This window comes from Moschus berezovskii, chromosome 11 (assembly GCF_049115385.1).
Source record: "Moschus berezovskii isolate FMDL1 chromosome 11, NW_MosBer_1.0, whole genome shotgun sequence".
Taxonomy (NCBI): domain Eukaryota; kingdom Metazoa; phylum Chordata; class Mammalia; order Artiodactyla; family Moschidae; genus Moschus; species Moschus berezovskii.
Genome location: NC_142470.1, coordinates 101,424,160 through 101,684,595, shown reverse-complemented (window position 1 = coordinate 101,684,595; position 260,436 = coordinate 101,424,160). Strand labels below are relative to the sequence as shown.

General features: G+C 43.8%; 4 protein-coding genes, 1 long non-coding RNA gene and 1 other non-coding gene across 11 annotated transcripts; 4 read left to right on the top strand and 2 right to left on the bottom strand.

Moving 5' to 3' along the window:
* The first annotated feature begins 20,562 nt into the window (after positions 1 to 20,562).
* IL33R (interleukin 33 receptor) lies at positions 20,563 to 97,772 on the top strand. 5 transcript variants are annotated; one of them, XM_088841599.1, is made up of 12 exons: positions 20,563 to 20,666; positions 68,654 to 68,825; positions 73,902 to 74,112; positions 75,697 to 75,871; positions 75,965 to 76,127; positions 77,881 to 77,949; positions 81,609 to 81,750; positions 81,849 to 81,988; positions 86,115 to 86,261; positions 87,482 to 87,649; positions 92,537 to 92,846; positions 97,652 to 97,772. In XM_088841599.1, exons 2-12 carry the CDS (start codon positions 68,765 to 68,767, stop codon positions 97,755 to 97,757), a joined length of 1,692 nt encoding a protein of 563 aa, XP_088697725.1. In that variant the 5' UTR covers positions 20,563 to 20,666; positions 68,654 to 68,764; the 3' UTR covers positions 97,758 to 97,772. The 5 variants fall into 5 exon arrangements, with proteins under 5 accessions (XP_088697725.1, XP_088697724.1, XP_055255755.2 ...); XM_088841598.1 differs by lacking the exon at positions 20,563 to 20,666 and adding an exon at positions 62,157 to 62,294; XM_055399780.2 differs by lacking the exon at positions 20,563 to 20,666 and adding an exon at positions 67,440 to 67,524.
* A 12,501-nt stretch (positions 97,773 to 110,273) lies between these two features.
* On the top strand, positions 110,274 to 142,261 carry IL18R1 (interleukin 18 receptor 1). Of its 2 annotated transcripts, XM_055399783.2 has the most exons (10): positions 110,274 to 110,944; positions 113,180 to 113,423; positions 115,915 to 116,080; positions 117,424 to 117,571; positions 122,339 to 122,401; positions 123,583 to 123,703; positions 127,747 to 127,886; positions 131,474 to 131,635; positions 135,522 to 135,680; positions 138,816 to 142,261. In XM_055399783.2, the coding sequence occupies exons 1-10, from the start codon at positions 110,887 to 110,889 to the stop codon at positions 139,169 to 139,171; spliced, it is 1,617 nt and encodes a 538-aa protein (XP_055255758.2). In that variant the 5' UTR covers positions 110,274 to 110,886; the 3' UTR covers positions 139,172 to 142,261. The 2 variants fall into 2 exon arrangements, with proteins under 2 accessions (XP_055255758.2, XP_088697723.1); XM_088841597.1 differs by lacking the exon at positions 135,522 to 135,680.
* A 5,781-nt stretch (positions 142,262 to 148,042) lies between these two features.
* IL18RAP (interleukin 18 receptor accessory protein) lies at positions 148,043 to 178,803 on the top strand. The gene is given in 12 exon segments (XM_055400462.2): positions 148,043 to 148,327; positions 153,832 to 154,002; positions 154,793 to 155,114; positions 155,547 to 155,730; positions 163,725 to 163,875; positions 169,284 to 169,349; positions 171,633 to 171,756; positions 173,735 to 173,886; positions 174,960 to 175,097; positions 177,130 to 177,303; positions 178,014 to 178,363; positions 178,366 to 178,803. Coding segments are annotated over 11 exon segments (1,800 nt in total). The 5' UTR covers positions 148,043 to 148,327; positions 153,832 to 153,929; the 3' UTR covers positions 178,432 to 178,803.
* Positions 164,796 to 171,636, bottom strand: LOC148776245 (uncharacterized). The gene is made up of 3 exons (XR_016038628.1): positions 168,864 to 171,636; positions 168,399 to 168,566; positions 164,796 to 167,198 (listed from the first exon to the last, which is right to left on the bottom strand). It is a non-coding gene; the product is annotated as an uncharacterized LOC148776245 (long non-coding RNA).
* A 9,838-nt stretch (positions 178,804 to 188,641) lies between the features above and the next one.
* Positions 188,642 to 241,796, top strand: SLC9A4 (solute carrier family 9 member A4). Its single transcript, XM_055400464.2, has 12 exons — positions 188,642 to 189,607; positions 195,279 to 195,742; positions 211,593 to 211,852; positions 214,245 to 214,462; positions 218,512 to 218,714; positions 219,287 to 219,373; positions 222,360 to 222,430; positions 225,173 to 225,334; positions 232,598 to 232,694; positions 236,036 to 236,167; positions 237,423 to 237,510; positions 241,441 to 241,796. Exons 1-12 carry the CDS (start codon positions 189,325 to 189,327, stop codon positions 241,794 to 241,796), a joined length of 2,421 nt encoding a protein of 806 aa, XP_055256439.2. The 5' UTR covers positions 188,642 to 189,324.
* LOC129540173 (U6 spliceosomal RNA) lies at positions 211,426 to 211,532 on the bottom strand. Its single transcript, XR_008682624.1, has one exon. It is a non-coding gene; the product is annotated as a U6 spliceosomal RNA (small nuclear RNA).
* Positions 241,797 to 260,436: the final 18,640 nt, after the last annotated feature.

Genomic DNA, 260,436 nt, shown 5'->3' with positions numbered 1-260,436 from the left:
CCAGTGGTCCCGGTGGACTCAAAGCCTGTGCCTGAAGACTGTGTGTACCCCTGACCCCTCTCTGTCCACAATGAAATACTGTGGACAACAAATATTGCTGTTCAGTCACTCAGTTGTGTCCGACTCTTTGCGACCCTGTGGACTGCAGCACACCAGGCTTCCCTGTCCTTCACTATGTCCCAGAGCTTGCTCAAACTCATGTCTATTGAGTCAGTGATACCACCCAACCATCTCATTCTCTGTCATCCCCTTCTCTACCTGCCCTCAATCTTTCCCAGCATCAGGGTTTTTCCAGTGAGTTAGCTCTTTGCATCAGGTGGCCAAAGTACTGAAGCTTCAGCTTCAGCATCAGTCCTTCCAATGGATATTCAGGGTTGGTTTCCTTTAGGATTGGCTGGTTTGATCTTGTTGTCCAAGGTACTCTCAAGAGTCTTCTCCAGCATCACAGTTCTAAAGCATCAGTTATTCGGTGCTCAGCCTTCTTTATGATATAACTCTCACATTCATACATGACTACTGGAAACACCATAGTTTTGACTATATGGACCTTTGTTGGCAAAGTCACATCTCTGCTTTCTAATACACTGTCAAGGTTTATCATGCTTCTCTTCCAAGGAGCAAGTGACTTTTAATTTCATGGCTGCAGTCACCATCTGCAAGGCTTTTCAGGTGGCTCAGACAGTAAAGAATTTGCCTGTCAATGCAGGAGGTGCAAGTTTGATCCCTGGGTCAGGGCATGGCAACCCACCCCAGTATTCTTGCTTGGGGAAGCCTATGGATAGAGGAGCCTGGCAAGGCTACAGTTCATGGGGCCACCAAGAGTCAGACACGACTGAGCAAGTAACACTTTCACTTTTCAGTCGCTCTCCACAGTGATTCTGGGGACTTAAAAAGCAAAATCTGTCCCTGTTTCCACCTCCCCCCCCCCCCCATTTGCCATGAAGTTATGGGACTGGATGCCATGATCTTCAGTTTTTGAATGTTGAGTTTTAAGCCAGCTTTTTCACTCTCCCCTTTCACCCCCATCAACAAGCTGTATCAAGTGGTGATTCTGGCTCCTCTTGGGTTGCATAACTTCTGGGTCAAACGGCTTTGTTTGTTGTTCTGTGACCGCAGGGCAGCAGAAGTCCTCCCTACAGCCAAGTCTTGAGCCAACAGAACTTCCTGCCTGTGTAACAGGATGACATCAAGAAGGAAAGAAAGTAGCCCCGTGGGTGAAGGATCTTGTGAAAGAGAAAAGCATTTCCTCTCTTGAGATAGAGGGAACTGAGGTTAACGCCCCAACTTGGAGACATCAAAGCTCTCCCCGCGGCGCCACTTCGCCCTCTGCTGGCGAATCCGAGTGAATGCGCCCCTTGTGTGGGAGCCTGTAGCATCCCGAAGTGAGGCAGCATCCTTCCCCTCGCAAGTGCCCGCAGACTGTCGTGGTCTCCACCTTAAAGCCATAAGTCTTCCCCTTCTTAGGCTATGGGAAAGGTTGAGAGAGGGCCATTTTCTAAACCTGTCACTGAGTTTCTAACCCTTGGGCTTCTAAGCCTGCGGTCATCTGTCCACGAGTTGTGATGGGGACCAGGAGGCTGTGCTTTTATACCCTCAAGGCAGGGATCTGAGATGGTGGTTCCGAAAAGATTGCCCCGCCATCATACTGCCTGGATTCCAACCACACTCCACCACCAACTAATTGAGTGCATTTGCTAAATCTGTGACTTCTTAGCCCCTCCAGGCAAGTCACATAATCTCTGTTTTAGTTTCTTCCTCTGTTGAAGAAAAAAGAAAAGATACAAGTACCAATATTGCAGGCCAGTAAAATACTTCTTGGTGCCTAGTGAGACCTCAGTGAACACTGGCTTTTATTATTCTTATATCGTTATAATAATTCAAGGGCTTCCCTGGTAGCTCAGCTGGTAAAGAATCCACCTGCCAATGCATAAGGCAGAGGTTCCATTTCTGGATCAGAAAGATCCCCTGAAAAGGGAATGGCAACCCACTCCAGTATTCTTGCCTGGGAAATCCCATGGACAGAGGAGCCTATTGGACTACAGTCCATGGGGTCACAAGAGAGTCGACATGACTCAATGACTGAACACCAATAATAATTCATATTATTTTTACTGTACTGTCACTTTCACTATAGCTATTATTTTGCACTTATTAATTTTGTTGCCACACTAAGGATAACATTGATAAGTAGCATTTATGGAGCACTTGCAACATTTCAGACATTTTTCTATATGCTTTGTACATAATGGTTCATCATCAGCTCTGCGAGGTGGCACCCTAAGGATTTCCACTTTGCAAGTGAGGAAGGAGCCTTGGTCTGGTGTTAGAGGGGCTTGGGAAGCAGAGAACCTGGGTTCCAGGTGGCTAGTCTGTCTGTTCCATTAGCCCAGTGAGCCATCTCTAGAATCCAGGTGATGGTAGTACTTTCTTGATCAGTTCAGTTCAGTTCAGTTCAGTCGCTCAGTCGTGTCCGACTCTCCGCGACCCCATGAATCACAGCACGCCAGGCCTCCCTGTCCATCACCAACTCCCGGAGTACACTCAAACTCATGTCCACAGAGTCAGTGATGCCATCCAGCCATCTCATTCTCCGTCGTCCCCTTCTCCTCCCGCCCCCAACCTTTCCCAGCATCAGAGTCTTTTCCAGTGAGTCAACTCGTCGCATGAGGTGGCCAAAGTATTGGAGTTTCAGCTTTAGCATCAGTCCCTCCAATGAACATCCAGGATTGATCTCCTTTAGAATGGACTGGTTGGATCTCCTTGCAGTATAAGGGACTCTCAAGAGTCTTCTCCAACACCACAGTTTAAAAGCATCGATTCTTCGGCGATCAGCCTTCTTCACAGTCCAACTCTCACAACCATACATGACCACAGGAAAAACCATTGCCTTGACTAGACGGACCTTGGTTGGCAAAGTAATGTCTCTGCTTTTTAATATACTATCAAGGTTGGTCAGGGAGTGGTAAATATTAAGTGCAATATGTGGAAAGGACTGGAAGTCATACACACAACTGCTAATCGGTATTGCTGTGAATATAGTTTACCCAAGATGACTGTAGATAACTGAGTTCACAGAGTAGTTCCACCTTATGAAAAACCTGATTTTACATATATAAAAAATAAGCTCATGAATTCAGTGAGTGATTATATTGGGTTTGCCAAGACGTTTGTTTGATGTTTTCCATAACATCTTAGAGAAAAAACATGAGTGAACTTTTGACCAACCCAATATTTTTGCTTTTTCAGTGAAAATAGATTATGGGGCGCATTTAGTAAGTGATTCTAAAAGTTTATATGAACCAAATAAAAAATACAAAACATTGAAAAAATATAGATATATATTATATTGGATCCAAATAAAGGAAATGAAGAATATATTTCCCCACATAATTGTAAGTAAAGTAGAAAAGCATAGAATAAACTGAAAAAAAAATGTGAGCAAGCATAAGAAAGATAAGGGTTGCTATTCTTAATGCCCACTAGAAAAAGGGCCAGAAGATACGAATAGGAAATTCATAAAGTAAGGGCAAATTCCTACAAATGCCTAGTAGAAGAGAAAGTGGAAAACACGGCAAGTCACCTGTGGCTACTAGTTTAGGACACTTACAATGCGCCAGACTCCTATACTAACCTCTTTAATATATTCTCTCGTTTATACTGTCAGTGACCTTACATTTTCTCCGCATTAAAAATGAAGAAGTTGAGGATATAAGAGATCACCCAGGAGTAAGCAGTTGCAAGAAATGGCCCTAGGGAAGAGCGTCACTAAGTGTTTAATGATACTGTAGCTTTGCCCTTAGTAATAGCATTGCTATGTTTCCAAGAATCCTTGCGTTTTGGATGGGATATAATGAAGTACTTATGGATGAAATACCAGGATGTCAGAGATTCAAAATGATTCAGCATAGAGAGAGGAGGAACCCTCTAGGGAATGGGCGAAAAAAGATGACCATGAACGATGCTCATGGGGGCCCATGGTATTATTTTCTCTATTTTTGTATATATGTGAACTTTTCTCCAAAATAAGTTTGAACATTCCAGTAGGTTAAAAGGAGATTAAGAAAACCCAACTAACTCTCAGACACTTGAGCAAATTTGCCTATGAAAAAAGAAAAAGATTTGTTTTTCTAGCTAAGAGAAAAGGCGTGTGGTTTTCTTTTATTTTCAAAAGTATAAAGAGCTTTTCCTTTTCCTGATTTGTCCATTGGAACAATTTGTAAAAACATGAAATTATTAAAATATTTATTAATCTTTTGGTGTATATATGAATATTTACATAGATCTGATCTCACGATCTGTACCTAATTTTTCCCGAATAACATACTAATATATCAGCATGCCGGCATATCATGGACATAATTACAATCCAATAAGATAGAACTACATGGTTTTTGCTGAGATTCAATTGACACATAACTATACTAGTTTCAGGTGTACAACATAATGATTTGATACTTGTATGTCCTGTGAGATGGTCCCCACAATGAGTCTGGTTAACATCCCTCATCGTACAGAGTTACCATTTTTCTTCCTGTAGTGAGAACTTTCAAGATCTCCTTTCTTGGCACCTTTCAAACATACAACACAGGATAATTAACTATATTTCCCACCCACCATTTTTAATGGTTACCTAACATCCTATATCCTATGGGAATTCCCTCATTGTTCAGAGAGTAAAGAATCTACCTGCAATTCAGGAGACCGGGGTTTGATCCCTGGGTCAGGAAGAGTCCCTGCAGAAGGAAATGGCTACCCACTCCAGTGTTCTTGCCTGAGAATACCATGGACAGAGGAGCCTGGAGGGCTACAGTCCACAGGGTCACAAACAGTCGGACACAACTGAGAGACTAACACTAGCATCCCATTGGATAGAAGTATTATAATTTTTAAACTAATCCTTGATTTAAGGATCTTTCGGGACTTCCCTGGTAGTCCTGTGGTTAAGACTTCACCTCCTAGAGGATGCAGAGGTTGGGGGTTCTATCCCTGGTCAGGGAGCTAAGATCCTACATGCCTCATGGCTAAAGATCCAAAACATAAAACCAAAGCAATATTGTAACACATTCAATAAAGACTTTAAAAAATGGTCCATAAAACAATCTTTAAAAAAATATTAGAAAAAAAAAGGGTCTTTAGGTTTTTTCCAATTTGTTGCTTTTGCAAATGTGGTGCATTCATCTGATGATTTGCCTTGGATAGGCGACTGGAAATAGAATTTCCAAGTTAAGACATCTGAAACAGCCTTCCAAATTCCCCTTCAGAAAGCTGTGGTTGTGACTCATACCATACTGGTTGAAGATACCAGAGAGTGAAATGTTTATTCATAGATGAAGAATTTCAGGCTCATGTTTCAATTGTTATTTCGGTCATAACAATGGAAAATTTCTTGTTTCATACATTTTTGTATGCTTCAAAAGAGATGATCAAGATGGGGTGGGATATTTGGGGTCTTGAAGGACCAGGTTACACACTTCTCGGGGCAGGGGTGTAGCTGTGTAATTCCCAGGCCTGTCTCCCTGGTGCGTGCGCCTGTGAGACGGTGTGCGCTATGATGCTGGTGGGGGTGGTCTCCAGCAATACCTTGACTTGGTAGCGGGGCCACTCCTGCAGGTCTGGGCTCTCTTGCTGCCCCATCAAGTTGCATCCTAAAACCTTGACAACCCATAGTATAGAGATGAGGAGAAGTACAGGGCTCCAAACAAACGAAGGGGAGACGCGTCCAGGCATCTAGTCTGCCTGCTACCCACTCCGGTAGAGTAAGTTACTTGCACAACAGTGATGTCACGACTCTGTTGTGTTCTCTCCTTTCCCGCCCCACCCTGGTGAAAGAGGCTGATATCTTTGGTTTTAAGAGAAGAGGACCGAGGTGAATCAGATAGGCTGCCATGGAGAGATGCTCCCCTGTGAGGAGTGTGATCCCCTAAAACTAAGAGGAGGCTTGTGATTGGAGGATGTCCCTACCCTGCTCCGATGTCCTACCCTGCTCCGATGTCACTTGCTCTGAGTTAATTTCACATAGCACAGGTGACAGGCACAGATATTCCTGAGGAGAGACGCTTGGGGAGGCTTTAGGTCTTGAGAGTAGGTATTAACATCAGCTTGTTGGGAAACTGGGTCATTTGTAGAAATGTGGCTAGAACTAGAGACTGTCATACAGAATGAAGGAACTCAGAAAGAGAAAAAAATATCATATATTAACACAGAGATGTGGAATCTAGAAAATGATACAGATGATCCTATTTGTAAAGCAGATATAGACACACAGATGTAGAGAACAAATGTATGAACACCAAGTGGGAAAGAGAGGGACAGAAGGAACTGGGAGATCGGGATTGACACATATTCACTTTTGATACTGTGTATGCAATAGATAGGGCTTTCTAGGTGGCTCAGCGGTAAAACAAAAAACAAAAAGTCTGCCTGCCAAAGCAGAAGCCTCAGGAGATGTGAGTTCCATCCCTGGGTCTGGAAGATCCCCTGGAAGACGGCGTGGCCACCTGCTCCAGTATTCTTGCCTGGAGAATCCCATGGACAGAGGAGCCTGGCGGGCTACAGTCCATAGGGTCGTACAGAGTCGGACATGACTGAAGTGATTTGGCACATACAATAGGTGACTAATACGAACATACTGTACAGCACAGGGAACTCTGTTTAATGCTCTGAGGCGGCCTGAATGAGAAAGTCCGGACAGGAGGGCATATATGTATATATATGACTGATTCATTTTGCTGAATAGTAGAAGCTTATACCGGAGAAGGCAATGGCAAACCACTCCAGTACTCTTGCCTAGAAAATCCCATGGATGGAGGAGCCTGGTAGGCTGCAATCCGTGGGGTCGCTAAGGGTTGGACACGACTGAGCGACTTCACTTTCACACATTGGAGAAGGAAATGGCAACCCACTCCAGTGTTCTTGCCTGGAGAATCCCAGGGACAGGGGAGCCTGGTGGGCTTCCGTCTCTGGGGTCACAGAGAGTCGGACACGTCTGAAGTGACTTAGCAGCAGCAGCAGCAGAAGCTTATACAATGTTGTGAAGCAAGTACACTCCAATAAAAATTAATTTTAAAAAATCTGCTTGTTGGAATAAATCAACAGTGCAAAATCCTTTCCTGGGGTGGGTGGAAAATAGCAGGACATGTACCCCTGGCCTCCATGTTTGAAAACCATTCTCTTCTGAGGTTTCCATCTTTTCCGTTTCGAATAACATCAGTCAGCTGGGAAAATCCCCACAAACGGCTGAATGAACGAGAGGCAGGCTCTCTGTCCATCTCATTCCAGGTGAAAAGAGAGCATCCACACCCTGACTCAGACGGAGGGTGGTGGTGGCCTGGATCGGGGGAAGGTTCCGCTTTGCTGATGACAGAGAATCTGGAAGAGAATGACTTGGCTGCTGTCCCAACCCAGGGCAACCCCCAGCCCCCTGCCCCGCCCCCAATCACAGTTGGCAGGCCACTGTGGCACAGCCTCTCTGTGTACCTCCCTTGGGAGATAGCTACCTGTCCTCCCCCAAGGACCAGAACTGACTTTAAACCCCCCTGCAGACAGACAACGGCTTTCCTGGTAGCTTAGCTGGAAAAGAATCTACCTGCCATGCAGGAGACCCCAGTTCGATTCCTGGCTGGGGAAGATCCCCAGGAGGAGGGCATGGCAACCCATTCCAGTATTCTTGCCTGGAGAATCCCCAAGGACAGAGAAGCCTGGAGGGCTACAGTCCATGGAGTCACACCACTTAAGAGTCAGACACGACTGAAGTGATTAAGCACAGGACAACAGACAGACAAGCGGCAGGAATATCCCCACGCCTCAAACCTGGGGCTGGTGCAGGCCGCCTTCGAGGCATCTGTGGTTGCTCCGAGTGTCCTGCAGGGGGAGCCCTGGCATTTTTAAAAATGCAATTTCAAAGCGTTTCTGTAAAGAATTGTAACGTTGATTTGACTCAAAGCAATCAAAATCTCATGCTCCTGTTGCTCAGTCATGTCCCACAGTTCACTCAGGGACAATTCTCTTGGGCTTCCCCCCACCAGGAGAGTGGAGAAGGAATAGGCTCTTTCCATGAACCACTCTTAACAGAGCTGGCCCATGGAGTCTCTTCAGACTTGGGGTGGTTGTTCCTTGGAGTGGGGAATGGGGAGGGAAGTGGTTAGTGAAAAAGAAAAGAAAATTGTTTTAGAAAGAATGAGTTTTGGTTTTTTTTCTTTCCTTTTCCCAAGAACAAAGAAGATAAAGAGAACGTTGAACAGGCCTGACTATTCCTGCTGCTGCTGCTAAGTCACTTCAGTCATGTCCAACTCTGTGTGACCCCACAGACAGAAGCCCACCAGGCTCCCCCGTCCCTGGGATTCTCCAGGCAAGAACACTGGAGTGGGTTGCCATTTCCTTCTCCAATGTGTGAAAGTGAAAAGTGAAGTCGCTCAGTCGTGTCCGACCCTTAGCGACCCCATGGACTGCAGCCTACCAGGCTCCTCCACCCATGGGATTTTCTAGGCAAGAGTACTGGAGTGGCTTGCCATTGACTATTCCTAGGTTTTTTTTTTTTTCTTTTTTGACTTTAACTGCTCCTAACTCTCCAAGTCTGTAAATGAGTTTGCTTTTCTGCCCTCCAACTCTGCGGGAGCTGCACTTCACACCTATTATCCTTGGACTCTATGCCTGATACATCCTGTATCTGGTGTTTACCTTTACAACACGCTTCCCCTTGTAGTTACATTACAGAAAGCAGGCCCCAGAGCCACCAAACTGGGAGACTCAATTGCTGGGTTACTGACTCCAGCCTATGACTGTCTTTGAAACCATGCAAGAGGAAGAAATCAAGATCCTATCACCTTTGCTCCTCATCACCAACACCTGACGGCAAGCCCTCATACACCCCTAGACTCCTCACGGGAGGGACCCAGTTCTTCTAGCATGAGCCAACCGTGTTCCCCTCTCCGCTGGCTGAGAAAGCCACCTTTCTATTTCCTCCAAACTCCGTCTCCATATTTTTATCTGGCTTCAGTGGGCAGAGGAGGCCAAGATTTTGGCCTGCAACAAGGCCACTTCCTCTGCAGCACCCCTGCCTCTCCGTGGTCCCGAGGCTGTAAATGTCTGCACTTAGGTTAGGGTGAACTAAGCACATTCACCCCTCCGTCTCAGGCTCAGCTGAAAATCGGAGAAGAGAAAAGATTCTGCTTGGGTTCCCTTTGGCACATATTTTCAGACAAGGAAGATAAAAGGTTTCAGGTGCTGAGGCCGCACCTAGGTTGCTTGCTCCAGCGCTCTTTCCAGAATCACCACCCTCCCACCCCCGAGGCACGGAGCTGGAGGTAGCCCATTCCCTCTGTTCACTCAGCTCTGTGAATCAGTGTTGGGGGAAGAAAGGAGATGGAAAGGGTGGAGGGAAGGAGCGTGAGAGGCAAAGTCAGATCTGGGGTCATCATGACACAGATTGGAACAGGCTCAAATGGGAGAGAGCTCTTAAAAAGACAAAGTGAGAGCTTGTGAATGACAAGCATCTAACTTCCAAGCTACAGAAACACAGTCTCAGATCTGTCTTCTGGGGGGTCACTTAGCTTTGTGACCTTGGACAAATTATTTATCAGAACTGAGCACTGGTTTCCCCATCTGTAACCGTGGGACAAATGATTCACCCTGCAGTGCCCTGGGAAGATTAGCTTGAGCATCCATAATTAAAAGCACAGAGGACCCCTGATGGAAAATGTTACTGATCTTTGCGTCATCCAAAGGAAAAGATGACTTGCATAGAAAATTCCCCCAAAGTCCTTAAAATTAAAATATATTACAATACAAAGTTGTATTACAAAATATATTAAAAATTACTGATCAGGAGGAAGACTTCTAAATGAAACATTTTAGAAATTTAACTATCAAAGAAGACCCGTGCTTGTGTGCTCGATCGTGTTCGATTCTTTGCGACCCCGTGGACTGTAGCCCACCAGACTCCTCTGTCCATGGGATTTCCCAGGCAAGAAGACTGGAGTGGGTTGCCATTTCCTCCCGCAGGGGATCTTCCCAACCCAGGGATTGAACCCACATTTCTTGTGCCTCTTGCATTGGCAGATGGGTTCTACCTGCACACAATAAAAGAGAGAGAGGAAAAAAACAAATAGAAAGGTTATATAAACAGGAAAACCAAAACAGGACAGGAAACCAAATGGCCAGACACACAGGGAAGCCCAGTCTCAACAGCAGTGAGAGAAATGCATGAAATGGCAAGATGTTGCTTTATAGCCAACAGATTAGCAAAGTGCCAGCAGTCTGACAACATTGGCAAGACGCTGGGGCAAACGGAGTGCTCCTCCACTTGTGATGACACCGCAAATTGATTTAGATCACTGTGGAGAGAGTTTGGTAAAAGCCAGCATAGCTGTCTAAGGTATGTATGACCCAAAGAAATTCTCACATATGTGAACGAAGACCCACGTGTAAGAATGTTACCGAGTCCAAGGGTGCTCTGCTCAACGCAGGACAGGCCAATGAATCTGAGCGGCAAGGGGTTGAGGCGAGGAAGAGCCTTTAATTGGGGAGCCAGCTGACTGAGAAGATGGCACCTCAAAAGAACCATCTTGTCGGGGGCTGGTTGCCAGTCTCTTTCATGGATCAGAAATGGGGGGGGTAGGTGAGGAAACAGTGAAAAGACCATTCAGTCCTTGCAAATACCCCCTAGAAAGGCAAGCCTCGGACTGGGCGATGTTGGTTTCACTTCCTCAGGGTCCTTCAGAGGTGGGCAGCTCAGGTTATCTCCCCAAGGCAGGCCATTATGTATGTTCATAAAAACAAAAAAGGGTTAAAGTCACAGAAGTAGAGCCAGTGTAAATTTAAAATTAACCCTTCCCCCATTAAAAGAGTACTTGTTGTTGCATTGTTTGTAAGAATGGAAATTTGGGAGTAAACAAAATATATACACATATAGGAGAATACCAGAGTTGTAGTATGTCCCTTAGATCAACTCTTCAGTTCAGTTCAGTTCAGTTCAGTCGCTCAGTCGTGTCCGACTCTTTGCGACCCCATGAATCACAGCACGCCAGGCCTCCCTGTCCATCACCAACTCCCGGAGTTCACTCAAACTCATGTCCATCGAGTCGGTGATGCCATCCAGCCATCTCATTCTCTGTCGTCGCCTTCTCCTCCTGCCCTCAAAAGCAGAGACATTACTTTGCCAACAAAGGTCCGTCTATATTTTCACCTTGCTTATTTAACTTATATGCAGAGTACATCATGAGGAACGCTGGGTTGGAAGAAGCACAAGCTGGAATCAAGATTGCCGGGAGAAATATCAATAACCTCAGATATGCAGATGACACTACCCTTACGGCAGAAAGTGAAGAGGAACTCAAAAGCCTCTTGATGAAAGTGAAAGAGGAGAGTGAAAAGGTTGGCTTGAAGCTCAACATTCAGAAAACAAAGATCATGGCATCTGGTCCCATCACTTCATGGGAAATAGATGGAAAAACAGTGGAAACAGTGTCAGACTTTATTTTTTTGGGCTCCAAAATCACTGCAGATGCTGATTGCAGCCATGAAATTAAAAGACGCTTGCTCCTTGGAAGGAAAGTTATGACCAACCTTGATAGTATATTAAAAAGCAGAGACATTACTTTGCCAACCAAGGTCCGTCTAGTCAAGGCAATGGTTTTTCCCATGGTCATGTATGGATGTGAGAGTTGGACTGTGAAGAAAGCTGATCGCTGAAGAATCGATGCTTTTGAACTGTGGTGTTGGAGAAGACTCTTGAGAGTCCCTTATACTGCAAGGAGATCCAACCAGTCCATTCTAAAGGAGATCAATCCTGGATGTTCATTGGAGGGACTGATGCTAAAGCTGAAACTGCAATACTTTGGCCATCTCATGCGACGAGTTGACTCACTGGAAAAGACTCTGATGCTGGGAAAGGTTGGGGGCGGGAGGAGAAGGGGACGACGGAGAATGAGATGGCTGGATGGCATCACCGACTCTGTGGACATGAGTTTGAGTGAGCTCCGGGAGTTGGTGATGGACAGGGAGGCCTGGCGTGCTGTGGTTCATGGGGTCGCGGAGAGTCGGACACGACTGAGCGACTGAACTGAACTGAGTCAAGGCTATGGTTTTTCTAGTGGTCATGTATGGATATGAGAGTTGGACTGTGAAGAAAGCCGATTGCTGAAGAATTTATGCTTTTGAACTGTGGTGCTGGAGAAGACTGTTGAGAGTCCCTTGGACTGCAAAGAGATCCAACCAGTCCATTCTAAAGGAGATCAATCCTGGGTGTTCATTGGAAGGACTGATGCTAAAGCTGAAACTCCAATACTTTGGCCACCTCATGCGAACAGTTGACTCACTGGAAAAGACTCTGATGCTGGGAAGGATAATCCCAGTTTAAAAAGAATGAATTTGGGCTTCTCCGGTGGCACAGTGATTTAAGAATCTGCTTGACAATGCAGGAGACATAAGAGGCACAGGTTTGATCCCTGGGTCAGGAAGATCCCCTGAAGGAGAGCATGGCAACCCACTCCAGTATTCTTGCCTGGAGAATCCCATGGATAGAGGAACCTGGTGGGCTATGGTCCATAGGGTCACAAAGAGTCGGACACAACTGCAGTGACTTAGCAAGCACCCACGCATGCAGTATAAAGAAGAATGGTTCCTTAAAATGAGATGTCCCCAGGGGCTTTATTCACACACTTGCAGGGGGAAAGTTAGCTGATTGTGTCACATGTGACGGTAGCCGAGAAGGAGCAGAGCTGTAAAAGGGGAGATTTGCTACTGGGAAGGAATGAGGGATGGACATTCAGTGTGGGCTGCTGTGGGGAGAGGGTGTCGTGGCACCACTCTGGGGTGCAGGATATGTTCCTTGCAAATAAAAGGAAGGGAAAAGTTAAATGAACGTGGGTGTTTGTAAAAACATGCAAACATGTCGCAGGGCACAACACCTGGTAACTTCAGTGACTGTGAGGGTTAAGCTTCATTGAGCATCTACTGTGTCCCAGTCACTTAGCTCACACCATCCTTGTGAGGTACATTTTGCAGATGCTGAAACTGAGCTTCAGAATTTAAACATTTTTCCTAAATACACAACGGTATTTGAATGCAGTGTCAGCCGACTGAAGAATTCAATATGCCATGACGTCACTGAACGTTGGCTTTCGTCCTGTTTTACTTCTTGTTCCTGCACAGGACCTGGGCTTGTGGTAGACCACACTTTGGGTCTGGCCTCTACATTTTATCACCCTTCTTCTGATCCCACTGAGAAACTCCCACTCGTATGTATGTGGACCCTGTGGTCTATGACCCAGTGTCAGGCAATCCTAATAAACCGTTGTCTGCACAGTTTGAAGGCAGTCTTGAGACCCAGGATGGGTGAACCTGAATCCTGCATGGTTTTCTCAACTGGAATAAGTGGGAGAAAGTGTCTGCTTCCCTCTCTGTCTTTCTCCATCTTTCTTTCTCTCTTGGAAGTGGGTTGCCAGTAGCAATTTTAAATCCCATAAACATAGAAATTGTCAGAATTAAGAAAGAATCATGCCCAAAGTGAAGAGCTACAAAGATAGGCAGAATCAGAGAAGGAGAAAGAGTGCTGGAAAGAGAAAGCCTGACTCATGACCTTGTTGGAGATGCTGGATCCTGCTGCACCTGAATTCCCTAGAATGCTCAAGTTCAGGAATTAGATCTTCCTCCTTTCTGCTTAAGGTGGATGTCTGTTTCTTGCAATTGAAAAAACTCTGACAAATATAAGCCTCCTCAATATTTTCACCTTTTTCTTCAGATGCTTTTATTGATATCAACCATAAGCAATGCAAGTTTTCCTACAGAATAATATCTATTTCTCCTTTTAAAAAAAGGATAAAAGAACTGTATTAGGTTTGAATCTCCTTTGATGAAAGGGATTTGAGCCATTATATATGTAAGGTCAAAACGGCCCAATGATGTTAGATAAAAGAACTCAGACGCCAAATAGGTAATTTAACAAGCTTTAATGGCAGGTGCTCCCGGGCAGGGTTCCCAGACCCAAGCAAGTGAGGTGAAGGAAGTCCGCGCGCAAACAAAGGCAAGAAGCAGCTTATATAGCTTTACAGTAAGAAACAGTGAAATTTTTCCCGAATAAGGCAAGATTTGGAGAGGTGGTCCCTCATAGGTCAGTTAGCCGGGGGGCAAGCCTGGGTTGGTTGCCCGGTCTGCTCAAGGTTATGCTGACGCAATGGAATAGTTCTTGCTGTTTCTGGGCAGAATGCTGTTTCTGGACAAGAGGGGGAGATTAGGAGAGGGTTGATTTCTACCAGGAGCCGCTATATCAAGGACACTCTAGCAGTAGGGGAGGGAATGAGGGAACAGAGCACAATAGTCAGCCTTTTGTCCGCCAGCGGGGAAAAAAAGGAAGGGTAATGGAAGAGGCCAAAATGGCCACGGAGGTTCGACCTTACAATAACATGACTCAATGGCTCAGAAGCAATTGTTAATGTATCTATTTGGTATAACTTGGCCAAATAAATAGGCTTTTCACGTGGCTCAGTGACAAAGAATCCACCGACAAATGCAGGAGACGTAGGTTTGATCCCGGAGTTGGAAAATCCCCTGGAGAAGGAAATGACAACCCACTCCAGTATTTTCACCTGGGAAATCCCATGGACAGAGGAGCCAGGTGGGCTACAGTCCATAGGGTTACAAAAGAGTCGGACATGATTGAGCGGCTAAACAACAACAATAACACAAAACCTTATAAATGCTTTTGATAGTAAAATGAAATGAAAGCTGAGCCTCCAATGGCATGCTTCCCTAGCCCTCCTCCAGTATGCCTCCCCACCACAAGTCAGGAGTAAATGAGTAAGAGCTGGTCCTTGCTACTAACACGGCAGCTTGGAGCAGATGGGGCTTTTATTGGTGGGTCTCTTCTGGGCAGCTGGCAGCAAGTAAGAGACAGCCCACCCGGCAGAGAAATAGGACTGTCGCTGCTATATTTGGGTGATCCGAGTGATGCTGCAAGACATGAGGACAAGCATGCACCAAATGAAGCAGCGTCCGCATGGCAACAGGCCAAGCAGCCGTGGAAATGAGGGCTGAGCACAGGGAGGCTTGGCTGTCATCACAGGCCAGCCCAGCTCGCAGGTCCCCAAGAGGAATGTCCCAACTGTGAGCCCTTTCCATTTTGGTGCCGACTGGGCCAACTGGGATGCTGAAGGATTTTCCTTTTTATACCTGACCCAACCAAATAGAGAGGAGAAGTCTCTTTCCCTCCCTCTCTCTTTATTTTCCCCAATGCCTGATGTAAAGACTACTTAAATCACGGGCTTTAGATAGGGCATCGTGCAACAGTGACCCACCAGAATGAACCAGGTGCTGATCATGGTAATGGCTTGGTGTGCTGGGTTTTGTTTGGGTTGTTTGAAGGAGGGGAACTTAAGGGGTGCTATCTGGGATGGCTCTAATACCGTACCTTTTATTTCAGCTGAAACCGTGAGCTAGAATAAGCAGGGAACGATGCAGTTTCCTTCCTTTCTTTCCTTCTCCTCCTACTCATCATTTGTCTTCTTCATCTTCTTTGCTCCCTGTCTCTCTTTGTCTGATGTTGCTACCTACCATGTACAGGACAAATTGCAGAAATACAAAACAGGAAAGCATGCAGTTGTTTCCTCTGGCCAGGAAGCTCTGATTCCCTTACCACCTCATTACCACTACTAATATGATGCCTTCCTTTTTTTTTTTTTTTTAAGAGGAAAACAAAAAACCAACAAGCAAATATTGTAGAGAAGAAAGAATTGTAAGATCCCCACTGATGGGAGGACGTTCAAAAGGAAACCACCGAAGATCAGAAAGAGATTTGGATCATTGATGTGAAAGGGTGAAACCTAAAGAGAATGGGCAGAGGCCAGAGAGTTTTTGAACAATAAAACATGAAAATTTAGTGAAGGCTGTGATGGGAACCGTTTCTGCCTCAGAGATCTCAACAAAGGGTTATGTATAAAGACTTCAGACACCTCTCTGGTTTAAACTTCTCTCTGCCTATTTCCAGACAACAAATCTGCCTAAAAAACAGAGCTGTAAATATCCCTTGTCACATTACCACTTCGTGTTTAAAAAAGATACTTCGATTGAGAACGATAAGCTAGTTTTAAGTCCCAGGGTTGGAGAGGAACAAAATATACCACCCCCTAAACCAGCCTGTTTGGCTTAAGGAGAATATATTTTGAGCTGATTATTTTTAAGCCATGGCAGATACAGGAGAGGCTCTGAACAGAGCAGAAATTAGCCTTTTCTAAGAGAAATTTACATTCATAAAGGAAGTCTCCATTTGTAAATCTACCGTCAGTACCAGAAAGAAGATGACTGAAAATCACAGGAAACTGCTCCAGGGCGAAGGCATCTGGTCATATCTCACTGAAAACTTCCCATAACTGTCCCCCACCCCCAGCACCTTTCTTGTGTATTGACCTGGAGGTGGTATTTACTGTGGCAACTTGGGTCATTTCAGGGAGTTTACTAAGATTTCCTGGGTACCACCCATACAGACAGAAGTTGTGCGTGTTATTCAACTTTAGTTTGTTTTTCTGTTGTGAATCTGTTTTTTTTTTTTGGTCAGGGTGGTGGGGGGCGCTCAGTTACAGAACCCAGAGGGGTAGAAGGAACATTATTTTTCTTCCGTTTCAAGATTAAAACACGAATGAGACAACCAATCTTGAAAACAATCTGATTAAGAAATAAGTGGAAGAGTTTTCCGCATAAGATAAAGTATACCTCCTTCATCCAGGGAAATACCAGCTTCAATCTAAGTGTTTCTTTTATCCGTTCTCTTATTTACACATGATTTTAATGTGACGTGAGAAGAGCAGTGAGGCTGGGGGACAGGAGGTTGGGGAGAACTTTCCAGGAAATGTGACCCCTTATCAAACTGGAGCCAGAGCATAAAGCCGGAATGAGGGGGAGGCTGAGAGGTGCGTAAGCAGAGGGCGAATGGGAGGGAGCAAGTGGGCGCCTCAAGCAGGACACAGAGTGAGAGGGTTAGGATTTTGTACAGAGCTTGCATTTTCAGAGATTTCTCTTGTTTATAAATACTTGAGTAAAATTATGAAAATGCAAAATAAAAGCATAGGAAAAAGCATTCACAAATCTGGGCATAAACACTGTTTATATTTTTATACTCTGTGTCTTAATGGGGCTCCCTAGGTAGCTCAGTGATAAAAGATTCCGCCCACCAATGCAAGAGTCACAGAGACTCCAGTTCCATCCCTGGGTCGGGAAGAGTCCCTGAAGGAGGAGATGGCAACCCACTCCAGTATTCTTGCCTGGAGACTCCCAGGGACAGAGGAATCTGGTGGACCACAGTCCACAGGGTCACAAAGAGTCAGACACGACTGAGCATGCATTTACACGTCTGAACGTCTGGAAATGTGACCTACTCCTTACTACTATTATTATACCTTTTCCCCAACACTTTCCTAACTCTCCTTGTTTATTCATTAGTTTCTCAAGTTTCAACAAATTTCTAAAGGTATTTTGATTAGAACTGCCTTGGATTTATGCATTAGTTTACATTATGCCTCTTTAAAAACATGGAATCTCTCTCAACTCAATATTTGTTTAATGTTTAACATTGTACTTTACCCAAGTTTCTTAAAGAGTTCCTCCCCAGAAATTATTTTGTTTTTGTTGTTATTGGAATTGTTACTAGGATCTTTTTTTAACCCCATATTTTCTAGCAGTTAATTCTTGACTAATGGGGTACTGTTGTTTTTGTATTTTTGTTTTGTAACTGGCTGATTCCTATTAGTTTTAATATTTGGGAGCAGATTTGACTATGTTTTTCCTACATAGATGTTTATGTAATAAAAAAATAATAATCTGAGAATAATAATAGATTTGTTTTTTCTTTCCATTATTTATGGTACTTGTTTCTTTTCTTTAATTGTTAGAATGTCTAGAATTTTATTCATAAAAGTGAGAGTAGATATGTTTCTATGTTTTAACTTTAGCTATGCTGTTGGCTGTTGTTAAGATTTTTAATTATGTTAGATTCAAATGGCTTTAAATTTAATCATCTTTTAGTCCTAATTTACTAAAGGTATCAGAATGTGCTTGAATTTTATCACGTCTTTGGCATATATTAAGATGATTGTATGCTTTTTCTCCTTTGACTTTTTGATTAAACATATTAATATGTAACCTTGTATTACACCATATTTGTATTCCTGAATGCCGACTGTAATCTTATTTGTTGATACATTTCATTTATCAAATTTTATTTGGAATTTTCATTTATATTTACAAATGAAATTGATCTTTACTTTTTAAAACTCTGCTGTAGATCTTTTGCTGGCTTTATAAAAGGAATTATGAAGCTTTCAATCTTTATTGGCTCTGAAAGTATTAGCATAGACTGGGAGCCCTTTTCTATAGGTCTGAAGATTTTGCCCATGAAGCTGTCTGAGTACAGTATCACTTTGATGGTGACTTTATGCTGTATTTGTTATTTCTATCACATTTATTGATTAATTTGGTTACAAAGGCTTTTAAACTCAATTTTGCTAATTTATAATTATCTAGAAATTGTGGACCGGAGAAGGCAATGGCAAGCCACTCCAGTTCTATTGCCTAGAAAATCCCATGGATGGAGGAGCCTGGGAGGCTGCAGTCCGTGGGGTCACTAAGGGTCGGACACAACTGAGCGACTTCACTTTCACTTTCACACATTGGAGAAGGAAATGGCAACTCACTCCAGTGTTCTTGCCTGGAGAATCCCAGGGACAGGGGAGCCTGGTGGGCTTCCGTCTATGGGGTCACACAGAGTCGGACATGACTGAAGTGACTTAGCAGTAGCAGCAGCAGAAATTGTGGACATAAGTTTACTGCCGTTCAGTTCAGTTCAGTTCAGTTCAGTCGCTCAGTCGTGTCCGACTCTCCGCGACCCCGTGAATCACAGCACGCCAGGCCTCCCTAAAGCACTTATGTTTTAAATATATGCTCTATGGTTCTTTTCTCATCTAATTTTGTTTCCTTTTGCTTTCACTTTCCCCTGTGCCTTTTGACCAAGCAGAAATGTCCATTTCATCTTCTCCCTTCCATTGCGTTGCTGTTGCTGTTTGGTTGCTGACCCTAACTCGTGTCTGACTCTTTTGCAGCCCCATAGGCTACAGCACACCAGGCTTCCCTGTCCTTCACCATCTCCTGGAGTTTGCACAAACTCATGTCCATTGAATCAGTGATGCCATCCACCCATCTTATCCTCTGTTGCTCCCTTCTCCTGACCTCCATCTTTCCCAGCATTAGAGTCATTTCCAGTGAGTGGGCTCTTAGCCTCAAGTAGCCAAAGTATTGGAGATTCAATTTCAGCATCAGCCCTTTCAATGCTTGGATTTATCAATGCAAACATTTTCTCCTAATCAATTAATTTCTTTTTCTTTTTATCCTTAAGTATCTCTACCTTTCTTTTCAACTTTATTTGTGATTACTGACTTTTCTAACTTCTCAAGATAAATGCTTAATTAAGAAACAAAGAATTGCCCACTCAGTACAGCTTTCACCATATCCCAAAAGTTTGATATGTGACATTCTTGTGGCTAATATTTGAGCTTTGATTTTTAAATTTTTCTTTCCACTTTTACTGAGATATAATTGACATAAGTTTAAGATGTTCAGAGTGATGATTTGACTTACTTCAATCATCAGTTTAAGGTGTATAAATTTATATACATAAATATGTGTATGTTTTAAAGTATAAGTTTGCTTATATAAATCATGAAACGAGTACCACGTGTTTGGATTTTTTAAGTCTCGATTCCAATTTTGAGTTAAATTTTGATGACTTTCTTTTCTTCCTAGTGGTTCAGTTGTTCACATGTAACATAGTTAATTATTTGTAGTTTTATTTAATCATAGCTAGAAAACTTATTCTTCACCATTTATAACATAATACAGTGGTAAATAATATCTTGGTACCCTTTGCTGTAATCCCATTGGCATTAGAAGCAAGATGATAGATTTCTTATTTGCTACTTTAATGCTCAATTTGCTCACTTTCAAATCATTTCGCTCACAAATGGCTAAGCCTACAGGACTGAGTCCAGCCAAGCATAACTTTGACACAGTTCAAAGTGTGGTCAGCATACCTGTTGTGAATTGTGTACGTGTATGTTTAGTCATTAAGTTGTGTCTGACTTTTTGTGACACTATGGACTATAGCCTGCTAGGCTTCTCTGTCCATGGGATTTCCCAGGCAAGAATACTGGAGAGGGTTGCCTTTTTCTTCTCCGGGGGACCTTCTGGACCCAGGGATCAAACCCAGGTGTCCTAATTAGCAGGTGGATTCTTTACCCACTGAAGCACTAGGGATATTCCCTCGAGCTCAGTTGGTAAAGAATCTGTCTTCAATGCAGGAGACCTGGGTTCGATTCCTGGGCTGGGAAGATCCCCTGGAGAAGGGAATGGCAACCCACTCCAGTATTCTTGCCTGGGAAATCCTATGCACAGAGAAGTCTAGCAGGCTACAGTCGGTGGGGTTGCAAGAGTTAGACTTGATTTAGCGACAAAACCACCACCAGCCCTTGAAAGCCGGCACACCTGTTCCCAGAGGGCAAATGTGAAAGGCCCTCTCACCTCTAACCTGTCACTTCCTTCACCACTCGGGTTCTGATGAGGGCGCTCTGATAAGGATGCTTGTGGTGGTGGAGGTCTGGGCTACAGAAAACCTGCACTCTGGCTCTGTTGTAAGTACAGGGTGCTGAGGATGACTGTGGGACTCTTGTCTAGTAGAGTGCTGCTCTGGGGGTCTCACGGGGAGGCAGCATTCACTGGCCTGGCAGCTACAATGGGCTGAGGCAGGTGTCCTTCTAGGGCAGCCTACACTGTGGACCAGAGCCCCCATCTGCTCTAGTCTCTCTGGCCATCACACATTCTCTTGTGTGGGGTCCCTCTTTCCCCCACAAGAAAGCCACTGCTCTTTTCTCCATATCTCTGCGTCTACCCCGGTAAGGGAGGACTTTGCCAGTGGTTTTAAGGTAATGTGATGTTTACGTGAGGATGGCCTCACAAGGAATCTCACGAGATTTCTTTTTTTTAAATGTATTTATTTATTTTTGGCTGTGCTGAGTTCATTGCTGTGCATAGGCTTTCTCTGGTTGCAGGGGGGTTGGGGTGGGGGTTGGGGCTATTCTCTCGCTGGGCTGTTTCCTTCTCATTGTGGTGGCTCCTCTTGTTGCAGGGCATGGACTCTAGGGGATGTGGGCTCAGCGTTCTGGTGCAGGGGCTTCATTGCTTCAAGGCATGTGGAAACTTTCTGGATCAGGGATCACACCCACACCCCCTGCATTGGCAGGCAGATTCCTGACCACGGAGCCACCAGGGAAGCTCCCAGGAGATGTCTTATTCTCCCTTACATTAGGACATAGTGGAAACTTCTCTCACTTAAGAGGACCATTCCCTGCACACATATTCAAGTATACAAGAAAAAAAAAAAATAATCCCTGAGTTTCTATTTTCTTTCTTTATGTGGAGACTACTAATAACATGTCACATGTATACCTTTAAGCATCTAACTGGACCAGAACTAGTTGCTTTGCCATTATTCTTGTCTCCTTTAATATTGTCTGTGTCTTTTTAATTATCCCTGAACATTATTTTCCAAAAAAGTATGTTCTTGGTTAAAGTTAATAGCCACTGCCTGGGAGAAAGTATCAAAGTAAGTGAGAAGAGAGTCACTTTCATTTAAAAAGCCAGCTCCTTATCCTGGTAATCTAGGTCTTTTTTAAAAACCTTTTTATTTTATATTAAATCAATGCTGTGATAGTTTCAGGTGGACAGCAAAGGGACTCAGCCATACACACACATGTATCCATTCTCCCCCAGACTCCCCTTCCATCCAGGCTGCCACATGACATTGAGCAGAGCTCCCTGTGCTGCGCAGTGGGCACTTGTTGGCTATTCATTTTAAATTTAGCAGTGTGTTCATGTCCATCCCAAACTCCCTTACTCTCCCTTGCCCCCATCCTTCCCTCCTGGCAACCATAAATTTGTTCTCTAAGTCTGTGGGTCTATTTCTGCTTTGTAACTAAGTTCATCTATATTGTCTCTTTCTAGATTCTACATATCAGGGATGTCATACAATATTTCTCTTTGTCTGACTTACTGCACTCAGTAAGACAATCTCTAGGCTCTTTCTAATGTGACCCCATTGCACCTTATTTTGTTCAAAATATCACAGTCTATCATTAGTTCTAGTCCTTGTTAGAGCAATAGAAAGAGCATGGATGACCTGGGTTCAGACCCCAACCCAGGATTATAGTATCTGGGTACCTTAGGATACTGTTTAGTCTTTGCCTTCTGATCTGCAAGATGTGGTGGCATATGGACATGCTTGGGGATGAAAGCGAGAACCCGGTATACTGTAGACTCTCAAACTGTAGCTACTATTGCTGTTATCGTTACCAGCCATCCTTCTCATTATGCTGCCCACAAGATGCCCTTTTCTCCAGTTTGTTGTGTGTTTGGTCCCCATCTCTGATGCCAGCCTGTGCGCACTCTCCCCCAGAGCTGAGCTCTCCACTGGAACATGGTTCTCAACTCAGTGGAGGGGGAACAGTGCCCCAGGGGACAGCTGGCAATGTCTGGAGACATTCTCTTTGTCATCACTGGGTGATGGCTACTGGCATTGGGAGGTCACTGAACATCCTATGATACACAGGGCACGTGCCCCCGATAGAGATTGCCAGGAGTGACCAGCCCAAATGTCCTTTGTGCTGAGGGCGGGAAACCCTCAGAAGCACCTGGGGAGTTCCCTCCAGGTGTGGTCACCTAAGGATTCTGATACATGCTATGGAAAAAGGGCAGAATTAAGCTAGAAGCTTTAGCATAACTTTCCCACAACAAGATGATGAAATCATCTAAACGAAGCTGCTCTGGTTTCTCTAACCTCTACTGGTGGCTCTTTCATTGGCTTAATTGTATCAAAAAGTCCAGAGAGTGGCTTCTAAGAATGCCCTGGCTTTGGTTGCCTCCTGTAAGGAGGTTTAGTGAAGTGAGGTGCAGAGTGAGGTGCTCCATAAAAGGGAATCTACCCCCTTCTTCTGTATTCCAAGCTCTCTGGAACCTGAGGCCATGTCTGCAGCCGCTGTCTGCAATGCAGGGGTGTTCGTTTAAAGAGTCACTCATTGGTTGCATGCAAAGTTGCTTCAGTCCCTGTCCAAATCTTTGTGACCCCATGGACTGCAGCCCGCCAGGCTCCTCTGTCCATGGGATTCTCCAGGCAAGAACACTGGAGCAGGTTGCCATTTCTTCCTCCAGGAGATCTTCCTGACCCTGGGATCAAACTCCTATCTCTTAAGGTCTACCTGCATTGGCAGGCAGGTTCTTTACCACTACTGTGACTAATACTAAAGAAATAACTCTTCATTTCACCAGTGGGAGTGGTAAGATAGATTTAGAGACAGGCAATTCAGACTTTCAAAACCACAAGCAGTGTATCTCCTGAAAGCAGTAAATAACAAAGCTAAAAGAGAAAAAGAAAAAACTTTTCTTTCCTGAGAACATTTCCTTTCTCAGAAAAAAAAGGTGCTACAATCACTTTTTCTTGTAAAGTGGTAACTGGAAGCCACCCTTGGTCACAATAGCTGATTCAGCTGGTCTCTAGAAGATGTTTCATCTTAGGCGCTCGCATACACACACACACACGCGTGCGATTATTCTTACCTATGTGCTGAACGAACAATATTTTGCTGCTACTTGGAAGTATTTTAATTTGCAAGTGAACTTTTTAAAGTTTTTATTTTATATTGGAGTATAGTTAGCAATGCTGTGTTAGACTCAGTACAGCAAAGAAGTTATACATATATCTATTCTTTTTTCAAATTCTTTTCCCATTTAGGTGTTACATAATGTTGAGCAGCATTTTCTGTGCTGTATAGCACACAATAGGTCCATATTGGCTATTCATTTTACATATAGCAGTGTGTACACGTCCATCCCAAACTCCCTAACTATCGCTTTCCCCATTCTTCCCCCCAGTAAGCATAAGTTTCTTCTCTAAGTCTGGGAGTCTGTTTCTGTTTTGTAAATAAGCTCATTCATATCATTTCTTTTTAGATTCTACACTTAGGTCACTCAGTATAACAATCCCTAGGTTCATCTATGTTGTTGCGAATGACACGGCTCCATTCTTTTTAACAGCTGAGTACTATTCCATTGTGTATGTATGTACCACATCTTCTTTGTCCATTCCTCTGTGGAGGGACATTTAGGTTGCCTCCATGTCTTGGCTAATGTGAACATTTCTGCAATGAACATTGGGTCTGAAGACACGGTCAGAAAAGATGCATGCACTCCATTGCAAGTGCACTTTTTTTTCCGACAAGGAAAGAGTTACTTCACTTGTATCTCAGGAGTGATTTTTTGTTTACAAATGTTGTTTTGTGTCTTTTATGTAAACTTCATCTATAAAATTCATGTAAAGTTCATCTATAAGATTCCATGCTCCTTTCCTGGTTTCTTATACGTATACACTTTAAAAAAATGCAAGCTTTTTTCCCCCCCTCAAACACTTGAGAATTTACTTGGGTTGAATTATTCATTGTCCCTTCAGTTACTATATCTTTTTGGTGTCACCATTGATAAAGGATGTTTCTTATACTGCTTATAAAAATTAAACTATAAAATTTGCAAGTTAGGTAAATCTAAAATCTTCTGTAAAATCATGTCAGGTTATGTATAAATCCTGGTTTAAAATGAGAAGCATTCAGATCAACATTTTAATTTGCAAAAAATGCATGTTTTAAGATGAACAAATAGTTATGAATTGATTTTGTAAGCATGGTTTTTCAATGGAATGGAAGAAAGCTTAGCATTTCTTCTACTGTGTGTTTTTAAATAGCCTGTAGCCTTAGAATGAGATTTCAAATACAAATGTAGATTTCAAATATAAGCCAGTTCTCTCACCAATAATTAATTTAAATGACTACTTCTTAATTTTCCACCTAAATGTGTCATTTTCTCCTCCTTTATCTTTTGGAAACATTTTCATTTGTCTTCCTTTTCTGGGTCAATTTGTTGTGTACCTTTCGTATTTGTTAGGCTCTCCAAACCTAGAAAGTGGTATTTGGACAGTATGCTGCTGCTGCTGCTAAGTCACTTCAGTCGTGTCCGACTCTGTGTGACCCCATAGACGGAAGCCCACCAGGCTCCCCCGTCCCTGGGATTCTCCAGGCAAGAACACTGGAGTGGGTTGCCATTTCCTTCTCCAATGTGTGAAAGTGGAAAGTGAAAAGTGAAAGTGAAGTCGCTCAGTCGTGTCCGACCCTTAGCGACCCCACGGACTGCAGCCCACCAGGCTCCTCCATCCATGAGATTTCTAGGCAATAGTACTGGAGTGGCTTACCATTGCCTTCTCCTTGGACAGTATGAGTGGTCCTCAAACCTGGCTGCATGGAAGAATCACCTGTAGAGCTTAGAGAAATAAATACATAATGCCTGGCTCCAGCCCCAGGTGATTCCAGTGGTAGTCAGATGTGAGACGTTAGGGCAGACCTCTTAGACTATTTCCAGCTTGAAAATTCTGTGATCTGACAGAATCAGATCTGTTTTGGAAAGTGCGATAAAAATTGACAAGTCACCGATCTCAGATAGGATGGTTAAGTTGGATGGTGGTTCTCAGGGCATGTTTAACTACAGACAGCAAAAGGTTTTAAAATGTACCTAACCTTTGATCCGGAGAAGGCGATGGCACCCCACTCCAGCACTCTTGCTTGGAAAATCCCATGGGCGGAGGAGCCTGGTAGGCTGCAGTCCATGGGGTCGTGAAGAGTCGGACACGACTGAGCGACTTCACTTTTTTCACTTTTCACTTTCACGCATTGGAGAAGGAAATGGCAACCCACTCCAGTGTTCCTGCCTGGAGAATCCCAGGGATGGGGAGCCTGGTGGGCTGCCGTCTATGGGGTCACACAGAGTCGGACACGACTGAAGTGACTTAGCAGCAGCAGCAGCAGCAACTTTTGATCCAGCAGTTCTGTTACTAGGCATCTATTCTTAAGAGAAAATTCATGTGGTACCAAATATTTAGTTACAAAGATATTGACTTAAGCAGTATATAAAATAGAGAAAAGTAAAAATCAACCTAACTGGGAAGTTTTTGAATAAATTATGGTACAACCATTGAGTGGAATACTATTTAAATTAGACATTAGAAAAATAATTCTATAGAAAAGTATTTTATGTCATCAGAAAATGCTCATGAAACAAAGTTACAATTAGATAATATAGTAATTTCATTTGACAGGTGAATCATATGTATATTTTAAATATAAGTATAATAATATTTGTACGGTTATAGAGAAAAATGATGACAATGGTAATCTCTAGGTGTAGAGATTAGAAGTAATTTTCATTTCTCTTCTTTTAATTGATCTGTGCTTTTCTAATTTACCTACTGTCATTGTATACTATTTCTTTGATTAAAAATGTCAGTTTCAGGGACTTCCCTGATGGTCCAGTGGTTAGTACTTCACCTTCCAGTGCAGAGAGTGTGGGCTTGACCCCTGGCTGGGGAGCTAAGACCCCATATGCCTCTGGGTCAAAAAACCTGAACATAAAACAGAAGCAATATTGTAAAGAGTTCAATAAAGACTTTTAAAATGTCCACATTAAAAAAATCATAAATAAATTTTAAAAAGAGACTACCCCGGTGGTCCAGTGGTTAAGAATCTGCCTTGCGATGAAGAGGATGCAGGTTCAATCCCCAGTCAGGGAACTGAGACCCCACATGCTGCGGGGAACGGAGCCTGTGTGCTCTAGAGTCCATGAGCTGCAGCTAAGACCCAAGGCAGCCGAGTAAGTAAATGCATATTTTTTAAAATGTTCGTTTAAAGCAACTCTTTAATCTGGCTCCTTCAAGATTCACCTGCATCTTTCTCAAGGTCTGTTCGATGCCTGTTTTCCAAACTGCAACCCGACGGTGCTTAGCTACAAATCTGGGGTTACCAGGAATGCTGAGCTCAAAGCAGCATTATGTGTGGGCGCCAGTCTGTGCCTTGCTGTCAGATTACCCAACAATGGAGCATATAGATTTCTATTCAAAATCACAAGTCAAACCAGAGTGACATAAATGGTCAAGAAATGTGTAACCATTTGCACAGGGAACTAAAGAGGAGGTTCTGAGCTGGGAGAAATACTCAGAACCTTCCCAAGTGAAAGGGCATTGGAGAAAGAAGTTCTCACCAGGTGGACACTGCTGCAGGGGTGATGGAAAGAGACACACTAGGTCGTTCCAGCACATTGCATACTTGGGGGAAATTAGAAGATGCAGGTCTGAGTATCAAGTAGAGAGAGGAATATGTAAGTGTTAAAGAAGAACTCTGAGAAAATCCCAATCCTTACTGTACCTTTGGGAAAATTGGGGAAAGGAGCTTCCTCCTCTGACCAAACTCAGACTCAGCTCAGACCAGGCAACCCATTGGCGACGAGGGCATGGGTTGGCTTTCAGCTTCTACACGCTTCGTCAGCTGGGCACACTTGTGCGGCCCATGTAGTGATAAAAGTGATAGAAGAGGTGGCTGAAGACAGTGCATTTTGGGCAGGGTGTGGTTGGTGTTGTTTAGTCGCTGTCATGTCCAATTCTCTGTGACCCCATGGACTCCTCCTGCCAGGCTGGTCTGTTTATGGGATTTCCTAGGCAAGAATGCTGGAGTGGGTTGCCATTTCCCTCTCCAGGAGTTTTTCCAGAGGGATCGAACCTGTATCAGCAGGCAGATTCTTTACCATTGAGCCACCAGGGAAGCCCTTATTGTGCAGGTAGCATGAAGGAATTTGCAGGTAGGGTGGTGTGAGGAAGCAGCTGATACAGGTCTTGACCATCAGCATTTGCTGACAGGTGAAGTTGTGGGAATCCCTGAGATTTGCAAGAGAAAGCAGTAAGCACAGATCTTTAGACCAGGGGTTCCCAACCTCTGGGAGCTAACACCTGACGCTCTGAGGTGGAGCTGATGTAATAATGAGAGAAATCAAGTGCACAGTAAGTGTAACATGCTTGAATCATCTTGAAACCAGCTCCCCCTCCCTGGCCCATGGAAAAACTGTCTTCCACAAAACTGCTGCGGACAAGTTTGGGGACCGCTGCTTTAGACAACGCCTGCATTCGGCTGCAGGGGTTGGTGAGAGGGATCGGTGAAGCGCCCAAGAAGAGACATCAGGGTGACGGGAGGGAGACCCAAAGGGGAACAAGTGTCACGGAGCCTGCGGGTGGAGTTTCGGAGAGGAAGTGGCCAGGGTGTAAAGTGGTCCCAGTGGAGAAGAAAATGCAAATCAGAAGTTTTCCGTTACTTTTTAACTAGCAGTTCAAGCAGCACTGCAGAATCAGACCCTAAGGGTCTGAGGAGTAGGTGGGCAGTGGGGGCGATAAAGGCTGGGGCAGAGGTTTCTCTAAGAACATGGGCAAGGAGAGATGGGGCAGGACTTTCACAGGAAAATGATTAACAGAAGGGAAGGCTTCAGTTATGGTGGGGAGCCCAGAGTCTTCCAGACACTGGGAGGAGGGAGCCGTAGACACAGATGTAAGGATGAGTCCAAGCAGAGCTCTTGAGGTGAGACTGTATGCAGGCTGGGGGTGGAGAGCTTAACCCAAGAGAGGCACTGTTCCTGGGAGGAGGGAGAATATGAGTGAAGAGACTGCGGGATTTTTTTTTAAACTTTTTATTCTATGTGGAGTTTAGCTGAGTCACAATGTTGTGATGGTTTCAGGTGGACAGCGAAGGGACCCAGACATGCATACACATGCATCCATTTCCCCCCAAACTCCCCTCCCATCCAGGCTGCCACATAACTTTGAGCAGAGCTCCCTGTGCTGTATAGTAAGCCTGGGATATTTTGAGTCTCTGTGAGCATTTTCCCTCTCCCAGAGCAGAGAGGCTCCAGAAGGATGATTCAGGGGGCCGGTGAATCTGTGACATCTCTGTGGGGCCACCGGCCCTGGGAACTTGTGTGAGAATAAGTCAGGTCTGGCTGATGAAACCGTGCTTTGGGGACCAACGGCAGCGCTGCCTTGATGGAAACTCCGAGTTTTGAAGGTCACCCATGGCTGGTCCTTGGGCAGCCTTGGAAACCACATCCATCCCTGAAGGAGACATAGCTGTAAAATCAAGGAACCACTTTGCTCCACGCCCTCAGATCGATCTGGGCATGGGCTGAGGCCACTTTGCAACCTGGGCCTTCCACGCTGGGTAGCACATGGCCACATCGGTGTTAGTCAGCTCGAGCTCCGTAACAAAATTCGGCAGATCAGGGAGTTCAGAACACAGGAGCTGATTTTCTCACAGTTCTGGGAACTGCAAGTCCAAGGTCAAGGTGCTGAAGGCCTCTCTCCCTGGCATGCAGACAGCTGCCTTCTCCCTGCGTCCCCTGGGTCCTCCATAGCCTTTCCTCTGTGTGGATTCGTCCCTGGCGTATCTCTTCCAGCAGGGACCCCAATCATATTGGGTTAGGGTCTGGCCATGTGGTCTCATTTAACCTTATCACCCCATGAAGGCTTTCTCAAGACAGTCACATTCTGAGGTATACTGGGGGAGGAGGTGAGGACACCAACCTATGAATTTTGGTGGGGTGGGGGTGGGGGAACACAATTCAGCCAGAACACCATCCACAGTGAAATCCAGGGTGGGCTTACATTTGGTCCATGTGTGTGCCCAGTCACTCAGTTGTGTCTGACCCTTTACAACCCTACGGACTGGAGCCCACCAGGTTCTTCTGTCCATGGGATCTCCCAGGCAAGAATACTGGGTTGCCATGTCCTTCTCCAGGGGATCTTCCTGACCCAGGGATAGAACATGTGTCTCCTGCATTGGCAGGCAGATTCTTTACCACTGAACCACCCGGTAAGCCCAAATATCCTTGTTACACATATCTTTATTAACATATGATTTTTTTTTTTTAAAAAGCACATTCTTGAAAGATTAACTTTTAAAAAGAATATATATCATAAGGTGCCCTGCAGAAAAGTGTTTATTGACTTACAATTCCTAGAGCAGTAAATATACAACATCATCATGAAAAAGAAATCTTGTTACTCAGTTGGCTAAAGAGATATCTCCTTTGAACTTACATGTCTTTGTTTACTAATGAGACAGCCTTGCCTAAGTTTGTTGATTTCTGTATTTCCTCTTTTGCTGATGGCCTGTTTGTAATCTCTGCTCGTGTTTGTATTGTGGTAGTGTTAATCTTTTGGTAGTGGTGGTGGTTTGTTTCGTCTCTAAGTCATTTCTGATTCTTTTGTGACCCCCATGGACTGCAGCATACCAGGCTCCTCTGTCCACGCGATTTCCTAGGAAAGAATACTGGAGTGGGTTGCCATTTCCTCCATATTAATCTTCTACTTATCAATTTATAATAATTCTTCCAAGTGAATCATATGTTGCTTATTTTATTTGTAAATTTTGTTTGGGTTATTCTTTTTATGTGTGCAAATTTAATTTTTTAAATTTTCTTTAAGGGGATAGAATCAAATATAGTAGTCTTTTATTTATAGTGTCTGCCTTTGTTTTTATGCCTATAAATACTTGGTCTAATTCCAAAAGGAACCCAAACCCAGTGCTCACTGACAACCTCGAGGGCTGGGATGGGGAAGGAGGTGGGAGGGAGGTTTAAGAGGGAGATGACACATGCATACCTAAGGCCGATTCATACTGATAAATGGTGGAAACCATCACAATATTGTAAAGTAACTATCCTCCAATCAAAAATAAAAGACTGTAAGAAAAAGAAGAGAACTGGGGAAAGAGAAAGAAAAGAGTGTGGGCTTAAGTAGCCAAGTGGCACAGTGGAAAGTCCTGGCTCCCTAACCTTGAGGCTATGGGCTGCAAAGCACCTTCTCCTATGGTTCTGTCCCCGCTTGAGGACATTATGCTCAGTGAAACAAGCACTGATAGAAAGGGACAAATCAGTATACGAGGCACTCAGAGAAATCATATTCATGGAGACAGAAAGTAAAAGGGTAGGTGCCAAAGTACCTACTCAAAGTAAAAGGGAGGGACTGGGGAGCTTTTATTTAATGGTGCAGAGTTTCAGTTTTTAAAAATTATTTATTTGTTTCTACTTTTTGCTGTGCTTGGTCTTGACTGCTGTGTGAGGACTTTTCTCTAGTTGCAGCCAGTGGGGACTGCTCTCTAGCTGTGCTGCTCAGGTTTCTCACTGTAGCACTTCTCTTGTTGCAGAGGACAGGCTCTAGAGTATGCAGGCCTCAGTGGTTGCAGCGCACAGGCTCAGCAGCTGCAGCTCCCAGGCTGTAGAGCACAGGCTCAGTAGCCGTGGTGCATGGGGTTAGTTGCCCTGCTGCGTGTGGGATCTTCCTGGACCAGGAATCGAACCTGTGTCCCCCACAATGGCAGGTGGATTCTCAACCACTGGACCACCAGGGAAGTCTCCAGAGTTCCAGTTTTGCCAGATGAAACAGTTCTGGAGACAAATGCTGGGGCTGATGGTACCACACGTGAAAGCACTTAATGCCATAGAACTTACACTAAAAGATGAATAATGTGGTCAATTTTCTGTTCCGTTCAGTCTCTCAGTCGTGTCCGACTCTTTGCAACCCCGTGGACAGTACCCTACCAGGCTTCTCCGTCCATGGGATTCTCCAGGCAAGAATACTGGAGTGGGTTACCATTTCCTTCTCCAGGGGATCTTCCCGACCCAGGGATCGAACCCGGGTCTCCCGCATTGGAGGCAGATGCTTTAACCTCTGAGCCACCAGGGTGGTCAATTTTACATTGTGTATATTTGATCACAATAATAAGAAAGAGTGGGCTAAGGCAGGAGACCTGAATCTCAGCCCCTGCTCCCCTAACCCCACCCCACACCATTATTTTATTTCATTAGGATGCAGGTGTTTGACCTGCAAAATGGGAGTGATGTTTTTTATTACGTGATCGAAGGGGACAGTGAAGCTAAAGTTCTTGGCAAAGCCTTTGACCTGCAATGAGTGCCTAGCTCAGGAGACGTAACAATGATGGAAGGACAGAAAGTGTCACTTTCTGGTGGCCAATGGTGTTTCCCTTTGGAGGGACTTGTTTGTGGATGGGGTCGCAGGAGCCGATCACTCTGCCTAGGATCAGAGAACTAAGGGGGCTCCTTATCACATTGGAGCCTCTAGACCTGGAAAACGCCCCGCCAAGTTGTCAAAGGAGTCCTATTTCCAGCACTCTTGAAAGAATTCATTGCTTTGTCATACAGGCAGTTATCAAGCAAATGCACGAAGAACCTGCCAGAGCCTCGGGGATCAGCCAGCTGTCGCCTTCTTTCTGAGCTCTGGCCTCCACCTCTGCCCAGCTGGGTCCTCGCTCAGACCACACTGGCTGCCTGGCCAGTCCTGAGGCTACAGCTGTACATTAAACCTTAGCCTTGTGCCAGGATACACATGACCCTTCCCAGGCACCTTGCTGCCCCCAGACAGGGCCCAGTGAGGCTCCCCGACCCTGGCTGCCCCCCTGCCACACCGTGAGGAAGTGAGGGTCCACTTCCTGAGCCCTGAGCTGCTGTCCGTCACTATCACCCCACCCACGGTTTCCTAACAGCTAGCCCGGCCCTAGCTGCTGCAGCTGCTAAGTCGCTTCAGTTGTGTCCAACTCTTCATGACCCCATGGACTGACTACAGCCCACCAGGCTCCTCCATCCATGGGAGTTTCCAGGCAAGAGTACTGGAATGGGGTGCCATTGCCTTCTCCGCCACTGGGTACTAGAGGAGTGATGTCTATATGTCTATAGGTGTTGAGCAGAATTTCGCATCTGTGGTGAGCTTCCTCAATCCTTCCCATCTCCAGGCTCTCCTGTAGGGGTCTGGTGGACCTGATCTGCACCAAAGCTTAAGGATTATTGCCCTCAAGGGAGCCCTTCCTGGGGAAGGGAAGGAGGCTGAATTGCAAAGCTAGGCAGTTCTGAAAGCCAAAGTGCCCAGGAGCATCTTCTGGGTCCAGGTGCCACGGTGAGAAGTCCAGGTGAACCCTGGCCCCTTTCAGACCAGCTCCACCTGGCAGAGGCTGCATTCCCCACCCCCCACAAGTGCTGCTGCCCACCAAACGTCCTGTCTCCGTCCAGGGCTGCACTGAGCCCTGCTCGCTAGTTACACACTGGGTGGTTCAGGGGAATCTCCAGTTTGCGCCTTCTGTGCCCTCCTGCCATCTCTCACCTATCTCTTTATGCTTTCTGATATTGCTGGTTTGACCACTTAACTCACATTTTTCCCTAGCATCCTTTTGGCCTGGGTATCTTGGCTTGGACTGACAATGGGACATTGTCAGTGACTGCTCTGGGGACATTGTAAGGGGTACTTTGTGGCTCTTGTCGTTCAGTCGCTCAGTCGTGTCCGACTCCTTGCGACCCCATGACTGCAACATACCAGGATTCCCTGTCCTTCACTATCTCCCAGAGTTTGTTCAAACTCAGGTCCATTGATTCTGTGATGCCATCCAACCACCTCATCCTCTGTCACCCCTTTCTTCTCCTGCCCTCAATCTTTCCCAGCATCAGGGTCTTTTCCAATGAGTTGGCTCTTCACATCAGGTGACCAAAGTATTGGAGCTTCAGCTCCAGCATCAGTCCTTCCAATGAATATTCAGGGTTGATCTCCTTTAGGAGGGACTGTTTTGATCCCCTTGCAGTCCAAGGGACTCCCAAGAGTCTTCTCCAGCACCACAGCTCAAGAGCATCTGTTCCTTGGGACTGATTCCCAGAAGCACGCACCTGTGGCCCTGACAGCCCTCTGCATTTCTTTCTTCTTTGCAGCAAAATTCCCTGGAGAAATTCTATATACTTACTGTCTTCATTTCCCTTTCCCTCATTCTTTCTCTCTTCTTTTTTTTAAAGAGTGTATCTCTATTTTTTAATTTAATTAAAAACATTTTTTTTGCGACAACACCTCATGGCATGCAGAGTCTTAGTTCTCCCACCAGAGGTGGAACCTGGGCTCCCTGCATTGGAAGCATGGAGTCTTAACCACTGGATCACCAGGGAAGTCCCTCCCACTCTTTCTTGAAATAGTCTAAATATGAATAGATTTTCGTACCTACTCTTTTACAAACACCAGCTTCTCAATATGGCCGTGGTGTCTGTGTCATTAAGTCAGTGATTTCTTCTCCCCCTGGGCCTCATCCTATTGGAACTGCCAGGAGCAATGGCACAATGAATCATTCCTTCCTCTTTGAAATATTTCTCATTTGGGTTTTAGACTCCAGACGCCCCTGGTTTTCTTCCCATCTAACTTTTCTTTCTCTGTTTCCATTGATACCTCTTTTTCTACCCTGTCTCTCGGTATGGGAGGGACCCAGGGCTCATTTGGTCTTTTCCTCTATCTCGGGATCTGAACTCGTTTCATGATTTCCCTCTCTGTCTGTCTCTCTGGAGATAGGAACAGTTAACATGAGATCTACCCTCTTACTGTGCTTTTCAGGACACAGGACAGCACTGTGAACTGTAGATACAACGTTTCATAGCAGGTCTCTAGAACTTATCCATCTTACATAACTGAAGCCTCAGACCCATCAACCAACCCGTCATTTCCCCTCTCCCCAGCCCCTGGCAACCACCTTCCTGCCTTCTGTCTCTATGCGTGTGACTATGTTAACGGTGGCCTCTCTGCAGGTTTGCTCTCCTCTGCTTGGCTTGTTTCACTGACCGTAATGTCCTCCAGGTTCATCCATGCTGTCACATATGCTGGGATCTCCCTGTATTTTTGAAATGGAATCATATTCCATCATCAGATATATAAACCACATTTTCTCCCTCAGTTAATTTGTTGGTGGGTATTTGGCTTGTTTCCATTTCTTGGCTATGATGAATAATGCTGCGGTGAACAGGGAGTGCAGATATCTTTTAAAGATCCTGATTCTGATGCTTTTGAATATATACCCCAAAGTGTGGTTGATGGATTATATGGTAGACAAGTGGGACTACATCAAGTTAAAACCTTCTGCAGTGCAAAAGAGACAATCAACAGAATGGAAAGGCAATCCATGGAACAGGAGAAACAAGTTGAAAACCTTATATGTGATAAGGAGTCAATATCCAAAATATACAAGGAACGCCAATGGTTAACATTCCATCGTTAGATGATCTTCACTCTTAAATTCTTTTTTTCTTCTTGGCTATATTGGGTCTTCATTGCAGCACTTTGTTGCAACATGTGAGCTTCTCTAGTTGCCCGTCAACATGTCTGATCTTAGTTCCCTAGCCAGGAATCAAACCTGTATCCCCTTCAGTAGAAGGCAGATTTTTAACCACTGGACCACCAAGGAATTCCCAAATTCTTCAGAGAACATTCTTTGTAGCTCCTGAACTTAACTGAGACCTGATGCTCCTCTGAGGACACCAAGTCTCCAGTAAGGTTTGCTTTGTCTCCCTTTTTTGTGTCTCTGAGAGGAGGAGACAGTGGTCTTAGCATTCACTGACATTTCCAAACATACACACATCAAACTTACTCAGTGTTCTCACTTCTCCTAGCATTTCAACTCACTGTTCTGCCCATGCCACCCTCAACGATTCTGATGTCTAAGACATCATTAGTGCCTGCCCTGGTTTCTTGACGGGAGCTTCTCCTTCCTTCTCCATCTTCTACACCTTTTACTTCCCTGTGTGGGTACCAAGCCCCCAAGGAGTCATGCTTCCCAGGGCTCCTTCCTTGTCCCTGTGGTTCTTGCTCTGGTTTCTCATCCCAAATGATCTCAATCACTCCCATGGCTTGACTACAAATTGGAAACTGACAAGTCCCCAATTAATAGATGGAGTCCAAAATTTTACCAAAATATTTCTAACAGCTTAATGTGAAGACAGCCCTTCAAAATTAGCTTATCCAAAGTTGAACCCAGGACTTCCCAGTTGGCTCAGTGGTAAAAAAATCCACCTGCCAATGCAGAAGGTGTGGGTTTGATTTCTGGGTCGGGAAGATCCCCTGAGAAGGAAATGGCAACCCACTCCAGTACTCTTGCCTGGGAAATCCCATGGACAGAGGAGCCTGGCGGGCTACAGTCCACGGGGTCACAGAGTCAGACAGGACTTAATGACTAAACAACAACCGCAGAGACTGACCTGCCATTGGTCTCCTGAGAACTGTGCCTCTTCCAGGGTTTGGAATGTCTGTGAATGCTTGTCAAACACCCACCTCACCTGTGAGGTGTCCCCCAAACTCCTTCCCCTTTTCCCCTCCCAAACACAAAGTGCCTTGATAAATCTAATCCACTCTACTCTTAAACACAGGCATGCACTTTGTTCTTCCTTGCTACTCAATCCTAACTTCTGTTTTATAAACTCAAGCCCTTTCCATCTCTTGGTGGGATTCTTGCAGGAGGCTTCCAACTGCTATCTTCTCACCTTCTGGTTGGTCACCTCTCATCTTCAAGGCTGTTAGCATAAGAATTTAGAAACTAAACTGACACTTGTTTTTAGTGATAATGAATGTTGGGTTTCATAGAGCACTAGGGTATAATGATGAAGGCCCTTCCCTATTTCTCCTTTGAGAAGAGATATAGATCTCTTCTCTCTATACAACTCCCTCCCATCGCCCTTAATGACTTGGATCACTGTTTTTTCCCTCAGATAGTCTTCCAAGTTTTTCCACAAACAATGCCATGGATATGCATTTTCTGAAAGATGGTTTAAATGAAATTAAAAGAAAAGAGCTTAAATTTCATGTTTTAGTTCTCTTAGTTTTGTGTTCTCCCTTTAAAGAAGGGCGTGCCATACCCGAACATGCTAGGATCTGATATGGGGACCCTGACATGCATGAATGCTCAGATTTCTATCTTCTTACTTTCCAACACCCTATTTTCCTAAGGTCCATGGTCTGTGAATTATGTTGCATTTCTAATCATTTATTTTCAACACATGTGTGCATGATCAGTGGCTAAGTTGTGTCTAGCTCTTTGTGACCCCGTGGACTGTGGCCCACCAGCCTCCTCTCTTCATGGAATTCTCCAGGTTCCTTCTCCAATTTTCAACATATAGTTGAGGTGTTTTGTCCTTTTTTTAAAAAAAATATGATAATTCATCTAGTATTAAAAGATTAAACTACAAATTAATTGTTTACCATTTTGTAAGTAATTATCTGTAACTTCACCTTTGCTTTGTCCTTTATTCTAAATATATAAACTATCTCATAGTCTCTTACAGTATTGGATCAATGCATTCTTTATTTTTCAGTGTTCTTGTTCAAGAAAAGTCAGAAAATGCTGACCTTGAGAACTTCTGTCATTTCCAGAAATGTGTTGGCTTTTTGCTTTCAAAAGCATTTCTTTAATAGTCTGTTCAGGTGGTCATGTGATATTTTTACTTCTCTAAACATATGCATTTATCTTCAGACACCTTTTTTGTCTCTTTGAATGATGTCAATACATCTCTCTTGGCATAGAAAGTTCTAGAATGCATGAAGTTTATGTGTTTTTTAATGTCATATTATGTCTAGATCAATGATCTGTTCAGGGCTGCTGGGCATCATTTACAAACACAAGACAAAGAAGATGCTGCAATAGCATTTGTTTCTGCTAACGTTACTGATTAGACCACACGCCACATCCTTACCCTTAGCCAAAGCCTCCCACCTAAAACACAGAAGTGGATGAGCAACATGAAGTTGTGGTAGAGAGAATCATGGTAAGAGCAGGGAAAGGGGTCCACTTGATCGAACCCTGGATTTTGGCTTTCCCACTTACTATGTGACTGGCACTCCTCTCTGCCTTGGTTTCCTATACCACAAGGGTGCCAACAATACCTTAATCTCAGACTTACTTTGAGCAAGCAAATGGGAATATATATGTACTTATGTAACATATGTAAAGCACTTGGAGCTTGGCACATAGAAATTTCTCAATAAATGGCAGCCACTCTTGACAGTGGGAAAAATCACACAATCAAAACGTTGACAGTTATCTTTCATTTGGAGACTTTTTCTGAGTACTACAGCCTGAGAGACAGCCTCTCCCATAGCTCTGAGGAACTTTTCCAAACAGGTAAGGGAGGAGCCAGGATATATACAAGTTTTTGCTGGAAAATGAGAAACCCAACTAGTTGAACGTTAGACATCTCAGTGGCTGACGGTGGGCAACATTCATTGTTTACTGGAATGAGGTGTGTTTGTGTGCTCAGTCATGCCCAGCTCTTTGCGACCCCATGGACTTAGCCTGCCAGGCTTCTCTGTCCATGGGATTTCCTGGCAAGAATACTGGAGTGGGGTGCCATTCCCTTCTCCAGGGGATCTTACCAATCCAGCGATCGAGCCCATGTCTCTTGTGTCTTCTGCATTTTCAGGTGAATTCTTTGCCAGTAACACCACCTGGGAAGCAGGCAATGGTTTTTTTTTTTTTTGGTCCACATGCTATGATTTGAACCCCAACACCCCCTGCCAGGTATACCAACCTCCTTCCCCACTACCTTATTTTTTTGGGTAAGAAGTTGTGGCACTATCTTTGTATTCAACTTTGTGGGATCTTTGAGTGCACTGATTTTAGCAGCTGCTCTGATCACAGAGGGAACGTTAGCTTTTCCCTGAGGAATGTTGGACTTTCATGTACAACTGCAGAGATGGCATCTTTGGTTCTGTGTGAGAGGCTCCCAGTGATTTTGGATCTTCTCAGCTTTCCCTGGAAGGTACATATCCTGGTTGCCAATGCACTGATGTCACACTGTATCAGCCCAATACCTGTCCTTAGAGAATAGACTTTCTGACCCTGGAAAAGGTTTCCCAGTTTCTAGAAAGACTACTTGCCAGGGTGCAGCGATTGAAAAAGGGACATGAGATAAATCTACACTCTTACCTTTCATCTTTATAAGTTGTCAGCAGAGATTGAATTGGTTGAGAGATTGACTTATTAATAAACTTCTGGATATGACACCTCTTGTTGAATATGAGGTAATATGTTAAAAAATGAGAAGTGGGACAGCCTCTCTGTCTATTTCCTAACACTTTCTGTCCAGGGCTCTGCAGTGGTTGGCCTGATGCTTTCAACCCGAGGGGTCTCTCCAAGGCAGGTGAGGGTGAGTGTCATGACTTAGGTCATGTGGCTGTCTGCCTGCTCTAGGTACAGATGGAGGACTGTTCTTGACTGTTCTTACTCCAGTGAAATCTGCAAGACTGTGACGGTTGCATAGATTTGAGAGCACAGTGAGCCTTTCTGAGAGTCTTCTCCTCAATGGACATCCCCTCGAATGGCCTTGAAAATCAATATAGATTTTTGCTTTTTGGTCAAAATTAGAGCCTTAAATGTTCTTGCCTGGAGAATCCCAGGGACAGGGGAGCCTGGTGGGCTGCTGCCTATGGGGTCACACAGAGTCGGACACGACTGAAGCGACTTAGCAGCAGCAGCAGTAGCAGCAACAGAGCCTTAAATAGTAGCGTACTTTTCTCCATTAAAAAAAAAAAATCCTTTCCTATTATTACAGTCACCACTGGCTTCATCAGTTCAGGGGGACCTGCATCCCACTGTGCTCCTCCACCCCACAGTCATTGTTGGGAATGGCTTTGGAAGTACGCTTTTCTGGTTTGCTCTTCCAGGCTCAGTGTTCATTGCTTTCCAAGGTCAATCACTCATAACTCAAAGGCCTTGTGGCAGGGTCACCCTCCTCTCCTCTTCTATGTCTCCCTACCTTGGAATCCTGGGAGCAGCTTTCCTCCACCCCAGAGAACTTTAGTTTTCTTTGCAGCAAAGTGTATCACCCAATAGATATAGCTTCAGTTCAGTTCAGTTCAGTCACTCAGTCATGTCTGACTCTTTGCGACCACATGAATTGCAGCATGCCAGGCCTCCCTGTTCATCACCAACTCCCAGAGTTCACCCAAACTCATGTGCATCGAGTCGGTGGTGATGCCATCCAGCCATCTCACCCTCTGTCATCCCCTTCTCTTCCTGCCTCCAATCCCTCCCAGCATCAGGGTCTTTTCCAATGAGTCAACTCTTCGCATGAGGTGGCCAAAGTATTGGAGTTTCAGCTTCAGCATTATTTCTTCCAATGAACACCCAGGACTGATTTCCTTTAGGATGGACTGTTTGGATCTCCTTGTAGTCCAAGGGATTCTCAAGAGTCTTCTCCAGCACCACAGTTCAAAAGCATCAATTCTTCGGCACTCAGCTTTCTTCACAGTTCAACTCTCACATCCGTACATGACCACTGGAAAAATCAGCCTTGACTAGACGGACCTTTGTTGGCAAAGTAATGTCTCTGCTTTTTAATATGCTGTCTAGGTTGGTCATAACTTTCCTTCTAAGGATTAAGCATCTTTTAATTTCATGGCTGCAATCACCATCTGCAGTGATTTTGGAGCCCCCAAAAGCTTAGCTACTATCAAAACCTTTTGCACATTTTTAAAGAAATTTATTTATTTGTTTATTTTTGGCTCTGCTGGGTCGTCATTGCTGCGAATGCTTTTCTGTGGTTGCAGCGAGCAGGGGCTACTCTCCGGAAGTGGTGCTTGGGCTTCTTATTGTAGTGGCTTCCCTGGTTTTGGAGTATGGGCTCTAGGATATGCAGGCTCGGTAGCTGTGGTGCCCCTTAGTTGCTTAGTTGCTCTGAGGCATGTGGGATCTTCCAAGACCAGAGATCGAACCTATGTCTACTGCATTGGCAGGCAGATTCTTTACCACTGAGCCATCAGTGAGGCCCTTGAATCTTTACTGAACATTAGATTCTTCTCTGAAGACAGTGATTGCTGACTCACCTGTATCATATTCCTAAGCAGGCATCAACTGACCTTACTCAAGGAAAAATCAATTTCTGTTCAAAGGTAACCGTTTTTCCTCCCAGAGAGATGAGGCTAGAAATGTCTCTGGATTAAAAATAATAAAAACCAAGCCATACTGTGTTACATAAAAGAGTAACTACTGTTTGTGATATGTTTTATTATGGTCTAAGCACTCAACACACATTTTCTGACCTATCATTGCAATAATCTTGGAAAGTTGTAATAGCTACCCCCATTTTATAGATAAGGAAACCGAAGTTTAGAGATGCTAAGTAACTTGCCCTGAGATCACATTGCTGGTAAGCAGCGGCAGAAGTTCGTGCACAGGTGGTCTGGCCTCAAAGCCACTGCTCTTAACCACCAAGCATGTCTGCCTCTCAGACTCTTACGTGGCTGGTCGGGCGTTGAGTCCCTAGAGATGTTTCCCGTCAGATTCTGCAGGAGATTCTGTCTCTTGAGACTGATGAGATAGCTCATATCACTGAATGACCAGGGGATGTGGTGTAATATTTGCATAGGTGGTGAATAGATTTTCTTTTAATCTGAAAAATAATAAGAAAGAAAAAGCAAAAGAGTTTTAAAGAAGCATTGATGTGTCTAAGTAAAACAGCTTTCCTGGAATTTCTTGGTCCCTGAAATAATACAGAAGAATTGTTATCAGCCCGTGTAGCTGACACTGCATCAACGTCTTGGCACTTTGAGGTAAAGAGCAACTCCAGCTCTGCAAGGGCATGTTGGTGGTAAGGGGTCCTCTGTCCATGCTTATGTTCAGTGTATGGTTTTGATTTAGTCAATAAGTCATGTCTGACTCTTTTCAAACCCATGGAGTCTAGCCTGCTAGGCTCCTCTGTGCATGGGATTCTCCAAGCAAGAATACTTGAGTGGGTTGCCGTTCCCTTCTCCAGGGAATCTTCCGAGACCCAGAGATCGAACCTGCAACTCCTGCCTTGGCGGGTGGACTCTTTACCACTGAGTCATCTGGGAAGATCCCAGAGGAATATACTTCATCTTAATAAAGGTCATACATGACAAGCCTAGTGCTAACATCATACTCAATGACTAAAGGCTGGATTCTTTTCTCCTAAGATCAAGAAAAGGACAGGGGTGCCCACTTTCACCACTTCTATTCAATGTAGTATTGGAAGTCCTAGCCAGAACAATTAAGCAAGATAAATAAATAGAAGTCATCCAAATTGGAAAGGAAGAAGTAAAATGGTATGTGTGCAGATAATTTGACCTTATCTACATAAAATTCTAGCGACTCTACCAAAAATCAGTTAGAATTAATAAACAAATTCAGTAAAGTAGCGGTATACATAATCAACATACAAAAATCAGTTGCATTTCTATACACTAATAATGACCCCTCTGAAAAAGATATAAAGAGAACAATCTCATTTATGATAGCATCAAAAACAATAAAATACTCAGCAATAAATTTAACCTGGGATATGAAAGATCTGGACAGTGAAAACTATAAGATATTGATAGAAATCAAAGAAGATGCAAACAAATGCAAAGATGTCCTTAGTTCATGGACTAAAAGAAACAGTATTGTTAAGCTGTCCATACTACATGCAACTATCTATAGACTCAGTAAAAATCCCTATCAAAATTCCAATGGCATTTTCACAGAAATAGAATGGAATAAAATTTGTATGGAACCACAAAAGAACCTGAATGGAGGAAATAATTCTAAGAAAGAAGAACAAAGCTGGAGGCATCTCAAGATGATCTTTCTTTTGACAAATTCTACATTTTCACTTGGTTGAATGCATAGGCAGAATATTAGGGTAACTTCTCACAACCTGAGGAGGTATTGGTGCATCTTATTTGGTCCATAATAAAAATTTTCTGGTCAGGTATTCTTTTTAAGAGCTCTTTGGAACAAAGAACTCTCTAGTCAATAATTAGCTGTATAAAAGGACACAAATTAATAACTTAAAAGGAACAAAAGAGCAGAAATTGAATCGTATTACATTCTAATATATATTAGAAAATCATTTTTCACTTGGAATTTGTATGAAATAGTCCAGTACTTTTGGGTGGGAGTAGTCACTGCACTTTGTGGCATGAGGGTTCTCAGTTCCCCAACCAGGGATTGCAGCCATGCCCCCTGCAGTAGAAGCACGGAGTCTTAACCACTGGACTGTCATGGAACTCTTGTACTGAATTTGGATTGAGTTTCATAATTCTTTTCAACATAGTACTCCAGGGAACAACTGGCATAGTATTAGGACTGACAAGTTAGAATCTCCTAGTCATTCTTAATATTCTTTAGTCTTCCCTTCTCTATTTTAACCAGCTGACCACGTTACAGGATGACAGCATGTTAGGAAGATGATTCTGATAAACTGCTATCAGGGAATCTGATGTGTGTCATTTAGAGTCACACATGGGTACCACTGGGTCTGGGTTACTGTCGTGAAGATGGAAGTACATGGGGATCCGGGAAGCAGTCCTGCATGTCTGCACACGGTAGGGATGGTGCAGGAAGCGGGGAGGCAGCAAGCAGCAGCTGTCATGGAAATGTGTGATATAGGGAACCAGAAACAGAGAACAGTGCCAAGGAGGGTTTGTGCAGAGTGATTTAACTTTGGGTATTTACATTGCTTGCTTCAGCCACACACTCATCTGCAGTTGACCTTCAAAACAGGCAGAGATAAAAACTGGGGCAGAAGAAGAACCTTGTGGGATGAAGTAGTGCCTCTGGGAAGCCATCCACCAGACAGACGTGAAGTCACCAGGTAAGCCAGGCTGTGAGTGGGGACAGCAAGCCTGGGAGGGGGAGAGTTTGAATGAAGAGAGGAGACACGGATATTGAGTCAGGAGATGGGGAGAAGAAGACAGGCAGCTAAGTGAAGCACAGAGGGGAGTTTCTGGGAAGTATATGGTGGCTGAGAAATATAAAATTCAGACATAGAGTTACCTTCTTTACTGAAGAGATTATCGAAGCAGAGTGATTAAAAGTGCCAAGAGCGGTAACATCAGTAGAAGAGAATGATCTGACAAATCACTCATTGCATCTGACCACACTGGGGTTATTAGCGACCACAAGGTAAAAACCTTGGACTTCTCTCCACCTCCCTTCCAGAAAAGCTTCTTCCAATTTTCCATTAGGTACCTGTAACTCTATGGAAACCAACCTTGTAATGAACAATAATCACCTCCGTCTGCTAGATGTTCAGAGCTTTTCTCACATAGCCCCTCGACAGCATTTGACGTGGTTGACACTCTCCTTAACCATTCTCTTTTTGGGGATTTTGGTGAGCAAGCCACTCTTAGTTTCTTATTAGCTCCTTGACTGTTCTTCCAGGGACCTCTAGCCTCTTCTCCATGGCTATCGTATGTTCAAGTTACTCAAAGATTTATGTCCATCTCTCTTTTCTTCAAGTTTCCCAGGTGGCTCAGTGGTAAAGAATCTCCCTACCAATGCAGGAGACAAAAGTTCAATCCCTGGGTCAGGAAGGTCCACTGGAGAAGGAAATGGCAACCCACTCCAGTATTCTTGCCTGGGGAATCCCATAGACAGAGGAGCCTGGTGGGGCTACAGTTCATGGGGTCGCAAAGCGTTGGACATAACTTATCTACTAAACAACAGCTCTTTTCGTCACACTTTATTAAAATTTTTATTTATTTATTATTTTTGGCTGCACTGGGCCTTCATTGTTTTTGCTCAGGCTTTCTTTAGTTGTGGAGACTGGGGGCTACTCTTCCTTGTAGAAGCGGGGGCTTCTCATTGCAGTGACTTCTCTTGTTTTGGAATACAGGCTCTAGGTGCGTGGGCTCAGGAGTTGTGGCCCATGGACTTAGCTGCTTGGTGGTATGTAGAATCTTCCTAGACCAGTGCGCGAACCCGTGTCCCCTTCATTGGCAGGTGGGGTCTTATCCACTGCACCACAAGGGAAATCCTTTTTCACACTTTATGTTCTCTCTGACTCCATCTACATCTTTACTTAACCTACCACTGAAATAACTCCCATGTTTACATGCTGCTGCTGCTAAGTCACTTCAGTCGTGTCCAACTCTGTGTGACCCCATAGATGGAAGCCCACCAGGCTCCCCCATCCCTGGGATTCTCCAGGCAAGAACACTGGAGTGGGTTGCCATTTCCTTCTCCAATGTGTGAAAGTGAAAAGTGAAAGTGAAGTCGCTCAGTCGTGTCCGACTAGTAGCGACCCCATGGACTGCAGCCTACCAGGCTCCTCCATCCATGGGATTTTCTAGGCAAGAGTACTGGAGTGGCTTGCCATTGCCTTCTCCGCATGTTTACATATCCAGCCTCAATTTCCCTCAGCTCTTCACTTGACTTTCATTCGAAAGTCTCAAAGTCTCTTCCAAATCAAAACCAAATTCAAGTTACCCTCCTCACAAAGCAAAACAAGCAAGCCCTGATCCTCTTCCTCTGTTCCATAGCTTAACGCCAGCCATGCTGGTGTACTACCTGGAAAGCTCACTGTTTCCCTCACGTCAATTCTATCACCCAGTCCTGCTCATTTTTACCCCTTCATTACTTTGCTCCACCTCTGCTACTGTCGCCTTAGTTCAAGGTATCCTTATCTATCACCATCTCTACTGAAATAAACTTATTGCTTATTTTACCCTTTGAAACATTACTCTCAAGCCCTTTTGTAATTCTCCCATTGAGAAGTGCTGTCCACGTTCTGGGTCCTGGAATCGGGGTGTGCTGTGGGACAGCATTGCCCAGTGTTACCTGACCCAGGGATTGAACCTTGATCTCCTCATTGCAGGTGGAGTCTATACCATTGCGCCACTGGGGAGGCTTTAAGCTGATGAGAGTAACTATCAGCTAACTATCAGCCATCAAAACAGCACTGTTTTGCAGCAACAGTAACTGAAACACAGGTGGATCCCATTCATCTCCACTATTTCTAATTTGTTCTTCTTTTTCTTTTCTTTCTTTTTTTAGCTTGTTTGTTTTGGCCACACCCTGCAGCATGTGGGCTCTCAGTTCCCTGATCAGGGAAGGATACTTTGCCCGCTGCATGGGGAGCAGAGTCTTAACCACTGGACCACCAGGGAAGCCCCTCAAATTTGTTCTTGACCCTGCTGAACCCAAGTAATCTCTGCACTGGAAACCCCTCACCACTCTAGGTGAGATATCAGAGTTCTTCATCTGTGCTGGAGCACGGCCAGGCCGCCCCACCCTCACCCTGTAGCACAGCCTCTCTGTTTTCCAGCCGCCCTTCTTTCAGTTCTTGTATTTGCTGTGCCTCTTCCTGCCGTAGGACTCTGCACTATTTCCTTCGTTTGCAAACTCTTCCCCTCTACTCTTCAGCCTATTAATGGCCACTCATCCCGAAGGTCACAAATCCATTGGCTTCCTCAGAAAGACCTCCCTTGACTGTTCAATTCTAGATCAAATTTCCCTATTGGATGCTTTCAAAGATAAGATCCCTGTACCTCTGAGCACGCCAGTGCCACCAGGAATTTTGGACTTTATCCAAAGGCAGTAGTAAGTCACTGAACAGTCTTAAGAGTAACTGAAATATTAATCTGGCAGCAGGATGTTTTAAAATATATCGACAATGAGAAGCGTACTTTTTTAAAAGCTTTTTTTGAGGGGATAAATATTTGATTGATATCTGTTTCCTGTAACAGGCTGTCGGCTCTACTGGGGCAGAGACCACGTTTACTTTGCTTTCAGTAGCACTCTTGATGTTTTGCCTGGATCTTTGGTCTTTACTGCACATGACACCCAGAGTACACTTATGGTGACAGAACAAAGCTTGAGGGTATATTTACGAAGCCAGTGTGTTTCCATTGTAGTCCATTGCATAGTTTTAGGATGGCTAGGCTAAGAGTCAGGCACGACTGAGCGATTTCACTATCACTTTTCACTTTCATGCATTGGAGAAGGAAATGGCAACCCAGTCCAGTGTTCTTGCCTGGAGAATCCCAGGGACAGGGGAGCCTGGTGGGCTGCCGTCTGTGGGGTTGCGCAGAGTCAGACACGACTGGGGCGACTTAGCAGCAGCAGCAGCAGACTAAAGAAATAGTTATAAATCTGTTCTTGAGGAAATTACAGTCCAGTTGGGGAAATAGGACAGGCACAGTAATACCTCTGATGCTTGAACTTCTGTTGTAATTCCGATGTCATGCTCAGTGCTCTATTTAAACTATGCTATTTATCTTCACAACCCCTATGAGGTGAGTATTGTTATTATTCTTATTTTGCAGACCAGAGAACAAACACTCAGGTGGGATTTGAACAAAAGACTCTTGTTCTAATAACCTGGCTAAAAATATGAGATTTTTCTTGGGAGAGAATATTTTGATACAAATAGAAATGGGGGATAAAGTAGGTTAGACCAGATTTTCAGGCTAAGAAATTGTGAGTCACAACACATTTTTTTAAAAAAATTAAAACATACAGAGTAAGTTATCTGACCAAGAAAGAATTAAATTAGGATTGAACAACAAAAAGGTATCTGGAATATTCCTGAATTATTTGGATATTAAGTAACACACTTTTATATAGTCAATGCATCAAAGAAAAAGTTACAGGAGGAATTAGACAATAACATTGGGAATGTTATAAACAAAATGTTTAAAAAAGCATAATCAGAGGAAAATATTAATAAAGAAACTAATATGAATTGAAGGTCTTCTATCATTTAACTCTCACAAGTCCCTGGAAAGGAGGTATTATTCCAGTTCTAAAATTCAGGAAACTGAGGCTTCAGTTCAGTTCAGCTTAGGCAGCCTAAAAAGCCTGAGTAAGATTCCAGCCTCTGCTTTAAACCATAATCACCCTGGGAATTTTAAGCCTATATACCCCTGGGCTTCCTGGTGACCCGGAGCATGAACTTCCCTGAAGGAGGGACCTGCTCTCCTGTCCTGTAGGCAAACCCACACCAGTCATTCCAGTTACGGTGGCTCAGATTCGATTCCACTATCCTTCAGTTACTGATGTTCGAATGGAGAAGATGGGAGAGTTAGGGACACTACCGTTCTTACCTCTATTTGTCTTTTGCAATTGTGTGAATCTGGCATTTCACAAACTCAGACACAAGAGGAACTTGACTTACTCGGATTCATTGCTGTATCAGCGTCTAGAACAGTGCCTGGCATGTAATGGATGCTTAGTACATATTTGGAAAGAATGGGTGAACGACTAAGGACACCAGTGTAGGAGAAAGGTGACTGTAATGTATTTATAGGTGATTATAAGTGTATTTCTAAAATAAAAACATTTAATTTATTATTTTATTTATTTATTGGGAATGGAGTGTGTATATGCACTTATGTGCATATATTTGTATGACAAAATAGAAGCAGTGCTTACAGGGAAATACCTAGCTCTGGTTTATAGAACTGGTGGATTATACTAGAGAGGAAAAAAGGATTGAAAACAGTGGTCTAAACATCTAAATTAAGAAGATAGGACAAGAACTAATTAAATTTAAACTTTATACTTAAAAGTAAAAAGCTGAATATATATATTTTTAAGATCAAGAAAATTAAAATGTCTGCCCTTTCTATTTCTATGCAATATTAACCTAGGAGCCCTAGCGAGTGTATGAAGACAATAAATGATAAATATTGGAAAGAGAAATTAACAATGCCTCTATTTTCCAAAGAAATTGAGTGTGCATACAAAAACACACTCAAAGGAGTCTGAAACATAAACGTTTCTGGGGCTGATAAGTGAATTTACAAAATCATAAGATAAAAGATCAATGTATAGAAATCATTGTTTTCCTATACACTTTTAGTGAACAATTAGAAAATAAAATTTAAAAATATCATTTACAATGTGCATAAAAACTCTACACTTCTAACTACAAAATGTTGCTGAGAAAAATTAGAGTAGGTTTAAATAGATGAAGATATGCAGTATGTTAATGGATTAGAAATTTAAATAATTCTGAGATTTAAATTCCCTTCAAATTGACCTACAAATTCAGTGTAATTTCAGTCAAAATTCCTAAGACTAATTTTGCGGAAACTAGCAAGCTGATTTTATAATTTATGTGAACATGTGAAGAATGTAGAAGAGTCAGAATAGTTTCAGAGAAGTAAAAGTTAGAAGACTTATACTACCTGCTTTTATACTTACTATACAGCTATGGTAATCAAGACTACATGGTGTCAGAATAAAGACAGACAAATGAATGGTAAAATAAAGAACCCAGAAATAGACTCACACTAATAGGGTTTTGACTTAGTACCATAGTACTTTACTGAGAAAAAGTCTCCTTAAAGACATGGGAATAAAAGAGCTGAGTATCTATATAAAGAAAAAAAAAAGTCAACCTAGAGTCAGGTTTTACATTTTAGTTTAAACTTTTTCATTTAAGATGGATTCTATGTAAAAACTAAAAATACAATACTTCTATAAGAAAATATAGGAAAAAGTACTAACTTAAAAAGAATGTATTAGATTTCACCAAAATTTAAAACTTCTGCACATGAATTTTATATCAGCATTATTTATAATAGCCCAGAGCAGAAACAACCAGTCCATTCTAGAGGAGATCAATCCTGGGTGTTCACTGGAAGGACTGATGCTAAAACTGAAACTCCAATACTTTGGCCACCTCATGCGACGGGTTGACTCATTGGAAAAGAGTCTGATGCCAGGAGGGATTGGGGGCAGGAGGAGACGGGGACGACAGAGAATGAGATGGATGGATGGCATCACCAACTCGATGGACATGAGTTTGAGTGAACTCCGGGAGTTGGTGATGGACAGGGAGTCCTGGCGTGCTGTGATTCATGGGGTCACAAAGAGTCGGACACGACTGAGCGACTGAACTGACTGAACTGAACTGAGAGCAGAAACAACTCAAATGTCCATCAGCTTGTGAGCGGATGAACAAAATTTGGTCTACCCACGCAATGGAATACTATTTGGCAATAAAAAGAAATGAAATATAGATACATAGAAATACAGGCAGAACCTCAGAAACATGCCAAGTGAAAGAAGGCAGACACACAGACCATATGCTGTATGCTTCCATTGGTATGACATATCCACAGTGGATGAATCCACAGTGGCAGATTTCCACCCCTACTCCCGATGAAGTTGCCTAGGGTAGGCTTGGAAATAGGGGAAATGAATTCTAGATGGGCCTGAACAATTTTGTTGGGATGATGGAAATGTTCTAAATCTGAATTAGGGTGATAGCTGTACAACTTGTTAACTTTATTAAAAATCATTTAATTATACACTCTAAGTGAGTGAATTTTGTTGAATTAAATTACACCTCAGTACAGTTTAAATAATTCAAAACTTTTGCTCATCAGAGGACAGCGTTAAGAAAATGAATAGGTAAACCACCCTCCCCACCTCCTCCTTTTGAGAGACCCTGAGCCAAAGACACCCAGCTGGGCCACTTTGGATTCCTGACACTCAGGAATCAAGTGAAAAAGCAAGACAGAATCTTATTGCTTTAAGTTGCTACGTCTTGGTGGTAATTTGTTATTCAGTGAGCTATAACATTCAGGTGAGTACAGAGGAGCTCTTGGGGGTAGTGGAAATGTTCTATATCTCGGTCAAGGCATCTGCCATACAAGTTTATGTGTTTATCAAAAATCATAGTACTGTGCAGTTAAGATGTGTGAATTTGCTCAAGACAATATATTCTGTGTATAAAAATATGTAGGTTTAGGACACTTCTTCCAGTGAACTAGTGCATGAAGAGCTGAACACTGGAACCAGCAGAGGTCTGGTTTCATGCTGAGAAGGAACATTACTATTGGGAAAACATACTTTGATTGTAAGCTACCATATCAGTTTTCGTCCTCTAGGCAGAGAGAGTGAGACTTGAAGTTGTACGCACTCTCTGGCAGGCTACACTTGATCCTGTTAGCCATCCTCAACACTGCTTAGTCACTCTGTATACAGGGGGTCTTCTGGATTAGTCAGAGTGGAGGAAAGAGGCCAAGCATAGACTGGCTTAGACAAGACATCCATGTATTCCTCTCTCACGCAGCAGTGCATGGGTGGCAAGGGGCGCTGGGCATGGCGGGTGGAAGGGCTTCCGGAAGCCACTCAGAATCCTCAGATCCTTCCGATGCACTGCTCCATCATTCTCTGGGGGTGGTCTGCACCCTCAGGACTGGACCTGCCTCCCTGCTGATTCCACATTCAGCCCACCTAGAGGAGAATATACACTGTTTCCACTGATCTTGTGGTACAGACGCTTGTCACATGGAGGTTAGCCTAGAACCTCGGGATCCCTTTCTTTCTTTTCCTTTTGCTACTAAATGTCCTTTTTAATTTTTTCTTTGAAGGCACTTAAAAAACATTATTTATTTTTTATTTTGGCTGAGCTAGGTCTTCCTTGTAGCACTTGGGCATCTCTCTAAATTCAGAGATTAGGCTTAGTTGCCCTGCAGCATGTGGGATTTTAGTTCCCCAACCAGGGCCTGAACCCACATCTGCTTCATTGGAAGGCAGATCCTTAACCACTGGACTACCAGGGAATTCCTTGAAGACACTTTCCATAACTTTTTTTTTTTTTTTTTGCTAAATATATATATATATATATACAGTATACAGCAACAAGCTCTCCCTCTGTTCATCCGTCTATTCTGATCTTCCCCAGCCAGGGATCAAACTTGAATCTTCCACATTGAGGCTGATTCTGTACTGCTGAGCCACCTGGGAAGCCAACAACTTGGTACCATCCCTTTTTTATAGATGGGGCACTTGTGACAGAATTTGGATGACTTCCTCTAGATTAGACAGTAAGAAAGTTCCTGTTGGAGCAGAGATCCTCAGGAGAAAAGGAAGGTTGAGACAGTCATCACCTTCTTTGAGTGAAGAGCTATGGCTCAGCAGTGCCATTGAGTCTGTCCTTGAATTTGTCACACATCAACTGGTGTTGGACACATCTCATCACATGATCAGGCTTCATTGTAAAATGAGGGACTTGGGTGTATACATCTTCTACATTATCTTTTGTCTGAGATCTGTGTTCAGTTTCCTTGACGTTGACTTCTACTGAGAACTTTGAGCAAGTGCTAATTGACTGTTACTAAGAAGGTTATCTGATGGCACTTCAGCCGAGTTTCTAAAAGTGCTATATTGGGTTTTTGGCAGGTTGAGTGAAACAGTGTTCAAAAACCTCCTGCTTCATTTTCACAGTTGGCCATTCAGCCTCAACTGTGAGAGGAGTGACACTGAGAAATTCAGACATTCTCTTAGCTCAAGTTGCCAGGTTAATGGGGACTTGGTGAAGGAAATGAGGACTTCTTTTCTGATCAGATTCACCTGGAAAGTGAACTCTTTGACTCAGAAGCTGAACATTACAAGTTTTTCTGATCTTTACCAGTGTGATAGTACAGTGTCCTGGAACCAATCAGGATTTGGCAACCAATTCCAATAAGTGTGTATGTGTTGAGGGGTAGTGGGGGTGAAGCGTTTCCCATGCCAGCAAGCAAGTCTTAGTGGCTGGGGGTCCTACTCGATTCTGACACTGTATAACCTGGAGATGGGACTTTCAGGTGACTCAGACAGTAAAGAATCCACCTGCAATGCAGGAGATGCAATTTTTAATGTATCTATTTGGTATAACCTGACTGAGCGACTTCACTTTCACTTTTCACTTTCACACATTGGAGAAGGAAATGGCAACCCACTCCAGTGTTCTTGCCTGGAGAATCCCAGGGACGGGGGAGCCTGGTGGGCTTCTGTCTATGGGGTCACACAGAGTCGGACACGACTGAAGTGACTTAGCAGCAGCAGCAGTCAAATAAATAAGCTTCCCAGGTGGCTCAGTGATAAAGAATCCACCTGACAATGCAAGAGATGTAGGTTCGATCACTGGGTCAGGAAGATCCCCTGGGAGGAGGGCATGTCAATCCACTCCAGTATTCTTGCCAAGATAATCCCAGGGACAGAGGAGCCTGGTGGGCTACAGTCCATGGGGCTGCAAAAAGTCAGACACCACTGAAGCAACTGAGCATGCACACGCGCGCATAACCTGGAGATGCCATCAAATTCCACAGTTTGAGGTCTCAGTTCTGAGACGCCACCCCTCCACACACACACATACTTCTAATAACAGGTTACCACCACCTGTGCTTCTGACCAACAGACTAGAGACGAGAGGTCCTAATCACTCCTTCCTTGGGATCGATTAATTTGCTAGAGCCGCTCACAGAACTCAGAAAAATACTTTGCTTACCAAGTTACGTTTTTCTTACTCTTTGTGACCCCATGGATTGTACCACACCAGGCTCCTCTGTCCATGGGGTTCTCCAGGCAAGAATACTGGAATGGGTTGCCATTCCTTTCTCCAGGGGATCTTCCTGACCCAGGGATCAAACCCAAATCTCCCACATTGCAGGCATATTCTTTACTGTCTGAGCTACTACTGATTCATACATTATGTCATAATTTATTTTTATCGAGGCTTCAAAATAAGGAGATTCTTTGTCTGAATTAGGTTAGTTGCTGTTGTCATTGTTCAGTCTCTAAGTTCTTTCTGACTTTTTGCAGCTCCATAAACTGCAACACGCTAGGCGTCCCTGTCTTGCACTATCTCCTGGAGTTTGCTCAAACTCATGTCCATTGAGTTAGTGATGCCATCCAACCATCTCATCCTCTGTCACCGCCTTCTCCTCCTGGCCTCAATCTCTCCCAGCAACAGGGTCTTTTCCAGTGAGTTGGCTCTTTGCATCAGGCAACCAAAGTATTGGAGTTTCAGCTTCAGCATTAGTCCTTCCAGTGAATATTCAGAATTGATTTCCATCTTATTCTTTAATATCTAGTATATGACTTGGAATACAGAACATACATAATAAAAGTTTCTCTAGTAAATGGCTAGAAGCTGTATGAGAAATAACTGTCCTATTTACACATTGTCTCAAGGGTCACCTTAGCTCTGATTGAGTAACTAGGATTTACGTCCATCGCTGGTCTCGGCTAAAGTGGTCTTGGACAACCAGGAATGGAAGTGTCGTAAACATTTGCAATAAAGTTAAAGTACATGACAAAACTGGAGAACAGAATGTAAAAATGGTTACGCTTGATTACAGAAGTTACTGGAGGGAGAATTTGCCATGAGAAATGACAGACCACATGTGTCATAACTGACTCATCCATTATGTCACAACTTTTGTCGCGTCCTCAAAATAAGGAGATTCTTTGTCTGAATTAGGTTAGTTGTAATTTTGCCTCAGATTACTAGAAGGGTTGAGTAATCTCTGGCATTTATTTGGAGACATGTTCTTCTTGGCGTCTTATATATCTCAAGGTCAAAATGCAGAACCTTGCCAACACACTCCTTGTTGAGAATGTCTTAAACACGTGTGTGTCTGTGTGTATGTGTATGTGAAATCAGGAAATAGGAGTGCTCTTGGTGTAAATAGAGACAGAAGGCTAGCTTTTGCTTTACAGGATTTGTTCCTGCATCACCTTTTACTTTTTTTGATATCCTTGACCTAAGGCTATATCCTTGACTTTTATTTTTGGCTGTTTTTTTTTTTTAATTGGAGGATAATTGCTTTACAATGTTGTTTTGGATTCTGCCGTACAACAACGCAAATCAGCATAAATATACATATACCCCTCCCTCTTGAGCCTCCCTTCCACACCCCCACCCCACCCCACCCCTTTAGGTCATCACAGAGCGCCAGGCTGAGCTCCCTGCGCTGTACAGCAGCTTCCCACTAGCTGTCTGTTTTAGACATGATAGTGTGTGTAAGTCAACCCTACTCTCTCAAGTCATCCCACCCTCTCCTTCCCCTCATTGTGTTCATAAGTTCGTTCTCTGCATCTGCATCTCTATTCCTTCCCTGCAAATAGGTTCAGCTGTACCATTTTTCTAGATTCCATCAGTTCAGTTGCTCAGTCCCGTCCGACTCTTTGCGACCCCATGAATCAGCACGCCAGGCCTCCCTGTCCATCACCAACTCCCAGAGTTCACTCAAACTCATGTCCATTGAGGCGGTGATGCCATCCAGCCATCTCAGATTCCAGATATATGTGTTAATACACAATAATTGTTTTTCTCTTTTTGATTTGTATATTCAGGGTTTTTTTATTTCTTGCTATTGTCCACAACGTTGCCAGTGAGAAGCTAAATATTTTTAAACTTCCATGATTTTAAAAATATATTAACAGAACACAAGCTACCAAGTTAAAGAGTATTTTGATATGTTTCCAAATTATCCTCTAAAAAGTTTGTAGCAGTTTATACATCCATCATCTCCACCTTCTTTTGTCAGCATTCAATCTTATAATGTTGTAAAGCTTTTGCAAATCTGATAAGTGGAAATGGTATTTGAGTTAAATTTCTTAATTACTTCTGATGCATTTTATTTATTGAAAACTTCTAGTGAAGCTTCCTGAAACTTCTATTCATCCTTCTTTGAACATTTTAAGAGTTAAATTGTCTCTCCTGTTAGTGGTTTGTAACATATGCTTCTATGGAACGTATATATCTGGGTGTGTATCTGTGTACATATGCTGCATATATAAGCTATACATAAAGGTTCAAACATTTTTCCAGGCTTTTGCTTGCTGTCTGTTTATAATATGTACAGAGGTAATGAAATTGATTTGGTCTATGTTGTTACGGCTTCTATATTTGCTGTTATGCTCAGAAAGCCCATATTACTCCCACCTCATAATCAATTAAATATTTTATTCTATGTTTATAGCTTTAATTTTTCTTTTCTTTTTTTTTTACTGTTTTAATCTCTACTACATCCTGGAATTTAATTCTTTTCATCAATTAAACTGAATTTTTCTACTGCTTGTAATATATTTTACAGTGTTGATATTAAAACATTCATAATGCTTAAGCAAATCTAAAATGGTCTTAACACCATTTATTTAAAACCTGGAGGAGTCTGGTGGGCTTCAGTCCATAGGGTCACAAAGATTTGGACATGACTGAAGTGGCTTAGCACATAGCACATATATACCTTGCATAATTATATTCACATACACATTCTTAGATATAGGGCTGACAGGAAATATATGAGCATGATTAAAATGATTATTAGGGATAATACCCAGAAGTATTCAAAATTTCTTCACTGAGGATTGCTCATTATAGTCTGAAACACATGATTTTAAAGTTAGTCTGGTGTCTCAATACTCCATTGTTTGTGCTTCAGACAAAAATGCAGTGCCTGTTACATAACTTTTGCTATGTATTACACAAGTATATTTACAAATTCTTTTTAAAAATATGTCCTCAATTGAAGAAGTTGGTTTCAGGAGAATTGGACAGGACATTGAAGAGAAACACTTTAAAGTGGGTGGTTAAAGTGACTTCCTGCAAATGTATGTCTGTGGTTTCTGTGAAATTAGCTTTTTTTCCCCCTCCACATTCCTCTTTCCTTCCGGAGTCTAAATTTTCTCGGAATATTTCTTCAAAATATCTGGACTTGATCTCAGAAGATAATCTGAGAATGAATGTTTACAGGTTTGGAGAATACCAGCAAATGATGGCTACGTTTAAATTTTCACCAACCCCAGATGGAAGCTTCTAGATTTTTACGTTTTAGAAGATGTAGGGCCATGAGGAAAATGTTGACACTTATTTAAACAGAAGGAGTGGATGAGAACAGGACCTGCAGCTGGGCTTTTCCTCTCACGTTCTTGCGGAGTTAGAAGGCGGGGCTGTGACTGAGACCGCAGAGGAGAAAGGGCAGCACAAAGGGAGGTATTAAGAGCTGCACGTAGGGCTCCCAGGTGGCTCAGTGGGAAAGGTCTGCCTCCCAACGCAGGAGACGCAGGTTCAGTTCCTGGGTTGGGAAGATCCCCCGGAGAAGGACATGGCAGCCCACTGCAGTATTCTTGCCTGGGAGAGGAGCCGGGTGGGCTATAGCCCATGAGGTTGCGGAGAGTCGGACATGACTGACTGACTAAACAGCATCAAACCTACACATCAGATTTTCTCTCACACTCTCACTGTGTGAGACTAAAGCATTTGCTTGAGATTCTGAGGAGCAGAGGCTGCTACAGGAGACACCTCAGCAGGATGAGAACATTTCAGATCAGGGCGAAGACTGCTTGCTCAAAGTCATGCAACCCCTGCCATATGCCCAGACCCAGCTCCTGCCCTCTGCCCTCCCAAACCCTTGGCTGTCCTGCTGTCTGCTGTCTGTATGCTGTGCTCCTGGTACCCACCTGTGGGTCAGCTCTCTGTCCACAGAGACCCATCCCCATGAGTCCTCTGAGATGCCACTGCCGACCAGTATTTCAGGGACAGGATGTCTGTGATGAAACAGATTTGTTTACTTCTGATACCCGGTCAATGATCTGGTGACTATACAGAATGAGCACGTAGAACAGAAGAAATTTATCTGATTAGGTGAGGGGAAGGAGTGCTTTTAAGAAGAGTGGAACAATCTCTAAGTTAGGGAGCTGCCTCTGATAAGGAAACTCCAAAGAGATACAACAGAGCGACTTCCCGACAACACAGATCACAGAAGGCCTCTTAAATAGGACTAGAAGTTGAAATTTTTGTTTTAAACTTTTTATTTTATATTGGGGGTATAACCGATTAAAAATGTTGTGGTAGTTTCAGGTGGACAGCAAAGGAACTCAGCCATATGTACACATGTATCCCTTCTCCCCCAAACTCCCCTCCCATCCAGGCAGCCAGATAATACTGAGCAGAGTTCCCTGTGCTATACAGTAGGTCCTTATCCATCTTAGATACAGCAGGTGTGTATGTCCATCCAAAATTAACAATTCCTTCACCTACCCTCCCCCACTAGCAACTGTAAGAATGTTCTCTAAGTCTGTGAGTCTTTTTCTGTTTCATAAAGAAGTTCATTTGTATCATTTCTTTTCCAATTCCACATATTAGGGATGCCATATGATATTTCACCTTCTCTGTGTGACTTCAGTCAGGAGAAATTGAATTTTTAAATGAAAGTCATTTCATACTAGCAAGGGCCCCTGACTTCTACCTCCTTGTTGATAGAGTCACAAGGAAAATAGTGATTGACACATTATTGTCCACTGTAAGTTACCTATTTCTCTATAACAAATGACTCTAAAGTTGGGTAGCCTAAACAATACATGTTTCTTGTCTCATGTACCTTTTGCGGGCCAGGGATCTGAGAGTGACTTAGCTGGATGGTTCTACTTCACAGTCTTTCATAAAGTAGAGGTCAACCTGTTGGCCAGAAGATTTACTGCAACTGGAAGACCCCCCTCCAGGCTCACTCATGTGGGCCACTGGCATGAAGCTCTGGTTCCTCTCCATGTGGAATACTCATGGGGAGGCTCCACATGTGGCTTCTCTGAGACACAGTGACTGCAGAGAGAGAACCAAGATGGTAGCCACATGCTCTTCATAACCTAATCTTGGAGGTGCATGTGATGGCTTACCCCATGTTCGACTGGGCACAGTGACAGTGTGAGAGAGGACCCTGCAAGGGTGTGCACAACAGGGGGAAGGGGGCCCTCCCGGAGCTGGCTGTCATGCTGACCAAAGGGACCTTTTCACTGGGACCTCACAATTTATAACTACTCAGCTGCTCATCCTTTAGTCTAAATGTCTCAAGTCTGGCAGGGGACACATGAACACTGAACCCTGTTAAAATGCGGAGGGAGATAAACATCTTTTATAAAAGCCATTGGGTAAACATTTTCAGTTCTTTTGTTGCTGTTGTTTGGTTTTTTGGAGAAGAAGAATATGAGTGTATGAGTATATGTGTGTCTGTCTGTGTTTCAGGGGGGGACAAGGGGAGAGACGGAGGGAAGGAGAGGGAGAGAGAGAATGTAAAAAAATGTAATTTTTCAGATCAAATTTTTCCTCCAGTTGGCATATGCGCATGTGTGCCGAGTCATTCGTTGTGTGGACGTCAGTAGTTGCAGCACGTGGGCTCAGCAGTTTGGCTTCCCGGCTCTGGAGCACAGGCTCAGTAGTTGTGGCACACAGGCTTCATCGCTCTGTGGCATGTGGGGTCTTCCCAGACCAGGGATTGAACCCATGTCTCCTGCAATGTCAGCCAGATCCTTTACCACTGAGCCACCAGGGAAGCTTTGATTTTTGACATTTAAAAGCTCCTTTTTGTTTGGGTAAAGAGCTAAGATGTCACGTCCATGTGGACAAAATCCACATGCAGACATAAATAAGCTCTTGCACATGTGTGTGTGCATGCACACACACACACACAGACAGCAAACAGTTTTCAGCTCTTCCAGCCGCAGCAGTCTGTCCTCATTTCAAATGAAAAAGCTTGGCCAATTTCCTTTCATGCCATTGAATGGTGAGTCATTACAGAAGTCTTGTGCCCTCTTAGAGAAGCGTGGCCTTCCATCAGTTCTAGGGCACTTTTGTTTAGGAGACTCACCTCCAGGGGATGCAGTCATTTTTAGAGGCTGTGGTCTTCAGGTCTGGGGGGGTGAGATTCTCAAGGGAGCAGTCTGTGTCCCCTCCCAGGCTCACCCAGTCTCTCCCTGCCAGTTGGGTACATCAGCAAGTATCTCTGGATTCTATATTCTGCAGAGATCTTGCAGATAGAGAACAAGAATCCTCCTGAAGCTACTCACAGCTGCTGAAGCCCCTCTGTCTTCCATCAAACGTTTCCTTCTTTCTTACAAAACCTGATGGACCCTGATAGATGGTGGCCTCTCTGAACTTCACAAAATGTCTTGAGCTGGTAATGGAAACATTGAAGATGCCGTTAATCATCCTGATAGCAGTTAAGTACGTCAGCGCCAGTGCTGAGGAGTTCTTTGAAAGACATTCCACAGCAGAGTTGGCCACTGTTTCTAGACCCTGTTCAGCTATCTTAACATTCATATGTGATAAGGGATATCGAGAGATCTAGATTTGGGTAAACCGTAACTTCACTATGCCAGAAAGGTTTCTTTAAACTCCACTCTTGAACAAAGACCGTGCCATAGTTTCTCAGTGTACTGCACTGTGATTAGTTACTCAGTTGTGTCTGACTCTCTGCGACCCCATGGACTGTAGTCTCCCAGGCTCCTCTGTCTATAACCTGCTCTAATTTTTAAAACCACCCAGACTGTTGCAAATTTCTAATTTACACTCAAATTTTTTCAGGTTTGTAAAATGCTGCCTTCCCCTCAGATGGTGCTAGAGGTAAAGAAACTGCCTGCCAATGCAGGAAACTTAAGAGACTCGGGTTCGATCCCTGGGTCAGAAAGATCCCCTGGAGGAGGGCATGGCAACCCACTCCAGTCTTCTTGCCTGGAGAATCCCATGGACAGAGGAGCCTGGAGGGTTATAGTCCATGGGGTTGCAAAGAGTCAGACACGACTGAGCGACTTAGCATGCATGCATGCACCTTCCCCTCATCCTCCTTTTTGGGGTAAAGATTAAGTTCCTTGAGGTCAGGAATGAGTTCCATCCTGACCTCAAATCTCTCACAATGCCCCACACAATGCTGGGCACATCAATAAATACTGCTTGGTTTCTTGTTTAAGTGCATTTTCTCTAAATCTCTAGCTGTGAAGAAGAAGTGATAAATGACTCTGTAAAAGTAGATTTCTCTGTGCCATTTTTCTAAACTCCATATACATACATACATACATACATTAATATGCGGTATTTGTTTTTCCCTTTCTGACTTCCTTCACTCTGTATGACGCACTCATAGAGAACAAATGCATGGATGCCTGGAGGGAATGAGGGTGGGATGAACTGGGAGATTGGGATTGACATAAATACACTACTGATGCCATGTGTAAAATAGGTAACTCATGAGAATTTACTGCATAGCACAGGGAACTCCACTCAGTGCTCTGAAGTGACCTAAACGGGAAATAAATCCAAACAAGAATGGATGTATGTATAGGTACGACTGATACACTTTGGTATACAGTAGAAACTAATGCAAGATTATAAAGCAACTATACTCCCATAACAATTCTTTAAAAAGTGGGCTCCATATAAAGATTGTGCAGTAAATAACTGGATTCTGCAGGAGGTTTTCATCTTTTATGTATGGTGATCGTAGGGAAGAAGAAAAGAAGATTTGATTCCTTTGGTGAGACTCCGGTCTTGAAGGAAACTTGAAAAAAATTGAAGTTTTTTAAGCAAAATTTTGGTGGGTTAATTATATGGGAGGGCAGAAAGCCACCAGTGTTCGTTAATATGGCTGATACTCGATTATTCATTTACTATTGACAGCAGTCAATCCTAAAGGAAATCAGTCCTGAGTATTCATTGCAAGGACTGATGCTGAAGCTGAAGCTCCAATACTTTGGTCACCTCATGTGAAGAGCCAACTCATTGGAAAAGACCCTGATGCTGGGAGAGATTGAGAGCAGGAAGAGAAGGGGGCTGCAGAGGATAAGATAGTTAGATAGCCTCACCAACTGAATAGACATGAATTTGAGCATGTCTTCACTATCTCCAGGAGATAGTGAAGGCCAGGAAGGCCTGGAAGGCTGCAGTCCATGGAGTTACAAAGAGTCAGACACAAATTACTGACGAAACAACAATTGATAACAATACCCACTTGCACTGAGACTTAGGATGGGAAGTTTGCCCAAAGTGACACAGTCAGTGCGAAAAAACCCTCTGGATCTAAAGCTCCTGCTCTTTCTACTGTATTAGAGCGTCCTTGGCAGATGATACATCCTGATCATTTGCAACCAACAGTTTGAATGGAGAAGGGAAAGGTTGCCCTACTCCAGTATTCTGGCCTGGAGAATTCCATGGGCTGTAAGAAAAAGAATCACATTGGAGCTTTCCTGGAATCTAGTGGTTAGGAGTCCACCTTGCAGTGAGGGGGACACTAGTATGATCCCTGGCCCAGGAAGATGCCACATTCTCCAGAGCAACTAAGCTCCTGTGCCACAAATATTGAACCTGTGCTCTAGAGCACGGGAGCTGAAACTGCTGAAGCCCGTGTGTCCCAGAGCCCATGCTCCACAACTAGAGAAGCCACCGTGATGAGAAGCCTGAGCACTGCAACCAGAGACTAGCCCCTGCTCACCACAACTAGAGAAATGCCCAACTAGCAATAAAGACCCAGCACAGCCAAAAAATAATAATAAAATCACATAGATGATTAAAGTCAGTTGATTTGGAATTGTCATGGAAAGAGTCCAGTTACAGAGGCTTTTGATTTTGGCTGTTGCCCTGAGTAAGGTAATTGATCAGCCCTGAGCATCCACTAAGCCTCTGAGGAGTGTAGGGGTCAGCGTGTGCAGAGATCCCTGCACACAGAGCCTGGTTCACGTTTAGGCATCCAATTGTATCAGTTTTCAAAACATAGACAATGTGGCATCAACAGCAAAACCTCCTGCAAAAATGTACACTGTTGTTCTTAGAGCCATAGTTTCAGCTGCCAACTCACTGTAAGGGCACTGAGTGCCTGCCACCTAGATGAAGTCAGGAGGTTTTGCTGAAAATGTCACCCACAAGGAAGGTAAAATAGAGCTAAGAGGAAATGTGACCATCTGCAGAGCTACTGTTGCAGTGGAAAGTGCAGCTTCATCAGAGATCTTTCAAATAGAGAACATGGTGCAAACTGAAGTCAGTATTTGTTAACAGAGCAGCTCATCAGCAACCTGGTTCCTGTCTCTTAACTGATAAGGACAATGGAAGGCTTCAAAAGAAGTGTGACTATGGCATGTAGCACAGAGCTGTTAGAGAACTGGTCTTACGAGTTAGCAAACTCTGTTGGTAGGAAGCTGAGGAAGAAAGAGCTCACCAGCCAGATGGTAAGTGTCTTTCCCTGGGGCGATTTTCCAAAACTGCTTTGATCTCAGAGGGAATGGAATTTGAACACAAAAATTTAGGTTGAAAATAATCATTGCCCCTGGTTTTCTGTTTATGAAAAAGGTAGTCTTACCAGTGGCAAAACCAAGGTACAGAGCGATGAAGTCCCTTAAAGTCTTGTTTGTATTACATGGAATTTTGGCCTCATGTGCATGCTAAGTCGCTTCAGTCATATCCTGCTCTTTGTGAGGTTTTATGGACTGTAGCCTGCCAGGCTCCTCTGTTCATGGGATTCTCCTGGAAAGAATACAGGATTGGGTTGCTATGCCCTCCTCCAGGGGATCTTCCTGACTCAGGGATCAAACTCGCGTCTCTCACATTGCCTGCATTGGCAGGCGGGCTCTTTACTGCTAGCACCAAATGGGAAGCCCATTGGCCTGCTGTATTGGAAAAGAAATGGAGGAGGGTGGGTTTGGGAGGGGGTCTTGTGGTATATAGTACATGCAGAGTGCTCATATTCCAGAATTGTTCTTGCTGGAATCCACTGAAATTCAGAAATGGAATCTGCTCTGATGGTGGAGAAGGGAAAAAAGCTTGGGAAGAAAGGAGCTCCTGGGTAGGGGTGGGATAGGGGGAGAAGAATGTGGTGTGTGGAAGGGGAGAAGGAAATGAGATGGAAAAAGAGAGGGATGTTTTTCAGGAGGAGGGCTTCTGGGGTCCGTCTTTTGAGGGGAGTGGTGGGTAGGGAGGATTAACTGACTCAAATCCATGTCTGGCATGGGGGCCTCTGGTTGATGGCTCCGTTCTTGTCCTCTCTGAAGGCTCTCAACAAAGCGTGGAGGGTCAAATGTGGCAGAGTTGGTCCCTAAAGCTGTACCCTCTGTGTGTCAGGTGTGGAGAAGAGGGAGGTATGCATATTCATGTGCCATACTCAATGACATATTCATGTGTCATTGCCCCCAAAGTCTCAGTATGGACCTTGTCATGCCATTCCTGCTAGTCTGCGTATAGTATGAGAGAAAGCTCTGACACCCACAGAACCACATTTAATCCCTGCTCTTACTCTTTCACTTTTCACTTTCCACTTTCACACATTGGAGAAGGAAATGGCAACCCACTCCAGTGTTCTTGCCTGGAGAATCCCAGGGACGGGGGAGCCTGGTGGGCTTCCGTCTATGGGGTCACACAGAGTCGGACACGACTGAAGTGACTTAGCAGCAGCAGCAGCAGCTTACTCTTACTGATGACTCTAGACCATTGATCTAACCTCTTTAATTCTTGTACTGTTGACTTAAAAAGCCAGCATATTAGTACTAACGTCAGGCTCAAAGGGTGGTGTCTAAAGATGAAATGGATGTAAAGTCATAGGTGGCTCAGTCAGTAAAGAATCTGCCTGCAGTGCAGGAGAGCCGGGTTTGATCCCTGGGTCAGGAAGATCCCCTGGAGAAGGAAATGACAACCCACTCCAGTATTCTTGCCCAGGAAATCCCATGGACAGAGGAGCCTAGCAGTCTACAGTCCCTGGGGTAGCAAGAGTTAGACAAGACTTAGGGACTAAACCACCGCCTAGCTAACATCAAATGCTTGATAATGTCAGCCCTCATCGTCATCATTAGTTTTCTACTTTTCCTACTTTGGGAATCTTCACCTCTGTGCCCTACTGGTGGCCCGCTGTGGTTGCTGACTTAAACTACAGAATCCCCCACAGGAAGGAGCGTTCTCTCTTCTCTTGAATGGGATGTGTAGGTGAGGAGCTTGATCCTTCTATATTTGGATATGTGGACCAGCAGCTCAAAAAGATCGGGGATGTCTTTGGTTTTCAGATTCCTGCTTTTCCAGTAGGAGAACTCTTCATCTACGTCCTTCAAAATGTTTGTCCTATGATTATGAGGGTCTATATTTCTCTGCTTGCCCTTCCACACTTTCCAGTTTTTTGCGAGTATGGAGAAAGATGGGGCTTCCCCAGTGGCTCAGTGGTAAAGAATCCACCTGCCAATTCAGGGAACCGGGTTCAATCCCAGGGTCAGGAAGATCCCCAGGAGAAGGAAATGGCAAACCACTCCAGTATTCTTGCCTGGAGAAACTCACGGACAGAGGAGCCTGGTGGGCTACAGTCCATGGGGTCTCAAAGAGATAGACACGAGTAAGCGACTAACAGCAAAAGCAAAATTCTCAAAACTTCTGCAGTGATTTACACACAGGGGTTCCAACTGATCTGTGAAGGAAAGAGGAATACTTCTCTCCAGGGAAGCTTTCCAGGGAAGGCGAGCAGTTTTTCTCTTGTGTAGCTTCAAGGTCTATCTGCTTGCACTCTGGAAGATCTCCTCCAGTCTGGTGGGTTTAATTTCATCGATACACTCATGTATCCCAAATTTATATATATCTGGATGGAGGTCTCTAACCTACACGTGTCTCCTGAACGTCAGCAGCAAATAGCTCACTGATGCCTTGACATCTCCAGCTATATGTCTAAGAGGTATGTTTGATTGTATATGTCCCATACTGAGGGATTCTCACTCCAAACCCTGTTCCGTGTCCAGGCTCCATCTTAGTAATTAGCAGAAAAAATATATGGCCAAATTTTGTGCTAAGTCGCTTCAGTCATGTCCGACTCTTTGTGACACTGTGGACCATAGCCCGCCAGGCTCCTCTGTCCACTAGCATCACCTGGGAAGACCCCATGGCCAAATTAGTTTAGATTAATTCTGAAAATGAAGAGTAATTCTGAGAATTCTTAAAAAGAAGATAATCTGCCCTTGCAGTCAGCAGGCATTGGAAGATTTCTGCTTAACTTGGCAGAATTCATGGCTGCTCAATATCTTGGATTTAGTTATTTATTGGAAGCTCTTGCCTTTCATGTTTTGTCTTGCTAAGTTATTATAAACTACTATACTTTACACTGGATGGTATCATAGTGGTTAGAGGCCAAAATGGCTTAGTTCTCTATAGAAAATGGGCTTAAAGGAAATTAGGGCTATTTATTTTATTTCATCTTCCTGTCTCAGTCATAAGAAGGAAAGATTTACCACTGTAATCTCTCTTTTTAGTTGAGATTAGGGGGAAAAAAAGACGTGTCTTTGAGGTTCAGCAAGTCTGGTTTCAACTCCAGCCGCAACTGTGTGAGCTTGGTCAAATTATTTAACCAGTCTCATCCTTGGGTTTTTATTTTAATCTGTAAAATTTGAATGCTGCTGATGATAAGTACTATGCAATATTGTACTTTCAATGCAAAGACTTAATTGTTGAATAATTGAATTCTTTTATAGTGATAGCTTTTATTTATCACAATAGCTAGACTCTATTAAATGCTTCTGCAAGATATCATGGGTATGCTATTAAAACTCTAACTGAAGCCTTATTGAAAACTAGGAAACCAAGATAACCATGGCCTAGTCTGAATGAATAAATGCCTAAACTTAATTAAGAATTTTAAGATGTTTTAGGATACACAATGTAAGTTTGTATTCAAATGTAAGCATGTTTAAGGTAGTATTATTTTGTTTGTCCAAATGTTACCTAGAGGTTACAGTGTCCTGGGTGCCGTTCCAAGCGTTCCTGCTCCTGATTCTGCGGAGCAGATTCTCAGTGCTAAAACCCATATGATCTTAATAACTAAGTCAAGAATAGCAGCAAGCAGATCTAATTCCTTGAAGTGATGCCAGCATCTTGTGGTGAATCTCCCAGCAGTGACAAGACTTTTCATCTCTCCCACTGAGACCACATGACTGATATTGGTGCAGAAGGAGATGCCTGCCTCAAAAACATTGCCGGCCGCAGGGCGAGGAGAGGTGGTGTTGTCAACTGCCTCCAAAAATCCACTAGGACTTTTCTTGGTCAGCACTTCCTCTTTTAACATTCATCATATCATAGCAAAATAATATAGTGGTTAGGAGTCTAGCCTTTGGAGCCAACCTGCTTGGGTTCAAATTCTGGCTCCATCTCTTAGCGTAACATAACTTGCATTTGCTTACCCTCTTGGTGTCTCAAGGCTTCCCTGGTGGATCAGACAGTAAAGAATCTGCCTGCAATGCCGGAGACCCAGGTTTGATCCCTGTGTTGGGAAGATCCCCTGGATAAGGGAATAGCAACCCACTCCAGCATTCTTGCCTGGGTAATACCATGGACAGAGAAGCCTGGTGGGCTACAATCTATGAGGTTAAAAAGAGTAGGACACGACTGAGCAACTAACACTTGGTGTCTCGGTGTCCTTGTCTGTAAAACAGCTGTAATGATAATAGTGCTTGCTTCACTGGGTGGTTGTGAGAATGAAGGTGCTAGTACATATAAGTCATTGAGAACTGTACGTGACGTACAGTGAATTCTAGAGAAGCCTTAGCTTTGGTTATTATTTTACTGTGCTGGTCTGAAATCAGTTCCAGAATCCTTCTGGGATGTGGTTATTTTTGAAAGTACGTTAAATTTACTCATGACTGAGTCACACCAGCTATGTGGAAGTAAAGGCAAATTTGCAGCTTACATCTGTTTGACATGGAACCCAAGAGTTGAGGATTACGGTTTTCCATGTCATTCCTTGTAAGGCAGTCTAATGACTTCCCTCTGTTTCCATGAACTTCTTAGAAAAACTTGCCTTTCCCATCTAAGAGCCCTGTAGGGACTTGAATCTGAGAATCTGGAATCCATGTTTGGATGAGACTATGTTAGTTCTGGACCTTAAACAGTCCATTTGCAAAATCCCTTGGAGTCTTACTTCTCATCTCTTGCCCCCGTTTGCTTTTGAAACTCTCTCAGCACCAAAGCTGCTATACCTGGCTGAGCCTTCCTTACTAGAGTCTGCCAAATAAAGTATCAAGTAATATCAGGATGGGCAGTAGTAGCGTTCCTGGATTTCCAGATCATTTGGAACTCAAAGTGTAATAATATTGGAGCCACAAACACCAAGCACTAGCTTGAGTAACTGATGTTAAATGGGATAAGATCTGATGACTTCTTCCAAAGGATTGTTCTGTTGTCCTTAAATATTTACATACCAGTGTCAAGAGTTCTTGGCATACAGTGAGCCAGCACTTTTGCACGAGTCATGGATTTTGGCTCAAGATGAAATTTTAGGGTGGGTGGAGTGGGTGTGTGGAAGGATGTCTCATATCTCCCCTTTAAAATAAAAGAGGGAATTTGTGCATGTGGGGAGTCGGTAAGGAAGAAGCCACAAGAACTGGAAAGGCTTCACGGCTCAGTCACTGACTTGAAGTTCTTTCCTTCTGCCCATCACTTTGGGTAAGCATCCTTTACTTAACTAAGAAAGTGAAAGTGAAGTCACTTAATCATGTCCGACTCTTTGTGACCCCATGGACTGTAGCCCACCAGGCTCCTCTGTCCATAGGATTCTCCAGGCAAGAATACTGGAGTGGGTTGCCATTTCCTTCTCCAGGGGGTCTTCCGGACCCAGGGATCAAACCCAGGTCTCCCACATTGTGGGCAGACGCTTTAGCCTCTGAGCCACCAGGGCAGACTTACTTAACTAAAGTTCGTAGTAAAAACGTTTCCATACATGTAACGAGAAAAGTACCAACAATTCATGTTTAGAGGAAATGAGCTATCCTGAAATATATTAAGGGTTATTGTAGTCATCCTGTATTTGTCAGTTTCTTCATTGGTTCCATTCTTCCTCTGAATTTTTAAGAAAAAAATATATAGCTGTTATCCTTTTGTTGAAAGAAAAAAAATGTAATTGTTTTCCATAGACCTTCAACTCGTCTTAGAAAGCCTTTAGTGGATCTTGGGGACAAACAGGGTGAGAGACATGTTTTTGGGGGTTTGGTATAGTGTCTAGGGCAATAATTTGACGACCGTTTTACCCATCTCTTTCTTATAATCCTTAAGAAATATGGGATGACAGCTTGCCTGTGTTCTTGGGGGAAGAAGGGGATCATGTGAAAGCACAGCCAGTTGCCAGCCTGTATGGATGTTTGTGGTTTTATGTCAGCATTTATAATACTGTGTTGTCTAGGGCACTTGGATTTTATGATTTTCTTTTTTTTCAAAAATAGAAACTTATTTTCTTTCCTCTTAATTTAGCTTCAATCATGAGACAGTGAAACAGACGGCCATCATAAGGTCTGCATGGCCCCAAGGTCCAGTATTCAGTGATGTGTGTCTGAAGTCAGCTCGTATATTAAAGATCTGCTAAGGATGGATCCTCCTTGCAGAGGGCAGGGGTATTAAGCAAATCAAAATCATGGCTCTAAATATTTTGCTTGTGAATTTTAAAAATTATTTTTAATTGGAGAATAATTGGTTTTTAATGAATTTATTTTTAATTAGAGGATAATTGCTTGCTTGTGATTTTGCATGATTTAGTTTTTTGGTAGAGATACTGACAGTTCTTTGCAACTATCTGTCTTAGGGAATATCATCAATCTCCTAGGTGGGAGCCTTGCCATTGGATGTCACAGACTCAACCTGAATCATCTTGAGAATCGGTTCTCAACACCTGCTCTCACTTGAGAAACTGAGAATGAGACTTTGGGTCTTGGTAATTCTAACAGCTCTCATACCTTCCACATCAGCTAGGTTCAGTAAGTATTGCTTTTGAACTGAGATTTAAAACAATTTTAATTAAGTAATTCCAAGAACATGTGCCTTGCTATCCAATTGCTCTAGCTGAATGGCAATGTGGATAGTTCATTTATGTTCTACAGTTGTTCTTTTTTAAAAATTCATTTATTATTTATTTTTGCTTGCTCTGGTCCTTGCTGCTGCACACAGGCTTTCTGTAGTTGCAGTGACCAGGGGCTACTCTTCACTGTGGAGCACGGGCTCAGCTGCCTTGCGACATGTGGGATATTACCAGACCAGGGATTGAACGTGTGTCCTCTGTATTAGCAGGGAGATTCTTATCTTCAGTCTTATCTGATGAAGTCCCTAGAGTTATTCTTCATCAGCAGTTCTTCATTTGTCCCCTTTATGGGGACAAATTTTTTATAACAAATACAGCATCATTTTGATTTAATGCATTCAAATATATTAAAATGTAACATGGTGCCTGCACATAGAAGGTATGGTCAGGTTAAGGTTGACTCGACAACATGCTTTGTGTAGGTGAACTTGGCTGCTTTTCTTTGGAGCAATGTGGAGGATCAAGGTCCAGGTTAAACCACTAATTTATGTACCCACTGTTAGTCGCTTCAGTTCAGTTCAGTTCAGTCGCTCAGTCGTGTCCGACTATGCGCGACCCCATGAATCACAGCACGCCAGGCCTCCCTGTCCATCACCAACTCCCGGAGTACACTCAAACTCATGTCCACAGAGTCGGTGATGCCATCCAGCCATCTCATTCTCCGTTGTCCCCTTCTCCTCCCGCCCCCAACCTTTCCCAGCATCAGAGTCTTTTCCAGTGAGTCAACTCCTCGCATGAGGTGGCCAAAGTATTGCAGTTTCAGCTTTAGCATCAGTCCCTCCAATGAACATCCAGGATTGATCTCCTCTAGAATGGACTGGTTGGATCTCCTTGCAGTATAAGGGACTCTCAAGAGTCTTCTCCAACACCACAGTTCAAAAGCATTGATTCTTTGGCGATCAGCTTTCTTCACAGTCCAACTCTCACATCCATACATGACCACGGGAAAAACCATTGCCTTGACTAGACGGACCTTGGTTGGCAAAGTAATATCTCTGCTTTTTAATATACTATCAAGGTTGGTCATAACTTTCCTTCCAAGGAGCAAGCGTCTTTTAATTTCATGGCTGCAATCAGCATCTGCAGTGATTTTGGAGCCCCAAAAATTAAAGTCTGACACTGTTTCCACTGTTTTTCCATCTATTTCCCATGAAGTGATGGGACCAGATGCCATGATCTTAGTTTTCTGAATGTTGAGCTTCAAGCCAACCTTTTCACTCTCCTCTTTCACTTTCCTCAAGAGGCTTTTGAGTTCCTCTTCACTTTCTGCCATAAGGGTAGTGTCATCTGCATATCTGAGGTTATTGATATTTCTCCCGGCAATCTTGATTCCAGCTTGTGCTTCTTCCAGCCCAGCGTTCCTCATGATGTACTCTGCATATAAGTTAAATAAGCAAGGTGACAATATACAACCTTGACGTACCCCTTTTCCTATTTGGAACCAGTCTGTTGTTCCATGTCCAGTTCTAACTGTTGCTTCCTGACCTGCATACAGGTATCTCAAGAGGCAGGTCAGGTGGTCTGGGATTCCCATCTCTTTCAGAATGTTTCACAGTTTATTGTGATCCACACATTCAAAGGCTTTGGCATAGTCAATGAAGCAGAAATAGATGTTTTTCTGAAATTCTCTTGCTTTCTCCATGATCCAGCGGATGTTGGCAGTTTTATCTCTGGTTCTTCTGCCTTTTCTAAAACCTGCTTGAACATGTGGGAGTTCACGGTTTACATACTGCTGAAGCCTGGCTTGGAGAATTTTGAGCATGACTTTACTAGCGTGTGAGATGAGTACAATTGGGCGGTAGTTTGAGCATTCTTTGGCACTGCCTTTCTTTGGGATTGGAATGAAGACTGACCTCTTCCAGTCCTGTGGCCACTGCTGAGTTTTCCAAATCTGCTGGCATATTGAGTGCAGCACTTTCACAGCATCATCTTTCAAGACTTGAAATAGCTCAACTGGAATTCCATCACCTCCACTAGCTTTGTTAGTAGTGATGCTTTCTAAGGCCCACTTGACTTCACATTCCAAGATGTCTGGCTCTAGGTCAGTGATCACATTATCGTGACTATTTTGGTCGTGAAGATCTTTTTCGTACAGTTCTTCTGTGTATTCCTGCCACCTCTTCTTAATATCTTCTGCTTCTGTTAGGTCCATACCATTTCTGTCCTTTATCGAGCCCATCTTTGCATGAAATGTTCCCTTGGAATCTTTAATTTTCTTGAAGAGGTCCCTTGTTTTTCCTATTCTGTTGTTTTCCTCTATTTCTTTGCATTGATCACTGAGGAAGTCTTTCTTATCTCTCCTTGCTATTCTTTGGAACTCTGCATTCAGATGCTTATATCTTTCCAGTCGCTTAGTTGTGTCCAACTCTGCAATTCCACAGACTGTAGTCTGTCAGTTTCCTCTGTCCATGAAATTTTCCAGGCAAGAATACTGGAATGGGTTACCATTTCCTTCTCCAGTGTATCCATTAGAATATTTCATAAAAGAGCTTAGATGATTTACTTATTCTTTCTCAAAGTATCACAAAGTATGACAGCTTTCTCAATTTAATCTTGCTGTTGTTTAATCAGTAAGTCATGTCCGACTCTTTGCGACCCCATAGATTGTAGCCTGCCAGGCTCCTCTGTCCAAGAGATTTCCCAGTCAAGAATGTTGGAGCAAGTTGCCATTTTCTACTCCAGGGATCTTCCTGATCCAGGGATTGAACCTGAGTCTCCTGCATTGGCAGGCAGGTTCTTTACCACCAAGCCACTGGGGAAGCTTAGAAGGGGATATTTAGAATATCAAAATTGAAATCTTTTCATATGATCAACAAATTTATGTCAAAGGCTTTCTCTGCATCTATTGAAATAATCATATAGTTTTTATTTTTCAATTTGTTAATGTGGTGTATTACATTGATTGATTTGCGGATATTGAAGAATCCTTGCATCCCTGGGATAAAGCCCACTTGGTCATGATGTATGATCTTTTTAATGTGTTGTTGGATTCTGTCTGCTAGTATTTTGTTAAGGATTTTTGCATCTATGTTCATCAGTCATATTGGCCTGAAGTTCTCTTTTTTTGTGGCATCTTTGTCAGGTTTTGGTATTAGGGTGATGGTGGCCTCATAGAATGAGTTAGGAAGTTTACCTTCCTTTGCAATTATCTGGAAGAGTTTGAGTAGGATAGGTGTTAGCTCTTCTCTGAAATTTTTGGTAGAATTCAGCTGTGAAGCCAACTGGTCAACCACTTGTAAAAGAATGAAACTAGAACACTCCCTGCTGCTGCTGCTGCTGCTGCTGCTAAGTCACTTCAGTCGTGTCCGACTCTGTGTGACCCCATAGACGGAAGCCCACCAGGCTCCCCCGTCCCTGGGATTCTCCAGGCAAGAACACTGGAGTGGGTTGCCATTTCCTTCTCCAATGTGTGAAAGTGAAAAGTGAAAGTGAAGTCGCTCAGTCGTGTCCGACCCTTAGCGACCCCACGGACTGCAGCCTACCAGGCTCCTCCATCCATGGGATTTTCTAGGCAACAGTACTGGAGTGGCTTGCCATAACACCATACAAAAAAAGTAACACAAAATGGCTTAAAGATCTAAATGTAAGACCAGAAACTATAAAACTCCTAGAGGAAAACATAGGCAAAACACTCTCCAACATAAATCACAGCAGGATCCTCCATGATCCACCTCCCAGAATATTGGAAATAAAAGCAAAATTAAACACATGGGACCTAATTAAAATTAAAAGCTTCTGCACAGCAAAGGAAACTGTAAGCAAGGTGAAAAGATAGCCTTCAGAATGGGAGAAAATAATAGCAAATGAAGCAACTGATAAAGGATTAATCTCCAAAATATACAAGCAACTCCTGCAGCTCAATTCCAGAAAAATAAACTACCCAATCAAAAAATGGGCCAAAGAACTAAACAGACATTTCTCCAAAGAAGACATACAGATGGCTAACAAACACATGAAAAGATGCTCAACATCACTCATATTCAGAGAAATGCAAATCAAAACCACAATGAGGTACCATTTCACGCCAGTCAGAATGGCTGCTATCCAAAAGTCTACAAGCAATAAATGCTGGAGAGGGTGTGGAGAGAAGGGAACCCTCTTACACTGTTGGTGGGAATGCAAACTAATACAACCACTACGGAGAACAGTGTGGAGATTCCTTAAAAAACTGGAAATAGAACTGCCATATGATCCAGCAATCGCACTCCTGGGCAAACACACCGAGGAAACCAGAATTGAAAGAGACACATGCACTCCAGTGTTCATTGCAGAACTGTTTATTATAGCCAGGACATGGAAGCAAGCTAGATGTCCATCTGCAGACGAATGGATAAGAAAGCTGTGGTACATTTACACAATGGAATAATACTCAGCAATTAAAAAGAATACATTTGAATTAGTTCTAATGAGGTGGATGAAACTGGAGCCTATTATACAGAGTGAAGTAAGCCAGAAAGAAAAACACCAATACAGTATATTAACGCATATATATGGAATATAACAAGAGGATAACGATAACCCTGTATACGAGACAACAGCAGAGACTCGGATGTGTGGAGCAGTCTTTCAGACTCTGTGGGAGAGGGTAAGGGTGGGATGATTTGGGAGAATGGCATTGAAACATGTATATTATCATATGTGAAATGAATCTGACGTGGTTGGGGGCTCCCCACCTCAACACTCTGTGGATTTAAGAGGCTGTTCCTTCTGGAAGTGTATAAATTAGCCTGGGATAGAAACTGCATGCTGAATTTACTAATTAAGAAATGAGAAACCAGAACTATAAAGGTGGCATAGAAATACAAGAAACTATTCTTAAGTAGTCTTTTAAAGCTTTGAGCAGAGTTGCAGATTTTGCCATTTGCTATAAACTGGTATATGTGGTTTAACCAGAGCCATAAGAAAGTTGGTATTGTCTGAATTCTGAAAAAAAAAACAAGAAACAAATTTATGTGTTTGTTTGTTTAATTTGCAGGTAGATCATTTTTGGGCCTGGAAAATGAGGCTTTAATTGTGACATGTCCCAGACAAGAAAAATCTCCATACCCTGTGGAGTGGTATTACTCAAAAACCAACAAAAGTATTACTACCCAGAGAGGAAATCGGATAGTTGCCTCAGGGAAGCATCTCAAGTTCCTTCCAGCCAAAGTCAGCGACTCCGGATTTTATACCTGCATTGTCAGACGGTATCATCCAGGCCTGCTCCTTTGTCTTTAACAACTGATATTCTGAGCCGCCTCACTTCTCTTCCCTTTCTAGACCTCTCTGGAACAGTCAAATTTATGAAGTAATCTGAATAAAAGAGCACTTCTAGGAGTGTCCTCATGGTGAAGTTCAGGTGGTGGTGAACTATTTGTTATCATTACTTGGAGGCACTGCAAAGCATGCAGTATTTTAGTTCCCCGAACAGGGATTGAGCTCTGTTCAGGATGTGTCCCCTGCAGTGGACTCATAGAGTCTTAACCACTGGACCACCAGGGAAGTCCCTGGTGAGCTATTTGGATGTGTGATTTCAGGGCTTAACTTGTAGCCCAGTTGGAAAAAGAGCAGGTTTTTCTAGTGCCTGAGAAACTGAGAGCAATCACTCACTTTGAGTTCCAAATAAGAACAATCCAGTACACAGAGCAGTGACCTAGATGCGTGACGTCGAGGTGAATGTAAAAGGGTGCTCACCCGGGCCTGCCACTTGAGGGGCAAGCCCGAGGCCATCACTCCGCATGCGATCGTCACGAATGTTGTGTCATAAATGGTGTGTGCCCAAGCTATGAGACCAACTATGTCAAAAGGCGAGTCGCTCTAGCTCGGTGCCTGGGCTCTGAGGACGGATGGTGTTAGTTTGAATCCAGGGTCCTCACTACTTATCTGCGTGTTGTTAAGTTACTTCTCCTTCTCTGTTCCCTCATCTGTCAAATACACATGATAACAGAACCCACTTCAGAGCCTGTTATGAACATAAAACGAGGTAATATTACCACCATCAATGGTACATAGAAAACTCTTAATAGATACTAATTATTTTCATTATTCTATCAGGTGTTGGTGTTACAGCACATACAGTATATAGAGAAATGGTGAGGGAGTCATTTTTAAGGCTACAGTAGGGGTTATGTTTTAAGCTTCCCTGGTGGCTCAGTGGTAAAGAATCTGCCTGCCAATACAGGAGTTGTGGGTTCGTCCAGGAAGATCTGCTGGAGAAGGAAATGGCAACCTGCTCCAGTATTCTTGCCTGGCGGACCCCATGGATAGAGGAACCTGGTGGGCTACAGTCCATGGGATTGCAAAGAGTTGGACACGACTGAGCAACTGAACAGCAACTACAAGGGGTTATATTTTATTTAAAATGTAACCAAAAAAGCAATTAAAACTTTAGATTTTAATGACTATTTTAAAATAAGAACTACTCTATATCAATTGTTTTAGGTAGGGAAAATAGAGTTGCATTATTTCATAATGTTAGTATTAAGTAAAAGAGTCAGAGTAAGTCATTTCATAATGCTAATATTAAGTAAAAATTAGAGTCGGATTAGGCTTCCCTGGAGGCTCAGTGGTAAACAAACTGCCTGCCGATCCAAGAGACGCAGGTTTGATCCCTGGGTTGGGAAGATCCTCTAGAGAAGGAAATGGAAATCCACTCCAGTATTCTTGCCGGATTAAGAGTTGGATTAAGTCATTTCATAATGCTAAATAATATCAAGTAAAAGTTAGAGTTGCATTAAATTATTGCATAATGCTAAGTGACTTTTAAAAAATTGCTTGATTTATTTTAATAGTCCTACCTCCAATAAGACTGGATATGTGAATGTCACCATTTTTGAAAGACAACCAGATTGCAATATTCCAGATTACCTGATATATTCAACGACATCTGGATCAGAAAAAAATTCCCTAATATTTTGTCCTACAATTGACCGCTACAATTGGACACAGCCTGTTGAGTGGTTTAAGGTAAAAAGAAACTTGCCAGGAAATAGATGAAAATACACAATCAAAATAGATATGAAAGAATTACTAAAAGTGGACTGGAACCTTTCATTTTAGAACTGTGAAGTTCTTCAAGGACCAAGGTACCTGGCACACAAGTCGTTTTTGCTGATTGATGATGCAACCAACAGGGATACTGGTGATTATACATGTAAATTTATGCACAATGAGTATGGAGTCAAATATATTGTAACAGCAACCAGATCATTCAGAGTTACTGGTAAGCTACTAAATGTAACAAAGGACAATATTGAAAATAGATAAAGTGAGAGAAGTTGTGTCCTTCTTGTGGATTTGTCTGTATTTTATCCTCCTCCTTGAACTTCCTCCTGTCTCATCTTTTCTTCAGTTCAGTGCAGTTCAGTTCAGTCGCTCAGTCGTGTCCAACTCTTTGCGACCCCATGAATCACAGCACGCCAGGCCTCCCGGTCCAATACCAACTCCCAGAGTTCACTCAAACTCATGTCCATAGAGTTGGTGATGCCATCCAGCCATCTCATCCTCTGTTGTCCCCGTCTTCTCCTACCCTCAATCCCTCCCAGCATCTGAGTCTTTTCCAGTGAGTCAACTTGTTGCATGAGGTGGCCAAAGTATTGGAGTTTCAGCTTTAGCATTAGTCCTTCCAATGAACACCCAGGACTGATCTCCTTTAGAATGGACTGGTTTAATCCTCTTACATATCCTGTAATATGACGCAAGGAGATTTTCTAAATTATACACCATCAAGTTTTAAGACATTTGGGGGAGGGGGCGAAATCACACTACTAATCCAAAGCCATATCTGCTCTCTCCTCTATGTTTTAATTTTTCAAAGGTAATGCAATCATCTAACATTTTTTTGAACAGCAGCTCAACTATTTGAAGAGCAAGATTAACTCTCTTTCTCCCAATGTCTTGTCAGAGTTTCTATAAATAGAACAAGATCTATTTACTCTCTGATATAACCAACTGGGTTAGAAGTATAACGAGAAACTTTATAAAGAGATACATAGATATTATTGGGTGGTTTTCAATCTTGATTTGTAAGGCTTTCATCATCATCTACAACCTTAGGTAGGTCATTTAATTCTAATTTTTATTTCAAGTTCACTTTACATTCTATAAAAATGCATCAGGGGAAAGGCTTCACAATCAAACCTGACAGATCTACAAAGAGTTGGGTTCCCCTCAGCATAGCTTTGTCTATGGGTATAGATGAAACCTATACACCTGGCACATTACTTTGGACAGAACAATAGTAGACAAGAATTTTGTCTGGAGTTTTCCAGGGCTCCGCCCCTGTAAAATGAGCATCACTGAACCACATTTGTGTTCGTATCTCTCAGTGTTCAACATCAAACTCCACAGAGGTTCTTAATCACAGCATTCTGAAATAAGTGAGAATCAAGAGGTACAGGAATGCATCCGTGCTCCGTTAGAACTAACTTCTCATTCAGTTAGTTGTACTAGGGATTAAATAGGCTTCTCTCTATTGATGAAACCTCTGCAAATACTTCTCCCATGTTCAGGCAACAATGCTACAGGAATTTGATTTTTCTGATACGGTGAGCCACACGGGCAGAAGGCTGTGAGCAGAAGCGCAGACTTACGTGTTTATCGCTTTCATGGGTCTTTGGAAATCCTCCCTGTAGCGTTATGCCTTTTCTAGAGAGTTGAGGTTTTCTGGCCATTGCTACATTATGCAATTCATTTAATGGTTTGCATAGTATTTGTTTTAACAATAAAAAAAGAGAAGAGAAAATACCGAAAAACCAACATAGCTAGTTACAGAAAGGTGTTGCTTGACTGTTTTGTCTCATTTGTGTGTGGGGGGGTGTGTGTGTATACATGCGTATTTGTTGCCATGGATCACTATCGAAAAATTTGAGAAATGTCGCTATAAAATAGGACAGAAGATGAAAATACAAACTTTGTACTGACGACTACTCAGTGCTCTCCAGATACTGAAATTCTGTCTTTGTCTTCAATTGCAGAGAGGGGCTTTTCTTTGCCTCCTGTGATTAAAGCGCCTCCACGAAATGAAATAAGGGAAGTGGAAGTTGGTAAGAAAACTATAAGAATACTGTAAAATTTTTGCCTGGAAAACCCTTCCATGTGACCCCGGGGTCAGGCTATCTCCATAGTAGGTCTTGAGGAGTAAATGAGATACACTTGCAAACACCCACCTAGGGCACATTCTAATATTAGGGATATGGGCTCACCACCATTCACAGCACTTGTATTTGTACTGTGCTCTGCTTTGCTTTTTGTTTTTTGGTACTTTCACCCGTGCGGCCTCATTTCCCTCTTCTGTCCAGGTGGTAGATCTTGTCCCACTTTATGTTTATGGATGGCGAGGCTTAGAGAGATCAATGAGTGCTAAGTCACTTCAGTCGTGTCCGACTCTTTGCGACGCTATGGACTGTAGCCCGCCAGGTTCCTCTGTCCATGGGATTCTCCAGGCAAGAATACTGGAGTGGGTTGCCACGCCCTCCTCCGGGGTGTCTTCCCAACCCAGGGATCCAACTCACAACCCACGTCTCTTACATCTCCTGTACTGGCAGGCGGGTTCTTTACCACTAGCCACCTGGGAAGCCCCATCTTTCTATTAGAACACTAGAGCACCTTGTGTTCCAATTGTGTGTTTATACCGTCGTCACCTCCTGGGAGACTCTAAACTCCTTTTCTCTCTTCAGATGCCTCTTGTTTGTTTGTTTTTTTAGTATTTTTAAAGTCTTTCCTGAACTTGTTACAGTATTTCCTCTGTTTTACATTTTGGCTTTTTGGCTGTGAGACATATGGGATCTTTTAGCTTCCCGACCAGGGACTGACCTCACACCCACTGCATTGGAAGTTGAATTCTTAACCACTGGACCACCAGGGAAGTCCCTGGATGCCTAATTCTTGACCCAGGAATTACAAACCCAGTAGGGGACAGCTGAATGCACTGTCCTGAGGCAGGAAACAGCATTTAAGTCCTTGCTCTGAAGGACGAAGTCTCAAATTAACAGGAGGGAGAGTAGAGAGGCTCTTGTTAGAAGATTAGAAGTAGTGGAATAGTTAGAAATCGTGGAATTGTAGCTGAGTCAGGTGAAATGGTTTTACCTACAAAGGTAATAACAGGGGGAGGAGGGGGATTTGGTAGGATGAGAAAGGAGTGGAAGACAGCTATTAAAAAGAAATCGCAAGTGACCCAATTTCATTCCTTTTTATGGCTGAGTAATAGTCCCCACACCGAGTGAAAAAAGTCAGCAAGAGAAAAACAAATATTATATATTGATGCATGTATGTGGAATCTAGAAAAATGGGGCAGATGAACCTATTTGCAGGGCAGGAATAGAGACGCAGATGTACAGAATGGATGTGTGGAAATGGTGGGGGTGGTGGAATGAACTGGGAGATTGGGACTGACATGTATACACTACCGTGTGTAAAACAGATGGCTGACGGGAACCTGCTATACAGGGCGGGGAGCTCAGCTTGCTGCTCTGTGACAACCTAGAAGACTGGGATGGAGGCGGGGTGGAGGGGCAGGATGGATGTCCAGGAGGGGGGGTATGTGTCTACAGACGCTGATTCTGGGATGGAGGCGGGGTGGAGGGGCGGGATGGATGTCCAAAATGGGGAATATGTGTCTACAGACGCTGATTCTGGGATGGAGGCGTGGTGGAGGGGCGGGATGGATGTCCAGGAGGGGGGATATGTGTCTACAGACACTGATTCTGGGATGGAGGTGGGGTGGAGGGGTGGGATGGATGTCCAGGAGTGGGGATATGTGTCTACAGACGCTGATTCTGGGATGGAGGCGGGGTGGAGGGGCGGGATGGATGTCCAGGAGGGGGGATATGTGTCTACAGACGCTGATTCTGGGATGGAGGTGGGGTGGAGGGGCGGGATGGATGTCCAGGAGGGGGGATATGTGTCTACAGACACTGATTCTGGGATGGAGGCGGGGTGGAGGGGCGGGATGGATGTCCAGGAGGGGGTATGTGTCTACAGACGCTGATTCTGGGATGGAGGTGGGGTGGAGGGGTGGGATGGATGTCCAGGAGTGGGGATATGTGTCTACAGACGCTGATTCTGGGATGGAGGCGGGGTGGAGGGGCGGGATGGATGTCCAGGAGGGGGGATATGTGTCTACAGACGCTGATTCTGGGATGGAGGTGGGGTGGAGGGGCGGGATGGATGTCCAGGAGGGGGGATATGTGTCTACAGACACTGATTCTGGGATGGAGGCGGGGTGGAGGGGCGGGATGGATGTCCAGGAGGGGGTATGTGTCTACAGACGCTGATTCTGGGATGGAGGTGGGGTGGAGGGGCGGGATGGATGTCCAGGAAGGGGGATATGTGTCTACAGACGCTGATTCTGGGATGGAGGTGGGGTGGAGGGGCGGGATGGATTTCCAGGAGGGGGGATATATGTCTACAGACGCTGATTCTGGGATGGAGGCAGGGTGGAGGGGCGGGATGGATGTCCAGGAGGGGGTATGTTCTACAGACGCTGATTCTGGGATGGAGGTGGGGTGGAGGGGCGGGATGGATGTCCAGGAGCGGGGATATGTGTCTACAGACGCTGATTCTGGGATGGAGGCGGGGTGGAGGGGCGGGATGGATGTCCAGGAGGGGGGATATGTGTCTACAGACGCTGATTCTGGGATGGAGGCAGGGTGGAGGGGCGGGATGGATGTCCAGGAGGGGGGATATGTGTCTACAGACGCTGATTCTGGGATGGAGGCGGGGTGGAGGGGCGGGATGGATGTCCAGGAGGGGGGATATGTGTCTACAGACGCTGATTCTGGGATGGAGGCGGGGTGGAGGGGCGGGATGGATGTCCAGGAGGGGGTATGTGTCTACAGACGCTGATTCTGGGATGGAGGTGGGGTGGAGGGGCGGGATGTATGTCCAAGAGGGGGGTATGTGTCTACAGAAGCTGATTCATGTTGTTGCACAGCAGGAGCGAACACAACACTGTAAAGCGACTGTGTGTGCTCGGTGGCTCAGTCGTGTCCCACTCGTCTCCACCCGTGGCCTGCAGCCCGCCAGGCTCCTCTGTCCATGGGATTTCCCAGGCAAGAACAGTGGAGTGGGTTGCCATTCCCTTCTCCAGGGGATCTTCCCAACCCAGGGATCGAACCTGCATCTCCTGCAGTGGCAGGAGGATTCTTTACCACTGAGCCACCTGGGAAACCCCAAACACCTATATCCCTTTTTTTTTAAACAGCTATACCCCAACTAAAATAAATAAATTTCAATGTATAGTAAAGGGAAATCTTAAATTATAATGTGGCATTGGTGAAGCCTCTTTCGTTTCTGCTGCAGAGCAGGGGAGAAAGCAGAGGGGAGGGGGGCTGACCTTCACCCTGACCTGTGAGTGAAATGAAGAAGCTGGGAGAGGAGAGGAGAAGCCAAAGGGAGGGCAGAGAAAGAAGAAGGTGCTGACGATGAGAAGGGGAATGGGGATCCACTTATGGCCATGTATCTGCCTGCATTGCAGGAGATGAGGATTGGCTCCCTGGGTTGGGAAGACCCTTGGAGAAGGGAGTGGCAGCCCACTCCAGTATTCTTGCCTGGAAAGTTACATGGACAGAGCAGCCTGGCAGATGTGACTGAGTAACACTTTCACTTTTCTTTCATGGCACACAGAGGGTGTTCAGTGAATCACGTTAAATTAAATCCCATTTGAACAGAATTTTATGGGTGAGTTTCTTTCCTTTTCATCTAGGAAAACCAACAAACATCACGTGTGTGGCTTGCTTTGGGAAAGGCCCTCAGGTCATGGCTGAGGCCTTCTGGAGGGTGAACGGAAGTGAGGTTAAGAACTTTGGTGAAACGAGGATACAAGCGACGCAGGAGCAAATGCAAAGGTATTTTTAAATGGCAGCTAAAGCAGCCCCCTACCTTCCCGCACGGTTTGCAACTGCACAGTAAGCACTGAAAGTAACAGACTGCCTTTTAATCCTAGCAATGAGCTGATTTGCCGAAACACTGTTTTAAAGATAGAGGACGTAAAAGAAGAGGACTTGACATGGAATTATGACTGTCTGGCCATGAATTTCCATGGCTTCATCACGCACACTGTAACACTAAGGAGGAAAAATCCAAGTAAGGCGTGTTTCTGAGACTCCCATCACTTGAGTTTGCTGTATCAACTGTAAGCTGAAATCATATTCTTAGAGAACAGTGTGTTGGTGGGTGGTTGCCGGAAAATCCATCAAGACAACAGAATGGAATGCTCAGAAAAGATTTGTCCTGGGCGTAGGCATTACACATATATACACTGTATGTAGAGACAGGTATATATTGTGTAGAGAGACAGAATTCAAGACAGAAAGGAAGCAATTGAACTGTCACTGCGCTTTCTATGACCTGCACACTCAGACACCATTAAACCATTAAACAGACCTCCCTGGGAGTGAGTGAATCTTTCTTCCATCCCCTCCATGTACTACTTGTCACAATGACGGCAGCAAAAAATAGTTTCACAAACACTTCCTTCCTGAGCACCTGTCGATTCTCTCACTTGTTTGCACATCCAAGTAAAGACACTCCCTTGGTTAGATGAAGCATTTAGTCCAGTGTAACAAAGGGTGCAGGGGAAAGTTTGATATCTTTTCTTGTCACTCCATGTGTGATGATGTAGAAATTATTTAATGTGTTTGTCATATAGTCACAGGGAGAGTTCAACTCCCAGTTTATACCCATAAGTGGGGTACTGTGCTGGGCTTAGGCGCTCAGTTGTGTTGGACTCTTTGCGACCCCATGGACTGTAGCCCTGCCAGGCTCCTCTGTTGATGGGGATTCTCCAGGCAAGAACACTGGAGTGGGTTGCCATGCCCTCCTCCAGAGGATCTTCCCAACCTAGGGACCGAACCCAGGTCTCGGCATTGAAGGTGGATTCTTTACCATCTGAGACACCAGGGAAGCCCAAGTTGGGTAGAGTCCAGATTAATTTGGATAAACCCACAGAGGCACAACTTGATTAGGAGAGATGGGAAAATTTAACTAATTTGATAAAGTTATTTAGTCTTTGTCTGAGGTGGTCCTTGGGATTTTTCTTGTTTGAATTCAACAAGAATCACTGATTTGTAAGTTTTTATAAAACAATGGAGCCATGACTACTGTAGATGGTTTTAAATGCTATCATGCTCCACGGGTCGTCAGGATTCTGCTAGTTATACATATATATAAACACATATATATATATCCATGTCATCTCAGGATGTGTCAACCCTGATGAGATGTCGTTTTATGCTGACATTTGTGGTGTTGGTGGGCATGGAAGACCCAGCCCGACCCCAGCTCTGCCATGGTGTCTTTTCCCACTGCTGTCTGTGCTCACATTGTCATTTTATGAATGTTCTCTAGGTTCCTGTGTATTGGAATTGTTTTATTTGATTGGAATATAATTGCTTTTGTTGTGTTCATTTCTGCTGTTCGACTAAGTGAATCATCTGTGCATATACATAATATCTCCCACCTTGGATCTCTCTCCCATCCCCGCCCCCATCCCACCCCCTAGGTCATCACAGAGCTCCCAGCTGGAATTATTCTCATGTTACACATACACGTAATTTTGTACCTTCTAATTCATCTTTGTATGCTACCTTTCACCTGCTTTACTTCAAATCAACACGATTATACTCTGTCTCAACAACTGTGTAAATTAAACAAAAATTGTTGCAATTGCTTTTAATGGTCACAATAAATTCCTTTGTTTCTAATCACACAGTAAAAGAAATGACACACTGTCCTGAATTTTAATAATGAAAACTTAAAAAGCCTATGTCCCTATATGATTAAATATTCAACATTTCATACTACTACTATTAATAATGTGTGCATTCAGTCATGTCCAGCTCTTTGTGACCCCAAGGACTGTAGCCCGCCAGGCTCTTTTGTCCATGGGATTCTCTAGCCAAGAAGACTGGAGTGGGTTGCCATCCCCTTCTCCAGAGGATCTTCCCAATCCAGGGATCGATCCAGGTTTCCTATATTGCAAGCAGATTTTTTACTGTCTGAACCATCAGGGAATAATAATAATAATAGTAATAATAAACCTTTATTCATTGTTCTCTAAATATGAAGACCAGTCATTATTTTCATATAATTTTTTATTTGTTTTATTAAAAATTCATAATGAAGTTACTATTACTATTGTCTGCTTTTATAGATGAGGAAACTGAAAGAGAGGTTGACTAATTGTGCAGTTTTATGAGCCAGGATTCAGACGCAGCTTTTCCTGTTTATAAACACTTACAGAAAATATTCAGTGTTAGGCATCACATATAAGGGTTATTTATGCATTTGTAAAGTAACATTTAGGAAGATACTGAACTTCAACTTCTCCTAATGTCTTGAATTAACTTCTTTCTGCTTGTAAACCAGTCACATGCATAAATATTGTCCAAGAAATTGGGATTCCCAGCGCATGCCCAGATATTATTTTTAGAAAAAGTGACCTGGAGAGGAATCATGTTGAAATAATTTACTTAGGGAATATTTATCATTTAAACTCATGACAACACAGATATGAGGCTCACTGCCAATTTTCAGTTTTGAATCAGCTTACTTTGGTCATTCTTTTTACATTTTTTTTATTAAAAAGAATTTTTTCTTTTTTTTTTTTTGGTCATGCCATTAGGCATGTGGGATCTTAATTCCCTGACCAGGAATCAAACCTGTGCCCCCTGCAGTGGAAGTGTAGAGTCCTGACCACTGGACTGTCAAGGGAATTCCCCACCTTGGTAATTCTTGATTCATAGTGCTAGATAGTCAGGGAGCTGATGAACGAATGAAGGAATTTGCAAATCTGGACCAGTGATTTTCTTTGGCAAAACTGGGAGCCTATGTTTTGAGATCAGATGGAAATGAAAAGGGAATTATACAGCCAAATCTCATTTGAGTCTTCTCACATTTATCTTTAAGTGGAACTATTTGTAAGATAGGATAGTTAATGATTTTAAAGAGGGCAGTAAACTTACAACAGCCAAAATTACTATTGATGAGCACAGTCCTTACATTCAGTTTGTATATATCTGATACAGTCCAGATGGAGACCATCTTGCATATATATGTTGTGAAGCAATGTTCAGCAGAAGGGAAATAACGGTGTATTTAGGACCTAAAATGCAGTAATTTGACTTCATCAAACACTCATTAGAGACTTACAAAGTTCTTGTTTCTCCCTCTGCTCTCCTGTGTCACCAACCCCAGATGTGATAAGTCTCTAAGACCTGCTGATTATTTCTCCCCGATGCCACCAACGCCGAGCTTGTCCATTCCTTTCTCCTTATTACACGAATCTGGCCCTCCCATACGGCAGAAACTTCCCTCTCATTCTACTCTGAGGATCTATTGGCCATGGAAACAAAACTCCATACTATCAGACTAATCTTGCTTGAAAACCACCTTTATTGTTAAGGAACCACTCAACACTCTTCAGTGGCTCCCACAACCAGGATAGAGATAAAATGCTTTAGCTGGGCCCTCCAGTCTGATCAGAACCTAGGCCTGGATCCAGCTTTCCAATCATGTATTCTAGCAATTCCCCAAATTAGATTATCTGTCTTCCTCAGAAAATACGCTCCCATCTCTGCCCTTGGGATCACAGCATCCTTGCATGCCAGGAGTGCATTTCTTCTTTTGAAACTCTCTGAGTCTTACTCATCTTCCAGGGACCTCATTCTGCAGGAAGTCTCCAACTGCTAGTCCAGCACACAGTGGGCACACCTTCCTAAAACCTCTGTTAGCTAAAACTGATGCTTTCACTTCCTGTCTTAGCTAAGTTTACATGTGTCTCAATATCTTTTATATTGAAAAGACCCTGATGCTGGCGAAGACTGAAGGCAGGAGGAGAAGGGCACAACTAGAGGATGAGATGGTTGGGTGGGGTCACTGATTCAATGGACATGAGTTTGAGCAAGCTCCAGGAGATAGTGAAGGACAGACAAGCCTGTCCATGGGGGCATAAAGAGTCACACATGACTAAGCGAGAACAACAACTGTATCTCTTATGCTTTGAAAACCCCTTACAATGCCTAGCCTGGTGCCCTGCACAGAGTAGAGGCTCAGTAACCATTGATTTACTGATTCTTGAGAATCCTACATAGGCAGTCCTTGTGTGAATCTCTTGTCTTCCCAGTGGATGCCAGTGCCCATGTGTTTTTTAATTTTCTCCTATTTTAGAAATCATAATGATCATGTTTCTCCTCCCCCATCTTTTGAATAGTGGATCAACAAAGTACCTACTACGTGCTTGCAGGATTTAGCCTATTACTGTTACTAATCAATGCCTTGGTGATAATTCTAAAAGTGTTCTGGATTGAGATTATTCTGTTCTGGAGAGACATAGCTAGACCTTCCAAAACTAGGGATGGTAAGTGGCAAGTTTCAAATTTTCTTTAATAGAAAAGGTTCTATAATGGCTGTTGTTTGCTTATCTAATAATCTATTAATAGTTATGCTACTAAACCTAGATTTTCTTTTGCTTATTATTAGCGTATTATCAAAAATTTTTTTGAGTACGCAGAGGATACTCTTCATCCTGTCTGGTCATTCCTTGTGGTTCTGAAATTCACCTAAACAGCTCCAATTTTCTCCCCAGTAGAACTGCTGCTCTTACTAATTCCTCAAGAACAGAATCTGCTCCCAGCCCAGAAAGGGCATTTGGGGAAATACGTACTGGTAAAACTTTATGGAAGTCAAACATTTACAAAATTGTTCCTCTTTTCCAGAGGTGAACATGTTAGAAAGGTCCATCAGCTTGTAGGTGTATTTTTACCAGAAACCCTGTTCCATAAAGAGTCTTACCTCCTTACATATGTATACACATGAAAGGAAGCAGTTATACCTGCTAAATATGAACACCATTCTTTCATTTAGAGGCAGATAAAATTTAGATTTTCCATAGAGTCACTCAACTAGAGCTAATTGTTTGATTTGTGAGAAATTCAGACCCCTTAAACATTTCTCCTCCCTTGCCACCATGAACTACATTTTAGCATTTTCACTTCCCCATGGGGAAAACAAAAATTAAAACTTAGATCTGCCTGGCACAGCAAAAAATTCCTTATCTGTGACTATAAATACTTATTAATATATTATTACTCAAACAAGACAATATGGTTTGAACTACACTGGTCAGGCGCTTGTCTGTGTTCAGTCTGAACAACTTGAACTCTGTTCAGGTCTGAGACAGTAAAAAGGAGAATGCTGGGACTAAGACTGCTTTCCCGATGACTGTACTGTGTGTGTGCTCAGTGGTGTCTGACTCTTTATGACCCCATGGACTGTATGCAGCCCGCCAGGCTCCACTGTCCATGGGATTTCCCAGGGAAAAATACTGGAGTGAATTGTCACTTCCTGCTCCATGGGGTCTTCCAACTCATCCTTTACCACTGTGCCACCTGGGAAGTCACTTCCTGATGACATTTTGCGGACAGATTGTTGTCATCCTCTCCAGATTCTAGAATATTTAAGGGGATGTGGTATATTCACCAATAATCCTAAAACTCCCTGAGAAATGTCTATCAAGAGTAAAATGAGAATGTTTTACAGACCGGTTAATAATGTTGTGTTCCTTGTTTTCATGTTCAGATGGGAAGATCTATGATGCTTATGTGATCTATCCACGAAGCTGCAAAAACAGTCCAGAGGGGGCCAGCTCTGTGGAGTACTTTGTTCACCAGATTCTGCCCGACGTTCTTGAAAATAAATGTGGTTACAACTTATGCATCTATGGGAGAGACCTGCTCCCTGGACAAGGTAAACTTATCCACAACCATCAGGGAGAGAAACTCTCATTCCTCAGAAAGCTAAGTGATGGGCTCTTGGATCAGGAGTTGAGATCATTATTCCAAGTCTTAGACCAGAACTTTTAAATATTTCTCCAGAAGAAGGAAGTACTTCTTTTCGTCTCCTGTCCCCATCGCCACCCTGATGCTAAGGTCTTGCAGGAGTGGCGGTGATGTGAAGACAGGGTAAGACATCCTTGCTTGTGGATCTGGCAGGGCCCAGCCCCTACTTTGGGCTTCCCTGGTGGCGCAGTGGTTAGAGTCCACCTGCCAATGCAGGAGATACAGGAGACACAAGTTTGATCTGAGTCAGGAAGATCCCCTGAAAAAGGGAATGGCAGCCCACTCCAGTTTTCTTGCCTGGGAAATCCCATGGACAGAGGAGCCTGGCGGGCTACAGTTCTTGGGTTCACAAAGAGTTGGACGTGACTGAGCAACTGGGCACAGCCACCAGCCCCTATTCACTTCCCATCTCCATCACTAGGAGAACTGACATCTCTGAAGTCTGTCTAGATCTGAAAGAAGACTGAACATCCAAGGAATTACATTATCCTATCCAGAGGCACTGGCTAATATATTTGAAAGGACTCAAAGTTTTTACAATTTTCCTGACACTGAAGAAACATTTGCAAATTTATGTCCTCACAAGAACAGATAGAATTGTGTCTTCTGAGCCACCAGGGAAGCGCCTGTTTCTTAATACTCCTAGTCAATTTCATGTGCTTTTGACAGTTGGGTCACAATTCTGCATTTCAGTAGTGTTTCTTCTTTCCCTCCATATTTATGTCAAGTACTACCTTCATTTCAGTTCAGTCCAGTCGCTCAGTCGTGACCGACTCTTTGAGACCCCATGAATCACAGCACGCCAGGCCTCCCTGTCCATCACCAACTCCCAGAGTTCACTCAAACTCATGTCCCTCGAGTCGGTGATGCCATCCAGCCATCTCATTCTCTATCGTCCCCTTCTCCTCCTGCCCCCAATCCCTCCCAGCATCAGAGCTTTTCCAGTGAGTCAACTCGTCGCATGAGGTGGCCAAAGTATTGGAATTTCAGCTTTAGCATCAGTCCTTTCAATGAACACCCAGGACTGATCTCCTTTAGGATGGACTGGTTGGATCTCCTTGCAGTCCAAGGGACTCTCAAGAGTCTTCTGCAGCACCACAGTTCAAAAGCATCAATTCTTCGGTGATCAGCTTTCTTCACAGTCCAACTGTCACTTCCATACATGACTACTGGAAAAACCATAGCCTTGACTAGACGGACCTTGGTTGGCAAAGTAATGTCTCTGCTTTTTAAAATGTTATCTAGGTTGGTCATAACTTTCCTTCCAAGAAGTAAGCGTCTTTTAATTTCCTGGCTGCAATCAGCATCCACAGTAATTTTGGAGCCCCAAAAAATAAAGTCTGACACTGTTTCCACTGTTTCCCCATCTATTTCCCATGAAGTGATGGGACCAGATGCCATGGTCTTCGTTTTCTGAATGTTGAGCTTCAAGCCAACCTTTTCACTCTCCTCTTTCACTTTCATCAAGAGGCTTTTTAGTTCCTCTTCACTTTGTGCCATAAGGGTGGTGTCATCTGCATATCTGAGGTTATTGATATTTCTCCTGGCAATCTTGATTCCAGCTTGTGCTTCTTCCAGCCCAGCGTTCCTCATGATGTACTCTGCATATAAGTTAAATACATGGGGTGAAAATATACAACACTGACGTACTCCTTTACCTATTTGGAACCTGTCTGTTGTTCCATGTCCTTAGGGACCCTCTTTTTTTTTTTTTTTGAGGCAAGGAATACTGCTTTCTTTAGAAACTAACATCTCAAAAATCAACTTTTTGGGGTCTGGATGTCAGGTTCTTTTATAGAACAGAGACGGGTGGAGGAGGTGAGAAAGCAAAGTAAAAAGCCCATTAATCTCTCGAATATCTCCTAGAATGGCCAGTCTCAGGGGGCGATATGTTAATTTTCTCATTCCTGTAGCTACCCCCAGGTGGACAGGGTCCTGAACAAAAGTACTTTGGAAACCCTCCTTCTAATGCTTCTCGAATTCCTCAGGGACCAGGAAGCATTTGGAACATGAACAAGGCAGGGTACGTTTCACAGACTGTGAGTTTCAACTGGCATTCCTACCACAAAGAGGGATTCAAATGCCTGTATGTGAGACAGCAAAAGACACAGATATAAAGACTTTTGGACTCTGTGGGAGAAGGCGAGGGTGGGATGATTTGAGAGGATAACATTGAAACGTGTATATTACCAAATGTGAAATAGATGACCAGTCCAAGTTTGAAGCATGGAACAGGGCACCCAAAGCCGGTGCCCTGGGACAACGCTGAGGGATGGGATAGGGAGGGAGGTGGGAGGGGGGTTCAGGATGGGGGACACATGTTCACCCATGGCTGATTCATGTCCGTTCCGTTCCGTTCCTTTCCGTCGCTCAGTCGTGTCCGACTCTTTGCGACCCCGTGGACTGTAGCCTACCAGGCTTCTCCGTCCATGGGATTCTCCAGGCAAGAATACTGGAGTGGGTTACCATTTCCTTCTCCAGGGGATCTTCCCGACCCAGGGATCGAACCCGGGTCTCCCACATTGGAGGCAGACGCTTTAACTTCTGAGCCACCAGGGAAGCCAATGTATGGCAAAAACCACTACAATATTGTAAAGTGATTAGCTTCCAATTAAAATAAATAAATTAATTTTTTAAAAAGAAGTAAATGAACACATCACAGGTGAATCTGATTTATCCTGAAATATTTACTAATGTTAATGGCCTAGTACCAGCTTGGGATAACTGTAGAGTATACAATTCAGGAAGATGTAATCCACATCTCTCCCGAGGAGCCCTTCTTCCTCCAGCTCTCCCCATTGGCTATTTGTGGACCCCCCATGGACTGTAGCCCGCCAGGCTCCTCTGTCCATGAGATTCTCCAGGCAAGAATACTGGAGTAGGTTGCCATTTCCTTCTCCAGGGGATCTTCCTGACCTAGGGGGTGGAACCTGCATCTCAAATGTGTCCTGCATTGGCAGGCAGATTCTTTACCACTAGCACCACCTGGGAAACCGATGTCCTCTGATCTCACCTCAACCAAAACAAACGAAAAACCGACACCAACATTCACTTTTCCCTTAGAAACATTTCATAACTGGCCCATGCAGTGCATTTCTTCTCATGACGGTTACCCGCCATCAGCTCTTTCAAACCCACCGTGCACCCCCTGCTCCATCCAGGGCCTGGTGACTGATCTTTATGGAAGGCATCATCTGCTTCACGCCGGGCTTGGCCAATGGGAGGCACAGGCAGGGGCTCAGAGGGCAGGGTGTATCCCTGGTCCCCTCCGGGTGGGGTAGCCTAGGTAGCCATGCTTCTTCCTGCTGAGCATGGGCTCCTGTCAGCTGGTCCTCCAGGCACACACCTTGGGCTCCATAACCATTCCCACCCTTCACACCTGGAGAGTGACTGTCACTCTTTGATGTCACCAGCTGCGGAGGTCTGAGCATCTTTCATTGATTTCCTTTGGCTCCGCCCACATCTTTTATAAACCGTCCTTTCATTGAACTCTCTCTACTCAGTGCTTTCAAGTATTCTGAGATTTCTGATAGATCTACTGACACAAGGTCTCTGGCTGGCACCGTTAGGCATTTATCTCCTGTTTCCAGCTCTGTGGACTGGCAGTCTTTGGTCCCTGCTCTCTAAGAATGTCTGGACTTTTTTTTTTCATGGTTGTGCTTCCTTCATCACTCTGTCCCTCCTTGCTTTGACAGCTGCATGTTTTACATGTTTTCAGTCCACCCAGAAGTTAAGGGAAATCACTGTAAAGTTGATGGTCCATAAACAGTCACTTGACAAAGGGATCTCATCTTCCTTAAGATTTTCCTAGTTTGAATCAAATTAGCTTCTAAAACAGAGACTACTGGGGGTTGGGCGGGGGGAGCAAAGTGGATCCAAGACTTCCTAGAGACTTGAGTCAGTTCAGAGAAGCAAAGGTTCCTGAGTTTGCACTCTTTACCAAGAGAGTTAAAATTCTAAGTCAGAGAGAGAGTAGCATGGAAGTATATACATCAAAATGCATAAAATGGGTAGCTAGTGGGAAGCTACTGTACAGCACAGGGGACTCAGTTGGGTGCCCTGTGATGACCTAGAGGGTGGGATGAAGCTGGGGTGGGAGGGAGGCTCAAGACGGATGAAGTAAGTGAAGTGAAGTCGCTCAGTCATGTCTGACTCTTAGCCTACCAGGCTCCTCCCGTGGGATTTCCCAGGCGAGAGTACTGGAGTGGGGTTCCATTTCCTTCTCCAGAGGATCTTCCCCACCCAGGGATCGAACCCCGGTCTCCGCATTGTAGGCAGACGTTTTACTGTCTGAACCAACAGGGAAGTCAAGACGGATGGGATATGTGTATACTTATGGCTGATTCATGTCGTTGTACAGCAGAAACTAACACAACATTATAAAGCAATTATCTTCCAATTAAAATTTAAAAATTTTTAACATTCTAAGTCCTTTGGCAATATGTAAACTAATATTCTTGGAAGATAATGTGTAGATAACTCCTCTGTCCATGGAATTCTCCAGGCAAGAATACTGGAGCGGGTAGTTGTTCCCTTCTCCAGGGGATCTTCCCGAATCAGGGATTGAACCGGGGTCTCCTGTATTGCAGACGGGTTCTTCACCAGCTGGGCTACCAGGAAAGCCACAACATGTAGACAATGAACCTAATTCCAAGTCTCCTGCTATGTAACTGTAGGATCCCCCTGAGCTGAAGAACTCTGGACTGCTCTGCCTGGGAGAGGAGAGGGCTTGACACTCGCACCGTGACAGCGGTGTGCGGGTTCTTACCTCTTCCACCGTGTCTTTAATCACTAGATGTAGCCAGCACAGTGGAAGCCAGCATCCGGATGAGCAGGCGGCACCTTTTCATCCTCACTCCCGAGATTGTGCACAGCAAGGAGTTCACCTTCGAGCGGGAGATCGCCTTGCACAGCGCCCTCATCCAGCAGGACTCCAAGGCCATCCTCATTGAAATGGAGGCTCTGTGCCCGCCTGGCGGCCTGCAGTTTGAGGAGCTTCAGGACTCCCTTAAGCATCTCATCACAGTGCAGGGGACGATCAAGTGGAGGGAGGACCACGTGGCCAACCAGCGGTCCCTGAATTCCAAGTTCTGGAAACACGTAAGGTACCACATGCCACCGGTGCCAAGCCGACTCCCCAGGAAAACGCCAAGCTTGGCATCCTTGAGTGCCCAGGGGCAGTAGTGCTTGCTTGTCAAAGCGAATGCGCCCTGTGTTGTGGATCCGAATTTCTCCTAACTGGGTCACGCTGCTGTACCAGACACTGAGCTCCAGAAATAGGACTACAGCGGAGGGATTTCAGACCTCAGGCTTCACCTCTAACTCTCCTTGCGTTTCCCTGATTCCGGCTGCATACAGAATACCCGGGGGTTTTCAGCCTCCAGCTCCCTGACTCCTAACCTCACGTTCCGTCCCCCTTGGCTAGTCCTTCTCCACTGCGGTTTAGCATCTCTAGCCACTATTCCTCTCTCTCGCTCTCTCTTTCCCTATTCCTTGTCTCTAGTACATATTTTGAACATATTGTGAACATTTTAGAATTAAATTTTCATGTAATCTTAAGACTCAGATCACCTCTAGTGGAATACCGGTATTAAATCTTCCTCACTCTGCCAGAGATTATTCAGCCAGATGCTTAATTTTTATCATTTCAATATTGCCAATTTTGTTGGCGTACCTTACTCAATTACCCAATTGTCATTATATTTACTATTTTTGATTCTAAAATTTATTTCATATGAGAGAAATGAGAATAATCATACCAAACTCCTTGTATTTCTGTGCTAATCAAATGAGAAATAAAAGTATTTAGACCAGAGGAAGAATTTGTTAAATAGTGACAACTTGTTAAGACATTTTCTTGTAATGTGGATTTCATTCTATAGTCTCTTAAATAGAGGTCCCCAACCTCTGGGATCTAATGCCTGATGCTCTGAGGTGGAACTGATGTAATAATAATGGAAATAAAGAGCACAAGAAATGTATTGTGCTTGAATCGTCGTAAACCATCCCTCCCCTGCCCCCCATCCATGGAAAAATTGTTTTTCATGAAACCGGTCCTTGGTGCCAACAAAGTTGGGGACCACTGCTGTAAACAGTATATTCTCTCCAGATGCACTACCACCTAGAATGGCAGAGGCTTTTCTTATGAACACAGGATATTTTGGAACTGATTTTATTTCCTTCTTTGCATTAACTACTTGAAAGCATAAAGCCAAATCTGGAATCTTTCTATAGCAAATAGATGGGATATCATAACAAGGAATTGAAAATAATCTCTTCCCTAGCTCCATAATACAAGAAACTGAAAAACTGGATGTAGTAAAAATTTCAAATGTCTGCCGATAATTCTCACCTTACTAGTTTCTTTGGGAGGGGCAGTTCCTTTTCAGAGAGAAGTAAGGTAAGAATTTTTCCAGGTTTACCTATTCGCTTTTAAAACACCAGTTGATTAGCAGACATTTAAAATTTTGATTATGCCCAATTTATCAAATTTTGTTACATGGATAGTGTTTTCTGTGTCCATAAATTTGCTTATCCCAAGGTCATGGAGAATTTGTCTTATGAACTGTGTATGATTCCAGCTTTTATGTTTAAGTCTATGGTCTATTGTAAGTTAATATTTGTATATAGAAATATCCCCCCAGTTCAGTTCAGTTCAGTTCAGTTCAGTCGCTCAGTCGTGTCCGAATCTCTGCGGCCCCATGAATCACAGCACGCCAGGCGTCCCTGTCCGTCACCAACTCCCGGAGTTCACTCAAACTCATGTCCACAGAGTCGGTGATGCCATCCAGCCATCTCATTCTCTGTCGTCCCCTTCTCCTCCTGCCCCCAACCTTTCCCAGCATCAGAGTCTTTTCCAGTGAGTCAACTTGTCGCATGAGGTGGCCAAAGTATTGCAGTTTCAGCTTTAGCATCAGTCCTTTCAATGAACACCCAGGATTGATCTCCTTTAAAATGGACTGGTTGGATCTCCTTGCAGTCCAAGGGACTCTCAAGAGTCTTCTCCAGCACCACAGTTCAAAGGCATCAATTCTTCGGTGATCAGCTTTCTTCACAGTCCAACTCTCACATCCATACATGACCACAGGAAAAACCATAGCCTTGACTAGACGGACCTTGGTTGGCAAAGTAATGTCTCTGCTTTTTAATATACTATCAAGGTTGGTCATAACTTTCCTTCCAAGGAGTAAGCGTCTTTTAATTTCCTGGCTGCAATCAGCATCCAAAGTGATTTTGGAGCCCAAAAAAATAAAGTCTGACACTGTTTCCACTGTTTCCCCATCTATTTCCCATGAAGTGATGGGACCAGATGCCATGATCTTAGTTTTCTTATGTTGAGCTTCAAGCCAACTTTTTCACTCTCCTCTTTCACTTTCATCAAGAGGCTTTTTAGTTCCTCTTCACTTTCTGCCATAAGGGTGGTGCATATCTGAGGTTATTGATATTTCTCCCCGCAATCTTGATTCCAGCTTGTGCTTCTTCCAGCCCAGCATTCCTCATGATGTACTCTGCATATAAGTTAAATAAGCAAGGTGACAATATACAGTCTTGACGTACTCCTTTTCCTATTTGGAACCAGTCTGTTGTTCCATGTCCAGTTCCAACTGTTGCTTCCTGACCTGCATACAGGTTTCTTAAGAGGCAGGTCAGGTGGTCTGGTATTCCCATCTCTTTCAGAATTTTCCAGTTTATTGTGATCCACACAGTCAAAGGCTTTGGCATAGTCAATGAAGCAGAAATAGATGTTTTTCTGGAACTCTCTTGCTTTCTCCATGATCCAGCGGATGTTGGCCATTTGATCTCTGTTGCTTCTGCCTTTTCTAAAACCTGCTTGAACATCTGGGAGTTCATGGTTCACGTATTGCTGAAGCCTGGCTTGGAGAATTTTGAGCATGACTTTACTAGCGTGTGAGATGAGTGCAATTCTGCGGTAGTTTGAGCATTCTTTGGCATTGCCTTTCTTTGGGATTGGAATGAAGACTGACCTCTTCCAGTCCTGTGGCCACTGCTGAGTTTTCCAAATTTGCTGGCATATTGAGTGCAGCACTTTCACAGCATCATCTTTCAGGATTTGAAATAGCTCAACTGGAATTCCATCACCTCCACTAGCTTTGTTCGTAGTGATGCTCTCTAAGGCCCACTTGACTTCACATTCCAAGATGTCTGGCTCTAGGTCAGTGATCACGTTATCGTGACTATCTTGGTCGTGAAGATCTTTTTTGTACAGTTCTTCTGTGTATTCTTGCCACCTCTTCTTAATATCTTCTGCTTCTGTTAGGTCCATACCATTTCTGTCCTTTATCGAGCCCATCTTTGCATGAAATGTTCCCTTGGAATCTTTAATTTTCTTGAAGAGATCTCTTGTTTTTCCTATTCTGTTGTTTTCCTCTATTTCTTTGCATTGATCACTGAGGAAGTCTTTCTTATCTCTCCTAGCTATTCTTTGGAACTCTGCATTCAGATGCTTATATCTTTCCTTTTCTCCTTTGCTTTTCACTTCTCTTCTTTTTACAGCTATTTGTAAGGCCTCCTCAGACAGCCATTTTGCTTTTCTGCATTTCTTTTCCATGGGGATGGTCTTGGTCCCTGTCTCCTGTACAATGTCACGAATCTCCGTCTAGAGTTCATCAGGCACTCTATCAATCAGATCTAGTCCCTTAAATCTATTTCTCACTTCCACTGTATAATCATAAGGGATTTGATTGAGGTCATATCTGAATGGTCTAGTGGTTTTCCCTACTTTCTTCAATTTAAGTCTGAATTTGGCAATAAGGAGTTCATGATCTGAGCCACAGTCAGCTCCTGGTCTTGTTTTTGCTAACTGTATAGAGCTTCTCCATCTTTGGCTGCAAAGAATATAATCAATCTGATTTTGGTGTTGACCATCTAGTGATGTCCATGTGTAGAGTCTTCTCTTGTGTTGTTGGAAGAGGGTGTTTGCCATGACCAGTGCGTTCTCTTGACAAAACTCTAATAGCCTTTGCCCTGCTTCATTCTGTGCTCCAAGGCCAAATTTGCCTGTTACTCCAGGTGTTTCTTGACTTCCTACTTTTGCATTCCAGTCCCCTATAATGAAAAGGACATCTTTTTTTGGGTGTTAGTTCTAAAAGGTCTTGTAGGTCTTCATAGAACCGTTCAACTTCGGCTTCTTCAGCGTTACTGGGAGAGGGATACCCAATTACTTCAGCAACATTTGTAAAATACTTTTCATTACCTACTGAACTGACATGGTATCTTGGTTAAATAGCTATAGACTATATATGTGAAAGTGCAAGTTACTCAGTCATGTCTGACCCTTTGTGACCCCATGGACTATACAAATCCATGGAATTCTCTAGGCCAGAACACTGGAGTGGGTAGCCTTTCCCTTCTCCAGGGGATCTTCCCAATCCAGGGATCGAACCCAGGTCCTTAGCATTGCAGGCAGATTCTTTACCAGCTGAACCACAAGGGAAGCCCAGACTATATATGTATGGATCTATTCTTTTATTTTCCACATATATGCTCATGCTAATATCACGCTACCAAGATTACTATTGCCTTGTTGTCAACCTTCAAGTTGGTTTGATTCCTCTCTGTTCTTTAAGATTCTTCTGACTATTCTAGATGGTTTGCATTTTCATATGATTTTTAGAATGTGTTTCAGTTTTTTTTTGAAAACTCCTCCTGTAACTGAATGTACAGACTCAATAAATTCTGTGGTTTGTGGAGAGTAGTTATCTTAGCAATGAGTCTCCCATTCATAGACATGGTTTAGCCCCCCATTCACTGAGTTCCCCATGATGTACTCTGCATAGAAGTTAAATAAGCAGGGTGACAATATACAACCTTAACGTACTCCTTTTCCTATTTGGAACCAGTCTGTTGTTCCATGACCAGTTCTAACTGTTGCTTCCTGACCTGCATACAGGTTTCTCAAGAGGCAGGTCAGGTGGTCTGGCAGAGTACATCATGAGGAATGCTGGGCTGGAAGAAGCACAAGCTGGAATCAAGATTGCTGGGAGAAATATCAATAACCTCAGATATGCAGATGACACCACTCTTATGGCAGAAAGTGAAGAGGAACTAAAAAGCCTCTTGATGAAAGTGAAAGAGGAGAGTGAAAAGGTTGGCTTGAAGCTCAACATTCAGAAAACGAAGATCATGGCATCTGGTCCCATCACTTCATGGGAAATAGATGGGGAAACAGTGGAAACAGTGTCAGACTTTATTTTTTTGGGCTCCAAAATCACTTTGGATGCTGATTGCAGCCAGGAAATTAAAAGACGCTTACTCCTTGGAAGGAAAGTTATGACCAACCTAGATAGCATATTAAAAAACAGAGACATTACTTTGCCAACCAAGGTCTGTCTAGTCAAGGCTATGGTTTTTCCTGTGGTCATGTATGGATGTGAGAGTTGGACTGTGAAGAAAGCTGATCATCGAAGAATTGATGCTTTTGAACTGTGGTGCTGGAGAAGACTCTTGAGAGTCCCTTGGACTGCGAGGAGAGCCAACCAGTCCATCCTAAAGGAGATCAGTCCTGGGTGTTCATTGGAAGGACTGATGCTAAAGCTGAAACTGCAATACTTTGGCCACCTCATGCAACGAGTTGACTCAGTGTAAAAGAGTCTGATGCTAGGAGGGATTGGGGGCGGGAGGAGACGGGGATGACAGAGAATAAGATGGCTGGATGGCATCACTGATTCGATGGACATGAGTTTGAGTGAACTCCGGGAGTTGGTGACGGACAGGGAGGCCTGGCGTGCTGTGGTTCATGGGGTCGCAAAGAGTCGGACACGACTGAGCGACTGAACTGAACTGATTCACTGAGTTCTTTCCCGTCTACTAGCAGTATTTTGTAGATTTCACAGTAGATATCTTGCATCTCTTTGAAAAAAATTATCCTTTGGTATTTGATTTTTTATGTTTTTGTAAGTGGTATCTTTCTAACAAAGTTCATTTTCCAAATTTCCATTATTAGTATATAGAATTGCAATCTGTTGCACTAATGGTCTGGCAGCGAGCAATGAGAATGAAGACAGGACACGAAATTTGGTGCAATGGGTCAGGGGATCTGCAGCCTCTACTGGACTGAGGTGCAGAGTCCACTCTGAGTCCAGCTTTTATTCCTAATTGCAGACTACAGGACTTTCTCAGATCGTATCTTTATCACGACACACTCTGTGTTAATAACATATTCCTAAATGTCATGGACTACACTGACAAAGTCCAGATCTCCTTGTGTTTACCCCAGGCCTTTCCCTTCTGGGCTATTCTTGGAACAATTAGCAAGTGCACAGGTAGTATTAGTGCCTGACATTGACCAGCATTCCAAGGTCCATGCTTTTATGATCCCAGTCATACTCCCTTCTGGGTCTGGCCTTGGGGTTTGTAACAAGGAGATTATTCTTAAGGAAAACATGAAAGATAATCATTAACATAGTTTCTTAATATATGCTATTTTTCCAGGTGCTATTTCTGTGAAATTTCTCAAAGTTGTGAAAGTACATTTTTAGGAATTCCCACTACACAATCAATTTCTATATATTCACCTTGGATTTTGTGATCTTGATAAAATCATCAATTTTTTCTAATAGGCTTTTTTTTGTAGACTTCAAAGGGTGATCAACATAAAATTATGCCCTCTGCCAAAACCAGTAGCTTTATTTCTTCCTTTCCAATCTTTATGCCTTTTATTTTTATTTCTTTACTAATTACAAAATGATTGTCCTAGGTGAGAGCTGACATCTTTTCTTGTTCCCCATCTTAGGAAAATGCCAAGCATTTCACTATTAATTATGTAATTACATGTAGCTTTCTTATGGGTGTTCTTCATCAGAGTAAGAATGGTCCCTTCTGTTCCCAATTTCCCTAGTCTTATTAATCAAGAAACAGTATTGAATATTGCCAGCTGGTTTTCAGTTGCATTTATTGAGAAATCCTATGGCTTTTCTCTTTTATTAGATGAATGGCTTTGACTGGATAAAAAGAATGAAAATCACTCTCTTTAAACCCTTTACCTGTCTGCCATGGGTTTCATTTCTCATTTTTGTTTGAAAGATATAATCACAGGCCAGTCTAAAAATACATCCTGAGTTCCATCTGCTAATGTCTTTTAAAAAATGCACAATGTGGGAGCTGAGAGTTAAAGTTGTATTTGGGGCAAAAAAAGGACGGCACCCCTGAGATAGCATTTCAGATAGTTCTGAGAAACTGCTGTGAGGAATTGAGGGGAGGAGCTAGGGATATTTAGGAGTTTTGCAACCAAGGGCAGGTAGTTGGGAACATCAATTGATTACTGTTAATTAAAGAAACCAGATGCTTCAGGTTAAGGAATTTCTATGTGTTAAGCTCTTTTCTATGTGTGGGAAGATGCAAGAGTCTGGGCTCACTGAAATCATTCCTTTGATGTGCATCTCAGCTGTCTGGGGGTCATATCCTGTGTTTGCAGGACTCAAGGTTCACCTTAGGGAGCGGCTACATTCTGATGACAGCTAGATGGCAGGTATTCTTTCCTTCCAGAGTGTCCTTAGGGCTCACATTGGAGGGCTGGAATCGCGGATGTTTGTGACATCCTTATTTACTGATACGGCAGGAAATGTTCCATTTCTCACACCACACCACAAAAACTTACAAACACACCTTCTCCTTTGGCTTCTTTTTCTTCTAACCCTTTTAAAATTTCAATTTAATACCTCTATGCTTCTCTTTTACTTCCCAAGAGGGAACGCCCATCCATCAGGCTTAGCAGAAAGCCTTAGGACCCAGCCAGGACCCCAGGGCTTGAAACACCAAGTCCTCCGCACCTTTCGTTAGCCTCGGGGAAGCCGGGCCCCCAGGGTTAGGACTCCTCTTCTGCCTCCATGGGGTCGCCTGCCGGCCCAGCGTCTTCCCCTAAAGCGCAAATGCTCTCAGCCCAAAGACTAACTCCGGGGCTCTGGTGCGAGCTGCCTGCTGCGCCCGGGGTGCGTAGGAGCTGCCCCGGCGCGCCCCCTCCTGGCCCCGGGGGCCGCTGGCCAGCCTCGGGGACCTAGGCGCGCCGCCCTTCGCCGCAGCCTCCTCGGCCCCCTCGGCCCCGGGTCCAGCGAGCCGCTCCCCGGAACCCAAGGGCGGGGCGCCCTGCGACAGGAGCCTGAACCCCGAGCGCGGCGAGGAGCGCGCACTCCGCCCCCGGTGCGCCGCGGACCGGGACACCCAGGACCCAGAACGCGCGAACCTGGGACAGCCGGGACTCCAAGCGCCCCCATCCGAGGAGCGTCCCCAAACTGGGAGAGCCCCGGACCCGGAGCGCCCTCATGAAGGAGAAGCCAGACTCAGAAGAGTCCTGACCAGAGCACACCCGGACCGGGAGCATCCCACACCCAGGACGCGTCCCCCGGCCGCGGAACAGCAGCAGCGAGCACCCCACTCGCAGCAGAGTTCTGCCAGACTCTTTTTCTTTCTTCACACTTTCAGTTCCTTTTTTTTTTTTTCTTTTTCAGCCTTTTCTGTTTGCCTTCTCTGTTTAATTACACTCGCGGCTCCTCCTTTCTTCTTTCATGGTGGGAGAAAGGCAGCAGGTGTTGTTTCTCGCCTAGCCCCCGCCCCAGCCTCGGGACCTCTTTTGAAGGTAAGAAAAGACCTGTCTTTTTCACCTTCACTTTTCTTCCACTGCCCTCTGCTGCCAAGGGGGCGGCCAGCCTCTCAGGCAGCGTTTCTGAAAGATCAGTTAAATATGTGTGCATATACATATGACGATGCGTTAGTCGCTCAGTCGTATCTGACTGTTTGCGACTCTATGGACTGTAGCCCCGCCAGGCTCCTCTGTCCATGGTATTCTCCAGGCAAGAACAGATCGAACGGAGTCTCCTGTATGTGTCTCCTGCATTGCAGGTGGATTCTTTACCGCTGAGCCACCAGGTAACCCCATTATATATGTTATGCATATAATTTTAAATTTTAAGTATATGTGCATACTTAAATGAATAATTGGTGGTTCAGCATCATCAACTTTCCCTGATAGTGTAATTTTAGAGGCTAAAACCATCCCAATTTTTTTTCTAGAAAGGTGAGAACAGGGAAAGGAAGTGAGAGTTTTCATTTATCAAGCAGTTACTTGTGTCTGACACGTGTAGAAAACTTTCAGATGCTTCCTTTTTGATTTAGCCTCCTACAGGCCAAATGAAGTATGCTTCCTCTTCTTTTTTTTTTTTTTTTGGTGGGGGGTTGGGAGGTGGGTATAATTGCTTTAGGATGTTGTGTTGGTTCTGCTGTACAATAAAGTGAATCAGCTATTCGTATGCATATATCCCCTCCCTCTTGAGCCTCTCTGCCTCTTCCCCCTCTAGGTCATCACAGAGCACTAAGCTGAGCTCCCTGTGCTGTAACAGCAGGTTCCCGCTAGCTATCTATTTAATACATGATGATGGAAGTCCATATATATGTCAATCCTAATCTCAATTCGTCCCATCCTCCCTGACGCTCCCTCTGTGTCCACATGCCAGTTCTTTATGTCTATGTGTATATTCCTGCCTTGGAAACAGGTTCATCAGAACCATTTTTCAAGATTCCACGTATATACGTTAATCTATGATACTTGTTTTTCTCTTCGTGGCTTACTTCATTCTATATGACAGACTCTAGGTCCACCCACGCCTCTACAAATAACCCCATTTTGTTCCTTTTAGTGGCTGAGTACTATTCCATGTAACCCACTCCAGTACTCTTGCCTGGAAAATTCCAGGGACAGAGGAGCCTGGTAGGCTACAGTCCACGGGGTCGCAAATAGTTTGATATGACAGAGCAACTTCACTTCACTTTACTTCTCTATTCCATGTAGTATCACATCTTTTTTATCCTTTCATCCGTCATTGGATGGATTTAGGTTGTTTCCATGTCCTGGTTATTATAAATAGTGGTGAAGCATGCTTCTTAAAAGGAGGGGGACCGACCGAGCACAGAGGGGTTCAGTAGTTTACCCAAGGGCATCCAGCAACTAAGTGACAGATTCCCAGATTCAATCCTAAATTTTCCTAATTTCAAATCCTTTGCCTTTATCTGAGCTACCTCCAAGGGTTTTAGAACCGCAGAGGCTGTACAGCAGTTATCAAATAGATGCCTGAGCTTTGTCTTCAGTTGCAGGTCCCTGAGCTCAGTGTATTATTTATACACCACACCCATTTGATGCTGTTGTCCTGGGATCTGGAACCCCACTTTCCAATGCAGGGGCCTTGGATGGGCTGGGAGGGAGCTCTGGTTTGATCCCAGGCCGGAGAACTATTGATAAGATCCCATATGTCACATAGCTCAACCAAAAAAATTAAAAAATGTTACAAAGCAAAAGAATGATAGATTTGAATGCATAAATATAAAATTGTCCATATGTTAAGACATCAAAACAGGGATTGAAAAGGAAAACTATGCAACAAATTGAAATTTTGCAACAAATTTCTTAAAAATTGAAGTGCTGGATAAAAAAAGCATGAAGACATGGATATAAAATAGCTGAAAATACATGATTGGTATTTTGCCTTAAGAAGGCTGATCGCCGAAGAATCGATGCTTTTGAACTGTGGTGTTGGAGAAGACTCTTGAGAGTCCCTTATACTGCAAGGAGATCCAACCAGTCCATTCTAAGGGAGATCAATCCTGGATGTTCATTGGAGGGACTGATGCTAAAGCTGAAACTGCAATACTTTGGCCACCTCATGCGACGAGTTGACTCACTGGAAAAGACTCTGATGCTGGGAAAGGTTGGGGGCAGGAGGAGAAGGGGACGACGGAGAATGAGATGGCTGGATGGCATCACCGACTCTGTGGACATGAGTTTGAGTGTACTCCGGGAGTTGGTGATGGACAGGGAGGCCTGGCGTGCTGTGATTCATGGGGTCGCGGATAGTCGGACACGACTGAGCGACTGAACTGAACTGAACTGATATCAATAGAAATGAAGGTTAATGAACCATGAGGTAAAAGTCACAGAGAGGTAATAAGCCGTGAGTGGTAAAACCCACTATTTTACAATTTAAATACCCAATCAGATTTAAAGAAGGGGAGAACTCAATGCTAATGTGGGTGTAGTAGAGGAATATTGTTTTGTGCTGGTGTGTTAGCAGCTCAGTCTTGTCCGACTAATTTGTGACTCCGTGGACTGTAGCCCACCAGGCTCGTCTGTGTTTCCAGGCAAGAATTCTGGAGTGGGTTGCCATTCCCTTCTCCAGGGGATCTTCCTGACCACGGGATCGAATGTAGGTCTCCTGCATTGCAGGCAGATTCTTTACCAACTGAGCCATCAGGGAGGCCCAGGTATTGTACTGGTGAGGGGTATGAATTATTACATTTCTGCGTACAGTTTGGTGGTATGCATTTATCATGTTTAGAATATATTCTTTGACTCATAGCTATACTGCCATATAGTAGCACCGAGAAACAAATAAGAAATACAGAAAAATATTTGGTTGTCCAAAAAGTTCCTTCTAGTTTTCCGTACAAGGTTACAGGAAAACGTGAATGAACTTTTTGGCCAGCCAATAATAATCATTTCAGTTCAGTTCAGTCGCTCAGTTGTGTCCAACTCTTTGTGAACCCATGAATCACAGCACGCCAGGCCTCCCTGTCCATCACCAACTCCCGGAGTTCACTCAAACTCATGTCCATTGAGTCGATGATGCCATCCAGCCATCTCATTCTCTGTCGTCCCCTTCTCCTCCTGCCCCCAGTCCCTCCCAGCATCAGAGTCTTTTCCAGTGAGTCAACTCTTCACATGAGGTGGCCAAAGTTTTGGAGCTTCAGCTTTAGCATCAGTCCTTCCAGTGAACACCCAGGACTGATCTCCTTTAGAACGGACTGGTTGGATCTCCTTGCAGTCCAAGGGACTCTCAAGAGTCTTCTCCAGCACCACAGTTCAAAAGCATCAATTCTTCAGCACTCAACTTTCTTCACAGTCCAACTCTCACATCCATACATGACCACGGGAAAAACCATAGCCTTGACTAGACGGACCTTGGTTGGCAAAGTAATGTCTCTGCTTTTTAATATGCTGTCTAGGTTGGTCATAACTTTCCTTCCAAGGAGTAAGCATCTTTTAATTTCCTGGCTGCAATCAGCATCTGCAGTGATTTTGGAGCCCCAAAAAATAAACTCTGACACTGTTTCCATTGTTTCCCCATCTATTTCCCATGAAGTGATGGGACCAGATGCCATGATCTTAGTTTTCTTATGTTGAGCTTCAAGCCAACTTTTTCACTCTCCTCTTTCACCTTCATCAAGAGGCTTTTTAGTTCCTCTTCACTTTGTGCCATAAGGGTGGTGTCATCTGCATATCTGAGGTTATTGATATTTCTCCCAGCAATCTTGATTCCAGCTTGTGCTTCTTCCAGCCCAGTGTTCCTCATGATGTACTCTGCATATAAGTTAAATAAGCAAGGTGACAATATACAGCCTTGACGTACTCCTTTTCCTATTTGGAACCAGTCTGTTGTTCCATGTCCAGTTCTGACTGTTGCTTCCTGACCTGCATACAGGTTTCTCAGGAGGCAGGTCAGGTAGTCTGGTATTCCCATCTTTTTCAGAATTTTCTACAGTTTATTGTGATCCACACAGTCAAAGGCTTTGGCATAGTCAATAAAGCAGAAATAGTTGCTTTTCTGGAACTCCCTTGTTTTTTCAATGATCCAGTGGATGTTGGCAATTTGGTCTCTTGTTCCTCTGCCTTTTCTAAAACCAGCTTGAACATCTGGAAGTTCACGGTTCACGTATTGCTGAAGCCTGGCTTGGAGAATTTTGAGCATGACTTTACTAGCGTGTGAGATGAGTGCAATTGTGTGGTGGTTTGAGCATTCTTTGGCATTGCCTTTCTTTGGGATTGGAATTGAAGACTGACCTTTTCCAATCCTGTGGCCACTGCTGAGTTTTCCAAATTTGCTGGCATATTGAGTGCAGCACTTTCACAGCATCATCTTTCAGGATTTGAAATAGCTCAACTGGAATTCCATCACCTCCACTAGCTTTGTTCATAGTGATGCTTTCTAAGGCCCACTTGACTTCACATTCAAGGATGTCTGGCTGTAGGTGAGTGATCACACCATCGTGATTGTCTTGGTCATGAAGATACTTTTTGTACAGTTCTTCTGTGTATTCTTGCTACCTCTTCTTAATATCTCCTGCTTCTGTTAGGTCCATACCATTTCTGTCCTTTATTGAGCCCATCTTTGCATGAAATGTTCCCTTGGAATCTCCAATTTTCTTGAAGAGATCTCTTGTTTTTCCTATTCTGTTGTTTTCCTCTATTTCTTTGCATTGATCGCTGGCGGAAGGCTTTCTTATCTCTCCTAGCTATTCTTTGGAACTCTGCATTCAGATGCTTATATCTTTCCTTTTCTCCTTTGCTTTTCGCTTCTCTTCTTTTCACAGCTATTTGTAAGGCCTCCTCAGACAGCCATTTTGCTTTTCTGCATTTCTTTTCCATGGGGATGGTCTTGGTTCCTGTCTCCTGTACAATGTCACGAACCTCCATCTAGAGTTCATCAGGCACTCTATCTATCAGATCTAGTCCCTTAAATCTATTTCTCACTTCCACTGTATAATCATATGGGATTTGATTTAGGTCATATCTGAATGGTCTAGTGGTTTTCCCTACTTTCTTCAATTTAAGTCTGAATTTGGCAATAAGGAGTTCATGATCTGAGCCACAGTCAGCTCCTGGTCTTGTTTTTGCTAACTGTATAGAGCTTCTCCATCTTTGGCTGCAAAGAATATAATCAATCTGATTTTGGTGTTGACCATCTAGTGATGTCCATGTGTAGAGTCTTCTCTTGTGTTGTTGGAAGAGGGTGTTTGTTATGACCAGTGCGTTCTCTTGGCAAAACTCTAATAGCCTTTGCCCTGCTTCATTCCGTGCTCCAAGGCCAAATTTGCCTGTTACTCCGGGTGTTTCTTGACTTCCTACTTTTGCATTCCAATCCCCTATAATGAAAAGGACATATTTTTTTGGGTGTTAGTTCTAAAAGGTCTTGTAGGTCTTCATAGAACTGTTCAACTTCGGCTTCTTCAGCGTTACCAGTTGGGGCATAGGCTTGGATTACTGTAATATTGAATGGTTTGCCTTGGAAATGAACAGAGATCATTCTGTCATTTTTGAGATTGCCTCCAAGTACTGCATTTCAGACTCTTCTGTCGACTATGATGGCTACTCCATTTCTTCTAAGGGATTCCTGCCCACAGTAGTAGATATAATGGTCATCTGAGTTAAATTCACCCATTCCAGTCCATTTTAGTTCACTGATTCCTAGAATGTCTACGTTCACTCTTGCCATGTCTTGTTTGACCACTTCCAATTTGTCTTGATTCATGGACCTAACATTCCAGGTTCCTTGCAATGCTGCTCTTTACAGCATCGGACCTTGCTTCTATCACCGGTCACATCCACACCTGGGTGTTGGTTTTGCTTTGGTTCCGTCCCTTCCTTGTTTAATAATCGCTCAGTGATATTTATCACTCACCAGACACTTTGCAGCAGTAGGTCCTGTAACTTCACATTTTTGGGAGGTAGCGTTGTTATTCCTTTTTATGGATTAAAGTGATTGAGGAACATAGATGGTGAATGACCAGCCCAGTGTTATTCAGCTGCTAAAGAGTAGAATGAGTTATCTGTTTTATCCATACTGTCGATAGTGTATATGGGTCAATCCCAGTCTCCTGATTCATCCCACACTCCCCTTTTTCTCATTGGTATCCATCTGTTTTTTCTCCACGTCTGTCTCTTTCTGCTTTGTAAAGAAGATCGTCTGTACCAGTTCTTTTCAGATTCCACACATATGCATTCATATATGACATTTGCTTTTCTCTTTCTGACTGACTTCACTCTGTACGACTGTCTGTATGAAAATAGATGATTAATGAGAACCTCCTCTAGAGCACAGGGAACTCTTCTCAGTGCTCTGTCATGACCTAAATGGGAAGGAAATCAAACAGACAAACAGGGGATATGTTTATGTGCATAGCTGATTCCCTTTGCGGCACATTGAAAACTAACATGGTAAAGCAACTGTATGTGCGCTGTCACTTCAGTCATGTCCAGCTCTTTGTGACCCTATGGACTATAGCCTGCCAGGCTCTTCAGTCCATGGAATTTTCAGGGCTAGAATACTGGAGTGGGTTGCTGTTTCTTACTCCAGGGGAAGCAACTATACTCTAATAAAAATTATTTGTTTAAAAAGGGTAGAATGAGGATTCAAATCCAGCCAATCTGGTACCAGAGGCTGTACCCAAAAAACTGATCTATGCTGCCATACACAAGAAGATGGTCACAGAGTCATTTTATAGTAAAAGATATCTTGTAAATTATAACATATCCATAAGAAGGAATATCATGTGGTAGTTAAATTCATAACAAAGAGCATTTTTTTGACACAGGAAAAGGATATTTCATTCAGTAGTAACTGCAGGATATGAGATGATTTTAAATCTTAATTATTTGAAAATATACAGAAAGAAGTACAAACCAATGCTAAAGTATGATGCACATTGAAATTATTTTCTTATTTTCAATCTTTATTTTATAAATGTTCCATAATGGGAATACATTACTTTAGAAATCAGAAAAAGTTTTTCAAAGAAAGAAATAAAAAGAAAAAATTTTTAATTATGAAAAGGCAAAAAAAAAATGGTATCAACATCAAACATAACACAAAAAAATACCCACCAAACTTCCTCCATGTAAGAAATGTACTACTTATATCCTCTTAAATATATCTTATTGATAAGTACCAGGGTGGGGTGTCTATGACATTTATCAGAATAGCTTTTCTTTTGGAAATGACTTTCATAATTTAATATCTTAATGTTTTAAATCCATAATAAGTACATTAAAATTTTTATATATACACATACAGAGAGCAGTACAAATACCAGCTAATCTGTACACTGGGATCTTCACATATTGCATATTGAAACTCAGAGTTAAATCATCAGAGTGCTGAATAATCTCATAATAACTTCATCTCTTAGCAGACCTTGAAAATTTTAAAAATAAACAAACAAAAAAACCCCAGCAGTGTCCTTTATAAGGCTGTGTTGACCCCAACCAGAGGAAATTAAGCTTTTCATTATACCTGAGATAAGAGGATAGTGTTAATAATAAGATTGTGTGTGTGTGGTTGAGGGATTGATTTCAAACCATAGATGTATTCTAATTTGGTTATGATCAATTGGTACTTTCCACTCAGACTATATTCCTTTGTCTTTACATTATTGAGTATTCTCTCTCAGAAATTACATCAAAGGCTTGGTTATGTTATTCCTAAGGTTTAACATGAATGGTTTGGCAGGTTAGCCATTAAACTTCATTGAGGATTCGGGCATTAACAATATACTGAGAGCCTCTTGATGAAAGTGAAAGAGGAGAGAGAAAAATTGGCTTAAAACTCAACATTCAGAAAACTAAGATCATGGCATCTGGTCCCATCATTTCATGGCAAATAGACAGGAAACAGTGGCTGACTTTATTTTTCGGGGCTCCAAAATCACTGCAGATGGTGACTGTAGCCATGAAAATAAAAGATACTTACTCCTTAGAAGAAAAGTTACGACCAACCTAGACAGCATATTAAAAAGCAGAGACATTACTTCGCCAACAAAGGTCCGTCTAGTCAAGGCTATGGTTTTTCCAGTAGTCATGTATGGATGTGAGAGTTGGACTATAAAGAAAGCTGAGCACTGAAGAATTGATGCTTTTGAATTGTGGGATTGGAGAAGACTCTTGAGAGTCCCTTGGACAGCTAGGAGATCCAACCAGTCCATCCTAAAGGAAATCAGTCCTGAATATTCATTGGAAGGACTGATGCTAAAGCTGAAACTCCAATACTTTGGCCACCTGATGCGAAGAACCGACTCATTTGAAAAGACCCTGATGCTTGGTAAGATTGAAGGCGGGAGGAGAAGGGGACTACAGAGGATGAGATGGTTGGATGGCATCACCGACTCCATGGACATGAGTTTGAGAAAATTCCAGGAGCTGGTGATAGGCAGGGAGGCCTGGCATGCTGCAGTCCATAGGGTCACAAAGAGTCAGACATGACTGAGTGACCGAACTGAACTGAACTGAGTGGCAATTAGTGAAAGAATTATTTGGGGCAGAGAGACTACCATGTCTCTAGGAATCCTTTGTAAAGATTTGCTCATTTAATTGCTCAGTACTTTTTGGAGATAGGCCTTCTTATCAACACTGTTTTCGTAATGAGCAAACAAGCTTTGTGACTTCTAAGTAACTTGCTCAAGTTTGCACAGCCTGTGAAGACTCAAGCAGGAATGCCAGCCCAGTTTTGTATGTCCCAAACTCCAAACTCTTTTCACCATGTTTCACTTCCTTTACAGGTGTGTGTTACATAAGGAACATGTGTTTGTTTATGAGATATTCAGTCCTGATCTATGAACCCCAATGCACCCATTTTTGTATTCTCTCTCAATTTGTATTATAGTCAAACAAAAGATGGGTTGGATTAGCATCAACATTCAACACAGATTTGAGTTCATTGAGTCTATTTAGCTTAGGCATCTGGATTGTATGAAACTTTGGGAGTTTTTCTATGGTTATGTGAGTATAGACACACCTCTTCCTTCTAAACAAGTGTTAATGAGTGCTTACTATGTGGGAGGCATTGACTTTAGTGATACAGTGATGAGCAAGATAAACGTAGCTTCTAACTTGTGAAAAACAGTTCTGAAAAGAAAAAGGTCAATATTTAAAAATTCAACCTATATGAAGATTGTGATGAATATTTTGGTGTAGTGGGAGGGAAAAAAAGAAGCTTCAATGCACATACACACACACTTCCACACAGGCAGACTGTTCATTCACAGGATAGTGGATTTTCTGGAAATACTGTTGTCCTCACCTTTGACCTTCAAGGACCAGACCTAAAATAAGGCCGTCTTAGAAATTTGCATTTTCAGGTACTCCCCCTGATTTGCCTTGAAATTTTATTAATTCTACATGGCTGAAAGTTCTAAGGAATACTGGTGACTGTATGAAGGGAAATGAACATTTGTTGAGCTAATTTTTTAGCCTGTCTGCCAGAAGACTTTTAAAACCTCCTTCATGAAACAGGTATGCTTTTGTTTGAAAGTCTTGTCTGAATCTGTTTTATTCTGTTTTCTAGAGAAGCCATTTGAAGCAGAATCCTAAACATGCATTGTAGAGAAATACCCCTGACACTTTGGGTACTTATGTTTATAAGCACCTCGGGTGAGTAGTTATAATTAATCACAAGCTTGCTTCGTTGGTGTTCTAGAGGGAATATCAACGTTTTATTTATTTATGTGGAAGTGGTTACTAAAGATGTTGAACTTATTAAAATTTGTGATTTAAAATTTTACTTTAGAAAATTACCAACCCTTTGGTGTTCCTAGCATAGAAAATGAGAGCTTTATAGGAATGGAATCAAGTAAAAACTCATGTGAGGTTACTGATACAGGGAAGATTCAACCCTGTGAGTTTATGTAGACAGCAGGAAGTAGAAACTTTTATTCTGAAATACATTTGTCTGAGTTTAAAATTGGCTTCATGTTATTTGAAACCAAAGAGCTTACAACCATTCATGTCACTGATTTTTACAAAGTTTTGCACATGTGGTTGCCATCCCAAAGAGAGGTTATGTCATGGCTCCCTGGGGTTTCCCTGGTGGTTCAACAGTAAAGAATCTGCCTGCCAAACAGAAGACCTGGGTTTGATCCCTGGGTGAGGAAGATCCCCAGGAGGAGGGAATGGCTGCCCACTCCAGTATTCTTGCCTGGGAAATCCCATGGACACTGGAGTCTGACGGGCTCCATTTTATAGGGTCACAAAGAGTTGGACATGGCTGAAGCTACTTAGCAAGCACGCATATGTAGGTTATCTCTCTTAAACTGGAAAATATATCAAGCTTTTACTGACCTACCATCCTTTTAGGTGTCAGTTAAAACTAACACCCTCATTTACACATGTATCACACCTTCTAAGTTGAAGTCCTGAGCTGTAAGTTAAAGATTTTGTAACAACTACCAGAAGCAAGATTGATGCTCATTAAGTGCTATGCTCCATGGTCGCTTTGACAGCCATGTTTTCAAAGAATGCTTCTGCCATTGGAGCCACTTCCTCTCTACCTTGTGGTTAACAACACTGAATTAAAACCAGACAGTTGCTTTGAAAAATAAACTCTGACTATAGAGAAGGCACATACTTTGTATCCCCCCAGAGAACTGCTTGGTTCAATGTAGGTGTTCTCATGTTCAAAATGCAGTCAAAGGGAGCTTCCAGAAGACAGGATAGGGAAAAAGTCCATTCCTGCCTACTTTGAACTATTGGAAGTGAAGAAGGAGGGGAGAGGTGCCTCAGGATGACCCAAAGGATCTGATAAATCCCTAAAGCCATAGTGTCTGGGTTAGTTGAGAAAGAGGGAAGGAGAGAGAGATCTCAGAAAGAAGTGACCCAGATTTGAGTAAGTCAATATGAATTAATCATCTGTGAATTATATGAGTCAATTATTGATTATCCACATGATAACCTAGAGAAGTAATGGATTTACACACAGAAGGACTGATGCTAAAGCTGAAACTCCAATACTTTGGCCACCTCATGTGAAGAGTTGACTTACTGGAAAAGACTCTGATGCTGGGAGAGATTGAGGGCAGGAGGAGAAGGGGACGACAGAGAACGAGATGGCTGGATGGCATTGCTGACTCGATGGACATGAGTTTGAGTGAACTCTGGAAGTTGGTGATGGACAGGGAGGCCTGGTGTGCTGTGATTCATGGGGTCACAAAGAGCTGGACACGACTGGGTGACTGAACTGAACTGACTGAACTGAGGCGTACTTTTAACCATCCTCTCCCTTGCCCAGGGAATGGTTAGGTAGACTGCTTGAGAGCAAGACCCGTGAGACTTCTGATGATTTAGGTGGGAAACTCTGAGGTTTCTAGGTTTCTTTTTTTTTTCCCATGGTGATGCCTCAACTGGGATATTTCAGGGTAAGTATGGCAACACTGTGACCTTGGTGACTGTCATGTGTGACATTTTCTTTTAAGAGACTGCTGCTTCTGCTGCTAAGTAGCTTCAGTTGTGTCCAACTATGTGCGACCCCATAAACGGCAGCCCACCAGGCTCCCCCATCTCTGGGATTCTGCAGGCAAGAACACTGGAGTGGGGTGCCATAGACTATGTGCATTTATTTGTCTTCCAGCTTCTGTAGGTTAAGTTCCATTATCTTTCTGTTTGGGAATTGATGTTGGAAATTTTGCCTTCATTTACCTTCTGCAAGTGCCTTACTGTTAGAGAGATTGACCTCCTGTTTCTTAGTGTTGAAAAGGTTGACCCTAAAATAAGAACCCACAGAAATTAGACATCGAGTTTCCTCAGGATGTTCTTACCAACCCAGCTTCTTCATCTGAAGAAAACTTATATTTGTCATTCTGTTTTTTTTCCTTTTACTTTTCTAATCTTTAGAAGAAACTTGTACCTCACGTCTTCACATTACCGCTGTCGAAGGGGAACCTTTCTATCTGAAATATTGCTCATCTTCACCCGAGCATGAGAAAAAAAAAACCACCATAAAATGGTACAAAAATGAATCACATGGACCTGTTGACCTGAACTTGAGCAGTTCACCCAGAATCCTTTTGCGTGATTATGTTCTGGAGTTTTGGCCAGCAGAGTTGATTGACAGTGGATCTTACTCCTTCCAAATGGGGTGAGCATACCTTGTCTTTGTGGTAGTGCATTTCGCAGAACTCTTAGACTTGGTTTGGCAAATCAAAGAAACAATGATTGGAGAAGTCTGATTATCCGTAAGTTTTCTTCTTCCTGTTCTTCCTACAGCATGAAGTAATACGTCATTGTTGAAAAGTTGAATTAAATACTGCCCTATGTTTATTTTCTTAGTAATGTTAATGAAAGGGGATTGCCTCAGTGTGACTTACTTTTTGGTGACCCTTGCCAAAGATAACTGAGGCTTCAATGAAATTCATTTTTTAATGCAGCTGCTCCTGTTGCCCAAAGTCAGCAGTCCAAAGAATCAAGTGGTACAGGCTTCATGATGTTTCTAAGCATGAAGTGAACCAGAACAGATTCCGGGGTGGTGACCTTGAACTGGGGAGATGGGCTGGAATTGGGTAGACACTCTCTAGTCCTGGCGGCCATAATTCTTTGGTGGCTCGGTAGTAAAGGAACCGTTTGCCAGTGCAGGAGACACAAGAGACACGGATTTGATCCCTGGGTTGGGAAGATCCCCTGGAGAAGGGTATGGCAACCCACACTAGTATTCTTGCCTGGGAAACACCATGACCAGAAGAGCCTGGTGGGCTACAGTCCCTGGGGTTGCAGAGTCAGACATGATTGAGCGATGAACACACACACCCTAGTCCAGTTTTCAGGAGCTGAATGAGAGCCACGTGGCAGTGCTGGTGAAAGATGTGTGTGTCAGACAATCACAAACTGACCTCCCAGGGCAGTGAGAGTGGAGCATCCAATGGACTTTGCACAGCCTTCTCAGGACTAAGCCTAGACAGAGTCTTCCAGGATGCCTGTAGTCAAGAATCCTGAATTCTATGAAATGACAGCCGCTCACTGAACATGTCAGTGATTATTTCTGAACTTAGTTATCTCTATACTTTATTTAGATGGGAAACAGTGGAAATAGTGTCAGACTTTATTTTTTTGGGCTCCAAAATCGCTGCAGATGCTGATTGCAGCCATGAAATTAAAAGACGCTTGCTCCTTGGAAGAAAAGTTATGACCAACCTAGATAGCGTATTACAAAGCAGAGACATTACTTTGCCAACCAAGGTCCGTCTAGTCAAGGCAATGGTTTTTCCCGTGGTCATGTATGGATGTGAGAGTTGGACTGTGAAGACTTGATGCTTTTGAACTGCGGTGCTGGAGAAGACTCTTGAGAGTCCCTTGGACTGCGAGGAGATCCAACCAGTCCATTCTAAAGGAGATCAATCCTGGGTGTTCATTGGAAGGACTGATGCTAAAGCTGAAACTCCAATACTTTGGCCACCTCATGCAACGAGTTGACTCACTGGAAAAGACTCTAATGCTGGGAGGGGTTGGGGGCAGGAGGAGACAGGGACAACAGAGAATGAGATGGCTGGATGGCATCACTGACTCAATGGACATGAGTTTGAGTGAACTCCGGGAGTTGGTGATGGACAGGGAGGCCTGGTGTGCTGTGATTCATGGGGTCGCAAAGAGTCGGACACACCTGAGCGACTGAACTGAACTGAACTGATACTTTATTTGGTGAGATGGGGAAGGAGTAACTGGGGCAAGAAATATTCTATGTGATGAACCGTTAGTGAAAGCACAGATGACGTCGTGTTAATCTGGTACCTCTGTGATGTTATGTATGTACTTATGTATGCATGATATATGTGTGGTTTTCTTTTAAATTAATTTATTTTTGTTTTTGGTTGCACTGGATCTTCACTTCCTCTAGTTGCAGTGAGTGAAGGCTACTCTCTAGTTGCAGTGAGCAGGCATCTCATTGCATCGGCTTCTCATAACAGAGAACGGGCTCTAGGGCGTGCGGGCTTCAGTAGTTGTGGCACGTGGGGCTTAGGTGCCCCATGGCAGGTGGAATCTTCCCAGACTAGGGGTTGAACCCACGTGCCCTGCATTGCAATGCGAATTTGTAACCACTTGACCATCAGGAAAGTTCCATGTGTGGATTTTTATAGAGATTTGAGACTGACCTTAAAAATAGCTCAGGGCCAGGTGCATGGTGATGGAACACTGCTGGACATAGTAGATTTCTTTCCTGAGCACCTCTGGAGTGAGTCCTGATTTGTCATCAGAGCCCTTGAGAGCAGAGTGAGACATCACAGTGAAACCTTAATTGCACTCCTGCGGTTTTGCACAGAGTGAGGTCATTTGGGTTTGTTTTTGCATACAGGAACTCCCAGGAGTCAGAAAGAAATTCAGAATCTCTTATTAACCTGTGAGTGTTATGTGACCTTTTAACAGGGGTGATTCCAGAAGTGGGTTACAGCTGGGTCTTTCCACATTAAGGTAGACTATATAACTCACAGTTGGGGTAGAAGAAAAGGATTTGGACATCCATGAATGAGCCTTTTTTTATGAAAATAAGGGAACTTTTTTTTACTGGATTGGTTACTGAAAAGTGGTATTTGAAAAGTCTCTGTCCTATGATAAAATATCTCTAAACCTTTATTTTCTAGAAATGATACTCATGACTGGAAATTAAATGTCATCCCAAGAAGTAAACATAGCTGTTTTACTGAGAAACTGGTAATGAGTAAAGCTGTGGAAGTTAAGAAATCTTTGCAGATAGCCTGTGAACACAGTTACTATCAACAACTGGCCAATAGAACGGTATTGTATAAGGTAGTGCTTTTAAAATATTTTAACTGAAGACAATAGAAAAGACAAAGTTCCAAAAGAAGGGTCTGATGGCTGTGCAGCATTCTGGTCTCATAACATGTAACATACAAGCTGTGGGTCTGCACAGCTCAGCTGACTTGTCTGAGCTCCTACATCCATGTAGGATGCTCCAGGTTAGGCATTCAGTACACACATTGAATCTGCATTGGCAGTCAGATTCTTAACCACTGGATCACCAATTAAGCCCTCTTTATGCCTTTCTAACCAGTCTACTGTCTTCTGGTGGGGGACTTCAGCGGGGCTAGGTGGTCTGCTGGGAATGTGATTCTCTGAGTAATCTCTGCTCCCCCCTCCACTACCCACCCCTAGGATGGGTAGTCCTGAGTGGAATTAGGCTAAAAGCATTAAGAAATAGTTGTGTGGAAAGTTTTGACCCAAATAGGGATATTTTGTGGTAGTTTTTCCCTCTCTCTCTCTCCCCTTCCTCCTCTTCCTCCCTGCCTTTGTGTGTATAAGAGAGATTAAAAGGAAATGATGAAAGCATTTACAATATCCGCATACTCTATTTACCAGAGAGTATTAATGATGCTAATGCTAATACCAGAAGCAGGATTGTATTTCTTTTTTTTTTTTTATTGTTCACATATACCCTTTATTCATCTTATCCTTGTTAACAATATACATATATAACCACATAATACAACAGTCATAACCAGGAAATTAGCACTGAAACAATATGCTTTTGAACTATGGTGTTGGAGAAGACTCTTAAGAGTCCTTTGGACTGCAAGGAGATCCAACCAGTCCATCCTAAAGGAGATCAGGCCTGGGTGTTCATTGGAAGGACTGATGTTGAAGCTGAAACTCCAATACTTTGGCCACCTGATGTGAAGAACTGACTCATTTGAAAAGACCCTGATGCTGGGAAAGATTGAAGGCAGGAGAAGGGGACGACAGAGGATGAGATGGTTGGATGGCATCACTGACTCAATCACATGGGTTTGGGTAGACTCCGGGAGTTGGTGATGGACAGGGAGGCCTGGCGTGCTGCGGTTCATGGAGTTGCAAAGAGTCGGACACAACTGAGCGACTGAACTGAACAAACTACAGACCTCATTCTAATTCCACTAGTTTATCTTTTTTGTTTCATGGTCCAATTCACTGATGGGACTATATTTCATTGTTCCAGTAGAGGCAGTACCAAATCACTGAGACATTTGTTTAGGAATTGCTAGTTTTCATTCTCTTTCCCTCTTTCTCTAAAGATCTTTAACTTAACATTTTAAATTCTTGTCATAGAATACCATTTTTACTCAAGGTATTTTAACTTGCTTTTTCTAAAACAGAACTGTGAAAAGATGGAGAACAATCAAAACCCATTTTTAAAGAATGCAGAGTTTAAAGATCAGGGATATTATACCTGTGTGTTTTTCCTACATCATAATGGAAAACTATTCAACGTCACCAAAACCTTCAATATTACAGTAGTTGGAGGTAAGAGAAATTTTAGAATCAGGAAGAAACAAATGTATCTTAGTAAAAGGGACTATTTTCTTTCTTCTAAAGCCATACAGGAAGGCAGAGGCAATTTAGTTGGACTTGTGACCACATCACTAGTTCACATATAAGGGTCAAAATCATTTTGGCATCATCTTCCACTCTGAATAATTTTGCAGTGATGGAGTGAGGGTGGGTAATGAAAGTTGATATAAGTGAGCCTCTGATGTTCTCTCATTTGGTATTTCAGTACATTGTGGAATCTTTTCTTAAGCATCTGCTTTCACTCAGTATTACTTATTGAGCATCTATATTCAATAAACTGAATATTAGGAGGTAAGAAAAGCAGGGAAATATGAAATTAAGTGAATAATGCACTGTTTTCAGGAATCTGATTATATATAATCAGGAGAGTTTAAAGCCAAATCTGAACTCTGGACCCTGACACTGATTTAAATCTTGGATTCAGAATTTTAGGTGAAGTAGAAAGAAATTGCTTTATTACTTTACCAGGTAAAGGGGGCCATGGTGGGCTAATGCCCTCAAGATTGTGTGTCTCCACCTGGAAGGGGTAGTGAGGAGTCAGAATCATGGTTCAAAGAGGGCGTGGTGAGCTTGAGGACATTCTTCTGATTGGTTGGTGGTGAGGTAAGTGAGCATCAGCATGATCAACCCGGTTGTAACCAGTCTGGGGTCTATATTCTTGTGGGTAGCATGCCATTGTCAACTTAAAAAATATTTACAGCCTCAAAGTTGAGAGTTATGAAGCCCAGAAGGCAGCATCTCAAGTAACCCTGAGAGAACTGCGCCAAGGAGGTAAACGGGGAGCCAGGTTAGAAGTTTTGCAACAAAGGGCAGGTAATCTGAACCTCAAGAGTACTGTTAATTAAAGAAAACTAGGTGTCACAAGTTAAGGAATTTAGCGCTTTTCTGTGCATGGGAAGATATAAGAATCTGGGCTCCCTGAAGTCATTCCTTTGCTATGCACCTTTGCTTCCGTGGTGGCTCAGCTGGTAAAGAATCTGCAATGCGGGAGACCTGGCTTTCACCCCTGAGTTGGGAAGATCCCTTGGAGAAGGGAAAGGATACCCACTCCAGTATTCTGGCCTGGAGAATTCCATGGACTGTATCGTCCATGGGGTCGCAAACAGTGGGACACAACTGAGCAACTTTCACTTCACTTCAGCTATCTGGGGCCCGTATCCTGTGTTTTCACATCTGGAGTTACCTAAGGGCTCACCCTGGGCACTGGCTGTAGCCTGATCACTGCGAGATGGCAAGTGTGCTACTTCCTGAGTTCCCTCAGGGCTCAAAAGCTCACATTCGTGCTGTGCTCATTTTCTCAGTTGTGTCTGACTGTGCAACCCCATGGACTGTAGCCTGCCAGGCTCTTCAGTCCATGGGATCTCCCAGGCAAGAATATGGGAGTGGGTTGCCGTTTCCTAATTCAGGGGTTCTTCTCAACCCAGGGATTGAACCTGGAGTGGGTTGCCATTTCCCCCTCCAGGAGATCTTCTTGACCCGGGGATTGAATCTGTGTCTTTTGCGACTCCTGCATTAGCAGGTGGATTCTTTACCACTAACACCATCTGGGAAGCCCTAGCTCACATTGGAGGGCTGCAATCTCTGATGAGGATAAGATGTTTGGATAACATGACAGACTCAATGGTCGTGAGTTTGAGCAAACTCCAGGAGATAGTGAAGGACAGGGAAGCTTAATGCGCTACAATCCATGGGATTACAAAGAGCTGGACATGGCTGAGCAACGGAACAACAGCAGCAGCAGTCTCCGATGATTGTGACATCCTTTATTCACTGATGAGGCAGAAAGTATTCCATTTATCATTGCTAACTTCTCCCACCTGGTGGGGGTTTCAGTATTTGCAAAACAGCTCAAAGATACTGTACTGTGTACCCCTTGAGGGGAAACCAGGACTCTGCCCCAAGGCTACACTGTTGTTTCTTGACTGTTCCTCCCTTGTCGCTGCATCCTGGAAACTCAGGGAAGGTCCTGGACGCTGAATGAAGCCAATTTCCTGTATTCAATAAATGGAGGACACAGACTTTTGTGCCTAGGAGCCCCACTGGATCTTGCTCTGCATCAGATGATGAGCCACATAGAAGCACTATGGATATGAAATTGGAGTCATCTGTGAGTTTCTAAGGGTTCAGAAAGAGTCCAGAGGTAGAAGAGATGTTGGAGGCTGTTTGAGCTGGTTCCTAGAGGCAGAGGATGAAGGACAGATAGGAGGAAACACTAGGGACAGTCAACTCAGGTGAGAGCATGTAAGGAGCACAGGTGTGACTGTGGAAGAAGCTTTACATTTGGGGATGATGGCTTTTATTCTGGTTTACCATGAACCCAGACCCTATGTAATGGAAACACTTAAGCCTGGACTTGTAGGGTATTGGAGACCTTGCTTGCTTGCTTGGAAAGTCTCTTCAGTCATGTCTAACTCTTTGCGATTACATGGACTGTAGCCTTCCTGGCTCCTCTGTCCTTGGGGACTCTCCAGGCAAGAATACTGGAGTGGGTGGCCATTTGCTTCTCCAAGGGATCTTCCCAACCCAGGGATCTAACCCAGGTCTCCTGCATTTCAGGCAGATTCTTTACCATCTAAGCCATCAGAGCACCAGAGCTGGAGACCTTAGAAGTAATTATTTAATTAAATCCCACCCAGTGAAGATATCTTTCATATGGCTCAGCCAGCAATAGATCATTCAGTCTCTTCTTGGGAACTGCCTTGGAAATGAGCAAGCCATTCAGCAGCTGGGTCCAGATTTTAACACTTGATTGTCAACGAGTCTTTTTTTCCCCATTGAGTCCAGTTATGCCTTCACAATGAACTGTGGAAAATTCTTAAAGAGATAGGAATACCAGACCACCTGACCAGCCTCCTGAGAAATCTGTATGCAGGTCAAGAAAAAGCAGTTAGAACTGGACATGGAACAACACACTGGTTCCAAATCGGGAAAGGAGTACGTCAAGGCTGTATATTGTCACCCTGCTTATTTAACTTATATATCATGAGAAATGCTGGGCTGGATGAAACACAAGCTGGAATCAAGATTCCTGGGAGAAATATCAGTAACCTCAGATATTCAGATGACACCACACTCATGGCAGAAAGTGAAGAAGAACTAAAAAGCCTCTTGATGAAACGGAAAGAGGAGTAAAGAAGCTGGCTTAAAACTCAACATTCAGACAACTAAGATCATGGCATCTGGTCCCATCACTTCATGGCAAATAGATGGGAAATAATGGAAACAGTGAGAGACTTTATTTTCTTGGGCTCCAAAATCACTGCAGATGATGACTATAGCCATGAAATTAAAAGACACTTACTCCTTGGAAGGAAAATTATGACCAACCTAGGCAGCATATTAAAAAGCAGACATTACTTTGCCAGAAAGGTCCATCTAGTCAAAGCTATGGTTTTTCCAGTAGTCACGTATGGATATGAGAGTTGGACTGTAAAGAAAGCTGAGTGCCAAAGAATTGATGCTTTTGAACTGTGGTGTTGGAGAAGACTCTTGAGAGTCCCTTGGACAGCTCAGAGATCCAAACAGTCTATCCTAAAGGAGATCAGTCCTGAGTGTTCATTGGAAGGACTGATGCTGAAGCTGAAACTCCAACACTTTGGCCACCTGATGTGAAGAATTGATTCATTTGAAAAGACCCTGATGCTGGGAAAGATTGAAGGCAGGAGAAGAAGGGGATGACAGAGGATGAGATGGCTGGGTGGCATCACCAACTCAATGGATATGAGTTTGAGCAAATTCCAGGAGTTGGTGATGGACAGGAAGGTGGGGCGTGCTGCAGACTGTGGGGTCACAAAGAGTCAGATGCGACTGAGCAGCTGAACTGAACTGACACCTCCCTGTAGTTTCCACTCATGTCTGTGGTTGCCTTCAGTAACTCCACAAATTAAATCTGATCCCTTCTGCAAATGACAGCTCCTTCAAGTGTCTGAAGACAGGTGGCTTATCCACCCTTCTTGTTCTTTCCCAGGAAGCTGTAAACAGTTGACTCATCCAACAAGGTCGTGGGCTTAGTTTCTAGGGTTCATTTACTTTAGCAGCATTTCCCCTCTTCTCTCCAACTGTCCACTTATAGAACTGTATTCCATGCATGCATTGTGAATGTACAAATTACCGTAAACTTCCTGTCTTCAAACAATATAAATTTATTGTAGAGTTTTGAAGGTCAAAAGTCTAAAATGGTTTCCCTGGGCTAAATTCCAGGTTTTGGTAGGATTGTGTTCATCCTAGAGGTTCTGCAGGAGAATCAATACCTTGCCTTCTCCAGCTTCTAGAGGCGCCTGCATCCTTGGCACATGCCATTTCACAGTGCCTTCCACCCAGTAAATCTATTTTGAGGCCTTGAGGGCAGAGAGAAGGGAGAACATAAAGACAATTCCCAGTGAGTCTGCCTCTTTTAAGTCTGGAGGTTTCATTGTCTTCCTGCAATTTCTGGCTTTTAGCTGACTGGGCAGAAGTCGTAGGTGGAATTGAGGGGAGACCAAGTTCAATAAGCTCTCTCCAGCTAGGTGAGCTTTGAGTTGATGGAAGAAAGGACAACCAGTATTCCCTGCCTCCCTTATCTAATGAAAATACAATAAAGTAATAAATGTGAAGTGACGATTGTTAAAATGCTTGTTACCTGGAATAATAAGTATATTACAACAGATGTTGTAATACATCTGTCTCAGCAAAGCTCCATGCAACACTAATGGCATTTTTCTTTTCTTTATTCACTTTCAGACCGCAGTAATATACTTCCAGTTCTTCTTGGACCAAAGATAAATGAAGTTAAAGTGGAATTAGGTATATTTTGACATACATACATTTTGGATTTATGAACGGGGGCATAATTGAGTCTTTCAAGGCTAAATCTGTTTTTTTATTGATCAACATTGTATTTGTAACACATACCATTTTTACTGAAGAATATTACAAAAGCAGGAAAACCTTGTCATTGTTTGAATGTTGCCCTTTTTAATGATAGTTAAAATTAGCAATGTGTTGAAACAATTATGGAAGTGCCTATGGTCTGCAGACCTGTGGTTTTAGTCACTTTCTATGTGGCTTTTCTCTAACAGTAACTGTTGTTTAGTCACTAAGTCATGTCCGACTCTTTGCAACCCCCTGGACTGTAGACCTCTAGGCTCCTCTGTCCATGGGATTTTCCAGGCCAGAATACGAGAGTGGGTTGCCATTTACCTCTCCAAATAGTAATTGGTCATTTTTAAATATGAAAATTCAATGAGAATTCTCTGGAGAAATTATTCAAACTTACTGTATGGTTTGAATATTTGGTTAAGGGATTCACTTTGACTGTTGTTTTTGCTATTCAGTTGCTGAGTCGTGTTGGATTCTTTTGTGACCCTATGGACTGTAGCCCGCCAGGTGCCTCTGTCCATGTACTTCTCCTGGCAAGAAGACTAGAGTGGGTAGCTATTCCCTCGCCAGGGGATCTTCTGACCCAGGGATTGAGCTTGTATCTCCTGCATTGGCAGGTGGATTCTTTACTCCTAAACCACCAGGGAAGCCCCAGTTCACCCTGGAAGAACTTTATTCTTCAGTGTACTTCCTGTCCAACTGTTTCTCTTGGTTTTCCCTGCACTTTAACATCTTTAATTTTTAGCTAACTTAATTTTTTTTATCCATTTTGTTTTTCTAGAAGTTACAGTGGGTGTTTTGGCCTGACACTACTTATTAGACCGTTGGTTGAAAAGAAAGTCCACTAGCCTTCCTAAGTTTTAATAATTGATTTCAACATAAATATTTGAATAGAGGCCAATTCATAGTTTGGTGATGACTTGTAATCACAACTTAATTTCTCTGCTTTATAATTTTTAAAAAAATGAAAACAAGGCATATTTTTCTTAGATGCAGCACTATATTAGCATTATATGTTACATTAATATACATTGGCTTTATTAATTTTAGCCTCTGGGAAACTTGAGTTTCTAAAATCAGAACGTTGGCTGTCAACTTTTACCTAGGAAAAGATATAGAACTCAACTGCTCTGCTTTGCTGAATGAAAAGGGTGTGATTTACTGGAACACCTGGAGAAAAAATGGAAAGGATCCTAATGTACATGAAGGGGAAGTGACAAGAATTAGGTATGGATATGTGATATATTGTTGTTCAGTTACTAAGTTGTGTCTGAGTGTTTTGCAACACCATAGGCTCTAGACCAACATACTCCTCTGTCCATGGGATTTCCCAGGCAAGAATACTAGAGTGGGATGCCATTTCCTAATCTGGGAGATTTTCCCAGACCAAGAATCAAACCCACATCTCCTGCATTGGCAGGTGGGATCTTACCACTGAGGCACCAGGGAAGCCCCTGTATCATATATATATATATATATATATATGAGATCAAAACACCAGACTCCTGAAAGACTGATAGGATGCTTGAGATGAATTTAACTTATAATTATAACTAACATATTTTATAATTATAATTCTCAAATTTATTGCTGAGATCTAAATTAGAAAGAGAAGGCCAGGACTTCCCTGGCAGACCAGTGGTCAAGTCTGGGTGCTTCCAATGCAGGGGTGCGGGTTCGTTCCCTGGTCAGGGAGCTAAAATCCTGCATGCCATGTGGTGTAGTCAAAAAAGAAAAAGAAGGTCAGTGAGGCTTATTAGCACCGCCTTACAGAAGTAGCTTTTGGTGAGTCAGGATCTGATGGGGGTGAAGACTTTACCTTAAGCATCTTATGGAAGAGTGATTAACTAGGCCACTGTCATATGAACTGTGAACATTGTGTTAAATACTTTGATTTTATGAATGTGCCAGAGAAAAGACCAGGTCAGCAGACTGGGATGGGTACAAGTTAGTCTGGGCCCCTTGAGTGTGCTCCGGACCCTTATTGCATGCCTGGCTGTGTTGCCTACCTGTCACCGTGGGCCCAGCTGGGTATCCGTAGGTGATGCAGTGCGTCATCAGCACCTCTCTCTGAGAATCCTGGAACACCCCAGGCCACAGGCAGGCCATCTGTTAATACCACTTCCTCTCCAGATCTGCCCCCTGGACTTCCCTCCGTACACACTTTTCTTTGTTCTGTTGTTGGAAATTATGGAAACTTGAGAAGAACTAAAAATCGCAAAGATGGAGAGAGCCATTTGAAGACAGTTTTGTGTGTGTTTGGGGATATCTTCACTGGGCATGAGCTATGCTGACATAGACGCTGCCTCCTGCTCTTTAGGGATAGTTCAGAGCTTCTTTGTATAACATTCCTTATAGTGATTCTCTTTTTTTTTAGGGTAGTCCAACTAATCAATTATATTTGCTTTTTAAAAATTTTTATTGGAGTGTAGTTGCTTTACAATGTTGTGTTAGTTTCTACTGTACAGCAAGCCTAGAGGGTCTCCAAAGATTGTCAGGTATAAATGATGACTCAAGAAAACACTGATTTAAATGACTGATCACCTGCCCCATGACATTTGTTGTTGGTCAATTGACATTGACCACAGTAATTATGGCAGCCTTTTCCTGTCAGTATCCATTAATGGAAATTAGAAACACAATAAGAGCAGGTAGAAAAACCCAACAGGGTGGTTAGGTGTAAATATCTAGGAGGCAGAGTTAGTGCAAAAAGTTCCAAATGGCATATAGTTTAATACTTAAATATCCTATTTTAAAGAACATGAGTTTGAGTAAACTCCAGGAGACAGTGAAGGACAGGGAAGCCTGGTGTGCTGTGGCCCTGCTGTCCATGGGGCTGCAAAAGAGTTGGACATGACTGAGTGACTAAACAACAGCAACAAGGGAGTGGTTATACTTTATTAAAAGAAAACACACTGAACCTATGACCATTTATTCATTTTTGCCTGCACCTGCCTTTGTGGGATCTTAGTTCTCTGACCTGGAATCGAACCAGCACCTCCTAAAGTGGAAGTGCTAAATCTTAACCGCTGGATCACCTGGGAAGTCCCTCTATGGCCATTTAAATGATTCTGAATGGTTTGGAGTCATTACTGTCATTATTAAGGTAATTGTACACTCAGGGTTTAGTGAGTCGTGGTCCTGAGGTGCAGGTCACTTTAGCTGCAGTTCTGAGTTTTTTCTGCTTATTTTATACACACACACATGCATATATATGTTATATATATATTCTCTGTCAACTTGCTGGCAGCCCTCAATTCTTGCTGACACATGTCTACCAGCATCTTACAGTGCTTCTTCTCTGTGCCCTCGCCCAGAATCAGGTGTGAGACTGGTGCTCATGAAATGTTGGCTCAGCTAGACTCTGTGGCCCTCCAGCTGCTGTGTCCTGTCCTCAGTATCCACCCCCACTGATTCCTGCATTCCCCCTCCCCATGGTCTATCACTCATCTCTGGAGGCACAGAAAAACAACTCACCAAACTTATAGAAATGGAGCTTAAACTCAGCCAAGAGCTTAAGTGAAGCTGAATCTTTCTTTGTAGTGGGTGCATAAACTTATGTCTTCTATTTTGGCTTCTCAGTCGTTTTTTTGTGTCTTGTTTGTGGATTTTACATTGACGTTGAAAGAAAGATGGAAGTGTTAGTCGCTCAGTTGTGTTTGACTCTTTGCGACCCCATGGACTCTTTACACCAGGCTCTTCTGTCCATGGGATTCTCCAGGCAAGAATACTGAAGCGGGTTGCCATTTCCTTCTCCAGGGGATCTTCGCAACCCAGGGAGCAAACCGAGGTCCTCCCACATTGCAGGCAAATTCTTTACCATATGAGACACCAAGGAAGCTATTTCTGGTTTGGTGACTTCTATAAAGAATTTGGTTATAAAATGAAACTGAGAGAGCTGGAGGCTGCAGTGGGTTCCACGTCCAGCTGTTGGAGGCCTGGTGGGTGAATGACTATACCTGGGAGTGCTGGTTGACCCCAAACCTATAGAGCCTACCACTGGCAAGAGGCAGATATCAAGAGCATTTGCCTTGTATCAAAGACAGGACATCTTGAGTCCTTTCAGAAGAGAAAGACAGCTGGCTGCACTGGTGGTCTCTGGTCATTTTCTGACACTCTCTGAGCAGCTTAACTGGTATTTCTCATGTGCTTGGAGGGTTTCTGAAAAATAGTGCTGTGTTTTAATTTAAATGCTGAACAAAATAAGAGTTATCATTAGGATTGTGAGGACAAGCTTGACATGCATCTGCATCTGCACTGGTGATTCGCAGCCCTGTCACTGCTGGCAGAGACTTCTCGGTGGGAGGGACACTGAATAGTCAGGACAGGAGGAATAGATGAAACACAGGCATACCTTGGAGCCATTGCGGGTTTGGTTCCAGACCCACCATAAAGCGAATATTGCAATAAAGCAAGTCCCATGAATTTTTTGGTTTCCCAATGCACGTGAGATTATTTACACTATACTGTGGGCTTCCCCAGTGACTCAGTGGTAAAGAATCTAGGAGATGTAGGAGACATAGGTTTGATTCCTGGATTGGGAAGATCCCCTGGAGAAGGAAATGGCAACCCACTCCAGTATTCTTACCTGGGAAATTGCATGGACCGAGGAGCCTGGCGGGCTACAGACCATGGAGTTGCAAAAGAGTCAGACACAAATGAGCAACTGGACAGGTACTGTACTCTATTAAGTGTGCAATGGCATTACATGTAAAGAACAATGTCCATACCTTATTTAAAAATACTTGATGGCTAAAATAAATGCCCAAACCATTACGATAGTGGCATCAACGATCCCTGCTCACAGATCCCCTTACTAATATAATGATAATGAAAAAATGTGAATTTCTGAGAATTACCAAAATGCGACACCAATGCTGTTGGGAAAATGGCACCCAGAGACTTGCTTGATACACCTTGAATTTGTAAAAAGTACAATATCTGCAAAGTGCAATAAAGCAAAATTCAGTAAAATGAAGTATGCTGTAACTGAGAGAGAGAATATTTTCTTGTATTTTCAACTGAACATCGTCATCTTCCAAGCATTTTAGTTCTAAGCAGCACCTGCCCCAGATGGTCTCAGGAGGACTGACATCCCTGGGGAGCAGGCAGCTCACACTCGAACAGAACTCAGCAGAAGGTGAAGCTCTCTGAAGTCCACAGAGCATTGCTTTTTACAGATGTATTTACACATACAGATTCCTCTCTCATGTGTCATGTTGCTGGTAATGACACACAGCCTATTGCTAAACCATGTTCCTCTCTTATAGGATTTCAGAAGGCAAATGGCTTGCTTCCACAATACTGAGGATTGAGAACATAAACACAAGAAATCTAGACTTTTTATACAATTGCACTGCGGTCAACGAGGGAGGCATCGACACCAAAAGCTTCATCTTGCTGCGAAAAGGTGAGAGAAAGTTCATTTTTGGAAGTCGGTGCCAGCCTAGAAGGCTGCAGCTGAGAGGCCCGTCATAGCCCATCACCTCCTCGCCTTACAAACCAGGAGCCAAGCTCCTGAGAGGTGGAGGGTGTGACGTATCACGGGTGTTCAGTGGCAAGCTGGTGCTCAGCCCTCACTGCTGTCCCTTGTGAGGAATGAGAGCCTCAGTCATATTCCAATCCTATGCAGCAGCCAGGGGCCCAGAGCAGGGAGGTAGGTGGAGCTCAGGGTTGGAGATGCTGGTGGGCAAGGATCATGGGGGAGGTCGTCTGAGCAGCTCCACCAGACTCTGGACAACCAGAGAGAAGTTTGCAGCGGGCGGAGGATGAGGCCAGTGGCCCTGCCTCCATCCTAACCTAGCAGGGCTGTGGGCACAGGAACCCTTGGCTGGTCCTTCCCTCAACAAAGACGAACTTAGGTTTCCCTCCTTTGGGCCAGTCCCTGGTCTTGGCAAGTGGACAGTTATTTGATGACTGATCACTGGACTCTTGAGGTGTTTCAGTGCCTGAAACACCCATCTGATGGAGTATTCCAGAGTCACCCACCTTCATGTTGGGTATCCCTGGTGGCTCAGTCGGTAAGGAATCCACCTGCAATGCAGGAGACCTGCATTTGATCCCTGGGTTAGGAAGATTCCCCTGAAGAAGGAAATGGCAATATACTCCAATATTCTTGCCTAGGAAATCCCATGGACAGAGGAGCTGGCAAGCTACAGTCCATGGAGTCGCAAAGAAGGAGACATGAGTTAGCAACTCAACAGCCACCACCACCAACTCCAACCTCCACCGAAACAGTCCAGCCCCAGGACATGAGCTCAGGAGATGCTCAAAAGTAGCTGCTCAGACAGCTGTGCACTGTCCTAGGTCAGCACAAGGCTGTGCTATCTCTGCCTGAAAAGTTTCTACCCTAACCTTATCATCTTCTCCTGTGCTCACAGATATTAGCTAGGGAATTTGGCCTTTGTCTCCATTGTTTTCCCTGGAGGAGTGTGTGGGCCAGCATGAAAGTGTCTGTATTTGTGTGATGCAGTTACACTCTTCCTTTCAGAGATGCAGGAACCTCAGGGCCTATGTTTATCCAGAGTTAACTTATTAAGCAACAGCATTTGCTTTTGTTGTTTAGTCGCTTAGTTGTGTCTGACCTTTTGTGACCCCATGGAGTGTAGCCCAGCAGGCTCCTCTGTCCATGGGATTCTCCAACCAGGAATACTAGAGTGGGTTGCCATTTCCTCCTCCAGGGGAATCTTCCTGACCCAGGGATCAAATTCACATCTCCAGCACTGGCAGGTGGGTTCTTTACTACTGAGCTTCCAGGGAAGCCCGGTGTTCGCTTACTTATTTCCTAATAGTTACTTTTACTGGAAAGATAATCCTTAAAATTGTTTCAAGATGACAAGAGCTTTGTGTATGTTTATACTCTTTGGCCTAGAAATCAATCCCACCACCATTAGAATGTATTCGAGGAAAATAATCAGAAATATAGGTAAGGGTTTATACCTATATTCATTGCAACATTATGTATATTTATGAAAAATTGCGGTTGATCTAAATATTGGGATAGCATGAATTATAATTGTAAGACCTAGAGAAATGCTCATAATATAACGTTAAGCAATAAAGAGTGATCACCATGTGGTTCCAATTAAGTAAATATTTTCAGGGAAAAAAGAAAATCTAGAAGGAAATGTACTAGTGTGTTGGCAGTGGCCATGGTCACACTGTGGAATGGTTATTAAAAAGTATTCTATTGGGATTTCCCTGCTGGTCTAGTGATTGGGACTCGGAACTTTCAATGCAAGGGGTGTGGGTTCAGTCCCTGGTTGGAAAACTAAGATTCCTCACACTGTGTGGCCAAAAAATTAAAAAAAAAAAGTGTGCAACTTTAAAAGTTTTGAGCAGATTTATTTAAAAAATTATTCTGTCCCTTATACCGTTATGTATTATGTTGTCCATAATGAGCATAAACTCTATCAATCTAGGAAAGGTAACTTTTTTCCTCAAAGGACATTTTCATATAAAAATATGCAAAACTTCTCAGAGCCGAGTGCCAGGTAATGTGTTCAGTTCTTATTTGTAATATTTAACCCACCTTCAAAACAGCAGTCCTATAAGTGAAGGAGAAAATATTGCTAGCTTCCTTGCTGTCCTGTGTATACAGATAAACCGCTGAGTTTAGGGTATTGGTGACTTTCTCGCGGGCACAGAATAGGTGATGGATCCAGGTTGAAGCCCACAAACTCTCACCTGGGCACTCCGTCTCTCAAGGTTACCAGGGACTAAGGGGGTGGGGAGGGGTAAGTTGGAAGGTTAGGATATTTTATACATACACACCGCTATGTATAAACTAGATAACAAATAAGGATCTGCTGTGTAACACAGGGAACTCTACTCAGTATTCTGTAATGGTCTATGCAAGGAAAGAATCTGAAGAAGAGTGAATTCATGTATACCTGTAACAGATTCCAGAGAAGGCAATGGCACCCGACTCCAGTACTCTTGCCTGGACAATCCCATGGACGGAGGAGCTTGGTGGGATGCAACCCATGGGGTCGCTAAGAGTCGGACACAACAGAGCGACTTCACTTTCACTTTTTACTTTCATGCACTGGAGAAGGAAATGGCAACCCACTCCAGTGTTCTTGCCTGGAGAATCCCAGTGTCGGCAGAGCCTGGTGGGCTGCCGCCTGTGGGGTCGCACAGAGTCAGAGACGACTGAAGCGACTCAGCAGCAGCAGAACAGATTCAGTTTGCTGTGCAGCTGAGACTAGCGGAACAGTGTGAGTCAACTGTGCTTCAGTTACAATGCAGCGTCCTTTGCAGGGACACGGGTGCACCTCGAGAGTGTCACACAGAGTGAAGTCAGAAAGAGGAAAACGAATGCCATGTACTCATATGTGTGTGCAGTGTAGAAAAACGGCGCGGATGACCCTCCTCGCAGAGCGGAAGCAGCGACACGAGTGGAGAGAGCAGATGTGTGGGCGCCAAGGGGGAGCGGGGGCTGGCGTTGGCGCCTGTGGGCTGGTGAGACGGGCAAGCAGTGAGGTCATGCTGTGCGGTGCGGGGAGCGCTGCTGAGTGCTTCGTGGCGAGTTGAATGGGAAGGATGTCCACACGGGAGTGCGCATATGTGTATGTGGCCGATTCATTTTGCTGTACAGCAGAAACTATCACCACATTGTAGATCAGCAAAAGTTAATTAAAAAATAAAATAAAAATTAATCTTACAAGATTCCACACCTTCACAATATGTTCCCAGCCCACTAACTGAGGTTTATGTGTGGGTCCTTCTGCATTTCGCCCTGGTATCTCAGCATCCTAGAAATCTGACTTCCTCAGGTAGGAACAGACTCTCAGTTCACGTCTCTGAGTAATATCCTTGTACACATTTCTATGGAGCAGAAAGATCACCCCAGGAGACTAAGGGCAGGAGTTCAGAGTAACTGGATAGACAAGTTGATTTGTGTTAGAGGTAAAAAACTGACCACGGCAGTGTGACGGTGAAAGACTCTAATGAAGTTTCCCTGACTGGCTTTTCCCATTTTCTTTTTCTTTCTAGAAGACGTGGTTGACATCCCAGGCCATGTCTTCACTGGAGGAATGATCGCAGCTGTTGTGGTCTCGGTGGTGGCTGTCTGCCTTGTGACCGTGGGTGTCATTTACAGAGTTGACTTGGTTCTATTTTATAGACATTTCATGGGAAGAGACGAAACCTTAACAGGTAACGAATGTCGTAATGCTGGAATCTCTTATCTTACAGTTTCATTAAGAAGCTATGAATTAATCTTCACTTTATGTTGATTATATTGTTGAGTTAATGGCAGAAGTTTTCCATAAGAAAAACTGATCTGACAAATCATCTGCTGTGGATGTTGTCTGTGCCACTTTTTCTTGTGCTTATTTACCTGTTGCCAAAAATTATTCTCTAATGGTTTCATGCAGGTATGCTGTGTCCTTCTAAATATCCTGTGAGGTGTTCTTGCCCAAGGACTGTGTATCTGAATGTCATTGCTCACACACCATCTGGTGCCTTACACAAAGTGCACACTCAATTAAAATTTAAATTGAGTTGAGTTGTATCATGGTTCTTTATTTAAACCCGGCAAAGGAGGCTGCATGATGGACTTGCAAGAACCTTGAACTCCATACCACATGACCTGAGTTCCAGTTCCCTAGATCTGCTATTTTTTTTTTTAATCTGCTCCTCCTTCTATCTGGGGACTGTGGTTTTTCAGTTTTCCTAATTTTGAAGGTGATTAGAAGTCCTCAAGATTCAAAACAGAGTGGCTTCCCTGGTGATCCAGTGGCTAAAATTCCATGTTCCCAATGCAGGGGCCCTGGGTTTGATCCTGGGTCTGGGAACTAGATTCCATATGCTGCAGCTGAAAAAAGACATTCTGAACGTCACTACTAAAAAGAAATCCCACATGCCACAGTGAGGATTCCAAGGGCTGCAAATAAGGCCCAGGGCAGCCAAATAAAGAAATAAATATTTTAAAAAATTCAAAATAGTTACCAAATTAAAAAGATATGTGGATAATCCATTGCACTTGCTTTCGTGTCTGTGTGTGTGTGTGTGTGTGTATCACATACATAGCTCAGAACACCAAAACTCTTAGAAATGATATGTACATGTTCGTCCAATGCCTGTTTCCCACCTCATCTCCTATTGGTAGTATATTCAAATGAATATTAATATAGAATCATATTTCACTCCTATTTGAAGGACAAATCTTGCCATGCTCTACACCCTATTCTGAACATTGTTTCACTGTGTCTTGGACACCCTTCCATCTTAGTTTATAAAGCCTCTCATTTTTTTGGGTTGTGCAATGTTTTATTTCTGTGGATGCACCTTTGTTTATTGGGTCACCACTTCATGGACATTTGGGTTTCTTACAACCTTCCGTTGTTGCGGAAGTGGTGTAGTGGGGAACTTTGTACAGTTGTTATTTCGTTTGTGTGCAGTGTAACTGAAGGGAAACTCCCTGAAGTAGAAGGACTAGAAATGTAGATGTGGATACAGTTGTTCTGATGTACGTATGTGTGCTTAGTCGCTGAGTCGTGTCCAACTCTCTAGCCCCACGGACTGTAGCCCTCCAGGCTACATGGAATTTTCCAGGCAAGAATACTGGAGCCAGTTGCCGTTTCCTCCTCCAGGGGATCTTCACAGGCCAGGAATCAAACCTACATGTCTTGCATCTCCTGCATTGGCAGGTGGATTCGTTTACCACTAAGGCACCTGGGAAGCCCAGTAGAATCACTGGCTCTTACTTATACTGATCTGTTCTGTTCTGTTCCGTCGCTCAGTCGTGTCCGACTCTATGCGACCCCGTGGACTGTAGCCTACCAGGCTTCGCCATCCATGGGATTCTCCAGGCAAGAATACTGGAGTGGGTTACCGTTTCCTTCTCCAGGGGATCTTCCCGACCCAGGGATCGAACCCGGGTCTCCCTCATTGGAGGCAGATGCTTTAACCTCACTGATAGATAGCTGTATTTCACAGCAACCTAAGAGGTATTCAAGGGATCCACTTGCTGATTAAACTCAGAAGGAGCTCTATTTCTGCCAACTTTTCTTACCTTTGATGTGCATGTGAATTCTGCAGTTTTTACCAAATGTTCAGGCTTTTATACGTGCTCTATTCTTCAAAGCAGTTTCTCTAAACCAACGATAAGTTCTGATTTGAACTGCTGAACCAGGATGCTAGAGGTAGAACTGAAGCATCTTTTCCCAGAGACAGAAAGGGTTGTTTTGTGAGCCTGGACGCTGCTGAAGATATTGGGCTGGGTCGTTGAACATAAGTGATACTCAACATAAAGAACATGGACCAAGAATGCTTTTACCCTAATTTTTGAAATAAAGAAGCCAATAATATTTAGCCTTCAACTCAGTAGCAAATTCATTCACCCCAATAATGTACTCAAGCATAAATCTAATTCTCCAGCATCTAACCAAATGTCATGGGATAAGGTAGACTATTTTACAACTGCTCCCCTTCTTCCTCTACTGACCCCAACTAACATCATATCCATGGAGACCTCTGCTTACTCTTCGACCAAGTTATTTTATTTGTTTGTTTGTTGTTTTGTTTACACTGTCTTGTAGCTGCCACCATTTTATTTGTCAGCTTTTTTCAAGTTGTTGTGTGTGTCCCCTCTGTCTTCTCAAATAGATCGGATGAAAGCTGAAGAGAGAAATGTGTATTATTTTTCAGGCACCCAGTTAGTAGAACAGTCTTTATTGTTTGCTAACACAGTCCCCTTCAGCACTGCTTTCCTATCCAGAATTAAATAGGAGCACATGTCATCAACGAAAACCTTTAATGACCAGAAGCTTTTCTATTGCCGTCTAAAGCATCATAGACCGCATAGCATGTGTTCCTATAGCATATGATTTCAATCATCTCCCATTACGTCTTTCCATTCTCCAGGGTAAATACTCGGCTTTCTTTTTATTCTCACTTTCAGGGGGGGTGGTTTTGAGGGTAGATTCAGATGGTGGTAGAATTAAATGATATAAATAGCAGTAGAATAAGCCAAGGTAAGGTTTGCTTCCTGATCCTGGAAAGAGGGCATATTTGGGCTCCTTGACTGTCTGTTTTCTTTAAATTCCTTTAGTGCCTAAACCTAAAGTTTGCACTCCTTCCAGTTATGGCCTTTTGGGGGCCTGGTCTAGGACTTGAACTCTTCATCTGTCTTCACAGGTCTCTATGTCAAGAGACCTTTTTGGTGTCAAGCAGTGGGACTCTTAATGTACATGCTTAGGAAACATTTGCCAGTTGACTACTTGATTCCCATACAAGGTCTGAGTATGTTATTTTTTTGTTGGCCTATAATAATAATTGAGTGTATTCCTTGTTGACAACTTCAAAAGTCAGAGATAAAGAGTGATGCATGAAAAACTTGGAACCAAAGGATATTTGAGGGACCTCAGGCATTACCTAGTTTAAACATTCTTGTTTTATTTTTTAATTTGTTTTCTATCAAAAATATTTTATTCTTTCATTTAATAGCTTCCTCAAGGCATAATCAATATATGATGAACTGCATGGGATTTTTTATTGTAGTGTAATTGCTCAACAGCATGTTAGTCTCTGCTGTACCATGAAGTGAATCAGCTATATGTGTACATATGTCCCTTCCCTCTTGGACTCCCCTCCACCAATGTGCCCCCCCGCCGCCCAGACACCGCACCCCTCTAAGTCATCACAGAGCATCAAGCTGAGCTCCCTGTGCTATACAGCAGCTTCCCACTAGCTATCGGATTCACACATAGTAGTGTATGTAATTCAGAGAAGGCAATGGCACCCCACTCCAGTGTTCTTGCCTGGAGAATCCCAGGGATGGAGGAGACTGGTGGGTTGCCATCTATGGGGTCGCACAGAGTCGGACACGACTGAAGCAACTTAGCAGCAGCAACAGCAGCAGCAGTGTATGTAATTTAATGTATACACTGTTGGGTTGATGTGTTTGAATGTGAGGATGCTATATTTAACTTTTCTTTTCCAATGATCCCATTCCCAGCTTCCAGGACTTTCACTCGAGTCTGTAGTTAAATAAAGCCTTGTTTTCACACTAATGAAAAGGGTCAACCTTATCTCCTAGATGGGAAAACATATGACGCTTTTGTGTCCTATCTCAAAGAATGTCAGCCCGAGCATGGAGAGGAGCACACGTTTGCCGTGGAGACTTTGCCCAGGGTGTTGGAGAAACATTTTGGGTATAAGTTATGCATATTTGAAAGAGATGTGGTTCCTGGAGGAGGTAAGAAATGGAATACCAGATAGAAAACTAGTGAAAGGGGACTTCTCTGGCGGTCCAGTGGTTAAAACTCCTAGCTTCCAATACAGGACGTGTGGGTTCAATCCCTGGTCGGGGAACTAAGATCTCACATGCTGTGAGGTGTGGCCAAATAAGTAAACATACATTAGTAATAAATAAACACAGTACATCCAATTTTAAAAGAAGACATTTTTTAAAAAATAAGGAAAATTAGTGGAGATGGTTTTTAAAAGATGAATAGCTTCCCTTATAAAAGGCCCTCCTGTTTACTTAAAAATGAAAGAAAAGTGAAAGTGAAAGACACTCAGTCATATCCGACTCTTTGCAACCCCATAGACAGTCCAGTCCATGGAATTCTCTAGGCCAGGATACTGGAGTGGATAGCCATTCCCCTGTAAACCAGGAATTATGAGCAACCTGCACTCCTTCCAAGTGTGGCCTCTGGGTGCCTGGTCCATCTTCATCTTGCTTCACAGGTCTCTGACTCTGGAGAAAGGGAGAAAGTGCTCCATTTTCAGAACCAGGGCCAGAATTACTATCGCAAAGCATTTAATAGACCAGAGTAAGGACTTCCCTGGGGGCTCAACAGTAAAGAATCTGCCGCATGCCAGTCAGAAGATGCGGGTTCTATCCCTGGGTGGGGAAGATTCCCTGGAGGAGAAAATGGCAACCCACTCCAATACTCTTGCCTGGAGAATCCCATAGACAGAGGAGCCTGACAAGTTACAGTCCATGGAGTCACAAGTCATCAAACATGACTGAGCACAGGATGAATCCCTCTTTTGATGGCATTTTGTATAGCAAAACAAGTCCCTAATTTAATATGTGATTCTTTGGACTATAAACACAGATTAATTCTTACCAAAAAATGTTTCTTCTCTATCATGTTGACATTGTGAGAAAATTGAAGTAGAAATTAGGAGTAATGGTAAAGGTTAAATAGAATGAGATTGATGGTTCATATCATATTTTGATTATGAAATTCAAGTTTTAAATTAATATATGAATACAAATGGCTGTAACATGATACTGAAGTATATTCCAGCTAAACTCAAAGAAATTTAGTAACACCTCCACATTTTCTCTGAAAGTCTTTCAGAGATTTGGAATCTGGTGTCAAATTATTCTAGACGCTAGGGCCTCGCAAATGATGCAACACAAATGTCTTGATAGTTGCCATCACTCATTCCTTCATTCAGCATTCGCTGAGCACCATCCTTGTGCCAAATTCTAAGCTGGGCATTTAGGATAGGGCAGTAAATAAGAAACAGTTGTGGGGACTTCCCTGGTGGTCCAGTGGTTAAGACTTCACCTTCCAATGCAGGGGGTGCAGGTTCCATCCCTGCTTTGGGAGCCAAGATCCCATGCAGCCAAAACGCAAAGTGTAAAACAGAACAATATTGTAACAAATTCAATAAAGACTTTTAAAATGGTCCACATTAAAAAATAAAAGTCTTAAAAAAAAGTGTTTTTTCCCTCCTAGGTTACAAATTAAGGAGGGAAAATGTTACAAATTAGAAGGAAAAAATATTTTTAAATAACAAATAACCTCTCAAAGGAATAATATACCAAATTGTCAGATGCATTCAACACTGTGATACTTTTATGTGTCACTTCTTTGTATCCAAGAAGACATGCTGTCACAAAGTATTTCCTTTTGACTTTGCATCCATTTTATTATTAATATATTTCCATTATTTTCTAGGAATCATTTGAAGAACAGGTTTCTTCTTCATTCTTAAAAATAAAGAATGTTTGTATGGTTGTTCAGTTACTTAGTCATGTCCATCTCTTTGGGACCCAATGAACTGCAGCATGTCAGACTTCCCTGTCCTTCACTATCTCCCGGAGTTTGCTCAAACTCATGTTCAAACTCATGCCATCCATCTCATCCTCTGTTGCACCCTTTTCCTCTTGCCCTCAATCTTTCCCAGCATCAGGGTCTTTTCCAATGAGTCAACTAAGTGGCCAAAGTATTTGAAGCTTCAGCTTCAGTGTCAGTTCTTCCAGTGAATATTCAAGGTTGATTTCCTTTAGAACTGACTGTTTTGGTCTCCTTGCTGTCCAGGGGACTCTTAAGAGTCTTCTCCAGCACCACAATGTGAAAGCATCAGTTCTTAATTAGTTTGGATTAGAACCTCAGTCTGAGAAGGGCTAGATCTACAACAGAGGTTGGCAGTCTGTCAACCACAGGGCAGCCCCAGTCTTTGAAGCAGCCACACGCATTTGCTCCTGTGTTGTCTATGGCTGCTTTTGAGCTACATCAGCAGAGTTGAATAGCTGTGACAAGGGCAGACGACCTGCCAAGGCTAAAATATTTACCATTTGGCCCTTTACAGAAAAGGTTTATCAACCTGTGGTCTAGAATAATGGCAATGTTTTTTTTTAATATTTAAATTAGAAGTTTAGCATGTTCTTCCATGCATGTAAAGAGGCAAGATGGTGTCATGGTTAGGAATAGACACTCTGGAACCAGACCACTTGGGGTCAGATTCCAGTTCTGCCATTTACCAGCTGTGTGACTCAGGGCAAGTTACTTAACCTCTCTGTCCTTTTGTTTCCTCATCTGTAAAATGAGGGTGATTACAGTACTTTCTTCATAGGATCATTGTGCTGATTAAAGGAGTTCATATACATAACATTTATACGAAGGTATGGCACAGAGTTGAAAAAAGAAATAACAACACACTCCATTATTCTTGCCTGGGGAATCCCATGGATAGAGGAGCCTGGTGGGCTACATTCCATGGGGTCTCAGAGTCGGATGTTACTGAGCACAGAGTATGGCTAAGAAGGTATTCGTTATTATCTTTGTGCAGTTGATTGCTTCTTTTAATAGGCATATGGACTTCCCTGGCAGTCCAGTGGTTAAGATTCCTAGCTTCCAATGCGGGGGCTGTGAGTTCTATCCCTGGGCAGGGCACTAAGATCCCACATGCCACACAGCCAAAAAATTTAGTTAAAAAAATAGACATATAAAACTGAGAATGACTTACCTTAACATTTATTAGTGAAGTTGAGTTCAATAAGGCAAAATAGGACTGTGCAACATGATTTTCATCTCATGTCCATCCTTTTGGTTTTCTTAAATTAACCTGCCACCTCTTGTGTTTTCAGCTGTTGTTGATGAAATCCATTCATTGATAGAGAAAAGCCGAAGACTGATCATTGTCCTCAGTCAAAGTTATATGTCTAGTGAAGTCAGGTATGAACTTGAAAGTGGACTCCATGAAGCACTGGTGGAAAGGAAAATTAAAATCATCTTAATTGAATTTACACCTGTTGGAGACTTCGGATTTTTGCCTCAATCACTGAATCTTTTGCAATCCCACAGAGTTCTGAAGTGGAAGGCAGATGAGTCTCTGTCTTATAACTCAAGGTTCTGGAAGAATCTTCTTTATCTGATGCCTGCAAAAGCAGTCAAACCCTACAGAGATGAGTCAGAAGTCTTGCCTGTTCTTTTGCAGTCCTAATCTTCAGAAAAGCTGAGCGGAGGAAAGAGTTCTTGACAGTCTGAGGACTGAGTGTCTGAGCGTGTGGATAACAGATATTTAACTTTACTCTGTGAACATCTTACTCACAGACTGAAAATGAACTTGGCATTTAGGTTGCTAGGGATAAGACTAAACATTCATCTATGGCCGTGGACTTCCAGTGTGTGTGTACCTAGTCGCTCAGTCACATCTGACTCTTTGTGACCCCATGGACTGTAGCTCACCCCACTCCTCTGTCCATGGGAGTCTCTAGGCAAGACTATGGAGTAGGGTGCCGTGCCCTCCTCCAGGGGATCTTCCCAACCCAGGGATCGAATCCAGGTCTCCCACATTGCTTGCATATTGTTTACCGTCTGAACCACCAGGGAAGCCCAAGAATACTGGAGTGGGTATCCTTTCCCTAGGGGAATGTCCCAACCCAGGAATCAAAGCAGGTTCTCCTCTATTGCAGGCAGATTCTTTACCAACTTTTAATGCTAAAAGTTGAGCTAAAGGATTTTAAGTTTGCCTTGTGGTATTGTCTATGCAGTGGGTGACACAGGAACTGGAATGGTGTCTCCAAGCTCTTGCAAGAGCTGCCTACCTCTAAACACCTCAGTGCCTGGGATTGGGTGGGGGTGGGGCTGCAGGGCTGTGTGCCGGGCGGGGTGTGAGATTTGAGCTATTGTAACAGTGATGGACAGGGAGGCCTGGCATGCTGTGATTCATGGGGTCGCAAAGAGTTGGACACGACTGAGCGACTGAACTGAACTGAACAGTGTTTCAACCTCAGGGCATCCTTAATTATCCTTGCTACAGGTGCAGGCCTACAGTTCTTGAAATCCCACTAAGATGCCACAGAGGGCTTGCTTAATTAGACCTATTTGTGGAAACTTCTTAAAAGGAAATGAGAACAACCTTTTATCTTTCATGCCAGACACAAATCATTTTCTGGGCTTTTTAAAAAACAGTCTCAGACATTTACTGATTTTAAATGTTTAGACACGGGATAGGGACCAGATCAAATTAGTTATTCAGCAGCCAAAAAATTGATGGTAATTTGATTTTTTTTTTGAACCTTTTATTTTATATTGGGGTATGGCTGGTTAACAATGTTGTGATAGATTTAGGTGGACAGCAAAGGGACTCAGCCATACATACACACGTATCCATTCTCCCCTAAATTCACCTCCCATCCAGGCTAACATAACATAATGTTACATAACACTGAGCAGAGTTTGCTGTGCTGTCCAGTAGGGCCTTGATGGTTATGCATTTTAAATATACTTGCTCGATTTTTAAAAGGTTACAAATTTAAAATGCCCCTTAGCTCAGCAGTAAAATAAATCAGCCTACCAATTTATTTGATCCCTGGCAGGATCGAACCTGCCAGGGAGACGCAGGTTCCATCCCTGGGTTGAGAAGATCCCCTGGAGAAAGAAATGGCAACCCACCCCAGTATTCTTGGTGTGAAATCCCACGAACAAAGGAGTCCAGTGGGCTACATTCCATGGAGTCTCAAAGAGACGAGACTGAGCACACACACACAGACATCGGATGGAGGGACCTGGCGTGGGAGTGTGCAGCCAAGAACTGGATCCTGGGTGTACTATTCCCATGACCTCTGGCATCTCCTCTAACTTACCTGTGATGAGTTTTCCTCATCAGTAAAATTAGAATTTATAAGAATTGTACAGGGGGCCTAAACGAATGAACGAAGCACTTACCCCAGTTATTGGCACAGAATTAACACTCTCCAAGTGTTGGCCTGCCACTGTTGTTATTACTAGTTGTTGCTTTGCAGTTGCTAAGTCGTGTCTGACTCTCTGCGACCCCATTGACTGCAGCTTGCCAGGCTTCCCTGTCCCTTGCTGTCTCCCCGAGTTTGCTCAGATTCAGGTCCACTGAGTCAGTGACTTGAGGATATTCATTTATTCAGAGAAGCATAGAGGAGAAGAATATCCATAGGGCAAAGGATACTTCTTTACTGGACGTGTGCAACTGTCAATGTCTAAAGACATATATCTGTCTCCTTAAAGTGAACCCAGTAATCTGGGCCTTCCTGATGGCCTTAGTGGTAATGGCTGGACCTCAAAATCAGTGAGAGAGTGACAGCTACCAGCCTTATAGAGAAAGGAAAGAGCTGGGTAAGCTTGGAAGCCTAGTTAGGATATATGGGTGCAGTATGACTGTTCCAAAAAAATTTAAAGCAGAGACTGTTTAAAACAGCTGTGGTACTATTGTATATAAAATAGATAATCCGCTAGGACCTACAGTCCAGTCCGGGAAACTCTATTCAATATCCTGTAATGACCTATATGGGAGAAGAATCTGGAAAAGAATGGATATATGGATATGGATACATGAATCACTTGGCTGTACACCTGAAACTAGCACAACATTGTAAATCAACGACACTCCAACATAAAATGAAAAATTAAAAAAATAAAATTTCAACTTAAGAATTAAATACATAAAATAAATAAATTAAAAAAATAATACAATCTGATATAAGTCAAATTTAAAAAATAAATAAAAGCAACTCCAAAAAAAAATTAAATAGAACAGCTGTGGTAGATACTACTGAAAATCAAAAATAAGATTTTCAGCATAAGAAAGTGATCTAACTTTTGTAGTACTTACAGCTTTGCATGCTAGTTGTATGGTTAAAAAAGTAAAAGGATTAATTACTAAGAAGATTTATATGTGAAAATATATGGTCATGAGAAATTTTATTCCTGTCATTATTGTCTTTAACACATAGAATGATTAGCTTTTTTATTGTTTCTTTAAATACATTAAATTGATTTTGTAGTAAATGTGTTAAATGTATATATTAAATATGTGCTTTAAAACACATTAACTAATCATTGATGTTGTGCTTTTATTTTTGAAAAATCTCAACATCTTTTTCATTTATTTTAAAATTTCAGGGACTTTTCTGGTGGTCCAGTGGTTAGGACTTTGCCTTGCAACGCAGGGAGTTCGAGTTTAATTCTGATCAGGGAGTTAAGATCCCATATATCTCTCAGCCAAAAAGTCAAACATAAAACAGAAATAATATTGTAACAAATTCAATAAAGACTTTGAAAAAATGTCAACCCCTCAGTCTCAGTGTGGATTCCCACCTCTTTGATAAGATATGGGTCATTCACAATGAACACCTACATCTCTTTTTTATGTCAGATTACTTTGTACCTACCTTCTTAGTTTCACCTTCCATCCAGGAGCCAAAAATGAACTTACTGTCACAAGGTCACCCAGTGCCCAGGAGAAATATCAGGTTACTCACATGCCAGTTAATTCATGTGCATATTTTAAAATGTAAGTGCAGACATTTCCAACCAGGACCAATAAGTAACTGGGTGACAAAATAATGTCATTCTCTTTTATGACTTCATATGTCCTTACACGTGGAGTCCATCTCAGAAAATCAGAGACAAGTCAGCCATCTAAGATGTACAAAGAAACATTCCGTGTGTGTCCATTATGTGCTGGAAGCATTTACTAAATTATTCGACACTTTCTTAGAGCAGGTGGTGGTTTAGTCGCTAAGTTGTGTCCAACTCTTTGTGATACCATGGACTGTAGCCCACCAGGCTCCTCTGCCCATGGGATTCTTCAGGCAAGAATACTGGAGTGGGTTACATTTCTTTCTCCACTTCGCCATTTCCTTCTCCACTCTGAGAGCAGAGAGAGACCTTATTACCCAATATTCTAAAGCCTGGAACCTGAGACGCAACCAATCCAGGGACCAATCCTGAGCACACAGTTGGCTAGTGTGACATTCTGGAGCAGAGAGGGTACCGTCCCCTCTCTTTGGAATCACCTGTTGTGAAGTGAGACTTGAGCGAGGCTGTGGGCACTTCTTGGGGAGATACGTTGTACCAGAGGGTCTGAACAGTCTTGCAGAGAGGAAGCAAGGCTGCTTAGGACTGGCTCATGCTATGCAAGCTAAGTCGCTTCAGTCGTGTCAGACTCTGCGACCACAGGGAATGCAGCCTGCCAGGCTTCTTCGTCCACGGGATTCTCCAGGCAAGAGTAGTACTGGAGTGGGTTGCCATTTCCTCTTCCAGTGGATCTTCCCAAAGTATGGCTCAGAGGAGGACAAAAAAGTACAAGGGTTCTTCTAGGCTGCTAGGGTAAGGATGGAGAGCAATAGCACCCAAGTTCTCCACAGGATGGGAATGTACCCTTGACCATGGTACCTGCTAAGATACAGGGAGTCAGATCCCTGACAGGTACTAGAAGGGCATCCAATATGGATGCTAGTGGTTGACCAGCTGGCTCCAGAGGACTGTCAGCCAGGCATAGAGGAGGTGAGCTCCCTGCAGCCATCATCAACATGCTTGTCTAAACGAGACACCGGCACAATCGAGTTGAATCGCAGCTCTAAATGCTCAGGGGAAACAGCTCATCGCATCACCCCGGCACGAGTGCAGCTCTGAGGGAGGAGACCTGGACTCTGGGGGGAACCAGCTTCCTGAGCAGAAGCAACTCTGAGAGATGGGCTTGGGAACCTTGCAGGGCTCTTCTGAGAGTGGCCAAACCACAGCTTCGACAGGAAACGGGCTGTGTGCGCTGTAGGCAGGACACGGGGTCCCTGCAGCCCCGCCCCCAGACCACACTGATAGTGATCACAAGGCAGGCTGGGAGGGCTGAGACCAACACTGTGTGCCTGCGAGAGGCTTGTGGAAACCAGCTTTTATCTCTTTGTAGCCTACCTTGTGGTTGCACATACGATCCGGGGGGACACATGATGCCCCACTTACACAATAGCCACAACTTGATGTGCAAGTTTAATAATTAATGGTGAGACCCTAGAGAGGCTGTCATACAGAGTGAAGTAAGTCAGAAAGAGAAAAACAAATGTTGTATATTTACAACATATGTGGATCTAAAAAAATGGTACAGACGAACCTATATGAAAGCAGAAAGAGAGACGCAGACACAGAGAAGAAGCGTGAGATTCCAAGGAGGAGAGGTGGGGTGGGCTGGGAGACTGGGACTGACACAGATACACTGACACTGTGTACAAAATAGATAGCACAGGAGCCCTATTCAATGCCCTGTGGTGACCTAACTAGGGAGGAAATCCCAAAAGATGGGAAATACCTGTATGCAATAGTGATTCACTTTGCTGTACAGTAGGAAGTAATGGCATTGTAAAGTAACTATATTCCAATAAATAATAATCATACTTAATGGTTAACATATTAAAATCAACTTTCAAATTGGGCTTCAGGAATCCCAGGGCTCATGAGAGGTGTCTTAGTGAATATCCAGGCAGTGGGATGGAGGACGGCACACAGGTGTGCTGGACTCCAGCCTTCTCCCCACCTCCTGCTCCCTCCAACCTGTCAACCAGACCAGCACTGTTTTTACCCATTTTTATGTTGAGATTTCATGTGACAATTTTATTTGGCAAAATCCAACATGTCTGAATAGGCCATGTTTTAGATGTAATTAATGCAATCAATCCTTTCTAGCTAAACAGAAATGATTATAGAATTGTTTAGAAAGGGAAAGAAATAGACTCTTGGCTAATATTCCAAGGATATCTTCCAAAGTGGTAAGCATTAGTCACTAAGTTGTGTCTGACTCTTTTTGACCCCAAGGACTGCAGCACTTCAGCCTCCCCTGTCCTTCACTATCTCCCAATTTGCTCAAATTCACGTCCACTGAGTCAATGACACCATCCAACCATCTCATCCTCTGCCACCCTCTTCTTATGTCTTCAGTCTTTCCCAGTATCAGGGTCTTTTTCAATGAAAAACATTATATAACATTATATGGCTCAGAAACACATAGTATTTACCTGGTCACAAGGTTGTAAATATTCAATGTTTAACTAAAATTAGGGTATATTATTTGGAGGTGGAAAGGGAGGGAAAATGTGTTTGTGGTAGTGGTGGGTTTGGGCGTTAAAGCACGACTTTCATTGTTAGGAAGCCAACAGATTATATCTACAACTTTGTTCAAAGTCAAAGTTCTTAGAAACACAGGCTATGCTTGGCTTACTCATTAATCCCTGATCCATCTGCTGCAGTGTTTCTCACACTCTGCAGGCTCTGGATCCCCGACTCTAATGGAAACTCTTCAATCCCACTTGACTTCTCTGCTATAGCCCACAGTAGCCACCTCTCTTTTCTTCTGAAACTTCACTTGGTTTTGTCAGATTTGTCCCTCCTTGTTTTCACTTGTGAATGTGTGCATGCTCAGTCCTTCAGTCATATCTAACTCTTTGTGACCCCATGGACTGTAGCCTGCCAGGTTCTTCTGTCCATAGGATTTCCCAGGCAAGAATACTGGGTTGCCATTTCCTCCTCCAGAGGATATTTCCTACCCAGGAATTGAACCTGTGTCTTCTGAATCTCCTGCAATGGTGATTGTAGTCTCCCTCATCTTACTGAGACCAGTCAGCATGCCTGTATCTTTTCTCCAGCCATATTTGGTGGTATATGTTTAACTAGGGGATAGAGTTAGTATTTTTCAAGCTAATGCAATAAAATAGAGTGTCAAGTGAATTAAGGGTATAGGCAAGTGATGATAATGCTGATTGATGATAAAATTTAAGTTGGAAAATGCAGAAATGGCGGGTATCATATTGGTAAGATCAACAAAGATTCATCTGTGATCACATGATGTCTTAAATGAATCCAAACTGGAGTATTTCAGGGAATGAGCTGATAGGGGGAGACTATCAGTGTGGAGGGTGCTTGAGATGGAAATTACAGAGGCACATCAGTTACTAGTAATGGCTGGTGTAGGAATAAATGCCTGAGGTAGGTGTGAAGGACAAGACATTTAGAAGAAAGGAAGTTGAAGAACTGAGAGATCAGGGTGTTCCTTGGATCATCTAAGTGAATACGAAAATCACCAAGAATCAAAACAGGGAATGTTCTGGTGAGCATAACAATAAGTGGGGGGCCAACCAGTCCATTCTATAGAAGATCAGTCCTCGGTGTTCATTGGAAGGGCTGATGCTGAAGCTGAAGCTTCAATACTTTGGCCACCTCATGCGACGAGTTGACTCACCGGAAAAGACTGATGCTGGGAGGGATTGGGGGCGTGAGGAAACGGGGATGACAGAGAGTGAGATGGCTGGATGGCATCACTGACTCGATGGACATGGGTTTGAGTGAACTCCGGGAGTTGGTGATGGACAGGGAGGCCTGGCGTGCTGTGATTCATGGGGTCGTGGAGAGTTGGACACGACTGAGCGACTGAACTGAACTGAACTGAACTGAGACTCTTCAGGGAATGTGAAACTGAGAGAGTCCCTGGGGGCATTCCCAGGGGCAGAACCCCATGCCCCCACCTCTTGTCTGTAGGAGAGGTTTAGCTGCCTAGGCTTTCCTTGAGTTCCAAAGAGCATATTTAATCAAAGTGAGAAAATGCAGAAACAAAGGAGATCAATAAAGCAAGATGAAATGCTAACAGTTCAGCCATAAAACCAAGTCAAGGACCTTCAGATCCTCCTCAAGGGCTGTTGATAAGATTACCCCTCCTGTCAAGCCCTCTTCAAACGGCAGTTTGAGCCATCAAACTCACTTCATGGATCGCCTTCCCAAATCACTTTAGACTCAACTTCAGGGTCTGCGTCAGGATCTCTGAAGCTTCACAAAGACAGCTCCCACCTCCCAACTCACTTGAATCTAGTTCAATTCAACCGGTACTGGATACAGGCCATCGACAACCCTTGCGCTCGGCTTTCCCTTCCAGTCTAGACATCTCTCCTCCCAGGTCTTTATTCTTGTTGCCGTGTTGCTCCCTCATGACGCTGTGAGCCTGGAGCTTCATGTGCCTGGAATATCGCTCATCCGCTCCCTGTGACCCGTCTGGAAACAGGCCTGGAAGAAACCTCATTTTCCCTTGGAATTCTAGGCAGATTTGTGACCTGGGACGGATATGTTTGGGGGTTCATTCCTAGTTATAATAACTCACTCCCTTTTTCCTCCTCTGTCTCAGGTAAACACTTATTTTGCCTTCATCCCAAAGTGCACGTAGTCTTCTTTTGCTTTTTACGTCATCCTCTAGATAAATGTAGAAACAGTCCAGGAGCGTTCAGATGCTCAATGAATCAGCCTTATCTTGAGGAATGATGGTTTCTAGGCTTAACCAAGAAGCTTAATCAAGACTCTTTCTGACCAGGGAACTCTCAGAGAGTGCTCAGGTTCTTATTAAGTGATTTTATTTGTTCTATGAAACGAACAGTAGTATTCTTAATTGGGATTTCCCAAGTGGCTCAGTGGTTAAATAATCCACCTACCAACATAAGAGATGAAGGGGACGCAGATTTGATCCCTGGGTTAGGAAGATCCCCTGGAGTAGGAAACTACTCCAGTATCCTTGCCTGGGAAACCCCATGGACAGAAGAGACTGGTGGGCCACAGTCCATGGGATCACAAAGAGCTGGACACAACTGAGCAACTGTGCACACACCACACAGGGTGTTCTTAATTAAATATTATGTTTTGAATCTTTCTTTTAATAAAAATAAGTACCAAAAAGCCTTGGTGATTTTAGACTTTAAATTCATTTCCATGTCTGTATAAATGTTTCAAATAAATGTTGATAGAGTTTGTTTTTCTTTTGCAGAATTAAAAAAATTAATTACAAGAAAAGCTTTAGGTTATATCATAAAGGTTACATTTTGGGGAGTTAGTTTTACAAAACAAAACAGAAAAACCCAAAACCCGCAGTTGAGAAGTTGAGTTGAGTGCTAATAATCTGTACAGGAAATTCCTGTAAAGGAAGTAGGCTTACTCACTCTTTCAACTAAACCTAACCGCAAACCTTATCTAGTCAAGGAGGTTGGTCTGGAGAGAATTTTAGATGCTTCATCTTTAGGTCATTTCCTTCTCCTGATAGAGGCAGTTAATTTGATTTTTCTCTTTATGATCATGAATTTTACAATGTCAATGGTCATTTTCCTTTAGTAAAAGAATTTCCTTTTTTCCTCTCCAGTTTTAGTTTATTATTTCTAAACTTGTGTGAGTTAAATGTATCTCTCTGGGCAGGATGACATACTGTATTCTTCTTTCAAAATGGATATGCTCACATTTCTTCATCAGATAGAAAAGCCGGCAGTCACTGAAATAAAGCCTTGAAGTTCCTTCCTCTTTTTCAGTGTCTTAAGGACAGGAAGTACAGGTAAGACATAAGTACATTTTTTTCACTAGATTTCCTAACCAGCAAATATAAGTTGAGAAAAGAACTTGAAACATTTTCAGAATGGATTGCTAACGCAGTTCCTTTTCATAAACTATTTTATACTGATAGGTGTGGTATTGAACTAGCAAATTTTATGTCTCCATATATATGGAGGCTTCAAATTATTAAAAAACTTGTGGTTACCAATTAAGCCTTTCTATAATGCTTCAAGTAGGTTGTGGGAAAGCTGGAGAGTAGAGGGATTTAAGGTGGTTGCTGAATTTCAACGCTTGTCTTGACTTGACCGCCGTAAGATCTCTGAGAGTGTGAGCTACACTCCTTAAAAAAAATTATTTATTTGGCTGCACTAGGTTCTAGTTGTGGCACATGAATGAGATCTTTAGATGCAGCATGTGGGATCTAGTTTCCTAGCCAAGGATTGAACCCCAGGCCCCTGCTTTGGGAGCTCAGAGTCTTAGCCACTGGATCAAGCTATACTCTTGATCTTCTGTAATTCCTAGACAATGGTATATAAAGCTACCACGGATTATGTGAGAGCCATAATAATATTAGTTGAATTAAATGGTTGCTATTACACCGATCAGATGTCTACATGTACATGTGTTCTCTGTGTATAGTCACCGATGATCCCGTGGGAAGTTGTCTTTGACGGTGAGATTCCCCTACTTGAGTCTCAGATTCTTTGTTGATACCTGCCTTTCCTCTTCTTATTCTCCCATCAAAAGCCTGGATCAGCAAAAAAAATAGTTCATCATCAACCAAGACACTGAAAGCATAGTCTTGACCAACTGATTGGGGGGATCTTCAACCTCTGACAAAGGAAATATGGAAAGCAGGTATGGAAGCTGGTTTGGAGAAGAGACCCTTCAGATACTTGAAGTCACACTGTGACTCTCATTTCTATTTAAAAAATTTATTTATTTGGCTGTGCTAGGTCTTAGTTGCAGCTTGCAAGATTCCTAGTTGTGACTTACAAACTCTTGGTTGAGGCATGTGGGATCTAGTTCCCTGACCAGGTATGAAACCCAGGCCCTCTCCTCTGGGAGCCCAGAGTCTTAGCCACTGGACCACCAGGGAAGCCCCCTCTCATCTCCTCCTCTGAGGTGATGTCATACAGTGATAGGAAAATTAAAGTCTCTGAGACCCTCTTCATATGGACACAAATTCTTCTTTTAATATTTCTAAGATGTGCAATTATCATTAATAGTGGACACCACTCTTCAAGCAATGTGAGCCTTGGTTGTCCCTCAGTAAAACCAGAAAGACAATAGTCACCTTCACAAGTATGAGCAGAAAGTATGTAAAAGGGCAGGGCTCCATTAGATTCAGAGCTCCCTGGCTATTGTTTTACTCCCATGAACAGACTTGCAGCCTGGTTTGGTTAAGTTGCTCAATGCATGATAAATGCACCTTGGGTAATTCCTTATGATTCTTGGAAGTGTTTTGGTGATGGTGGAATGGAAGGCATCTCATAGGCACTAAAAGATCTCAAAGAGGTAGATGTTGACAAACAATACCCATTGAGTTATCCCACATGGATGGGGTTTCCAGAATGGACCAGCTCTCACTGTGGTTCAGTTGACCACAGTGCTGGCAATAACTGCCATACCCTAGCCCAGACCCACCTCCCCAGGCTCTATTCTTGTCCTTGAGCAGGACTGCCCAGGGACGCTTTCTGGGTTACAGTGACTTCCCTGACACTTGTTTGTTTTTCTCATTTCTTTATTTATTTTTGGTTGCACTGGGTCTTCATTGTTTCATGCAGGCTCTTCTCTAGTTGCAATGAGCAGAGGCTCCTCTTCATCACGGTGTATAGGTTTCTCATTGTGGTGGCTTCTCTTGTTGCCAGCACAGGCTCTAGGCTCGTGGGCTCAATAATTGTAGCACACAAGCTTTGTTGCTCCACAGCGTGTAGGATCTTCCCGGACCAGGGATAGAACTTCTGTCCCCCACATTGACAGGTGGATTCCTGTCCACTTCACCACCAGGAAAGTCCCCTGACACTTATTTATAATATAGAGCCCAGTGTTCTTCTCTTTGAGAATCTGATTTAATATGGTTTGGAGAGCTCAGACATCTGAATTTATAACAAGTGTTCTGGGTGATTCCCGTAATGGAGATCATTTGAGAAACACAATCCCAGAGACAAAGGCATAGCCTAGAGACAGTCCCAGGCAGCCTGAGGTCCTAAGCCAGCAAGTGAGCTTGTCATGGACAGAACATCTGTCCACTCAAGATTTGGATGGGAATTTCTGAGGGCTGGAGACTTACAGGTGTTGTGGTAGCTAATTTTCTATGACTGGTCACTGGTCATTCAATCACGGAACCATGGAATGTTAGAGCTGAGATAATCTTAGAAATCATACAGTCTCATGATTTCCCCAGTCAGGGAGTTTAAAAAAATAAAAAGATTTCCCAGTCAAATCCCCAGAAGTTTGAGCCCCTTAGCTCTAAGGTGGAAGAACAACTATTATAGTCCAAATAATTTATTTTTCAAATAAAAAATCCTGAAGTGCAAAGGGAGGCTGAGAGCCTTAGCTAGAGTCACAGATCAAGTTAATTGTCGATACTGATTTGTTTTTACTCCTCTTGAATTCTTCTGCATGTATTTGGACAATAGAATCGATTATGATTTATGCAGTAAGATTTGGAGATAAGATTTCTGAATCGGGATCTCTGCCCGTAAGGAACTCCCAACCTGGTGGGAGAACACGGTATATGAAATGACAATTACACAGTGGTGTGCATAAATTCTGAATGAGGACTCACTGAGCTCTGTGTGAGCCACACCCTATTCCTGGAGACAGTGTGCAGCCTGCGAGACAGGCTCAGTTCCTGCTGGCATGGAGCTTTGATACTAGTTAGGGGAAAAGTCTCTAAAACAAGATGTTTTTCAGACAATAATGAGTGCTAAGACAAAGCAATCCAACACGTGAGTAATAAGAGAGATGGCTGCTGGCTAGTGCAGTGGGGAATAGGGAGGGAGGCAGACCACTTGATCGTGCTGCAAGTGGTCAGTGAAGGTCTCTCTAGGGATGAAGCACAAGATAAGTCAAGAGGGAGCCATATCAGGTCATACAGGTTTGGCATCTGATGCTTTGGAATGGACTCTATCTCATGGGCGGAGGGCTGGTGAGGTTATCAGCACAGAAGTGACATTCTCAGGCTTGTTTTCTAGGCAGATGCTTGTAGACCTTGTTTCCAGGCAGTGACTGGAGATGGAGATATTGTCCCTTCAGGGCCTGTGTGGGCAAAGGAAAGACTAGCAGAGGTGGGAGGCAGGCAGCATCTTGAAAGGCAGTTACTTATCCTGCCCTATTCCTTGATTACAATCTTGGTAAGAAGATAAGAGCCCCCCCACCACCACCACCCTCGCATTGTCAGCACTGGGGATAAGTGATGTGGTGATCCCTGGCTCTCTAGGTCTTCCACCATCTCGTGAGGGCCTTTCTTCACTGAACACGCCCTCCCTCTCAGCGGATCAGTTGCCAGGTGGAAACATCCTGACTTCAGGTCCCACCTGGGCAGACGGATCTGGCGGGACCTCCCGATGTGTGTGACTCTGTTCGCCTCCATCCAAGATAATGTCTCTGTGGTTTTCTGGGTTTGTCTCTTCTTGCCTCCTCAGAGAAGTTGGCACATGCTCTGTCTCCTCACTCTCACTTGCATTTGACCTGCTTCCTCTCCTACTCCTTCTCCTCCAAGGTGAAATGAAGTCAGCACAGGAGGAGACATTTCCTTGTCCTGTCTTCTGTGCTCAGGGTAGCCTGGGGAGGGCGTGGCTGGCCCCCACTCCCCACCTTCCTTTCCGACCCCCTCATCCATCACCCTAAACCCTCCACAGTTGCGGATCTGATCGGCCGTGGCCAAGCCTAACAGAAGCTGTGCAGTCCTGCTTGTGCCCAGCTTCTCTGGGGCTTTTACCGTCAGTACTGAGTCTTTCCTCCAAACTTCCTCCATGCTTCGTGTCAGGGGGGTCTCCGTGTTCTGTTTCCCTCACATGGGTGGCCCCTTCCGCCATGTGAGGACACAGTGAGAAGGTGTCACTTATGAACCTGGACAAGAGGCCTCACAGAAGGTGACCCTGCTGGTGCCTTGACCTTGGACTTTCCAGACCCCAGGATTTTGAGAAAGATGTTTCTCTTGGGTGTAAATCACCCAATCTTTGTCTTTCTGCTACGGCGATCTGAACGGAAGACCTGTACCAAATAGGTCCTAATGACCGGGATAACCACAGTGGTGTGGTCACACACCTAGGGCCGGACATCCTGGAGTGTGAAGTCAAGTGGGCCTTAGGAAGCATCACTACGAACAAAGCTAGTGGAGGGGATGGAATTTCGGCTGAGCTATTTCAAATCCTAAAAGATGATGCTGTGAAAGTGCTGCACTTAACATGCCAGCAAATTTGGAAAACTCAGCAGTGGCCACAGGACTGAAAAGCATCAGTTTTCATTCCAATCCCAAAGAAAGGCAATGCCAGAAAATGTTCAAACTACCGCACGAACCATGGGATCACAAAGAGTTGGACACAACTGAGCTACTGAACAATACCAACAACCTGAATGGACCATGTATGCACCCAGCAACCTCGTCTCTCCTCTCTTTCAAATGGCTTGAAGGGTCCAACAGCCACTCTATCAACAAAGTGGACAAAACCACCGTGAACACAGTCCAGGGTCTGACATTCTAACTTGGGGTGACCTTCTCTCCCTTTCAGACTTCAGAGAATCCTTAGAAAGGCCACCCAGCAACAGTGCTCCCTGTCTTACTTGGGGCACAGCAAGTCAAACATCCTCTGTTCTCTAACATCTATTACAAACCAGCAAAGGACAAACATGCTCATTTATACACATGAGCTACAGGACTAGCTTCCCTAACAAGAGTCTGACATTTTCACTCAACTTGGATCATCTTTTCAGAAAAACTTTCTCTTAACACTTTCTAAACTGCTCATGAAAACATATGTGATTAGAAGTGAAGTGAAAGTCGCTCAGTCTTGTCCAACTCTGCAACTCCATGGACTGTAACCTGCTAGGCTCCTCTGTCCATCCAGACAAGAATACTGGAGTGGGTTGCCATTCCCTTCTCCAGGGGATCTTCTCGACCCAGGGATCAAACCCGGGTCTCCTGCATGGCAGGCAGATTCTTTACTGTCTGAGCCACCAGAGAAGCCTGAAAACATACATACTTGGTCAGAAACTTAAGAAAAGAAAAAAAAAAATTATTCCAGGAAGAAACAGCATCAAAAGAACACACTGTACAGAGTGTAAATTCAAGCAGGACCCTGAGTTGGAGATGCCCTTCCTCCTTCAGCTGAGTAAGAAGTGACATATGCAGGGACTGCCACACACCACTGAAAACACCACTCGAGTGTGGGCATGTGAGGGATTTTTGGGCAGGACCTGCCCTTTCAAAGCTTCCTGTGTGACTTGCGTTTTGATCACTGGTTCCAATTTCTTCATTTCCCATTTCTTGATTTACAGAAATGAAGAGGATTCTCAGGGTGGAGCTCTGCAGGGCAATGTCCTCCACTCTGACCACAGAACCAATGTCCTGAAGCGATGACAGGGACCCAGGGAGAATGACACTTTATTTGGGCTGGATATTTCTTTGGCTTGTCGCAGGAGGGAGCATTAAAGGATTGAATACTCCAGGTAGGGGTTTTTCACTTTTCCTGCTGACACTGTGAGTCTTATGTTTCAAGTTGAAAGTGACAGATATTTTGTAATACCTGAGAAAATGATATAATTATCCAGAGCGCTTTCTTTCTGCTGTTAAAATGGGGGTAGGACACATGATTGGGCTGAACAGCTTTGAGTTGATCCCAAGCATTGATGGGGAGCCCAGTTACCCTCTCTGAGTGTTCAGTGGATGCAGCTGAAGAGGAATTCCAGGTGGGTTGGCCAACCCTAACAGGAAACCACCATTACTATCAGTGATGCTGAAGATCAGTGGAAGGGAATCAGACCTGAACTTCTTTTCCTCACAAAATGGGAAATAAGAAGAAGAAAGACACCCATGGGAACTTAATTCTTTGTGAAACCAAATACTCTTTGGAAATATAAGTTAGAGCGTCTTCTTTTTTTAAAATTACAACTTTCAATATTTATTTAACAGAATAGGCAATTGTCCAGTCACTATTTGAAGATAAAGAATCACTTTTTTTAAAATTGGAATGTAATTGCTTTATAATATTGTGTGATTTCTGCTGTACAACAGCGTGGATCAGCCATATGTGTACATGTGTCCACTCCCTCCTGGGCCTCCCTTCCACCTCCCACCCCACCCCTCTAGGCCATCTCAGAGCACCGGGCTGAGCTCCCTGGGCTGTGAGCTGCTTCCCGCTAGATGCCTAGCCTATTCTTGATAGTGCATATGCGCCAGTGCTTTAGACTTTCATCTTCTAATGTGTTTCTGGGTTGTTTTGCTTATTGTGGTTTTCAGATTGCTTCACTGAAAAGCCGCTTAGAACATACTCTGCAAGGTGTGGAGAGGAGTTTGTCTTGTTTTGTGATTTGCCAGAGCCACAGAAATCCCATTTCTACCACGGAAGTCAACTCTCACCCACCCGAGGCTCTGAATACCTGCCCTGTAGCGGCAGTAAGGACCTATCTGATGTCCAGTGGTACCTACAGCCCCAGAATGGAGACCCAGCAGTAGAAATTACTCAGAGTGCTCCTCACGTCATCCAGGAGAAGAGCACCCTTCATTTTCTGGCCGCAGGGATAAATCATGCCGGGTTATACATTTGTAGACCTAGGATGAGGTAATGTCTCAAATGCATTTCTCTCTGCAAACGTCTCCAAGTCCTTCACTGTCTGAATATAGCATCTGTGTTCATGTTGCTGTTGTTGTTGTTCAGTGGCTAAGTCATGTCCGACTCTTTGTGACCCCATGGACTGCAGCATGCCAGGCCTCCCTATCCTTCACTATCTCCCAGAGTTTCCTCAAACTTATGTCCATTGAGTTGGCGATGCCATCCAACCATCTCATCCTCTGTCGCCCCCTCCTCCTCCTGCCTTCCATCTTTCCCGGCATCAGGGTCTTTTTTCAGTGAGTTGGTTCTTCACATCAGGTGGTCACAGTATTGAAGATTCAGCTTCAGCATCAGTCCTCCCAATGAATATTCAGGCTTTGTTTCCCTTAGGACTGACTGGACTGATCTCCTGTGTTCACGGGACCTTATTAACTTCCCTAGGAGCCCCCAAGAGAATGCCTGCTGTGCCCGGATGATCTTAGAAGTTAAGCCCCAAACAAACATGTCCTGTGAGAGTTCTGTCTCACATGAGCAACACCTTCTTCTTGGTAGCATGAGCTCCATTTACTGCCCAGGTCTCAGCCACCAAAGTGATGCACAGAGTCCAGAGGTCACCTGGTACCAGGTAAGAATGACTTATCTGAATCTGATGCCAGAGTTTGTTTGTTATGGTAACAGCTCCTTACGTACGTTATAGAAGCATGGGTTTGAATCTGAGGTCTAGAGCAGAGGTCCCCAATCTCCAGAATCTAAGCCCTGATGGTCTGAGGAGGAGCTGATGTAACAATGACAGAGATAAAGTGCACAGTAAATGTAATGTGCTTGAATCATCCCCAAACTGCCCCCTCCCCACACCCAGGTCCGTGGGAAAACTGTCTTCCAAGCAACCTGGCCCTGGTGCCGAAAATGTTGGGGCCCACTGCTCCAGAACTTCCCAAAGTGTGGCCTCATGTCTACGGAAAAGACCTGACTTCCTAAAGCAGTCTATCCCCTAGCAGCCACAGAGTCTGGTGTCCTAGTCATTAGAACCACCCTCTTGATCAGTGCCAGAAAATTTTCTAAAACTCAAGTACATGACATGGGAGGTTAAGACATAAACTTATGACCACTCACTCATACAGAAAACCTGATTTGTTCAACTTTACTGCCTTTGGAAAGCAAAGGGTATGGTTAAGGTGAAAGGTTCACCCAACAAGTGTGTCTTGAAGGGTTTCTAAAAGAAGCAGGAGACTAGAATACATTCTGAAGAGGGCACTTCTGGGAAGACCACACAGCAAACACAAGGCCTCGCAGGTGACAGGTGTCTCGCACAGGTGAGTACTGCGTGGGGGGAGGGCAGTGTTAAGCGAAAAAGGGACCAGGAGCTAGGGAAAGACAAGTTCCCAAATGATTCTGAGTTAGGAACGACGTGTGAGTAAACTTCATGACAAAAACATTTCACATTTCCACTGCATTTTATGGTTTTTCTAAGTCCTATCAGATACACAAATGCTGCATGAGCAGCTCTTCGGAAGCCGTCTGATGTCAGTTGCCCCCTGGGTGGCAGAATCTGGGAAGAGAGTTTAAATTGCCTCCTGCACTTGTAATACTTGTTTGAAGTTCAATACTTTGCTTTAAGAAATCATGCAAAACTTTAAATTTGACTTCCAAATATATCTGTTTATTAATGTAAAATTATTATTTTAAATTGCCACTGATAAAATAATTTTTATGATTTCTTTAAAAAAATACTTATTTATTTGACTGTACCAGGGCTTTTGCAGCCTATGGGATCTAGTTCCCTGATCAGCGATCAAACCCGGGCCTCCTGCATTGGGAGCACAGAGTTTTAGCCATTGCACCACCAGGGAAGTCTTTATCTGTTGGCTTTTTGCATTCCCAGACTCAGCATCAGATACTCCTGGAGGTACAATTATTGTGGGGTGAGATGCTATTTCCTCACTTGATTCTTTTGAGATTCAGTGACAACCGGTGTTATGGCCATTGTAGAATCAAGGGAACAGGGAGGGTGAGTGTGTGCTTAAGGTCTTAATTTTATATTTTAAAGTGACACTGAAAACATATTGCCCCAGTGAAATCCCAATTTAAGAAACACCTTACTACAATGAGGTATCATTTCACACTGGTCAGAATGGCCTTCGTTAAAAAGTCTACAAATAAAAACTGCTGAAGAGAATGTGGAGAAAAGGAAACCTTCCGACACTGTGGATGGGAATGTGAAATTGGTGCAGCACTATGGAGAAGTGTATGGAGGTTCCTCAGAAAGAAAACATGAGTTGCCATTCAACCTAGCAGCTGCACATAGACAAAACTCTAATTTGGAAAGATACTTGCACCCCAGTGTTCACTGAAGCACTGTTTTCTATAGCCAAAAGACGCTTACTCCTTGGAAGGAAAGCCGTGACCAACCTAGTCAGCATATTAAAAAGCAGAGACATTACTTTGCCAACCAAGGTCCGTCTAGTCAAAGCTATGGTTTTTCCCGTGGTCATGTATGGATGTGAGAGTTGGACTGTGAAGAAAGCTGATTGCCGAAGAATTAATGCTTTTGAACAGTGTTGTTGGAGAAGACTCTTGAGAGTCCCTTGGATTGCAAGGGGATCCAACCAGTCAATCCTAAAGGAGGTCAGTCCTGGGTGTTCATTGGAAGGACTGATGCTGAAGCTGAAGCTCCAATACTTTGGCCACCTCATGCGACGAGTTGACTCACTGGAAAAGACTCTGATGCTGGGAGGGATTGGGGGCGGGAGGAGACGGGGACGACAGAGAATGAGATGGCTGGATGGCATCACCGACTCGATGGACTTGAGTTTGGGTGAACTCCGGGAGTTGGTGATGGACACGGAGGCCTGGCGTGCTGCGATTCATGGAGTCGCAAAGAGTCGGACGCGACTGAGCGACTGAACTGAACTGAACTGAAGATATGGAAGTAACCTAAGTGTACGTCCAGTGAACGCATAAAGAAGATGTGGTGTACACACACACATACACACAATGCAATATTACTCAGCCGGATAAAACAGCGAAACATTGCCATTTGCAGGAACATGGATGGACCTAGAGATTGTTATACCAAATGAAGTAAGTCAGATAGAGAAACACAAATATCATATGATATCCCTATATGTGGATTCTAAAATATGACAAAAATGAACTTATTGATGAAAAAGAAACAGATTCACAGACATAGAAAACAAACTTATGACTACCAAAGGAGAAAGGAGGGGGAGGGATGAATTGGGAGTTTGGGATTAGTAGATAGAAATGACTGTACATAAAACAGAGAAACAAGTGTCTACTGCATAGCACAGGGTTCCATAGTCAATATCCTGTAAAAACCCATAATGGAAAAGAATATGGAAAAGAGTATGAATATGTATACACACACACACACACACATATGTACAGATGACACCACCCTTATGTATATATATATGTACAGAAAGTGAGGAACTAAAGAGCCTCTTGATGAAAGTGAAAGAGGAGAGTGAAAAGGTTGGCTTGAAGCTCAACATTCAGAAAACTAAGATCATGACATCCGGTCCCATCACTTCATGGCAGATAGATGGGGAAACAGTGGAAACAATGAGAGATTTTATCAGTTCAGTTCATTCGCTCAGTTGTGTCTGACTCTTTGCGACCCCATGAACCACAGCACACCAGGTCCCCCTGTCCATCACCAACTCCCAGAGTTTACTCAAACTCATGTCCATTGAGTCGGTGATGCCATCCAGCCATCTCATCCTCTGTCATCCCCTACTCCTCCCACCTTCAATTTTTCCCAGCATCAGAGTCTTTTCAAATGAGTCAGTTCTTCACATCAGGTGGCCAAAGTATTGGAGTTTCAGCTTCAGCATCAGTCCTTCCAGTGAATATTCAGGACTGACTGGTTTGATCTCCTTGCTGTCTAAGGGACTCTCAAGAGTCTTCTCCAATACCACAGTTCAAAAGCATCAATTCTTCAGCACTCAACTTTCTTCACAGTCCAACTCTTACATCCATACATGTATAGTGTGTGTGTGTGTGTGTGACTATTTGCTATACACCAGAAGCTAACACAACATTATAAGTGAACATCTTTCAATTAAAAAAAAACACATTAATTTCATAACCTCGAAACTGTAGTACGAAAAGTCAGTGGTTCTGTTCATTATTTTCAGTTCTCTCTTAAGAACAAAGCTTTCCACGGTTCAAATGAATCTGTAATCTGGAGCGATCAACATCTTACTATGTCAAGGTGGCTGTTCCCAGTCCTGGAAAGTAAACTTATCCCCAGTTATTTAAGTTGAAAATGCATTTGAAGTTTCAGTGTTCGTGTCCCTGAAATGAAAGCTGTTGTTGCTTTCTGGTAAGCACAATCCACAGGGTAGTTGACAGCTTCTGTATAATCCACTCTTACGAACTAAACTCTAACACTGTGTGACATGCACAAAAGGAAGTTTTATTTCTTCTCTGGCTTGGCTGCAAAGGTCAGGATGTGTTTAGTGGTGACAAAGCATCTGTCTTAAAAGCAAGCAAACAATGACTGTTGTTAATATTTTATCTTTTTTTAAAGTTTTTATTTTACATTGAAGTATACCTGATTAACAATGTTGTGATAGTTTCAGGTGAATAGCAAACATATACACGCATCCATTCTGATAAAGATTTGGATAGGTCATTATTTAGGTTATGTTTCATGAATTGCATGAAATGCACGCATTGCATGTGTCTGTGTGCACCTGTGCTTACACACACATGCACACACACACACATGCACATAGTATCATGGAAAGTCACAGACCTCCTGGAAGTGGCATATCACTAAAAGTGATGACATTAGACAAATGGGGCATCCTAGGTGCTAGTGGTAAAGAAACAGCCTGCCAGTGCAAGAGACATCAGAGATATAGGTTAATAATTTAACAATAAATTATTAATAAATTAATCATAAATTAATCAATGAACTCAAATGGATAAGACTGTAGCTCACCAGGCTCCTCTGTCCATGGGATTCTCCAGGTAAGAATACTGGAGTGGGTTGCCATACCTTTCTCCAGGGAATCTTCCTGATCCAGGGATCAAACCCAGGTCTCCTGCATTGCAGGCAGATTCTTTACCATCTGAGCCACCAAGGAAGCCCTAAATAAAAATATAAGGACAAATAACTGGCACAAACAGAATTCATCTAGAGATGATGTTATATTGAACTGGTCCAAAAGTTCCTTTGGGTCTTTCTTTGAGATGTTGTGGAAAAACCCAAATGAAGTTTTTTACCAAGTCAGTGTCACTGGGAGAGTTTCCCTGATGGTGCAGACGGTAAAGAATCTGCCTGCAATCTGGGATACCTGGGTTCAGTCCCTAGGTTGGGAAGATTCCCTGGAGAAGGGAATGGTAACCTACTCTAGTACTCTTGCCTGGAGAATCCCATGGACAGAGGCCACAGTCCACGGGGTCACAAAAAGTCAACACGACTGAGAGATTCATTCCTTCTAATATTAAGGGGAGTGTGTTTTTTGTTCAATCTTTAGCGAATCTTTGACCCAAGGCAGAGTTAGAGCAGTGGGAGAGGCTCTTCTGGATGGGCTTGGGGCACTGAGCCTTGGGTGCCCACGTCACGGCCGTGACCTCCTGCCAGTAGGACTGTGCCCGAATGACTTTTCCATTGGTGGTTTAAGATGGCCTCACTCACACGCCACAGCACAGACGTGGCTGCTGCGCCCTCTCTGAACCCTGAGTTCCATGGAATTTTCACACATAGACAGCCGCTTCTTTTCATTTCCTCTGGCCTCATTCTTCTTGCCCCTGGTGCCCAGTGGCATCCTGTGAGCCCAGGGTCATGGAGGGCTGGTGAGCAGGTAAGTCTCGCCAGACCAAAGGCTGATGTGATGCCAGGGAGGGAGGGGGTTTGGGAAATGATTTCCAAGGTCCATACATTGGCCCATTCGGTGGTGCTCACTGTGAAACTGCTGAACCCTGGGCAACCCCCTACCCTCTGTGCAGCACTACAGTCCACAGGGAGTCACAGCTGTCGGTTCTCTGCAGGACTCGCTGATGCTCTTTGTACACTCGTGCTGACCCGCTCTCCTCCTTCCCTGTTTTGTTCATGACCGTTTCATGTCTGAGCGAAACAAAGAATTTCTCACGAGGCCCCAGCGGCACCTCTTTCCACTTGGATCATTTACGATTGTCTTATTAGAAGGGCTTCCTATCCCTCTTGATACAAATGGTTTATCTCTTTTCTTTGATGTTTCTCTTGAGTTCTATCTCATAAACTCTTGCTTTTAAATTTTTATTTATTCTCAGCTATGCTGGCTCTTTGGGGCCGTGCAGGTTTTTCTCCAGTTGAGGCAAGCGGGTGCTACTCTCTAGGTGCGCAGGCTTCTCATTGCTATGGCTTATCTCGTTACCGAGCATGGGCTCAACAGTTGCTGCATGGCTTAGCTGACCCTTAGCATGTGAAATCTTCCCTGATCAGGGACTGAACCCTTGACTTTCGTGTGGGCAGGCAGATTCTTTTCCACTGAGCCACCAGGGAAGACTCCATCTCATAAAATCTTAATGATACATACTCAGCCATACGTATTTTTCATTAAAATAAATCAGGCTCACTTAGTAATCACTCATCTTCCCCATTTTCTCTGTGTTCCTTTCTCATATAATTTAAAACCCGCCTTCACCAATTTCTGTTCTTCAAGTATATTACCATCTTCTCTAGAAGTTTCATCTCTGAGTTTTACCCCATGCTCTGAAGCTTCCTTTTAAAAGTTTCTTGATCCTTGAGATCCACTAAACACTGTCTAACCTCATCTGTCCCTCTTTCTGGTCTTGTTTGACTTCCTACCTGCAGTTGCCCAGCTCTGACCAGCTCTGACCTTCTTCTCAGCCCCTGGCCAACCTACTGGAAATTCTTTCTGGGGCCACAGGAAACACACCAGAGACTTGAGGAGGGGAATTCCTGCTTCTGCAAGTCAGCAGGCAAAGTGGAAGGGAAATTCCTTAATCAGAACATGAGACTCAGAATCAGAAAAATGCAGCTAGATTCTCAGGTCTCTCATGAGCTGTACAACATGGAGCCACACACAGACTTCAGAAGCTCAGTTTCTCATCTGTAAAATGGAAGCATAGAATCTGTGCAAACCCAGAGAGTCCTTAGAACAATCGCATGAAATGTACGAGAAAGAACTTTGCAGTCTACATGCCTTGTTGTTTAGTGGCTAAGACATGTCCAACTCTGTTATGAGCCCATGGACTGTAGCCCACCAGGCTCCTCTGTCCATGGGATTTCCCATGCAAGAATACTGGAGTGGGTTGCCATTGCCTTCTCCAGGGGAGCTTCCTGACCCAGGGATCAAACCCGCATCTCCTGCATTAGTAGGCTGATTTTACAACTGAGCTACTAGGGACGTCTCTATATGGGTAATGCTGCTACTGCTGCTAAGTCGCTTCAGTCGTGTCTGACTCTGTGCAACCCCATAGACTGCAGCCGACCAGGCTCTGCCATCCCTGGGATTCTCCGGGCAAGAACACTGGAGTGGGCTGCCATTTCCTTCTCCAATGTGTGAAAGTGAAAAGTGAAAAGTGAAATTGAAGTCGCTCAGTCGTGTCCGACTAGTAGCGACCCCATGGACTGCAGCCCACCAGGCTCCTCTGTTCATGCGATTTTCCAGGCAACAGTACTGGAGTGGCTTGCCATTGCCTTCTCCGAGGTTATCATTATTTTGTTACTTTTGTTTTTTTTATCTCTTTTCTTTTGACTGCAGTGGTGAGAAATATACCATTGGAGTACTTGTTGGTAGACTCTTAGTGGGAAGTTGGAAGACCAGGTGCTATGTGAAGCTTAGAGAATTAATGATTACAAGACTAGTGATATACTGATCGCCCATCATTCAGTAAATATTACAGTGCCCCTAAAGATACAAATACAGAATTTTTCCACAATTTGAGGGTATGACTTTCTGCAATATTCTTATATCAGACTGACCTTCTTCTCTGGTTCAAATTTGTGAAGTTTGGCTATTCAGTTCAGTTCAGTTCAGTTCAGTCGCTCAGTCGTGTTCGACTCTTTGCAACCCCATGAATCACAGCACGCCAGGCCTCCCTGTCCATCACCCACTCCCAGAGTTCACTCAAACTTATGTTCATCGAGTCGGTGATGCCATTCAGCCATCTCATTCTCTGTCGTCCCCTTCTCCTCCCCCCTCCATCTCTCCCAGCATCAGAGTCTTTTCCAGTGAGTCAACTCGTCACATGAGGTGGCCAAAGTATTGGAGTTTCAACTTTAGCATCAGTCCTTCCAATGAACACCCAGGATTGATCTCCTTTTGAATGGACTGGTTGGATCTCCTTGCAGTCCAAGGGACTCTCAAGAGTCTTTTCCAGCACCACAGTTCAAAAACATCAATTCTTCGGCGATCAGCTTTCTTCACAGTCCAACTCTCACATCCATACATGACCACTGGAAAAACCATAGCTTTGACTAGACAGACCTTTGTTGGCAAAGTAATGTCTCTGCTTTTTAATATACTATCTAGGTTGGTCATAACTTTCCTTCCAAGGAGTAAGTTTGGCTATAGCTGAGCTTAATACAAATAGTAATTCTCTGGTTAAGTTATTTGATTTTCTTATCTCTTGGATTAGAATGGAAAACTTCTCTCTGAAAAGAGGAGCAACCCAATTGAAGTGGATGAAGTTTATGACTATCACCAGGGCATGTACGTGTGTGATTACACTCAGACAGATAATTCAAGTTCATGGACAGTAAGAGCTGTTGTTCAAGTGAAAACCATTGGTAAGTGAGATTTTTGGTTTCACTACTTGATATTTCTAGTCCAATTACCCAGTTAAAGTTATCTTCTTTGGCTTAGTGATGTTTTCCTTTTGAGGGGTGAGGGGAAGGAGATAGTCATAGACTATAGTCATGAAAACCCTGGAATATTGGTAAGCATCAATTTTCCATTAACCCAGCTTCCATCCTCTGAGGAAGGCCTTGTTGTGGATCATATTCATTTGTCACAAGTTGGGTTTTCTACACACTGATTCTTTGCTTTGTGATACAAAAACAAACAAACAAAAAAACAATATTAGGGACTTTCCTGGCAGTTCACTGGTTAAGACTATGCCTTCCAATGCAGGGGATGTGAGTTCAATCTGTGGTCAGAGAATCAAGATCCCACATGCCTGCTGGCCCAAAAACCCAAACATAAAACAGAGGCAATATTGTAACAAGTTCAATAAAGACTTTGAAAATGATCCACCTCAAAAAAAAATCCTAATTAAAAAATGGAAGATTCAGGCACAGAAATAAAAAGATTAAATATTTCACACATGAGAGATAATACGTTTAAAAGTAATATTAAATATTTCGCACCCAGAGATAAGTGACACTCATGTACCTATCACCAGCTTTAATAGTGGTTTTCCCATCTCACTGTTTCTTTACTGAAACAAAACGTCATAGATAGGGCTTGAGGTCTGGGTCCCAGCCCTTCCCACTTCCTCTCTTTGCAGACGTAGCCTGCTCTTTCCATTTATGTGTTTATGCTTTTGCTACTTATGTATATTTCCATTAATGAAGTAGGATATTGTTTTATATTATAAAATGAGATTGGTGTTACAAACACATGGGATTGTTCTTAGGCATTGTTTTGCAAAATTACACCCCCATGAGTAATGCACAGATTCCTATTTGTCCCAAATATCAATAATATTTGGTGGTTTCAGGCTTTCTATTTATTTTTTGAATTATGACAGTATGATAATACATTTATAAGAAACTTAGAAAATACAGAACAAAGTTACATATAGTTCTACTATATGTTATAGTTATTTTTATGAGTGGATAGATTGAGATTTTTAGTTGGAGTTTGAGTATCAAACTCTCAAAATTAATAGAATGAATATACAGAGAAGTAGAAGGATACAGCAGACTCGAAAAGCTCTGTGAACCAATTCAACATAATCAAGATTTATACAGTTTTCACACAACAGCAGAGTTGAACATTCTATTCGAGTTTCCATAGACTATAAGCTAGGAGACATGGGGATATATCCAAGGACATAAAACAAGGTGCAAAAATTTCATGGTCTAAAGGTGTTGAAATCATACAGAATGTGTTCTCTTATCATTGTGGAATTATGTTAGAAATCAATATCAAAAGATATTTGAAAGTAACCCATGTAGTTTCAAGTGCAATGTGACATTTAGCAAGAGAGATCTTTGAAAGCCATTGAAAGCCTCAATAAAGTTAAAAGAGGTTTCAGACTTTCTGATTTGTATCAACTGGACTCTCTTTTTCCATTCCAATTTACGTTTCTCTGACGACTATCAAAGTTCAATATCCTGTCATTCGTTTCTTGGCCCATTGAGCTTATTCTTCTGTGACTTGTCTATTTTCATCCCAGGCTTTCCCCGAGGTCATTCTCATTAGATTTACAAATATCAGCATGGATAAACTATATAATTAATTTAGGTATGGCTGATCTCAAAGCATAACCATGCAGAATGGTTGACTTAGCTCTTAGTAAATCCATTAATTACTTTTACTTCCTCTTCTTTCATTACAAGACACAAACCACATGGGGCACCCTGAGACCTGTCCACTTCTTGGCCCTTGCACTGCCACCACTTTCGACGTCAGCGATTCACATTTATATTAGATCGCTCCTTGGATGAGGGGCTAGAAGGCAAATGGCCCACTTGGAGCACTCGCTGCTCCTACAAGCGCAGCTGCTCTTTCCCTCAGGCGTGATGACTCACCCCCTCAGACTTCCAGTGGCAGGATTTGCTTTTCTCTCTCCCAGAGGACACCTTGAAGCATCTGTCGCATCTTTTCATGCCTTCTCTGTCATCGTTTCTGTCTTGCTCACGTGCTCATTTATCCTCTCCTGTATTCATTCTCTCACAAGTATCTGTAGAACATCTAATACATTTCAGGCACTGGGCGTGCTGCTAAAGACGTAAGAGTGAGCATCTGGCCGTTTCTCTGACCTCCCAGAACTCTCTGTCTTGTGGGACAAACCAGGAGGATTCAGGCTGCTGCAGTTCAGTAGGATGCACACAGAGAAAGGGAAGCAGTGAACACGCGGGCAGCCCATCAAACCCACACCTGGGTACCCGAGGCCAGCTGAGGGGTGAGCGGCAAAGACGAGTCAGTCCGTTGCAGACAGGTGAGATGCTGCTCCAGCCGGGGTGAGCAGCACAGCTCGTGTGCGAGAGATGAGGGGCGTGGTGCGTGCCAGGGAGGAGAAGAAAGTGAGTTGAGGGTACCTGCAAGCAGAACTGACACCACACTGTTCTAGCAAGTCTGGACTTTGTCCAGGAACAAGCGGGAGCCACTGAGGATTCTCTGAAGGACAGTGTCATGAAGAGATCTGGTTTTGACACAGATCTCTCTGCTTATTGTGCAGAAAATGGGTTTGGGGGAGCAACAGTGGAGGCAGGAAGAAGAATTAGAAGGCTCCGGGAGTTGGTGATGGACAGGGAGGCCTGGCGTGCTGTGATTCATGGGGTCGCAAAGAGTCGGACATGACTGAGCGACTGAACTGAACTGAACTGAACTGATGAGTCGGGCAGGCAACTGCTGATGGTGGCCTGAACTAGGAGGCACAGGTGATAGAGAGAAGTGAATGAACTCCAGAAATACTTAGGGAGTTACACGTAAAGGGGTTTGGGAATCAGGAGCGAGGGAGAGGGAAAAGGAGGAGTCCAGGATGAGAGCCAGGTTTTAAGCTGGGCAAGGAGATGGGCTTTCTGTAATACACTGAGAGAAAAAGAGAGAGAATGGGGAGGAATGGGATGAGATGGGATGGGATGGAACAGAAGCGGAAGGGCAGGATGTGGTATACGGGGCTGGTAGAGGGAACAGGTGAGAAGCAACAGGTTTGAATTATGCTCTTAAAAGATGTCTGTTGCCACTTTTCGGGGGGAGGGGCTGTGCTGGGTCTTCATTTTGGTGTGTGGGCTCCTCTAGTTTCAGTGCATGGGCTTCTCTAGATGTGGCTCGGGATCTTAGTTCCCCAGCTGGGGTTGGAACCTTGTCCGCTGCATCGGAAGGTGGCCTCTTTGCCAGTGGACCACGAGGGAAGTCCTCTCTGGTCACTGTTTGAGCAGACCTAGAAAAGGTGATTAGAAATGGCTTTATATGCCTGTAAAACACATGTGGATGGGGTTTACGTGCAAGATGAAAGAGGGAACTCAAAGACGGTTTACTTTTCTGGCACCATGAGTTGGTAAATCATGGCATCGTGTCATGAGACAGAAGAGCACTCTGAAAGAAGTGAGTATGAGGAAGAAATTCAGTGTTAGCCTTGAAAGGACTTTCAGTCATCAAGTCACTGTGACAAGTGGGTGTTTCAAAAAACCAGACTGGGATGTAAGAGCTGGAGGTGTGAATGTGAGAATGGTGGGCATACAGTCGAGGGAGACGGGGTCAGGCTGGGGTGAGGACAGAGAGGAGAGAGCCCAGAGCTTCCAGCGCTGCGGGGTGTGGGGGACGAGGGGCATCCTCACAGGAGTTGAAGCAGGGGTGCGGGGACAGAGGAATACTGCCCCGGAACTCGGAGATACCGTGTTGCAAGAAGGAGGGAGTGAGGCTTGGCCTCCTGTGGTGAGACCCGGGAATAGATCACTGGCTCTGGGGAGAGAAGGGCCATTATTTACATCAGCAAGTGGGTATCAGTGGAAGGGCAGGGAGGGAGCCGTAAAGGAAGTGAAACTGATGACGCAGGAGAGAGACGCTTTCAAGGGCAGACGCGTCTCACGGGAAAGGTGCCCGGAGCACTCGATCTGCCCCACGTGGAGAGCAGGTGGAATGAAGACCACAGAGGGGAATGGAGGAGTGGGATTTACAAATGGCAGAGCGGGCGGAGGAGCCCGCAGCCCTCAGTGGAGTGGGCAGAGACTGGGCGGACAGGCCAGCATTGGGGCGCAGACGCGTGCAACCCAAGGAGCAGAGGAGAGCACGCCCGCAGCAACCCAGGCCGCTTGCTGTTGCTTAGCTGCTCAGTCGTGTCTGACTCTTGCGACCCCATGGAGGGTCCCACCAGGCTCCTCTGTCCATGGGATTTCCCAGGCAAGAACATTAGAGTGGGTTGCCATTTGCATCTCTGCGGGATCGTCCTGACCTAGCTATTAAGAGGGAAAGCAGGTTAAAAACTCAGCTGTTCCCAGTGGATTTTTGTGCAAGGAGGTCACGGAGGTCACTGGCAACTTTGGCCAAAGGGGTTTCAGTGGAGATATGGGAGCAGAAATCAGACGCATGGGAGGGGAGGGGAGGGGAGGGAGGACGTGAACACACAGTGCTCCTTTCTGACCTCAGCGGGGAAGGAAGGAGAAGGTGTGGAGATCTGAGTTGAAGGGTGTTTTTCCTCTGTTTTAAGACGGAGAGACTGGGGAATTCCCGGAAGGTCCAGTGATTAGGGGGCTCTGAGCTCTCACTGCTGAGGTTGCAGGTTCAATCCCTGGTGAGGGAATGAAGATTCCTACAAGCCACCACAGGGAGAAGCAAAAAAAAAAAAAAGATGGAAAGACTAAGCAAGGATAAATGCTGATGGGAAGACAGAGAGAGAGAAAGTCAAAGACACAAGAAGGTGGTGTAACTGAAGGAGGGAGGCCCCTGAGAAGTAGGAGAGAGGCAGGAGGTGCGCAGAGTAGAAGAGGAGAATTTTCCTGTCTTAGGAGATGAGGCATCTTCAGGAGGGAGTCTGACAGTGGAGGCACATTTGAAAGTTTGTGACAGGAAGTTGAGGGATAAATGATTCATGAAGGGCTGAACTCACCTTTATTTTGCAATGATTCATAAATTTGAGGATGGAGGGAGAGGTGGACTCCACTCTGGTGACCTGTGCATTTTCCCAGATGGGTTCTCCTTCCTGTTCCATTTCTCCAGATGGACCACAAACCAATCTTGGAGGGAAAACATGAGGGTTCAAGTCTGTGGTCGGCAAGCAGGCTGGCCTGGAAGAAAATGTACCTGGGTGGATATGAACTTATCAAGGAATCATGTATTGCTAAAACCTGAAGTCTGATATCTTAGTCATTTCTGGAAGCATGATTTTCACATGCAAACTTGAATTTCTAGTCTTATGGATTACGGATAAAATCTGGAAAAGTTCCCCCAAATTAGATCAAAATGTGACCGTACAGACCAGGCCTTCGGATTTCCAATGCAAATAATGATTTCCATTTTTATCTTTTAGTGAAGAACACTAATCTCAAACCAGATATTCTGGATCCCATCAAGGACACCTTGGAAGTAGAACTTGGTAAGATGAATGGGGTCATCACCCTTGAATGACCTTGTGCTTCTGGGATCAGGCCTAAGTGTGATTCAAGGAACAGCATCCGGATTTCAAGTCAAACAGAACCGGGGGTGAATCTAGACTCGGCCAGTGATGAGTTCTGTGACCTTATACAGTTGCTAAATGTCTTGAAGCCATGGTTTGTAAAACTGTAACTGGACAAAGCCAAAGTGACCTCATAAAATGGCATTGAGAAATAAGGGCGACTTGAATGTCAACCGTGGTTAATAGATTGTTTTGGAAAGATTCTTCCTTCCTCCACATAAATTGGAACATAGATTGGTTAGGTCCACTGATTATAAATTTAACGAGTTTACCAACTTAGGCAGCACAAAATATGTATGAACACAGCGTTTGGTCTGGCCTTTAAGATAATCACAGGAGAATACTACAATCTCTGTTTAAATGAGTTGTAGTCCAAAGCAGCATCTTCTCTGGGGTGGGGGGGGAAGTGACTTCCAGTGGTTCCCTGTGATTGCGTAGGCTTCAAGAACATCTGCATCTTTCCACATAGCCAGGTAAGAACTGCTGTCTTCAAAACCAAGTGCTGATTGCTCCAGTAAAGTAAATGCTATCTTAAGCACTAATAAAGTATTTATCCTTATATAAAGAAAGGAAAAAGTAATATCATTGTAAAAGACCACTGCGTAGCAGTTTCTTCTGGATGCTAATTAGGGCTCCCCTGATGGCTCAGGGATAAAGAACCCAGGAACCAAAGCAGGAGACACTGGTTTGATCCCTGGGTTCAGGAAGATCCCCAGGAGGGGGAAATGGCAACTCACTCCAGTATTCTTGCCTGGGAAATCCCACAGAGGAGCTCAGTGGGCTACAGTCCATGGGGTCACAGAAGAGTCAGACAAGACTTAGTGACTAAACAGCAAGGAGATGATATATTTCATTGTAGAAAGAAATGTCGGCATAGATATGGTAAATTACCATTAGGTGGCGGTAGTGGTACGTCCTGATAATGAAATGGAGCTACTGGGCTGGCTGAAAGGTTCATCGGGTTTTCCCTGTAAGACCTTATGGAAAAACCCAAATGAAGTTTTTGGCCAACCCAATAGTACAGGCAATATCACAAGAATGAAAGGAAGGGGGAAAGAAGGAGGGAAAGCATTAATTAATATAAAAATGGCAAAGTTACCTTTGTGCTGTGCTCAGTGGCCTCAGTCGTGTCCGACTCTTTGAGACCCTGTGGACTGCAGCCCACTAGGCTCCTCTATCCATGGGATTCTCCAGGCAAGAAGACTGGAGTGGGGTGCCATGCCCTCCTCCAGGGGCTCTTCCTGACCCAGGGCTCGAACCTGAGTGTCCTGTGTCTCCTGCACTGGCAGTCAGGTTGTTTACCAGTACTGCCACCTGGGGAGCCCTAGTTATGGGAGCAGTGAATGTTAAAGCTATTACTGTAGGAGAAGCATTATCAAGTGTAAAGGTGAGTTTTCAAATGAAGTCCCTTAAACTTTATATGGTTAAAATGCTGAATTTCTGGGTAACCCTTCCCCAGAAAATGGGTTGTGTAGTAACATGCACACCCATCCACAGAGCACAGTTCAAAATAGAGCTGAATATCTAGATAAGCAGCAAAACCTCAGGATTTTCATTTAACATGAAAACGCTTTTGGCCACCTGTTACGAGCAGCCGACTCATTGGAAAAGACCCTGATGTTGGGAAAGATTGAGGTCAGGAGAAGGGGGTGACCCAGGATGAGATGGTTGGATGGCGTCACCAACTCAACGGAAATGACTTTGAGTAAACTCCGGGAGATAGTGAAGGACAGGGAAATCTGGAAGGCTGCAGTCCATGGGGTCGCAAAGAGTTGGACATGACTGAGTAACTGAACAGCAACAAGAAATGCAAATACTGCCTATAAAATATTCTTCAGCAACACCCTTGTAACTGCTTTAGCTGCAGGGTTGGAAGGTGGGGCTAGTCACTGAAACTGCTCATTTTCCTGGTGTTTATCCTGAAACCACATCAGAACTCTCACTGTATGACCATGCCAGTCTTCATTTGGGTAAATATAGCCACAGGTTTGACATCTAAGTGTTGCCCAGTAGACAAATATTCCTGGTTTTACACGTTTCTTAATGAGAGACGGGTAGACGGTTGGCTATGTCCGGCACGCCTGCTCTAGCTGTAAACCTGACCGCCTCGGGGGACAGTTTTCAGGTGCTGTCTTCCTCCTTCACAGGGCACATCATTCTCACCAGCTGCCTTCCTGTTTTCTGCGGCCCCTTCCTTTTTAGGAAAGCCTTTAACTCTTAACTGCACAGCACGATTTGGCTTTGAAATAAACTTTAATCCTGTGATAAAATGGTTCATCAGAGAGTCTGACCAAGAGTGGGAAATCAAAACACCCAAGGGAAGAAGGTAAGAAGGAAATGAGCCAACTTATTCTTTGCACTCACACGAAAGGCTTTCACCTTTGGAAAACCCCTCAAATGTACACCCAGAGCTGCACGCACACACCCACAGTTGATGGTGTGGCCACTAGGGCCGGCTAGTGGAGCAAGCAAAAGCGTAGATGTGCAAAGTGTAAGTTAATTTTAAACTTGGGGGCTAAAGGCAGTTTTGTATGGGCTTCCCTGGTGGCTCAGAAGTAAAGAATCTGCCTGCCAAGAGATGTGCGTTCCATCCCTGAGCTGGGAAGGAGTAGGAAAAGGCAGCCTCCTTCAGTTTTGTTGCCTGGGAAAGCCCATGGATCCTGGTGGGATACAGTTAGGAGGGTCATAGAACTAAATATTTTAGTTGTTTTATTACGTTTTAAATTTGTTTTTTATTTTTGGCCTTGTGACTTGTGGGATCTTACTCCCCTGACCAGGGACTGAACCCAGGACCCTGGCAGTGAAAGCCTGGATTCTTAACCACTAGACTACGAAGGAAGTTCTCCCCCTCCTCCTTTTTTTTTTTTCTGTAATTTTTTTTTGGCTGCGCTGTGCAGCACGTGGGATCTTCCTTCCCTGGCCAGGGATCAAACCTACATTCCTTGCATTAGAAATGCGGTCTTAACCACTGGACTGCCAGGGAAGTCCCTGAAGTCCCTTTTTAAAAATTACTTTAAATTTTTTTATTTTTAAAAAATCTTATCAGTTGTTTCAAAGTTCTGTTTGTAGAACAGTTTGCTGTGGCTGCTTTGCCCACCAAGCTAACAAGCAGGCACACTGACCCAGGCTACTTGAATAGACTCGGCGTGTCCAACAGACTGGAGAAGACTCTGCACCCATGCCAGACACTCACACCCCCCGTGAGGCCCTCCTTCCACAGTGGGGTGAGTCAGGGTCCGAACTCTGCAGTCCTTAACGGTCCGAGTGTATCCAGAGGAAAAGGCACAGGAATAAGCAGCCTGACCAAAATTATGAGACCTGAGGAATAGTTGACACAATCTGACCTGGAAAATGAGACCCAGAGATGGAATGGCTAAGTTTTTCTTATTTTTTTATGCATGCCCACAGCAGCTTTATTTACAATGCTGTTGTTGTTATTGTTTAGTTGCTCAGTCATGTTGGACTCTTTGTGACCCCATGGACAGTAGCCCATCAGGCTCCTCTGTCCATGGGATTTCCCAAACAAGGATATTGGAGTGGGTTTCCATTTCCTTCTCCAGGGGATCTTCCTAACCCACAGATGGAACTTGGGGATCCTGCATGTGCAGGCAGATTCTTTACTGCTAAGCCACTAGGAGGAAGTCCTTCAGTAGAAGTTAGACATTTATAAATTGTAGTATCTCTTCTCAAGGGGAATTTGTCATGAAAGAAAGATCAGATGAGGCCCACAAGCAATTATCAGTTCAGTTCAGTTGCTCAGTAGTGTCTGACTCTTTGTGACCCCATGGACTGTAGCACGCCAGGCTTCCCTGTCCATCACCAACTCCTGGAGCTTGCTCAAACTCATGTCCATCAAGTTGGTGATGCCATCCAACCATCTCATCCTCTGTCGTCCCCTTCTCCTCCTGCCTTCAATCTTTCTCAGCATCAGGGTCTTTTCCAATGAGCCGTTTCTTCGAATCAGGTGGTCAAAGTGTTGAAGTTTCAGCTTCATCATCAGTCCTTCCAATGAATATTCAGGACTGATTTCCTTTAGGATGGACTGGCTGGATCTCCTTGCAGTCCAAGGGACTCTCAAAAGTCTTCTCTAACAACCAATTATATTCTAGTATAAATGCTTAGCCACCTCCATCACTTTTAAAAAGTGGGTCATCTCTGAGTATCCTCCATCCTTCCAGCATCTCCTTGTACTATCTGAAGCTCTTCTGAAAGCCAGTTTGTCTGCTTATATAAGTTCCAAAAACTGTTTAATGCCCGTCAATCTGTGTTACCCAAGTGGTGTGGTATTGTCCCTCTTTTTCTAGTGTTAAATCCACCTTAAAGGATGAAGTTATAGAACGTGTTGTCCTCTTGGAAAAAGTTACTCAGAGTGATCTTCGCAGGAAGTTCATTTGCTTTGCCCAGAACTCCATTGGGAACACTACTCAGTCCATCCAGCTAAAAAAGAAGACAGGAGGTGAGCCCGAAGGTGGATGCAGAATGCACGCAGCTGTTTTTACCTGGGAGGAGAGGAACTTTCCTAAAGAGCAGTCATGGTAATGGTGGATGCACCAGGTGCCAAGGTTCTAAGCATGCAGTCTGCTTGTGTTGATTCACTAAATACCTTCGCCTAGGCCACACAACTGTAAGTTTCGCATCAGCGATCTGGAACAGGCCCTCTTACTAATGTCTGCATACGGGGCTGTGCTGGAAAAACTTATCCTTTGCTCACGCACTCCTTAGTTCGCTCACTCATCCTTCTTTCTGTAAAGGCCTACAGAGCACGCCCTCCATGACAGGCATCGCGCTAGGACCCAGCCCTCTTTCTTATTTTCCTCCTCTGGTTTCCAAATCCAGAGCATGTGATGGTCTGGAGTTGGAGAGTGGAGGAGAGAAAGAAGGGAGACAGAGAAAAATGCTCAGTTTAGGAGTTATAGGTATATATCACAGATTGTGGCTGGAGAGGAAACTCCTGATAAGGAATGGCTTTTACATTTCTTTAAGAAGTTCAGAGTTGAAGGCGATATCATTCATTCACCGATGAATAGAGATGAGAGAACAGCAGGTTTGGGATGCTCATGAGGCTTAACTAGGGCACACTTAATGCCCGGCGCCTGGTGGATGCTCTCTAGAGGTGTGGGTTGAAGGCGCCAGTTGTTAGGTACTTTAGAGGTGAAAAAGCAAGCTGGAAGTAGCTCTGGGCTTCAGCAAGTTTAGATTTTAGTAGATTTGATAACACAGGAAAGTAAATTATAGTAGGCAATGAGAGGGAAGTTTATCAGGGAAAAGTAAATAAAAGTAGTTTTTGTCCGTTTCCCCGGTCACCCCCAGTCAGGAACTGGCCACTCTCCCGGGCTCTCTTGAGTTCATTTTATGACAGTCCTCCAAGATGTGATTTGAGACAAGTCCGGAATCAAGAGAAACGTTTTCAGTGGCAGTGATTCTGATAAACCGCCTCTGGCAGAGGTGCTGGGCAGGCGCCGTGAGTGCGGGTGTGCTGGGAGGTGCTCCGCCTCTGCTCGCCTCACGGCCGCGCGTCTCTGTCCCCAGTCGTGTTCCTCTACGTCCTCCTGGGCACAGTCACGGCCCTGGCAGGTGCGCTGACCGCAGGCGTGCTCCTCTACATGTACTGGATTGAAATAGTGCTGCTGTACCGAACCTACTGGAGCAAGGATGAGACGCTTGGGGGTAAGACGGCCCACCTTGCCTCTGCCGTTTCCCCTCTGAATGGACCTAGAGGGAGAGAGCTTGGGACATGCACGTTCCCTGAGGGACAAAGTCAGGACCCCCAGCCTCTGAGATCCTTCTGCTGGTCTGGTGGCTTTACACCTGGGAGGGCTGGGCCCCGGGGGAGAAATGGTCTCTTCCCATTCCAGTTACTAGGAATCTTGCCAATGATGCTACTGTAGGACATATTGGACTTAAAAATGACTCTCCACTCAACATCCTAAAGCGAGACAGTGGATGACTTAACATCTCCACGCCTCCTTCGTTTTCCCTTCTGTAAACTAGGGTTGTAATCACAGTGAATGCCATGCGGGCTCATTGAGTGGACACATGGAAGGTGAGACTAGCATGCAGCACAATGGAAGCACACAGGACATGTCAGTTCCGGGTTTCCCAGGTGGCACCATTGGTAAAGAATCTGCCTGCCAATGGGGATGGGCAGAATCCAATCCCCTGGGTCGGGAAGATCCCCTGGAGAAGGGAATGGCAACCCACTGCAGTACTCTTGCCTGGAGAATCCCATGGACAGAGGAGCCTGGCGGGCTAGAGTCCACAGGGTCACAAACAGACACAGCTGAGTGCCTGAGCATGCACACATAGTTGTGTTCGGGTCTGCCGTACAACACAGTGAATCAGCTATGTGTAGACATATAGCCCCTCTGTCTGATAATACTATTTGAGAGGCACTATGCAAAGGGATGGAAAATGAGCCAGTTGTGTCCAGTTTCAGAGCCCAGAGGCTAACTTTTGAGATTTTCTAAAGTTTCCTTTTAGTTCTTCAGCACACCTTAGAATCTATGTATGTTTATAATAGTTGAGTCAACAACGGCATTTGTTGTTATTGCTGTTTGCTCACTAAGTCCCGTCTGACTCTGCGACCCCATGGACTGTAGCCCACCAGGCTCTTCTGTCTATGGAATTCTCCAGGCAAGAATACTGGAGTGGGTTGCCATTCCCTTCTACAGGGGAATCTTCCCCATCCAGGGATTGAACCCACCTCTCCTGAATTGGCAGGCAAATTCTTTGCTGCTGGGAAGCCCCAACAGAATCTTATGAGACCTTAAAAATATCCTAAAATAAGTTCCAAAATATAGTTCTCTATCTGAAAGGGAAAGGAACATGCCTGCTGTAAGCCAGACACTAAACTCTTCGTCTACATTATCCCAGGAAACTCTGACAGCAGCCTGCCAGGGGTTGTTAGTCCCTGATTTTACACATGGGGGTTCAAACCCAGGTATGTGTGCCGTCAGCTCGCTAGCGTGCTGGGCCCTCACAGTGCTTTGCTCTCTGGATATTATCATGCTTTGATGGAGCAGACTGTCCTTTGATGTGTAACTAATGAGACAGCAGGGCTGCAGCTACAGAGAAAGCTTGGAGGAACTCTGGAGTGTGTGTGGTTTAATCAGAGAAAAAGCCCCGGCTGTTTGATCTGACCTCAGGGAAGACGCAGGAGTGCCTCATTGATTAGAATCTGATTCTGGGTGCACAATGGTTGCCCTCAGCAGTGTGGTTCTGAAAAAGTGAACACAGATGCTGCTTTTTATTTCCAAAATCAGTTCAGGGCTTCCCCAGTGACTCAGTGGTAAAGAATCTGCCTGCCAATCTTGGAGATGTGGGTTTGACCCCTGGGTCAGGAAGATCCTCCGGAGGAGGAAATGGCAACTCACTCCAATATCCTTGCCTGGAGAATCCCATGGACAGAGGAGCCAGACAGGTTACAGTCCATGGGGTCACAAAGGGTCAGATCCAACTGAGTAACTAAACAAGGATCCCAAGTCTTAATTCTCCCCACTTACCTGGGTCACAAAGGGTCAGATCCAACTGAGTAACTAAACAAGGATCCCAAGTCTTAATTCTCCCCACTTACCTGGGTCACAAAGGGTCAGATCCAACTGAGTAACTCAACAAGGATCCCAAGTCTTAATTCTCCCCACTTACCATAAGGCTTGAGCTTAGGTAGGTATTCGCATTCTTTCTTGTTCCTCTTTCTCAGACCAAAAGGAGTTCGACGCCTTTGTATCCTATGCAAAATGGAACCCCTTTGAGAGTGAGGCCTCTTCGTCTCTGAGTGAGGAAACCTTGGCCCTGAATCTTCTCCCTGATGTTTTGGAAAACAGATATGGATACAGGCTGTGCTTGCTTGAAAGGGACGTGGCCCCCGGGGGAGGTAGGTCTGCAGCCTGCGGAAAACGCAGAGCCGGAGGAGGGCCACAGGCGTGCGCTCTCCGTGTCGGCCTCCATTCTTTCTCTGGGCTACGCATCTTCTGGAAGTTTTCCTGAGCTTAGGACACCTTGGGCAACGGCACAGAAAGCCATGTGTTGCAGAGACATGCTCCATCATGGAAAAAAAAATCCGTCTTCAGAAAGCCCAGCGAGACTTCCAGAACAAACATATCTTTTCTGGCTCCTCAACCGGAAGTTAGTTCTGTCCTCCCAAGTGAGTGGTCCCTCTCCTTCCTGGGACTCTGCCAGCCACAGACTCAGCATTGGGCCCAGCAGGCTCCCGGGCCGGGCATCCAGCAGATGTGCAGACATCATTCGTCCCACCGCCCTCCTCTGCCTCAGAGGCCCCCACCCAGGAGCCATGCCCCTCCCTCATTCCAACTTGTTCCAATGAGTTTTGATCCTGGAGGGACTCAGAAGTTGAGGGGAGAGAACACAGGGGAGGAAGCTGACACTGACAGTCACTAGACAACAGAGTATATCTCCAACTGTCTGTAGAGTCAGTTGATGCTGTAGAAGTGATCGAGAAAACCAGGTTTCTCCTTTTTTGGGCCATCGCAAAGAACCCCGCTGGGTGGATCTGGGAGATTCAGGGTTATGGTGACTCAAGGTTTAACAATAACAATTGCAAATAATTAAATTCTTTCTCTCTAGTGTATACAGAGGACATTGTCAGCATTATTAAGAAAAGCAGGAGGGGAATCTTCATCTTGAGCCCCAACTATGTCAGTGGACCCAGCATCTTTGAACTACAAGCAGCGGTGAATCTGGCTTTGGAGGATCAAACATTCAAACTGATTTTAATTAAGTTCTCTTCCTTCCAAGAGCCAGAGTCCCTACCTCATCTAGTGAGAAAAGCTCTCAGGGTTTTGCCTACTGTCACCTGGAAAAGCTTAAAATCAGTTCCTCCCAACTCTAGATTCTGGACCCAAATACGCTACCACATGCCTGTGAAAAGCTCCAGGGGAGTCACATGGAACCATCTGAGAAGTATGCCATGGATTTTTTTCTCTGGAAAAGACGCAGTAAGACAGAACCCACTGGGAAGAGCTCCCAGCCTGGAGGATATTAAAATGGATGCTGAACTGCCTCCCCCTGCCTCCCATCCTGTCCCTGGTGAGCAGAGACCTTGACGGATGGAACACACAGCACACACCAGGCTGATATCACTGGGAAGGGTCCTGCCAGCCCTGAGCAAGCTTGGCCAGCACTGGAATGAACCGAAGCTGTGGTGCAAGGCTCTGTTGCACAGAGAGGGCGAATTCTCCAGACTCCTGCACACATTTATCCCACAAAGTCCCTAAGATCTTCCTAGTGGTCTGAGGGGAATCGGCAGATACAGCCACTTGGTTTTGTGGCTGTTGGACTGTTGTGTCTGTTACGTATCGTACACGTCACTTTATATATCTTTGCAATCAAATAAATATTACTTTATTAGAAACAAGTGATTGAAACTTTGCCTACAGCATCTCTGTGAAGAAGACGATTCTTATTCGGTGTTTACCATTCACTGGAGCCCAGTATGCAAGGAGAAAAAGAGAAGCCAGGGGTCAAGGACCAGACAGGACCTTGGTTCATCTCTACTGTGTCCTTGTGGGAACTAGAATGAAGACCCCCTTCTTCTGGGCTGACACAGCCCTGAGTCAGGACACAGGCCTTAGGGAGCAGAGTGGGGTTAATTTCAGCTCCTCCTTGTCCCCTGGCCTTTGTGCAGGGCCTGAAGTTCACGCTTTACTCTGGATCACAGGAAGTGGGGACAAATTAAGCCAACATGATTTGGCCAATGAGGAGACAAGCAATTGACCAGTGGTTTTGCATGCATGTGTGTGTGTGTGTGTGTGTGTGTGAGTGTGTGTGTTAAGTCACTTCAATCATGTCTGACTCTTTGTAACCCTATGGACTGTAGCCTGCCAGGTTCCTCTGTCGATGGGATTCTACAGGCAAGAATACTGGAATGGGTAGCCATTTCCTTCTCCAGAAGATCTTCCTGACCCAGGGATCTTATGTGCAAAATACTGTGTTGGCCTGAAAGTTCGTTCAGGTTTTTCAGTAAGATGTTACGGAGCTTTTTGGCCAACCCAATAGAAAGACAGTGGCAAGAGGCAGCAGCCAAGACAACAGTCTGGGAAATAATTGTCTACACTGGTTCAGTTCAGTTCAGTTCAGTCACTCAGTCGTGTCCGACTCTCCGCGACCCCATGAATCACAGCACGCCAGGCCTCCCTGTCCATCACCAACTCCCAGAGTTCACTCAAACCCATGTCCACAGAGTCGGTGATGCCATCCAGCCATCTCATTCTCTGTCGTCCCCTTCTCCTCCCACCCCCAACCTTTCCCAGCATCAGAGTCTTTTCCAGTGAGTCAACCCGTCGCATGAGGTGGCCAAAGTATTGCAGTTTCAGCTTTAGCATCATTCCCTCCAATGAACATCCAGGACTGATCTCCTTTAGAATGGACTGATTGGATCTCCTTGCAGTATAAGGGACTCTCAAGAGTCTTCTCCAACAACACAGTTCAAAAGCATCAATTCTTCGGTGATCAGCTTTCTTCACAGTCCAACTCTCACATCCATACATGACCACTGGAGAAACCATAGCCTTGACTAGACGGACCTTGGTTGGCAAAGTAATGTCTCTGCTTTTTAATATACTATCAAGGTTGGTCATAACTTTCCTTCCAAGGAGCAAGCGTCTTTTAATTTCATGGCTGCAATCAGCATCTGCAGTGATTTTGGAGCCCCTCAAAATAAAGTCTGACACTGTTTCCACTGTTTTTCCATCTATTTCCCATGAAGTGATGGGACCAGATGCCATGATCTTAGTTTTCTGAATGTTGAGCTTCAAGCCAACCTTTTCACTCTCCTCTTTCACTTTCATCAAGAGGCTTTTGAGTTCCTCTTCACTTTGTGCCGTAAGGGTAGTGTCATCTGCATATCTGAGGTTATTGATATTTCTCCCAGCAATCTTGATTCCAGCTTGTGCTTCTTCCAGCCCAGCGTTCCTCATGATGTACTCTGCATATAAGTTAAATAAGCAAGGTGACAATATACAACCTTGACGTACTCCTTTTCCTATTTGGAACCAGTCTGTTGTTCCATGTCCAGTTCTAACTGTTGCTTCCTGACCTGCATACAGGTTTCTCAAGAGGCAGGTCAGGTGGTCTGGGATTCCCATCTCTTTCAGAATGTTCCACAGTTTATTGTGGTCCACACAGTCAAAGGCTTTGGCATAGTCAATGAAGCAGAAATAGATGTTTTTCTGAAACTCTCTTGCTTTCTCCATGATCCAGCGGATGTTGGCAATTTGATCTCTGGTGCCTCTGCCTTTTCTAAAACCTGCTTGAACATCTGGGAGTTCACGGTTTACATATTGCTGAAGTCTGGCTTGGAGAATTTTGAGCATGACTTTACTAGCGTGTGAGATGAGTGCAATTGTGCGGTAGTTTGAGCATTCTTTGGCATTGCCTTTCTTTGGGATTGGAATGAAGACTGACCTCTTCCAGTCCTGTGGCCACTGCTGAGTTTTCCAAATCTGCTGGCATATTGAGTGCAGCACTTTCACAGCATCATCTTTCAAGACTTGAAATAGCTCAACTGGAATTCCATCACCTCCACTAGCTTTGTTAGTAGTGATGCTTTCTAAGGCCCACTTGACTTCACATTCCAAGATGTCTGGCTCTAGGTCAGTGATCATGTTATCGTGACTATCTTGGTCGTGAAGATTTTTTTTGTACAGTTCTTCTGTGTATTCCTGCCACCTCTTCTTAATATCTTCTGTTAGGTCCATACCATTTCTGTCCTTTATCGAGCCCATCTTTGCATGAAATGTTCCCTTGGAATCTCTAATTTTCTTGAAGAGGTCTCTTGTTTTTCCTATTCTGTTGTTTTTCTCTATTTCTTTGCATTGATCACAGAGGAAGTCTTTCTTATCTCTCCTTGCTATTCTTTGGAACTCTGCATTCAGATGCTTATATCTTTCCTTTTCTCCTTTGCTTTTTGCCTCTCTTCTTTTCACAGCTATTTGTAAGGCCTCCTCAGACAGCCATTTCGCTCTTTTGCATTTCTTTTCCATGGGGATGGTCTTGGTCCCTGTCTCCTGTACAATGTCACGAACCTCCGTCCAGAGTTCATCAGGCACTTTATCAATCAGATCTAGTCCCTTAAATCTATTTCTCACTTCCAACAACACAAGAGAAGACTCTACACATGGACATCACCAGATGGTCAACACCGAAATCAGATTGATTATATTCTTTGCAACCAAAGATGGAGAAGCTGTATACAGTTAGCGAAAACAAGACCAGGAGCTGACTGTGGCTCAGATCATGAATTCCTTATTGCGAAATTCAGGCTTAAATTGAAGAAAGTAGGGAAAACCACTAGACCATTCAGATATGACCTCAATCAAATCCCTTATACAAGTGAGAAATAGATTTAAGGGACTAGATCTACACTGGTTCAGTTCAGTTCAATTCAGTTGCTCAGTCATATCCGACTCTTTGCGACCCCATGAATCATAGCACGCCAGGTCTCCCTGTCTATCAACAACTCCTGGAGTTTACCGAAACTCATATCCATCGAGTCCATGATGCCATCCAGCCATCTCATCCTCTGTTGTCCCCTTCTCCTCCTGCCCCCAATCCCTCCCAGCATCAAGGTCTTTTCCATTGAGTCAAATCTTCGCATGAGGTGGCCAAAGTATTGGAGTTTCAGCTTCAGCATCAACCCTTCCAATGAACACCCAGGACTGGTCTCCTTTACGATGGACTGGTTGGATCTCCTTGCAGTCCAAGGGACTCTCAAGAACAGACAGCAATATTAGGGCTTGAACAGTGCCTGAAGTCTGAAGTTCTGAAGTCTGTCTGAACCATTGGCCCGTTGAGAGTGGTGGTCCCCATGTGCTTCCTGACCCACTGGTCTCATTGAGTTCCTCTTAAGTGATGGATCATCAGCTGGGGGACTATGTACCTGTTTCTCCTAGACAAGGCTCATTTCATTTTCACCAGTGTGTTTTCCTGATGAGAGTTCAACCTACAGTTAAAACAGTGTTCTAGTCACAGACGGATATCCAAATATCATGCTCTGTCTTCCCCATTTGTTGTTATTGTTCAGTTGCTAAGTCGTGTCCAACTCTTTGCAAACCATGGACTGCAGTATGCAGGCTTCCCTGTCCTTCACTATCTCCTGGAGTTTGCTCAAACTCAGGTCCACTGAGTCAGTGATACCATCCCATCATCTCATCCTCTGTCGTCCCCTTCTCCTCCTGCCCTCAGTCTTTCCCAGCATCAGGGTCTTTTCCAATGAGTCAGCTTTTTGCATCAGGTGGCCAAAGTATTGGAGCTTCCCCAATAGAAGGGAATGATTCATTTGTGCAGTCAAGGAAGAGGCTTCTGGACTGATTCACACATCATTTGCCCCATTCACTGGTATGAGCGTGACCCAGGTTTAAAGTCACTGTCATCTGGCCACTGCTTAGTGCCTCTGGGAAAGGCTCTGAGGTGTCTTTGCACAGAGGCACCCACATCACAAAAACCGCGGTGGCTTGGCATCCAGCAGCATCCTTGTTGGGAATTTCAGTGATAAAGTTAAAGATGAGTTCAAAGGTACAAATTATTCCTGGACGGAGTTTCTTGTGGGAAACCTCATTGCAGGGTCTCCGAAGAGAAGGAGGAACGCTGTCGTTTTGCCATGGTGTCATGGGGATGACCCGAGTCCTTGGTTTTCCGGTTGGTCACTCTCAGAGACCTAAGCCTCAGAAATCTCTTTTGGCCAGTTTATTCAGATTTTCTTTTATTCTAGAATAAGTATGGCCATAACTGATACTTCCGGAGGTCCAGAGTTTTGTTCTTTTTAAAATATTTACTTATTTATCTGTCTGTGCTGGGTCTTAGTTGCAGCACGTGGGATCTTCAGCCTTCGATTTGGCATGTGAGATCTTTAGTTGAGGCCTGTGGAATCTATCTCCCTGACCAGGGATCAAACCCAGGCCCCTGTATTGGGAATGCTGAATCTTAGCTTCTGGGCCACCAGGAGGTCCTTGGAGTTTTGTTCTTAGATTAACCAAAGCTTATTTCTACATACACACACAAAAGAAACGAGGTCTACCATTTACAGAATACACTCTTTCAGGCGAATAGGTGTACTGAGGATGGCAAATAAACATTTAGGATAAAGCTTTACTTATATTTCTTACAGGTAATTCAATCAAATAAGGTGGACAGCCAAAACAAATTTGTATATACAGGAGACTGATGGTAATTAAACTATTGATCTCGGTAAAATACAATGTGAAGGAATAATTTTTTTCCCCACCGCACCTTCTAAATAAGGTGCCCATATGCTCTGGTTCTGTTTTACACCTGTTGTCCAAGTACAATCTTCATAGCGAGAGTATAATTTCTGATTCTGAAAATGTGTCCCCCCTTTAGATGGTGGTCATCTCACCTCTAGGGCACGTTGTAGAATGGTCTTCACTGACCCTGGGTGAGATCTCCGGCAGATCTGACAATGTCCCTGGTCTCACCTGGGTTTTAATACCCACATTTACTCTCTATAGTATTACCTTTCCAGACTGCAGTACCAGATAAGACGGAGTAAGCATTCAATCACTTTTTCCCCACTCACTGTAACTATGAAGCTTGGATTAGAGGCATATAGAAATCAGTTTGGTTTTTAAAATGTGACACAAACGAACCTATCTATGAAACAGAAACAGAATCACAGACTGGTGGTTGCCAAGGGAGCAGAGGCTAGAGCAAGGATGCAGTGGGAAGTATGGATTAGAAGGTAAGCTTCTATATATAGGATGGATAAACAAGGCCCCCTGTACAGCACGCAGAACTGCATTCAGTATCCTATGAGAAATCACCGTGGGAAAGAATACTGTCAGTACACATATACCATAACTCACTCTACTGAGAACCTGCCTGGTTTCAAGGGCCGATGTCTCTGTGGTGGGGGCGGGGGAACTGTCCGTTTGGGTTCATGGAGCTGTGGTCTCAAGCGGGTGTGGCCAACATCTGTCGATCCTTCCTTCTTTGCTCTCACCAGCTACTGGGGGCGCTGGAAGCCCCGAGGGAAACGCACTGCGGGGTGGGGAGCTTGAAAGAGCCAGCACTCTGGCGGAGGGAGCAAGAGGTCTGTAGAAGCTGAAAGTACCTTGCTGAGCGTAGACAGGAAGGCACTCAGGAAAGCAAACCCTTCAAGTTGCTTACAAACTTCAGGGCTCACCCCCAAGCTTCAGAGGCATGAATCTGACCCTAAATAGAACACCGTAAACTCTGAGAACTGAACTATAGGATAGACTGCTTCCTGAGTTCCAGGGACAAGCCCAAACAGAACTGAAGGAAGTGAAATAAAACTGACATTGAAACCACAAGGCTGGTTAGAATTTTGGGCTTGAGTCCAACTAGGTCAGTTGCCTGCTTAAACAAAGTAGCATGCTGCATAGGATTTCATACCATCCAGAGTTGCATGACATAATATGACAAATATCCAGGATACAGTCCATTGAGAGAAAAACAGTGACATTTTCTGATGGAATTTTCAATGTAGGTAGACGTAATATCAACATAAAAGGGACAAGGTAGGGGAATTTGTGTGATTGATGGGGTCTCAAAGAGTCAGACACGACTGAGCAACTGAACTGAACTGAAGGCGCACACAGCTTGAAGTAGTAAAATATTATTTACAAGCAGAAAGTGAAAGCATAAATATATTTTTATCCCTTATGTTGGGCTGTGCTCAAGTCGTGTCCAGCTCTCTGTGACCCCATGGACTGTAGCCCTCCAGGCTCGTCTGTTCGTGGACTTTTTCATGAAAACGAGTGGGTTGCCATACCCTCCTCCAGAGAGATCCTCCCCACCCAGGGATCAAACCCATGTCTCCAGTGCTGGTAGGCAGGTTCTTTACCACCAGCACCACCTGGGAAGCCAGTGTACCAGTGAGTCAGAGCAACGTGGGTGTGCGCAGGGGCACGGGGCGGGGTGGGCGGGTGTCCATCGTGGGACAAAAGCTTAAACTGCGTGGGGTCCAGGACAGATGAGAGACGGTTTACTCTGTGTGTGCAGCCTGGGAAGGTCATCAGCAGACATCGCACACCCATGCTGCCGATAGATGGGCAGCAAGAGGAAGAAAAACACGGAACACAGCAGCGGGAAATAGGAAGGCTCTCCTGCACGGTCCCTCCAGTTCCCTCTGCTGATGAAGCTGTGCGGTGCTCACCATACAGGATAAATGCTTCAGAAACTGAGTCCATCCCGTGGAGCAGGTACTGAATGGCAAATTTGGGGCCAAGAGGTAATCAAGTGATTCCTGGCATAGCGTGCACCAATCCGTCAATAACTGGACATTCAAAAATTAAGTATTCTCAGCAATAGAAGAGAATGTACCACTGAGACATGCAACAGCTTGACTGAAGCTCAAAGCATGATGTGCGTGCGTGCATGCTAAGTCACTTCAGTCATGTCCGACTCTTTGTGACCCTGTGGACTGTAGCCTGCCAGGCTCCTCTGTCCATGGAGTTTCCCAGGCAAGAATACTGGAGTGGGTTGCCATGCCCTCCTCCAGGGGATCTTCCAGACCCAGAGATTGAACCTGAGTCTCTCATGTCTCCTGCATTGGCAGGTGGGTTCTTTACCATTAGTGCCACTTTGGAAGCCTGTTGTTGTTTAGTTGCTAATTCGTGTCCAGCTCTGCGACCCCATGGACTGTAGCCTGCCAGGTGCCTTTGTCCATGGGATTCTCCAGGCAAGAATACTGTGGTGGGTTGCCATTTCCTTCTCCAGAAGGTCTTCCTGACCCAGGAACTAAACCCACATCTCCTGCATTTGCATGCAGATTCTCTACCACTGAGCCACCTGGGATATATATACATGTATAAATGATTCAATTTACTGTAGTAACACAATATTGTAAAACAACTACATACCAATATTTTTTTAAAAAAGAATTTAAAATTCATCTGGTATCTATTATGTACTAAGCATTTTCCTCTCAGACATGTGTTATATCACTTAATCTTCACATCATCTTTAAGATAGTCATCATCACCACCATCACCATCCCATCATAACCACCATCATCACCATCAGTAAGGCAGCTGAAGCTCTGCGGTGTTTAGAAGACACCCAGGATCACACAACTTCAACTTTCTTCTCGCTACAAAATCCCTATTCCCTTAGGGAAGCGATCACATTAGAACTGTAAGACCGAGCCAGGAGCCACACTCTGGTATGAAGACGTGTTTCATTTCAGAGCTCATATTCATGGCTGCCCCATCCACCTGCACCACCATGGTGCCTCTCCGCTCCTCACAATGGGGAATCTCCCAGAGTATACTGGACCCTTCTGCAGCATCCTCTGTTCCTCCCTGAGTAGTGGAAGTTTGACTTTGGGGAGCAGAGACAGAGCTCAGCTCTTCTGTCCTGAGAGCGGGGTCAAAGCTCTTGACTTCACTCCAGTGCGGGATGCAGGCTTTCAATTTAGGGTGTGACGTGCCAGCCCTTCATCTGAGGCCATCCAGCTTAATTGCTAGTTGCGGGCTTGGAAAGCAAATGGTGTTTCTGGACAGCACTGGCCAATTCTATATCACTGCTTTCTTTTCCTTTCTTCCTAAAAAAAGAATCAAATTTGAGCCCCAACAGAGTAACAAGAGCTTTGGGGCAAGCGATGGATACTTCAGTTCCAGAAGCACTGTGCAAGATACTTTTCAGTAAAGTCAATTGTACCGCCTACTAGGGAAAGAGGAAAAGTTGTGCTGATCATTTTGTTTAAAACTATTCTTGGAGGAAGGTGATTATCTAATTAACCATGGGCAGGCACAGAAAAGTCAATTCTGCTCTTTCAGAACAGAAGTGCCTTTGTGAAACTGAGGGTAAAAAGAAAGAAAACCAGCACCCCCCACCTCAAAGATTTTTTCCAGCTGTGCACAGTTGAAGTCCTAGGTGAAGAGAGATTTCTCTGTTGGGTACATTACCCCTTAATTAGTCTCCTGAGGGTGGACCGGATTTGGTCACTTAAATTACAAGGGATCCACTGGGAAGAGGATGTCATTCCCTCCACACCACTGGACTCCATGAGTAGACAGGTTTAGAAGAATAGATGACAAGGATCACAAGGATTCTTGGGACCTGGCACCAAAAACAGTCAGAGGAAGCCAGGTTTCTGCCACTAATACACTCATCAGATGATTAAACCAAAAGCTTCAAATGGGTCATGGTTTGCTGACCTAAAATGCCATAAAAATTCCTTTGGTGCTCTGCTTTGCAAGCTGAGTTTTCCCTCCATCATATTTCAAATCTATTTGTCTATGAACCTGGTTTAGATGACGATTACATGGTCACCTTAATCCTTGGGCTTCCCTGGTGGCTCAGACAGTAAAGAATCTGCCTGCAATGCAGGACACCCAGGTATGACGTCTTGGTAGGGAAGATCCCCTGGAAAAGGGAATGGCAACCCACTCCAGTATTTGCCTGGAAAATTCCATGGACTGAGGAGCCTGGGGTGATACAGTCCATGGGGTCCCAGAGTCAGACACCACTGAAATGACGAATCAGTTCAGTTCACTTCAGTTGTTCATCGTGTCTGACTCTTTTCAACCCCATGAACTGCAGCACACCAGGCCTCCCTGTCCATCGTCAACTCCCAGAGCTTACTCAAATTCATGTCCACTGAGTTAGTGATAATAACCAATCATCTCATCCTCTGGCATCCCCTTCTCCTCCTGCCTTCAATCTTTCCCAGCATCAGGATCTCATTTGAAAAAAATGAGTCAGCTCTTCGTATCAGGTTGCCAAAGTATTGCAGTTTCAGTTTCAACATCAGTCCTTCCAAAGAACACCAAGCACTGATTTCCTTTAGGATGGACTGGTTGGATTTCCTTGCAGTCCAAAGGACTCTCAAGAGTCTTATCCAACACCACAGTTCAAAAGCATCAATTCTGCGACGCTCAGTTTTCTTTATAGTCCAACTCTCACATCCATACATGAACACTGGAAAAACCACAGCCTTGACTAGTACTGGGTGTTCACTGGAAGGACTGATGCTGAAGCTGAAACTCCAATACTTTGGCCACCTCATGCGACGAGTTGACTCACTGGAAAAGACTCTGATGCTGGGAAGGATTGGGGACTGGGGGGAGACGGGGACGACAGAGAATGAGATGGCTGGATGGCATCACCGACTCGATGGACATGAGTTTGAGTGAACTCTGGGAGTTGGTGATGGACAGGGAGGCCTGGCATGCTGTGATTGATGGGGTCGCAAAGAGTCAGAAGCTGAGCGACTGAACTGAACTGAACTGAACTGACTAGTACTTAATCATTCATTGAACCTTCCAAGGTGTAGTACTGAGGCTGCCCACTAGGTGTCAGCAGTGTAACTGCCAGAGAACTCAGGGAAAGCATTTCATTACAGAAGTCAAATCTGAACAAATAATTAAGTGTGGTTCAAAAGCTACCTGCAGCCTTGGCCATTCAAAACAAGGGAACTAGCAGAGGGAGGAGAGAAGCAGCAAGTGCAACTCAGGTGTCTGGAGAGAGGGAAGGACCCTTTTCCTGGTTAGGAGGGCCCTAGTGACACCTGGAATGAGTACCATGGTGTTCTTTTTAATTTTCGCTCACAAAATGAAACCAGTGTTCAGTGACGTGAGGAAACAGCTTTAAAGGAACAGGTATTTCTGCTTCATAAATTGCTCTTCGAATCACGATCGGATGGAAGTCACACAGGTAGTTAGCTCCCTGGGCTTTCTCGAGTCTATTGAGTGACAGGATGCGTTTGAGTCGGAAGCTGTGTTGCCTGAACACAAATGCTCTAAAGGTGACTTGAAAACATCTAGACTTGGAACTCAGTGATATGCTTGGACTCTGCCTGGAATGACCCACGGGCTGTGTGTACATCACCTGTGACCCAGGTGGAGGCTGGCGCGCTCTGAAAATCCTCCTCTCTTCACAAGAGTGGCGCATCAGGATGCACCCCATGAGAGAAGCCCACAGCATGGGCGTTCAGGGGCTTGTGCCTTTCGGTCCTTGGAACTGGTGCCTATTGCTAGCGACCCTCCAGTGTTGTGAAGCATCTTCCGAGCTGAACAGATCCACAGATTCCTCTGCCCAGCGTGAGCTTCATGTTCGGTTTGCTGCTGCCAGCTCCCAGCCAGCTGAGACAATATCTGTCTTCACACTGGATTATGACTATGTGCAAATTCCCTACGAGGTCACCCTCTGGATACTCTTAGCATCACTTGCAAAAATAGGTAAGGGCCCCGAGTGTCTTACTTGGTTTGGGGAGTTGTTTTCTATGTGAGAAAATGTATATGAAAATGGCTTGTAGATGGTGGGTCAAGTGGATTTTAACTATTGCTGTTATTACTTAAAAATTCTATTCTCTTGACTCAAGGGAAAGGCATAACTGATTTTTGTCTGGCCGTTTATTGCTAACCTACTTCTGGGCTATGGGTTGTTTCTATTTCATCTCCTTTCAGGGTGATAGCCATGTGACATTATTCGGTATGTAAAAATCTCAAGTTCTGTGCTTAAAGAAATGCGGATTAAAGTATGCTGACCTTGGGGTGATGCCCACTGGAAATTTTAGGACCCACATAATGATTCTTCTGTAAAACGCGCTTTCTTCATTCTTGGCCATGGAACTATGGGCTTCATCAATGACTCTCTTTGTTCATTTTTAAAAGTGGTGTGTGCTCCTTGAAAATTGACAGAAAGCAAGAAACAAGGCAACCAGTGGCAACTTCTATCCCTCAGTGATGAGGGAGGGTGGAATTAGAGATGGTATCTGTCAGTAAAATCTTGGTTTGCACCTGAGCCAAGAGGAGCCAAGGGAGCACTTGTGGTTTCTTCTGCGACATAAAGTGGATTCAAGCTATGGATGAAATTCTAGCCAGGGTTCTTAGTGCCTCCAGCCAAAGTGATAGATTCCACTCTGAGACCATTTAATCCCCAACTTCACCCCCTTGTCTCCTTAAAAACAGGAATTCCAGAGTGGAAAGCGGATACACTTATCTCAATGGTGAAGCGGAAGTCTCCTTTGCCTTAGTGATGAACTTTGTTGTTTGAGTAGATAGATTGTCTCACTGAAGGAGACACAGTGTGTGGGTCGTTATTTGTGTGTGTTGTCTGGAATGGCTGTGAAGTGTGGGTTAAGCCAAAAGTCAAACAGTTAACTCAGGATGCTGGCCATTTCACTGAACTCTCTCCTCGTGGATGTTGGGGGCACCGGCATATTCGTTAGGTGTCCTTCATAACTGCCATTCATTTGAGCTCGTAAGGTATGAAGATAAGTTGTCAGTTTGAAGAACTCTTGTGCAGTCACATGACCCAATGACACAGAGGGTCTCACATTATTTCTGAGAAGTGCTCAAGTAATCATGGGATTTCCCAAGGGAATGATATTCTCGCTTCAGAGCTAGGGGTCTATCACCTTTCCTGCAACCACACGGATGCTAAGAACAGTCCAAGTGATCTTTGGTGACCTTGAGGTGTCCTTTGTCAAAATGCCAGCGATTCTGGTCCCACCCATTCCCTTCCTTTCCACAGGAATGCATGAAGTCGGCCCAGAACCAGGAAACTAAATCTGCCACTGACTAGCTAGTCACGCTGTTTTTTTAATCTCAATTTGTTCATCTGTGAAATTATTCCTAAGATCTCTTCTTGGTGCAAATAAGGATTTTCTAATGGAAAAGAAGCTTCCATTCTATACCACTAAACGTCTCAATGTGCACAGTGTATGTTTTATACACAGAAAACACAGATAGTCCTTTAGAGGTGTTGTATGTGCCCAGACCATGTCTACAAGTTGAGAGTCCTGTGAGGAGGCTGTTGTTCACCGAACTGCTGCCTAAATGTTCTTGATTTTCATGTGGATGCAACTCAATATGCTGTAGAAAAAGAAAACTAAAGTAAGTTATCAGTTGGAACATGCCTATTGAAAAACAATGTCATATTTGCTGGCCTTTAAGAATTCAGATTGTTTTTGTATTGTACATGAAAAGAGGGCTTCCCTGATAGCTCAGTTGGTAAAGAATCTGCCTGCAATGCAGGAGACCCCGGTTAGATTCCTGGTTTGGGAAGATCCCCTGGAGAAGGGAAAGGCCTGGAGAATTCCGTGGACTGTATAGTCCATGGGGTCGCAAAGAGTCAGACACGACCGAGCGACTTGAAATGAAGGTAAAATTTAGTGAATAAATAGTGTGGTCCAAGTACTGGGCTTGTAGCTTTATTGTTGTTGCTGTTCAGTCGCTAAGTCGTGCCCGTTTCTTCATAACCCCGTGAACTGCAGCTCACCAGGCTTTCCTGTCCTTCACTACCTCCTGGAGTTTGCTCAAACCCATGTCCATCGAGTCGGTGATGCCATCCAACCATGTCATCCTCTGTCGTCCCCTTCTCCTCCTGCCCCCAATCCCTCCCAGCATCAGGTCTTTTCCAATGAGTCGGCTCTTCAAACCAGGTGACCAAAGTATTGGAGCTTCAGCTTCAACATCAGTCTTTCCCATGAATATTCAGGATTGATTTCCTTTAGGATTGACTGGATAACTTTATATATGATGCAAAAATAATAATAATAATGATATAAAAATTTTAACACTTAAGGAGTCCACAAAGATTTTTTAGATTCTCTATAATGAAGCTTGAATCAAATATGATTAATAATTGCTAGCACTGTCATTCATTCTTTTATTCAGTCCTTCTACCAAGACACATGTATTGAGTGCCCGGGCATTGCGTGGGGATCAGTTCGGCCCCCAGCCTCAAAGGAGAAGATGGGTGAGTCTAGACCTGCCTCATAGGTGCTGCCACAAGGGCCACCTTTGACTTTCAGGCAGGGCTTAGTTATCTGTGGCCGTTTAAGCGTCAGGCCCTGAAACTGTAAAGTCTAAAAGTGAGTGACTGTTTTGTCCATTATGGAAAGGGAGAAGCGTTGTGAAATGTGAAATTCACAAAGTACTTCCCTGAAAGGGCCCTGCTCAAAGGCTGAACCCTCTTCCTGATATAAGTGTGTAGATGCACCTTAGTTTCAGGCAGGTGACGTGGGCTCAGTTCAGGAAACTCAATTCCTGGAAGCAGGACCACCCCGGGGGAGACACAGGGCCTGAAAAAAATCACACTAGGGGCTCTTCTGCCTACCTTACGTATTTTAAAAGTTAAGTGTGGTTAAAATAAGCGCTCATTGAAGAAGGAAGAGGAGCAACAGAGGGGAGAAGGAAGAGAGGGACGCTGTTAGTAAGAAATGGAGAGGGCTTCCCTGGGGCTCCAGTGCTTAAGAATCTGCCTGCCAATGCAGGGGACACGGGTTCGATCCCTGGTCCAGGAAGATTCCACATGCTGCAGGGCAGCTAAGCCTGTGTGCCACAACCACTGAAGCCTGTGCACTACAGCCCGTGCTCTGTAACAGAAAAGCACCACAGTGAGAAGCCTGGGCACCGCAATTTGAGTGCAGCTTCCGCTCACCTGACCTGAAGAAAGCCCTCATGCAGCAATGCTGCACAGACAAAAATAAATAAGAAAAAAAAAAAGGAAGAAACAGAGAAAGCAGCACTCTAGAAGGAGAACCTAAACTGGTCTTGAAGCCAGTGGGCTGGGTGTGTGGTTTGGCGTGGCTCTGGATACTAATTAAAGTCCATTGTATTAAGCTGCCTGATAATGGTAGATGGAGAAATTCAACGCTGTGGTCAGGGAAGCCCACAAGCTCTGAATCTGAAAATTCCTAAGAAGACCTTTCATGGCCCCCAAGGCCTGTGGGAGGGAGAACGGAAATGGCAACCCACTCCAGTGTTCTTGCCTGGAAAATCCCATGGACAGAAGAGCTTGGCCGGCTATGTACAGTCCATAGGGTTGCATAGATTCAGATACGACTGAGGGACTAACACCACCTCTTTAATTTCACACCCTCCATAGTTTAGCTCAAAATTATCTTGCAACTCTTCCCCTAATAATCTTCCCAATTAAAATGTGCTCCAGTCAGATGGTTGCAGAGAAGAACAAAATCTGACTACAGGTAGGATCTGTTTCTTTTACTTTAGCCTTTGCTTCCTGTTGCTTCTATTTACTAAGAGGATACTGTCTGTACATAATGGCCTGCCTCGGTGAACCCAGCCCCCCGGCCTGAAGGTTAAACCAAAGGGCCTTTGTTCAGGGAAACGCCCTGACTGGGTCCACCTGTGGACGGCTACAGGAAGGAAGAAATTAACACATGCCCTGCCAGTGCTAGCCATCCCAGAAGATATTTGCTAGATTATAGGGCTTTTTACTTTAATTTCTCACCTCCTCTGTCTCTGTGTTTCATAAAAAGAAACTGGAACCCAGACCCCCAAAGAGAGTTATTTTGAAACACTCTTATGCCATCTTCTCCATCTGCCAACTTTCCAAATAAAGTCGCCATCCCTTGCCTCAACACCTCATCTCCTAGTGCGGTGAGCAGAGCAAGTTTGGACTCAGTAGCAAGGTGAATCTACTCAATGAATGAAGACATTTTTGCAGCTCTCTAGCTGGGCCATTCCCAACTCTCCCCTATTTCTCTCTGAGTTCTCACCTTCTAAAATGCCTTCCCTTCTGTTACTCGATTATGCAAGTCCTTGTTTAGTTGCTCAGTTGTGTCTGGCTTTTCATGACCCCAGGGACTGTATCCCTTGCGTGGGGATTTGACACCCAGATAGATATGCTGTGGAACATCGGGCAGCGGGTTGTGGAGTGGGCTGGGAGATGGGGAGTGAAGCAGGCGCTCAGGAAGACACTGCAGTGAGTAGTTGAGAAGCGGGAAGGCCCTGCCCTCAGCGAAAGCCACGGGAGTGGAGAAAAGTAGATATGCGTCAGGGGCAGCGAGTGGAAGATGTAAGTGATGAAACAGGTTGCTGCTGCATGAAGGAGCAGTGGTGATGGAGTCCCCAGAAGAATGCCACTTGACTTCCTCTTAAGTGGCTGACTGGGTGGCAACGTCATTGGTTATATCAGGGAAACAAAGACTTTTCATCTTTATTTATCGGTTTGGTCGAGAAGCAGGTGTACATTTGGAAGGAGCTGGTGTTAAATCCCTGTGATAGACTTTTATTTTAAGTTAAAAATGCTTGTTTTATTTTATTTTTAGTTGAAGTGCAGGTGTATATATAAGTTACAGGTATGCAACATAGCAATTCATAATTTTTAAAGGTTATACTCCATTTATGCATGGGTGCTAAGTCTTCAGTTGTGTCCAACTCTGATCGACCCTATGAGCCAGCCGGGTTCTTCTGTCCATGGAATTCTCCAAAGAAGAATGCTGGAATGGGTTGCCATTTCCTTCTCCAGGAGATCTTCCCAACCTGGGGATCAGAACCTGTGTCTTTCATGTCTCCTGCATCGGCAGGCGGGTTCTTTACCACTAGCACCATCTGGGAAGATATACTCTATTTATAGTTATTATAAAATATTGGCTGTATTCTCCATGCTGTTCAACCATTATGCTAATGGTTTGCACCTCTGACTCCCCTACCTATATCTTACCCTTGCCCTGTCCCCCACCCCACTGGTAACCACTAGTTCGTCTTCTATACCTGTGAAGTTGCTTATTTTTTGTTAAATTCACTAGTTTGTCCTGTGGATCCCTCAAGACTCTTGCTTGAGCCTCAAAGGTGAGTTTCGCATGAGAGCAGATTCTGCCTCTCATAGCCCTCAGGATGGAGGAGGCAGAAAGCAGAAGGAGGCAGGAGGGCATGGGAGGACTGAGAGGATTCTAGAACCTGCACAAGGTGTGGGAGGCACTTGATCTTGTCAAGCTCCAGCCTTGACAAGGATGCTGAGGCTGGGGCATGCGTGCCGGCTTGCCTGGGTACCCACCCGTGCGGCTCTGAAAGGCTCCTGGCACCCTCCTCCCCTGGCATCCCGGCGGCCAGAGCCGGGTTCCCTGCCCACCCCTCATCGTGCTTCTCTGCTCCGCAGGCTTCCACCTCAACCGCAGGCTACCCGGCCTCATGCCCGAGAGTTGCCTGCTCATCCTCGTGGGGGCGCTGGTAGGCGCGGTCATCTTCGGAACGGACCACAAGTCCCCGCCGGTGATGGACTCGAGCGTCTACTTCTTGTACCTCCTCCCGCCCATCGTCCTGGAGAGCGGCTACTTCATGCCCACGCGGCCCTTCTTCGAGAACCTCGGCTCCGTCCTGTGGTGGGCGGGCCTGGGCGCCCTGCTCAACGCCTTCGGCATCGGCCTCTCGCTCTACCTGGTCTGCCAGGTCCCGGCCTTCGGGCTGGGCGACATCAGCCTGCTTCAGAACCTGCTGTTCGGGAGCCTCATCTCGGCCGTGGACCCGGTGGCCGTCCTGGCCGTGTTCGAGGAGGCGCGAGTCAACGAGCAGCTGTACATGATGATCTTCGGGGAGGCCCTGCTCAACGACGGCATCAGCGTGGTGAGCCGCACACACGGTCCCCAGGGAGCCGAGCGGGGCGTCGGGGGTGGGAAGCGGGCAGCACAGAGATGGGCCCCGGGCGGCCTGGCCACATCTGCCATTGGGATCTGCAGGGCGCCCACACTGGCTTGCTACCTTCTACTGCTCACCTTCACTAGCTGCTTTTTTTAATTTAATTTATGTATTTTTTTTTTTTTTGATGTGGACCATTTTAAAACTCTTCATTGACTTGGTTACAATATTGCTTCTGTGTTAAGTTTTGTGTTTTTTGGCCAAGAAGGATGTGGGATATTAGTGCCTCCACCAGGGATTGAACCTGCAACCCCCTGCATTGGAAGGCAAAGTCCTAACCACTGGACTGCCAGGGAGATCCCCACTATGTTCTTTAAAGAAAGAAACAAGAGAGGCTGCATAAGTCTAGTGAACTTGTTTTTTCACTTTGCAGAAACCCTTGCTAAAGGCTCTTCTGGGTTTTCACACTGGCACGATCAACATTATTGTTGTTCAGTTTCTAAGCCGTGTCCAACTCTTTTACAGCCCCATGGACTAGAGTCTGCCGACTCTAGTCCATGGGATTCTCCAGGCAGGAATACTGGAGTGGGTTGTCATTCCCTTCTCCAGGGGATCTTCCCAATCCAGTGGTTGAACCTGTGTCTCTTGTGTCTCCTGCCTTGGCAGGCGGATTCTTTACCACTGACACCCAGGAAGCCTGGGAGAAGCAATACTTCCGATTTAATGTTCTCCCTTTTCGATTTCTTTCTTAAGTCCTGATTTAGATGATGAAGTTAAATAAATGATAGGGGTCTGGAGAAAGATGATGGGGGATTTGCACAAATGCATTGGCTTGTTTATCAGTCTCAGTTGTGTGGCTCCCATAGAGAATGTGAGGGTGCGCCTTTGCTTAGGGGTCCTCTGGGAGAGAAGCTGAGAAGGGTTTACAGGCCAGATCAGCACGGAGCATTAGCCCCAGAGGTGTCTTTGGCTAGAGGTGCTGGAACATTCTAGACTGGCTGTTGCACTGCTGTTTCCTTATGTTACTGTAAACCTTCACCAGTGGTTAGTCTCCGTGATTTTATATTAACTTTGATGCACTTTTCTTATTTTTACATTGATATCACATCACATAACAAATACTAGAATGCACTTTCAGTGTAAAAGACCAACAGTACAAAATTATAGCGAGTAAACAAAAGCCTCCACCTGGCCCTCTCCTCACCCCCTTGGATCCAGTTTCCATATCCCTTCCAGTCTTTATCTTGAACACAGGCATATACATACGCATACGTAAGAATTCTTGCTGTTCGGTCGCTAAGCTGTATTGGAGAACTCCAGGCATCCTTGTCCTTCACTGTCTCCTGGAATTTGTGCAGATTCGTGTCCATTGAGTCGGTGATGCCATCCATCCATCTCATCCTCTGCCATCCACTTCTCCTCCTGCCTTCAGGCTTTCCCAGCATCAGGGTTTTTTTTCCAGTGAGTCACTTCTTCACATCAGGTGGCCAAAGTATTGGAGCTTAAGCTTTAGCATCAGTCCTTCCAGTGTATTCAGGGTTGATTTCCTTTAGGATTGACTGGTTGGATCTCCTTGCATCATTCTACATAAACTGGGTGGGATTACATCAGATGTATGCTTAGATGTAACAAATCTTAGACTTCTTTCTAGATCTTTTCCACTGTTGCAGAGTATTTCATGGGTGACCTTTGCAATGATTTATTTAACCATTTCTCCATGGATGGATATTCACGTGGTTGCCAGTTTTTCACTTTCAGAAACAATACTGCAACAAATATTCTTGTTTCTACATGCCTCTCTCTTTTGTACTTGTGTGCCTTTATACAGGATAATTTCTTGAAAGGAAAGTTTCTGGGTTAAAAAGTAGTTGTACTCGGGGGCTCCCCTGGTGGTCCAGTGGTTAAGATTTCCCCTTCCCGTGCAGGCGGTACAGGTGCGACCTCTGGTTGGGGAGCTAAGATCTTGCGTGCGTCACAGCAAAAAAAAAAAAAAACCCAACACAAAACATGGAACAGAGGCAATACTGTAACAAATTTGATAAAGACTTTTAAAATGGTCCATGCTGAAAAAAAATCTAAAAAAATAAAAACTTTTTAAAAGTAGGCACACTTAAAACGTTGAGAGATGCTGTTCTAATCACCTCTTCTTCATTCAGCTGGTAAAGGAGGGATTCCCACCCAAGGGTTAAGGAGTGACTCCAACAGTTAACAAATGAGACTAATGACAGTGTATTAGTCGCTTATACTCACAGCTCAGGGGAGGAGGACATAACACATCCCACAGGGTCACGTGGGAGCTGTACTCGGAGACAGAGCGAGCTCTCAGTGTCTGCAGAACACACTAGTAGGAGGATGGGGTACCTCCTGGCTCCTCGGGAAAGATGGGCTTGACTTTTGCTTTTAAACATTTATTTGGTACCTGTTTTGTTCTAGGAGTTGTGCTAGCTACTTGGGTGGCAATAATGAGAATGAGACGAGGTTCTTTGCTCTTTTTTAGAATTTTTTTTATATTGGCGCATAATCGATTAACAATGTTGTATTGGTTTCAGGTGTCCAGCCAAGTGATTCAGTTATACATGGATCTATTCTTTACCAAATTCTTTTGAGTAATTCCACAAGCTATCAGGGAACTGTCCCCCGGTTCACATGGATATGCAAGTACTGGTACCTGAATAAGCAGCTTATTGGCTGGAGGACGTTACCTTGGTGTCAGGTTGCAGGGGGAGCTTGCAGTAGAGTCACTCAGGACCCCACCCCTTTTTACCAAATAAAATATTAAACCTTAATTTCAGTTTTTATGTACACAGCTGCCAAGATTTCCTGGAAATCTTTATGGGCTTAATATTTTCCATAGAAAATGTGTTATAATAAGTGCATATTTCCTTGTGTTGCAGTCAACAAAGGGCCTTGTTTTCTTAATGTTTTCCCATCTAATGAGAAAATAAGGATGACACATGTTTGTTGTAATTTGCATGATGATTAAGCATCTTTTAAACAATTGTAGATCATTAGTGTTTCTTATCCTGCAAATTGGAAGTTCATATCCTATCAGGGTTGTCAGACTTAAATAAATGTATAGGACACCAGTTAAACTTGGATTTCATATAAACAATGAATCATATTTAATAAGTGTGTCCCAATTATTGTATGCAAGCATTGATTTTTGTCCACTTTTCTTTGATACCATTTGCTGGTCTTTTTTTTTTCTTTTTTAAAAAAACTTTAAAAAGGATCTTTTTTTTTTTTTCTTTTTTAAAAAAACTTTAAAAAGGAACTTTTTAAATTTTCCAAATTTTAAACTTTTGGATGCTACATAAAAAGCAAATATTTTCTCCCATTCTGTTCCTTAATTTTTTAAAATCTTGGTATCCTGTAAAAGTTTTAAATTTGTATGTAGTCAAACCTACTATCATATTCTTTTATGGCCCTGGGTTTTATATTTTGCTTTCTAACATTGTACATAACCAAAAATCATACAAACTTTAAAAAAATTTTCCCCCTTTTACAATTAATTATGTAAGTCTCCTAGCACACAGTTTTTTAGTTATAATTGTTATATTGTTAGTCATAATTTTATTTTCTTTTTAGAATTTTCATGTATTAGTTTTATTGACACTGATTTACAATGTTGTGTTAACTTCCACTGTACAGCAAAGAGACTCAGTTATATACATACATACCTTCCTTTTTAAATTCTTTTCCACTGTGGTTTATCCCAGGATATTGAATATAGTTCCCTGTGCTCCACAGTAGGACCTTGTTCATCCTGGCACACAATAATCTATTCTGAGAATTTGATGTCAAAATAGATAGTACTAAGGGCAGGGGAAGGCTTTGAAAATAATCCAAGATATGGGGGGGGTGGATTCACCGGGTGGAAGAGACCCACACCTGAAATTAGAAATCACTTCATGTATTCATAATGAGAATCTCTAAGCATTGAGCATGACTCTAGGCTCATCAGACGGGCACAAGCTTTCCTGCTGGGTGAGCACCTCAGAAAGCCAAGCTGTCAGCGAGTCGCCACAGGTCCCTGGACTCCAGTCTGCTAACCCGTTCAGAGACCTCATTTCTTAGCATGTGGCCCTCAAACTGTGTGCCTCAGAATCCCCCAAGTGGATCTAATGGGCACTCAGACATCCAAATCCCACCCCAGACCCACTGATCCACACTCTCTGGGAATGGAGCCTGGGAATCTGTATTCTTAACCAGCATCTCAGACAATGGCTAATGTTTGAGAACTCCCGGTTCATGGCCTTTAAGTGTCAAGAAACTGACTCATCTGGATATAAAATGTTGCTCTATCTGGGAAGGGACTGGGCTGGACTCATCTTGGAGACCCCCTTTCCCTCACCGTTTCTTTCTGTAGATGCTTTCTTACTTTGGGTTTTGTTACAGTAGAATAAGTGATGCCAGCTGGGAACCAGTTCCCCCTCCTAAGGCAGCCTCTCTGAATTGTGATGCCTCCAGACGTCATCTCACTATACTCATACCCAAGTCCCTTGGGGTCCCTTGCTGACTGTAATGCCATGTAAGGCCTCTTGGCAACCCATCATGAGGCCATTATTCTACCTCCTCTTCATATATCTTTAGTGTCACGGTCTGAGCTCCAGGTGGAGAAGAATTTGCAGACACGAGACAGAATGAGAGGTGAACAGAGTCTTTAGAGTCAGAGATGCTGTTAGAACAGTGAGAAGAACAGTGAGCCCTCACGAGGGAGAGCCGACATCTTTCAGGGCTAGCAGCCAATTATTATCGCCTCAAGACAGAGGAAACTCCTGCTGGAAGGCTGGCATTAGGTGATTGGTTAGGATGCTATAGGGTGGGCGTTTTTACCTAGTATGGGGTCCAGGAGCTGTCTGGTTCAGGTCAGGGGAATTCAAGGCAACAGTTGCTATGGGGCTCGGTCACTTCCAAAGGTGACCTTGGTACAGGGCTCCGCATCTGTGGCCTTGGTAAAAGCCTTTATACCTGAAATCTTGGTGTAGGGCTCCACAGTTAGAGAAATTTAGAAATGAGAGTATCAGCTCACTTAATTTTCATAGAACAATCTCTTTCTTGATGCAACCTATAAACTTTCTTGCCAAGACGTAGTCTTTATTGTTGTCCAGTTGCTAGGTCGTGTTTGACTCTTGTGACCCCCATGGACTCTTTCCTTCACTATCTCCCAGAGTTTGCTCCATTCATGTCCCTGGAGCTGGTGGTGCCATCCAACCATTCTCATCCTCGGTCTCCCTCTTCTCTTGCTGTTAGTCTTTCCCAGCATCAAAGTCTTTTCCAGTGAGTCAGCTCTTTGCATCAGGCGGCCATGAAAACACGTGGCTCTGCTATCTCCCTGGCTACCTCTGAACTTGATACTCACTTAGGCCTGAATTGTCTCTAGATTTTACATCTAGACCCATCACGGCTTGGGGGTTCTTTGCTGACGACATTTGTTTGACTTTCCCAAAGTTTAATTGCTTCCACTTGGACTTTATTTTTTAAATGATCATTTCAAAATAAAATTGTAATCTTCGGCTGACCAGAGTATCTGTGGAGGGCCCTGATGTGACCTCCACCCAGCGAAGCTGCTGTGGCCTTGGCTCCGGGTTGAGATGGGGGCTTGCCCACACGTCACTCTGGGTCACTCTGTGGTCACCCACAGCACAGTGATATTAAGTGTGTGCTGGGGCCCTTCTGCATCCCTGCATGAAATTGGAGAAGCTTGGGGCTGGATTTAGAAAGCAGTTTGACAGCAACTGGTATTTAATGCAGGGCAGTTGTATTTTGAGCGCAGGGCTTGGACTCACCCTTTCATTGAGGAGGGAAGCCATCACACGCGGGCTCTTCCAGCAGAAAGTCTGAGTCAGCAGAGAGAGACCTGTGATTTGTGGGTGACTTGAGACAGCTTTGCAGATCCTCATCCACGGAAGAGCTGCCTGGCGCTGAAGGGAAGATGTTGCAGAACCATGAAAAGAGTGATGAGCCTGACCGTCCAGGCCTCTTGTCCACTCAGCTTCTCCCTCTTGCTGCATATTTTAGGTTATGACTCTAATCATGAGAACTTCCTTAGTGGTGGGCAGAGGAAGCAGAGACAAAACCCAAATACCTTTTAAATAATAACTAGTATCTTCAGCAGATGCTCCCCAGGTGGCTCAGTGGTAAAGAACCCTCCTGCCAGCGCAGGAGATGTGGGTTCAATCTCTGGGTCAGGGAGATCCCCTGGAGAAGGAACTGGCCACTCCAGTTCTCTTGCCTGGGAAATCCCATGGATGGAGGATCCTGGCGGGCTATAGTCCATGGGGTCACAAGAGTCAGACACGACTTAGCAACTAAACCACCACCCATCCTCAGTTGAATCTCATGGCCAACTTCATAGCAGAGAGAGAGAAGCAGCTGCTATGTCCAGGCTCTGTATGGGGTCACTTATGCATTTTCTATTTGATCCAATCCCTAGATTTTTACTGTCAGGCCTGAATGAATAACCGTATTTCACAGATGAAGAAACTATAGCGAAGGGAGTAAAGTTGCAGAAGGGCATCCGGCCTGGCCATGGTGGACCAGACATGGGTGCACAAGAGGGTCTCTTCCCATTCTCTTCTCTTTTTTCTCATTTTATTTGTATTTGGCTGTGTTGGCTCTTCATTGATGCCTAGGCTTTTCTCTAGTTGCAGTGAGCAGGGGGCTACACTCCATTGCGGTGCCTGGGTTTCTCATTGCAGTGGCTTCTCTTGTTGCAGAGCATTTTATCTGGAGCACAAAAGTTGTGGTACAGGAGCTTAGTTGTTCGTCGGCATGTGAGATCTTCCTGACCCAGGGATCGACCCTGTGTCTCCTGCATTGGCAGGTGGATTCTTTACCACTGAGCCACCAGGGAAGTCCCCCTGTCTCTTCTCTCTTATTCTTACCCTTTGAATGTCCAACTCATGGAGCTGGAAAGACAGGAGAGAACCCATATGTTACTGATGAGGAAACTGGGCTCATGTCCAGTGGACAGAAAATCCAGCGGTCTTTCTCCAAAATAGAGTTGGCTTGTTTGGCCAAGTCCAGTGTGTGGATCCAGGAAAGATTCTGGTCATCTCTGCGCCTGCGTTCTGTAAAATTAGGGTGATGGAGTTACTTATCTCTTAAGACCACTAGAAAATTCCTGTTAAGCTTTTAGAACAGTGAGTGTTCAGCATTCAGGGAGAACCCCAAGCATGCTGGCTGTTGTTTTATATCACACCAACTCAGGCCAAAGCCATTGACTGTGTGGATCACAATAAACTGTAGAAAATTCTGAAAGAGATGGGAATACCAGACCACCTAACCTGCCTCTTGAGAAATCTGTATGCAGGTGAGGAAGCAACAGTTAGAACTGGACATGGAACAACAGACTGATTCCAAATAGGAAAAGGAGTACGTCAAGGTTGTATATTGTCACCCTGCTTATTTAACTTATATGCAGAGTACATCATGAGGAACGCTGGGCTGGAAGAAGCACAAGCTGGAATCAAGACTGCCGGGAGAAATATCAATAACCTCAGATATGCAGATGACACTACCCTTATGACAGAAAGTGAAGAAGAACTAAAAAGCCTCTTGATGAAAGTGAAAGAGGAGAGTGAAAAAGTTGGCTTAAAGCTCAACATTCAGAAAACGAAGATCATGGCATCTGGTCCCATCACTTCATGGGGAATAGATGGGGAAACAGTGGAAACAGCGGTAGACTTATTTTTGGGGACTCCAAAGTCACTGCAAATGGTGATCGGAGCCATGAAATTAAAAGATGCTTGCTGCTTGGAAGGAAAGTTATGACCAACCTAGATAGCATATTAAAAAGCAGAGACATTACTTTGCCAACAAAGGCCCATCTCGTCAAGGCTATGGTTTTTCCAGTGGTCATGTATGGATGTCAGAGTTGGACTGTGAAGAAAGCTGAGTGCCAAAGAATTGATGCTTTTGAACTGTGGTGTTGGAGAAGACTCTTGAGAGTCCCTTGGACTGCACGGAGATCAAACCAGTCAATCCTAAAAGAAATCAGTCCTGAATATTCAATGGAAAGACTGATGTTGAAACTGAAACTGCAATACTTCGGCCACCTGATGCAAAGAGCTGACTCACTGAAAAAGACCCTGATGCTGGGAAAGACTGATGGTAGGAAGAGAAGGGGACGACACAGGATGAGATGCTTGGATGTCATCACCGACTCAATGGATGCGATGAGTTTGAGTTTGAGACAAGGAGGCCTGGTGTGCTGCAGTCCATGGAGTTGCAAAGAGTCGGACACAACTGAGCAACTGAACTGAACTGAACTCATGGATGTCTGTGCTGGTTAGCTCCCTCTTAGTAGGCATTTGGTTTTAAATATGGCACTGCTTCAGGTACTGTAGGCACTTTGTTCTTATGTTTGTATTCCTCCCTGGTTTTACTGCATCAAATTGCTGAATAAGCAACAAGGTAAGGCCGCCAAGGTTCCTATCGCCTCCCATCTCACCCCATACCCTCCTCCTCCACCTCACTGACAGGTCTCACATACCCCCCTCCACCTCATCTGAAGGGTCCCTCCATCCCCTCCCAACTCACTGAGAGGTCTCTACATTCCCCTTCCTCCACCTCACTGAGAGGACCCCAGGTCTGCTTGGCCAAGGCTGAGATTTGAACATAAGCAGCCTGGCTCCAGAGCGTCTGTGCTTCTAACTGCTGCTCCATGCTGTCTCTCCACCCGTTGCTCACTGTCCCCTCTTTCTCCTCTAGTTTTTCTCCTTCCTCTGATGGTGTCTTCGTTTGGCATCTTGCTGCCACTGTGGTCCACTCTTTGGGAACACAGTGGATGAGAGAGTGGTTGAAGGAGCCACTGAAAGTTTCTGAGCAGGCACCTTCGGCCAGCCACATTGGCAGGTATTTCACATACTTTTGCTCCTTGCAAGCTTAATCACTCAGTTGTGCCTGACTCTTTGCCATCCCATGGACTGTAGTTCTCCAGGCCGCTCTATCCATGGGAACAAGAATACTGGAGTGGATTATCATTTCCTTCTCCAGAGGATTGTCCTGACCCAGGTGTATGGATGACATGTAAATTCAAAGCAAGCTAGGATGGCAGGGAACAGCTTGCCAGAGGAAACCGTGTCTAATTTGGAAGAGATTTTTAAAAACATTCATTTGGGGGTGAATTTTCCTCCATTGGTCTTTCTGGTTTATATTAATATTTTCCTGCCTCAAAGAAATCCTAGCTCCAGGAACATCCCATTCAAGAGGCAGTAAATTGTGCCCATGAGCATGGACAGGGAGGCCATACGCCCTAGTTCAAGTCCTGACTTCTTTACCTGCAAACTGTGTGACTTCAGTTGAGTGTTTAACCCCTCTGACCCTCAGTTTCCTTTCTGCAAACTGGAGACCAGGATGTCTGAGGGTTCAAGTGAGTTGATACACGTAAGCATTTAAAACAAGCCTGGCACAGTTAAGTACAGACCTTTGGTGTTTGTAATATTATGATTTACAAGAAGAAACATATATATTTGGTCTTTGTCCCTGTTCAGGGCATTGCTATTGTTGTTCAGTTGCTCAGTCATGTCCGACTCTTTGTGACTCCATGGACTGCAGCACGCCAGGCTTCCCCGTCCTCACTATCTCCCGGAATTTGCTCAAACTCATGTCCATTGAGTCAGTGATGCCATCCAATGAGCTCCTCCTCATTCAGGGCATTGAGCTCATTAAAACCCTTGGAATTTCCTAAGTGAAGAGAGCTGAGTTTGTTATGCTAATGAGGTGACTTTTGGAAAGCCCCTACATAACCTTATGAAGAGGGCTGGTTGCCAGTGGAATCAACCTTATGATTAAGGACTTGGACTTCTCAGTCTCTCTCCTTAAGCCTCCCCACTCCCACCTCCAGGAAGGGGAGCTGAGCTGGATTAAAGTCAGTCACCCATGACCAGTGATTTAATCAACCCAGTTGATGTAACGAAGCCTCTGTAAAAAGCCTAGAGGATTGGCTTTTGAGAACTTTCAGGTTGGCGGAGATTTGGCGAGGGTGGTGGTCCTGGGGAGGGCACAGGAGCCCCATAGCCCTGCCCCATCCTTTGTCCTAAGAATCTCTTCCATCTGGCTGTTCCTTCTGTAGTAAACCAGTCATCAAGTTAGTAAGATGTTTCTCTGAGTTCTGTGAGCCATTCTAGCAAATTAATCAACCCTACGGAGGGTCCCTGGTGGCTCAGAGGGTAAAGTGTCTGCCTGCAAAGCAGGAGACCTGGGTTCGATCCCTGGGTCAGGAAGATCCCCTGGAGAAGGGAATGGCAACCCACTCCGGTACTCTTGCCTGGAAAATCCCATGGACAGAGAAGCCTGGTAGACTGCAGTCCATGGGATCACAAAGAGTCGGACACGACTGAGCGATCAACCACAATCAACCACAAGGAGGGTCTAGAGCTGGTGAGTCAGAAACCCAGGTGACACCCTGGACTTACTTGTGCTGGACATCTGAAGCAGAGGAGGGGCTTTCCTTCAGGGCTAAACCCTTAACCTGTGGGATCCGACTCCCATCTGGTCCTGTATCTGGACTAATGCCAGATGGTGAAATCAGTCCTCTGGGCATTTGCTCCAAGTTGGCGGGAGGTGATGAGAGATGTCAGGCTGGTTGGTTCCTTGATGGGATCAGGGGTGAGGAGCAGTTGCGGGTGAGTGATCACTATTGGGCCTTCCCTGGTGACTCAGAGGGTAAAGAATCTGCATGCAGTGAGGGAGACCCAAGTTCCATCCCTGGCTTGGGAAGACCCCCTGGAGAAGGGAATGGCACTCTCCATATGAAAATCCACTCCATATTCCTGCCTAGAGAATCCCATGGACAGAGGAGCCTGGTGGGCTACAGTCCATGGGGTAGCAAAGAGTTGGACATGACTGAGTGACTAACACTTTGACAAGATCACTCTTAGTTCTGAACTGCTAAGTCCGAGATACCATCAGCACAATGAAAAGAAATTTTCCCTAGTTTTAGAAATAGGAGTCTAGAGCCTGGAAGAGAGATTGAAGGGAGATGTGTATTTGAAAGTGATTGGCAGGTAGGTGGTAACAGCAGCTATGAAGTATGGTCTGTCCTTTACCCTACCATGTTTTAAGCTGAGAAGGAGTGTCAGGCTTTTTAAATTGAAAAGAAGCCCCTTAAAGAAACTTCTTTGTTGTGTCCTAAAAAAATAAAATCCTGCCACTCTTTGTTAAATTTTCTGACCTTTCTTTAGAAGTAAGGTAAAAGCTTCTTCCCTTGTGTCATTTTTTAAAGCCTTTTTTTCCAATTTAAATTGAAGTGTAGTTTATCTACACTTATCTGAAAGTTAGTTTCAGATACATAACAAGGTGAGTGATTCAGTAATGTACTGAACATATGTGTGTGTATATATATATTACTGAATCACCTTTATATATATATATACACATACACACATGCTTGTTGGTTTTTAGTCACTAAGTCATGTCTGACTCTTTGTAACCCCATAGACTGTAGCCCACCAGGCTTCCCTGTCCATGGAACTGCCCAGCATGAATACTCAAGTGGATTGCCATTTCCTTCTCCTGGGGATCTTCCCGACCCAGGGATTGAACTGCATCTCCAGTTTGTCATTTGTATATCATTCCTCAATAAAGTTGATAAACAAACACCAGCACATTTGAAATTGACTCTCCGCTTCTGCTAAACCTTGGGTGGTGGGCAGGTATCTTTCATCATTATTTTCTGTGTTGAAAGAACTTTGCAAACTTTTACAGTGGTGTCCATAAAGGGTTACCAGTACTGTGATCTTGGGAGGTTGGTGAGCTTGTTAAAGGTTACAGAAAAGGACCACTTTCTGAAACTTCTGTAAACTGTTTTTTAACAACATGACTTCTGACACCAAATGTGTGCTTGTTTTTCCCAATTCCAACCAGTTCTCCAAATCTTCAGATACCAACTTAGTGTCCTAAAATTTGATTCAGTTCTGACACTAGTATTCAGAATTAGCACAAACCCCACAGGTTAAGGGCTCAGTCCCATAAGACTCCTCGACCTCAGGCACCGACCGCAAGACAGCATACTTCTGACTGACTGGCTGTAAAATTGGGCGTCCCCACAACTTGCTCTTTAGGTTTGACAATTTGCCAGAACAGCTTATAGAACTCAGAAAAGCAGCTTAGTTTTTATTTACAGTTTATTGTCAATCTTAAAGGACATCAACCCTGAATAGTCATTGGAAGGATTGAAGCTGAAGTTCCAGTACTTTGACTACCTGATGTAAAGAGCTGACTTGTTGGAAAAGACCCTGCTGCTGGGAAAGACTGAGGGAGGAAGAGGAGGGGACGACAGAGGATGAGATGGCTGGATGGCATCATCTACTCAGTGGTCTTGAGTTTAAGCAAACTCCAGGAGATAGTGAAGGATGGGAAAGCCTGGTGTGCAGTCCATGGGGTCTCAAAGAGTCGGACACGACTGAGGGACTGAACAGCAACAACTGGTTTATTGGAAAGGACGCAACCCAGGAACAATCAAATGAAAGGGATGCGTACGGTGAGGTCCCGGGGAATGTGTGCCGAGCTTCCGTGTCTTCTCCAGGTGCTCCACCCTCCCAGCACCAACCTGTAAGCTTTCTGAACACTGTTCTTCGGGTTTTTTTCTGGAAGTTGCATCCCTTAGGCATGACTGATGAAGCTGTTGGCCACTGATTATTGAAATCAAGCTCCAGCTTTTCTCCTCTTCCTGGAGGGTCAGGGAGTGGGGATGAAAGATACAACCTTATCATCACATGGTTGTTTTCTCCAGCAACCAGTCCCCCTCCTTGGGGGCAGGGTAAGAAGGAACCCCAGCAAGAGTCACCTCATTAGTATAAATTCAGGGGTGATTGAAAAGCACTCATCACAAATGACTCAGGGAATTACTAGATCTTTAGGAAGTTTGTGCCAGGTACTGGGGACAAAGAAAAACATATACATGTATTTTTTTCTTTTTGATATTTTCTTTTTAAAAATTTATTTATTTGGCTGCACTGGGTTTTAGTTGCTGCACACAGGATCCTTTCTCCCCTGGCATCTTTTAGTTGTGGCATGTGGGATCTTTAGTTGTGACATGCAAATTCTTAGTTTTAGCATGTGGGATCTACTCCCTGACCAGGGCTGGAACCAGGGACCCCTGCACTGGGAGCATGGTCTCAGCCACCAGACCACCGGGGAAGTTCCCCAAAATATATATTTCTTAATTTGTCCTGATGTTGCACCTGCCCACTGAGCGAAGAAGGTAAATCTGATTTTGTTTCCCCTTAGTGACAGGGATGTGTTTGAGTGTTAGCACTGGCTGAGTTTCCCCTTCCGATATATTAAAAATATACACACATGATTGTGATTTGAAAGGAATCCAAAGAAAATCTTTCATAACTGTAATGACATCCAGAGCCATATAATTTGAAAGATAAGAATTGTTTTCCATGCAGTCATATGGATTATGTCTGTAAGTGTAGTCTTCTTAATTATACGTATGACTTTAGCTTCTGAAAATGCCATAGCCTCTTCCTGGCAGCACGCCCTGGTGTCTGGGGCCAGGACTAGTCCTGTTGACTTTCCCAGGTCCTAGGAACAGATCAGGCTGCTTCTTATAATCCGTAGAGCAATGCAAAAGAGTTTTCGTTTGTGGTCTAAACATGCAAATCTTTGAGTCTCAATCATACTCCGTGAGTTTCCTTGGATTTAAGAGTCAAATAAACTCCCAGAGTCCCAATTAAACTCATTCAAATTTGCTTTTTGAGTTTCATGCTAGCTTCCGGCTTCTCATCTTGGCTTCACTCCTTGGAACATGAACACAGCTCCATAGGTGCAGCACCCAGGGCTTCTAAGACCTGTGCATGGGTTGCTCCAAGGTCAGGCAAAAGGTTAAATCGAACTAAATAAAGTCACTGAGTTGGGATACAACTACTAAGTTTCTTTTGGATTCATTTTGAAACCGTAAGTCACAATTTTCTTGCAAAAACTCAGGCAAGGTTTTTCTTAGAGCATGGTTTTGCTTTGCTTAAATGATATCCGTGCTTGTATGCTCAGTCATGTCCGACTCTTTGCGACTCCACGGACTATAACCCGCCAGGCTCCTCTGCCCATGGGATATCTTAGGCAAGAATTCTGGAGTGGGTTGCCATTTCCTCCTCCAGGGGATATTCCCAACCCAGGGATCCAACCTTTGTTTCTCCTGCATTGGCAGGTGGGTTCTTTACCATTAGCACCACCTAGGAAGCCTTGTTACAGCAGCCCTAGGGAACTAACATAGAAGGCTGTGTGGCCACGCTGCCCTGGAGCGGGGCATGAGGACCTGTGAGCAGAGGGGCTGTGCATGCCCCCTTCATGGTCCTTCTCCTCCGTTGGTAGAGTTCACTAGGTGAAGCCACCCAGATGAAGACTGGTAACACTTGAACTGCTTTCAGGAATGTTGCTCTCTGCCAACTCACATTCCAAAGACAAAACCTGTGCTGGGCTGAATACCATTCTGGATCTTCATATGCAAATGGACAGCAAAGAGTGTATGAATCGATTCCATCCTGACTCCAGAGAGCAATAAAAGACTTTCACTGTCTATTATGGAGCCTGTGTTGAAGGGTGCATTCAGAGCCAGAGGAGATCAGTTGATACTGACACCAAACTTAGCAAAGAGACTGGCACATAGTAGTGCTCAGTGCTTTAAAGCTGCCTTATGCTTCTTGGGGCCGCCCAGGGCGTTCGGTGGTAAAGAAACCCCTGCCAATGCAGGAGACACACGAGACGCAGGTTTGATCCCTGGGTCAGGAAAATCCGCTGGAGGAGGGCATGGCAACCCACCCCAGTATTCTTGCCTGGAGAATCCTAAGGACAGAGAAGTCTGGTGGGCAACAGTCTATAGGGTCACACAGAGAGAGACACAACTGAGCATAGGATGGGTTGTACTTACTCCCTGAAGCTGAACAGATTTAAATAATTGGAAATGCATATAATTTTAGGCAGCTGTGTCAATATCTCTTCTTATGTAATTTATCGTGGTATATTATTCAACTGGACCCAAAGTTAAGAATCTGTGTAAAGCAACTATGTATAAAGTAGATAACTAATGAGAACCTAGTGAGCACAATGGGCAAAAAATTAAGGTACAATCTGTTTATAGAACATGTGTTAAGCTAAGCTTTAAAATGCATTCCAATATACAGTAGGTGTAGACACATAGGTTTTGATTCCACTCGTACGAGGTACCTAGGATAGGTGGCTAATTTATAGAGTCAGAAAGTATAGTAGTGGATTGTGTGGCTGGGGACTTAGTGTTTATTAGGGACAGAGTTTAAGTTTAGGAAGGTGGAAATTGGGAAATGGATGATGGTGAGAGTTGCAGAACAATGTGAATGTACTTAGTACCACTGAACTGTACAGTTAAACCTGGTCAAAATAGTGTGTTTTATATTATGTGACTTTACCACAATAAAACAATTTAAAAAAAAAGAATCTGTGTGTAAACTGTTTTTCATTTGTTTCTTTAGAATTGATTACATTAATTTTAATGAATAATTTAAACAAATTAACATCTGAATTCATGGTAAGGACTGGTTGGTATTACTAGCTGTAAAATTTATGTAGATGAGTTTGTAAAGGCTACCTTGACTTTTTCTTTCTTTCTAAGATGCTTTAAAATTTTTTAAATTTATTTTTATTTTTTCCCAAACTTTAAACCTTTTATTTTGTATTGGGGTAAAAAAAACATGGAACTCTTCACAAATACGCATGTCATCCTTGAGCAGGGGCAGTGCTGATCTTCTCTGTAACATTCCAATTTTAGTATATGTGCTGCCAAAGCAAGCACAACTGCTTCTCATTTCTAATTTAAGTCTACTTTCATTTTTCTCATTTTCTTTTCATCTAGGTCTTGTATAACATCTTAATTGCCTTCACGAAGATGCACAAATATGAAGACATAGAACCTGTGGACATTTTGGCTGGATGTGCCCGATTCATCATCGTTGGGTGTGGGGGTGTATTTTTCGGTGTCATTTTTGGGTTCATTTCTGCGTTTATCACCCGTTTCACCCAGAACATCTCTGCGATTGAACCCCTCATCGTCTTCATGTTCAGCTACTTGTCCTACTTAGTGGCCGAGACACTCTACCTCTCTGGCATCCTGGCGTGAGTACAGACGAAGGACCAACTCCCATCCAATAAGGAGAGTTTAGGGCCACATCTTGTCGACCAGAATTAAGAAAGGCCTGACTTCTAAAGCTAGTCCTCAAAAGCGATGCAGGATTCAGGTTTCTTGAACTTCTGTCAAATCTGGTTGAAGTCCTTTGCCAAACAAATGTTCTCCCCAGCACCTGCATTTGCTCTGTCCTGGTGATTTGCCTGAAGAGAGCTTGCTTAGCAAGTACATGGTCAATTTATAATGCTCAGAAAAGCTGGTACAGAGATGAGCTGGGAGAGGTTCAAGGTTAAGGTCCCACTTCGGTTGTTATCTTTTTCCTTGAAAAATGCATTATTTTAAAGGGAAGCATGCCAGGAACTACTGTCATTCCTGGACTCTGCTTTCTGCTCTTTCACTTAAGTCATGTCATTGCTCCAGGACTGGTCAGTGTGGAGTAAAACTCAAGAGATAGGATAAGACTAGAAATTCAGATTTTTTTTCCTAATGAAAATATTTTCAAAATGTTTATCCTTGTTTGGATCTTAGAATAAGGCTTCTCAACTTGATTTATTATAACTGATCATGTTGCCTTTTATAAAATGACATTATCCTCATACCCAGATCCTTGGGCACAATTTTATTGTATAGAACTATTTATTTTGATTACATACAGTAGTGTAAAGTCTAGGCAGCTTCCCTAGTGGCTCAGATGGTAAAGAATCTGCTTGCAATGCAAAAGACCTGGGTTCGTTCCCTGGGTCAGGAAGATCTCCCAGAGACGGGAATGGCTACCCACTCTAGTATTCTTGCTGGAGAATCCCATGGACAGGGGAGCCTGGCGGGCTACAGTCCATGGGGTCATATAGAGATGGACACAACTGAGCAACTAACACTTTCACTTTCACAATGTCTAGGCACTCCTCATTCTCTTGCCTTAAAAGTGAATGTGGATGTTGTACAGAGTGAAGTAAGACAAAAAGAGGAAAACAAATATCATATACTAACGCATATGTGTGGCATCTAGAAAAACGGTACTGACGAATCTGTCTGCAGGGCAGTAATAGAGCTGCAGACATAGAGAATAGACTTGTGTACAGATGGGGAAGGAGAGGGTGGGAAGAATCGGGAGAGCAGCACTGACATATGTGCACGACCATGTGTAAATACGGTGGGAAGCTGCTGTACTGCACAAGGAGCTCAGTGCTCTGTGATGACCTAGAGGGATGCGGGGAGGAAAGGCCAAGAGGCAGGGGATATCTGTATACTTACGCTGGTTCACACTGTTGTACAGCAGAAACCGACATAACATTGTAAAGCAGTTATATTCCAAGTATAAATAACTGAATACCATCAGCGAAAGGAAATTTCTAGTTTTCATCAGGAAGTCCCAAGTCTAAAATTAAGTAACGATTCTGCCAATTTTTTCAAATTAATGTACTTGGCTCATATAACCTCTCTTGCATTTTTGAAACCCATCTGATTTATTTGATATAATATACCGAAAGTATACATATATTTTGAAGAATAAAAACCTACTATGTACTGAAAAAAATCGAGCAAACTACTAAGACAAAGCAAATCCTTTCTTTCCAAACTTGCTAAGTGGCTCTAGAACAAAGCATTTTAAATGAAAATGTTCTCATTAAATATTTGTAGGGATCATTACAGTATGAGGGGTCTTGCCGAATTATTCTTTCTAGGTGACTGCACTGGCTTTATTTTGGTTTAAGGCAAGTGAAGCTGAAAGTAAGAGGTAGGGCTGACATAGCTTTTGAAGAAAGCAAGACAGAAACAGTCCTGCTTCTGGCTCCTGCATGAATTATGCGCCATTTTGTTTTTGGGAAACCATGCCACTTCCACCTTCCCCCATTACAGTCAACTTGTGCAGACCCCTTGGGTAGTGAGAAGAAGGAGATAGAAAATGAACATTTGCATTTGGAGAAGATGTTCTGTCTATATAAAAACAGGATTTGTGTCTCTGTGCCATTACTGGGCTTCCCAGGTAGCTCAGTGGTTAAGAACCCACCCACCAATGCAGGAGACACAAGATTGGGAAGATCCCCTGGAGGAGGAAATGGCAAACCACTCCAGTATTCTTGCCTAGGAAAAGCCCATGCACAAAGGAGCCTGAAGGGTTACAATCCATGGGGGTCACAAAGTCAGATCAACTGAGTGACTGAGCTGCCGCTGCTGCCACTAAGTCGCTTCAGTCGTGTCCGACCCTGTGCGATCCCATGGACAGCAACCCACCAGGCTCCTCTGTCCATGGGATTCTCTAGGCAAGAGTACTGGAGTGGGTTGCCATTTCCTTCTCCAGAGTGACTGAGCACCCACCTACAAAAGAGGATTTTCCGATGAGGGGCAAGGTCCCTCTGTGACTTCTCTCTGTTCCTTCTGCAGAATCACAGCCTGTGCGGTGACAATGAAAAAGTATGTGGACGAAAACGTGTCCCAGACCTCATACACAACCATCAAGTACTTCATGAAGATGCTGAGCAGCATCAGTGAGACCCTGATCTTCATCTTCATGGGCGTGTCCACCATTGGAAAGAACCATGAGTGGAACTGGGCTTTTATCTGCTTCACCCTGGTCTTCTGCCAGATCTGGAGGGCCATCAGTAAGACATGGCAGGGTCCACAGAGTCCTACCTGCTTCTCTTTTTATTTTTCTTATTCCTTTCTGCAAGGTTAAAGCATAAGCAATGAGATGATGCCAACTGGTTTAACTGGTTGGGGGTGGGGATAGAGGGGTTGGGTACCTTATGGTGACCAGGAGTGTTCTCTGGTTGCTTCCTCAGTCAGTTCAAAATACTTATTGGCTGATAAGTTTCTGCACTAAAACAAGGCTGGAGCCAGAGCACTTTTATATTTTTAATTGAGGAGAGAAATTTCACAAAGACACATTTAAATATAACTCAGTACATTTACCTTTTGCTCATCACATCTTTGCCAATTTGTACCTTCTTACACCTTAAATTAGATATAGATTATAATGGCAGGCTCTCTTTTACACTTTTGTTACAGGAAAAGTGCAATCTCACAAACTGTGGTCTATAGAAGGCAAATCCTGCTAGAAAACAATCTCCTAAATATTACAGATGGTTTTAGTCAAGGACTGAGCATGATGCATAGAAAACAGAGGAAGTGGATCCCTTAAAAAAAAAAAAATGCTTTGTAAAGGCAACTCTGCACTGTAACTCATTGTCTGCTGCTCAGTCCCTAAGTCCTGTCCAAATCCTTGCGATCCCAGCGACCCCTGCATGCCGGACTCCCCTGTCCGATCATCCCTATCAAATATGCGTCATTTAAAAACATGAGATGTCTTGTCGAAGGCCTTTTAATTTAACATGTATATTTGTTTCTGGAATTAGTAAGAACACTCATTACTGAACTACAAGATTTCCTTTGATTAGAAGCAGTTATATATATATATATACATTTTTACACAACTTTTTTTTTATTGGAGGCTAATTATTTTACAATATTATATTGGTTGGTTTTGCCATACATTGACATGAATCTTCCCCGGGTGTACATGAGTTCCCCCTCCCGAACCCCAATCCCACCTCCCTCCTCCCCTTATCCTCCCTCTGGGTCATCCCCGCATACCAGCCCCGAGCATCCTATAACATGCAATGACCCTGAACTGGCGATTCGTTTCACATATGACAATATACATGTTTCAATGCCATTCTTCCAAACCATCCCACCCTCACCCTCTCCCACAGAGTCCCAAAGACTGTTTTATGCATCTGTGTCTCTTTTGCTGTCTCGTATACAAGGTTATCATTTGCATCTTTCTAAATTCCATATATATGCGTTAGTATATTGTATTGGTGTTTTTCTTTCTGGCTTACTTCACTCTGTATAATAGGCTCTAGTTTCATCCACCTCATTAGAACTGGTTCAAATGCATTCTTTTTAATGGCTGAGTAATACTCCATTGTGTATGTGTACCAAAGCTTTCTTATCTATTTGTCTGCAGATGGACATCTAGGTTGCTTCCATGTCCTGGCTATTATAAACAGAGAAGCAGTTATATTTTAAAATGATTTTGAACAATATTTGAAGGATTTTTACATGACTTTGATGGGTAGTTTCAAGCCAATTACTCAGAGAGAAATTAGGAGAAATGGCTGAGAACTCATCTTGAATATATCCATTCTAAATTCAGAATGGTTTTTAGGATGTAAGAAAGAATAACAAGAATGCAGAAATATTAAAAACATTCATAAAAGTAACTCTGAATCTGTGTGCTTTAGGTCTTCAGAGTATATAAGAATACTCTGATATAAATTTATAATCTCACATCAAGTCTTATCACTAATTAGCTATTTGACCTTGGGAAGACACTTAACTGTGCTTCCCAGGTGGTGCAGTGATAAAGAATTCTCCTGCCAGTGCTGGAGATGTGAGCTCAATTCCCGTGGTGGGAAGATCTCCTGGAGAAGGAAATGGCAACCCACTCCAGTATTCTTGCCTGGACTATCCCACAGACAGAGGAGCCTGGTGGGCTACAGTCCATAGTGTCACAAAGAGTTGGAGGCAACTGAACAGACATACAGAAGGTTAACTACTGAAAAGCTTCTTCCCCAACCACAAAACACTGTATGTGGACAAATTTCTTAGGTCCTTTTAAGTTCTAATACTGCAGGTATCTACCGAGTCAAGTTAATGTCAAGAGAGGAGCATCAAATTCAGAGCTTCAGCCCAGCCAACAAGAATAGAAACCCTCTAGGAGATTAATGTTGCAGAGACCTCATCATGGTTGACCCTTGGTGACCATCCAGCCCAGCTCCTGTATTTTCCATCCAAGGGAAATGATGGAACAGTTCCCAAGAAAATGACTTGGCCACATCAGGGTGAGGGACAGAGCCAGGTGTCAGAGTCCAGCTCTCTGGCTACTACCTGACTCATCATAGCTAAGAATAGTTCTCACTCACGAAGGGTTATAACATAGAAGGTCATGTTTTCTGTTATTTATAAATATTGAGTTTATTGAACTTTACCTCCATCTTCTGATATAAATACTGTCAGCATCTCCAGAAAGCAGGTGAGGACACTGAGGACCTGACAAGATTGACACTTGTCCGGGGTCACGTGACTAGTCCATGGAGGAGCCGGGACAAACAAAACAAAATGAAAAAGATTAAAGTGTATTGTCTCCTGCATTTTCAATGTCCCTATTATCAAAGGATACTGGGAACGAATAACAAGAATGTGGGAATATTTAAATTATTCATAAAATTAACTCTGATTATGTGTGCCTGTTGGGTCTTCAGGGGAGAAAAGAATTAAGAATACTCTGATATAAATTTATAATGTCATATCAGATCTTGTCACTGTTACTAACTAGCCATTTGACCGTGGTGGCTGTGGTCGTTGTTCAGTAGCTAAGTCACACCCGACTCTGTAACCCCATGAATTATAGCGCACCAGGCTCCTCCGTCCTCCACCATCTCCCACAGTTTGCTCAAATTCTTGTCTCTTGAGCTGGTGATATTATTTGACCTTGAGCAGATAGTCAACGACTCGAAAACTTCTACCCCAAGCACACAACAGTGAGTATTTACCGGTTCGTTAGGTCCCTTTCAGTTCTAATACTACAGCGATCTATAGGGCAGTAGAGTTAGTGTCAAGAATGCTTGCTGTGATGTCTGTGTCATTAGAAGTCACATGAGGATATTGAGTGCTTTATTATTCTCTGAGTAGTCAGAGCTTAAGTGAAGGGACCTCTCTCACCAGGAAATCCTGCATTGGTTGTAACTCAGCCATGTGGGCCACTGGCAGATGGAGAAAGATGGGATAGACAACACCTGTTTCCAATAAGCTCTCCCACCCTCCATTTCTGACACTTAAGAAAGTAAGAAGACACTCACTGACAGTAAGAAGCCCCCTGGTGACCCCTTGCCAACTTCCTTTCTTGTTTGCATTGAGTCTCAAGAAGAACCAAAGCCCACACAGGCTCTGCTCACCTGCAGAGAACCCCCCAGGCACTGTGAGGGCTCCTCTCACCTTCAAAGTCACATACCCCCTCTGCTGACTCAGTGAGAGTAGGAGTTGATAGAAAGGCTTGTACCGTCCAAGTAATATCCTTACTTTTCTTAATTTTGAAAGGTGGAGCAAAGTTTACGAAAATAGATTAGGAAATAGATGCCATTTCTTATAGCAAGATATCAAGATGTATTCCTCTAAATACATAGACGTCACTCAGTCACTGAGTCATGTCCGACTCTATGCGACCCCAGGGACTGTAGCCTGCCTGGCTCCTCTGTCCATGGTATTGTCCTGGTAAGAATACTGAAGTGCTGCCATGTCCTTCTCCTGGATCTTCCCAAGCCAAGGATCAAACCCTCATCTCCTGCATTTCAGGCTGATTCTTTAACACTGAGCCACCTGGGAAATCCCAAATACGCACACACACGGAAACACACACTTGTGAACATTCCTGTCGGGAACAAGACTTCTGACCTGAAGCACTGCTGGTGCCACGACTAGCCGATAAGTGAAAAGCTTTGTAAGCTGATCTGTTTGGCTCGGACAGTCATGGGCGTGATGGAATTCAGTTGCCTTGTTTGGGGGCACATGACATGACCTGTATTCACTAGCACTGCTGTGTCTCTGCTCATTCGTGACCCTCTCCCTAATACATATTCTCCCCTTCTAGGCGTGTTTGCTCTCTTCTATGTCAGTAACCAGTTTCGGACTTTCCCTTTCTCCATCAAGGACCAGTGCGTAATTTTCTACAGTGGTGTCCGAGGAGCTGGAAGTTTTTCCCTTGCGTTTTTGCTTCCTCTGTCTCTTTTTCCTAGGAAGAAATTGTTTGTCACTGCTACTCTAGTCGTTATATATTTTACCGTATTTATTCAGGTTGGTAGATTTCTTTCCTGTTTGAAATAAGTCTATTCCTCTCAGGATTGTGTGTTAAGTTAATAAAATACCAAGACAAGGGTACTGTCATCTGATTTTCAGATATGTGTTCAATACACATATCTAAATTTCCAAATATGTCTAGATCATGTTTTGGGTCATCCCGTAAACTCTAAATTTTGATGACTTTTGAATAATAAAATCAAAATGTTCTCAGGTACAGGTGAATGATAGCACCTCTAGTGTGTATTACTGAAAATAAGATTCCAGTTAGTACTAAATAGTTTTTATTTTAACTGGAATTAGTGCTTAGCAAACTAATGGGAGTTTATTTTAAAGAATGAAACTAGGTCCTTACTTTAAAATATAGACATAATACCTGTTTTTATTGCAGAATTTAAAAACATTAAATAAGAACTAAAGTAAACACTGGAAGATTTATTCAAGAGAAACTAGTACAAAACAAAGACATAAAAATTGGGAGTCCCCATAGTTTTGCTAATAGATATGTAGTCTCTACACTGACAATGTTTGCTACAATAAAACCCTTTATTTCGTTGTTTACAACGTAGGGAATCACAGTCGGCCCTCTGGTCAGGTATCTGGATGTTAGAAAGACCAATAAAAAAGAATCCATCAACGAAGAACTCCATACTCGTGTAAGTCATCTCTTGGTCATGATTAATAAGTTAGTAAGATGTCCCCTCTTGGTCACCTATGGGAGTTGATTTAGAGGTGTAGATATGTCACTAGACATGGTGTCTTTCCTCTCCAGCTCCACCACCAGTGTTGCTGTAGGAAATTGTCACAAGTTCAGTTGCTTGAATCTTACAGTTATTATCTTATAGTTCTAGAGGTCAGAAGTTCATAGTGAGTCTCACTGGGATGAAAGCAAGATCTTGCAGGACTGACTTTCCTTCTGAAGGTTCTAGGAAAGGGTCTGTTTTTTTCTAGATTTTTCTTTTTCCATATAGGCCATTATGGGCTTTCCTTGTGGCTCAGATGGTAAAGAATCTGCCTGCAATGCAGGACACCCAGGTTTGATCTCTGGGCCGGGAAGATACCCTGGAGAAGGAAATGGCAACCCACTCCAGTATTCTTGCCTGGAGAGTCCCATGGACAGAGGAGCCTGACATGCTGCAGTCCATGGGGTCGCAAAGAGTCAGACACAACTGAGCGACTGAACAACAACAAATGGCTCTGGGGAATAGAAATGGGAACTAGTGTACGGAAGACGTACTGTGAGAAGCTTCAGTTCCTAATGAAGAGCATCCGGACAATGGTTTCTTGTTCGGCACAGTCACAGGTGAAGTACACGCAGTAACTGGGGACACTCGGCACAGGTGCTGTCGAGGAGATTCAGGCTTCCTTTGAGACCCTTGACCCACATAGTGTATAGTTTTCTTTCATGTCTGACAGTCCTTAACTCTGATGCTGAAAAAACTGATGAAGTCAAAATCAGTGCAGAATTTCATGGCCGGAGTCACCTACGGAAATAAAATAATTTTAATTCCAGGAAATCCAAATGAAAAATTTTCCAAGCCCATTTGGAAGTCTTCAACAGCTGGGGATAAAGGAGTGAGTGTTTTAAAAGAAGCATTCCTCTAAACACAGTGGAATACAGCCCGAGTGCTTTGGGCTTTCCTGGTGGTTCAGTGGTAAAGAATCTGCTTGCCAATGAGGGAGACACAGATTCCATCTCTGGTCCTGGAAGACCCCACCTGCCTCAGAGTAGCAAAGCCTGTGCTGCAAGTACTGAGCCTGTGCTCTAGAGCTGGGAGCTGCAACTACTAAAGCCTGCATGCCCTAGAGGCTGTGCTTTGCAACAAGAGAAGCCACCACAATGAGAAGAACTCACACACTGCTACTAGAAACAGTGGTCCCCAGTCGCCTCAGCTAGAGAAAAGACCGAGGAGCCACGAAAACCCAGCATCAGTTCAGTTCAGTTCAGTTCAGTCGCTCAGTCGTGTCCGACTCTCCGCGACCCCATGAATCACAGCACGCCAGGCCTCCCTGTCCATCACCAACTCCCGGAGTTCACTCAAACTCATGTCCACAGAGTCGGTGATGCCATCCAGCCATCCCATTCTCCGTCGTCCCCTTCTCCTCCTGCCCCCAACCTTTCCCAGCATCAGAGTCTTTTCCAGTGAGTCAACTCGTCGCATGAGGTGGCCAAAGTATTGCAGTTTCAGCTTTAGCATCATTCCCTCCAATGAACATCCAGGATTGATCTCCTTTAGAATGGACTGGTTGGATCTCCTTGCAGTATAAGGGACTCTCAAGAGTCTTCTCCAACACCACAGTTCAAAAGCATCGATTCTTCGGCGATCAGCCTTCTTCACAGTCCAACTCTCACATCCATACATGACCACAGGAAAAACCATTGCCTTGACTAGGCGGACCTTGGTTGGCAAAGTAATGTCTCTGCTTTTTAATATACTATCAAGGTTGGTCATAACTTTCCTTCCAAGGAGCAAGCGTCTTTTAATTTCATGGCTGCAATCAGCATCTGCAGTGATTTTGGAGCCCAAAAAAACAAAGTCTGACACTGTTTCCACTGTTTTTCCATCTATTTCCCATGAAGTGATGGGACCAGATGCCATGATCTTTGTTTTCTGAATGTTGAGCTTCAAGCCAACCTTTGAAAACCCAGCATAGCCAACAATAAATAACAAATAAATAGAACTTTAAAAGAAAATTGTGCTTTAACCTGATTGAAGATTTTTGTCTCTGTCTTTATCCCCTCTATTCATTACAATAAGAAATTAGATATATATCCAAAATAATATTACCTGGATATTTCACCCCTTTCGTATTTATCTCTTTTTATCACAAAAGATCTAATTATTGGTAGAAAGTGCATAATTGTTTCAGAATTAATTATTTTCATCTACTTTCTTCCCACAATTTATAAGCCATGATAAACTCACAAAATTAGATTACTTTTAAATTAATAAATTATAAAGAGATTGTGTTTTTCCCTAAATTCTTATAAACAATTTGGATAAAGCAAATGTAGTACAACTGGCGTGGATGGTGAAAAGTAAATACTGAGACAAAAAGGTCAGATAGAAACAGATATAATTCTGTCAGTATAATTTTGTTGCTTAGTCATGTCTGGCTCCTTTTGCAACCCCGTGGACTGTAGCCCACCAGGCTCCTCTGTCCCAGGCGAGAATACTGGAGTAGGCTGCTGTTTCCTTCTCCAGGAGATATTATAATAGAATATCTGTAAAACTCTATTTTTAGAAACTGTATAAAAAGGGACTGGCACTTTCTTTTCCTTTTGCAATGAAATTAAAGCAGTAATTAGTTATTAGGCTTTATATCCATGTCATTTCAATAATGAGAATTTTCTTTGATCATTCGAGAAAGATAGTATTCATAGCAAAGAAAGTACCTTGTTTTCCTTGGAAGTTATGTGCTTTCTTGAAGAACTTATCTACAGAGCCTTTGAATTATGAACCTTGGTGGCATTACGGGGAAAGGCACTGTAAGCTTCAGTCCTATCAACAGAGCAACAGAGAAGAGGATGTGAGCTAGGAAACGAAAGCCTCCTTTGTTTTTCACGGTGTGCTGACTTTCCCTGTGTGTCTTGTGGGGTTAATGCTTCACTAGCAATCATTTTTCTGTGTTTGTTGGCAGCTGATGGACCACCTGAAAGCTGGGGTTGAGGATGTGTGCGGGCAGTGGAGCCACTACCAAGTGAGAGACAAGTAAGACAGCTCTCAGCGCCGAGGAGGGGTGGGTGTGACGTGGGGACCTCGGGGGGTCCCCTGGAAGCCGGGCTTGAAACTCGAAAGACTCCTGAGGAAGGGGACCAGGAAGACAAAGGGCCCGGGAGTCATGCCATACCGGAAGCGGGAAGAAGTCCTGGGAAATGGACTCCCAGGGGGTGGAGGCAGTGAACTTGGAACGGAGTGCTTTAGGGAGAACTACTATAGCCTGCTTCCCGGGTGGCTCAAGGATAAAGAACCCACCGGCCAGTGCAGGAGGTGCGGGTTTGATCCCTGGCTCAGGAAGATCCCATGGAGAAGGAAATGTCAGCCCACTCCAGTATCCTTGCCTGGAGAATCCATGGGCAGAGGAGCCTGGCGGGCCGCAATCCCTGGTGTACAAAGAGTCGGACACGACTGAGTGACTGAGCATGCGTGGGGCGTGTTATAACAGAGGCAAATGCGTAAACTGTAAAATAATGTGGAAGTGCGTGTGGAAGAGAGGCAGAGAACGCAGAGAAGAATGCGAGCCCGCCGAGCATCAGCAAGAGCAGTGTATCTCCATATGCGAAGGCGAGGGAGAGCACGTCCTGGTTTGGATATGGTCAGAAAGATGAGACGAGGGGAAGGAAAGGTAAGGACGCACTGTCCAGGGCAGAGTCCAGCATCTCTGTACAGCCACTGATACTATAAAGTTCGATTTGACCTTTAAGACTCACATCAAAAGGCTATTAAATAGGAGCGTAGCCATACTTAGGCTTCAGAAAGCAAACTACACAACGATGTGGAAGCTGGATTAGAAAGAGAAAAATTAAATGGGAAGACACATAACACTGACATATATACACTACCATGTGTAGAACAGATAGCTAGTGGGAAGCTGCTGTAGAGAACACAGAGCTGGGCTTGGTGCTTTGTGATGACACTGAGGGTGGGGATGTATTTTACTATATAAATCATGAATATACTAACCTGATATTTTAAAGCAATTATACTCCAATAAAAAGAAAGAGAGGAATTATCTCTCACACCAGTTATCTCTCACATGATCTCCTTAACTGTCCTGTGCTGTTATTCTCATTTTAAAGATGAGCAAACCAACTCTGAGAAGTCAATTAACCTGCCGTACAGTGGAACCTGGATGTGCGTTTAGGTCTCTTGTTTTCAGTGAGCCACAGAGCTTCCAGATTAGTGAAGATCAGGAATTAGCAGAAGGCATATTGAAATACTTTTAGAGGAGACATGCTGGCTATGATATCAGAAAAGGAAGATGAAGCAAGGAAAATGAGAATGACCATCTGATCTTCAGATAGCGAGCAGAGGGAGGTAGCAATGTCATGGTTAAGTCTATAGACTGTGGAAGAATGTTTAGCGTCAATAGCAGATTCTGCTTAAGTGTCTCATACTCACTCAACCCCTTTTGGAACTGAGTCTCAAGTTCAGGAGGAAATCGTGACTGGTGATAGAGATTGTGAATTGTCAGTATTTGGTACCCAAAGCTGTGGATGTGGCTGAGATGACTGGGATCTTGGGAAGAGGGGAAGCTCCCTGAGGACAGGACTCGGAGAAGCTTTCCCCTTTTCCCTTCCTGTCCTCTGAGGCAGGAAAGGGAGAGGAAGGACAGAGGAGACTGGGAAGAAGTCATGAGGAGGCTGAAAGGGGAGCAGGACGTGCAGGGTTTACAGGTCGTCCATCAGCAGGAGCCAGCGGCTGAGAGCACAAGGGCAGTGGCGACCACTGGTCTGGCCAGGACAAGGTCCAGGGGAGCCCAGGCTGAGGAGCTCAGACACGTCCTGATAGTTGAGGGGCCGATGGCAATAGATTGAGGAATAAACAGAAACCATTGCTGCTCATGAAGGAGGCTGAGCAATGACCCTGTTGGAGCCAGAGTGAGCCTCAAACACAGATCACAGAGCCCACGAATCAGAGCCTGCTCAACCAAGAGGAGCTTTGGCTGATTAAGTCCATTCACCCCACAGACCAGGAGACCAATCACCAGATGACACTCCAGCAACCCAGGAAATAAAGCAGCAGACACATTACTCTTTGAATGGATGATGGCTGGAGGTATTGAAAATTCCTCCTCCAAACGAATGGCTGACACTGAAGGCACCACGTTCTCTGAGTGGCTCAGTCTAATGGGTCAGCCCGAGCTTTGAGACAGTGGTCAGCGGCCGTCAGCCTCTGGCTTATTCAGATGCTCCATCATTCAGGGTATGTGTGGGCTCTGCCACCAGCCCCCACCTAATTGGCAGGATTCAGAATGATCTGCCACGTAATGAGTGAAACTACTGTAACAGCCAGGCTGTTTAAGCTTACGGGTTCTGGTTGAATAGGCCAGCACGGCTGGACGTGCAGCTGCCACTGCTAGCGGTTACTAGGATGGACCAACAAAAGCCCGATCAGCCCCTCCTTTATTCTCCCACAATTGGGACTGAACTGGTCTCTCCTGCTTCCCATTTAATGCCTACTTTTTGCCCTGATTATAGCTTGTCCCTTCCTTTTGTTAGGTTGATGTTCAATGTATTCAGGCCATCTGGCCGTTCTTTCTTTATTTAAAAAAAAAATGTATGAATTCTATGATTTAAAAAAAAAAATGTGTTCAGAGTCTATGAATTCCAGGCACTGTCCTGGCGTTTTTGAGAATACAGTTAAGTGGTAGTTTGTTTCAAGAAAAGTATATATACTTATATAACATGTACAGATATTGAAGATTTCCAAAATATTGGTTTTCGTTTTTAGGTTTAAGAAGTTTGATCACAAATATTTACGGAAAATCCTCATCCGAAAGAATCTGCCAAAATCGAGCCTTGTTTCTTTGTACAAGAAGCTGGAAATGAAACAAGCGATTGAGATGGTGGAGTCGGGGGTTCTAAGCTCTACAGCCTTTTCCGCCCCCCATCAGTAAGTGACATTGCCCTTGATCTGGACTTTCAGTGTCAGAATTACAGAGAGCAGTAGCTCATTGTTCTATTTAAAGGTGATCCCAGGAGTGAAGAGGAAGAGGTATAACAAAGGAAAAATGAGATGAATAACATCTACAGCTTGGCACCTTATAGCTTGGTCCATGCTCCATCGATTTCACCTAATTTCTGAAAAGTACTTTCTAGCAAAAAAAGGAGAGTTTTCTGACATCTTTCTTTGGGAGGGAAGGGTGAGTGAGTTTATAGAATATTTTTAGCATATTTTAGAAGTCTTTCTCTTCCTAGTTAGACATGTCTACCCTTTAAGCCCTGCTGATGTGCCTCTGCTAGTCTTAACGTTGTCTTCTCCCATGAGTGGTCTCTTCCTGTCTTCTATGAAAGACCAGGTCTGCATCCTAGGATGCTAACTGGGATTGTGGGATGAGGGGGTAGGAGCAAGAGCTGTGGCGATTGGTGGGATATTTAAAGGGAAGGCTGTGTTTGTAATTGTGCCTCAGGCAAAGATCTGTGGGAAGTTGAGCCTTTTTTCTTTCTACAAGAAGCTGGAAATGAAACTGGATGGCTTGAGTCTATGTGAGACCAGCTGTGAGCAGGAGCATAGAGGCCCAGGGGACCTTAGGAAGTTGGTACAGAGGCAGTGTAGGGAGGGGTAAGTCTGGTACATACTCCATCATTATAAGAGGATCCCCTCTGAAGCCTGGTGCTTCAGCCAGAGCATCTGGAAAGCTATAATCCCAAGAGCTGGCTAGACATCTTTATAAAGTTGCTTTAAGTCTCTGATGGAGGCTTCCCAGGTGGTGCAGCAGTAAAGAATCTGTCTGTTGATGCAGGAGACATGGGTTCGATCCCTGGGTCAGGAAGATACCCTGGAGAAGGAAATGGCAACCCACTCCAGTATTCTTGCCTGGGAAATCCCATGGATAGAGGAGCCTGGCAGGCTACAGTCCATGAAGTTGAAAAAAGTGGGGCGTGACTGAGCACACTGACATTGATCTGAATTTAATAAGAACCCCTTCAGTGTCATAAGAATTATTCTACCCCCTACCAAAGATGCCCAGTTTTCCTCCAAGAAACAGTGTACAAATTGGGGGGAAGTAGTCACGATGTATATTTAGCAGAAATTACTCCAGCCTCTCCACCCTGGCATCTTTAGAAGATCAGGAGTATCCATCTTCTCCTAACCTCCTCATGTTTGAAAAGCAAACAGACAAGAGATAAGAATAGACAGCAATCAACTTGTCATCAATGCCTGAGTGTTATTTCTCACCCTTACTTGCTAATGAATCAGAAAAACTGTCACCTTTCTTAAGTGGGAAAAATCCCAGTCTGGGAAAAAGATCTAAAGGAGCATCCCTGAGGGCGTCTCTGTATAAACAGAAAGCTTTCTGCCTTATTTCTTGGTGAGACTGTTTTTGTGGTTGGTTGGCTGGTTTTACATGGCTTTAAGGAAATTTCCAATCCTAAAATGAGAAGATGCTGACAAATATTAATTGGCAGTGACATGATGAGCCATATGAGAGCCTGAGACAGAAAGAAAAGTGGGGGATATTGATCTTGCCTTTGTTTAAAGTGTTGCTATTAATATTTCATTCATCACTGATAATTTTGCATTTACTTTTATTTTCTACAGCATTGAAGTCAAATCCTACTTCACTTAATTCCTGAACTTTTGGGCATCCCCTTACCCAAGGTTTTCCTGGTGTCTCAGACAGTAAAGAATCTGGCTGCAATGCAGGAGACCTGAGTTTGATCCCTGGATTGGGAGGATCCATTGGAGAAGGGAATGACTGGCTACCCACTCCAGTATTCTTGGAGAATCCCCATGGACAGAGGAGTCTGGTGGGCTGTATATAGTCCAAGGGGTTGCAAAGAGTTGGACATAGCTGAGCGACTAACACTTTTACTTTTTTCACTTTTAATGTTCAACAGGAGAGGTGCAGACAGTTTAGACCACGAGGAACATCCTCAAACACCTACTCACTAGTGATGTGAGGACTTGTCTGGGAACGTAGGGGTGCTTATCTCAAATGAGACCAATTCTTGTGTGCTAAAACATATTTTGGATCTCTGTATTATTTTATATTGCTCATAAGCAGGTGACCTCAAGGCAAATTTTAATCCAGTTTCATTTGGAGGCTGTGTTTGGATTGAGTCAGTTATTTTTCCGACATTTGAGATTAGTAAGAGAGCTTAATAGCTTAGAGATACCCCCTTCTGTAGCCCAAACTAGTTAGTTAACCGAGGTGGGAGAGGTTTTTTAAAATCGATATTTACTACAAGTCTAGTATTTAAATTGCCTTCATTTGATCTCATCAGAAATCTGTAGGACATCAAGCAAAGAGGAATTCCTCTCCTAAGATCAAAGCAGCTAATTTCTTAAAAAACAAACCTTCATACAATAATAGGAAAAAGAAGTGTGTACTCAGCTCGCTTTTTGTGATTCTCTATGAGAGGATAACAACAAGACGCACACATATTTTTTTTCTTTAGAAGTTGAAGCAATTGTTCTCCAAGAGGTTAAGATTTGTAAATTCGGTGACCTTCAGGAGAACACTACCCCCAGAAGTTGTCTATGACATACTGTAGACAATGCTGATTCTAGGGAATTCCATTACTTTTACATGCATTATTTTATTTGATTCTCAAAACAACTCTATGGAGTAGATAAGTATGTATTTGGATTATTATTCTAAATATGAAGCACCTTGCTTTGCCCATGAGCAGTAAGCTCTTAGAAACATCAGTGGGTGGAGGTTCAAGCTGATTAAAATATATTTGGTTGCTATTAAAGCGCTAGTGGTAAAGAATCTGCTTGCCAGTGCAGGAGACATAAGAGACTCCGGTTCGATCCCTGGGTCAGGAAGATCCCCTGGCGGAAGGCATGGCAACCCACTCTAGTATTCTTGCCTGGAGAATCCCATGGAAAGAGGAGCCTGGTGGGCTATAATCCATGGGGTCAAAAAGAGTCAGACACTACTGAAACAACTCAGCACACAAAAAGATATTAAAATATTTATAATAAATGCATAGGCATAACACTGCAGCTATACGACTTCAGAATATTGTCTTTAAAAACTCCCGAATACTTATAAGGTCATTTATAAAAAGCACATATTGGTTGATTATAATTTAAGAATTTTTCAATTGATCACATATTGCCAGGTATAGGTTTACAGTCATGCATGCTGACCCCAAAGACTCTAGAATGAAGATTCTCATGCTGTGTTCACCTCTGTGATGGAATATTGTCTTGTGGGGAGCCGGGGCCACAATTCTGCAGTCCTCACTTATCCTCAGTGATGGGCACTTTGGTGACCTTTCTAAGAAGACACAAGGCAGCCACACACAGAGAAGAGCTGTTGGTAACATTGTTTACTCAGTGGGCACGTCCTGTAGTCAATATACATTTTCCTGGATTTCATGTATAAAGTTACTAAGGGAGCATGGATTCTTCCAGATAAATCCAGATATATTTGATCTTTTGGGACTTCAAATTATGGCATGAATATAGCATCTACTAGATTTCATACCTACATTGCTGTGTTTAGAATGGAGACCTTTTTTTAAAATATTTATCGTTACTTTTGACCACGCTGGGTCTTCCTTGCTGTGCGTGGGCTTTTCTCCAGTTGTGGAGACCAGCGGCTACTCTCCAGAGGTGGTTCTTCTCATTGCACCGGCTTCTCTCGTGGAACACCGGCTTGAGTGAATGCAGGCTTCAGTACTTGTGGCGCACGGACTTAGTTGTTCCGTGGCATGTGAGATCTTCCAGGACCAGGGATCGAACCCATGTCCCCTGCATTTGCAGGCAAATCCTTAACCACTGAACTGCCAGGAAAGTCCTGAAAATTCTTTTTACATTATTAGAGCCTCTGATTTTTTAAAAAAAGATTAAGAGAAATCTGAACCTTTTATTCAAATACATTTACATCCCAATTTTCCCAGTTTGATCTTAATGGCCATGAAATTACCAGTGACTTTTTCTTTAAGGTGATCAAGACTTTCTTTATGTCTTGTTCCAGTGCCAGGAGTCTTTTCGTTTATAATTTTAGTTTTTTGACTTAGAGATTACTAACATTCAGTTTTTCTATGGTTTTTATCTTTTCTGTGCTCATGATATGATCATTTCAGGGGTGATTTTGCTAATGAAGTAGCAGGTAGGAAAATGTATGCATCGCCTTGCTTGGGTCAGTAATTCTTCCTTATAATTTTATAGCTACAGCTTCTCAGTGTGGATTAATATGAGGCAGTGCCTCTGAGACCCCTGCATTATATAGCCAACCAGCAACCTAAATGGGCTTTAACTCAATCTGATCCTTCCCAAAACGGTTAATTATAAACTGGGGAGAATGCTAAATTAGATCTCCTGTCTCAGGTTTAATTTTATCATTTTTTTCACCTATGGTTTTTCCCTCTTTGGTCAGTTTATTATGAACACAGGAAGTGGAACTGTTTGATTAGCTGTAGTTTCTGTTTAGCAATAGATTCCTTCCACCATAATAAAGGAAAGTGTGCAGATGTGGATTGTGGGAACACATGGGTGTATCTACATCAGAATGAATTTTGTTTGAAGGACATTTAAATAGGTTGAAATAGCCTGATAATATTGTTTAAATCACTGAGGGTGGTAACTGAATATCAATGCTGTTGACATTTTCAGCTCTGAGATATAGAAACTGATTTCACTGATTTAGTAGAAAGGGTATTAGTCCATTGGCAAATCGCATTGCTAAGTAAATGCTGGCGTCCTGTGATTTTTCAGGATTCAAATTGTTGAAATTCTTTTATAGGTGGTACATTACTTACAAAATATCTTTGCTACTTATTGGCAATGACAGTACTGTTTGGGGGGACAAGGACTTAAAAAGTGGCCTGTATTAAAAGCAGTAACTACTCATCTTTACGATCAATTATACTAAGACCTTTAGAAGCATGTAATAAAGAATCCACCTGCCCATGCAAGGGTTGCAGGTTTGATCCCTGGGTTGGGAAGATCCTTGGGAGAAGGAAATGACAACCCACTCCAATATTCTTGCCTGGAAAATCCCATGGACAGAAGAGCCTGGTGGGCTACAGTCCATGAGGCCTCAGAGAGTCAGACACAACTGAGCAGGCACATACACGTGGAATATAGCAAATCAGCACACATGTGCATTTCAAAAAACTGCAGCTAGAAAAGAAAAAAAAAAATCACAGCTCCTTAAGGGTTTATTCCACGATGTAAAGGGAGGTGACAGTATTAAAATATAGGTTTAATTTTCTTTAGTTCTCTCTTTTTTTGTTCATATGTTCTACAGTGAGCATATATTATTCATACAGTGTTTTTAAGAATTACAACCACTAGACCCAAGTGATTGAAATTGAATATGTATGTCACATGAGAATTCTGCACATAGCGATGTCATGACTGAGAACCTTGAGGACAATTGTGCATTGTTGGCTAACCTGGCCCTGACTTGGCTTTTGAGCCCATTTAGGAGGGGGTGGGGGGTGGAGGTGCTCATGGTCAAGGAGGCCAGAAGTCAACTGCCTCTAGAATCTCAGAGCATCCAGTGTCTCCAAGCTGGGCTGGTTTTCCTGGTAGAGGTGGAGGTGGTTTAACTCTCTTTGTAAAATACGATTTTAGTTTCTTCACATTATTCTTTCAGTTCAGTTCAATCGCTCAGTTGTGTCCGACTCTTTGCGACCCCATGAATTGCAGCACGCCAGGCCTCCCTGTCCATCACCAACTCCTGGAGTCCACCCAAATTTGTGTGCATCAAGTTGGTGATGCCATCCAAACAACTCATCCTCTGTCGTCCCCTTCTCCTCCTGCCCCCAATCCCTCTCAGCATCAGGGTATTTTCCAACGAGTCAACTCTTCGCATGAGGTGGCCAAAGTACTGGAGTTTCAGCCTCAGCATCAGTCCTTCCAATGAATACCCAGGACTGATCTCCTTTAGGATGGACTGGTTGGATTTCCTCGCAGTCCAAGGGACTCTCAAGAGTCTTCTCCAACACCACAGTTCAAAAACATCAATTCTTCGGTGCTCAGCTTTCTTCATAGTCCAACTCTCACATCCATACATGACCATTGGAAAAACCATAGCCTTGACTAGACAGACCTTTGTTGGCAAAGTGATTTTAACCAGAGATAAAATCCCTAAAGAGAGAATTCCAAGATAAATATACTCAAAGTTTGAACACTGGATAGGTTGTTGTTGTTTAGTTGCTAAGTCATGTCCAGCTCTTTGCAACCTGGGGCCTGCCAGGCTCCTTTATCCATGGAATTACACAGGCAAGAATACTGGAGTGGGTTGCCATTCCCTTCTCTAGGGGATCTTCCCAACCCAGGGTTCAAACCTGTGTCTTCTGCATTGGCAGGCAGAGTCTTTACCACTGAGCTACCTGGGAAGCATAAATTAGTGCAATTCCAAACGTGGTGACTATATGGTGTTAACTGTGAGCCTTCAGGGAATAAACTTATTTGTGTTGACTCTAACAGTGAATTATTTGATTTATACTTTGTGGTATCCTTTCTAAGAATGTATTTTATAATCATTGATTTTTATTTTTTTATAAATATGTCTGTTCATAATAGATATGGAGGAAAAAGTAACTGGTTTGTCACCACTTTTTAAAAATGCATAGACAGTGGAGGGACAACTACAAAATTCTCAGATTTGATTACTTCTGAAATGTCCAGGGAGAGACAAAAAGGAGGAAAAACTAATTACTCATGATCTTCTGTTTCTATGCTGTATGGTGGATGTGTACATGCTTTTTTATTATTATATTATTCTTTACACCTTACATATAGTAGACATTTTTTATGGGCAAAAATCTTTTGTAAGATTTTAAAATAGGAAATTTATATTGTTAATGTAAATAAGTGGTTTGATATGCTGGTGGTAATTTTTCCTAATGTACATTGAAATATAAACAAGCCTATTAAAATTTTAAAAATTTAAAAAAAATAAAATAAAATAAATAAATAAATAAAATAAAATTTTAAAAATTTTATATATATATATGAGTTAGAATAATTCTCATATAAAAGCTTTAGACAAAGAAGCCATATGTTCAAAAGGCAAGATGAGACACATGTGCCAATATTTTCTATGAATTTCCTAAAACAATAGGAAAGCTTATGGAAAAACAGGGGTTCTGAGTTTTGGAACTCCTAAAAGTAAATCGATGCTTTTGTAGTTGTCTTGCCAAGATGAAAGAATAACGCTTGGCTTCCCTCCAATGATGTTTCCAGGGCCCAGAGGACACAAGAAACCAAAAGACTTTCCCCCGAAGACGTGCAGTCCATGAGGGACATTCTGACACGCAACATGTACCAAGTTCGACAGAGGGTGTGTATATGAGACTTGTCCCTACTGCTGTTCTTGGAACCGGTCCTCCAGATAATAGTTCTTGTTCAGATTACCCTCTCCCAAGCAGCCTTCCTGCTGAGCAATTTCTCTCTGCTTAGTTTGGAAAACAGAAAATTAATTGTTATGTTTCTGCAGCAAAATTGGCCCCCGTGGTAGAAAGAGAAATGCAGATCCAGTTGCTGGCCGTAGGGGTCAGGCTGCCCCAACCCTGCAGACCTGGCTTTCCAGAATCAGCAGGGCTCCCTCCCCCTTCAGAGACAGACCAATGATGGAGCTTGTCCACCAGGGAAGAAATATGACCCCAGGATGCCAGTGGTGATGGAGTCGTCTCAGCACGATTGGTTGTCTAGAGCTTAGAAAACTGGGATGGTTTAGATTAGAATATCAAAACCACAGTGCTGAAAGCCTGAGGAAAAAAAAGACATATCGGGGACTGACCCAGCAGTCCAGTGGTTAAGACACCAAGTTTCTAAGGCATGGGTTCAATCCCTGGTCTGGGAACTAAGATCTCACATGCCACTTGGCCAATATACATCTATCTATCTATTTCCACCTCCCCCCACCCTCCCCCCACACAAATGAGACCTAGCAAGCATATTATTTATCAGTTTTGGAAAAGGTATAGAGGCTATTCAGGTGAGTTCTTCGGAAAATTTGATCTAATCAAATGACATTTATACTAATGTCCTCTAATCAGGAGCTCTTTAAGGCTGAGGATTCAGTGGAACATCCCAATTGTTGAGTAGGATAATAAGTGAGTTTATTGCTAGGGCCTTGGTTTTTGCGACTATGTCATGGGATCCCCCCAAATCATTTAGTCAGTTTCTCATTTTCAAGTAGAAGATGCTGAGGTTAGAAGAGTTGTTGTTTTTTTCTGTCATCATCATGTCTGACTCTTTATGACCCCATGGACTCTAGCCTACCAGGCTCCCATTTTCCTCTCCAGTGGGTCTTCCCAACCCAGGGCTCAAACCCAAGTCTTCTGCATTGGCTGGTGGGTTCTTTACCACTGAGCCACCCAGAAAGCCCTAGGAGAGTTATCTCACTTGTTTAAACTCACAAAACAAATTTGAGTTAAGAACCCAGGTCTTCCAACTGCCTAGCCATGGCTCTTTCCATGACTTCAGAATTACATGATCCGGAGTAGGTGAATGTATTTCTGGCTACTGTTTTGAGAAGGTCAGTGATCAAGGGGAATGTGTCAGCAAAAGGCCCTGCACCCGCGGGTCAGTAGCAAACAGCACGCGTCAGGTAAACCCAGCAGCTTTCAAATCTTTCCAAGTGAAACCATTTCGGCAAGACTATCACTTTCTGCCTTAGGTAAGTAGATAAGAACTTCCTGGTTGAAAGAACACCAGCCTGCTTAGGGAGGGTCACAGCCCCAAAGGTGCCTGGTACTGAGACTTTCCCCATGGAGGTGGAGAGTGAGGTTAGGGAAAGGCCTCAGTTGGTAAAGAATCCGCCTGCAATGCAGGAGACCCGAGTTTGATTCCTGGGTCAGGAAGATCCGCTGGAGAAGGGAAAGGCTACCCACTCCAGTATTCTTGGACTTCTCTTGTGGCTCAGCTGGTAAAGAATCTGCCTGCAATGCAGGAGACCTGGGTTTGATCCCTGGGTTGGGAAGATCCCCTGGAGAAGGGAAAGGCTACCCATTTCAGTATTCTGGCCTGGAGAATTCCATGGACTGTATAGTCCATGTGGTCGCAGAGTCGGGCACAACTGAGTGACTTTCACTCACTCACTCAGAAATAAGAGAGATACTGGAACTCTAACCCATCATAAAATGAGGCTGTCTTATCAGGCTCTTAGATAGTCGTCTTTCTTCTTTTATCAGCACCTGTTCAATCTGCCTGCAGGTTTCTCCCTTCTAAGCTTTGTAGGATCTCCCTTCCTTGCTGCAGGAGAACACTCATGGCAAACCAAGGGGCTCTCCCGGAAACGACTTTTGCTTCCATTTTTGTTACATGAGAGAATGAGACTCACCTGTCCTGCCCTTTCTGTTCCTTTCTCATCCCATCTTTTTTTTTTTAATTTCATATTTTATTTAACGTAAAAGGACCTGCCTGCCAAGACAAGAGACATTAGAGACAGGGGTTCTATCCCTGAGTTGGACAGACCCCTTGGAGGAGGGCATGGCAACCCACTCCAGTATTTTTGCCTGGAGAATCGCATGAACAGAGGAACCTGGAAGGCTACAGTCCATGGGGTTGCAAAGAGTCAGACATGACTAAAGTGACTTAGTACGCACACATGGGCACACATCAAAAATATTTCAATGTGTCATAAATATAAAAATTACCAATAAGATATTTTATACTCTTTAAAAAAAATTAATGTGTTCAGAATCAGTATGTAGCTAATACAGTACATTGCAGTTGGAATTAGCCACATTTTTTTCCTTAAAGTCTCCTTTATTTTTTTCTTATTTAAAAAAAATTTTGTTTTGTATTTGTGTCATTGATTAACGATGTGTTGGTTTTAGGTGTACAGCATGGTGACTCAGTCATACATCTTAATGTGTCTTTTTCAGATTCTTTTCCCATTTAGCTTTTTACAGAATACTGAGCAGAGTTCCAAGAGCTGTACAGGAGGTCCTGGTTGGTTAGCATCCTGGTTTACATAGGACATGTGACTCCTCCCTCCACCATGGTTCTCTAGTTCTCTTGAAGGAAAATTAAAGGATGCAATTCAGGACAACTGTCTGTCTACTTCGTGGCTACTGGAAGACCATTAGCAACACTGACCATTCTACAGTGCTGAGGATGGTCACAAAGCTGACATCTATACTTGGGCATCTGTACCTCCGGGAGGACCCCTATGAGGGTCACAGAATGACAGCACAATGGGGGCCACTGCCCCTGTGAGCCAGGGGCACGGGATCCAACCGCAGCTCCGTCCTGGTGGGCTGGCCCAGATCACAGACCTTTCCTCCAGAGCCGCAGATTGCATCTCTCTAATTGAGGCAAAGGCTCAGAGGGCGTGGGTGTCACCTTCTCCTTCTACTAATCATTTTTTAAAACATTTATTTATTTGGGTGCACCAGATCTTAGTTGTGACACACGGGATCTTCCATCTTCATCACTTCCATCTCGCAGGATCTTTAGTTGCAGCAAGTGGACTCTTAGTTGCCTCATGTGATATCTGGTTCCCTGACCAGGGATCGAACCTGGGTCCCCTGCATTGGCAGCCTGGAGTCTTAGCTTCTGCACCACTAGGGGAGTCCCTCTGCTAGTTTTTGTTCGTGACTTTCCCGTGGTCTCCAGAGGCTGGAAGCCGTGCAGAGATGTCAGTACATGTTTGATGTCCCCTTCTTTCTGCAGACCTTGTCCTACAACAAATACAACCTCCAACCCCAGACGAGCGAGAAGCAGGTGAAGGAGATTCTGATCCGCCGTCGGAACACCTTCAGGGAGAGCATGAAGAAAGGGCACAGCCTGCCCCAGGGAAAGCCGGTAAGGGGCAGATGCCAACTCACCCCAAGCTGGGCCAGTCCCTGACCGGGGCCTCCTCGGGTGACTCCTATCACCGTTTAAACTAACAACCACTCCTTTGGTGCCAGAGTAAGACAAAGCGAAGCGGGTACAGGACAGCAGACACCCCCTTCTCTGAGCCCAGGGCTTTTGGGGCTCAAGCTCCAACCCACACTAATATGAGGCTAACTGTCCATTATCTGTTTTTAATCAGGTTCTTAGGGGGCCTTTGGGGCCTGAACTGTCCTTGGGGTTTTTGTTGTTTGGTCAGCTTTGTCCAACTCTTTGTCACCCTATGAACTATAGTCCACCAGGCTCCTCTGTCCATGGATTTCCCAGGGAAGAATACTGGAGTGGGTTGCCATTTCCTTCTCCAGGGGATCTTCCTGACCTAGAGATCAAACCCAGGTCTCCTGCATTGACAGGTGGATTTTTTACCACTGAGCCACCTGGATGTCCATGGGGTACGTGGCAACAAAATGCACCTGCTCAGGATGGGCCAGTCACTGGAACATACTTCCTGGACTGTGAGGCTAGATGAGCTCCCATGGTGGCCAGAGAGTGGACTCCAGGGGCCGCACCATGGACGGGGTCCCTGGCTGCTCTAGGAAGCTTGCTTCTCTACCAGGGAGATACAGGGAGGAATTTGTTCTTGCCAAGATTCTTGGACCTTATCTTCATGGCAGCAGCTGTGCATCTCAACTGCTCCTTTTGAGGCCACATCTTAGGCTTCCTAGGTGGTTCATGTAAAGAATTTGCCTGCAATGCAAGAGACACAGGAGATGTGGGCTTGATCTCTGGATCAAGAAGACCCCCTGGAGAAGGGCAAGGTAACCCACTTCAGTATTCTTGCCTGAGAAATCCCATGGAGAGAGGAGCCTGGCGGGCTATAGTCTATGGAGTCACAAAGAGTTGGACACAACTTAGTACACACCAGGTAGTCTTATAAGGAGACGCCGGATGGACGTTGAGTCTAGAGTAGCTCCTAATCTCTACCCTAATCCCAGTGAGGCCACAGGAGGAACTTGGAGAGGTTTATCATGGTCTGTTCCATCAGGAGAGGGAAGGGAAAAATATTGAAGGTGGAAGCATTGTTTTTCTTAAACTAAAATAACTGAAAGGCAGTGATGCAAACAGGATGCTCCATTGTGATTCTGTATCCTTCACCTTGTTTGCCGTGTGATGCCCTCAGTTACAGGGGCTAACTCATCTTTTTATTTTTCCTTGTTGCCCGCAGGCTGGTACCAAGAACATCCGCTACCTCTCCTTCCCCTATAGCAACCCTCTGCCAGCAGGCAGAGACATGAAGGTGGCTGAATTCACAGGTAACTTGCATCCATGGCTGCTTCTCTTTATTTTCAGGCTTGTAGGTCAAAAGACAAAATCAAGAATGTTACATAAGTACACACATGACAAGCAAAAGAGAACACAATTGTTGTTATTGTTCAGTTGCTAAGTCATGACACTTTGTGACCCCATGGACTGCAGCACTCCAGGCCTCCCTGTCTTCACTGTCTCCAGGAGCTTGCTCAAACTCATGTCCATTGAGTCAGTGAGTGATGCCATCCAACCGTCTCCTCCTCTGTCTTCCCCTTCTCCTCCTGTCCTCAATCTCTCCTAGCATCAGGATCTTTTCCAATGAGTTGGCTGTTCACATCAGGTGGCCAAAGTATTGAAGCTTTAGCTTCAGCATTAGTCTTTCCAATGAATATTCAGAGTTGATTTCCTTTAGGATTGACTGGCTTATCTCCTTTCAGTCTAAGGGACTCTCAAGAGTTTTCCCCAGTACCACAGTTCAAAAGCATCAATTCTCCAGCACTCAGCCTTCTTTATGGTTTAACTCTCATATCCATACATGACTACTGGGAAATCCGTAGCTTTATTAATTGAATTAATAACTTTAGTGATAAATAGTGAAATTCATATAATTTTCATTTATTGAGAAATATTCTTAAAAATTTTTTTTCAGCCATTTAGAAATGTAACAACCAACCTTAGCTCAGGAGCCGTACCAAAAGATACAGCAGGGTGATATACCTGGGGGTCACCAATTGCTGACCCCTGACTTAGAGAAACATAAAATGGGCACTTTTTTGAAGTTACAGGATTCACCTATGGTTTATAAATTAGAAGAATTCTCCAAAGTTGGCTAAATTTTACTAAAATACTTTCACCAAATTTACTGATTGGATGTTTCCCATTTAATATCTAATGCATGCTCAGTCATGTCCGACTCTTTGTGACCCTATGGGCCACTAGGCTCCTCTGTCCATGGGATTCTCCAGGGAAGAATACTGGTTGCGATGACCTCCTCCAGGGGATCTTCCTGACCCAGGGATCGAGCCAGCGTCTCATGCATCTCTCTCATTGCAGGCGGATTCTTTACCACTGAGCCACCGAGGAAGCCCTTAATGTCTAATACTTAAATAGAATTTTAGAATTATTGAAATTGCGTATTGTGCTCATAAAAGCTGTTATTTTTAAATGTATATAAATTGATTTTCTATTACCATAAAGTGACATATGATATGCCATGTTCTGTTTCAATATTACAAAATTTTTAAGACTAAAAATCACATTGGAAATTTAAATAAACTAAACACATAGGATTTGAGAATTAAACATTTGAAGAATGAATATAATTATTCCTTACAATGAAATTTTTTCTGATATAAAAGCATGTTTGATATAAAATCAAAATCAACCAGTAGAGAAAAGCATAAAAAAGAAAGTTGAAAGCACTTGAAACCCCAACACCGAGAGATATTCACTGTAGAGTATTTTAGTAAGCATCCTTCTATAATTCTATCTACATCATTCTGATCTTTATCCTACCAGAACCTGCTTTAAAAAAAAAAAAAATCACACATAGCACTACATGATACATTGTCACAGTATAGTCATTGTTTGGGAATTTTTATAAATGTCTAGTTCACTCAGCTGTATGTTGTGGAAACATTTTAATGTCAATAGATAGGAACCTAGTAATCATATTAATGACTTAATGATAGTCAATTATATGAGAGCCCCATGGCTTCCCAGATGGCACCACGCTAAGGAATCTACCTGCCAACGCAAGAGATGCAAATTGAATCCCTGGATTAGGAAGACCCCCTGGAGGAGGAAATGGCAACCCACTCCAGTATTCTTGCCTAGGAAATCCCATGGACAGAAGGGCCTGTGGGCTATTATCATAGGCTCACAAATACTCAGAACTAAGCAACTGAGCATGCCCAAAGAGAGTTTTGGACTCTTAATTCTGTTTCATTGATCTAGTCATCTATTCCCATGTCACACTCTTATAAGTAGTAGTATTTTATGATAAAAAGAGCTATCACACAAAAGCAAACAAACAAAACAAAATAACACCAACTATAGGGTGTATAGTTTAATTTTTAAAACTCTTCAGGTACAAACAGCTGGTGCTGTTAGATTGCTTGAGTGACAGACAGTCTGACAGTCTCCAGTCATGTTTTGAGATGAATGTCAATATCACAAGCTATGGTAACAGCTTCAACTACTTCAACGTACAAATCTTAAATATTCTTATAAATAAAATAACAGCAGAATAGTAAAGGCTTACTATACCTTACAAAAAAGGACTTATCCCGGAGGTGGGTTTTGTTTAACATTTGGAAATGCATTTGCATTATTCACCAGGTAAATAGGTCTAACGGCCCTTTCAATCGATGCTCTAAAAGACATCTCACATATGCTCTCAATATAAATGACAAAGTCCTATGAAAATATATATAGGACTTACATGAAGAAAGCATAAAACTCTACTTTTCCATGCTTCATTACCTCTTTGTAAAGAGGAGAATGTTGGTACCCCCGACAGAGAAAAGTGTTGCCCTGAGTGAAGCCATTTAGCACAGATAAAAACACTTAGAACAATGCCTGCAACCAAGTAAGTGTGCAAGAAATATCCATGCTTGTGCTCAGTCGTGTCCAACTCTTTGTGACCCAGGGAACTGTAACCTGCCAGGCTTCTCTGTCTGTGGGATTCTCCAGGCAAGAATACTGGAGTGGGTTGCTATTTCCTACTCCGGGGGATCTTCCTGATCCAGGGATTGAGCCTGAGTCTCCTGCATCTCCTATATTAGTAGTTTGATTCTTTACAACTGAGCCACCTGGGAAGTAAGAAATATTTACCATTATGACTGTTACTACTGAGGGACCTCAAAGAAGTCTTGACTTGGGTAGATAGGGGAGCTTTTCAAAGGTAGATGATGCTTTAAATGTCAGTTCAATGCGAATTAATCTGAACATTAAATGAAATCTTAGTCCCAGTGAATTTTTTTTTCTTCAAATGTGCTCAACTGGTTCTAAATTTCATGGGTTCTTTTTTTGTTGCTGTTGTTAGTTGCTCAGTTGTGTCCAACTCTTTGTGACCCTATGAACTGTAGCCCACTAGGCTTCTCTGTTCATGGGGTTTCCCAGCAAGAATACTGGAGTGGGTTGCCATGCCCTCCTTCAGGGGATCTACTCAGCCCAGGGATTGAACCAGGCCTCCTGCATTGACAGGCAGGTTCTTTACCGTCTGAGCCACCAGGAAAGTGCTTCTAAGTTGTTAGGTGAGCAAAAAGAGTGGGTAACCCAGAAATCTGAGAAGGAAAAGTAGTGAAGTGGGACTTAATTTTATCAGAGAATTGTAATCAAATGTCAGATAATTGATATTTGAGATAATGCTTCATCTGTATCTGGGCAGAATTGTTAGCACTCACTTTCTCCCCAAATCTGAAGTCGTTATCCTGCAGGACAAGGTCAGCGAATGCCCATCAGGGCTCTAGGGGAGGGAGGGAGGTGGGGCATTCTGCAGATAGGCCCCTGATGTCCCCACAGCTCACCGGGCTGTGACGTGGGGACCACTGTCCCTCCCTGCTCAGCCATTGTCCTCCTGGGTTAGGACATCCCTTCCCTAGAGGTGTGGGAACTTCCTGCTGCACTGAGGCCTACATACACTCTTCCAAGGCTCTTTTGCCTTTGGGGCCCACTTGGTGGTATAAATAGAGAGGTCCTGCCTGGACACCCCTCCTAAAGCCCAGGAAGACTGGGACAGGAGGAGCAAGTGCTATGGATGGACCGTGGCGATGGGTGCCCAGCCATGTGACTTCACGTGATGCCACAGGTGCGCGTAGGAGCCGAAACGCCAGGAGGACTCTGCCACCCTCTTAGTTCCTGCTTCTGGGTGTGAAGTCCCCACTCTCGGATCTTAAGTCCTGTTCTTTCTTCCCTTCATCATACTTTCCCAGATCACGACGGCAGTGACTCAGAACTCCCTCCCATCACGTTCAACACACACTCTCCAACGGAGTCGATTCAGGAGAGACGATGGACACCTGAAGTCATCCCGATGAAGAGCTTACACAGAGCAGGGATGCCACCGCACTTTGGTTATGGAAGAAACGTGAGCCAAGAAGAGCACCTGGGCAGGAGCAGAAGGGCGATTTTGAGGCCCAGACCGCTCTTTCACGCAGTGGATGAGGAGTTCGAATCCCAGGAGGAGAGTGAGGAGGAAGCTGCAGCATTTGGGTCCCTGCTGTCAGCGGAGCTCAGACCTGGCGCGGACGGCAACTTGTCCCACAGCCCTTTGCTCCAAAGGAAGTAGTATCCTGGCGTCATGTCCACGGGATTTGTTTCTGGGTTTTTCCAGAGTCCACTGTCTTCTGATCATGCTGAACGCAGGATGTTCAGAGGTCTGGAGAGAGTTATTGAGTTTGGGTTTTTGGAAGCTATTAGACACCAAGAATGCAGCCATGAAATTAAAAGACGCTTGCTCCTTGGCAGGAAAGTTATGACCAACCTTGATAGTATATTAAAAAGCAGAGACATTACTTTGCCGACCAAGGTCCGTCTAGTCAAGGCAATGGTTTTTCCCGTGGTCATGTATGGATGTGAGAGTTGGACTGTGAAGAAAGCTGATCGCCGAAGAATCGATGCTTTTGAACTGTGGTGTTGGAGAAGACTCTTGAGAGTCCCTTATACTGCAAGGAGATCCAACCAGTCCATTCTAAAGGAGATCAATCCTGGATGTTCATTGGAGGGACTGATGCTAAAGCTGAAACTGCAATACTTTGGCCACCTCATGCGACGAGTTGACTCACTGGAAAAGACTCTGATGCTGGGAAAGGTTGGGGGCGGGAGGAGAAGGGGACGACGGAGAATGAGATGGCTGGATGGCATCACCGACTCTGTGGACATGAGTTTGAGTGTACTCCGGGAGTTGGTGATGGACAGGGAGGCCTGGCGTGCTGTGATTCATGGGGTCGCGGAGAGTCGGACACGACTGAGCGACTGAACTGAACTGAACTGAGACACCAAGAATACAGATTCTATAAGACATGATTCTGTGACATGATTCTGTAAGACGCTATTAGGCATGATTCTGTAAGACTCTATTAGACATGATTCTGTAAGACTCTATTAGGCATGATTCTGTAAGACGCTATTAGACATGATTCTGTAAGACTCTATTAGGCATGATTCTGTAAGACGCTATTAGGCATGATTCTGTAAGACTTTAAGGGAGATTTGTCAGGGAACCGGGACCACACTTGCTGGTTCTGCCACGTTCTCAGCCATGCTTCATAGTTGAATTCTCTGTGAAGAATCCATCAGACAGACATCCATCACCCCAGGAGTTATTCACTAAGTGTGCCCTTAGTGTAATTTACTGAGATACAAGCATGACTGGGCAGTAATTCCCCTTGACTCTATTCATGTCTGTGTGTGCTTAGTTTCTTAGTCATGTCTGACTCTTTATGACCCTTTGGGCTATAGCCCACCAGGCTCCTCTGTCCATGGGATTCTCCAGTCAAGAATACTGGAGTGGGTTGTCATTTCCTTCACCAGGGGATCTTCTTGACCCAGCGATTGAACTCACATCTCCTGCACTGGCAGATGAATCCTTAACCACTGAGCTACCAGGGAAGCCCCTTGTACAGTGTTGATGGTCTGTAAGACATCTCAGAACTGGAGGGACATTAGAGAAGGTAACATCGGACATTCTTATTTTCCAGGGGACAAAAGTGAGGGCTTGAGAAGCTGGCTGATCTTCTTCAAAGTCTGCTTCCCTCGGAGGCCATGGGCTTCTCTCTAGGACAAACATGGACACACCAGGGGCTGACGAGGGCTATCTTACTGTCCTGGATTTCTGTTTTGTAAATGGTGTCAACTCAGGGTTCTGCAGCTGTGGTGGAGGTGACATCAGAGGAGCCTTCTGCCTCTGTTCTTCCCAACCTGAGGTAGAAGACTGCTTCTAGTATGTTCGTACTGTGTAGCTCAGTCATGTCCGATTCTTTTGCAACCCCATGGACTGTAGCCTGCCAGGCTCCTCTGTCCATGGAATTTTCTAGGCAAGAATACTGGAGTGGGTTTCCATTTTCTCCTCCAGAGGATCTTCCTGACCCAGGGATCGAACTTGTGTCAATCTGCATTGACAGACAGATTGTTTGCCACCGAGCCACCTGGGAAGCCTAGTATGTTTGACAACTTTTTAAATTAGGAAAAGTAATGTTTTTGTATAAATAAAATCAGCAAATATGTTGATGTTGTCTAAAGATTTTGCAAGTATGTTTTATCCACAAATAATGCAGGTGGTTTCTTAGAGTTTTTAATTGTTTTTCCCAAACTCAACTCTGTCAAGTATCTTATTTCTAACTCCTCCTGAGAAAACCCAGCCACACTAGACAGAAAGCTCTTTCTTAGAACATCAGTCGGTGTTAATTGTTAATTGGGCCATAAGCCACTGGGAATAAAAGAGACACCTGCCACAGTGCTGGCCACTCCTCTGATTAGCAAGTGATATGTTGTTTCATCTGCCCACAGTATTTGATTTAATAAATTCTTTTTCTTTCTGAGACTCTAACCAGCTTCCAAGCCAAGGATGCTCAAGAAGTATGACAGGTAAGAAGTGACAATTCCTGCCCCACTCCCAGACATTTTTCTCAGCAGAGAAACTAGAACCATGTTGTAAAATGAATGAAGGGCCTCACTACTCTGTTTTCAGGCAGAGCAATGCAGATCTGGGATAAACATGCATGTGTGTGCGGTCATGTCCGACTGTTTGTGACCCCATGGACTGTAGCCGGCGAGGCTCCTCTGTCTATGGAATTTCTCAGGCAAGAATACTGGAGTGGGTTGCCATTTGCTCCTGCAGGGGATCTTCCCAACCCAGGGATCGAACTTGGGTCTCCTTTGTCTCCTGCATTGGCAGGTGGGTTCTTTATCTCTAGTGCCACCTGGGAAGCTCGCAGTGGCTGTAGCCAAATCATTGATTCGAGTGTGCCTCTCACATTCACTACAGTGAAGTGAAAACGTGAATTATCCTTTAAGCAATTATTTGCATTCTGTATTTTTATTTCTATTGACATATTATCTTTGAACTCAAGGAAATATGAGAAATAGAACCAGTTAGAAACTTATAAAGGGTCACCTAGCACCGTGGCTCTGGACCAGTTTAAAAGGAAGGAAGGTCCCACGGGGTTTCATTTATTTCGTTTCCTCACAGGAGTTTTTTTGGGTGACTAAGAGCAAGTGAAACTCGGATTCTGGGTTTCGCTGGTGTTCTGTTTCGCCGGTGAAGGCTGCCCTTGTTTTGAGTTTGTACTTGTCCCGGATCCGGTTCAGGAGGCAACCCTCTTATTTAACTATACTGTATTCAAAAGGGACTGTGTTGGGGGGGACAAGGGTGTCCCCAGAGTTACAAATGCAGAGTTTAAAAAAAAAAACACAGCGAATCAGAAAGAGGAAACGAAGGGAAATTTATGTCCTCCAAGAAGGGGGTATTCTTAGAGGCCAAAAGGACAGGTCTTCATCCAGGGACCCACCCACGGGAAAGTCACACAGAGCAGGCAGCACAAGCCAGCATGGGTTTAGCAAACAATGCTTGCTGCCTTCCACCCACACCCCTGGAGCTGAATTTCAAGTTCTGAATTTAGATAATACTGCTGGAATTCTTGCAGTTTAGCTACACCACACTTGGGACTTCAGGCAGCTCTCTGTTAAAAAATACCTGCAAAGAATATTCATTACATGTCAGTCACGACAAGAATGAAAATGAGTATTTGCAAAGTAGGGCTTCCTAGGTGGCTCAGTGGTCAAGAACACACCTGCCAGTGCCAGGGATGCAGGTTCCTTCCCTGGGTTGGGAAGACCCCCAGGAGGAGGGCATGGCAGCCCACTCCAGTATTCTTGCCTGAGAATCCCATGGGCAGAGGAGCCCAGCGGGTCACACTCCACAGGGTTGCAAAGAGTCAGACACTACTGAACAACAATAGATTTTATACTATTTTTATTTTATACATTTTGTGTTTTGCTGTTGCTTTAGTCTCTAAGTCATGTCTAACTCTTTTGCAACCCTACAGACTATGGCCCTCCAGGCTTTTCTGTCCATGGGATTTTTCATGGGTGGGTTGCCATTCCCTTCTCCAGGGGATCTTCCCAATCCAGGGATCAAACCTGGGTCTCCTGCTTTGGCAGGCGGGTTCTTTACCACTGAGTCACCAGGGCGTCTCCTATTTATTTTATAGTATTTTTAAATATATTTCATATATATATTCACACACACATATACATATATCTTTGCAAACTGGAGATCCAGGAAAGCCAACGGTACAGTCCCACTAAGTCCAAAGGCAAGATAACCAGGAATGCTGATGGTGAAGGTCTCAATCCAATGGCAAAAGAAAATCAGTATCTCAGCTCAAACCATCAGACAGACAGAATTCATCTCTTCTCAGTTCAGTTCAAGCCATCACGGGTTGGATAATGTCCGTCCGCAATGGGAAGGACTGTCTGTTTTACTCATTCCATGAATCTGAATGCTAATGTCTTCCTAAACACCTTCACAAGGGTGAACGAAGAAATCATGAATGAATACTGGCAGCTTAAAAATATGTGCAACCTGAGAGTTGCGAATTAAGTTTTATTTGGGCAAAATGAGCACTGCAGCCTGGGAGATGGCACCTCAGATAGCTCTGAGAAACTGCTCCAAAGAGGCGGACGGGGGTGGGGGGAGGTCAGTGTGTATGTGGTTTCGGTGAAGGAGGAGTATATGCTTAATTAGGCACATATTTTTTTGTAGAAAGTTTCTACTAGTCTCATGAAACTTTGCTAGTCATGAGGAACAGTCATTACCATGAAGGATTTTAGTGTTTTTCTAGATTTCAGGAGATACAGCAATCGGGCTCATAAAATCAGCTCCTGAGAATATCTAACTATCTGAAGATCTGCCCTGCCAGTTTCTCCCCACAAGCACAGAGTGCCTCGTTTCTGCTATCCATCCTGAATTCCTTCAGGGAATGTTGAGGGTCAGCAGCTGCAGTAGCACATGGCTTTATCCTTTTAGAGGCAGATGGCAAGTGCCCACGATGGCAAGTGTCAGTTTGTAGTCAACAAAACCATCTAGGTGGGCTTCTTGATTTATGGCATGCTGTGATGCACACTAACATGTGCAAGGTTTACTATTGTTTTTTTTTTCTAGCCTCTAAAATTAGTGTTTGAAATATGTGTGTGTATGTGTGTGTTCAGTCTCTAAATCATTTCTGACACTTTGCAACTCCATGGACTGTAGCATACCAGGTTCCTCTTTACTTGGGATTTCCCAGGCAAGAATACTGGAGTGGGTTGCCATTTACTCCTCCGGGGGATCTTCCTGACCCAGGGATCAAACCAGCATTTCCTACATTGGTTAGAGCTACCTGGGCTTGAAATCTATTCTTTTGAAGTAGAACAAATACTACTTTTACTTTTAGAAAAATAACTTCTCTGAGACTACCCAGTTAGTGAAAATATGTGATATTGGTGATAAAAATTGATTCTGTAGTCAGACTATTTTTAATTGAAAATATGGTTTCATCTTCTCCCACCAGGTGACCCCCAGAAAGTCACTCTACTTTTCTGTGCCTCAATTTCCTTATCTATGAAAAGGGGGTAATAATAGTTACTATCTACTTGGTGAGATTGTGGTGAGTTTTAAAAATTCTCCTTGAAGATCCTGAAAACAGGGGCTTCCTTGGTGGGCCAGAGGTTTAAAACTTCGCTTTCCATTGCAGGGGGTGTGGGTTCAACCCCTGGTCCGAGAGTAAGATTACACATGGCTTATGGCCAAAAAAACAATACATAAAACAGAAGCAGTACTGTAACAAATTTAATAAAGACTTTAAAAATAAATAAAAAAGACCCTAAAACAAAGTCTTCCACATGGTAGGCCTTCAATTGCTATCTATTTAGTTTTTGCAAATGACCAGTTCACCTGATCCTATATGGAAATGTGGTTCCTGCAGTCATGAGGTCTCAATCTGGGAAGTCAGAATTCTTGCTTCTCTGGTTGGGTTTTCTTCTCTAGACTTTCTCTAGCTCTACACGAGGGTCTATTAATGGTCTGCCATTCACTAGCTGCTTGAGGGCAATCACCAGATCTTATTCATTTTTATTTCTCGAAAGTCTAATAGGGTACCTAACACTTAGCAAAACGATTTTCATCTTTAAGTTAAACAGACTCAGATAAAGGAAGCACACATACCAAGTTCTTGCTCCATCAGGGTTGTTTAAGAATTCTGCAGGTTTTCTGAGAGAGTGTTTGGTTTGGTATAAGATAAGGAAATGAACACGAGTTTCTCTGAAACTTAGATAGTTCATACAAAGGAGAATATGGAAACCAAGAAGCAATAATGGTAAATATGACTCAGAGAGGTAACCAGTCATACTCAGAAAATACAGCAGTGCATCTCTGCATAGACTGGTAACAAGGAAAACAGGTTGAGTACAGGGTGGGGAAGTGTTTGTCAAAGGAGGCTAGGAAAAATGAGAATGGTGTTTCTGATATGAATGTTTAGAGCACTTGTGCTTTGGTATTATGCAAGTAATCCAATTACACACAATCCTGTGACTAAGTGGAAACTACATTTGGCAAATTTTAGGAAGACATCCTCAGATACACATACCTCATGGCTGCTAGGGTTTATTTTAAAGTAGTCCGAGTGGGAAAGGTAACAAGAATTGTGAAGATCAAATGTGGAGGGAAATGCCGAGAAAAGGCGACAAAAAAGTTTGTTTTGGGGATATAGATATAGGCCAGAGGTTAAGAGGGTAGCTCTGGAGCCTGACTGCCTAATTTTTTTTAATGTAATATCCTATATTGGTGACTCAGATGGTAAAGAATCTGCCTGCAATGCAGGAGACCCAGGTTCTATCCTTGGGTGGGGAAGATCTCCTGGAGAAGGGAATGGTGACCCACTCCAGTATTCTCACCTTGAGAATCCTATGGACAGAGGAGCCTGGTGGGCTACAGTCCATGGGCCACAAAGAGTTGGGCATGACTGAGTGACTAAAATACACTTATATTGATTGGTTTTATGATGTTGGGCAAGTAATCTTTGGTTTTCTCATCTCAAAACTGATGGTAGTGGTCATGTGATTTGGGAAATTAATAGATTTCTTGGGAGGCATTTAAGATATTGCTTGTAAATAACAACTGTTCAGTCCTTGTTATTCCTATGATTATTTCCCAACAAAATATGAACATTTTTCAAACTTTCTCTGGCCTTTCAATCATACTAGCACACTATCATTTTTTAAAGTATTCTCTAATCTAAACTGAAATGCCTTTGACTCCCATATGCAGGAGAATTACAGAACCACTTACAGTGAAAGATGAGGTATGCTAAGGTAGGGAAGGAGACTTCTGTTGAACAGATTCTGAAAACCTTGGCTTTTCTTACCTAAAGACACTGTTACTTGTCACTGAAAGATTTGCACCCTTACACATCTCTAGCGCTTGCAGTTGGGTGCAACTACTGTAACTCTGTAGCTTTGAAATCGTAAGTTCAGCTATATGGATTCCATATTGATCGACCTGATCTTAAATATATAAATCAAAAATCACTGTGTATGTATGTATGTGTGGGTCTGTGCCTAGACCCTATTAATGGAGAAAAATCTGAAAAAAAGAGTATATACGTGTGTGAGTGTATGTGTGAAAGTGTTAGTCGCTCAGTTGTGTCTGACTTTTTGTGACCCCATGGACTCCTCTGTCCTTGGAATTCTCTGGGCAAGAATACTGGAGTGGGTCACCATTCCCTTCTCCAGGGTATCTTCCCAACCCAGGGGTTGAACCTCGGTCTCCTACATTTCAGGCAGATTCTTGACTGTCAGAGCCACCAGGGAAGCCCATATAGATGTCTGAATTGCTTTGCTGTACACAGGAAACTAACACAATGTTATAAATCAACTATACTTAAAAAAAAGAAAGAATAGCGTGGGAAACTTGCTCAACTCTTAGCAAAAGAGCCCTCTAGTTTATTGTCCACATATATTCCAGTGAATAAGCCTGGAATAACCCTCTCGGCAGCCTCTCAACGCTGCTCTGAACTTATCTCCATATTAACAGAGCAACTGTGAACACTATGATCAAGTACTGAGACAAGTCGTGAGAGAAGAGTCAAAGTTCAAGCAAGGATCATTTAATATCAGTAGTAGAAGAAATATTTGAAAAAGAGTGGGGATTCCATCCGGTCTAAAGATCTTCACAGTGAAACGAAAAAATACTATGTATCTTAAGATCCACATAGACAATCTAATGACAATTTTGCATTATGGTGCCGCTTCTGAGGGTCTTTCTCAAATAGTCCTTATATAATTAATTGTAAGTCTGGGACTATCTGATGACCTCCTTTGAATAATGGATCCATGGACCAGCCACCACATACTTGTGGTCAGGCATAATTCATTAGCATCAGACAAGAATCAATCACGTCCTACCTGAAATCTCTGGTCATCAATAAGCTTGCCAAGTTGAGAAGGCGCCCCCTGAAATTCTATAGGAAAGAAATCCCCAAATTGTGTGAAATGACATAATTGTTTCCGTAATGGATAAACATCTTTCAATGGGGGGAAAGTTTAAAACTAAATTTAAAAAATATTTATGAGATCTAATCTGTGATGCTGATATCTTAATTAAGGAAACTCTGCATGTTTGCAACTATATATTATATTGTTTGAGATTTTTGAGTTGATAGAGACAAAAAATTGAACTTAAATTCCAGTATAGAGTGAAAACGTAAGCGCTTGAAACAGTCGCATCATTTTTCAATAGACATCTTGGCAGGATTACAAATAGCAATGAAAGGTTTCAGTTCAGTTCAGATGAAAAGTTTAGGAGAATTTAATTTTCTCAGTAATTATAAGTTCTGATTTACTAGCCCACTTCTGTCCATGGAATTGTCCAGACAAGAGTGGGTTGCCATTTCCTGCTCCAGGGATCTTCCCCACTCAGGGATTGAACTTGTGTCTCCCGCATCTCCTGCATTAGCAGGCAGATTCTTTACCTTGCATCACTTGGGAAGTCCCCTTGAATGTGAATCCACCTTAAATGCTTAGAGAAACTTAAAAGGTGTGACTTTAATAAATTTATTGTCAGCTTCTTTGTATGTGTATTTTTTTTAATTATCAAAGATTATAATTGTACAGTCTTGAAAAGCATAGAACAAAGTACAATTATTGAAGGACAATTGCTCTACAATATTGTGTTGGCCTCTGCCACACATCAAGTAGAATCACTCACAGGTGAATTTATTGCCAACTTGTTAAAAGCAAAGTAAACCTCCAAATAGTTTTTCCACTGCCCTATATAAATAGTATAAAACTGCCCTGCAGGGCACCAAAGCGCACATATTTAATGTGAACTAATCTCTCGCTAAGCTTTCTGCCTGTTTGACTTTGCATTTGGCTGTTCTTCAAATTCTCCTAGAAAATGCCTTCAGACTTGGAGGTGGCAGTATGGAGCTGAGGACAAAATCCCAAGGTGACACCCCAGTGCTGTGAAGAGTTACCAGATGAGGGGGTGGTGTGTGTGACCACTGCCAGGTTCTAAGCTAGGAGAGGACCAGGGGAGCCTTTGGGAATCAATGGAAATTTCTCAAGAGACTGCAGACGACCTCTGCCTACAGTTTGGAGAATCCGGACCTGTAAGCCTAAACACAGGCCGTCCGCTTCCGCCAGAGGGATCCAGTTCTCCACGTTTGGTCTTGGTGATAAGGGACCGAGGCTGAAGAGCGTGTTTCTGGGATTACCTTTTGTTATTCTGTGCCTGTTGGGGTTTTGTCTTTCCCTAAGGGTGAGTTCCCTGGCAGAATGGCCCACTCCCTTCTCCACGTGGATGCTTTAGCTGGCAAAAGAACTGAGGCTGAAATCTGAGATTGGCTTTATGGGTGAGGTTCCTGTTTGTTCAAAGCCACCTCCTATCTTTCCCCTCTGAAGCCACCAAAGAAAACTCAGAAGATCCTGGAGTGACCCTTAATTAGCTCAGCTCCGGGAGGAGGCCCAGAGGCGCTGAAATAGAACGCCTTTCTTTTTCTGTATGGCAAATATGGTCTGGGTGAAAGGCTTTTATATGGATTTATCTGTTCTCCCGGTTTGATCTATTATCTGGGTAAAGTGAAATGGGCTTTCCTCTGTTCATTTCAGACGAGGGACCAGAATTAAAAGTTAGGCTTCCTTTAGCTCCAGCAGTTTTGCTTCAGGTAGCCCAAGGCATTGCCTCCCAATCACTAGTCCCTTCCCTTTAGGGGAAGGAAATGGAATCCAGCAGGCTGGCCCCAGGAAAAGGAAGGGGGCAGCTTTGTCTGAAGCATCAGTCTCTTGCTGTTGTGTAGACCTCCCCCTCCTCTGGGCTTCCCCTTGCCCCTTTTACTATATATTCCCTTTTTAAGGAAGTTCTGAAGGAGCACCTCACATTTTGCCATGTTAGATCTCTCAGAGCCCTAGCATTTAAGCCTCGCTTGAGAAAAATGAGTTTCAGGCATAAAAGTGGTTGAAAAGAGTTTTTGAGAGAAAGGGAGACGTCCTTCTCACTGTGAAATGAAATAGCTCCTGCCACATCAATAAATGAGAACTGTCACAGCCATCAGCGATTTTTGACTTCCAGCTGTGAATGAGTGCTCCCAAAATTGTGATGGGGGTTGGGGTGGGGTTGATGCAAGAAGCAGTCATCTGCCATTACTTAAGGCAAATAAGGAAACAGGATTTGACCCCGGATAGTTCAGTTCAGTTCAGTCACTCAGTCGTATCCAACTCCTTGCGATCTCATGGACTGCAGCATGCCAGGCTTCCCTGTCCATCACCAATTCCCAGAGCCTGCTCAAACTCATGTCCATCGAGTCGGTGATGCCATCCAACCATCTCATCCTCTGTCATCCCCTTCTCCTCCTGCCTTCAATCTTTCCCAGCATCAGAGTCTTTTCCAATGAGTCAGTTCTTCTCATCAGGTGGCCGAAATATTGGAGTTTCAGCTTCAGCATCAGTCCTTCCAATGAATATTCAGGATTGATTCCTTTAGGATGGGCTGGTTTGATTTCCTTGCAATCCAAGGGACTCTCAAGAGTCTTTTCCAACACCACAGTACAAAAGCATCAATTCTTCGGCGATCAGCTTTTTTTATAGTCAACTCTCACATCCATACATGACTACTAGAGAAACCATAGCTTTGATTAGATGGACCTTTGCTGGCAAAATAATGTCTCTGTTTTTAATATGCTGTCTAGGTTGGTCATAACTTTCCTTCCAAGGAGTAAGCGTCTTTTAATTTTATGGCTACAGTCACCATCAACAGTGATTTTGGAGCCCCCCAAAATAAAATCTCTCACTGTTTCTACTGTTTCCCCATCTATTTGCCATGAAGTGATGGGACCGGATGTTGTGATCTTAGTTTTCTGAATGTTGAGTTTTAAGCCAGCTTTTTCACTCTCCTCTTTCACTTTCATCAAGAGACTCTTTAGTTCACTTTCTGCCATAAGGATGGTGTCATCTGCATGTCTGAGGTTATTGATATTTCTCCTGGCAATCTTGATTCCAGCTTGTGCTTCATCCAGTCCAGCATTTCTCATGATGTACTCTGCATAGAAGTTGAATAATCAGGGTAACAGTATACAGCCTTGACGTACTCCTTTCCCAATTTAGAACCATTGTGTTATTCCATGTTCAGTTCTAACTGTTGCTTCTTGACCTGCATACGGATTTCTCAGGAGGCAGGTCAGATGATCTGGTATTCCCATCTCTTGAAGAATTTTCCACAGTTTGTTGTGATCCACACAGTCAAAGGCTTTGGCGTAGTCAATAAAACAGAAGTAGATTTTTCTCTGGTATTCTCTAGCTTTTTTGATGATCCGAGGGACCCCAGTTAGCTCAGGTACATATGAAAGGAATGAATTCAATGAACCCAGAGGTTTGCATCTTCCCATACATAGAATGCTAGATTCCTTAATTTGATATTTGATCTTTGATGTTCAGACTGCCTGCTCCCTTTGTTGCAAACTTGTATATAGCCTGACTCCCCTTCCCGCCTATTGGAGCAATTTTCTCAGAGCTACTGAGATGCTGTTTCCTGGGCTTGGAGTCCTAAATGTTCCCACTAAATAATATAACTCTACTTTTCAGGTTATGACTCTCTTTTTTTCAGTTGACTTCACTCTAACAGCAGCTTCTTCATTGTCCTGGAATGCACTTCCCACACGGCCACCTACTTGATCTCAAGTTAGTTTTTGGAATTCGTTGGGTAAATTCACCTTTGAGTTTGGGAAGTTTTTTATCTTTATTTTAATCCAAGCTTTAAAATGTGTTTGCACAGAGTAATACAGAAAACTCTGTATTCATTCTTTTAATTAACTCTTATGATTCCATTTTTATATATAACTCTTGGATTCATATGGAATTTACTTCCATATGAAGAATAGGTAATAAATCATTTTTTTCCTTCAAATAACTAAAATTCAATAAATTAATAACAGATGACAAAGATCCGTCTAGTGAAAGCTATGGTTTTCCCAGTAGTCGTGTATGGATGTGAAAATTGGACTATAAAAAAAGCTGAGCGCTGAAGAATTGATGCTTTTGAACTGTGGTGTTGGAGAAGACTCTTGAGAGTCCCTTGGACTACAAGGAGATCAAACCAGCCCATCCTAAAGGAAATCAGTCCTGAATATTCATTGGAAGGACTGAGGCTGAAGCTGAAAGTCCAATACTTTGGCCACCTCATGCGAAGAGTTGACTCACTGGAAAAGACCCTGATGCTGGGAAAGATTGAAGGCAGGAGGAGAAGGGGATGACAGAGGATGAGATGGTTGGATGGCATCACCGACTCGATGGACATGAGTTTGAGCAGGCTCTGGGAATTGGTGATGGACAGGGAAGCCTGGCGTGCTGCAGTCCATGGAGTTGCAAAATGTCAGACATGAGTGAGCAACTGAACTGAACTGAATAACAGCTTCTTGAAGAGAAGTGGGACATTCTTAGATCTGAGTACAAACCCAAATAGTGATCTGAACCAGACCTTGTGCAAAATTGACATGAAGTCACCCCTTTCAGCCCAATTTAGTGCAAGAAAAACCAGAGAGCACTTAGGAGTGTTTCTTTAAGCTCAGTTGAAGAGAATATGAAAAGAAAAGAAAAAGAAATTGTTTTTGCCACATACGTTTAAACTGCCTTCTTTTGGGAGGTCTTTCAATAGAGGACAAGTTGAAAGCTTAAAATGTTATTTTCTGAATGTTTGGAAATATGAAATATTCTCTTAAGAACAAGTGTAATTACATGCAAAAGTAATTCTTGCTTATCATATCAACATTTTATCTTCAAACTTTTATTTCTGTATTTGGCTGTGCCGGGTGTTAGTTCTGGCATGTGCAACTTTTTATTTGTGGCATACAAACCCCTCGTTGTGACATGTGGGATCTAGTTCCCAGACCAGGGAGTGAACCCAGGCTCCTGCCTTGGGAGCACAGTCTTAACCACTGAACTGCCAGGCAAGTCCCACCTACCAACATTTTGTCTTAATGATTCTCGAACTTTGTTGTGCATAAGACTCACCTGTGAAATTTGTTCAAAGCATGAGCATTGGCACATTCTCCCTCTCATCTCCCCTGAAATGATCCACGAGGTCTGTGCTGGGGCCAAGGCACCTGCATTTTGACAGATGTATGCACTGTCCGTTCTTCGGTGAACCAGAGGGTGTCATTTATCTGCAGGACCACGGAGCCCACCCTCTTTCTTGGTCTTGGCTATGGTGGGGGCTCCCTCGGTCCTTCCTTTCCTACCCTTGCCTGTTCTGCTCTTCTCCCTGCGTAGTGGGTGGGGGTGGGGGAAGGCAAGCTCCATGCATCAAATCCCTGGACTTTGTAAGATTAAAATGGTAGAGAAGGTTCCATATGAAGAAGAATAAATCAGTCTGTGTCTCTTCATCTGGAAAGTCAAAAATTGCCCAGCAACACCCTCGATTCAGAAGGGCAGAACTGGTTGTACCATGGAGACTGAGGGGGTGCTAACCTTTAGAATCACTGAAGAAGCATCTCCGAAAGAACAACGTCACCTGGCCTTGAATCCGAAAGGAAACATTTGATCACAGCCTGAAAAAGTTTGGGGAAGGTAAATGTATGACCCAATCAATGATGTATTGAACATAAAGAACTTATTATCAGCAAATAAATTATGTTAAAGATTTTAAGAACATTCTGGAGACATTTATGCATGTTGGATACGTGTTCTTACATATGATTCTATGTGTGTGTGCTCAGTCATTCAGTAATATCCAACTCTTCTCGACCCCATGGACTGTAGACAGCCAGGCTCCTCAGTTTATGAAATTTCCCAGGCAAGAATACTGGAGTGGGTTGCCATTTCCTTCTCCAGGAGATCTTCCTACCTGGGGATCGAACCTCAGTCTCTAGTGTCGGCAGGCAGATTCTTTACCATTGTGCCACCTTATTCTCTCATCGTGTTTAAATATAATGTTCAGTTCAGTTCAGTTGCTCAATCGTGTCCGACTCTTTGCGACCCCATGAATCACAGCATGCCAGGCCTCCCTGTCCATCACCAACTCCGGAGTTCACTCAAACTCATGTCCATTGAGTCGGTGATGCCATCCAGCCATCTCATTCTCTGTTGTCCCCTTCTCCTCCTGCCCCCAGTCCCTCCCAGCATCAGAGTCTTTTCCAGTGAGTCAACTCTTCACATGAGGTGGCCGAAGTATTGGAGTTTCAGCTTTAGCATCAGTTAAAAGCACCATATATTATAGAAATATTACTTGCCTGCTATTACTTAGTTTATGAATTCTTCAAAGCTCTTAAAAGTATTTTCAAATTATTTTTCAAATTCTCTCTGCTACTTCATGTGGTCTCCAGCAATGGACAGGTACACCAATTCCATTTATATCTTCAACAGAACCACAGACTGTAATTTTTTTTTAATTATGCAGGAACTTTATTATTGCTTTCATTTGAGATCTTCCACTATAAATGCAGTTGGACAATTTTCAGTTGACTCACACACCTTTATTTACCTCCCCATACTTTGTCCATAATGCAGTAGAAAGTATTTTAGTGACTTTTATGCCTTAAAAATAATCACCACATATAGGGGAGAAGGGATACATGTATATGTATGGCTGAGTTGCTCTGCTTCGCACCTGCAACTATCACAGCATTGTTAATAGTCTATACTCCAATATAAAATAAAAAGGTAAAAAAACAAAAATATTTTTATTAAATGACATTTTTATACAAGCTTTTTTAAGTAAAACTGATTCTCTTCCTGCAGTTAGTCTTCACATAGGTTAAAGCGCACATTAGTGAAGAGTAGTTGTTTCATTTAAGAAAGAAGTAAAAATAAAGTCGTGTTCTTGTCCTTGATGGGATGAGAACCAGTAAGTATGCTGGGCAGAAAGGTCTCTTTGTAATCAATTACAGAACCAGGGCGGAGGTGGGAGTCAGAGTTTCTGTTTGAGACCAAACTAAGGGAAAGGGAGCCCTCTTGTCTGATGACACAGAGCAGATCAAACTCAGTTCCTTTCCATGCCCCACGTTTGTTTGCTTATTTACCTAGGTAAAAGGGCTTAACTGCACAGAAAAGCCAGCTTCTCTATTGACATAAATCTCATTTCACCTGACCCACAAATGATGGTTTTTCTTGTTGTTCAGTGGCTAAGTCATGCCTGACTGTTTGCGACCAAATGTCGGACTCTGGCACTTCAGCACACCAGGCTTCCCTATTAATACTTCACTGTCTCCTGGAGTTTTCTCAAACTCATGCCCATTGAGTCGGTGATGCCATCCAACCATCTCATCCTCTGTTGTCCCCTTCTCCTCCCACCTTCAATCTTTCCCAGCATCAGGGTCTTTTCCAATGAGTCAGCTCTTCGCATCAGGTGGCCAAAGTATTGGAGCTTCAGCTTCAGCATAAGTCGTTACAGGGAATATTCAGGACTGATTTCCTTTAAGATGGGCTGGCTGGATCTGCTTGCAGTCCAAGGGACTCTCAAGAGTCTTCTCCAACACCACAGTTCGAAAGCATCAGTTCTTCAGCGCTCAGCCTTCTTTAAGGTCCAACTCTCACACCCAGACATGACTACTGGAAAGACCATATGATAATGGTTGGCAGCCTTCAAAAGGGTACCAGCACACAACTCCAACACTTCTTCCAAAGGAACTGCAGTACCAGCTCTACATTCAGGTTGTACAATTTTTTTTGAAGAACTGAATGGCTCTCCATTTGTCAAGCATTTCCATGAAATGGGTTTTTTCTTCAATCATTTATAAAATCTCATTTCAGTGTTGGATGAGAAGCCAATTTGATGACATTGTCCTGCAGGGGCTCCCCACCCTGGCTGCACACTGGACTCTCCTGGGGTTTTAAAAGATACCAATGTTCCCACTCCCACCCCAAGGTTCTGAGGTATTGGCCTGGGGATTTCAATAAGACCCTCAACCAAGTAAAGAAGCCCTCAGCACTCTAGTAGGGGGATAATGAAAGTGTTATTCATTCAGTCGTGTCCAACTTTGCAACCCCATGGACTGTAGCCCATCAGGCTCCTCTGTCCATGGAATTCTCCAGGCAAAAATACTTGAGTGGGTTGCCATGCCCTTCTCCAGGGGTTCTTCCCAACCCAGTGATCAAACGTGGATCTCCTATATTTCAGCAGATTCTTTACCATCTGAGCCACAAGGGAGGCCCCAGTGGGGGATAATGGATGTCGTTTAACTGTTCCCTCATTTGGGCCCTCCATTCATAAAAAGTGGATAATAACATAGTAGTTTATTTCTCAAAGGAAGAGATTCATGAGGATTTTTTTTTTGGTCTGTTTAAACCTGTTTGTTTCGAAGAAATACCTACAAGGTATCTTGACATAGAGACAGGATCAAAATTATGCAAGCTAGTCAAATCTTCTAAGAAGTAGTTCTTCGTGTTTGAGACTTTACATTGTTGTTCAGTCATTAAGTCATGTCCAACTCTTAGTGACCTCACGGACTGCAGCATGTGAGGCTCCTCTGTCCTCCACCATCTCCTTACATAAATGCTGTCAAACACAATGCCTACCAAAGGTAAGTAGGACATTCATCTTTTCCCCCATGATCTGGCCCATATTCGCTGGTTTAACCTGTTTAACTATATCCTCTGTTCCTCCCCCTCTCTGTTCCTATGCCATCCAGACCAGCTCCTTTACACTCCTCTTAATCCCTACTGGCTGGCCATGGTGGCTGATTCTCTCTGCCACATGGTTGTTGACTGACTGACTGACGGCACTTTTCTATTGTTTTGGGAGCCAGAGAGACTGTTACTAGTAGCAGTGCCACAGTGACCTCTCTTGATGAAACCAGAAAGTGCAGCAAGAGAAGCTCCAGAAAGGAGTCCAGTTGAGGCTGAAATGTGAGCTATTCCTGGTTTCAGGCTGGGCAGTGTTGTCAGAGGTGAATGAGCTTAAGGACAATGTGGAGAGCAGAGCTGTGAGCTGCAGTCCAGCCCAGCATTTTTCTCAACAACTTGTCTGATTCTGTCTCTCTGTGGCCACATTCCAGAGGCCCAACTTTGAATTCACTCTTTTAAATGATTTTGCTAGTTTTTCATCATTCAAAGAATTAAACATTTTGTACTGTGCATTTTTTTTTAATGAGCCACCCAAGGTAGTCTAATTTAGGCAATTTAAAAACTCCCTGCCACGTTTTAAAAGAAAATGTCACAATGCTTTAGGGTAGTTTTAAAAACTGTTCTTTTAATTTTTATTTGTTCTTATTGTTTATGTACTGATGGGTGGAACCACGCATCCAATTCCATGTCTCCAGTTCCCCCTAACTTCCTACATACTCCTATTGCTCGCTGTCAACCAAGAGAAAACAGAAATGGAAGAGAGGGCTTCCTATAACAGTGTCAAGGTGATCGCTTTTATAAGCCATTTCAGAAATTTAATGCATGCCAAGACATGGAAGCAACCTGAATATCCACTGACCGGCGAATGGATGGGGAAGCATGTGTTTGCATGCTAAGTCGCTTCAGTCATGTCCGATCCTTTTGTGACCCATGGACTGCATTTGTTTTTTAAAAAGAAATTAAATGTAAGCCAGTTTAATCCTATGAAAGAAGTAAAAATGGGAATACCAATCATAAACACATCTGCTAGGGGGGTATCAAACCAGCAATGAGTTAATTTGGACTTCGGCTCTCAATGAAGTATTGGAATTTTAACCTTTAGACTGAATCCCTTAACTTTCTGCCCAATTAACTCAACTTGCAGATGGAACTACACACAAAGCAAACCATATGGACAGCAGTCCTGTTTCCCTGTCACCCAGGAGTTATAATATGGCTTATCTGCCTTCTGATAACTTAGAGGTTAAAGAAAGAAACAGGAGGTAGGGTATTTATTTCACTGGAAATAAGATATTAATATGAATGTCATTTGAACAAAACGATTATTTTAGATGTAGTAACAAAGGAAAGCAGAGAAGGCAGTGGCACCCCACTCCAGTACTCTTGCCTGCAAAATCCCATGGATGGAGGAGCCTGGTGGGCTACAGTCCATGGGGTTGCTGAGGGCTGGACACGACTGAGCGACTTCACTTTCACTTTTCACTTTCATGCATTGGAGAAGGAAATGGCAACCCACTCCAGTGTTCTTGCCTGGAGAAACCCAGGGACGAGGGAGCCTGGTGGGCTGCCATCTATGGGGTCGCACAGAGTCGGACATGACTGAAGTGACTTAGCAGCAGCAGAAACGAAGGAAAGAGTATACAAAAGAACAGGTGAAGAATTCACTTTCTTTCCTGGAGAATAGAAACACACTAAATATTGACTCCATCACCACCTTTAGGGCGTCAGCCTGGGACCCCCTTCGCTGTGGGCAAAGCTGTAGACCTCCATGTTCAGTTCAGTTCAGTTCAGTCGCTCAGTCGTGTCTGACTCTTTGCGACCCCATGAATAACAGCATGCCA

Coding starts and splice junctions, on each gene's coding strand:
- IL33R (XM_088841599.1), top strand. CDS start 68,765: ATGAGACTTTGGGTCTTGGTAATTCTAACAGCTCTCATACCTTCCACA. Junction 81,989..86,114: donor ACTAAGGAGGAAAAATCCAA/GTAAGGCGTGTT, acceptor TCTTTTGAATAG/TGGATCAACAAAGTACCTAC. Junction 92,847..97,651: donor AAGTTCTGGAAACACGTAAG/GTACCACATGCC, acceptor ACCTGCATACAG/GTTTCTCAAGAGGCAGGTCA.
- IL18R1 (XM_055399783.2), top strand. CDS start 110,887: ATGCATTGTAGAGAAATACCCCTGACACTTTGGGTACTTATGTTTATA. Junction 117,572..122,338: donor CAATATTACAGTAGTTGGAG/GTAAGAGAAATT, acceptor ATTCACTTTCAG/ACCGCAGTAATATACTTCCA. Junction 135,681..138,815: donor AGATGTGGTTCCTGGAGGAG/GTAAGAAATGGA, acceptor TTGTGTTTTCAG/CTGTTGTTGATGAAATCCAT.
- SLC9A4 (XM_055400464.2), top strand. CDS start 189,325: ATGCACCCCATGAGAGAAGCCCACAGCATGGGCGTTCAGGGGCTTGTG. Junction 211,853..214,244: donor TACCTCTCTGGCATCCTGGC/GTGAGTACAGAC, acceptor TTCCTTCTGCAG/AATCACAGCCTGTGCGGTGA. Junction 218,715..219,286: donor ATTTTACCGTATTTATTCAG/GTTGGTAGATTT, acceptor TTTACAACGTAG/GGAATCACAGTCGGCCCTCT.